This window comes from Sparus aurata, chromosome 1, assembly GCF_900880675.1.
Source record: "Sparus aurata chromosome 1, fSpaAur1.1, whole genome shotgun sequence".
NCBI lineage: Eukaryota > Metazoa > Chordata > Actinopteri > Spariformes > Sparidae > Sparus > Sparus aurata.
The window spans coordinates 40,622,694-40,835,704 of NC_044187.1; the positions used below are offsets into that span (position 1 = coordinate 40,622,694).

General features: G+C 40.8%; 7 protein-coding genes and 4 long non-coding RNA genes across 16 annotated transcripts; 7 read left to right on the forward strand and 4 right to left on the reverse strand.

Annotated features, from left to right (window-relative positions):
• Window positions 1-11,243: 11,243 nt before the first annotated feature.
• Window positions 11,244-19,151, forward strand: LOC115588642 (snaclec A7-like). The gene is made up of 8 exons (XM_030429400.1): window positions 11,244-11,301; window positions 11,414-11,522; window positions 13,274-13,330; window positions 13,895-13,945; window positions 14,106-14,197; window positions 14,324-14,449; window positions 17,232-17,331; window positions 18,010-19,151. The coding sequence occupies exons 2-8, from the start codon at window positions 11,459-11,461 to the stop codon at window positions 18,081-18,083; spliced, it is 564 nt and encodes a 187-aa protein (XP_030285260.1). The 5' UTR covers window positions 11,244-11,301; window positions 11,414-11,458; the 3' UTR covers window positions 18,084-19,151.
• A 7,553-nt stretch (window positions 19,152-26,704) lies between these two features.
• p2rx3b (purinergic receptor P2X, ligand-gated ion channel, 3b) lies at window positions 26,705-62,065 on the reverse strand. The gene is made up of 12 exons (XM_030428374.1): window positions 61,486-62,065; window positions 55,952-56,087; window positions 55,785-55,856; window positions 46,999-47,068; window positions 46,782-46,875; window positions 39,598-39,675; window positions 39,372-39,513; window positions 30,939-31,075; window positions 29,655-29,748; window positions 27,932-27,997; window positions 27,723-27,800; window positions 26,705-27,207 (listed from the first exon to the last, which is right to left on the reverse strand). The coding sequence occupies exons 1-12, from the start codon at window positions 61,605-61,607 to the stop codon at window positions 27,082-27,084; spliced, it is 1,215 nt and encodes a 404-aa protein (XP_030284234.1). The 5' UTR covers window positions 61,608-62,065; the 3' UTR covers window positions 26,705-27,081.
• LOC115589141 (uncharacterized) lies at window positions 31,361-33,887 on the forward strand. 2 transcript variants are annotated; one of them, XR_003985490.1, is made up of 4 exons: window positions 31,361-31,510; window positions 32,262-32,420; window positions 33,542-33,671; window positions 33,837-33,887. It is a non-coding gene; the product is annotated as an uncharacterized LOC115589141 (long non-coding RNA). The 2 variants fall into 2 exon arrangements; XR_003985489.1 differs by lacking the exon at window positions 31,361-31,510 and having other exon boundaries at window positions 31,939-32,420.
• Window positions 51,484-53,678, forward strand: LOC115589254 (uncharacterized). Its single transcript, XR_003985509.1, has 4 exons — window positions 51,484-51,509; window positions 52,642-52,710; window positions 52,829-52,941; window positions 53,359-53,678. It is a non-coding gene; the product is annotated as an uncharacterized LOC115589254 (long non-coding RNA).
• Window positions 62,066-89,293: 27,228 nt separating the features above from the next.
• On the forward strand, window positions 89,294-95,234 carry pold4 (DNA polymerase delta 4, accessory subunit). The gene is made up of 5 exons (XM_030417779.1): window positions 89,294-89,453; window positions 91,355-91,470; window positions 92,291-92,374; window positions 93,911-94,022; window positions 94,913-95,234. Exons 2-5 carry the CDS (start codon window positions 91,365-91,367, stop codon window positions 94,935-94,937), a joined length of 327 nt encoding a protein of 108 aa, XP_030273639.1. The 5' UTR covers window positions 89,294-89,453; window positions 91,355-91,364; the 3' UTR covers window positions 94,938-95,234.
• A 5,202-nt stretch (window positions 95,235-100,436) lies between these two features.
• Window positions 100,437-132,240, forward strand: LOC115581032 (sarcoplasmic/endoplasmic reticulum calcium ATPase 2). 4 transcript variants are annotated; one of them, XM_030415853.1, is made up of 25 exons: window positions 100,437-100,826; window positions 101,061-101,149; window positions 102,700-102,819; window positions 104,577-104,594; window positions 104,687-104,769; window positions 104,994-105,098; window positions 107,813-107,951; window positions 116,435-116,601; window positions 117,881-118,036; window positions 118,188-118,329; window positions 118,952-119,118; window positions 119,518-119,606; window positions 119,811-119,913; window positions 120,143-120,274; window positions 121,703-121,828; window positions 121,918-122,139; window positions 122,441-122,552; window positions 124,520-124,758; window positions 124,869-125,089; window positions 125,688-125,890; window positions 126,055-126,140; window positions 126,381-126,514; window positions 127,014-127,131; window positions 127,261-127,395; window positions 127,488-127,670. In XM_030415853.1, the coding sequence occupies exons 3-25, from the start codon at window positions 102,702-102,704 to the stop codon at window positions 127,668-127,670; spliced, it is 3,198 nt and encodes a 1,065-aa protein (XP_030271713.1). In that variant the 5' UTR covers window positions 100,437-100,826; window positions 101,061-101,149; window positions 102,700-102,701. The 4 variants fall into 4 exon arrangements, with proteins under 4 accessions (XP_030271713.1, XP_030271721.1, XP_030271728.1 ...); XM_030415861.1 differs by having other exon boundaries at window positions 101,109-101,149; XM_030415868.1 differs by lacking the exon at window positions 101,061-101,149.
• A 661-nt stretch (window positions 132,241-132,901) lies between these two features.
• On the forward strand, window positions 132,902-169,586 carry slc43a1b (solute carrier family 43 member 1b). The gene is made up of 15 exons (XM_030432409.1): window positions 132,902-133,137; window positions 140,171-140,329; window positions 141,372-141,555; window positions 141,655-141,710; window positions 142,137-142,213; window positions 151,699-151,791; window positions 151,956-152,089; window positions 154,396-154,538; window positions 158,728-158,874; window positions 159,100-159,135; window positions 164,850-164,982; window positions 165,256-165,385; window positions 165,524-165,597; window positions 167,337-167,460; window positions 167,566-169,586. Exons 2-15 carry the CDS (start codon window positions 140,176-140,178, stop codon window positions 167,794-167,796), a joined length of 1,716 nt encoding a protein of 571 aa, XP_030288269.1. The 5' UTR covers window positions 132,902-133,137; window positions 140,171-140,175; the 3' UTR covers window positions 167,797-169,586.
• Window positions 169,587-183,519: 13,933 nt separating this feature from the next.
• LOC115589687 (uncharacterized) lies at window positions 183,520-187,256 on the forward strand. Its single transcript, XR_003985579.1, has 3 exons — window positions 183,520-183,716; window positions 185,623-185,666; window positions 187,128-187,256. It is a non-coding gene; the product is annotated as an uncharacterized LOC115589687 (long non-coding RNA).
• Window positions 187,257-191,130: 3,874 nt separating this feature from the next.
• LOC115578937 (uncharacterized) lies at window positions 191,131-192,775 on the reverse strand. 2 transcript variants are annotated; one of them, XR_003983567.1, is made up of 2 exons: window positions 192,372-192,775; window positions 191,131-192,294 (listed from the first exon to the last, which is right to left on the reverse strand). It is a non-coding gene; the product is annotated as an uncharacterized LOC115578937 (long non-coding RNA). The 2 variants fall into 2 exon arrangements; XR_003983565.1 differs by having other exon boundaries at window positions 191,131-192,297.
• Window positions 192,776-193,451: 676 nt separating this feature from the next.
• On the reverse strand, window positions 193,452-197,475 carry LOC115579779 (uncharacterized). The gene is made up of 11 exons (XM_030413451.1): window positions 197,191-197,475; window positions 196,925-197,103; window positions 196,753-196,843; window positions 196,189-196,536; window positions 195,966-196,083; window positions 195,634-195,725; window positions 195,430-195,547; window positions 195,204-195,307; window positions 194,701-194,901; window positions 193,983-194,159; window positions 193,452-193,882 (listed from the first exon to the last, which is right to left on the reverse strand). The coding sequence occupies exons 1-9, from the start codon at window positions 197,458-197,460 to the stop codon at window positions 194,842-194,844; spliced, it is 1,380 nt and encodes a 459-aa protein (XP_030269311.1). The 5' UTR covers window positions 197,461-197,475; the 3' UTR covers window positions 193,452-193,882; window positions 193,983-194,159; window positions 194,701-194,841.
• Window positions 197,476-198,543: 1,068 nt separating this feature from the next.
• LOC115579790 (uncharacterized) lies at window positions 198,544-201,567 on the reverse strand. Its single transcript, XM_030413461.1, has 7 exons — window positions 201,536-201,567; window positions 201,267-201,348; window positions 200,969-201,122; window positions 199,584-199,670; window positions 199,122-199,506; window positions 198,661-198,762; window positions 198,544-198,564 (listed from the first exon to the last, which is right to left on the reverse strand). The coding sequence occupies exons 2-5, from the start codon at window positions 201,339-201,341 to the stop codon at window positions 199,214-199,216; spliced, it is 609 nt and encodes a 202-aa protein (XP_030269321.1). The 5' UTR covers window positions 201,342-201,348; window positions 201,536-201,567; the 3' UTR covers window positions 198,544-198,564; window positions 198,661-198,762; window positions 199,122-199,213.
• Window positions 201,568-213,011: the final 11,444 nt, after the last annotated feature.

A 213,011-nucleotide genomic window follows, 5' to 3' on the forward strand; every position in this document is an offset into this window, starting at 1 on the left:
CAAAGACATAAATATGCATTGTTTTCATTAGATTAATCAAACCACACATGGCCCTGATTCTGTATAATAATTCTCAATCCTTGTTGAACTGGGCAGATTCTACTCCCACAGTTAGACATCACCTTTAATCATCAATAATTATGAGACCTGGAATGTGATGTCACTGACTGTTCCATTGGTAAGGTTGTCTAACAGAGCAGCAATACATTGCTTTGTTATACTATTTATACACACTAATTCATTGCATGTATGAACCATCATCACAGTCACACAATAGCTCAGTGATCATTGTGAACATCAGAAGGATGAAAAGTGATTGATTTATGGAGCCCATACTGGAACAGACTTCATAAAGTTCTTCAAAATTCATGCTAATTGTCTTTTATTTTACCTCCAGTGTTAACCTGCGATCTCAACTTCCAGTGCCTCTGCACCCCACAACCCAGCTCCCAGCACCTCTGCAGCCAGCACCCTCACCACAAGCTCACCTGAGCCTCCACATGTCACCAGTTCCAGCAGCGCCACAGTGAGCTACCTCTCCTCCAAACACCTCTCTCGTCTCCGCCCAAATTCTCTGGCCGGAGTTTGGCTACAACTTCCCTTGCATATTTCGTTGTGAAGGATCAATACATCTTCATTCACTCTACTCCTGCTTCATTGTCTGCTTTTGGGTTCTGCCCCACACTACGCAGCATAATATTTTGGCATTACAGCAGTCACCAACTTGTTTTTTGGTCAGAAGTGACATTTTGATAAGAGGGGGAGCTGGGGAGGATATCCTGATATAAAACTTGTCAATTATATCCACCCCTACATTATACGCCACTTTATCACTAATAAGACTTCTTTTTGCAACCAGTGGAGTAGGGGTGGGCGATACTGCAAATTTTGGTATCTGTATCAGTTTTCAATACAATGCCCGAAGCCGAGACCAGATCGGGGTAAAACCTTTCAGACGCACCTTCAAACAAGTAGTCATAGATTAATTAATTCAAAGCAATTTATTGCGATACCAAACGAAATCCAAAAATCAGGATGCACAATTCCAAAACGATCAACCAATGAATAATCTACTAAACGAAACAAAAAGGAAACTGATAGTATTCGCTGTTATTCGGTGGTTAAAACACTATATGATCATCCCCATCTTTGTCCAAACAAAAAACATTTCCTGCTTTTCCGGTAGACATTTAAACACACCTGACAATTAGCCATCAATCATCGGGCCACAGATGATACCATAAGCAAATCATAGGGGGAGCAATCATTCCAAATAACCAAGGCATAATCCTGTTTCACAAGAATGTATACAATGATAAAATAATTCTAAACATAAAAATAAAACACATAAATAGCAGTATTCAAACCGAAATATTTAATATATAAGCAGTATGGCTCCAACAGTATTAATCCGATACCAAGTAATTACAGGGCCAGTATTGCCGATACCGATACTGATACCTACTTGAAATTTCCTGATCATTGAATAATTTTGTACTTTTGCCTTTAATTAGCTGATCATGATTATGATAATAATGAAATACAGGACAAAGATTTCAGCCAAATAAGAAATAAATATTCAACATAATTAAATCTCTAACCTATATACTGCATGTAGCCTAAACAGTAATACTAATGTTCCTTCAACAGATACACAAAAGGGTTATTATATTCTGCCATATTCATACATAAAAATGAACCTAAGTGAGCTGAGTGAGAGAGGTGGAGAGGAGCACTGCGCATAAGGACTGAGAGAGACGCTGCGATCACACAAACTCTGTGAAGAGTGTTTAGCTGAACTTATAGAAGAGAAACTACAACAAAAATATCAATCTTCGCGCTAGTATCGATCCGATACCAATACTCACCTTGGTATCAGTACTATCGATATTTGGATCGATCCGCCCACCCCCACAGTGGAGTCATACAGTCAATTATGTATCAATTACACCAGGCCACTAATTTGAAAGAGAATGCATATTCATCTGCTGAACAATTCCATTAATATTCTTTACACCTGTAATTTTGTTTTTATAACAGAATATAAAGGTTTAGCTCTATTGGATTTACCAGATCCTCCCCTTATTAGAAACAGAATTATTACAGTTGTTATTGATTGCTTTGATGCAGCAGTCAACTCAAACTCCACATTTTCAAAACAGTTAACACACAGGCCGAAACAGTGGCACTCATGGTCAAAATGACTCATTTTGTTTGCAAAAGGCTCTAACCGTGCCAAAACATTTAAAATATGCAACAAAAGCTAAATTTGCCTTCAATCAACACAACTTGCAAACAAGTGTATGAGCTCTTCCAATCAACCATTACACAGTGGGCAACAAAATACAAAATACAGCATTGCTTGTCATTGTGACCCATTACTCTACGTAGCTTTCATGCCAGTGCCATTTGTTGTCAAATTTGCCGTCTTGCAAAGAATTGAATCCAGAATCAGAAATGCTTTGATGCATTTTTTCTATTCCATTGATTCTTTTTTTCGAACTGTGGCTGAACATTGAAATACTGTAAATATTGCACAAAATACATGGAAACCAAAATAAAATCTATTAGAGTATAAGAAAATAAGAAAGCTGGTAGTCTCATAGTCCACAAAACATTTCTGCACCTTCACAGCAAGCATTTTCCTGAACAACTGACCTGTTTTAAAACATAGAAAAGAAGTTAAAGATATAAAATATTACAGTAAAGTATAACAATCTATTAAGTATAAGAAATAGCCACTGTTGATACTCAGTCCTTTCTGTCTTGACGATGGGGCCACATGGCCTCATCCACATCACATTCATTATCCTCTCTTGCAATGAACCAAGGGAAAAATCTTCTTGCATGCCATCCAACCTTGACATTCCTCTGCACCTATTTCTCACTCTCATCTGCCTTAGACCTCTTCAATCCATGTTGGCAAAGAACAACACAGTCGCTGCACTTTTTAAGGCCTGCGGACTGATTGCTCATTGAAGATCTGTGTTTAGGAGTGTCAAACAGGTGCTTTAGTGATTTCATACTGATGTAGGTAGTTTCTAATAGTTAGGAACAGATGGTTTCTGTTTGGTTACCATAGCTAAAACAATGGAGTTTGGACTGCTTGAATGACATCCGTGTTAACTGTTCTGCAAAAGGGTGGGGAAAATGTGTCAATTCAATGAGAAAGGGTTAACACATCTGCAAGAGGTGTCTTGGGCTCTGCTGAGACAGTGATGATGAAAACCGAGTGGATTCCAGTTTGTTTAAACAGGTCAAAGCAATCAATAAAAACTGTAATACTTAATACTTATACTTACCATCATGATTGTCCATAGTTATCTTTGCGATTAATCGCAAAAGTAATTGCACATTTTTTATCTGTTCTAAATGTACCTTAAATGGATATTTCTCAAGTGTTGAATATTCTTTTCAACATGGGAGTGGACAAATATGCCTGCTTTATGTATGTTTATAATCATGCAAAAATCCAAACAAAAAATGTGCTGAAAGCATAACATGGCAAAACTGTTGGGGACTGACCTGGTCAACTAGACAATGTTAATGTAACCGTCACATTTCCATGATTCCATGATATGGATATGTTTCCATTGTTACCAACATGTCTCTATTGTTACTATCCAAATTATTCTGTACTTTATTTCTCTTATTGCTAACAAATCTTATGACGATGAAGAGACAAACAAACAATGTGAGTCGGAATCCATGTGTGGCCTATTCCTTCACAGTAATGAATAAGTAATGAAACAGAGACAAACACATTTCCCTTGACGGGACATAAGTCACATAGTCTGTCCATTGTTGTCTGATTGTATTGCTTTCAGATCAGTCCTGGCAGAGACATTCAGGATAGACTTAATACCTGCCCCCCCCCCCCCGAAGAAAATCATATCCTGACAGACTGTGTCCAAAATCACAGTAGCCTTTCTGTATAATTCCAATAATATACTGTCAAGTTTATTCAAGAATGTTTTTCAGAACATAATGACCATACACCGGTAGTAAATCTCTGTTCATGTTCATATAGTCTATGCTGTCTGGGTTAAGATTATAATTAAGGACCCCGATGCAGACCATACATGGGAGGCAGGATAGGGGGAAACAAAAGGCGAGCTTTAATTTTAAAAAAGCTGAATGAGTACAAAAACAAAGGGAGCTAGACACAAAAGTGAGTCAATAGGGACAAAAAGCAAAGTAGCAACAAAAGCAAAGCACAAAACAGAGGAGAAACCAGAAGCCAAAATTATAAACATACCACATGGGAGACACAAGGAGAAACCAGAGGGACACAAGAGCAGAACATGAAACGAACGCAGGCTTACGGATGACAGAGGGTACAACACAGAGGACATCACAAAACAAACTGACAAGGAGTGCAGGGAGAACAAAGACTAAATACAGACACACTAATGAGGGGACAAGGAACAGGTGAGGAGAGTGAGGAGGGAAGAGGACAGGTGAGGTAACGAGGGGAAGCACAGAGGGAAAAACACAGAGGAGAACTGAAGAAGAGACACACAAGGGCATAATATCAAAATCAAAAGATAACAAGAAGACACAGAACCCCGAATTATGAGATATGTGCTGCAATGTGTTGTAGATATATCTATTATCTTTCCATTTGTTGTATCCAGTTTATAATTTTTTTCAATAAATATCTCATCTGTTCCTTTGTCAGTTAGGGCCGGTTGAAGATGTGCCTGTTGGCAGCTGCATTAACTGTTTGTAGTCCCTGCAAGTTGCACTAAAATTAATGGCTGTCTGGAAGAACATATATCAAGCTTTGGGAAATATCCAACCACAAAAAGGTCAAAAATGCGATAACAATTATAATAAGAAGAATGATACATACAAAGCAGTTCATCCATCCATGGCTGAGGTTATCAACCTCTGTCCACCTGCATGTTACCTGAGTGTATTTATAGATGCTGTCAGTGGGTTTCAGTCATCAAAACTGCTCTCTGAATGTTGAAATAACACTTCACACTTAACTTTACTCACTGGTCTTTGAGACTTATCTTTAACTGTTTTTGCTACCTCCAAGAATTGCTGTATTGAAATTCTTTCTTGAGAGTCAACTTCAGCTGAACATGAATTCTATTTATTATTTTTTATGTTATAGGGGAGTATTATTATAAAGTTTATTTCAGGTAAAAAGGAATCTCCTCTTTCAGTTAACAGTTTTTGTTTCTTATAATTTCAGGTGGCTAGAGTAACGGCCACTGTTCCTATGGTTTTTGCTTCATCTGCTCTCAGACTCCATTTGGTTGCTAGCATTTGTGTGTGTAGGTGTGTGTGTGTGCGCATGTGTGTTTCAAGCCAAATTTGTTTTAGGCCTACCAATTTGTGAAATTAAAACAAGTTTCTTAATTTAACTCAAGAACTGAAGTGTCTTATAACTACATGCCATAGCTCCATCTATATGTGATACGCTTTGGTATGTGAATTCAGTTTGACAATGTATGAAAAGGTATTTTTTTGCAGTCTGTAGGTCTGAGTGACTTTGAAAGTGTGAGTAACTTTTGTGTAGTTTTTTTTAAATATTTTGATAAAACAGCTTGCTGGGTTTAAATGTAAATATATGTAAATTATAATAGTTATTTATTTAGGTGATTTTCATGGGTTTATATTTGTTGTATTCATATTTGGTGGGAAGTTTAAGTAAATCATTCTTTATTTATTGTCTGTTTCGGTGGTTGTGTAAAAGGAAAAGGTACATGCCAATTAGGGAAAGGAGGTGCTTGGGTAAGCGGGTCATTTGGAGGAATATTGGGTTGAGTTAGGATGTTAGTAAAGCTGATGTGCTGAACATAAAATTGAAAAAAAAACAAAAAAACAATCACGGGCTGAAGCCTCGACCCCTCTGGCAACTTAACAACCTCACAATATAAATGTTAGGTAATACACATGTCATTTCAATGTGATATGGCATCTTTTGTTATGGAATGCCACTTATGACAGTGGGCTGAATCTAATAAACATAAAAAAAAAATCTAACAAAATTGAAAACAGGCGCCAAAATAAACACTGCTTTTAAAACTTTTTGTTCAATGTAATTTAAGAAACCAGAAGTTGTTTCAACAGTTTATTTAAAGATTATCAAACAAACCCCAACTGTATTCTCCACACACTGTAGGTTTAAAAGAGTATTGGTTGTTAACGTTTAACATGCGTGAATGGTTTATCACTTGTGTATGTTTGGTCTATTGTTCAAAGACATGAATAAAGGCCATCTGGCATTCAAACTATCTATCTACCTTCATACATACATACATACATACATACATACATACATACATACATACATACATATCTATATATCTATACACATATATACATATTTTATTTTATCTTATTTTATTTCAGAATCACACAATTATGTAAAAGATCAACAGGATGCTTTTCAGACTTTTCCATACATATCTTATCTTATATATATATATATTGTATCTAATGTCATGTATGGTCTACACACAGAATAGAGAAAGGAGCCAAAATGAGCTGAGTGAGGGGGCTGAGCAACAGTAACATCATCAGCAAAGAACCTTACAGATGTGTTTCAGTTCATGTGAAGACACTCACACAAATGTAAATGAAATTAAATAGTTTACTTACTCGCTGAGCAAATGATCCAAGTAATGACACCTAGAGATTGAGGAAAGATAGAACAGAGTTACAGGGTGAAGGAGGTAAAGCTATGGATGATTGAGGTGAGTGGAGCGTTAGATAGGAGAAAGTGGGCACGTGGAGGATGGGAGGGAGGGAGGGAGGAAGGGAGTGAGGGGGCTGAGCAACAGTAAAAAAAAAAAAAAAGCGAGACGAGTAGAAAGGTTTCAGTGTGAGACAGTCATTAGCCACTGGTGTGCCCGGATGTGACTGTGTCATCTAGAGCTACAGCTGGAACACTTAACAAAATCAAAATCAATATAAGTTAGGTGCATATGAACAAAAAAACTTGTTTAGGCTATCATGTGGAATGATGGCACTTGGGTGATCTGCTCCTGTCACATGCCATAGCATGGCCAGATGTCAGCCAAGAGGTAACCAATTAAACCAAAACTCAGGTCCAGCACACCAGAAGTGAATGAGCTTGGTCCAGATTTGGTTTATTTGGTCTGCTCTTGGTTGACATCAAGGAGTGTAAGGAGCAGAATGCCCAAGTCCAATCTTAGCATTGGTGAGTGGGAAAGCAGTAGAAAAGGGGTATAAGAATAGAAACCCATGTGGATAATGATGTGCAAGTGAGGGTGATTAGCTACCTTTAAGAAGCTTTGTAATCCAGCCTTAAACTTAAGAGTCTTATGCATATTTTGTGAAATATCAACAACAATTTATCCACTGTCTGTGTTGAAAACAGTCATCGTTGGCGATGATGTGCATATTGACCAATGAGAGGTGCAAAAAATTATGTATGAGCATTGTTGACTCTTGCTCAGGTTCACATTCATTTGTTGTGAACGAATGTTGAGTTCAATATTCACTAAAAACACAAGCACATTCATGCACAACAATGCCTCTGGTTAGCCACGCTATGTGGCCAAAACATGTCACAGAGATATTTAAAGCATCACATTTTTACTTAGTTAGAGGGTGGTTCATTGAACATTCCACACAATGCATACAATATAAAAATAAGAGAAGGCCTGAAAAAAGCATAAAATATTGGCAATTACATAAAGCATTTTAAAATAAAGGTATGAAATAGCTAAACTAATGTGAGAGAGTGTGGAGACTACCTTGTTGGTGGTTTTCTCGTGATTAGTATTAGAAGGAGCTTCAGCCATCTTGCTGATAGAAGGTAGACTGCTGAAGCCCCGCAGTGTGCATGGGAACATAAACAGGCCCTAGATGGGGCTGTTAGGGTAAGGGTTCATGAAAACACAGTGATCTGAGAGGAAGAGACACTACAGATGTGCAGCAGCACACTTCTAGCAACACACTGCCAGACCATACATGCTTAAACACAACATGGAGCCTCAGTTTGGAAGAAAACATTTCACTGTCCATTTCACTTTAGGTAAGCTAAAAATAAGAATGCTCAGCTAATTTGTTTCTTTGTTAGTAAAGTTATATACAGTGTTGCTAGATACTTTAGGATTCATTTTGGCAGGTAAAACTGCACCATTTAGATGGTCTGATCAACAAACAGTTCGTGGAACAGGAAAAAAAATGAGAGTCAACAGCAATGTTGTCCTGTAATCCACAGACCGGACTGGGACAATATTTCTGAAAATCAAATCAGTGAAAGCTAGATAACACGACTGGTAAGTAAGGAAAAACATTTTGCAATATGCAGCAGAATGTACATAGATACAATATAAGGTATACACCTCCCTTAAAGCACCTGTAAAATATTTTTTTGTAACAAAACTGTTTGAAATAACTATAAAAACAATGTTCAACTCATAGTGATGAGGCTACAGAGGAATTACCGGCTAAATCTGTAGTTCCCCTTGGCTTGGTCAAAAAATTCTGGATCCAGTGGATTTCAAAAGATTTTACTCTATATTGGTTTAGGCTTGGATGAATTAAAGGGAGCTGCTGGGCATTGGCAAGGGTTTTTCACTCTACTGGTCCACTCTAATTTAGGATACTTTGTACCATTTACTGCATTCGACTTTAAAAAAAGCTTCCATCTATTTGTATATATACAAAAACCACAGTGTTAAGCAGGCTCTACCTAACTTCCTGTGCAACGATGACCTGTGAGTGTCAATAGCTGTGGTTAACCTTGTTTTTCCATCTGCAGCACTCATTTTTACTCTGTCTCCTGCACACTGCCTCTTGGTTTGATCTAGAAACAAAGTTTTCGCTTTAACTGTGCATTAAACAGTAAATTCAGTCGAAATGATAGTGGATAAAATAAAATTTTGTTTTGTGTTGAGAGTTATTGAGGAACAACCTGTACATGTGACTAACATGGGCGTCTGTGTTCAGTGGAACAGAAACAGTTTCTCTGGAAATTATGTTGTAATTCTTCTTAACCCATTGTAGAGCATCACTACAATTGAATAGTAAAGCACTTGATGATTAATTGTTAATGACTAATTCTTCACTGACAGTGATTTCTAGACTATATAGCACACAAAGTAGGGACATTTGTGTTTGGTAGATTATTTATTTGTTGTAACAATGCTTCATGGCAGTAATACTGTTGGAAAGCCTGGTTATTTCCCTTTTAAATGGTGCCACATTCTGTGAGCAGAATTGAGTATGTGGGTTGCCAAATCTTCTCTGCCAAACAGCTTATTCTGCTGGTGACTCTTGTTTGGCGTTGTTTGCTGGATTGGATGATTGAGGTCTGAAGAAACAAGCTAATGGCAATTTAACAATTTAATAGTTTAACAAAGAGGAGCCTCAGTAGTGTGTGGAAGGTCCATACACAGCCACAACAGTCTGGCACCTTCACCTCATGCTGGTCACCAGCCTGGTCACACAGAATGGTGCTCCTCAGTAACTACTCACATTTTTGTGTACCTTAATGTAAAGGGTCAACACCAATTTTCATTATCTGTGGCTCAAGGAGGGCGGTGCTCTATCATCCTCTCAGTACTGCATTTGCATTAAAAAAAAATACTTCCTGACCTTCAGCACTTCAAATGTAGCGGAAATTTGCTGGAAAACAGCAGACATGGGCTACTAAGTATTTTCATGCAAATGCAGTCTTTTCCCCAAAAGTGACACACACACGATGTGCCTTTACTCTCTGCATGCCAGCGCCCTTCTCAGCTATGCACCTTATGCACCATAAGGAAACTTTATTCCGTTATCTCCTATGTTGAGGGGATACTTCTGGGGTTGGGTGCGTGGGAGAAGAAGGAAGGGGTTTAGGCGTGGCCAACATGCCAGTCTTTTTTGGTCTACATGTTGGTGCGATCACTAGCGGTGCTCTATTTGGCATTTGGAACCTTTAAGAAGGGACCGGTTGATACTCACATGAAAATATTATTACAATGTGAAAATGTAAAAAGGGTTACTCAAAGTAATAACCTTACAGAGAATTAAGCCCTGAACCTGCAGCTCTCCACAGATTTATATATAGAGATTAAAAGTGAGTTTCAGCTAAGAACGGTACCGTTTTGTTTCACTCTCACAGCTCTATAATTCTACAGCACACTAACTGCTCAGCACCAAACAGCAGACAGACACAGTCAGAGGCAAGCTTGTGAACATAGTGGAACTCTGGTCTTCTCTTTCACGTCATACACCATTTGGATGGGGTGGGGAGCTGTATCGTATTTCCCAGAAGGAAGTATCAGCTATTTTTCATGGGTCTGTTTATCTCAACAGTTTCCTTGACTGAGTCAGCCTCATCGACCTGTTGAAACTAAAGCATTTTACTGACTAATGTATTAAAGGGAACATACAACATAATCCAGTAGTAGAATACGCTTTAGTAAAGAAATAAATATTATTAAACTAGTTCTGTTTAATGTTACACTGTTCAAAAAATGTAATCAGTACAACATCAGTTAATAGAAAACAAGAAAAATCTTCACAATTGTCTTAATCACAATGATTCTAAACTTTTCATCTGCTTCATAAGAATTTTAGCATTATGGGCATGGGTTTGGCAGACCTTTGGACGATCACTGTCCAGAACATCTTCTGGACAGTCCACCTCTCTTTCAGAGAGAGCAGGATAAGAGCTAAGCAAACCCATCTCAGACCTAAGGCTACTCCTCGCCTACTTATGTCCTGTTGCAGGAAAGTTGTATGAATAAAATAGGACTCAATGGGAAGTAAGAGACTGTTGTACCAACATCCTGCAGAGAGCTGGCTCCATAACAATCACAAATCAAGCTGTTGCACTCATGCAGACGGAACAGAAGATGAATTTAATTCTGTAAAAGCAAAAAGCAGGTGCTCTTATTCTCCATTATCAGACTCTTCATGTTTATTAACATAAGTGAAAACCTCCACGGTCTTAACGCTTGTCTCCTTTTCAAGTTATAGCCAATTCTTCCAGGTCCCTGTGTTCCAGTTTAGGCAGCAGGGTAAATCAATGGAAATGAACACTATTCCTATAAAGTTTGCTTGGAAATTCCACCACTTTGTTGACCCATATAGTTTGATTGATGCTGTTATTCAATCACTTTGTTGGGAAGAAACATTTATTATCTTCCTGTAACATAACTCACCACTGACACAGGGTTCAAAGTCCACAGGTTTTATTGTTTGAAGGCGGTGGCTCAGCGTGGATGCATGTGTATATAAAGAACACAGAGCCTCCTGTCATCACTGCTCTGAACTGATACCTGAGGACCACTTCATCTTTACTCACTGCTGCTTCGCTCTGTAAGTCATGATGCTGCTGTGTTCCTTTGTTGTGTTAATGTATTTTCTTACATTTTGTCTGACTTTCTTTTCTCTTCTTTTCTCTCCACAATGTCTCCATTCGTATTTGCAGATCTTTGGGCATCCACCTCCCACCAGAGAACAATCAGCTTTCACCATGAAGACTTTACTGAACTTTTCTGTTATCCTCTTTGCTGCTTTGTCCATCAGGTGTGCAACCGGTAAGGCAGAATACTGGTACATTCAAATACTTGTACAAATTCAATGATATATTTATGATTGTGAAATGTAGGATGATATGTTGAAACATATTTCTAGGTAAAGAGATAATGAAAGTATAGTTAATGGGGTAGGGATCGAATGAGAGTTTCATACACGTGTACATTTTGTCAGCTATTTTTAGATTTGCTTTATATCCATGTCAATTTGAGTCGTATTTAGTCAGCCTCATTCCCATTATTTTTCATCAGCTGACTAAAAGTTCTGACACTCTGGTTTTAGCCAATCAAGCTTCAGGAAGTTGCACTCCGATAAAATGGCATCCTGTTAGTTTTTACTGATGTTGAAATTGAGCCACAATCATCGATCATATGAGGAAAAATACCGCTTCGCAGAGAAGGTGTGTGATGGCATTCATTTAGTCAATACACACCAACAAGAAACATGATCCATTCTAGACTGTGTTATATTCATGAGTGTTTAGAACTATTTGTACACAAACTACTTATGCAACATTTTTGCATAAGTAGTGCACGAGTACAACAAGACAGCTGGCTGCAGATCAGCATATTTTATTGAAGGCTCAAATCGCACATTTATTTTGCTTATTAATAGATGTCACACATAGATAGATGAAATTTGTGTAGTAAATACAGCCTACTGAGTGTGCTTTAGTAGGAATGACGTGTCTAACACTCCAATTTAAACAAACGTGTCTTGAGCAGGAGTTTTTCCAACTTAGGTGGTTAAACTTAGCTGTCTATTGGCTGGACCCCATATGTTAACCCTAATCTTAACATATGGGGTCCATATAATAGCTAAGGTTGCACCACTGCATTCTGTAACTTACTGTTGGTGGCTTGAGTTAATATCACAGTTGTCTTCCCAGCTATTTTGTAGCTGTAGGTCTTTTCTCACACTCACTTTTTCTCTCTGCTGCATTATTTTTTAAAGTGGGTCCAACTGTAGTATTGCCGTACCTTTCTGTCCAAACCTCAGTGTTGCTATCGTTTACTTTCCTAACATGTTGTCCAAGCGCCTACAGCCAGAGGGTGCAGCTAGCTGCAGGCTTTAGAATTGTTATGTTATGTTATACTTATGTGTAAAGTCACCAGGATGATGACACAGGCACGCAGGAATAGACTTATGCAGCCATCCATTGACAGGAAGGAGACCTGCTTAATTGATCTTCAACAAGTAAAGAGAGACTTCCTTTCATACCTTTTCCGTCAACAATGAAGCTTAATGCAGATTTAGTCCTTGTTAATGTTTAATGAAATCAGTTTTGTGTCGTTGACGTGTTGTCTTCACCATGGATAAAAGGTAGTTTTCACTATTTGATATAACACAAACACTATTGGGGCAAGCAGTGAGGCTTAGCAGGAAAATGATTTTTGAGACATTCAGGGGCTCTTCCATACACATGATCTGGCTCGGCTCGACTCGTTTTGACTCAGCATGTCAGGCCAGTGCAGTAGGGGATTGCATCTCCACTACAGGAGTACCAACTTGTCCTTGTTTGTCTTGAGCGCTTGTCACAGGAGCAGTTGTGAATACTCTTCTAAGCTCCAAAAATGCTGAGAGCTGAACACAGAGATTTGCAAAAATGTCTTTCTGTCTGTTTTTTAGGCCAAACATGAGTCTCAACACACACTTGTTTCAGGGGAAGAAAGGGCTGATTTTAGAAGTTCCTATCTGGTACATAACTATATAACTGTAAAAACTGTTACATCTTGGCCCTTCTTTCCATCAGTTGGTCCAGCTAAGGCTGCTGCAGTAGATCAGGAAGACAAATCTGAACCAGAACAAGGTAAGATTACATCTCATTATGCGTCACTATGTATTTTTCTCAAACATCTTCACTTTATTGCAGCTGTACTTACTGTAACGTGAAGCACCTATCATCATCATGTCAGGCATTTCCCATTGTTTTGTAAATCATTGCTGATTCAGTTTCCCATTTTAAATACAGTACAGACAATAATCTTGTTTGAGCTAAAGTAAACTTGAAGGTGAAAAGACAACTTAGCTGTACAGTACATTGTCACCTTATAAAATCATTCCATTAGGTAAGCAGCAGGCCTCAATAGCAATAAACAATAAATATCTGCTACAGCTTATCACCCGAAAGCTCACAAAATCAATCAACTAATCAACTTAAACCACCATATTTAGAGATTCTTAAAAGCTGTACAAGTGCAAGTACATTTACATCAAATTAGCACAATAGACCCTCAAAATATTTTCTGTCTATCTTTCTGTACAGCTATGTCTACATAGATGTCTACATAGCTCACACAAATACTATATAAACATATATTATAAATACAAATATAATATAACCTCATAGGCATTATGTTGTTGGTTTTTACAGAGGTGGGTGCTGACACTGCTGTTGTTGCTGACAGAGCAGCTCAACGTCAAGGTAAGAAATATATATGAATATAATAATCATCATCATCATCATCATCATCATAATAATAATCATAATAATAATCATAATAATGACAATTATAACAATAATATTAGTGATGTTAATATTGATATTGATATTTATTTGAATTATTGTCATTGTTTTTTTCTAGTTGGTTTACAATTTTGTCTCGATGGATGGCTTAGTTTCCGGGGTTCCTGCTACTACATAGAAAACTACCCTGATAGCTGGAGAAACGCTGAGGTAATAACATAATACTCATAATGAAAGAAAAGGTCTGGGGTTTTTTTTGTTTTTTTTAGCATTACTTAAAAATACATTATATCGTTTCGAAAAGAACCAAATCAACCTCTTCCTCTCATCCTGCAGAGCTTCTGTGCTGGCTTTGGTGGCACTTTAGTCTCAGTCCACAACATCTGGGAGTATCAGTTCCTCCAGCGTATGGTCAAGACTGCTGGTCATGCTTTTGCCTGGATTGGAGGCTACTACTTTGAGGTTTGTACAAACATTAAAAAGTCTGGATTTTCAAAAACCCTTGGTTACAATATGCGGTCACCTTGCAAAGCCAGCACCACTTTTTGACTGAAAGGCTTCACTGTAAATTTAGCAAATAAGAAACAATATGCAATGTCTGATTAGACTTTGGTTAGGTTTAGGAACAAAAACTACTAAAAAATTATTATTTGGGTAAAAGTTGAGTACTCTCTAAGGGAGTTTATAAGAGTGACTTACCAGCAGTGTTGTGCCTGAACGCGTTCAATGAACAATTGTTCATGAACTCGTTCATATCTTGGGCAAACGTGAACTGAACGCACGTGTTTCTGCCTGATGAACGTTATTGTGAACGCGTCCATTCTGGCGTTTGTGAACGGCGCGTTCTCACAGTTTAACTTCGTTCGAGACAGTGCCAGATTTCCATCGAGCCTTCCAGGCAAAAAACGGCTGAAACAAACCATAAACAGGCCATAATATGTAGCGAAAAAACACCCAGTCTGGCTGTTGTGTATAAAAAGGACGCTGGACGAGAGGTTTGTGCAACTCACTTTTACTTTCCATCAAAACGAAACTTAACTATTTCAGACAGAAACAGCTGCATACCAAACATGCAGTGAGGCATTACCAAACGAACACAGATTAATTCGTCGTGAACGGACAGAACAATGGCAACACCAGCCTCCACAGATTTGCACCGCGCATGCGTCATCAATGTGCTAAGCATGGAGGCAAAAACAAATGAAGGCTTCACATCTGTTTTTTTATTGTGATATATCTAAAAAGTTTTGGAGTGTTGTTGTCGGATCTCATTTTTTTTTATGCTGCTCTCTGTCCATTCTCTTACCCTTAAACATGTTATTTGCTATGTTAACCCAGAAGATAATGCTGTTGAACACATGATGAACTTTGTTATCCGATGCAAAATGTTTTATTCACAAACAAAAATTTGCAAAATCACTACCTAAATTTGCTCCTTTTCTCCTGGAACTGAGCTCTTTGCTTAAATCTCTGATTTTGTTAAATAATATAAAAAGTAATACCTTACTGAGTCATTATGAAAAGTTTTTCCCTGAAGCCACTGTCTGAACTATCTATTTATCTATTATTGTATTTTTCCCTTTCTTCGTCTTCTTTTTTAAAATTATTTATTTATTTACTTATTTATGTATTTTATTTTTAATTTGAACTCTATCCTGTACCGCAAACCTGAAACGACACATTGAACTAAAGCACCCGGTGAGCCTTTCAAGGTATGTGCAAGTGAATAAAAAAATCAATGGAGACGGCAACTGCGAGCCAAAACAGATCCTCTACCACCCAAATGGCATTAACGGTGTACAGTAGCGGCTCTATTGTCTTCATCTCCCAGCCGCAGCTGGACAACCTGGTTTTGCAGAATATTGTGGGAGAGCTGCAGCTTCAGTGTTAAAACTGATAAAATAATAGCTGTCTGTGGTTCTATATGGGCTGTGGCAATAATTTTGAAAAATAATAGCTTGCAGCAACATATTGAAAAAAAAAAAAGAACTATGAACTAGTTCATTTTTGGAACTGTGAACTTAGTTCAAAATTTTGAATTATGAACTATGGACTGAACTAGTTCATTTTAAAGTTTGTGAAATGAACTTTGAACTAATTCGTGTAGAAAGTGAACTTTCCCAACACTGCTCCCCAGATGGTTCTGGTGCCTCAAGTTAATTATGTGGTAAAACAGTTGTACATGATTTTTCTCGCAAAGTACAGTACTTATATGAATACTTAATGTCTGGAACATGTATCACACACTCACCTATCAATATGTCTTAGATGTGAATTAACAATTTTGTAATATTTTTCTAGAACTTAACCATGATTTGTGATGATGCATGCCATATATGCATAATCATCATAATAGCCAAAGGAATGCCACAGGCATCCCATCACCTGTGATATTCCTTTGGCTATAACGTGTGTAAAAAAGGAACAGAGAAAGTTGGCCTTGGCCTGACAAAGTTGCCCCCAAGTATAAACCAGGATTTGTTGTTTGGGTATATGTAGATTTATTTTTAGTCAGCACAGACATCCGCAGAAAAGCTGATATAAGACATGATAAGATGTATAGTGGTAGTGAATTTATCCAGGCTTGCGGCTGAGGCTACAAAAATCAGTGCAGCCAAAGCAGGCCTGTAATTCCAGCTTTTCCTCGTTGCTCTGTCTACTTGGACCACAGGTGTAGCAGATTTTATGTCTCACTTAAAACAATGTTTTTTGTGTAATAAGTAAACCAGTGTTTACCAGAGTTTTAAAATAACAAAGACTGAGTTATAGTATATTCCTAATGCCATCAATTAGCTCACATAAGAGAGATTGGCTACAGGTAAAAAGTTGTATTATTATCACTTCTGCAACAAAAACATCCCTGTGATCAACCTAAGCGAATGAAACAGTTTACAGACACTGAATACAGTCTCTAGTGAGGAGTGCAAAAATGTTTTGAGGGGTTTTTTGTTGTAATTCTCCTCCAAACTCATATTCAACCTTATCCATGGGGAAAAGGGTTTTGGTTTAAAATTAGTTTTAAACCCCATATCTTTAGAATTTGTTGGCAATTTAGAATTGTTAATTTTCTTTGTGTTGGTGTTTCATTTTGATGATAAAAAGTAACAATCCTGGTGAAAATTAATGCAGTTTTTTGAGTCTGAAAGGTTGACAAATGTGCTTTAAATGTAAACTTTAAAGTATACAAGTAGAAAGACCATAAAAAAGACTGAATGAAGGAGATTTTAACTGTCATTTCTTCTAGGGGGAATGGAGATGGGGAGATGGCTCAATGTTCAACTATCACAACTGGGACTCATTGAGCTCAACTAACCAATACCAGTGCCTACAGCTCAACTCACAAGGTAAAACGAGAAAACCCCACACAGTAATTTGCTGGTCATGGTGAGGAAAAATTGACATACAGTACATAACACAGACAGACCATCTGTACCGATATGAGCTTCACTCAAATCAATTTCAAATCAATTTTATTTCTAGCCCAAAATCGCAATCACATTGCCTTAATGGGCTTTACAATCTGTACAGTCCACAACATTCTCTGCCCATAGAGCCTCTATTGGAGTGAGGAAAAACTTGCCTGCATTATTTCCTCCATTAAACTCCTTCATTATTTCTTGTGTAGGCACTCTCCACTGTGCTGTGTGTAGTACTTGTTGCCTCGAAGTGTTCAAAGGCTCTATTTGAACCCAAACTGAACCTAATCAGACTGCAACTGAACAGTTTTTAAGAAAGACTGCACTTCAAACATAAAGAAACAATCAACATTCTAAGTCATTACTTGATCATCACAGTCTCCTGGGTTAAAGTCCTGTGTAACCTCCTCTTTACATTGATTGGAGTTCTCTGTCTCCTGATTTCAGATCAAGCACTAGCCCATCACAACACAGTAGTGCAAGACTAGGCTGAAGATTTCTGGGGGGGCAGAAAAGTCATTAGGCCTGATTCTTTCATTTCAACATGTTGTTGCCATATAATAGCTGACAATCATAATGATGAAGATGATGATGATGTTTTTGCAGTGTCCAAGGGTTGGTCCAATCATGGTTGCAGCATGTCCTTCCCTTTCGTCTGCCAGGTGAAGCCAAACTGCTAGACAACATATGAAAAATACCAAAATCCTGCATATGTAACACAAGTCTCAGCACCAATGAATCCACATCCATATACTATAAAGTGCTTTGTTGTAGTTTTCTTTTTTTTTTTTTACTTTTTGTCTTTAGCAGTTTGAAATGTAAGGCAGTTGAAGAGGTTGTGTATTTATTGTATTTTTTTGTGCGGTACAAACAATTGAAAAGATATTTAAATAATTTTTTACCTTTATTGATGAAAGTTAATTATAACCACAACGTTTTTGATTAGATTTTTATAACATTCATTAATTCATGCCTCATTAATCATTCTCTCTAGTTGTTTATATGGTATATATGTACACAGTATATTTAATAGCCCTGAAAATGATGGTGTCTTTTGAACAATGGAAATTATTTATCAGGCTTACTGTTTCAGGGAAATTCTGTAACATCCAACCCATGAATATTTGTGTATATGTGGTGTGAATATGATAATTCAAATATTTGTTAAGAGTACTGCTGTCTCTGGTGTGTTATTCAGGAACTAATTGTGAACTCCTAGGATATTATCAATACCGCTCTCGAATCTAGGGTATACACAAGTCCACACAGACTCACGTGTGTCTTCAAGGAGGTCATTCGTTGAGAGATGAAGTTTGTCAAATATTTCAAAAACCAAGCAGACAGGTCATATAGGTGCAACTTCAGGAATTGCTCCCTCTTTTAAATTTGAGCAAGCGTGGAGCGACTTCACCGGAGCTGAATGAAATTTTAGGTGAGAGGAGAGCGGTCTTTGAGCGGAGCTGTCTGGTATGACTTTGAGCGATGCAGCGACGGAGCGAACACCCATGTAAGGGGGTAGCGGAAATTCTCGCCGCTCAGCTCCGCACACATGCTCTGGTGGGTACTTTTAATTTATCCAGCTGATTTTACATTACCTGTGGTGAATACCAGCAACCACCAGGTGGCACATGTCAGCAGTCTAGATTACAATGAACACATCAGGACCCTTTTCTCTCCCCACTCTTGAACCAGACATATTGTTTAATTTCCTCATTGACTCAGTATGCATTAAAGCATTTGTTGAAGCACATTAATTAGCCATTTACTGTGTGTAATCCTGGTTGGATATATGTGTTAAAGTGAAACTCTCGCCAAAATGCAACCTACAGTCTTTTTGTGAGTGTACCCACAAACGTTTGTTTGTGTTGATGCCCGAGTGCGACCTGACAGGCAGGAGAGTAATGGTGAACCGCTCCTCAAGCGTGCCTGTCAGGTCGCACTCAGGGATCGACACTTTTTGTCTGCCATGACGGCGACGCGCAGGAGGTGCAGCAGCTAATGTGAGTAGTTCAAAAACCTTCTTTTTCATAAACTCTCTGTACAAAAACATTGTTCTCAGTGCTCTTGTTCATGAGTAGAGACCCTGGTGATGCTACGAGCAAAGTTTCATGTTGTGTCGAGCCTTCTTAGTGTTTTAAAAATAGCAATTTTGATGCTATCGTAAAAGTGCCCGCAGCAAAACGAAAATACAGTAAATCTTAAAAGTGCCTCTTTCGTCGCAATTATGCTTTTTCACGAAGGTTTGACTCATATTCAATCCCAAATAAAGCTTTGGTTGCTTTCTGGCAAGAGTTTCGCTTTAAAAGCATAATTAAGAAGAAAGAGCCACTTTTAAGATTTACTGTATTTTCGTTTTGCTGCGGGCACTTTTACGATAGCATCAAAATTGCTATTTTTAAAACACTAAGAAGGCTCGACACAACATGAAACTTTGCTTGTAGTATCACCAGGGTCTCTACACATGAACACGAGAACATTGAGAACATTATTTGTGTACAAAGAATTTACTAAAAGGAACATTTTTGAAGAACTCACATTAGCAGTTGCTTGTTCTGCTTGCCGCTGTCCTGCCAGTTGAAGAGGGTTACACCCCGCCTTTCCGAAACCCCGCTGTTCCGAACATAGACTTCAATTCATCGTAATGGCGGGGTTTCCCTTTTTTTCAAAGACCCCGCTATTCCGAAAAGTCTATTGGGGAAACCCCTCCATTCCGAAACCCCCCCACTCCGAACGGACTCAATCAGAAAGGAAACGGAGGCTGCGCATTTATCCTTTTTTTCTTTGTGGGTTCAAACGGATCAGGTGGCTGATTAACCGCAAAACAAGCCTACTTCATATAAATGACATAATGCTCATTATGCTTCAGCTGGAAAAATGGCTATGTTGAATTGAAATTACTTTATCATGCTAAATATCCGAAATTGTATGAAAATTGCTCCAATGCGTTATACCGATCTTCGGACATATTCAGACACAGCCTGATATGGGTTCTGAGCAAAGGAATGTCTGTTTTCTCCCCCGGTCTGTTGTCAGCAGGAGCGGGGGCTGCAGGCTCGCGCCTGGGTGAAGTGGGCTCAGGCCAGAGTTCAGCCGCGCTCGAGCCGAGCGGGGAGAGAAAAAATGTGTATTACTTTTGCTCTGTGGGAGATCTCCCACAACAGAGTGGATGAGAAACCAAGGGGGACAGATCTGCCCAGCAAACATCAGAACGCAGAGTGCAGCCTTTGTCTGTCACCTGGTTCAGCACCCTGGACGGCTGCCTGCGTAACTGGATGTGGGAATTTGATGCATTTGAAGCCGCGACATTTGGTCAGAAACGTCATATATAATAACATTGTTTCGAGTCGTAAACAGTTCTGTAAGTGTAAGAAATAACAATCAATTAGGCTATTAGTGTTAGTCCTTCTTCATATAAAGTTGTGTTACAGTCGCACAGCTGGAGACCGCTAACAAAGTTAGAGACAAGAGAGACAATGTATGAAATCCCGCAAAATGATGTGCGGTCAATATGACCGCTTATGGCTGAAATAGGTAAAACAAATCATATTTTCTTTTCCTTTTGTGTAATTTATTTAAAAACTATTCTCAATTAAAATACAGACACTTTTAGAAAAAATGGTTAGAAGTCTGTAATGTTTGCATTTTGTTTACATCGCAGATTGATAACTTAATTGTGATAATGTTCAAAGTTATTATTATTATTATTATTATTATTATTATTATTATTATTATTATTATTATTTACTGTGCTAGGTATTCTTTTCGTGGTTCTTGGTGCTTGGAGCAATATTGTTGTTGTGGCATTCGTGCCAATAAAGCGAATTTGAAATGAATTGCATTAATAAACCTTTAGATTCTTGCCTTACAGACTGACAAGTGTTGTGTTTACAAATGAGCAATACATCCAGATTTCTTGAGATTTGTACTTTCAATGGGAATTTAAATTTAAATGTCAGGCGATGTTTTCTTCATGGAAATTATTTTTCGGGCAAGAGAGAGGGAGCGCGGACGGGGGATCCGTTGTGTGACAGCGGAGCGGAGGGTCAGCAGCTGGATTTTGCACGCACGGTCAGTATTATTAGTAGGTGTTTGAGGTTTATTACGTTTGCGGACATTATTACATTCAATGTAATTATGTAACAGCCTTTGCGCCCTTGCCTTACAGCGCCTTTGCGTGCGCACAGTTTGCGTGTGTAGGCCCGTGGTCATGATAGTCTATGGCTATAAGAGATGGATACACAATCAATTTCATGTAATGTTTATTGAATGCTTTTTTGAATTGCTTTTTTTTTTTTCAAAGACAAACTGAGCGGCAGTGCTCAATCCACTCATACATTTTTAACCTTCCACAAAGACAAGTTATGTTAAAACGAACGAGCAGAGGGGTCATTCCCCAGCAGATCGCACCCATGGGCCACAGTTTATTTCAGAATTGTGCGAGTGCGGCTGGAAGTGGGGATTTCAGCACCACGGATAGTGCGTGTAAAAAGATTAGACAAACGTTTAAATGTGTTTGCTGCAAGCGAAAATATACTATATAATAAATGAAGATAGTGACATAGGCCTATTAGCAATAAAAAGCAATGAGTTGTGTGAATGCGGACGGCAGTGTTTGATGTAGGAAGTAATGTAAACTTGAAAATCAATTTCGGAACAGCGGTGTTTAATTTCGGAACGGCGGTGTTTTGAGGGGAGGGTCGGAACAGCGGTGTTTCGGAGTGGGGGTGTTTCGGAAGGGTGGGGTTTCGCAATGGAGAGGTGTCGGAATGTCACGGCGCCCCCGTTGAGGAGTGTCTATCTCCGAATGTGACGTAACCTGGAGGACAGTTATGGTGGAACAAATGACAAAACAACAAATTATCCATGCATTCATATGGAACTAAGCTTTAGGAGCGTTCCAACTTTGCTCTCAACTCTGCTGCTTCATGTTTACAAATCTCTGAACACAACATTTATATGCATGAGAACAATAAGACAGTATGGTAAGGTCAGTAACATTACGGCGCGATGCCATTAAGCATTGTTTATGTTCACACAAGGTTCTCAGTCTACAGCTAGCATACTCAACATGCTGATGTTAGCAGCTGAAGGGGGACAGCCTTCAATTCCGAAACCCCTCCATTCCGAAACCCCCCACTCCGACACACCACTGTTCCGACCCTCCCCCCAAAACACCGCTGTTCCGAAATTAAACACCGCTATCCGTGGTGCTGAAATCCCCACTTCCAGCCGCACTCGCACATTTCTGAAGTGGGTTAAGGTAAGGGTTAGTTCGGAGTGGGGGGGTTTCGGAATGGAGGGGTTTCCCCAAAAGCCTTTTCGGAATAGCGGGGTCTTTGAAAAAAAGGGAAACCCCTTAACATAACTGTATAGGGTGCTTGTCAGTGTTGGGGAGACTTAAACTTCATGTAGTTGAACCACATAGCTTCACTACAATTTGCTGCAACTAGCTGGTAGTTAAACTACATTCATATTTTATGCAAGTATTTCAAAAAAATTGTGGGTCATTTTTTCATGACATGCTAAGCCAACGCTGCCTCTGATTAGCTTGCCCTGGCAGCACTCTAATGCTTCAAAGAGTGGGCGGGTCTTTGTGCCAAGGAAGGCAGTGCTCATATGGCACAAGCATGTCATGGACAACCCTCCTGCTACCCCCGATTAACCCCAAATGTACCAGCCCAACTGCGGCCTTATTTGAGCATGTACATGTCGGATATAGATGCATCTACAGACATGGCTCACACGTGAGCTCTGCAAGCCGAAAACAACAAAAATGTCGACTTCAAAGAAATCACCAGATGAGTCCCCACAAAATGCTTTCAAATCCCCAAAATGTCCAAAGTCTTAGTGAAGTTCAGCACTGGTGTCCCAGCCAGTGCAGCATGTGAGCAGCTTTTTAGAGTCAGTAAAGATGTTTTTAGTGCCAAATGGAACCGGCTATCTGATAAAAACTTTAGGAGACTGCTCATTTGTCGTGTCAACAAGCAATTCTGCCCTGGCATCTAGTTCTAGTGCCAAAGTGTTAGTGCCTCTGAAGTTTCTGTGATGTTGACCAAAAATGTTAGCTTTTATTCTTTAAAAAATAAAACTTGAGTTAAGAGGCAAATTTCTGCTGGCATCTGTTTGTTCAAACTACTGCCAGGCTGAACTACATGTAGTTTTAAAAGCTACTCTTGCAAAGTAGCTTCCCCAACACTGGTGCTTGTGCACCTTTCTTACCTGCAAATACAACAAGAACACTGTCTTGAATGAGTACAGGTTCTCACTCGCATTGCCTAAAATGAAGCAGGTGAGTTTACCCAGATTTTTTGTAGTTACACATGCGTTTTAAAATAAATTAATAAGAAAAAGAATGATGGGGGACTAAGTGAATTACAACAACTAATAAATAATATGAACTAATCAACACACATAATATGTAATCATGCATCTGCTCCATGCCAAGCCGCTGGACAAACCTACAGTATATTTAACCTACAGACACACGCAGTCTCTGTGAGAGCTCGCCCCTCATCTCCAGGTAGAACAATTATTGTAAAACAATAAGACAATAAACAAAGGTCAAAATCAATGCGCAAATAAATAAATAAATAAATGAATGCTGTTAATAATGAATTAATGGACAACATTGAATACAACTTTGTGTTACCTTTTAGACACTTACCACGCTCTGACTGGGGCGCATTTTAAAGATGAATGTGCACAGTGTGCATTATAGCCGTCTGTATGCAATGAGTGTGTCAATAACACACGACAACATACTTTATCAATGGCATTTGAAGTTCAGTTTAAAATAAACAGACATTGTATTGTGTTACATGCAGCTGTGTACATGAAAGATATACTGAATCACTTTGTCCAAATGATCCATGTGGTTTTGGGGGTGATAGCTGTCACCATAGTGTGTTGATCAGACATAGGAGACACAGAACTCCTCTTGAGCAGTTTAATAGCAGGTTATATGGTGAACAGTGACAGCGTATGGTCTACAGGGGAACATATAAACCAGAGATTAATCAGGTTAAACAATAAATATGGATGCCATCTAAACAGCATATTACTAACAGGAAGGCAGATCACACATTAACATCAATTGCTTAATGTTACAGTGCTAATCATTAACAATATGGATAATGAATGAAATTACACCCAAACTGAGTCATACGTCTTCCCTATATGGTTTGGGGTGCACAACATCTTCTCAGACCAAGTCAGTCATTTTAAACTTATTGCCTATGTATATGCTACATGGTGCTCTCTGTTTTCTGACTGACTTGCTCACTACTCTCTAACTGAAGTCTCTTGAACAGCATGTTAATGCTAGGTGTAAACTGACGGACTTAGACCTGTCCAGTTGGGTTGGGATCACTCAGGACGGATGGTGGTACCAGGTCTGAACAGGGCCCAACTCAACAGCCCTGAAATTAACCCTGCATGCATGAAGTTTCTCATGTTCAGTTTTTGTTGAAATGGTTTTAGCAAGGTGTAGATTCTGATCTTAGTCATTCTGGATGTAAACTTTGTGCTGCTGTTGTTTTCCCTCCTTGATCAATAAAATACTCTCCAACCGTGTCTAGTACATGCAAGCTTATGAATAATACAACACTTTGTAATGCAAATTAACTGCTCTGTCAGTAGCTTTACAAATTTCTATTGTATATTGAAGGCTTACGAGGACAATTATTTGGGGGCAGCAGGAGATTCTTTTCTGTTGTGGTACTGCAGACAAATTTGCAGCAAGCCTAATTTCTAGTGCTGCAGTAGTGGTTGTTTATGTGACATATTATAATTTTGAGTCAGTATTTTTTAACACTTTTAGCCTCTGCAGACACCCATTGCACACCCACGTGCATGTTTTGATTTATTTTGGCTGATTACTTCCACACAGGACTGTTGGGGGGCATACAGAGTGGGTGCTTTTTCTCCTTCACTCTGTCACATCTGTAAGGAAAGGACAACTTAAAGTGAAACTCTCACCAAAATGCAACCTAGCCTTTTTTTGCGAATGTATATAGGTCAAACCTTCGTATAAAAGCATAATTATGACGAAAGAGGCAATTTTAAGATTTATCATATTTTCGTTTTTGGATCAAGCTCATTTTCAATGGAGTGCTGGGGCACTCTTACACTAGCATCAAAATCACTATTTTTTAAACACTAAGAAGTCTTTGACACAACATGAAACTTTGTTCGTAGTATCACTAGGGTCTCTATACATGAACACGAGCATTGAGAATATTGTTTGTGTACACAGAGTTTACTAAAAAGAAAGTTTTTGAACAACTCACAACTTAGCAGTAGCTGGTTCCACTAGCCATCGTCATGGCAGCCGAGAAGTATCGATTTCAGAATGCAAGGTAACATAGAGGACAGTTAAGTTGGAACGCTACTGTCATCCGGCAAAAACTTTCCATGCGATATCTCACGTGACTTCTCCAGCTTTTGATTTTAGTATTGTTTCTTATATGAGGCTCCCTTTTCAACTTCAAGGTCAATATTTTTTTTTCACTAACGACAAAAGCCACCTTAACTCTCGTCCACGTTAAGTCACATTCGGAAATCGACACTTCTCCACTGCCATGATGGCAGCTAGCGGAACAAGCTACTGCTATGGTGAGCTGTTCAAAAACTTTCTTTTAAGCAAACTCAACACAAACAAACAATGTTTTCAATGCTCGTGTTCATGTGTAGAGACCCTGGTGATACTACGAGCAAAGTTTCATGTTTTGTCAAGTCTTCTTATTGTTAAAAAAATGCTAACATAGAATTTGCCCGCGCACTCCCATTGAAAATGAGCTTGACCTAAAACGAAAACGTGGTAAATCTTAAAAGCGCCTCTTTTGTTTTAATTATGCTTTTACACAAAGGTTTGACTCATTTACATTCACAAAAAAAGCCTAGGTTGCATTTTGGGCAGAGTTTCACTTCAAATCTTTAGCATTCGTATAGTGTAAGGACTTTGGTTTCCTGCTTTTATCCCTAACATAGCTCTATCCAACAGCTGAGGTCTAATTATTAAGATAAGTTAAAACACCTGGCTCACCTCACCAGGCTAAGCCTGCATTCACACCAAATCTGGCACTGTGGCAAAAACACAGATCCTCCCATTAATGTGAATGAGGATAGTGTGTTTAGGCAAAGGCGTATGACTGCAGGGGGTGCTGGGGAAAGAATGCAACTCTTCTGAAAAGAAATGTTGAAACAAACTCAACCGAAACACATCTTGACCTCATATTGTGGTAGCCAATCACACAAGATGGCAATCAGGCTTGCAGCATGAATGACTAAAAACACATTGGAGTGTAGTGTAGGGTATTCTATTCGCTCAATTTGATTTAATACACCAGTTTAAAACACATAATTTCATCTGCAATCTTCATCTGTTAATACAGACAAAGATCACTACTGGGACCAGCATGCTAGTGGCATAACAACATAACAGGTTTGATTTCATTGTGTCATCGTGCACTCATGCTTCTGTATTTCATTATAACTCTTAAATGCGTTTGTTACCGTCTGTCACCATTTGAAAGTTTTAAGGTTAACAAATCTTTCAAAGTTCTTTAGATGTTTTTGACTTAAAAGTGTGTATAGTTGGAAAATTATAAATGAATAAACTCATTTTTAGATCAAATCAACACACATTTGTCTTGTTCTGTTCTGTGACAATTGTTGGATTTAGCTATAATGTTCAATAGAAAATGCTCCTGAGTCACTGGACCTCATGATGGTCTCATTATGTCTGAGTGAAAGCTGTGAGCGGTAAAAGCCATTGCTTTGGGAATCCAGCGGGTTGTCCGACACCTGTAGAGAGAGCACATGAGAAAGAGCGCTGTTAGATAGTATGGTAACACTGATATTTTCATCTGTTTAAGCCTCCTAAATTTAGTTTTGGTGCTTTTATGTCTGTATGCACTGCTTTTATAACTGTATGCACAATACAAACACTGAATTTAAGTGTAGGCTAAGAACATTTTACCACCCTTCACCTTTCTAATGCTAACAGATTAATTATTGCATTATTGATTAATTATTTAAATTGCAATTTAAAGGGCGATAATTTGGGTTTACAGCTTGTTCTACTGCCTGAAGTGGCTTAAATAATTATAAAATCAATTATTTCTGCTCTGAGGATTGACCCCATATTTGTGATATAAAACGCTGACTAAAAAAGGTCTAATTCAATGGAGTGTACATTAAATTGTATTCAATTATCTTAAGAATTGACTACAATGTAATGCACACTCTAGTATGAATTGTTATAAGTCGCTTTGGACAAAAGTGTCTGCTAAATGCCCTAAATGTAAATTTAAATTCACCTCTTCAAATTTCTTGGCCTTGTACTGCTCCGCCCCTTTCAGGAAGTTCAGCAGTATGATGTCACACAGCACAGTGCCCTTCATAATAATAATTAATAAAAAGGTCATTTCTGGCTCCATTTATTTTCTGTCAAAAAAACACAAAACTGCTACATGAAAAATGTGAACTCTGGTTTACACTGGTTGTCTAGTATACCAGTAAGACTCACCACTCCCACTGATGTGAAGGCTGCCACCATGTTGATAAGTGTTGGGATCATGTTGAACTTCCCTGCCTATAAAGGAAGAAGTGAAGAAGCTCTAACCTTGTGGTTTACACATAACATCAGCTTTAAGTCTCCTAGGAATGGCCAGGACTTCATAAAAGTTACTTCATAAGTACCTGCCACTCAGCATGTCAGGACACAGTTTCTACATTTTAAGATGCTACACAATGTTAATGTTTTGTAACTGTTGTTAGGTACAAAAGAGAGCAGATAGAATTCAAGAACAGAGAGTCACTGCTATAGGACAATACACTGTCTCTTGTACTTGAATTGGTGTGAACTGGCACACATTGCAAGTAGTTGCCAGTTTTAACATGTCTCAACACAAGTCCCCAAAGTTTACATTGTGATTAATGTAGCAGCCAATGTGGAAAGGAGTTTCTTTGGAGAAGGTAAGATTTTTCAATATTAACACATGCATCTCTATGACCTGTGGGCACCCAGTGATATCATACATCAGCAATAGTGATCACAAAGATTATATAATATCCTAGCCAGGAGGTCTAGATGAATGGGGAGGAGGGGCTCTATCCAGAGCCAAAAATCCATCTTTGGACAGGTAACAAGAATGCATCCATCACCACCAGAACAACACTGAAAGCTGGCATCAAGGAGCCAAAGAGGAGACATCAGCAGAGACTGGAGAGGGACCCCAACACCAACAGCACCAAAGATATGTGGCAGGTGAGCCAGCACTTGACGGGTTACAAATCATGTGAGTCCACAGTGCAGGATGAGCTGAATACATTTTATGTTCGCTTTGATCTCCAACTCCAGTGCCAAGTTCTTCTCAGCTTTTACAGAGGAGTGATAGAAAGCCTTCTGACTGGAAACATCACAAACTGGCATGGTTCATCACGACCCAGGACAGGAAGGCGCTACTGCAGCTGATTCAAACTACCAGAACCTCACTGGTACCATCTACAGAGCATCAGTGACACCAGTGAAGTGAGATGTCTGCACAGAGCCCAAAGATACTAAAAGACAACACCCACCTAGACACAGTCTGTTCACCCAAAGATACAGAAGTATCTGCTGCCATCCCACCACACTACAGAGCTGCTTCTCCTGAATCCATCTTCAGTACCATTATAATATATATTTGTTATTTGTGTGTCATAAAGGAACAGCTTGCATTTCATTGTAAAAGTCTGTGTTGTAGAATATAAATAAATCATGTGCCTTGAAGCCCACAGAGAAGTAGAGAAAACATGAAATAATGATACCGGAATTGTATTAATCATATCTACTTTCTTTGACCTGACATTTCAGTGTCCCTCGACCAAACAGTTTGCCACACTGTTACTAACATTGTGTGTAGATGTTTTGTATATATTATCCAAAGACCTTTTGTAATGCTAAACAAGACCTTTATAATAAACAAGATGCTTAAGATGTAGAAGTGTGTGAAAACACACACCACATACCATAACATATTTCAGTGTAAACAAGTAGCTTATGTTAAGCTGTCGATATAGATTTATATCCCTGTGTTATTATTCATAATGGATAGTGTTCAGTAAGTACACATGCTTAACTTAAAGCTCTTCAGACAAAAATGGCTGCAGTACATCAATTCCTCCTGTAAGGGCAGGTTTATATTTTGTTATATTGATTGGAGATAAGTGGCTGATATATACACTTTGACACACCAAGTTATACTTACATTTCCATTGACCAGAACATCAAACCTTATAGCATAAGCTTTGACCAGAGTGCGGTAGTCTGTCCCATTCTCCATCTTAAAGTATTTGGCAAACCTGTTTAGAAAGACAGGAGAAGAATCACATAATTTTCATATGAAAGAAAAGACTAGTGACCCCCAGATTCCATTGCGACTGTCTCAGCCGTGATGCGGTCACCGGATCTGATTGCAGTCATCTCAGCAGCGGCTCTCAGCAGCAGCTCTAAGCAGCGGCTCTCTGCTCTGCTCCGGAAAATAAATGCTAAGTCCATTTCTGAAAGAATTAGACTGCAGCTGTATCAGTCTGCACAGAGTCAGATCGAGTCAGACAGCCAAACAGCATAGTGCATCCATTAATGTGAATTAGGAATCCGCAGCGGAACAAAGTTGAAAATATTAACAATTCAACTATAGACTACTCAGCCACAGTAGATGCACAAAATCAAGGAGAAATTATGAAATAAACATCAGTCAGGCATGATGCTCTGCTTCTAGGGAGAAGTTCCTGGTCTATTAAGAACTACATGATTGTTGTGACAGGGAAAAAGAAAAAAACACAAGCATTAAATGACTATTTCTAAATGACACTTGAAAGCAACGGTCACAGACAGGAAATAACCACAAAATTCAAATCTCTACAAGCTGGATCAAAAAAATTAAACATCAAAAACATTAAATCGAGGTGATGAACATGAGGATGATATGAACTGATTTGCCTTCAAAACTGACAGTCAAATACACTCATGAAAAGCTTTTGGATAACAGATGCAAAGGGTTGTTATTGTCTAATAATCAGGTCTGGACTTGTCCTGGACTAGTAAATGGGCAATCTCTGATATACAGGATGTAAATAATGCAGTCCCATTTGATTATGGAGAGCCAATAATGTGTTTTTACTATTCTATAACAAACTATTCTTTAACAAATAGGCCGCTCAGGTACCTGAAATTGGTGAGAATAAAAGCCATGACTATGAAAATAACAACCAAGTTGTAAACAGTGTAAATGATTCATCCACTGTGAGTCATGTGTATCCAAAGCAAACTTTAGCTGATGTGGCCGTGTGTTGTCGATATCTTTTGTACAAAGTTATTTAAGCACTAGAATAAAGCTCAGACTGTGCAACGTGGTCAGTCTGCATCCTCTCAAAGAAAATCCAGTGAAATCCAACACAATCTACTTTTACAGCAATCTGGCGGTAGCTGATGAATTCTCTTGTTAAGTTTTCTGGATGGAATAAGTCTGTTGAAGCATGCAGCTAAATACCTGAAATTATAGCCCGGTGAGACGGAGGTCTTCTGTGACATGGCGTCCAGTCTAGTGAATGAGTATGAGGGGTTACACTGGTCATCTGACTTGTCCAGATCACATATCCAGCCGATCTTTATTCCAATCACTCCTCCCTGACAGGAATTTTAAAGTTAGAGAAGTTCACAAATTACTTTGTTTGTACACAACCCCATTGCCTAGGAATTACAGTTGCATGCAACTATTTTGTTCATATGCAGGAGACATATGACACACTGGCTGATTGTGTACTGTGTGGCGGCTGCATTACTTGCTATTCGGGGTCCGAGCCCACACACATATCTCCCCATTGCCTTGAACAGGCTGTGTGCTGCATGATGTACTGCTATTCGGGGTCCGAATTTCCCGCGCAGCCTGCGGACGTGACGTATTGACGCTGAATGCGCGTCCTCGACGGCTTGGAGACCGGAAGAAGACAAGCGCGGTGGACCGGAAATACTGTTTGTGTTGTTATGGACTCTGCTACGGCCGGAAAACGACCCACCACCACACAAAGTCCACTAAAAAGTAATACGAAGAAGAAAACGAAGGTTTTTACAGTAGCAAGTCGTGAGTCTAAAAGAAGTTATGACTGTGATTTTACTCTACCCCCTTTGAATGAGTGAAAAGGTGGGTTGTAAAAAGAGAGGGAGGGAGGGAGAGATAAAAAAAGGTGCACAGGAAAACAAACTGCCCTTCACCTATTGTGTATATTCTCTACATGTTTGACATATTTTACAGATAAAGACTTTAAAACTGTAGTGAAAAGCTGGTATGATGTGGTTGCGACTGTCTACAGGTTGTTTTCCGGTCTATTGGCGAGACTGAGAGTCTCTAGCTGACATGCCAGTGCAGCCTCACTTGACACGCGTAAGCAGTGCAACTCATGAATAATAATTCATTTAATTTGTATAGCGCTTTTCAAGGACCCAAAGTCGCTTAAAGGAACTTAGGGCAGGATTTGTGAAAAAATAAACATTCATTATAAGTATTTTAATGCTAATGGGTGATGAAGCGTTCAAAACCAAAAAGAATGAGCCCACACACATATCTCCCCATTGCCTTGAACAGGCTGTGTGCTGCATGATGTACTGCTATTCGGGGTCCGAATTTCCCGCGCAGCCCTGCGGACGTGACGTTATTTGACGCTGAATGCGCGTCCTCGACGGCTTGGAGACCGGAAGAAGACAAGCGCGGTGGACCGGAAATACTGTTTGTGTTGTTATGGACTCTGCTACGGCCGGAAAACGACCCACCACCACACAAAGTCCACTAAAAAGTAATACGAAGAAGAAAACGAAGGTTTTTATCAGTAGCAAGTCGTGAGTCTAAAAGAAGTTATGACTAAAGCCGGGCTGGCACGCGAATATACATTGGATATGCCTTCGACTCATGGAGGCAGCTTCAGCTTGAACTGGGACTGAAAACAGATGCTGACATGGCTAATTTCCTTGTAACTAGGTAAGAATACATTACAGGTCATTTATAGAGCTTGATTTGAAAATCTTATGAGATCACCGAGGACTCGGAGTGAGCTAAAGTGCAAAGTAGTGTCCGCTTCTAACGTAGCGTTAGCGGCTAACGTAGCGCTAGCCGCTAACGTAGCGCTAGCCGCTAACATGTAACTTAGTCCACTGCTTGTAACAGTGAGAAGTTACAGACTGCGCATTTTCCAGGGTCCTTCAGTCTGAAACCGAATAGTTAGAAATATGCCCTTTTAGATATGGGACCGAAAGCCCAACTTGTATCTGGGAGGTGACGTTAGCAGCTGGCTGTAGCAACAGGCTAACGGTTTGTTTGGGTCTGTGTAGTCATATTAGCCGCTAGCTACACACAGCGAGCCGGCTTCCCGGCTGCTTCGTGAGTGTAGGGGATACAGCTATCAAATCAATTTTATTTATATAGCCCAAAATCACAATCACATTGCCTCAGTGGGCTGTACAATCTGTACAGTGAAATATATCATACACACAGCACCGGCTCCCGTCTCGTTCCTGTCCCTGGTAAATACAGTATTTGGGGTGTACAGTAACGGTATTTACAGGCTATGGCATGGGGGCTATTGTGTTGACGAGTTGATGATACTGTTGTGATGTAGCTGAATAAAAGGCAGTTTAGAGCTAACCGTGAAGTGCACAATGTAAACGAGCTCAGGTGGTGCTATATAATAATTTATATTGTGCGTGTCTACAGGTCTGATAAAGTTATTATTATTGTTATTATTACGACCTTGCTTGTGAAGCACGTCTGTGTGGTTGAGTCCTTTGGGGTGGGTGGGCTAAAAGAGTGGTCTCAACTCATCAATAGAGCTTTTAGCCTTTATTTTTCTTGTGTTGTACCATACACACAAGATTGCTCCAGACATTATACATTACGTTGTAAGTAAAGCAGGAGAAATTGTTTGTAAAAGTGAAACACACAATAGTACTGACTGAGGCATGTATTTTGATATTATTATTGTTACAGGCAAACATTGCATGGCCATAGTTGTTCTGACCAAAGAGAAAAGACACCAAGGTAGCAAAGTCACAGCCAGCTTGCTGACTGAGACTCTAACTTTTTAAAATATTGCTGTTTTCCAGCTATCAGAAGAAGCAGACTCCTGAAGCTGCTACTCGGGGAAGTAAGGAGATGAGAACATCAACACCCAGCAAGCGAATAGCTGCTAAACTCTTCTCATCGATTATCACCAATTGAACCAGAGTCTGAGGGGTTAGTATGTTTTCACTTTCTAAGTTTTGGTCATTAGGAATTTCAATCTTTTCAGAATATAGACAAAACATTGTAAAATGTTATAATATAACATAATAATTACCAGATTTGATTATGGAGCATTGGTATGTGTTCTAATGCTACTGTTCTCTTCTCTCCATAAAGGCCTCAGCTACATGATCCAGAGACGTGAGCAAGAAAAGAGAGAAGACAAGACTGTCTTGTTTACCACACATTTATTTTATTAAAAACATGTAAAAAAAATACAAAATAAAACTTTGTACATACTGCAAATTTGAAAAATACTGTAAACTTTGAAAATAAATATAAAAATACATAATGTACATAAATAGTTTTTATTTTTGGATGAAAGTGTAATCTTTGGCTAAGAAATGGGTTTTTTTTTAGGTATTGTGGTCACAGGGACACAAAACAGGAGAAAATATCAGTCAGGCACCCTAAATGGAGCTTCTTTGTAACCTGTGTAGTTTGCAAAGGGGTCAGGGAAGTTTAACCAGATACGAAGAACACAGCAGCTTGGTATCGGCCTACAGTTCCCTCTTCTCTGATGCCCATCCTGCCAGATCATAAATCGCCGGTAGGAAGCAAACCGAAACTCTCGGTTATCACTGCCCACATCTTGGCTGTCCTCCAGAGCAAAGATGTTGTTCCACGTCATCCTAACCAGACGCAGCGTACCCTCATCCAGGCAGTACATCTCCATGTGTGCCACTCCTTCCAGAGTCAATTCCAAATCCTGAAACAAAAAACATTGAGAACAATACTAATAAGAATAACTTTAGTAATCCTCAGAGTGATGTTTTGATTTTATTTGATGTTATTTTTATTCTGATTCAACTTAGTATAATACCAGTTATGACATAATGACATTTGTGTTTTCCTTGTATTTACTTTGATATGGCGCAGTGCTATTCATACCATTTATATTGTCTTATAATGGAAATGATTTCACAAATGATCTCACTGGCACATAACACGTGGCTTGAGATATTGAATCATACTATTGCTGTTACATGATAATGACTGCACACTAATGTCAGCTTGTTAGCAAGCTTTATCCAATGTTATAAATATTAGCTATGTTGGTAATACCACAGTCAGAAATTAGCTGCAGCCACAAGCCAAATGCTCGTCAAACACCATAACATTGTTAGCAGTCACATTAGCTTTAATCACAAAGCAATGGTTTTCGCTAGCTTGTTATTCACCGTGGCTGGTGAAATTTGAACTTTAGTAACCATTTGGCCAGTGTAAGGTAAGCGTACTTTACATTACAACTGTCGTTTTGCTGAATTGATGCGCTAATGTTGTCAAAGAAACATACTAAAGCTGCACTAAGATAAACACTTAGTTTACTTACTTCGTCTCTTGACCTCATGCTGTTCGCTGATGTAGGCTACCAAGGTAGTTCCGCGGAGGTATGCGAGGAAGTCTTGCAGTAAACGGTCGCGTGAACAGCGAGCAAACAATAACCGTGTCACAGCATCAGCTGCACTGCTGTGAAGAGTTCATGCGCGCTCCCGCGCCGGCTTGGCTGATGGCTGCAGTTACCCAAACGGCCGTCGTGTCGCTATTGAGTCTTATTTCGTGATCCTGCCCTAAGTTCCTTTAAGCCAGTGTCACTGGTCTAACCTTAAAATGAACACAGTTATGAAAAGCGAAGGCAGGAAATTGCTCCCCAACCAGAAACTGTGGTTCAATGGTAAGATGAGGACCATGCTCAGGACACGGGACTCTGCGATTAGTCTGGGGACCTGCAGACCAACAAACAAGTACATCGAAGCCTGAGGAGAGGCATCAATGAGGCCAAACACAGGTACAAGCAGCGCATGGAGGAGCACTTCAACAGCAACCACTCAAGAAGCATGTGGCAGGGGATAAAGACCCTGACTGGCTACAAGGACAGCTACACAGCCGATAACTCCACAGACTGCACACTGCTAGACTCCCTCAACCACTTCTTTTCTCACTATGACCACCGGATTGCTGCTGACACATATCTGGTACTACCAGGGAAGGTCAATGCCATTCAGCTGGACCAACATCAGGTCAGACCCCCTTGCGTAGAGTCAAAGTGAGAAACGGAGTCACCGACAGACCAGCTAGCAGAGTTTTTCACCACCATCTTCAACCTCTCGCTTCTACAACTGCAGTCCCCGCCTGCCTGAAGACAGCAACCATCATCCCAGTCTCAAAGAAAGGTACAGTGAACTGTCATAGCGACTATCGCCCAGTTGCTCTCACCCCCATAATAACCAAATGTTTTGAGAGACTCGTCCTCTCTCATATAAAGTCTGCCATCACTGCTGACCTGGATCAACATCAGTTTGCTTACTGAGCAAACAGGTCGACAGAGGATGCTGTCAACACAACACTCCACACAGCCCTGACACACCTGGATCAGCCCAACACATATGTAAGAGTGCTGTTTGTGGACTTCAGCTCACCATTTAACGCGGCCATCCACAAACTTATCCACAAACTGACCAACCTGGGCTTTGGCAGTTCACTGCGCACATGGATACTGGACTTCCTCAGCAACAGCCCACAAAATGTCAGGATTGGTAGCTGCACATCATTCACTCTCATCCTGAACACTGACACATCATAAGGTTGTGTCCTCAGCGCCCTCCTCTGCTTCCTCTTCACCCATGACTGCTCCCCCATCCATCCCACCAGCTCCATCGTCAAATTTGCTGACAACACGACCATCGTAAGACGGATTACAAATAACGGGTCAGTCTACAGGGAGCAGATTCAGCATCTGACAATGGTGTTCGGACAGTAACCTGGACTGGACACCTCGAAGAACCAAGGAACTGATGTGAATTTCAGGAAATCCAAATGCACAGAGCTCTGTGCCTTCCACGTGCATGGAAAGGAGGTAGAGAGGGTAGAGAGCATTAAGTTCCTTGGGGTTCACATCTTGGCCGATCTCACACATCTCTCGTCAGGTGGCGAAGGCCCAACAGAGACATTACTTCCTCAGGAGACTAAAGCACGCTCACTTTCCTCACCACCTGCTGACCAACTTCTATCAGACAGCAATAGAAAGCCTTCTTATCTACTGCTGCACAGTGTGGTCCTCCAGCTGCACAGCACGGGACAGGAAGGACCTGCAGCAGGTGGTGCGGGCAGCGGAGCATGTCATCAGGACGACACTACCCTGTCTCAAACACATTTACACTGGCTGACTCCAAAAGAAGGCCAGCTTAATTGTTAAGGACCACACACACCCCAGACATTACCTGTTCCACCCTGCCCCCTGGGAAGAGATATAGATCTATCAGATCAAAGACAAATAGACTGAAGAACAGTTTCTTCCCACAGGCAGTGAAATGCACAACCCCCGATTGATTTTGCCTTCAACTGCCTGACACCTATAATAAAATACTTTAGGGACTGTAAGGGAGAGTGGTCTGATTTCCCAGATGTATGATGAACACTGAGTCAGGCATTGAGTCAGGCACAGTGAGACATCAGAAGTGGTCTACTTCAATCGAGGTTCACTGTGCTCTTAACAGGATGTTGAACAAAGGAGCCTGGCACAACTTGAAGATGGTTTGTCTTAACAGAAAATATATATTGACACTAAACAATAAACTAACATCGTACAAATCTGTAGTATTAACATTCATTCTAACTTAACTTTAATAGTGCAAAACATAAATTCACAGAGAACCCTAACCCCAATTCACTTGCTCACACAGCCAAGTGAATTGGCTGATGCTAATTTATTTATTTATTTATTTTGCTCATTTTACTTTTAGCTCATCCATCTTATTCTCAAAGTGCTTTTCCCTATGCTCAGTCACAGTAGCTCTCATAACGTACTCAACGGGCTCAAGTTGCTGAATTAGCTCTTTGAATCATTTTCCCTCTACACACTGATGGCAGCATTTCTCCTTGGACCAGCACATCACACCTTCTCTTTCTGGCTAGGAGCTAGGTGATCTTTGGCTGTTAGCCATCCTCAGCTATGGGAGCAGTGCACTTGTTCTTAATGTGGTACAGCATCAGCACTACTAAACTAAAGTAAAGAATATTAATAAAACAAAATGTATCCTATAGATCAATCAGGGCCTTAGCCAAGATTTAGAAATGAGAGAGGTTTGTTATGTCTTTTTTTTAATGTTTTTTTAATGGAGCTGTTTTTTATGCAGCTGTTACCTGTTAATACATGTTAAGACAGTGGAATAGCCAAACTGTAATTCAGGTATTGAGTACTCTGATGTCTTCACAGCTGCAGCCTGCTGCACTGAGCACTGGTAACTCATCTGTATGATAATATTAGCAGTTAACATGATTTGAAAACCATCCTCCTGCTGCAGCTTCTGTCATTATACTGCTTTGAACAGTCATATGGAGGAATGGCTGTGGTAGAATAACAAATTGCCAGCAGACCTGGGACCAGCAGACCAACTCTTAATGTATCATGCCTACATTTATGAAATAATAGATAAATAAAAGTAGAGTCGCCACACAGACTCTAAAAGGACTGACCAGACGTTTTAACTCCTGATTACACAGTTATATAGCGACAATGTTTTCATTTTGATATTTAGGATATAATTACCAAGGTCTGGACCTACGTGACCCCGTAGCTGGCCACAGCCATGAGACAGATATGTAACCAGTCAAAATGTTTCTTCAATGAACCATTAGCAGTAAATTTAAAGGTTAACCATTGTATCATGCAAGACTTACTGGTCAACACAAAAATGACAATCTAAGGCACACATCATGGCTGTTAAGCCAATTCTAAGTATGATTTAAAAATCACACAACCCCACATCAAAGGACCCTAATAAGCCATAAGAGTGATTACTGATTGAACCAAGTTTGTTCCAGTCTGGATTAGTTGGTGTTGAGGTTCACTTGATAACATTTTGCAGTGTTTGATATCTTGAGTTTGGCACTGTAGCTAAATATTCTATGAGTACAGGTGCGGCCCTGCAAGGTTATTGCTTGTAGGTTCATCACTTGTGCACTGAAGTTTTAGTCCACTTCCAAGTACAATGTGGGCCCCACCTCAGTCTCAACCTTGTGTATGAATTAAGATGAGACCAGACAGTTGGATGGTTTTAAGGAAAACAGCTCATTGGACTGCATCCATACGTCTGATGGTCGTGCTACACAACTAACATTCTGTTGCATATAGCCTTCATCTTCTACAGCTGTCACTTTAAATTTATGGATGAAGCAGGATATTGTCCATGCTCCAGTGGTAGAACAGATTTCCTTGAATCTCAATCCCTGCTCCCATTCACATACATATGACACCATAAGGAATGCTCCTGAAAATTTGAAGGATAGACTTTATGTGTAAAAAATGAGGACAAGGCTACTTTGAGAGTTGCACAGTAATGATTAGATTTGAATTACGTTAAAAACCCAAAACAAGGGACACCGTTTAGCTCAGTTGGTAGAGCGGGCGTTCCATGTGCTGAGGCTCTGCAGCGGACCCAGGTTTGACTCTGCCTGGGTCCCTTTGCTGCGCATTACTCACCCTCTCTCTCACCCTGTTTCCTGTCACCCTCTTCAGCTGTACTGTCAATATGCCATAAAGGCCACAAAAAAAACCCCACTGTTAACACATCTTTGAAAGGAAATGTACAAATCTGATTCATTGTCGTGGCCAGCAGTGAGAGAAAAGAAAAAAATGTCTCTTAACCCTACCTTGTCTGCAAGTTTGGTGAAGTTCTGCTGAGCATAGCGGACCACATCTCCCACTCTAAAGATGGGGCAGTAGGTGTTGTTGATCATGTCAAAGTTACATTTTTTTATGTAATCGTCAGTGATGGTAGAAAGGAAGTTCCCTCTGCACTCAAACAGACAGTCGTCATTAAAATGCATCACATCTTCAGTAATGTCATCATTATCATCAAAAACAGAATTTTCGTACTTGGTGTAGTTGAAGGTAGGGAAACGGATGCTATTCTTAATGAAAATGGTGAAATTTTCCACTTCCATCATTGGCGTACTGAGCGATAGGGGAATGGAGAAACACACACAGAGGAGAACAGACAGATTAAAAGCGTCTTTTTTTAGAGCGCCACAAAGCCAGCACTCAATTTTCAAACAGATTATGACATGGAAAGGATGATATTTACCCCAATTCACCTCACACCAACACTGTATTGGGGTGAATGTATAAATCTGATATCTCATATATATATATACATACATATACATACATACATACATACACACATATATATATATATACACACATATATATACATATATATATATACATATACATGTATACATATACATATACACATATATATATATATATATATATATATATATATATATATATATATATATATATATATATATATATATATATATATTAGGGATAGGCAAAATGCAATTAATTGGAGAGTTTCCACATTTTAATCAAACAAAATATCAATTAACTATTTTGCACTGTCTCCAGCTTTCAGATTGACACAACATTGATGAATCTATTGCAGAGTGTCCATATTTGAATCAAACAAAATCTCAAACTTAAGTCAGCATGCAATGGTGTGGTCTCTGAACTAAGTTTTTTTTGGGAAAGTGAGTGGCAGGTTCTTTTTGATGAAAAGAATCATCTCTGCATGAACAGCTGTGAGCCTGTTTGTTTCTCCTCGCTGCTCCTCATGGGTTCCCATAGTGGCTCCGCCCTCACATTTACTTTCCACAGAGAAACAAACACAACAACATGCAGCGAGCCAAGAGCTCGTTCCTAAAACGGGACCGTCTCGTTAGTAGCTTGGTTTTGTGGCGTCGGACTTCGAACAAACTACGGTCCACTGCACAGTTTGTTCAAAGGCTGTTGTGACTAAAGACAGCGGACCGACACATTTATATGAGCCTCTCAAACAGACGCAAGTATCAGAGCGGGACACTTGTTGCTCACTACGAGAAGACCGCGGCAGCCCACCTGGGCTATAAAGCAGCTAACATTAGCAGAATCATTTAATCATTGTGTCCCGTATGAGAAGAAAGGGTCCCGATGGACAGCTGTTACGGATGCAGTCACGTTGCATATCGTTAAAGATATAGGAAATAAACACTCTTAATTTGAAAATGAGTATAGTGGCTCTGAGCTAGCAGTATAGTAGCGCAGCGCCGCTATTCCACCATCTGGGGAGAACACTGATTGGTATCGGTTCTTGGTATCGGCGAACTTTAACGAGTATGAGTACAAGAGGCCTACTACTACTACATGTAACGGCGTTACGTAATTAGGATACAAAAAAACAGTAACTGTATTCCGTTACAGTTACAGAAAAAAACGACGTAATCAGATTACAGATACATCTGGAAAAAAATGGGATTATTAGTTTGATTACAATTAAAATATATGATGATGAATGATAAATAAATGTGAATGAATGAATGAACACTTGCCAATGCGGCAATGCCGTATGCACGCGCGCACACAGTCACAACGACGCTCTGCTGTCAAGTGCAGCCAGACGGCTCATGATGGCCTCAAACGCCAGAGAAAAAAACGCCTTCACTGCGTGGAAATTTCGCCATTTCTTTGTTTCAAAGGAAGTAAGGGGGAACAACGTGATTGTACAGTGCAAGCTGTGCCTCCCAGCTGTACACACATTGTCGTCATCCAAGGACTCGACATCTAATCTAAAGAAACATTTACTGGTAAGCAAAACTGCGAACGTTAGCTAGCTACACAGAAATTCTGTTAGCTAAAGTTAACATTAGTTAGCCTGCTAACCAGGCTCGGACTGTGATTGTTTCAACTACTACTGCTACTACTGCTGCTGCTGCTTCTACTAGGTACTACTACTGGGTCTGTGGGTGGTGCTGCTGGTGACCGGGATGGTCCGTGTTTAGGTTTTTTGGTAGTTTTGAAGTTTGAGCATGACGTTCAAATGTGAATACCGTAACATCATTTAGCTAAATGATAACAGAAGTTTTTATTTCTGATATAATTTAACATGCTGTGGTACGAAGGCTCGTTTTGGTTCGCTCCCGTTTGCCATGTTAAAGTGAAGACATTACATTGTTAATATAAACTCAACACTTCTTTCGTCCGTCTCAAATTAAAAGGCCTTTAGCATAAATAGCTCAGTAGCCTTTTATTGTCAAACATTTGCACGGACTTCATCGTGGAAAACTCGTAGACCTGCGAGGGCCCCATAGACACTTGAAATGTAGCTACTGCCACCTTGTGAGGCTTGTACGTTGCAAAATTGCCTGAAACACCTGCAGTGACTGAAATGGGTCATTAACACTTTAGATCACAACAAGGTATTAAAATAGCATGATTATATTAGGAAATTGTATGGGTAATTTTGGAGGACATATAAGTGACACACATCCTAAAGGTGGGGGTGTTTTACAACTGCTATTACTAGAAATAGTAGTTACAATAACATTAATAATAATTGTTACCATTATTATTATTATTAGTATTAGTATTAGTATTAGTATTATTAATAATATTATTGTAATATGTGATGTAATTCTCGAATACAGCTGGATAGTTAGTAGTCAATGAATAAAACTGAATAAATCTAACATACCCTACAATTTATTACATTTTTAATTTGCTTTATGTGTTCCTCAGAGGAAGCATCAAATTCATTTACCTCTGACCAAAGAAGACACAAGTCAGTCTGAGCTGACTGAGCAGCCCGTTGAATCTGAACATGGACAAGAGAGACCTCCCCTAAAACAAGCTAAACTTCAACTTGGAAACAACAGCATATCCCAGACTGCAGTCAATAGACTGATATTTGACTTTGTCATCGACGATGTCCAGTCTTTCTCCTTGGTCGACCAGCCTTCATTCAGAAAGCTCATACAGGGAATCAGTGGGGGCAAAACAGCCATGTGCAGAAAGACTCTAGTTCAGCATATTGAGAGGGAATTTGCTGTCATGAAAGAAAGCTTGACTGCAACACTCCAGAAAGTGACAAATGTGTGCACAACAGCAGACTTATGGACTACACACAATCAAAGTTTCTTTGGTATGACATGCCACTGGATTGAGGAGGAAACGATGAAAAGGAAATCTGCAGCACTGGCCTGTGCACGAGTGAAGGGACGGCACACTTACGATGTCCTTGCTGCAAAAATCAATGAAATACATGCAGAGTACAAAGTACAACACAAAGTAAGAGCCACAGTTACAGATAATGGAAGTAACTTTGTGAAAGCTTTCCGTGAATTTGAAACCAACGAGGAGGCAGCACCAGACGAGTTTGATGATGGAATAAGGTTCACGGATATGGATGCCGTTCTGGAGACGGAGGGAGATGAGGAGCTTCATTTTTTCCTTCCCCCGCATCAAAGATGTGCAGCACACACGCTCAACCTGGTAGCCACCAATGAGGTGACTAAAGCAGCATCAAAAGGGCCATCGCATCGAGTGTACCGAAGTGCAATGGGAAAGTGTGCTGCCATATGGAACAAAGCACACAGGTCATAAGCAGCTGCAGAAGCAGTGCAAGATATTGCCAACATGAGGGTTTGTGTTCCATGTGTAACAAGATGGAGCTCTGAATATATGGCAATTTCCAAACTGATTGGACTCACACAAGAGCAGCTGGACGACATCTGCGGAAGGCTCGGAGTGACCAGGCTGCACCCTCATGAGATGACTTTTCTTAAGGAATTGTAGCTGTGTTACAGCCACTTGCTCAATCCATTGATCTTCTACAGGGAGAGAAAAATTGTTACCTTGGAGTCCTCATTCCAACAATCTTAAGCCTCAAAACTAGGCTCTCTGACAAATTGCCACATGTAACCTACACAGCAAACATCATTACTGCAGTTACCGAGGCACTTGACAAACGCTTCGGTGCCATCATGAGCAGCCATGAAGCAAAAATGGCAACAACCACCATGCCCAAATTTCGCTTGTGTTGGCTTCCTCCAGAAAAGAAAGAGGAAATGTGCAAAACAGTGATTCAGGAGGCAACATTTTTCGAGTCCAGAGCACCTCCTGTAGCTGAAGTGAACATCAGCGCTGAAAAATGATGGATCAGATGAGGAGTTTTTTGTGTTTGGGAAGGCAAACAGGGCTGATAAAAGCACAGCCGAGGAAGAAGTCCGGCGGTTCCTCGATGACACTGTGAAAACCATGGATTCCCTACATGCATTTCCCTTGATTAAGCAGGTCTTCATGAAGTACAATACTACACTGCCTTCTAGTGCTCCAGTTGAACGTCTGTTCAGTTATGGAGGAAATGTACTGACTTCCTCTCGCAGCCGAATGTCAGACGATCACATGGAGCAAGTCCTCCTCCTTCGTTACAACAGAAGCTTCTGCGCAAAGCTAGATTTTGACTGAACGTTGACACCTACTGTATCTGGTCTGGGTTTTCCAAATGGTGCCTACTCTCTTAACTGCTATTGTGAAGGCAGAATGTTCCTTTTGCTTTGTAAACTATGGTCTTTTATCTTAAATGTAGGACTGTACCTTATTTTAGAATTTTGCCTCCTGAATTTGATTTATAGTTTTATATTTATTTTGAAAAAATCAGTAGGTGGACACCTGATTTGTTAAAAAAAGCAGCTCTTAATCCACGTACAAACACAGAGCATTTTCTGTTTACCTTGTAAAGGAGCATATTTTATGTTTGCTTTGTAAATTACATTATTCTGTAGTTAACAAGGCTTGATAGGCATAGGCATTTTGAGAGTTCAGCAGGTAGACACCTGGTTTATTAAAAAATACTTTAAGTGCTCTTAATCCATGTAGTAAAGTTAAAAATATCTTGTTCTGTTTCTTGTAAAAGGAGCAGATTTTTTTTTGTGCCCTGTAAGGTATACACTTCTGTAGGCACATATTTTAATTTGGAATCTGTAAGCCTACTGCCTGAATTTGGTTTATGGTTTCATTTTCTTTCATTCATTTTGTGTTCTTTTTGTATAATGAAAATTCAGTTGCTGGACACTGGATTGGTTAGTGAGGATCCCCTTAAACAATGGTTTAAACTAAAGCAGAGCATTTTCCAGTTTGCATGGTAAAGAAGCAGATTTTTGTTTGCTTTGTAAACTGTTTTACAGTTTTCGAGTCTAATATTTATGTGTTCTGTTGTATACACAGAATTAAAAGTCATCTTATGGATATTTCTTCTTTCTTGTCTTTATTTGCATTTGTATTGAGGTAATCCAAAAGTAACTTAAAGTAATCAAGTTACACTACTTTAATATTGTGGTACTTGGATTACGTTACTGACTACATTTTTTAGCCGGTAATTAGTAACTGTATCGGACTACATTTTTAAAGTAACCCTCCCAACCCTGTATGTATGTATATATACATATATATATATATATATATATATATATATATATATATATATATATATATACACACATATATACATGAATCAGATATAGTTTCATATTGGAAGCTTTGAATACCTGTCTTTTTTAAAAAAATATATTTTTAAAGATCAAGTGGAAAAAGATTTAATAAAACAAACCTCTTTATTTTGATTTTAACTACTTAAAGGAGTCATCACCCGGAAATCGCAATTTCTCTCGTTAAATCATGCATATTGGTGTTGGACCTCTGTTGAAACTTGCCTGAAAAGCTGGAGTTTGAAAGTGGCTTATTTTTTTCGCTTTGGCTCTTTTTCTGAACAGGAATAGCGCACAATAGTGCACGTTCCTAAAGCACGAGATTTTGACTCTGCTCCTGTGGTGACGTTACCACAGGAGGCTACTTGCATATTAAGCATTGGCTCACAGCCGTCCTCAGCCAGAGTGAGCACGCCGAATCTGCTTATTTCTCTGTCATTTTCATGCCATACATCGTGACCGCCAGCATTAAAACTCAGGTCTTACATGTAAAACACGAGTGTGAAAAGTAAGAAGGAAAAAAAAATAATTTACCATTCAGAGACGTCCTGCTGTAAACGTGTCTCTTCCACCGTCTCTGCCTCTTCACTCTCCCGTTCGGTTTCCGACTCTGGCTCGTACATAAATGCCTGAATTCCGTAAGGTTCGTCATTTAGTGCGTGCGCCATGACAGGGGGCTGTTTATGTTGTGGAGTCTGTGTGCATGCAGGCTCGCCCCCCATTCCGGCTCTGTCCTTCCTGCGGCCAATCAACGCGCGCCTCATTACATATTAATACAATGCACATCCGGACCGGTCAAAACCTCGCGCATAATCTCGCGTGAGAAAGTCGCGGTATGAAAAAGGGTCAGAACAAGCTCGATGTTTGATTTTTTTTTTTTTTTTTTTTTTTTTCTAATAAGTTTTAAGAATAGATCCAAAGCGATCCAAGAGGGACTGGATATGTAAAAAACCAGGTGATGACTCCTGTAACACACAGGTTATACTTACATTAACACAAAAACCTACAAATAGAATTACAAAAATAACTAAAAAAATACTGCTATACCCACGAGCTGACCAGTTTTTTTTTTCATTTACAATTTCCTCTGTCAGCATTTGTTTATTCACTCTGGTGTTAATGGGTTGTGCTTGTTTTTATTGCGGTTTGTTTGTAAAATAATATGCAGAATGTGAGTCATGGTAACCCCAGTAATCACAACAACCACTGGCTTTCACAGCTGCAGTGTCCTCTGGGCTGTCTTGAGTTACCAGTTTTTACAGGCGGAGTCAACTGGTCTTCTGAGAACTGCAGTGGGATCCTTAATAATGCCTCACTCCACGCCCTTCTGACATTTACAGGCGAGGGTGCAACCAAGCTACACACCTATTAAATGATTTGCTTTACATGTATCATTTAGGGATATTAAATGCTATTCAAATGAGCAAGGGAGGAAGCTCATATGGGAATGTTTTATTTGGGATTTGTTTTAATTTAATAAAAACATAATATAGAGCTATTTTCTTACTGCTATCTATGATGTTTCTATCATCGATATCTATTGCTGTTGTTTTATCCCCCATGTCTACCAAAAAACTATGAGAATTATCTGTTTGTAAAGATATGGCAGTGACTGCCCCAACATAGCAGCGTGTCTAAATTGAACTGAATATCATGACTTTGATAGCAGGATAGCCATGTTCTCTCTCAATGGTTCAAGGAGCATAACTGTACAGAACAGTGAAAGTGATCTCATGCACAGTATCGCCTTACGTCTTGATGGTGTCAATCTCAGCAGGACACCATCCTTTTATCTCACACATCTTGATGGTGGTGTTGAAAGGAACACATTTCCCTGTAAGAATTCCTGAGCCAGAAAAAGAAACCTTTTGATCAAACTGGAAAAGCATTAATTTAACACATACTGTCTCCATTGATGCAATAACAGTAATACTGAAGTAGAAATGAGGAGAAGAACAGATGATCTCACCATAACTTCCTGGCTTGTTGAGGTGCTTAGTGCAGTCAGTGTCCTTGGTACAAGTATACTTCTTCTCACTCTGGGTAGCACACAATCACACACACAACAACAAATAAAACCAGCATTGATTTTATTATTTATATTAACAACAAATCAAAGAACTGATTGAAACCACAAGAACCTCACTGGTACCATCTACAGAGCATCAGTGACACCAGTGAAGTGAGATGCTGTACAGAGCACAAAGATACTAAAAGACAACACCCACCTAGATACAGTCTGTTCACCCAAAGATACAGAAGTATCTGCTGCCATCGGACCACCCTACAGAGCTGCTTCATGCCTCAAACTGTTAGACTCCTGAACTCATCCTCCATACTTCAATATAAAAAATAAATGTATCAATAACTCAAGTCATTATACAACCCAGAACTAGAAAAGCACTCTGTATAGAGTGGAGGGTCCAACAGTGCCCTTTATCTGCAACAAATTGTATGTACCGACAAGTACCAGCCACCTAACCGCACCTGATTTTTTAAATCAAGATCTGTGTATCATTGCCTTAGAAACTGCCCATTGTGTCAATAAACCACTGTCTGCTAACGTGTTAATGTGGTGGCTGGCATTATAAAAAGCAGGTCATTTCTCAATCATGATAATGATCTTGATAAAATAGCTATACACACGCATTTGGGTAGGGAGAGGTATCAGAGGTAGGACACCCTGAGTAGTTAATGGTTCTGCACCTTGCTTAAGGGCACATTGGCTATGCCAAGGGAGTGACGCCGAGATCTAAAAGTAGCTGAAGGTATGTCGATTGCTGCTCAGCGGCATATACCAATCCCCAGACTGATATACAGATTCTCGGAGTGGTATGCTGCTATTATGCCGCTGTTTTTCCACTGACACATAAAGGTATGTGCCGCTTGAGATTGTTATGGCACTGAGAGACTGTTGTACCACCCCCTGATGAATATGTACATATAATGCCACTGGGCTGGTTTGACGACAAGTACTGCCATAAATGTACACATTTTTTTCGTCTTTATTCACAATGCTAACTTAACACATTATGTGTAAATTTCTGCATATAAAGTACTTAGAGCTAATGAAAGAGCTAGCCTTAGCTGTCATATACGGCAGTATAATTGAGTAAAATTTGTTATACGGTAATGCGAGGAGAGCCGGGGGGGGGGGGGCTGGTGTGCCCGCCAGGAGGGCAGTTGAGTTGTATGTCAGTGTGATGACCGGTGTTCAATAAAACTCCAGCTAAGCTAGAGAAGCCTCCTTCACAGTTATTTACATTAGCGAACATGGCTAATGTTAGCCCAGCCACCGTAGCCAGTCTGACTAATCAATAGCAGAAACTTTGAGCCAACAAATTATGGCATTATATGGATCATGTTTTGTTGGTTGGCTCAAAGTTTCTGCTTTCGTTTAGTCAGACTGGCTATGGTGGCTGGGCTAACATTAGCCATATTAGCTAAGGCTAGCTCTTTATTATAGCTCTTGTTTATAGGCAGAAATTTAGAATGATTACTTCATTATCATATTGCAAGGGTTCCACATGTAATTACTGTCTATATGCTAACATCCCAAAAACATAACATACATACGTCCCTTTACTTTCGGTAATGTGTTAAGTTAGCATTGTGAATAAAGACATACAAAAAACTATACATTTACGGCAGTACTTGTCGTCAAACCAGCCCAGTGGCATTATATTTGCATATTCATCAGGGAGCGGTACCCATCCAACAGTCTCTCAGTGCCATAACAATCTCAAGCGGCACATGCTGTCATGTGTTGGTGGAATAACAGCGGCATAAAAGCAGCATACCATGGTATGCCAGTCTGGGGATCGGTATATCCCGCTGAGCAGCAATCGACATACCTTCAGCCACTTTTGGATCTCTGCGCTACTGTGCCAAGGAGGCGATTGGTACCTCTTCAGCTACTGACTGGCCCGAGTGGGTCTTGAGCCAGCAGCCCCGTCTCTCTCTTTGCCTGGATTATACCTGCCAGTGCCAAAGGACTCAGAGATTGAAGTCTGTTTGGTTTTAGCAGCACCTTTCTTCTGCTATCTTCCTCAGACTACCACTGGATATCTTCATTACATTTTGTATTGATTCAATCTCAGATACTTAACAAGGTTTGTGGTGTTGCTGCATGATCTCACAGTCCTCACACACACATCACATACTGTGATGTTGCTGTTCTGAAGACTGAAAAGGCTCTACCACCATCAATGGCAACTTTCTGTCAGTAGTAGCTTATGCATTTACTAAGCCATAGTTTACATATGACTATGTCAGGCAGAAGGAAAATGAGTCCCTATTAAGCAGCCAGCATTTAGACAGGATCCTGGTGATAGTATAGTTACTCTAATGTGTCTCATCCTCCATCCCAGAACAGAAAATGTTGGGATTGAAAGTTACAATATTTCCATATTTATGCTTTACTTTTACTTACTATTTAAAAATAACGCTGGTGGAAACCTTCACCTTGTTTAAACGTTAGGTCAACTTCAAACCCTAACGTTGGTCTGACGTCAAGCACCAACGCTAAATACACACTGGATTTTAGTTAGACTCTAATGGTGGATGACCATTGCATTATGGTTGTGTATGAAAATCATATGTACGTCATATCCCAACGTTGACATAACATTAACCTCCTGTGTTACAGAGATCTTGGATTATGTTTGGACTCCTACATTGAATACAATTGTTTTTGTATATTTATATATATATATATATATATATATATATATATATATATATATATATATATATGTATATGAAATTGAGCTTAAGAGTCCTCGTTGGCTTGACATCAAAATGGCTGGCTAACTCAATAAACATGACCAAAAGCCCGCGGGCATAATGGACGTTTCATTAATTCATTTGGTAAATGGCTAAAACCAAACAGATGAACTGCATCCGTGTGTGTTTCCATGATAACAACAATATAAAGACACTACTTTAACGCAAGACGGACAATGTGAAACCTTCAACTTGGCTCGCCGTGACGAGGATGAACTGTCGGGTTGCCGCTCGGTGCTTCGTGGTGGATGACGGGAGAAGTCGACGTGATGACATGTAACGTGTTGACGTTCAAAGCATAAACATCCCAAGTGCTGGGTCAACTGATGTTTGTTGGGTTGATGGAATTATTATGCAAATTATACTTTATATAATATTCCATTATATAATATATAATTCCATCTCCACCTAATCATCCTCACTATAGAAGCCGGCTCTGACTCAACTCCTGTGCCAGATAATTCCGTCTCATCGGTAGAGCCAGTCGCTAGCACTTTCAGAAGAGCTTCCTGGTGTGTTTTCCTCAGTGTGTGAAGAGCCTTTTTGTCCTGATCATTTCTTTGTGTTTCTTTTGCCAGCTCGGTGCCTCGCTGCCCTTTTTTCCTGCTTACCAGCCTCCTGCCTCCAGCCACCTGCCGTCGCGGACACCCTTTGTTAAATTAGCCTCCTGCCTCCAGCCGCCTGCAGCCGCGGACACCGTTCGTTCAACCAGCCTCCTGCCTCCCGCCGTTTGCAGCCGCGGACACCTTTTGCTGAACTCTTGAACTTTCGTTAATAAACTTTTGTGCCCAACGCTCTCAAGCAGTCTGTCGCTTTTGGGTTCACCTCCTTCTCTCAGCCGCAACAGGTTTGGTTACAAAACAGCCCAAATTGGGTTATTTTTAACCCAACCGTTTATTAGTGTGTTCATTCTCCTTTCACACACATACATTCTCCTTTCACACACATATATTTTCCTTTCACGTACATACATTCTACTTTCACACACATTTTCCTTTCACATACATATATTTTCACTTTCATGCACATACATTCTCCTTTCACACACATTTTCCTTTCACATACATATATTTTTGCTTTCATGCACATACATTCTCCTTTCACACACATATATTTTTTTATGTAAAGGAAAATATGTGTCTATATATATATATATATATATATATATATATATATATATATATATATATGAATGTAAAAGAAGAATATGTGTGTGTAAGAGAAGAATATATGGGTGTGAGATAAGAATATATTTGTGGGAGAGAAGAATATATCTGTGTGTGAGAAAAGAATATGTGTGTGTGAGAGGAGAATATAGGTGTGTGTGAGGGAAAGTACAATGGAAAAGGAAGTAGTTTAGTGGAAAAGTGCTCTGATTGGCTGTTTGGGTGGGACTCCCTGAAAACTACTTTTGTGAAGGGACGCCATTTTTTCTCTGGCGTGTGATGGCCTTACCAGCCTTGTGTAGAAACTGAGAGCTAATCACTGAAACGTCTCTGTTGTTGGCTGAATAGCCCCTGCCTCAGAGGACAGAGGAGCTGAGTGGATTCACTTCATTTTAAATGGAAATAACCCCACAACTGGAAAACTCTTACATGTGTGTGAAAACTACTGCAGACTGCTTTCCTGTGGCAGTACAAAGAAGGTTTAATGAAAATCAAGGATTGTTTGATGCTCACTTCAAACTTGGAAGCTGTAAGTTTTGCCCTTTCTTATGATGCTTTATTGTTTTTTTTCATGTTAGCCTGTTGAGCCTGGCATCAGCACTGTCCGCGGCTAACCTGGCTAATTTAGCATCGCTGGACCTATGAAGTATTTAAAACCGTACTCAGGGAAAGCTAAAGGAGGATGAGATGGTGTGTAATATGTCTGTATGAGTAAGTTACGTGAACATGACATGAGCAGTAGAGGTGTTTAAGTTATATAATTTAGCAGCTAACGTAAATTACTGTGCATGGCATTACAGACAGCTATTAGCCTCCTTGTGTCTCTCCCAGGCACAACACTATTAGTCAAAAGGTTTTACATTTTATCAGTCTGTTAGTCAAACAGTGATAACTCCAGAGGCACGTTTTATGATGAATGCAGGACATGAAACCATCACTACCCTCAGAATATCAGTATTGCATTCCACAAAGGATTATTGATTAAGCTTAATATCCCAGTGAACTCTTCAATGATGTCATTCTGCATAATAATTAGCCATGTGCTTCTGTTTGTTTGAACACTGGACAGATGAAGAAAGATAAATTTGCCTCAAATTAGATTCATTTCAGATCATTTTCTGTTTATCTCCAGCACATCAGAATAATTGTAAATAAAGGGCGATATAATTGGCTAAATGTAAATTTGCCTCTGTCCTCCATCAGCCATCTGACCATGGCAATAGGGAGTGAGTTGAGTACAAGTGAGCAGGTAAGTCATGGTCTGATGGCTGATGATGGACATAAGCTACTCTAATGTATATGAGGTGCTTGGGTGCATAAAAAATAATCAAAATAGACCTTGTTTTAAAAAAATCCCCCCGCAGAGGCGAGTTTCAACTAAAAATTTTATTATGGGGGGGTCTGTGTATTTTTCTGCTTGTCCCTACTGTCAACAGCTCCAAGTCTCCCCTGTTGTTGTCATGTTGTCCTGAATTGCATTATAAACAACCCAGAGCATCACTAGGAGAGTGTCAGTCACAACACAGATCATAGTCTAAAGCAAATGCTCTATTTAATCAATCTCTTCCTCTATACTGGCAAACAATGATTTGTAATAATTTTTTTGCTCTTGCATATATTTGAGGTGATTTTGGAGTAAACTGTAACTGTTCTGCACAGAGGCCAACATACCACTACAAGACCGACCCTGCAGACACCACCACATCTTTGACAGAGTTGACAAACATGTTGTGAGTTACTCAAATATCCCTTAATTTCTATATATATATTTATTAGTGGCCTGTTTATTCGCTTAAACTAACACAGTCTAATTCAGTGTTTGAACTCTATCTGTAATATTATTTTCAGGCTCAGTGGCAGTCAGTCCTGTCTCTCGGACAGTCTTAAGTGATGTGGAGATGCTCAGCCATCACTACTGAGGCCTTCAACAGTGTAATCCTGTCATTCTGCATAAAAGCATGGTAGGTGCAACTACTGACTATATTCAAAGAAACAGAGAACACGACCATGTTCAAATAAAACAGGAATAATACTTTTAGTGTGCAAAATAATTCACATGCCTACACTAAAATAAACATACTAATAAATGTTTCCAAATGTCACAACACTTTTATCAGGCCTGCCACATCAACAAAGAGTGATCCTTACAGAAAGGACAATTGAACAAAGAAAGTATTTAAATGTAATTGTCAACAACATGTTGTTGTCATTTGGGTTTTAATACTGTGATCACCTTGACTTTAGTACTGAGATCACCATACCACTACATGCTTCTCCTTCATTCAAAACCAAATTTATGAAGTGGTTATGTGCATGGTTGCGACTGATTAATCATGACTGTATACTATAAGTAACAGTGGTTCTGCCATATTTTACAGATCATCAGTGTGACCTGATGATGCTGTGTTTGAGGTTTTCCTGGACCCCACCAGACTCTCCTTGCAGTATGAGAAACCATCAGAGGAGGAAGGTATTGTTGGGCGGGTGTTGCTTCAGTCAAGCAAAAGCTGTCAAGACAATGGCCAGCAGCATCAGGAAGTATTAGTATCCACAGAAGAGGCATCAGGATGACCTGTGTGACCTGAGAGCTCCATTATCAGCTGACACACTTCAGTATAAAAGAAACTTGATTTCAGGACATGATCTGGACAGTTTACATAAAATTAAAGTGTTTCCTACTTTTATCTATACCTAATTTATCCTCAGTGGCATTGAGTAAAGTGATTTGTTTTTAATGAAAGTTTTTGTCTTCTTTGAATTCAACACTAAGGGCACTGTGGCATTAGAGAAAAGAAAGTCTGGAAAGAGTTTTGCCATTGTGTTGACAGATCACAATATACTGTATTGAATATTTGGTATGGTATTTTGAAAAGGGTATCAAACAATCTGCACATTTGACATACATTTTAAAGCATAAATCAGGGTTGAGATCCTTAAACGCTTGAATCTTAATGTGGTGTTTTCAGAGTTTGAAACCACTTGAAATTGTAACTGCATTACTTTGATAAAAATAATTTCATAGTGGCTCGGCCAGGTACTACAGGATGCCAGGTCTACTTATAGACTGGTAACACAGTTTTGAACAAAATGTTTGGGTTTTCCTTAAATTTTCCATCCTTTTGTAGAATGCTGTCACATCATTTTGGTTTTCTGAAGGAAACTGAATCAAAGGCTGCTGGATTTATTTGTATGTATTTCAAATACATATAAACAAATCCAGTTGCCTTCAATTCAGTTTCCTTGATATATCTATGACCTGGATGAATGAGAGTATTCACAGGTAAAATTTTGGTTGATTATAGATAGGGAAGTAACGGTAAGAACATCTCATACCACGGTGACCAAAATGATCACGGTTATTGGTATACACTGGAATTTTTAAAATGTCTTCAAAATATTGAAAAAACACTGATATGAATGTGATCACGAAGTTCTCCGTACAGCCTCCCATGAACAAAAGAATCTGTAGCTTCTCCATGCAATCGTTCCACACATTGTAAGACATTATTAAAAAACAGTCTTATGTCATTTTCATTGTTGCTTACTCCCAAAATGAAAAACTGGGAAAATAGGATGAGTTTGAATAGCCTCATTGCATAGTTTTGCTGTGTCTGGCTAAGATAAGCTAAGCAAGCACATGTATTTCCTGGTTTGAGAGTGACTTCCTGTTTAAGGAGGTACTTCCTGTGTCCCTGAGAAAGGAGAATGTATGTGTTTGCGAGAGTGAAAATATGTGTATGTGAAAGGAGAATGTATGTACATAAAAGGAGAATGTATATATGTGAGAGGAGAATATATGTGCGTGAAAGGAGAATGTAGGTGTGTGCAAGAGTACAAATATAAGTATATGAAAGGAGAATGTATGTGTGTGAGTGTGAAAATATATGTATGTGCAAGGAGAATGTATGTGTGCGTGAGAGTGAAAATATAAGTATGTGAAAGGAGAATGTATGTGCGCGAGAGTGAAAATAAATGTATGTGCATGCAGAATGTATGTGTGCGTGAGAGTGAAAATATAAGTATGTGAAAGGAGAATGTAGGTGTGTGCGAGAGTGAAAATATAAGTATGTGAAAGGAGAATGTATGTGTGCGAGAGTGAAAATATATGTATGTGCAAGGAGAATTTATGTGTGTGTGAGACACAAGGCTGGTAAGGCCATCACACGCCAGAGAAAAAATGGCGTCCCTTCACAAAAGTAGTTTTCAGGGAGTCCCACCCAAACAGCCAATCAGAGCACTTTTCCACTAAACTACTTCCTTTTCCATTGTACTTTCCCTCACACACACCTATATTCTCCTCTCACACACACATATTCTTTTCTCACACACAGATATATTCTTCTCTCCCACAAATATATTCTTATCTCACACCCATATATTCTTCTCTTACACACACATATTCTTCTTTTACATTCATATATATATATATATATATATATATATATATATATATATATATATAGACACATATTTTCCTTTACATAAAAAAATATATGTGTGTGAAAGGAGAATGTATGTGCATGAAAGCAAAAATATATGTATGTGAAAGGAAAATGTGTGTGAAAGGAGAATGTATGTGCATGAAAGTGAAAATATATGTATGTGAAAGGAAAATGTGTGTGAAAGTAGAATGTATGTATGTGAAAGGAGAATATATGTGTGTAAAAGGAGAATGTATATGTGTGAAAGGAGAATTTACGTGTGTTAAAGGAGAATATATGTATGTGAGAGGAGAATGTGTGTGTGTGAGTGGGCCAGAATGAATGATGTCTTGTACAGCCCCTCATACATGACAGTAGCTGACCTCAGGACAGTATCCTTGGACTTGGTTCTCTGTAGTGATCAGTTTGGTGATAATACAGAAGACTGAAGCTCCCTGTGGAAAATTAACAAAACATACATAGCTCATCACCATCACTGCATCCCCTGTCAGTCATCTATTCGCCCATCCATCCATCAAACGATCCATACCTGTGTAGGAGTGACGTAGTCTGCAACATCCATCACCTTGTCATTGTAGATTCCAAAACCTTTGACCTTGGTCATCACAGAGGATTCAATAGCTGTGTCTCTTACCTGGTAGGCCTTTTCAACGACAAACACCCACCTGAAGCACGCACACACACACACACACACACACACACAAAATTGAAATTTAGGTCGGGATTAAATCCTGTCTGTTACTTCTCTCAGATCTTATTCTAAAACAGTGGACCCTGTTCTTGTATTACTCTGTCAGTCACTGTTAAGGCCACTCTGAGCTATAACTTTGTGAAATGAATCCTATCAATTTGAATGCAAACTGAGATAGCCACATAACACACTACTCCTTATAATTTTGATGATTAACTAGATATGATAAGTAATACAATCACACCTACAAACTCTGACTACAATTCTATTTTAAGGAAAACAAAAACAAACAAAATAATGACTTGATTAGTTCCCAGATTAGTTTTTAACTGATTGTAAATTAATGAAATCAATGAAATAAGATAAATGAGGATGAAAGATGATTATTGTAAAATAATAAGAATAAGAATTAATAACAATTGCTTTTTCAAAGATTGTGAAAACTGAACCAATGTGAACATGAAGAAGCTAAATTCTGTAATCTTAATGGTATTTGAACTGAACATATCAAAAAGCTTTTGTTTTTTACCAAACAGCAACATCACAAGTACGACAAGGCCTCTGCACATGGGACGCCCGCTCTGAAAACCCCCCAGCTGAATCAGTTAAGGCACGTTCTTAGAAAAGGTATCTTTGACCGAAGAGAGGCAGCTGAACTCTCCATTTACCTAGGAGGAGGTGCTGCGAGCAATTATGGCACTGCCCTCTGGTAATGTGCAGAATATTATAATATGGAAGTTAAATCATGTCATTAATCAAGAGCATAGATTTTCAGTTTGAGAGCATGATTTCATTCCTTTTCAGTGACACAGCTCTTTCGCGTGCTCAGATTTTTTCTCCTCATGCTCACATTTTGTTCTTGCATTTAAATTTCTTCTGCTCTCTTTCAAAATGTCAGCTTGAACTCAAAAATCACATGCCGTGTTCACATTTCTCCTTCTTGCACGCAAAAATTTCGCTCGCATTCAAATGTGCCCTCTGCGCGCTCAGATCTAAAGTGCACACGCTCAGAACACACACCTGCTCACAGGTCAAGTTCTGCTCTCGGATCTCTCCTCTGCTCACAGATTTTTCTTGTGTATCAACACTGTCAACCAATAGAAGGCCGGCTACTGTTGACCAATCAGATTACACCCGCTTCTTTGCGGGGCGGGCACTCTTTCTACCGGGTTTATCTACTTCCGCCCTCCAGGCTGTTAAATGTGGTGGTTGCCTTTATTTTTTGACGACCTTTGGAATAAAATATCAGTTAATCAATACACCAGCGCCCGTGCTTTTCATTACAGTAGCTACATCAACATAAAGTAGAACAATAGCTGCTGTACTTACGCCATATTAGCCAGCTGCCCAGGCAGCGGGATATATCTTATATAGTATAAATACTGCAGAGTGGTTATGATCGGGACGATAGTACAGCGGTTAAGAATATTGTTTGATGATGATTTTTGCTTCATGGGACGCTGGTTCGCATCCCGGCCCGGCGTACAGAGCGGGGTGTAAATGTACTTTATATAATAGCCGAGTTTCAATTAACCGCAGGGTCCACTTTAAACGCCAGGTGCAGGTGTATATTTTGATAAATAACCGCAGGTTCCAAATAAATGCCGGGTCTAATTCATTTATTTTTTTTAATCAAGGAAGAAGACGTGACCACTGACACTGCACGTTTTTCCAACTGCAATGAACCAGCTTTGGGGGGGGGGGGCAGCTTGCAAAGGGTTGAGAACCCCTGCAGTAGTAGAATCCGTGTAATGAAAAACGGATGAATGAAAAATACGCTATGATGATAGCGTATTTATCATCATAGTGTCATTACATCATTTTTCATTACACGAGCGAGGGTGCCGGCCGAGCCGGAATGCGAACCAGCGTCTCATGAAGCAAAAATCATTATAAAACGAACATTTAAACCCCTGTACTATCATCGCGAGCTTACCTGACTCACAGTATTTATACTATATAAGATATATCCCGCTGCCTGGGCAGCTGGCTAATATGGCGAAAGTACAGCAGCTATTGTTCTACTTTATGTTGATGTAGCTACTGTAATGAAAAGCACGGGCGCTGGTGTATTGATTAACTGATATTTTATTCCAAAGGTCGTCAAAAAATAAAGGCAACCACCACATTTAACAGCCTGGAGGGCGGAAGTAGATAAACCCGGTAGAAAGAGTGCCCGCCCCGCAAAGAAGCGGGTGTAATCTGATTGGTCAACAGTAGCCGGCCTTCTATTGGTTGACATTGTTGATACACAAGAAAAATCCGTGAGCAGAGGAGAGATCCGAGAGCAGAACTTGACCTGTGAGCAGGTGTGTGTTCTGAGCGTGTGCACTTTAGATCTGAGCGCGCAGAGGGCACATTTGAATGCGAGCGAAATTTTTGCGTGCAAGAAGGAGAAATGTGAACACGGGCATGTGATTTTTGAGTTCAAGCTGACATTTTGAAAGAGAGCAGAAGAAATTTAAATGCAAGAACAAAATGTGAGCATGAGGAGAAAAAATCTGAGCACGCGAAAGAGCTGTGTCACTGAAAAGGAATGAAATCATGCTCTCAAACTGAAAATCTATGCTCTTGATTAATGACATGATTTAACTTCCATATTATAAGGCCTTTTTGCCTCAAATCAAGCCTCTTTTTATGCTCATGCTTACAGAATTGTTTGAGAATGGAACCATCCCTGAATCAATGAAGGCAGCTGCAAACACACTGACACAATAAAAAGGACAAAGATATTGCAGAATGCACCTCATTCCGTCCAATTACACTACTCCCAGTTGATTTTTAGATTAATATCAAAGGTAATCGCAGATAGATTGGAGGACTTGTTACACAAGCTTATTAACCCTGACCAGTCTGGTTTTGTGTCGTCATACAACCCGGATAGTATTCAGAGGCTATTAGACATAATTGATCACTCAAACCCGCCCTTGCCAATTGGGTCATGGTTGTTGTGTCCCTTGGGCAAGAATGTGCAGCCACGCTCCCATCAGTCTGCCCCAGGGCAGCTGTAGCTAATATCGTAGTTCACCACCACCAGTATGACTGTGTGTGAGTGAATGGAACCTGAAACCCTGTGAGGTGCTTTGAGTACCTAGAAAAGCACCATACAAATCCAATACATTATTATTATCATTATTATTATTATTATTATTATTATTATTATTATTATCATCATTATTATACAATAGACCATCTTTATTATTATTTTTATTTGATGCAGGAAAAGTGTTTGATGGGGTTGACTGGTCATATCTATTTTCTGTCATGAAGAAATGCAAATTTGGCAATAAATGTATGGGGTGTATCAAGCACCCTCACAAGAAAAAATAGTTTATATAGAGAATGTCGACAGGGGGTATATTATTGTCTTTCTTATTTAATTTGACAACCCTTTGCAGAAGCCATTTTGACTAGTAAAGACCAGACCAAAGACCATTTTCTGAACTGATATTGAAAGACTGAAAAGAAATCAAATTTTATGCCAATGATATTGTTTTGTAGTTACCCAGCCCAGAGAAGTCGATTCCTGTAGTGCTAGATCTCATCAACAAATTGGAAGGATATCAGTGTTCAAAATTAACTTGGTGAAATCAAATGCCTTCTTACTGAACTCATTAATCTCCAACTCAAGACCATCTCCCCCTCCCCTGGGCACAGAGTTGATTTAAATATTTGGGGTGAATGTGTCTCCCAAACTTAAAGATCTGTTTCACTTAAACTTCTCCCCATTCAAGAAGTGCTTGTAAGTTGGAATTTACTTCACATTTAATTTCCTGGCCAAATTAATGTAATTAAAATGCCCCTGTTTTAGCTACTTGTTCTAGTCATTTCCTTGTTATTTAGACAAAGCATTTCTTTACATCCATAAACAATTTAATGGGCTCCTTCATTTGGAAGAACTCCTCACCCAGAATAGCAATCAAAACTTAAAACAAATCTTAAGAGAACTTTGCTTTCCTACCTCATTGAATGCCTTACCATTTATTAATAACATAAATGCCCTTTATCAGTATCAAGAACCTATGTAATTCACAAAAACTTAGGGCTTGGCAGGGTGTAAAGACAATTTGAGGATCCTGTGTAGGAATGTTTATGCTATTTCCTCTATCCTCCAACCCAGACCTGCCACCCTCAGTCTGAAAGTCCCTGCTCAGTGGAAAGAATACGATATATCAGTTTCAACATTTGCTTACTGAATGCTTTCTTACATTTTTCTTAGACTTAGGATCAGAATTTGGTATTCTCAAACGGGAATTTTAAAAGAAATTACAAAAATGTAATTTGATTACTACTTTGAAAAAAAGAGGACTGTCTTTGGGGTTGTAAAGGATGGAGGAGCATCACTGAAAGAGAACATTTCTTTAATCTACAGTGCTCTGTTCAAACATCATAGTTCTTTCTACACTGAAGATTGAAGACTTGCATGATATTTTAATTATGACTAGAGGGATGTAATGTGTCATGATGTCTTTACTTCATTGTCTCGTAATAAAATAATTGAACAAAATTATACATTTATGCACAGAGTATACCTCACCCCCGTACTTCATCCTCTAGATGTCAAAGAAGTAAAACATGTACAGGGCCAATCATCCATATTTTCTAGGATTGCAGAAAATTAAAACACCTTTGGGAAGAGGTATACGATCTGACTGAGATTGAGACTCTGAGATTTCTTTTGACATTTCACCAGTATGGTACCTCTTTAGCACAGAATTGGACAGGATGTTAAACCCAATCTCAATGAAGAGGCATAATATCAAACAAGCATTGAACCAGCAGAGACCTCCAACATTACATTTTTTTCAAACAAATGTAGAAAACCCAAACAGGGGGAAATCTTCCTGAGAACATGAAAACCACTTATGGACCTCCTCTGTTCACTTAGTCTAATTAGATGTACTCTGACTCTTTGTAGAAATAAGACAGTTCAACTGTGATGACAATACTGAAATTATTATGAGTATTGTTATTTTTTTAATTGATTCATAATTCTTTCTTTTTATATTTTCAATTATTTTGTATGTTTTTTGTACCATTATTATCATTGTATTTCATATTTACTTTTTGTGTACTGGTTTGGATATGTTTTTGCATATAATGAAAATAAATTAATGAATAATTGAAACAAATGTATACTTTAATTGTAAACTTGTAATTATGTCATCATCATCATTACATTATTTGATTTGTACTTAATACTTAATTGTCAATCAGGGTCTGTGCGATATAATAATCAATGTCTAATCCATTGCATTACATATAACTGTTTTTCATTTCTTTTTATCAGCAGCTGCAATTGTTTCATTCAATCAGATTAATGTAACCCCTGTGTAAAGCTAAAACACACCACAATAAAGGTAAATACTCACCCAATGAAGTAAGTGATGATGAGGAGTTGGACGACGCGGTTGATGATGCCGATGGTCCAGCTCTTCACTACCACTGACTTGGTGGTTTCATAGGTGAAAAAGTCTGTTATACAAGACCACATCCTAGCAGTATGTGTGTTACTGTAGTAAATACAGAAATACAGTTTGTTTGTGTATTTTCTGTATGTTATATGACTTTTAGAAATAAAAAGCAAATTACAAAATCATTCCACTATGTGTAGATTATGGATTTTAAGGATGACACTGCTGTTTGTGTGTTCCTGCGGCAATCACAGATTTCATTCTCCAAATGTGGATGTCTTCATATATTTTTCTGTTGATTTGAAAAAGGAAAAAACAATCAATCAATATTTCAGGTCCAACACTGACAGCATCATCCAGATATCCAATAGCTGAATCTCTTCTTCTTCATGGAAAAGTCGAACTGTCTTTGATACACAGTGAAGCAATCCCTGTAGCTCTATGACACCAATCTTTAGCTGATGCACTCTTCCTGTAATGCCAGACTTCATGTATCACGAAGTCAACAACTACACAGCTTTCTTCATTTCTTTTTGCTCATCATCCACTCTGCCACTCTGTCTTCTTTCCTCTCTCTCTTTTTCTCGTTTACCTCTGACTCTCTGGTTCCCCCCTCCATTATCTAAATGGCTCTTCCAACTTCAGCTCCTCCCTCCTTCTGCTCAGAGCACCATGGACGTTCATGGTTAAGTTTCTAGTGTGCTGCACTCTGGGGAAAAGACAATGGAAAGTGTGTTGAAATGAGAGTATTGAACATGACTAGGGCAAATTCCTGTCATGACTGTGTGTTGAATATTTGAATACCCACTTTCAGAGGTATTACAATTCTGGTTTCTATTTTGATTCTCTTTAATTTGGTAGGCTAGGTTTGTGTAAATACAAATGTCAAGCTCAAAATAGCACACACTGAAACTACCTTAGTGGGGATATATTGGAAGCAAACAACTTGTTTAGCCTGCATGGTTCAGTTAGAAAAATAACAAACATGAGCACTCACAGGAGTGATAAATACATCTGGGTCACATTACTAATTTACCACAATACAATATAAATACATTCACAAGAAAGTCATTTCACAATGTGAAGTGGTTCATTTCTGTCTTCACCATATATGTTCCTGAACCGACCAGCATCTGATCACAAATCCTATGCACGGGGACTTCTGTGCGCTGATTGCCTTTAAATGTATTCATAACACATTTAGGCACATTTGTGCTGTTTTTTAAAGGTTTAGCAGTGTGGATGTTGAAGTCATGCAACTGTGATGTAGTTTGTTTATAGCCTAACACTAACTTTACTTTTCTGGAAATTGCAATTTTTAGCATCAAACATCATAAAAGTGGGGCTCGTTTATAGCGATGATCATGCTGAAAATGAAGAACTAGCATGAACAATGTGTATGCCACAGAGCCTTTTTTGTTTAATAATCCCAATGAAAACTCCTACAGGTTTTATGTTGATGGAACCAGGACAATGCTAACTACAAAAATACTTCATCCCTGCAACACTCTATTCAGTGGTTGCTCAAAACATCACAGTTGTGAATCAAAGTGTTACATTTCCATTATACTTTGAAATTATGGAAATATCCCATTAGTATCACTAATTCTCAACTAACTCAGAACAGCAGAACACGTCTTCCTTTACACAACCACTGCAATGTAGATAGTCAATTCAACAATTAATATGTAATCATTCACCTGCATTATATCCATCATGATCATGTCAAAGGTTGACCACAGGCAGTGGAGTAGACCCTAGTGTGTATAACAAGCTAAAATGAGACCCATGTATCAGTCTACATCCAAATTCACAACACAAACCATATCCAGGAGATAACATTTCACACTAATTTAATCTGAGCTGCCTTCAGTCTAATGCCCTCTGAATGTCTCCATTAAACAGCAGTCAAGTCAATAATGGACTACCATTCGATAATATCATTAACATTATTAAGTTTTCTTTCTTTCTCTTTTCTTTGCGAAGCGGATGAGCAGATGAAAGAAGGGCAAGTAGGTAAAGAATAGAATTAATGGAAAAAGGGAGATTTTGGAGATGAACAGAGGAGGGAGCAGTTTAGGAAATTTAGATGGAGAAAGATGTGGACAGTTAAAAGATGAAAGTAAACAGAAGGGAGAAATGAAGGAGGAGGACAACGATGTGGTATCACCAGGTAAGAAGAGAGCAAAGACATGGATGGAGAGAAGGTTTACATCTACAGTCTATATGTTTATACAGACGTAAAATAGATACTGAGCAGAACAGAAAACCAGCTTGTTTATGTTGTTCGAGGGTCACCAGTCAGTCTGATGTGGGGGTTAACAGCAGGAAGAGAGCAAAGAGACTTTACACTTTACACACACTTAAAGCAAAAGCCAAGCAAAACAGGAAACATGGTTATGTTGTTCCAGGGTCGCCAGTCTGACTGACTCGTGCACACACACACACACACACACACACACCCCGACACACACACACACAAAGCCATCATCCACTATAGGTCAGCTAAAGGTCTCACACAAGACCACATTAAGCTTTAGTGCACACCTAAGATGCGAGCTTAAGAGCAAAACTCAGCAACAGTAACTTAGATTTATTTTCCTGCTTATGAGCTAATACAGACCAATAAAACAGCAATAAATAAGGCCTGCTTTGTAGAAGGTTAAAAACAAATCAAAATTTTCAGGACGTGTTGTCTCAACATAATTGTCATTTTAGAGGCTGTTTGTGTTGCTGTTGAATGGTATCAAAACAGTCTTTGAGGTGTTTTGGATGTTGATGTCCTCCTTGAACCGTCACCTTATCGTGGTGGAGGGGTTTGAGCACCCGAATGATCCTAGGAGCTATGTTGTCCTGGGCTTAATGCCCCTGGTAGGGTCTCCCAAGGCAAACAGGTCCTAGGTGACGGGTCAGACTAAGATCGGTTGAAAAGCCCCTAATGAACGACAGAACACCGAGTAGGTTTACGTCGCCCGGATTGGTGTCACCGGGGCCCCACCCTGGAGCCAGGCCTGGGGTTGGGGCTCACAGGCGAGTGCCTGGGGACCTGACCGGGCGCAGCCCGAACGAGCGACATGGGCCCGCCCTCCAGTGGGCTCACCACTCACAGGAGGGTTCAGAAAGAGCCTGAGCTGGTGCGGGATGTTGAGCGGTACCAGCTAGAAATAGTCGGGCTTACCTCCAAGCAAGTCTGGGCTCTGGAACCCAACTCCTTGAGTGAGGCTGGACTCTCTTCTACTCTGGAGTTGCCTGCGGTGAGAGGTGGCGAGCTGGTGTGGGCTTGCTTATAGCTCCTCAGCTCAGCCGCCATGTGTTGGAGTTTACCCCAGTGAACGAGAGGGTCGCTTCCCTGCGCCTTCAGGTCAGGGATAGGACTCTCACTGTTGTCTCGGCTTATGGGCCGAACAGCAGTGCAGAGTACCCGGCCTTCTTGGAGTCCCTGGGAGGGGTACTGGAGAGTGCTCCAACCGGGGACTCCATTGTTCTACTGGGGGACTTCAATGCCCATGTGGGCAGCAACAGTGTTACCTGGAGGGGTGTGATTGGGAGGAACGGCCTCCCCGATCTGAACCCGAGTGGTGTTTTGTTACTGGACTTCTGTACTAGTCACAGTTTGTCCATAACAAACACCATGTTCAAGCATAAGGGTGTCCATATGTGCACGTGGCACCAGGATACCCTAGGCCGGAGGTCAATGATCGACTTTGTTGTCGTGTCATCTGACCTCCGGCCGTATGTCTTGGACGCTCGGGTGAAGAGAGGGGCTGAGCTGTCAACTGATCACCACCTGGTGGTGAGTCGGATCCGCTGGCAGGGGAGGAAGCTGGACAGACCTGGCAGACCCAAACGTATTGTGAGGGTCTGCTGGGAATGTCTGGCAGAACCCTCTGTCAGGGAGATCTTTAACTCCCACCTCCGGGAGAGCTTTGACCAGATCCCGAGGGAGGCTGGGGACATTGAGTCAGAATGCACCATGTTCTCCACTTCTATTGTTGACGCGGCTATCCGGAACTGTGGCCGTAAGATCCTGCCTGTCGTGGTGGCAATCCCCGAACCAGTGGTGGACCCCAGAAGTAAGGGATGCTGTCAAGCTGAAGAAGGAGTCCTATCGAGCCTGGCTGGCCCAGGGGACTCCTGAGGCAGCTGACGGGTACCGGCAGGCCAAGCGTGCCGCAGCATGGGCAGTTGCGGAAGCAAAAACTCGGGTCTGGGAAAAGTTCGGGGAGGCCATGGAGGAGGACTACTGGTCAGCTTCGAAGAAATTCTGGCAAACCATCCGGCGCCTCAGGAGGCGGAAGCAGTCCTCCACCAACACTGTTTACAGTGGAGGTGGGGAGCTGTTGACCTCGACTCGAGACATCGTCGGGCGGTGGAAGGAATACTTCGAGGATCTCCTCAATCCCACTCACACGCCTTCCATAGAGGAAGCAGAGGCTGGGGACTCAGAGGTTGATCCATTCATCACCCAAGCCGAAGTCACTGAGGTAGTCCGGAAGCTCCTCAGTGGCAAAGCACCAGGGGTGGATGAGATCCACCCTGAGTACCTCAAGTCTCTGGATGTTGTAGGGCTGTCTTGGTTGACACATCTCTGCAGCATCGCGTGGCAGTCGGGAACAGTGCCTCTGGACTGGCAGACCGGGGTGGTGGTCACCCTATTCAAAAAGGGGGACCGGAGAGTGTGTTCGAATTATCGGGGGATCACACTCCTCAGCCTCCCTGGGAAAGTCTATTCCAGGGTACTGGAGAGGAGAATTCGGCCGATAGTCGAACCTCGGATTCAGGAGGAACAATGCAGTTTTCATCCGGGCCGCGGAACACTGGACCAGCTCTATACCCTCCGCAGTGTGCTCGAGGGTTCATGGGAGTTTGCCCAACCAGTCCACATGTGTTTTGTGGACTTGGAGAAAGCATTCGACCGTGTCCCTCGTGGCATTCTGTGGGAGGTGCTCCGGGAGTATGGGGTCGGAGGCCCTCTGTTAAGGGCTGTGCAGTCCTTGTGCGACCGGAGCAGGAGCTTGGTTCGCATTGCCGGCAGTAAGTCAGACCCGTTCCCGGTGCATGTTGGACTCCCGTCATTATGTTCATTATTTTTATGAACAGAATTTCTAGGCGCAGCCACGGGCCGGAGGGGGTCTGGTTCGGGAGCCACTTGATTTCATCTCTGCTTTTCGCGGATGATGTGGTCTTGTTGGCTCCTTCGAGCCAGGGCCTCCAGCATGTCCTGGGGCGGTTTGCAGCCGAGTGTGAAGCGGCTGGGAGGAGAATCAGCACCTCCAAATCCGAGACCATGGTTCTCGACCGGAAAAAGGTGGCTTGCTCCCTCCGGGTTGGGGGAGAGTTCCTGCCTCAAGTAGAGGAGTTTAAGTATCTTGGGGTCTTGTTCACGAGTGAGGGAAGGATGGAACATGAGATTGACAGGCGGATCGGTGCAGCGGCCTCAGTAATGCAGTCATTGTATCGGTCTGTCGTGGTGAAGAGAGAGCTGAGTCGAAAGGCGAAGCTCTCGATTTACCGGTCAATCTACGTTCCTACCCTCACCTATGGCCATGAACTTTGGGTCGTGACCGAAAGAATAAGATCCCGGATACAAGCGGCTGAAATGAGTTTCCTCCGCAGGGTGGCAGGGCGCGCCCTTAGAGATAGGGTGAGGAGCTCTGTCACCCGGGAAGAGCTCGGAGTAGAGCCGCTGCTCCTCCACATCGAGAGGAGCCAGCTGAGGTGGCTCGGGCATCTGTTTCGGATGCCCCCTGGACGCCTCCCTCGGGAGGTGTTCCTGGCATGTCCCGCCGGGAGGAGACCCAGAGGAAGACCCAGGACACGCTGGTGTGACTATGTCACTCAGCTGGCCTGGGAACGCCTTGGGATCCTCCCGGAAGAGCTGGAGGAAGTGTCCGGGGAGAGGGAAGTCTGGTCGTCCCTGCTCAGGCAGCTGCCCCCGCGACCCAGCCCTGGATAAGCGGACGAAAATGGATGGATGGATGGATGGATGGATGTTGATGTCTAACCGCTCTAACAGAAATAATGTAGACAGAGCACTTAAACCAACTCAAATAAAACAAATACAATATACAGTTAATAGCTACTGTAGGAGTTGTTGCATAGTTGTTGTATTATGCTGTAGCTGTATAAAGATGTAGCTAGGTGCATCAAATAAACTGCCAACTGACAGTGAGAGTGGAGATGTGGTATGATCAGCTCTTCAGTTATGCTGACATTGAGCAGCACCATGCTGTAAGATTGTTGATTTCCTTCTGACATGAACACAAGCGCATGCTCGTGCTCACTGCACGCACACACACACACATATATACACACACACGCAGTCACACAGCCACTCGAGAGAACTGCTCTTGCAGGGGTGGACTGGCCATTGGGAGTGACGATCAATAATGGGCCGATGGACGGCCGTTTTTTATTTTATTTTTTATTATTTATTTATTTATCTATCTATTTATCTATTTATTTTTTGTAACTACCGTATATTACCAAATAATAGCTGGGTTTCAATTAACCGCAGGATCCCCTTTAAACGCCGGATGCAGGTGTATATTTGGATAAATAACTGCCGGTTCCAAATAAATGCAGAGTCTAATTTATTCTTTTAAAACATCAAGGAGGAAGACGTGACCACTGACACTGCACGTTTTTCTTCTTCGCCTTTTTCATGTGTTGTGCTTGCTTTCTGTCAGTCAATATCACACTGATGATCGCCATGGCTCCTGTGCAGCAAAATAATAAAAAATTAGACTTGAAATTCAAACATTCCGCCTTAAAATATGCAGAGGAAAACTCAGGAGAAGCAGCCGCTAGACGTTTCTCTGTCGACCCCAAGAGAGTGAGAGATAGGCGAAAAAATCAAACTGAGCTTCAGCGTCTGTCCGAGGAGGACAGAACAGGGCCAGGCTGCCTGGTGGAGGGAGGAAGAAGGCTAGCAAGGAGCTTGAGATAAACATGCAGGAATGGGTTATCAGCAAATGGGCACACCAAGAGAGAGTGTCACGCAAAATGATCAGGGCTATGGCGAAACAAATGCATGCCACCGTGAGTGACAGGAGAGATGAGGAGTCTGTCGCGAGTGCTGGTTGGCTGAATCATTTCCTCCGCCGCAACAACTTGCAGAAGATGCATAACTATTGCCCAGAAGGATGCCAGAGAGTTCACCGAGAAGCTGGCGAAGTTTGTGACATTTTCATCCTGGATTTTTGAGAGGAAGGAATTAAACGCCTGTCCCAAATTGCCGCCTGGTCCCAAATAAACGCCTGGTCTGTTAAGTGATTGAAACAAATAAACACCCAGGCTATTATTTGATATTTTACGGTATGATAACTCTCCCAGCCAGGGGAGAGAGACATGCATTGGCTCGGCCCACATTGCTCAGCTGCAGACACAGCAGAGAGGTGACGAGACGCGACTCATCATGACTGACAGGCATCAAGGCAGTGATGTGCACAGGGGGGGCAGTCGCCCACCGGGTAGGCAAAATACAACTTCCCTCTTGGGTGGCAAAAACACGTGCTAATGTGCCCTCTTGGGAGGCAAAAATGTGTGCTAAAGTGCCTTCTTGGGTAGCAAAAATGCATGCTAAGGTGCCCTCTTGAGAGGCAAAAAAGCGTGCTAAAGTGGGAGGCAAGAACACACTAAACTGCCCTCTTGGGTGGAACAAACACTAAACTGCCCTCTTGGCTGGTTAAAACATGATAAACATGATAGCCAAGTGGTTAAACGTGTGTTAGCTAGCAAGAACGTTAGCTAGCAAGAACGTAAGTGAGTTTAACATGTAATGTCCTAATTTGCCATTTTCACTAATTATGTTAGAACTATGCAACTGTCAGACGCTCGATGCTCATATAGTTTTTTTCGGAGGTTTTTTATCCAAATATAGGTTTGACGGTTACATTAATTTTCACGTAGTCACGAAGAAGTACTACATTACCTGTAATCCCAATGTCTAGCAGCGGGGTCTGTGATTGGCTAAACTCTGTGTTACCCGCGAACGGTGTTTCCGGTTCCGCTAGGACGCTCGCAAGTTGGCAATCCGTGATCATAGAAATATGTGTATGTCCGTGATAATCAGGAAAACAAGCAAATGGGTCCATTTCTCCATCTTGAAACCATTTTGCTAAATGAATTACCATTTGAATGAAGGTGCAGACACACATATTTACGTGGTTGCTGTCTCTCATTTTTTCATTTTCGGTTTTTACGTTATGGTTTCAAGACGGAGAAACTGACCCATTTGCTTGTTTTACTGATTATGTTTTTTAAACAGAATAATGAAAGAAAGAACCATACCCGGATTATGCAGTTTTATTGTATTTATTTATGTATTTTGTGTATATTGTTTATTATTTATTCATTTAGTTTATCTTATCACAATTTTAAATTTTTCAACATAACTTTTTAATGCCATCTAATATTCTAGTTAATTATACAAAATATTAAGCTGATCCTTATATTAAAAATAGAATCAGGTGTTGAATAAATAGAAAATAAAGAAATATATAAAATCATATGGCACTCCATTCCACTCCCACGCCTCTATGTTGTGCAGAGTGCATGGGAGAGAGAGGGCCAGTCGGATATTCATCTGGCTTATTAGTAGGTGCTAATAACACCTACTAATCATGGACAAGAGGGATGTTAGTGGGTGTGGCTGTACCATGACAGAGAAATGACAAACATTATTTTTAGATATTTATTTCACCATATGTAACATCTAAATAATACCCTTTATGATTAATGCTACACCTCTCCCTATCTGTTTTTTCTGGATGTCACTTACAGGGAGTTTGAAAAGAAATTCCCTCACCAAAGACATAACAAGAAAGGATGCAGAAAAGGCAGTGTCAAAATGGATGATTGGTGCCAGGGACAGGGGAGGAAACCGTGCCATGAGAGCACATGGAGGAGAGCAAAACCTGTAAGTCACAAAATATGCAAGATATAAATGACAGAGACCGTGCTCAGTGTTTTTTCTATGCTCTACTCTATTTTTTATAGTATTTGCTGTATTCATAATCACCGTGTGAATTTTGGCATCAAAACAAATACAGCACTTAAAGGTTTAAAAATATAAAAATTCAAATATATTTCATATTTATAGTTGGGAATGATGTTTGCTACAAGAATGATCTGTTGTTTTGCCATGTTGGGTTTAAATTTCATGACAATTTAACTGTGATAGATTCATATCGCTACAGTATATAGGCTGTATAGGGTCTATGAAAGTCTTATATTCAATTTGGAGCACCCTTGAGATACTTCATAGATCAAAGTAATCAGCTATCTCAAAGCACTATTAAATGAGGTAAGGTCCATCTTCATCCTTTTTTTTTCTTTTCAAAGGGCCGTTGGAACAGGGACACAGGAGTAGAAGACCATCATCATTACATAGCACACATACACACATAACACATTTGTTGCTGAATAAACTGTTTTCCTTAGAAATTTGTTTGGCCTCTCTTTAGTCTTCTAATCATTGTTTTACTCTTCAGTTAGACTTCCTAATGTATCATCACCCCTATTCAATACCAATCTCATTACCAACGCTACTGTATTGAAAAGAAGCATCAACTGTCTATGTTCATTGAATATATAGAAACATTTTAGTTTAACTTTTACACACCTTTTTTTACTTAACTAAATGTTCTGTTTTTATATGTGTATGTGTACCTATCACCAACCCATGAAAAATACAGGCATGGGATAAACTGTTTTTGCCCACATGGGACCTATATGAAGCACAATAAGGGCCCATCATCAGCTCAATAAGGGCCCATCATCAGCCCATGTAAGGGAAAATCTGTGGGACCCACATTGGGAAAACCCAGTTATGCCCATGTGGGACCCGTATGAAGCCCAACAAGGGCCCATCATCAGCCCATCAGGGCTGACACATGTGGGGCCTCCATGAAAACTGAGGACAAATTTAGCTGGGCCCCAGTTGGGCAGCCAGGCTGGGCCCCACATATCAGCCCTGGTGGAGCCCATCTGGGCCCCACATGAGTGTGCTGGCTGGGTCAGTGCATGACGTCAAATAAAAAATAGGTTAGAGCAGGCTGACGGTTTAAAAAAAAAAAAAAAAAACTCTGACAACCGGCAGAGAGAGGGAGAGAGAGAGAGAGAGAGAGAGAGAGAGAGAGCCAGCTGATGGTTAAAATTTTTTTTTTTAAAAATCTCCGACAGGCAGAGCAAATCACATTCTACCAAGCACCACGTCTGAACGAACCCACGTTTACCAGAACTCTACTGGTTAATAAGTGAGTACAAACCTAAGTAAAAACAAACCTGAAGCTGAATAAACCCTAAAAGTTTGCAGAAAAGACCGCAAACCTTGAATGACTGAGGGAGAGACAGACAGCTGTTCTGTGTGTGAGTGAGCAGAGCGCAGGGCCGTTTCTGTCTTTTTGGGGGCCCTATGCAAGATGCTGTTTGGGGGCCCCTATTTTGTCAAACTACGATGGATAGATTCCTAACCCTTTTTGTACGGTGGCCAGGAGGTGCAAACCAAAATTACAAAATGTGAAACACTTTTACGAAGCTTGAGACAAATTTACATTTTGGAAAACATTTTTACATATCATAAAACAAAATTACATTACCGAAACAAATTTACATTTCAGAAAACAAATTTACATTTCAGAAAACAAATGAACATGATACAAAACACTTTTACAAACGCCGAGACAAATTTACAAGTGGTGAAACACTTTTACAAGTCCCAAAACAAATTTACAAATAACATCAACCGGAAAGGGAATGTACCAACTCCGGGGTTGAACCGGATTTATACAACAAGTAGTTCCGACCAAGCAATCTGATTGGTCAACAAGACATTTTGACCGTGCTCAATTCAGCATGACAGCACGCCTGACTCATTACTCAAAATATTACTCCGCCAAGTCTTTGGCAATAGTGTATCCATCTCCATGGCAACATAGTAACTGTCAGAGCTGGAGCCAAAAAAAAAACCAAAACAGTACGGCTTGAAATTCAAACTTTCTGCCGTAAAATATGCAGAGGAAAAGTCGGGAGAAGCAGCCGCTAGACATTTCTCTGTCAACCCCAAGAGAGTGAGAGATTGGCGATAAAAAAAAAACGGAGCTGTCCGAGGAGGACAGCAACAGGGCCAGGCTGCCTGCTGGAGGGAGGAAGAAGGCTAGTGAGGAGCCTGAGATAAACATGCGGAAATTAGTTATCAGCAAACGGGCACGCCACAAGAGAGTGTCCCGCAAAATGATCAGGGCGATGGAGAAACAAATGTACGCCACCGTGAGTGACAGCACAGATGAGGAATTATCTGCGAGTGCTGGTCGGCTGAATCGTTTCCTCCGCCGCAACAACTTCACTTGCAGAAGACAACTACTGCCCAGCAGGATGCCAGAGAATTCACAGAGAAGCTGGCGAAGTCTGTGACATTTTCATCCTGGATTTTTGAGAGGAAGGAATTAAACGCCTGTCCCAAATTGCCCCCTGGTCCCAAATAAACGCCTTGTCTGTTAAGCGATTGAAACAAATAAAAGCCCCGGCTATTATTTTTTTTCCCTTCAGTGTGAGAGACACTATTGTGGCACGGTGAAAACGTTTTATAGAAAATATAAAAGAAAAAATAATCAACATCTTTGTTATAACTTGGGCTATAAAAATAAGCCTTTTCTGTTTATCTGTGCAGTATTGATTTAGTTTGGGAAATTCCGAGATCGCGATAAAACATGATTGTCAGTTCAGACTTCACTCTTCTGGGACTAGAAAATCCTTTCTGTTGCTAGGTCGTTACTAAGGGTTGGATTATTTGATGGAGTGGTAAACTACGTTCCATTACACATATGAGTCAACTGACATGACTGATTTTGTTATAGTTATTAGTCAGACCCCATGTGCTTCCATGGAAACGCGACGCACACTCGCAAAAACCTTTAAAATTTGAGAGCAAATTGTCCATCAACATGGATATATTTTGATTATACATTTTATTTGTGTTAGTATTAGTTGTATAATCGCAATATTACCCTCAAGGGTGTGCTTTAACGTAATTTGAGCACTTCAGTGCTGCTTGCGGGTTAGATTGATAGACCAGATATGCTGCAGCAGTGCATAAAATATTTTAATGAGGGACACTCGTACGCTGTAATCGTGGACATGATGTCATGTTTACAGTGTTCACATCAGCTTGAGGTCTCTGAAAAGCAAACTGAATGGAGCCGGGTTATATCGCAGAAAGGATTACTCCTCTACTCCTGATGTGAACACCGTGTAAACATTGCATCATGTCCACGATTACAATGTACGAGTGTCCCTCATTAAAATATTTTATGCACTGCTGCAGCATATCTGGTCCGTCGATCTGGTCCATGCCCCTTAAAAACTCTTAAGACCGACCACACGAAGAACAAAACCGCATTAAACGGCTCATATGTTGTCCACAAAACGGGCAAAACCTCACTCGATGGCTGTCCATCTTGAGCTCACCATGAACTCCATCAACAACAACAACAACTCGAATTGGCCGCTGCCGGGTTATCACTTCCGGTTCAACCCCGTAGTTGGTACATTCCCTTTCCGGTTGATGTTATTTGTAAATTTGTTTTGGGACTTGTAAAAGTGTTTCCCCACTTATAAATTTGTCTCGGTGTTTGTAAAAGTGTTTTGTATCATGTAAATTTGTTTTCTGAACTGTAAATTTGTTTCGGTAATGTAATTTTGCTTTATATATGTAGAAATGTTTTCCAAAATGTAAATTTGTCTCAAGCTTCGTAAAAGTGTTTCACATTTTGTAATTTTGGTTTGCACCTCCTGGCCACCGTACAAAAAACCTTACCTTTATCCATCATTTTTCTTCATCATGTTTCTTCTTTTTTCTGCACCAGATGAAAACGCTAGTTTGGTCGCCATGCCGTGAATGACCTGAACTTACGGCTCAGCGCAATTCCCCGCCCCCTCCTAGTTTAGTAGTACTGGTCGTCATAGCAACGTGGTGTGGTAGACACCAGATCTGCGGGCCATGTGTCAGGTCCTTTTTACATCTTTTTCTTCGGGTCATTCCTCAGGTATTGCAGCTGACCTTGCAACTTGAGGGGGGGCCCTAGTGGCGCGGGAGCCCTATGCACCCGCATAGTCCGCTTATAGCAAGAAACGGCTCTGGGAAAGGGGGTCCGTATGGAGCCAGAACAGCTCTGGCAGAGCGGGACACAGAAACACATCTGTATGTGTGTAAGGGAGGGGCACTGTGACTACTAGCCTATCAGACACAGTCAGCTACCCAATGAGGATTATCATTCAATCCGAGCACAGATATTGACTCGTATTACTCGTATAATACTCGTACTCGGCAAAAGTGCTTTATCCGTTTCAGCCGAGTATCCAGCTCAACTCTAGTAGCTAATAAATCAAGCTGTCTATTAAGTTACCAATTTTGCTAAATACTAGTGTATGTAGCCTGGAAGTGCTTTTATTAGGTATAGATGCCTACCATATGTTTAAGCCTAGGCTGAGGAGCTAGCCTAGCTAAGTCTTGCGGGAATAGCTTTTTAAAGCTAACCAGTAAAGTTAAAAGTGGGGTTAGCATTGCATATCAGGGTTTCCGCCAGGTTTAAGTTGACCCCCCGCCAGGCTAAGCATTTGGCATTTTTTATTCTATTTTAATTTTTTAAAATGCTTTTCTTTAAATTGCCTTTTTAAGTGCACAGCTCAGTCTGAAACATATCCAGTGGCTTGCAAAAATATTCACCCCCCTTGCACCTTTCCACATTTTGTCACGTTACAACCACAAACGTAATTGTATTTTAATGGGATTTCATGTGATAGACCAACACAAAGTGGTGCATAATTGTGAAGTGGAAGGAAAATGATACAAGGTTTTCAAACATTTTTAAAAATAGAAAACTGAAAAGTGTGGTGTGCAAGAGTATTCAACCCACATTACTCTGATACACTTAAATAAAATCCAGTGCAACCAATTGCCTTCAGAAGTCACCTAATTAGTAAATAGAGTCCACCTGTGTGTAATCTATTCTCTGTGTAAATACAGCTGATCTGCAAAGGCCTCAGAGGTTTGCTAGAAAACATTGTTGAACAAACAGCATCATGAAGCCCAAGGAACACACCGGACAGGTCAGGGATAAAGTTGTGGAGAAGTTTAAAACATGGTTAGGATGCGAAAAAATATCCCAAGCTTTGAACATCTCACAGAGCACTGTTCAATCCATGGGATGGGAAGATGGATGGAGCCAAATACAGGACAATCTTGGAAGAAAACTTGTTAGAGTCTGCAAAAGACTTGAGACTGGGGCGGAGGTTCACCTTCCAGCAGGATAACGAGCCTAAAAATACAGCCAGAGCTACAATGGAATGGTTTAGATCAAATAATATTCATGTGTTAGAATGGCCCAGTCAAAGTCCAGACCTAAATCCAAGTGAGAATCTTTGGCAAGACTTGAAAATTGCTGTTCAGAGACACTCTCCATCCAATCAGACTAAACTTGAGCTATTTTGCAAGAAGGAATGGGCAAATATTTCAGTCCCTATGTGCATCGCTGGTAGAGACTTACCCCAAAAGACTTCTAGCTGTCATTGCAGGGAAAGGTGGTTCTACAAAGTATTGACTCAGGTGTCAATACCCCCCTTGAACTTTCAAGGGGGGTGAAGACTTTTGCAAGCCACTGTATGTCCATGCTTCATCATAGTTTGTTTCTTTTGAGGTGTCAAATAAATATTTTAAATGTGTATTGTTCCCTGTGTTTTTATCACAGAGCCCTATTGGGTGGAGGAAACACACTAAACTCCAGAAGACTGTTAAGACCAAGAAATACTATGAAACATTACTGTTGCAATGACTTTTATCTTGGGCCCCTTTTTGATCTATATCGAGCCAGTACTATATCTCGCAGAAGCAGTTTGGATTATCTGGTGCTAATATGGTGTTAAAATGCACTAGAATACAGGAAATGGCATCTACTTAATTGAAAATGTTCTGGGGGAGGACCCCCAGACCCCTAGGGTTTTATTTCCTTCATACATCCATGTCTCTGTGTGTTCTTCACAGTCCAATGTTGAATCTACACAGTTCTCATGGATGCTGATCCTAACTTCAAATTAACTTGAGTAGTCTGTCTAGTTAGTCTGTTTTAAGGCTATATAATGTGCCATTTGTATAATATATAAACATGTCTGAAGTGCCCTCTGCAACACATGGAACTTAGTGCCCTCTTCAGTGGCGAGAACGCGCTGTATGTGCCCTTTTTTATCCTTTTCGCCCCTGCCCTTCAAAAAGTCTGTGCACGCCACTGCATCATGGTGATTGGACAAATTATAATTTCCTCCTCCTATACCAGCCAATCAGCGTTACCTTACCGACCCGCTCCCCAGCTATTTCATTCACAAAAACAGGGGCCAGTGGCAATTCTGGAAAGCTCTTTTTTTTTTTTTTTTTCTTCCTTCATGGGCCCCTGAAGGCGTCTGGGCCCCGGTGCAGCTCCACCGGTTGCACCGCCGATACTTACACCACTGGTGATAACACGGCTAGCTGATTGGCACGTTTTAGTAGGTGGTCAGGTATCAGGCCGAGCAGCTTTACTTAAATTCAGTCACAGTTGGACTCTTCCCACATCCACTGTGGTTACTGACAGTGGCCGGTTGTCCTATTTTACAGATGACTCTGTGGTGGTGCTGTCTGCTTTTTTTTGTCACCCGACCAAAATTCTGCCTTTCTTGGATCACTGGTTGGGGAATGATTTAAGTGTCTTTACAACCACAGCATCATGAACACCTTTTTTGCATGTGTTGCCTTTATTAGATAGTGACAGTTGACTATGCAGCCATGGGCTGAAATCATTTGACTAACAAGGCACACCGGCATCAACACATTTGTAGGGCCCTATAAAATCCGTTAAATTTTTTCCCAAATTCAGTTTTTTCCGTTTTAATTTTTGAGAATCCTGATTTAATCTTATTATACTACCAAAAACAGTGTGTTTTTAATGTAAATAACTAAAATGTACACAAATTAAATAGAAATTACCTTAAATTAATTGAGGTGACAAACATATTTCCTCAATACTGTACTGTACAGTACAGTAAAGTGCATCAAAAACGTTTTGACTTCATCATGTCTTCATACAGTAGTATATTTTGTGTTTTTATGGGTTTCATTGAATAAAAACATGGTCAGCTCTCAGGCAGATCCAGAAAAGCCTCCCAGCCCAGGCAGAGTCAACTAAGAGGGCTGTGGCTAATGGGGCTAGCTAGCTAACAGCAGCTACTGTTAGCAGCAGTTAACAATCACTCTGGTGATATGCCGATAATATGAATCGGACAGGTGGCTAACTCTGACGCATAACACCTTTAATTATGATTTCTCAGGTCTTCCTCTTTGCAAAACAACAGTTCATCTGACACATACAAGTCGCTCGGGAACTGCTTAGCTCTGTACTGAGGGGTTAGCGTCAAGTTTCTCAGCTTTTTCGCCGACGAAGACAGAGCTGTGGGAAGCCGCTTAGCCATGCTTGCATTGTTTTGACGGGGAAGCTCTGTCTGTGGGGAGGGGGGCGACGGCGACTTGTTGTGCTACCCAGATTTGGTTCCCCTCGTGCAGTTTTCCCCAGACATACGTTCCTCTTCCACACGAGAACAACTTTTCAGTGAAATTATGTCAAATTCCGCGATATTCCGCGTTAAAAAGTAGATTCCGTTTTAATCGGCAAATTCCGCAATTCCGTGATCGCGGAAATCATAGGGCCCTACATTTGCTAATGTGTAATGTCACTGATAATTAATTGTATATTTGTCAAGATTTATGTGGTTCTCCTGGGGGAATGTAAACAGCCTAAACAAAACACTGGTGAATTCTCAGGGAAGACTGCCTGGCCAAAAAAAAAGTCGCCACCAAAAAAAAAGGTCACACACTCATATTCGTTGGACTGCCTGTGGCTTTGATTACGGCACACATTCGCTGTAGCATTGTTTCGATAAGCTTCTGCAAAGTCACAAGTTTTATTTCCATCCAGAGTTGCATTCATCTTTCACCAAGATCTTGTATTGGTGATGGAGAGTCGGACCACTGTGCAAAGCCTTCTCCAGCACATCCCAAAGATTCTTAATGGGGTTCAGGCCTGGACTCTGTGGTGGCCAATCCATGTGAGAAAATTATGTTTCACACTCTCTGAACCACTCTTTCACAATTTGAGCCCGATGAATCCTGGCATTGTCATCTTGGAATATGCCCGTTCGATCAGGGAAGAAAACATCCTTTGATGGAACAACCTGGTCATTCAGTATATTCAGGTAGTCAGCTGACCTCATTCTTTGGGCACATGATGTTGCTGAACCTAGACCTGACCAACTGCAGCAACCCCAGATCATAGCACTGCCCCCACAGGCTTGTACAGTAGGTACTAGGCATGATGGGTACATCATTTCATCTGCCTCTCTTCTTATCCTGATACACCCATCACTGTGGAACAGGGTAAATCTGGACTCATCAGACCACATGAACTTCTTCCACTGTTCCAGAGTCAAATCTTTATGCTCCCTAGCAAATTGAAGCCTTTTTTTCTGATTAGCCTCACTGATTAGTAGTTTTCTTAAGGCTTCACAGCTGTTTAGTCCCAATCCCTTGAGTTCCCTTCACACTGTGCGTGTGGAAAAGTTGCCAATGCCAATACCAGGTGAAAAACCTTAAACACAAACACAGATAGAAAGTCAGGAAAATATAACCCAAGAAACCATAATCAATCAACATACCCCAAAATCAGATACTTAATTTATACAGTACTATAAATTAATCTTGAAAATAAGTGAAAAATACCCATATTTAGAAACCCAAAATTAATTAACTACATTTTAAAGCAGTATCTGAGAATGATTTTAACCTTACACATTTTGTCAGCTTTTAGCTTCCATAAATACACACATTATTTATCAAATTACTTTTAGCTTGAATATTCTTTTTTAAAAATACACCACGTCATTGAATGCGTTTTCAACCCACTTGACATTAAATAACATTTAACTTTAACTTTAATCACATAACTTATTCGCCACTTTAGTGGACATAATTAGTCCACAATGCAGGCAGCATAGACACATAGCTGAAAGCTCACCGGCTCCTTCTTCCTTTGAACCAAGCCTTAGTCCTGCAGTCTCCTTTTCCAAAGTCCAAACCCTGCAACCATTCCTCTCACACTGCTCACACACTGCTCCCCCATTGTCCTGTGAGCGAGCGCCTTCAAACCTCCTGATTAGCAGATCATCTCCACCTGGTGCCCTCAATCAGCTGCCTCCAGGCTTAGAGGACATGATGCACTCAGGCAGAGATTGGGTTGGCCTGCTGTTTATCGCAACACCTCCCACTCGATCTTCCCACGGAAATCGCTGGAAAGATCGCACACAGTAAACTTGTGGTCAGAGATTCCCTCCTGGGCTTCTGGCCTGCTCCTCACCTGGTAGCAGAACCACCAATCGTCGGACATCCCGGCGAAGAATTGTAGACTGAAGGTCCCCCCGGATGCTGGAGACAGGATGCTTGGCAGCAGGATGCTTGGATGCTGATATTGCAGGTCTCACCTCGGGGATGCAGGAGCCTGCCACGACTCTGATATTCACATCCCGTACAATGCCTTTGGAGTCTGGGTTGACGCTGACGACTCTCCCAAGCTTGAAGTGGCCCCTCAATGCATTCTGGTCACACAACCAAACAATATCTCCGACTGCAACATTCCTATGTGTGGTGTGCCACTTACTCCTCACAAAGAGATTGGGACCGGCAAGTTGACTCCAGGAACTCCAAAATGTGTTGACCTGGTGCTGCATTTCCTGAAGTCTTTTATAGGGATAGCTTGTGAAGTCAAATGTTTTCCAGTCCCCACTCGATGATGCTCGTCCCAGCAAGAGTGTATTGGGTGTGATGTACTGCACAGTGTCTTCTTGGCTCTGCACCCTGGCATCAATGGGGCGTTCATTAGCAAGATTAGCGGCAAGCTGAAGTGTCGTCTGAAGTTCGCTGTAACTGAGCCCTGATTCTCTCCCCAGACTCTGGAACACCTTCTTCACAATCCGAACAGCTGCTTCAGCAGAGCCATTTCGATGAGGTGAATCAGCTGGCTGGATTTGCCAGCGCCAGTCGGTTCCATTTTGAGCTGAAATCTCCTCCACAGCAGACCTGTCCAGGCCATCCAGAAACTGATACAGCTCTTCCAAAACAGGCTTGGCACCGACAAAATTTGTCCCTGGATCGGACCAGATCTTCTTAGGATGCCCTCGAACTGCTGTGAACCTCTGATAAGCCATCAGAAAGCTTTCAGTCGACATGGTGTTGGCCAGCTCTGTGTGGATTGCTCTACTGGCCATACAGCAGAATACGACCCCCCAGACCTTCATCGTGACTCTCTTCCTTACATCATCTTTGACCTGATACGGTCCAAACAGGTCAACTGCTATGAACTCAAAAGGGGCTGCTGGCCTAGTTCTCTCCTGAGGTAGATCACCCATCACTTGCTGACATATTCTAGCTCTGGCTTTCTTGCAGATCACACAGTTTTTAATGACTTTTTGAGCAATTCTTCGTCCCTTGATGACCCATGCTCTCCTTCTCACTTTCAGTAGCGTCACAGCCACTCCCTCATGACCCTTGCTGTGAGCTTCACGAACCAACAATGTTGAGACCCAGGCGCTGTCAGGTAAGAGGGGAACACCAACTCTGTCTTCTTTGAAAGCCTGGACTCTCCCACCACAAACCAATAGCCCAGTGCCTTCCTCTTTGCAGACTACCAGCCGGTCTATTGTGGTGGTTGGAAAGGTCACGCCTTCTTGTGCAGCAAGAAAAATGTCTCTTAAAGCATCCTCGCGCTCTGTTGCAGTTATGACCCCGGTTGATGAAACTGCCTCCCACTTTGGGGTTCCCAAGATCCCACTTTGTGCTGCAAAGTACTTTGCTGCCCTCCAGACCAGGGCGACCGTCTTAACCAGGCGAGTCAGGCTGCTGAACCGTCCTTCATCCACCAGGTTTCGGACAGCAACACCGGCAGGTGGTCTCCGACACTCCCGATCTGGTGGCTCCTTCTTCACCTGAGCTCTTGAGAGTGCAGCAGTGAATGATTTCTTCTGCATCTTTCCAACGCCCTCTCTGGCAGTTGCTGATACATCTTTTGCAGACTTAATTGGCCACTCATCAGTTGGCAGACTCAGAAACTTTGGTCCTTGCTGCCATGTTGAATTTTCATCCAAATCTCTTGGACCAGCCCCGCGAGTAATAATATCAGCAATGTTCAGTGGTCCAGGGACCCACCACCAATAATGAAGTTGTGTGCTGCTTTGGATTTCTCCAATCCTGTTGGCAAAAAAGGTCTGGAAGCCATAGCTCTCACGTTGAATTGCACCAAGGACTGTTTGACTGTCAACAAAGTGGTACCACTGCCTGACTTGAATTCGGCCATGTTGCTCGAAGTACTTCTTTAACCGGGCGGCGAACACTGCTCCACAAAGCTCTGCCTTGACTGCTTCCCCCTTGTGATCCAGTGGGGTCAGCTTAGCTTTAGACTCCACCAGTCTCACCGTAGGACCTTGGTCACAGGCCCACCGCAGATACAGAACAGCACCATAAGAATTCTCGCTGCCATCAGAGAAGGTGATTGCATCAGGTGCAGCTGGCGCACCCGCTGGTGTCAAGGCTCTATGAAACTTGACCCTGCTAAGCTGAGCGTATTCTTCAAAAAGGCTGATGGCATCTTCTCTGAGCTTTCCTGAAAGTGCAAGGTCCCAGGTGTCTTTGATGGTGCTACACTTGAGTTTAGCCTCCTGAAATGCTCTCCGAACCAAAATGGCCCCTTTCTGCTTTACGTGCGTCGTCAGACCAATCGGGTCATACAGCCCAGAAACTTGGCTGAGTAACTCTCGACGTGTCAGTGGGTCTGGTGTCTGAGCTCTCACCTGCTCCAGTAGAAGGTCTTGTCCAAGTCTCATTTTCCTCTTCCTTTTTGAGAAGTTGATCCCAACCATGACATGAAGCTTGTCATCTTCCAGGGTGTAGCCGAGGCCAAGAGCTTTGTTGTCTTCCTCTTTGAGCTGATTCGGCAGGATCACAGTCCTTGGGGTAGCCACCTGTTCCTGTTTTCCAGAAGACTCCCTCCTACTTTGACCAGAAAAGACCCATGGCTTTAACTCGAACCCTCCTGCTTTCAGGATCTGCTCCACATTTCCTGTGATGACTTTAAGCTGGTCCAAGTTGTCATGAGAGGTCAAGAGGTCATCGACATAGCTGTCTTCCTGTAGTACTCGGCGCTCTTCCTCAAGGTGGCTAAATTCGGGGAGATTAGCTGTCTCTCTCATGGCGACTTGAGCGATACAACCTGCTGGCTTGTCTCCAATGTTAACTCTTGTGACTGCATATTCGCCCAGCTCCTCCTCCTCAGAGTCACGCCACAGGAACCTATGTAAATGCACTTCTTGATCTTCCAGCCACACTGAATTGTACATTTTCTTTATGTCTCCCAGGGCAGCAAACCCTCCTCTCCGGAATTTGAGAAGCACAGCACGGATTGAGTTGAGAACATCTGGGCCTTTTAGCAGGAGATCATTGAGACTCACCCCTCTGCACTTTTGACTACTGTTCCAGACCAGTCTCACTGGAGTTGTAACGGAGTGTGGGTTGAGTGCAATGAGGTGGCTGATGTACCACACTGGGCCTGTCCATGCATGAAGGACGTCCTTAGTCAATCTCATTGCGGCCCGGCGCTTGACCATCTCGTGAACTTGAGCAGCATAGGCGGCCTTCCACTCTGGCTCTCTGGCCAGCTGCCTCTCAGTCCTTAAGAATGTGGCCTCAACTGCACTTCTGTTGCTTGGTAATGTGGCTGGATCTTCCACCCAAGGGTACTTGGTGTGCCAGTGAGGCTTCTCACTGTGGTCATCTGCAGCTACATATGTGAGTCCACTCTTTATCACTTCCAACTCCCTTTCTTCAGCGAGGGTCATTTCTTTGCCACCTGGCTGACAGTTTCCACACCGACAGCCCCCACATCTCGGGACACAACCAGCACCAATGCTGTCCCATTTCCACCAGTCAAGGAAATTGGATGTTGAGGCAGTACAATTGGATTGCTGAGCTTGTGCATCAATTGGGGCTCGCTGGTTTTGTGGGGGATGAATGGGGACTACGCAGGTGTGTTCTTCATACCTAACAGCAGCAGTTCTCATAGACCTTGCGAAGTGTGTCCTCGACGTGTGGGCTGATACGGTGACCTCCTCAAACAGCCCAGGATGGGAGCCGGCAACCGTCTTTCCCATTGGTCCGTCCCACAGCACAAGGTCCCCCACTGTGCGGATTTTCTGTGGAGCTAGCTGACCCTCCTTGTGACTTACAAGAAGCTGGATCGCTCTTGGCCTTGCCAGGTCGCTGAGTGGGATGTCTGGGAAGAACTCTTGCAGTTTTTTGGCTGACACATGTCTGTGGATATCTGCAATGCTGTCCAAGCCATAGCAGACCAGCTGGTGAGATTTGAGAGTGCCTCTTGGGGTGTTAATACGGATTTTCAGGAGATACCGCTTTGTTTTGACGAAGACTTTCATACCTCCTACACCATGGACCACAAGCGTGATGTCTTCGCTTCTGAGATTAAACCAGCCTGCCGCCTTATGGGTGATATAATTGGTGTCAGAAGCTAGGTCAATCAGAGTACCAATTTTCTGCCCAGCATTGGCTGTTACCTCTAAAAGCATCATGATGACAGGCCACTCTGCTAGGCCGCTCTCTGCCAGAAGACTTGAGTGACTCTTTGCAACATGGGAGGTACTCACTGCTGTGTTGCAGAATGCGTCCCGGCATTGTTGGACTAGTTCAGGTGAGAGCTGTCTGAAGAATTCCTCCTGGGCCTCGGTGTAATTCCTCGTTACCACCTCCGCTCCTCCTCTGGGCTGTGCTGCCTCTGGATGCTTCAGCATTGGGACATAGATAGTAGTGGTGGTCTGTGGCTCTCTTGTCTACACACTCAGGATTTTTGCACAGGAATGAAGTTTTGCAGTGATTCTCATCATCATGGACCTCCAGACATTTCCAGCAGGCTCCCAGTTTTCGAACTGCATCCTTCTTCTCTGTGGGCTTGAGCTCACGGAATTTTCTGCAGAAGTATAGCTTTTTCTTATGCTTAATGTCCCCACAGACGATACATCCTGAGAGATGGTTACTTGGCTGGTTTGAGGCTCTGGTTCTGGCTTGCCTTTGCTCAGGTCGGATTTCCTTCCTTGGCGGCTCTTCATCCCTCAACTGGTCCAGCTGCTCATAGATCCTCTCTTGACTCTTGAGGAAGGTCAGAAGACTGTCAAAGCGTTTCTCTGCATCAGCACTGCGTCTCTCAGCTGCATAGAGAAGCCATTCTTTCTTTAATGCATCAGGAAGCTTGCTTTCTATTGACTTTGTCACCAGAGGGTTCTTTACAGCACCAGTGTCACCAAGGTCACTCAGGTCTTCAAGGGCTTTCTCAACAGCTTGAATGAGTTCAACAACTTTCTTGGGCTGGTGAATTTTGACAGCTGGAAGTCTCTGGAGCTCCTCAACTATTTCGATGGCGATTGCAGTTTGGTTTCCAAACCGGTTCTCCAGGACCCGAAAGATGTCATCTGCTGTGTTATAGGTCATTAATCGAAGATCTCTCATTATTTTATCATCCAGACTGTCAATGAGTTGGAACTTTTTGACTTCTCTTGACCCGGTGGGTTCTCCTTGCTTCTGAAGGGCCTCCCAGTCCCTTTTCCAACGATGAAAGTCTCGCCTGATGCCAGTAAACTTGGGGAGGGAGGTTGGCTTCAGTCTAATGGCTGATGCTGGGTAGCTGATGGGGGCTGCACTCACAACTCTTTCGGAGTCCTTTTTAGCTTTTGCTTCGATGAAATCCGCTTTTCTGGACGTCAACTCTGGAATAATCTGCTCAAGCCCTCGCACCCGCAGCTGGAAGTCTTTCTGCTCGGCTGGAGGGGCCCAACACTTCCACTGTGTATGCAGCTCCTTCGCCCTCTTAACCAGTCTTTCCATGTAGTTGAACATGAAATCGAAGGCCTCTTTATTCCCGCTAGGTTCAAAGGAAATCACACTCTTTACTTTCTCCTCTGCAGCCTTTACCGCCATCATCAGTTCCTCCTCTCCGAAGTTGGCCCAGAGTGTCTTTTGAATGAGGTCCTTCATCTCTTTCAGCTTCATCTCACACTCGCCTGCCGCTTTCCCAATATCGGCCTTTTGCTGCTCGTTCAACCCAGGAACCTCATCAGAATCTGCATCCACCTCCACCTCTGCAAGATACTGGGCCTCCACGTCATCATTGGCTTCTATAACTTTGTTGGCTTCAATTATGAGTTTTTTGAAACTGTCTTTGAGTTCCTCTTCAGGCATTATGGCGAGCATCCGGACAATATTGTTGGCCAGCCGGGAGAATTGCCGCTTCGCAGAAGTCCTAATGGCTTTGAGCTGCTCTAGTGACTTCAAGTCAGCCATCTTGTATTCCAGCAGGATTGGGACAGGTGATGCTTTGTGTGTTACCAGGCCTATGGACTTCCAGGCCTGGCCAGTTGCTGCTCAGGATTCCCCCGCTCCAGTCTTCACAAGGAGGCGGTTTTTCACTCTCAAGTGGCCCACACTCTTATGAGGTTTAAACTGCAGCTTCCCCCACTCGAAAAGGCAGCTTGATTCAGAAGATTCCACTGGAAATCACTCAATGACCACGATTCAGCTTTCTTTCTTTTCTTTCTTTTTATTTGAAAAGTTGCCAATGCCAATACCAGGTGAAAAACCTTAAACACAAACACAGATAGAAAGTCAGGAAAATATAACCCAAGAAACCATAATCAATCAACATACCCCAAAATCAGATACTTAATTTGTACAGTACTATAAATTAATCTTGAAAATAAGTGAAAAATACCCATATTTAGAAACCCAAAATTAATTAACTACATTTTAAAGCAGTATCTGAGAATGATTTTAACCTTACACATTTTGTCAGCTTTTAGCTTCCATAAATACACACATTATTTATCAAATTACTTTTAGCTTGAATATTCTTTTTTAAAAATACACCACGTCATTGAATGCGTTTTCAACCCACTTGACATTAAATAACATTTAACTTTAACTTTAATCACATAACTTATTCGCCACTTTAGTGGACATAATTAGTCCACAATGCAGGCAGCATAGACACATAGCTGAAAGCTCACCGGCTCCTTCTTCCTTTGAACCAAGCCTTAGTCCTGCAGTCTCCTTTTCCAAAGTCCAAACCCTGCAACCATTCCTCTCACACTGCTCACACACTGCTCCCCCATTGTCCTGTGAGCGAGTGCCTTCAAACCTCCTGATTAGCAGATCATCTCCACCTGGTGCCCTCAATCAGCTGCCTCCAGGCTTAGAGGACATGATGCACTCAGGCAGAGATTGGGTTGGCCTGCTGTTTATCGCAACAATGCTCTTGCCTATTTGCTAGTTAAATCCAGGTGGCGGCTTTTTTTTTTGGCCAGGTAGTGTATGGTCAGCATTTTACAAATAAAATACAACATCTGGAGAAACATTGTCCATCAACTTTCCGTCCAAGTCCCCCTCCACACAGTCTCTGATTTCCTGATTCTGGGTTAGTGTGAGAGTTATGTTATCCAATTTATTTCCTGCTGCTGGACGTTAGGCAGAATTGACTGAGTAGACATTCAAGATTTGAGATTCAAAGGTTTAATTATCACATGCAATAATAGTTGTCAGGAATGCGTCTGAGTCGTGGAGCAGCCTTTGGCCCAAGCTGGGTTAGCTTAGTCCTTATGCTGGCTCTCTTCCTGGTATCGTAACACCACTTCTAGTGTCATTTTGTCTTGTAGATTTAGCTTGTGGTTCAGAAGATGTTTTGTGCAATGACCATCTCAAGGCCTTTTTCTTGGTCATTGGTAGGCCTAATACATACTTCATTTAGAAAAGTGAAAACACAATAAAAAAAACATAAATGTAGTGATGTCTGAGGGAGCTACTCACTGCTGCATCTGCACATGGCTGCATCTTATCATTTGAATTTCTATATATTTTCAATTGAATTTATAGCTTATTTTTTCATACTGCCATGTGAAAAAACATGTTTATTAAAACCATGACATTTTCATTATATTTCCCATTAATATAAACAATCCCCCCCCCCCCGTAGAGACGAAAATACCTAGGAAGAAAGCTGCAGAACAGGTCAAAAAGATTTGTATTGATTTTGTTTTTCGCAACCAGTTAGAGAGTGAGAGACAGAGAGAGAGACAGAGAGAGAGAGTGGGAGGGAGAGACAAAGACAGTCCTCTGCCTTCCCGTCACCCTTCATCATCATCATCATCATTAGATTAAGTTCCATCATCTTCACCATATTTTTCATCATAAAGATTACACCCATCCATTTGATTGATGCATTAGCCCCAAAGTTCATGTCAGTACACTTTTATCTGGATGTTGTGACCACTTTGTAGGATTTCAGATAAAGAATAAAGCACAGTTAATGTCTGTTTTCACTGTCTGATGGTTGGAAGAGTTCAGCCATCACTGCTGAATCTAGCCCTCTTGATGGAGCCACATGGAGCAATAAACAATTATTATTACAGTTATAAACAACTACAAAACTATTATTGTTCTTTTGTTACCAGTGGTCAATTTAATTTAGCAAATATTATACAGCTGTACAAATTCAGCAAGGAGTGAAGAATTAGAGTGGTCCGGTATGATTGTGCTATGTATACTATATCTTTTTATTCTGGAACAAATGCATTTCTGTTTTCACTTCAACTTCCTATACATACAAACATTTTTAATTTGTTTTCTATTGTGGAGCCTCCAAGCTGTCCATACAGTTTATGTTTAACTTAGGCATAGCAGGCATTGTTGGCATTTTTGTGAGTTATTCACAGTGTCTACTAGAATAAGGCAGCAGAGGCAAAGAAGAAGAGCTAAGGAACAATAAGGGAAGTACATTTACATTTACCTTTGCAGTTACATTTATGGAAAATATCAGAAGCTTTTGTACAAAGCGATTTACAGTTAGTACATTTTGCAACAAGAGAGAAGCCACAACATATCACCGTCGATAGAGTAGAAAGAAAAAATAGAAATAATTTTCAAGCCCTCGTCTGAGTACAGTAGCTGCTATTTATCAAGGATACCTTCAGTGCATAAGTGCTATGATTCAAGAGCTAAGGGTAAGAGCATACATTTTTTGGGGGGGGAGTCATGCTATGCAGGGTTGAGGTGAAGTCTGAACAAATAAGTCTTGGATTTTTTTGCAGAAGAAGAGTGACTCTGCTGTCCTGACATTGGTCGGGAGTTCGTTCTACCACTGAGGCTCCAGAACAGAGAAGAGTCGTGACTTCTCTGAGCGACCTTTGTTTTCTCTCAGTGGTGGGGGTACTCGGCTGGGGCGTGTGGTCAGTAAAAACAGATTGTGTTCCTTTAGTTATATACTGTGTTTAGGTAGTACTGTACATGGTTAGGGTCGTTTGTGACTTAACTGTCAACTAAGAAGTAAATGTGAACTGAACAAAAACATGCATACCTTGCTGTGACCAAAGTCTGTTGTTCAATGCAGGCTTATAAATTCAAGAATAGTCTGAGATATAGTGCTGCTATTGTAACAACTATTAGAAGAAGAAGAATTCTAAATGTTCACACAACCAAATCAGATAAACAACCCTCATGATGGTTAGGATGATACAAATGCCAGGCTCTGTGATGTACACGTATTGTTCCTGAAGTGTAATGTTCACAGCAAACAACAGGCGGCAGCATAGGAGCCCAGGAGACTGGCGAAGGGACCGAAGAAGACAGCGTCATCATCATCATCATCATCATCATCGTCGTCATTGTTTTGGTCGAGTGGCTCTGCTGCAGACTGAATGAGAGACAGAACATTTTCTGACAGAGCTGGTGTGGTGTGAATAACAAGGTAAGCTGTTCAGACTGAAACATGAAGCTGGAACACCTCCATGTTCTGCCAGCTCACTGTGAAACCTCTGAGTATTTCCTGCAGCTCTTATAATCGATAAGTAACGTGAGACATACTGTTGCTCCTCTGTCATCTTTAAATGTGTAACGTCGTCTGAATTGTAATGAAGTATCGTTATTAATAGGGGACGTGAAGTCGTAATTACTGCTTCACGTGTTTTGAACCGCTCCGCTCAGGAAGGAGGGGGATGGCGGACAGGAGTGACGGGCCTCAGGGCAGCTCCCCCTCACTGCAGTTAGTTTGGTGTAGTTAGCAATGTTATCTGAACTGAACAGTTTGTGGCTACAAGTTATGTATGAGCATGAAACAAATGAATAACGTTTGAAAATTGTAACAGTGTAACTGAGCTCCAGAGCCGTCCCTGCTGATGCACTCAGAGCTGTTTTATTGTGAAAGGTCAAACCGGACACAGTCCAGCCTCTGTCCACACATGTACACACGTACACACGTACACACATCACACACAACACACAGTACACACAGCACACACCACTCACACCACTCACAACACACACAGCACACACCACTCACAACACACAGCACACACACAGTACACACCACTCACAACACACAAACACACAGTACACAGCGCACACACCACTCACAGCACACAACACACACAGCACACACCACTCACAGCACACAGTACACACAACACACACGGCACACCCTTCTCACAACACACAACACTCGTAACACACAGCACACACAACACACAACACACAACAAACACGACACACAGCACACTCAACACACCATTGTTTAATGTGAATGATTTTGTTTCAAAAGTAATTGACAGTAATGTCCATAAATAAAGAGGAAACATCTGGACTTTGGTTGTTTACCTTCCACCATATTTCAGTAATACTATAAAATGACATCACCTACACAACTGTCCTTGGGATTGGAATTGGAAAGTCTTTATTATCCTCAAGGGCCAATATTGTTCTGCAACAGTGGTCAACACAAGCAGTAGACATCATCCTAAAATAATACAATAAACAGTGACATTATACAATACAGTATGATACAATACAATACAATACAATACAATGGATACAGGAGGTCGCCATAAAAATACTGTAAAGCTCTGAGAGAGCATCAGTACTCTTTTTAATGAAATAGCAACTCAACGTCAACAAATGTCTGTTTGTATTGACCCTCCTTGGGAGAGTATACCTCCGCCTTGATGGCACGAGTTCAACTCTGCATAGCGAGGGTGATGAGGGTCTGCCAACATGGCTTTTGACCTCTTCTTGGCTCTACTTCAATAAACATGGCCACGATCTTTCAAGTTAGTGTTGGTTAGTTAGTTTAACAACATTTGCTAGTCTAATCTTGTTCCCCATGCTAAGGTTACCAAACGAACAGATCATCATGAAAGTTATCAGCATCTTGATAACAGATGAATAAAACAATTTTATCAGCAAGATGTTGACATCAAAACACCTCAGCGTTCTCAAATAAAACAGTCCCTTGTTGGCCTTTTTGTAGATGCTATCAAAAATCATTTAATCATCCAGGATGGTGCTGAGGTACCTTTATTGACTCCACAGCTATCCAAAACTTCCTGGTCCTGCAGGAAACAGTCATTGAATCATCAGCAAACTTTTTTGTGTATCAAACATAAACAATGATAACTATTAGAGAATGATGATAAGGGAACTGTTGTCTTTCGGATATACATAGATTTTCTATATCAGAATTGTTAACATCCTTTCTGAATAAAATTAGATTTTTATCAGTGTTGTACAAAAAACAACTTACCCTACACCTCTGTTGAGCCCTGTGATCAGTGATGTAATATTACAGTACAATCTATGTGTGTTTGTATGTTGTAGATCAGTCAGCATGACAACCAAGCACGGGCTGATAACTGATTCCTTCAAGGTGGTAAAGAAAGCAAGGAGAGGGGGTAAACGAGAGAAGAGGCCTTCTCCTCCTCCACCACAGAGAGGTGACAAGTGTTAGTGGTCATGTTTCAACTGTGTTTTGCATTGTACTTGATCTTTACTCTGTGGAATTGAAATTCATTGTCTGCAACATCATGTCAGTCAAAAACAGTCAATGAACAACAAATACAAGTTCTGAAACAGTCTAAATGATATTTCCTATTCATATTTTCAGATATATTTTTTTTATATTTTTTAAGTTACCTTCAGTTCCAGGTCCATATCTGCATATCCTATGAAATTCTTGATGTCATTGTATATCAATAATGCACAGTACTTACTTTGGAGCGGCTGTAGCTCAGTGGGTAGAGCTGGTGGACCAGTGATCGGAAGGACGCTGGTTCGGTTCCCCGGCTCCCCTGGGGCGGGTCTGAGCTACATGTCGAAGTATCCTTGAGCAGGATACTGAACCTCAGAATTGCTCCTGATGTGCAGTTGGCACCTTGTGTGGCAGCCACTGCCATCAGTAAGCGTCCTGCAATGAGCTGGCAACTCATTCAGGGTGTACCCCGGCCTTCGCCCATGAGTAAAACTGGATTTGGCCCCAGTAAGACCCGCAACCCCTCAGGGGGATAAAAAGCGGCAACATCCCGCGACCCTTATGGAAAAGCGGAAAAGAAAACAAAATTTACAGAGGTTACTGAAAATTATTGGTTAGTAGAGTTATTGTGGTATTTTTTTGTCAGAAAGAATAATAATAAATTTTAATTTAATTAAATTTGATTTAAAATTTAATTAAAAAACGGTTTAATTTAACCAGTGTGTCAGACCAGTGAAAGAGTTCTTTGACTAAATAGCTGTGATTTGAATTGTGTCCTGGAGCAGAGGCTGAAACTGAAACCGTCCGAGAGAAGGAGCTGCAGAAGCTCAGACAGTTTGATTTGGACTGGAGATTTGGGCCCTGCACAGGTAACATTCCTACACATGCACACATTGTTAAGTACAGTGTCTGGTTTTGGGATAAAAATAATATTCACTGGTTCGAATTTGTGTACATGATGAGAATGTCTGAGTAGTCAAAGTTGTCCAAGTGCCTCAACAAGTAAATTCAAATATAGCACAGTTGATTCACTGAGCTCTCTCATTAGAATGTCTAGTATTCCATATGAACAATGAATACAGTGAGGATCAGTTTTACAATTACAAGTGGTGTGCGCTAAATTAACTGTCCATAGTCCAAGAGTGGATCCTTATTGTAAGGGGTGTGACGATACACTCACTCACAAGAATGAGACATACACAATATTGGTTTCACGAGCAGAGGACATAACAACTCGATATTTTTACACTAGTTCTAATTAAATTTCAATGATGAAACATATGACGGGAAAAATGGTCTTTTACTAGATCGAAAGTCACAAAATGTAAAACAATGTAGGTCCATTCAGAAACTATTATCCATCCTGTGATGAATGTCACTTCAGTTCTTCTTTCTGACTTACTATGAATTATCATATGCAGTAAAAGACACGAACAGTATGTAAGCACTGTAAAAGGTCTTGCCATTAACTCAACTGACAGTCTTCTTTCCTGTATGATTTCTCACAAGTCTCTTCAGACCTTATAACTGTGCATGAACTATGTGCAAGCTTCTAACCTCTCACTGAAGCTGTGTGACCTTCTAATTAAACTCCTCTCCACAAATTGAAAATTAAAAATAAAAACAGTTTAGATAACAAAAAAAGATAACAATAAGTGCAAACCATAATTAAAAGTGGCGTGGGAATCTTTTCTGTTAATTTTACTGAAGCTTTGCGTTACAGTAAAATTTTAAAGAATGTTTTAAAAATTGCCAGTACAACTGACCGACTGCAGGAACCAAAACTAAACAAAAACAATTTTTTTTTGGATTTTTGCATTTTGGATACTGAAAGAATGACCGGCGGTATTCAAAAAGACAGACATCCAATCTGCAGAACTTGCAAAAAAGAAGGTCTAACACCTCATGTTTACCAAAGTATTTGATTACTACATGATTTCTTTTTTTAAGTACAGAAACCATTAAAAACTAAAGCCAACAAAGAAATATTGTGGGGTCAAAAGACAACAAACCCTCTCATTAAAATGCTCATATGATTTTTTTCTAATGAAATAAATGCATAATAATTGTGAAACCAGGATTTATTGATTGAAATATATAACTGTTGCATCCCTAATCACAACTACAACCAGCCTGACTCTATCGACTCAAAAAGATCAGCTGAACTCCAAGCTGTAAACGTTCATGCTTAATAAATCTGTCTCTGTATTATGTCATGTTTTTCTACAGTCCATGTTTCCTCCACTGACATCTTGGTAGACAAAGTAGTGTTGTTGCAGTTTTCCTGCATTACTTTGTGATCTGCTCTGTAAGAGAGAATGTAAGGAGAAGTTGTAGTGGTGTTAAAACAGGCTTTAATCACACTTAACACAGAATCATCTCCTGATATCACCTTTCTCTTTCAGGTATCAGCAGGATGCAGAGATGGGAGAGAGCAAAACTTCATGGTCTGAACCCACCTGAAGAGATCAGATGGCTGTTGTTGCAAACACACACTGATTCCGAGTACAGCCTGAGGTAACATACACATACACACACAAACACAGCATTTTTCCATTACATTGCTGGTCTGCTCGACTAGCTTGTATTTCCATTTCAACAAGGCTACCTGCTTGAAGGTTTGTTTTCAACTGATGAGGTGCTTCTCTTGTGTAGTGGACAAAGGAGCAGATTTAATCCCTCCTCCTCCCCGCAGTACTGACAAAAATTCCACTTACAATGCTTTATTAATTCAGTGGCAAACACGTTTTATTTCCTATAAATTCTGCACAATACAGCTTCTGCACAATACAGCTCACACATCAATGACCTCATACATTCATTATGTTAACTAAAAGGACACCAGTTAAATTCAGGGTTGCAACAGTATGACATTTTCACTTAATTAATACCATGTCAGACCGTATTTCACAATTATTATCATTTGTTACATGACCCTTAAAGGAAAGTTCAGTCAAAAATGAAAATTCAGTCATTATGCCAATTGTAAGTCACCGGCAAATAAATCAACTTGCAAATGTGTAATGTCAGCCTTGTGTGACCTCCAGTGGTAAATAATATTCCCCTAATTAATCAGAGATAGCCATGAGATACATAGCAGACATGGGTGATCAGAAAAGATATCCAACTCTTGCTAAGGCTGAGTATTAAACCTTGATGCTTTCTAGTACGAACTTAATGTGTCCATAGTATCAATCGGCATCAGTCTAGAACATTTAATTCAGAAATATTCTATGATTAGAGAGATTAGAGGTAAATAATAATAATTATATGTTTTATTTAGGTAAAGTTCATTGATGGTTGACAATGTGGGAAGATATTCAGCACTTTTTCTTGCAGACGCTGCTTTTGGTTTGATTATAGATTGTCTCAGTTTATTGGTAATGACTGTGTTCTTTGTCTTTCAGCCTATGGAGCGAATATCCTTTGTGAGGAAGCCATTGGAAGAACGAGAAAAGAGCGTAGACACCAACAGAAGTGGAGTTAATTAATGTCACCCCAATTCAGAAATGTGTCTCAAAGAGATTTCCCTTCTATTCTTAACCTTATGATGAAGAGTTAAAATATCTAAAAGAAGGAATCTCTACAACAGAACAACATAAGAGCTTCCCTTTTTCAGGAAGGGGACAGGCGGATGACACAGCATGTACCTGTGGTTGTTTTGTGTATGTTCTATGATGTTGTCTTCTACGCAATAAGCTTTTTTGATAAAAGAAATCTCCCAAAACACTGTCTTGTGATGTTATATGGAGGGAGGGGCAGAGATTAAATGCTACAGGAGACAAAAAATAACAAACAGATTCACATTCACATTATTTACCCCCCTCTGGTATCTTCTATGGTCTGACCACTGAAAAACATTTGCCTCATTATTTTTTTTTTTTTATAAAATAACCTAAAGTAACACTTTATCTGTTTTAACAGAGTGAGTGAATGTATTGTTATGATACCAACAGACGGAAATAGTGACATGCATAACAGGTCCATGTTAGCTTGTGGTCGCCAGCTGGCAATAAATAAATAGTTATACTGCCTGGCCAAAAAAAAAGGTGACACACTCTGATATTTCACTGGACCGCCTTTAGCTTTGATTAAGGTACGCATTCGCTGTGGCATTGTTTCAATAAGCTTCTGCATTGTCACAAGATTTATTTCTGTCCAGTGTTGCATTAATTTTTCACCAAGATTTTGTATTAATGATGGAGAGTCGGACCACTGCGCAAAGCCTTCTCCAGCACACTCCAAAGATTCTCAAGGGGGTTCAGGTCTGGACTCTGTGGTGGCCAATCCATGTGTGAAAATAATGTCTCACGCTCTCTGAACCACTCAATTTGAGCCCGATGAATCCTGGCATTGTCATCTTGGAATATGCCCGTGCCATCAGGGAAGAAAACATCCATTGATGGAACAACCTGGTCATCCAGTATAGTCAGGTGGTTAGCTGACCTCATTTTTTGGGCACATGATGTTGCTGAACCTAGACCTGACCAACTGCAGCAACCACAGATCATAGCACTGCCCCCACAGGCTTGTACAGTAGGTACTAGGCATGATGGGTACATCACTTCATCTGCCTCTCTTCTTACCCTGATACACCCATCACTGTGGAACAGGGTAAATCCAGACTCATCAGACCACATGACCTTCCTCCATTGCTCCAGAGTCCAATTTTTATGCTCCCTAGCAAATTGAAGCCTTTTTTTCTGATTAGCCTCACTGATTAGTGGTTTTCTTAAGGCTTCACAACTGTTTAGTCCCAATCCCTTGAGCTCCCTTCACACTGTGCATGTGGAAATGATCTTACTTTCACTATTAAACATCACCCTGAGTTCTACTGTTGTTTTTCTACAATTTGATTTCACCAAGCGTTTAAGTGATGTCCAACCACAATCAATCAGGATTCTTTTCAGACCATATTTCTTCCTCGAAAATGATGGTTCCCCACTATCCTTCCAGTTTTTAAAAATGCGTTGGACAGTTCTTAACCCAATTTTAGTAGTTTCTGCAATCTCCTTAGATGTTTTCTCAGCTTGATGCATGCCAATGATTTGACCCTTCTCAAACAGACTAACATCTTTTCAACGACCATGGGATATGTCTTTCAACATGGTTGTTTAAGACATGCATCAGTTGGGGGTTTAATATCTTGTTGCCAGCTGAAATATAATTACTCAATGCAATACTCATCCAATAGGAGGCTCTTATCTATTTGCATAGTTAAAGCCAGGTGATGACTTTTTTTTTATGCCAGGCAGTGTATTATGTCCACAGAAAATGTTGAAGAAAAAGAAATGCTGGCCAACTATTAGTTTAAGTGAAACATTGTAAAGGTTACAGTCGTTTGAATGCACTTTGCAGCTCTTTAATTTCAAATACAATGTTTTACAAATACAATAGGTGCGTTCAAGTTGACCTCCTGCTGCCTGACTGCATCAGCGAGATCTGCTGGCGACTGCAGGGGCGTGGGATACAAACGCTGCTATGAAGTCGGACACTCTCTCTTCCCATAGACGTGACGTGACTTGGCTGAGCTTGCGGTGTTTGCCTTCTTCGTCGGCAAAGAAGTGGAGGAAATTGAAATTCCAATCTATCTATAAATACAAGGAATCTCTGTCTGTCTGTGTGTGTGTATGTGTCTGTTAGTCAAATATTTCTGCGGATCAGGATCACACTGACCTGAGACTTTCAACATGGCTGCTGCATGGTTCAGTGGTGTGCATCTAAGCATTTGCTTGGACTGCAATGATACCGTCAATAAATTATTTCATAAATGCTTTACAAATTCCGCCGAGCATTGTCCACCGGAGCCACCACAGTCACGTGCGCACCAGAGCCAATCACTGCACACCGTGGCCACGTGCGCACCAGAGCCAATCACTGCAGAGCTCAAGCCCACGACATACCTGAAGAAACAAGCAGATTTATACCTGCAGCGGAGCGAGCTGGACCGGGATTTTGCCGGCGGTTCGGTCCCGTTCTGTTCTGTTCTGTTCTGTGCATCTAAACTGGCTGTTGTGGATTAATAAGATTAAACGAGTCCGGACCGAATCTGTTCGGGTCTGAGGAGATCTGGAGACGCATGGATAACAAAGTGGAATCGGAATCTGTGGATGTTTGTGTGTAGCTAGCCGCTAGCTAGCAGCCAGCTGATTATATATATATATATATATACACAGACAGTTCATATTTAGAGACAACAGAATGTGACAACTTTGTCACAATAACAACTTCAAATTTGGATACTTTGTAATTGCTTCACTTCAAAACGGCCACACAGTGGCTCATCAAGAGTAGATGAAGAGCCTAAATGTTGTCTTATTGTAAATGATCATGTTCTGTTTTCCTTGTAATATCACCATTAAATACATTTGAACTTTGTCTCTCTGGTACATTATAGTAAGTCTTGCCCAATAACAATACAATACAATTACAACAGTTATTCATTATTATCTCTCTATAAAAGCGAGTAACCTCTGTCTGTCTTTCTGTGTGTGTGTGTGTGTGTATGTGTGTGTTCCTCAAATATCTCTGCGGATCAGGATCAGACTGACCTGAGAGTTTCAACATGGCTGCTGCGTGGTTCAAGGGTGTGCTATTTCGCATTTGTTTGGACTGCAATGATACCGTTAATAAATTATTTCATAAATGCTTTACAAATTCCACGAGCATTGTCCACCGGAGCCACCACAGTCACGTGCGCACCAGAGCCAATCACTGCACACCGTAGCCACGCGTGCACCAGAGCCAATCACTGCAGAGCCCACCAGAACCCCCCACCTTAAGAAACAAGCAGACTTATACCTGCAGCAAAGCGAGCTGGACCGGGATTTTGCCGGTGGTTCGGTCCCGTTCTGTTCTGTGCATCTAAACTGACTGTTGTGGATTAATGAGACTAAAAGAGTCCGGATCGAGCCGCTAGCCGCTAGCTACACAGCCCACCTCCCGATCGAGGCGATGGACCGGACTCACCGGCACGTTCAAAACCGGACTTAGGGTAAATAATGTCCGCCGCGCTTTTTCACGAACATTGCCGTCACGTTTGCTTTGTGTCTGGTGCAGGAAGAAACGGTAAAAACAGGCTTTTGTCACGAAAGTGTCCAAGCAGCAAGTTTGGTTGTTGAGGAACAGGAAGTTGTGGGAGGGACGTAAGCAGATGATTGACAGGCAACGACGGTCGGTATGTAGACAGCGATACTGAGAGTTGAGAGATTTGTGACATTTAGCGTGTTTGGAGTGTGTAGTTAGTGTGTTATGTAGTGTTTAGTGTGTAGTGGAGTCGTTTTTTTGTTTAATGAGTCAAAACAATTAGGAGACTGCTGAATGAGCATTGCCTGCATTTGAATGTAAATAGTTACATGTAACTTTGTACATTTTTAAAATGTATGCACATATAATGCAAATATAAATTGTTGTTTATATTATAAGTAATACAAAATGGTTTGTAAACATATATGTGGTTTTCACAGTAAAAAAATCTAACTTTTTCTACTCAAATTTTATGTTTTTTTGTGATTTTAGGTCCATTGTGTTAATACAGTATCACAAAATAAAAAAATAACTCTACAGTCACATGTGAGGTTGTGCTAAAAAAATAATGACACCAAGTAAATAGTTTTTAGTAGTCAAAAACGGCCAATTATACCCTGAAATATCGGATTTCCCAACAAACCTAAATATCCCTGATGTCCCACCTTCAAACACAGCCTCATTTGGCCATCCATGAAAAAGCTGCTTAACCTCCCACTTTTCTATAGGAATACATTTTTCTTACGGGCACTGCACTAGTGATGACAAATGTGCTTATGTGCATGATTATATCACAGCTGAGGGGAATTTGCTGACCACATTTAACAAATAAGCATAACTGTAGACACATAAGATGATGCATTTTCTTATAGCAACATTATTCACAATGAATGAAATACAATAATCAGAACAAATGACTGAATCAGATGCCCTGTCCCGCTGCACCATCTCATCACACAAAGAATAGCTCAGGATAATTCTTTGTATTGTTAATTGACGGGAACAGAAAGGGTTAATTAAGAAGAGTGAATAGTACAGAATAGATAACACTGGACACAGCAGTTAACCACTTCTCCATCATCACCCTAAGCTTACAGAACTGAGCAGTTTATTGACGACATCTTTCAGGGTTGTTGTGTTAGATGAAGGATTTTATAGGTTTATTCATGTTGACTATCCCATAGGTGCAGCCACACGGCTGCTACTTATCTGAAAGTATTTGATATTTGAGTAGAAAAGAGGCAGAGGCCTTATGGATATGGAAATTCATCGAAACACACGTCATATACGTCAGCGTAGATGAGAGCCATTTAGGGCAAAGTCCTGACGTCATGAAGGTGGGTCTAGGATCGCGCAGTACCTGGAGATCAACTGCGCAAATGCTCTGCAGCAGCCTTGCTCCCGCGATAACTTAAGGTCATGTGACATCAGATGCGGAGCAGAAACCACTCCCATCCAGGTCATCGTGGACACATTTTAACCAGCATGCATCACGATTTAGGCAGCGCTGCGCAGCACTGCTTGATCTTGAACTCGCCTAAGGTATTACTAGCGCACAGCTCTCTGACAGATGGACTCCAGGGGGAGGCGACATGAGACGTGACACTGTAACCGCATCCAGCGCCCTTCCATTGGTCTGCACTGTCGTCAAACACTGAACACCCAGCGGTGATTGGTTCGCGCGTTGATCTCTTGAGCGACAGCAGACGCACTACTCGTTGATTGGCTGAGAGTTCGCTAGCTGGGATCAGAGTCGGGTGTTTAAGTTGTCAATCTTACAATGGGCGGGATTTCAGTTTATTCTACGCGTTGATTTGTTAATGTGTTACGTCAGTCTGATTCTTGGGCCGCTCTTTGGTTTATTCTTACCGTCGTGTTCCTACATTGGCAAATTCGGCTAATCATGTTCATTACAGAGCAGCACGGTCAAGGTAGGCAGAGTTAGTTACGATAGTTCAGGAAGTAAGACGACCTGTATTTAAAATAAAAGCCTAAAGCGGCTAATGTTAGAAGATACACAGCTGTCAGCTACACGTTGGTTGACTAACAAAAACGAATCTCCCAATATACCATGACTGAATCATTGTCATGAAACATACACTTGGAATATCGTGTCATGTAGGATTTATTCAGGGTAAGCCTTTGCTTTGAAAGGTAGGAGAGGAAGTTGCAATGCGTGATTGACGACCTTGATTATATCTGCTGCTGAAGTCTGCAGGCTGAATATTACTGACCCCGCAGACACTCCTGCAGCCAGGATAAGGAGCGATAATACCGCTCTTTCTGGATAAACTGGTATTGAACCATATTTACTGAAATATTTGTCTTAAGTAAGCCTTATTTTATTTTATTTTTTACGGATAACATTTTTTCGACTTGGGAAACGCATTTAGTCTCAATGGAAATATTATCCTGATGATTTTCACTCATGAGTGGCTGTTATGGTAGAACTAAGATAGATAACCTTTTAAAAACTATTTACTCAAAGTATTTTTCGCTGCTTTCTTTTCGTTGCTGTTTGCAATTAAGTCAAATGCGTATGGTGCTGTGATATAACACGTCTACCTAAATCTGAAGGGATAGTGGACAGAGGATACACGGGCACAGCAACCGCTCTGGTAAGCAACCTGTTCATCTCCGGAGGATTAACGTTGGACCGTAACGCTAGCTGTCTGGCTAGCTAGCTAGTGAACTACAGAGACATCCATGAAGCTATCTGCCAGCTTCTGGCTCGAAGGCTTTACACTGGTGTGATTTTTCACATATGTAGAACCAGTTAATTATGCAGCCTTATCACATCGATAACGAACCTCACCAGGCGTGAGTAACATGTCATAGACAATGTTCCGTTATGTCATTCATATAACCCAGGACTTCGCTGGGCCATTCGTAACAGCCACTAACTAATGTTATCTAACGTTACCTTTGCTAGCTATCGACATATTTTACGTCAAACGCCGATCAAATGACCGGAAGTGTCATCATCATTATTTTGTAGTCAGACCATTTATTAACATGTTTGGCTCCTATGCAGGATGTAGGGTTGGTCGCGATACCGTATTTTGCAGATGGCAAAATAGGCATCTGTGGTTGGGGCGAATTAATTATCTTAATTAAAGGTCTATTTCTTCGAACCTGATTTAGGGCTTTTACGAGTCATTGAGCATACGGTCCTGTTGTAAATTCGGCATTGACGATCTGCCATCAAGCACTTAGGGTTAAAAGTTTTTGAATTAGACCACGTGACCGTTGGTGTAGAAGGAAGTTATGAGAATAGCAGGCACGTTATTTCTCACTGTTACAATATTGCTAAAATAAGTGAAAACTCATTAGATACCTACCCCGAATTTACGGGGTGCTCCACCAGCTTTTCAAAGGCCTCATGCCTTGTTGGAACAGGTACCTCTGATCTGTCACGAGACTGGAGAGTGTTAATTTGCTACATTTTTGAATGGAGCTTGGAGCGACGTGAGCAGGTCTGAGGCCAAGCAGCAGCCATCCAGAGAAGCACTGACTTAAATGACATAGAAATAAATATAGTCTAATGTAATGCAACACAGGGATGTGTTTTTTCAGATCCAGCTCACACCCTGTGGATAATTATTCATGTCTCCTGGGCCTGTTTTACTCTGTGGGTTGCAGTTTGTGTGGTTGCTTGGCTATACAGTACATTTGATTCCCCAGCCAACTAATGCTGCAACAGTGTGTAATTTTTATTGCAGGTGCCACGAAACACATTGAGAAAGGAGGCTGTCTTTCAAGTGTGGAAAAAACTGACACACTGCCTTTATTGAAAATAGCTCCAGTCAGTGTGCTCCGTCTCTGATTTATTTGATAGGACCAATAAGAATAAGCATGAAGAAATATTATATATAATATATAAGAAAATAAGAAAAAAATTGGAAATGTTGAATACAAAAATGAATGTTTGCGGCTTCAACCAGTCACTACCTTCCATTTGTTTAATTGGAAATAAAGATAATTTTAAATTCTATGAACATTTTGAATTGAACTGCGTTTTTTTTTTTTTTTCAGTTTAAATTCTGTCTCTTTGAATTAGTTTTAAAAAAGGGCGATTTATAGATTGTGTTAATTTTGCACTGAAGCATCATATGGTTGACATTGATTTTGATATTGCCTTGTCTTCTCTTTTCTGCTTTCTCCATAGTGATGGATAATGCTCATACTAAGACGGTGGAGGAGGTTTTGGGCTTTTTCAGTGTAAATGAGTCTACAGGTCTAAGCTGTGAGCAGCTGAAGAAGAACAGGGAGAAGTGGGGACCTAATGGTACAAATGGAAATCTTTTTATTCTTTCTGTCTTCTATTTAAATGTAACACTGTGATGTTCAAATGGCTACAATTGTTACTACTACTAAGGATTACCAACATTATAATTAAGAAAACATATTCATGTAAGATATCACAGTAGAATTAATTCTGGTTAAAGAGGCACTGTGTAGTTTTGGAGAAGAAATTAAAATTTTAATATTAACAATATTTTTGGGTAAATAATACAAACTTTTTCCATAAATGAATAAACAAGCTGTTCTGAGAGGAAAAAAAGGTCCTGGAACACTGTATGAAGCTAGAAAGATGGCAAGGTCCGCTAAATATAAACAATGTAAAACATAAGATGAGTTTATTCAGTCATGAAAACAAAGAGAGTTAAATTATTTAGTCTGTTATTTAGTTAGGCAGACCTCTTCGGTCCTCTCACCTCTGTCCTTAGGTCCGTAGAGGCTACTGAGCCCGGTTCTGTTGCTTGCTCATCAGTCTCTGGTTCTTGGACCTCATTTATAAAACTGTGTGTGGGAATCACATCAAAAGGTGGAGTACAGACAAAGCAAAGAAAGAGCTTATGGTCAAAAGTATTCAGCTTTAAAAATTGTGCACATCCTACACCGGTTTTGCTTTATAACTCACAATCAACTGGAGAAGTGGCATATCTTTTCATGTAAATTTCATGTAATGCCCATAGTTGGCTATTAATAGTTATTGAATTCATATTGATTCACACTGCCTGCATGAATCTGACCACAAAAAACACAGAGACAATGTGGCACCTCCACCATACTACAACTGGTCAGCAGATTAGAGTTAAGAGAAATAAGACTTGTTTTTATGTGACTTAAATTGGACGCTGAAACATATTGATATTAAAATTGGCCTGATTGTTCTGCACAACGACCAGGTGATAAAGAAAAATGAAACTATAAACTATACTATAGAAAATTATATCGGCTGAGATACTTTTCAATTGATTTTATATAAATGTCTTAAATTCAAACTGTTTCTGCTGCTTTACCCTTCTTCCATCAGAGTTGCAGTTTCTCGGTTTTCCAGTGTATATGCATATGCATGGGTCAGAGTTTCCGTGGGGAGTTGCACTTCTCCTGTCATCAAGTTTGCTTTTTGTAAATCAAAAACATTGCTTAGAAAGTGGCATATACCTTCTTTTGTGCATTCGCAACATTTATAAATGAGGCCCGTCATCACCCACACCTGAAAACCTCCTCCTCCCATTGTTATGACAATGATGAGATGTACATGCTACCCTCTCGCCATAGTTACAAAGTGCAGAAACAAGTGATGAGGGGCGGAGTGGCTGAGACAGAAACACCATTCACTCTATTACAAGTCACTGTAACATTTAAGTGATTTTGAAGCTGTTATTTGGAGGTAAAATTATAACATAATGTTGTTTTGATGTCTTTTTCTATGCTACGGCTGTATTAATGAAATGTCCAGTAAATCAGTGTACATGACACACATTTATTGTACTGTGTGGTTACATGTCATGATATCCATTTTATATTCTGTTAACATAATCTGATGTTATGTTGAAGTATTAACAAACTCAATATCGATCTTCTAGTCCTGCTTCCAAAATACAAACTCATATGCACCTAGTTCCTGCTGGAAGGAGTAGTAACTGATCATTGCTCTGCATTGTAGTGTATTAAAACGCTGTTGGTGATATAACTGTGTTTCTCTTCTGCATCCTCTCTCTTCTGTCTACGTTCTATCCTTTTCTTTACTCACAGAACTGCCTGCTGAAGAAGGTGAGTTCTATCAGTTTCATTGTACTGTTTCTGTTTCTATATTCTTTTGCTTTGTACTGCTGCTCATTGTGTTTCTTGGTGTCTTGATGCAGGGAAGTCACTGTGGGAGCTGGTCCTGGAACAGTTTGAGGACCTCTTAGTTCGAATCTTGCTTTTGGCTGCATGCATCTCCTTCGTAAGGGAACATAACTGTGTGCACAACCATGAACAAACACATACACACTCACAAACACAATCACAGCCATCAACACGCTGTGATTTGTGTAGACTGTGTATTTGTGCAAACTGCTACATTAGTGTAACCCTGCGCCATAGACACAAATCAAAGGAGTGTCAGTAACACAGGGCCATGGTGAACACAAATGTTCCTGTCTTCCTGTCTTGTCTTCTGTCTCACAGACCCTGGCTTGGTTCGAAGAAGGGGAGGGGACAATCACAGCCTTTGTTGAACCTTTTGTCATCCTTCTCATCCTCATCGCCAATGCTATTGTCGGAGTATGGCAGGTAAACAAAGTGTTTGTGGGTTTTGTGGACCGACAGTCACATCATCATCAAGTCAAATTCTGAATACATTCGAAAATATTAATGAGTCTTGAATTCTTTAAAGATTCCCTTCAGCTGCTGCTGTAATCCTCACGTTTTACAAATATGTGTTGGATGTTTTATCACTACAGCAGTATGCAGATATTTACAATGTACAAGATGTACAAGATTGATTGATCTATGCTATTTGTACTTTTTTATGCAACTCACTTAAAAAAAATGATTTCCTGTACATGGATGAAGAAAAAATAAACCAGAAAAGTCCAACTTTTTAATGGAGGAGTGTATAGGTCGTTGTTGCTGCAAATGAATATCGGTTTCAAATTTCAGTCATTGGTGTCCTTGATTTCTCATAATTGGTATTGGCCCTGAAAAAGCCATATTAGTCAACCCCCCAGTGTTACATGTCTTTCATCCACTTTGTGATAGTGATGGTTGGATGGTTTGCCGTGTTTCTTGTGCTACTTTGTATGGTCACTGTGTTTATGTTGTCTCATCCAGAGTGGCAGAGATGGGATGTTAGATGTGTGTTAGCAAGAAGGAGAGGGTTATCCGCATGCTGTATTTGCACTGATCAGTCTCTACTAGCATTAGAAAGTTGTTAGATAAAACTCCAAAAAGCCCAAACTGATCAATCATGACTCTTGTTGCGCCAAGAGCTTGGATTTCATGATTAGATTATGATTCTTGTTGCCACGATTTGATTCAGAATTGATTCTCAATTCTTCAAAGTTGGTTCTTGATTCAATAAATTGATAGTTTCAGGCTCTACTTTGTGACTGTTGAACAGTCCCTGGGTGAAGGTGTTTGAAATCATAACAAGGTACATTTTTTATTTTGCTAATTTGAATTCCAAAATGTTCCAAGCACTTCTTCTTTGAAGATGAACTGCTAAATAAGGGATCAGACCTTCTCTGTGGCTTTTCCAGGGTGCTACTTCCTGTGTTTGCTCGGGGTCAAACAAGTGTTTGAAAATTATTTGTGTAAACATCATGTTTATGTAAAAAGCTTCATGAGGCTTGTACAACCTTGCCCAATGTATGTTTCTCCAAATCCCTACAAAGGTGGCAAGTGCAAACTTAGCGCGACCCGTTCTTGTTATTTTACATTTAGACTGAACCTACTCAGGGCTTGCATGCACTTTGTTATTGGCAGACTGTCAGTGTTACTCACCAATAATATCTTCTTTCTCCAATTTTGGTGAATTGATGTTTTAAAATTCCTGCAGAGCCTGGATTCATTTGATCTGACTGAGACCCAGTCTACACATACATGGGTATTTAAAAAACAAAATCTCCGTCAGGGTGAGCATTTTAACACCGTTTCAGAAAGGAATCTGGGTCCATACAACACACCTGAAAAAGCATATCTCATGTCCATTCATGCACACTGGGTATGAACATGCAGTTGTGAATAGGAAGCAATCTGTTAACTGTGGTCAGTCGCTAAACTACAGAAAACACCATGAGTGAGGCAGGGGAATGTGACAGCTCTTCACAGAATCTTTATGGATAATGCTGTTTTGTTGGCGTCTGTTTTTGTCTCTCTTTTCCATCTTTGTATTATCAATGTTCGTTGTGTCTTTCTAAATATTTTATCAAACAATAGGATACCAATTCAGTCACCATACAAACGGCAGCTTCCCAAAAAAATCTTTTTCTGCCCGTCCAGATGTGAACACTGAAAACACTGTTTTTTAATATCTCCAAAAGCTACATTTTCAGTGATCTGAAGCGATGTTTACATGAGTATGGAAGGCCAAAATGCAAAGAAAAAGCTTTAAGGAGAGGTGATCCTAGAACAGAAATATGTCACAGGGGTGGCTGTGTGGAACGAGTAATGTTTGTTTATGTGTATGTGTGTGTGCTAGGAATGGGAAAAATAGGTCAATTCAACATTGATCCTCCGAACTACTTAACCTAAAGCAGCATTATGTAGAAATGTACTGTGGTCAATACTAATCCCAGGTCTGTAAGAATTTGTCTGACATAATGTAGATGCTAACTAGAAACAAAACTCATGAGGACATAACAATGTTGAAATGTTGAACAATGTGTTGAAAATATGTATGTTGAAATGATCATGTGTGACAGAGACACCATTCATCCTGTTACAAGACACTGTACCATGAACACAATTCTGACCTGCTATTATGAGGTAAAACGTTAAGATAATGTTTCTTTAAATTCACAAGATACTCTAAATGGACTCCTAGCTGATTTGACTGCATGTCTGGTCTCTTTATTTAACATGATGGAATCCAGTGAGGTTTTCTGGATCAGTACAAGTTATTGGTCGCCGCCATTGCTTAAAACCGGTATCATATTGGCCCTGACAAAACCATATTGTCCTATGCCCTAACTGTGATCAGATCTACCAGACCACATCTGGTGGTCGTGTGGCTCACACTTTGGTCAGGTCTTAGGTAAGTCTAAACTTAATCTGTACAACATGTCGTCATGGTACTGCTGAAACTGAATTTAATCTCAAGCAGAACTGCCTGGTTTGGCAAGACCTCATGTTTAATAACACCTTTCACTTCCTGTCCCCCCTTTCCTGCTGTCTTTGTGTAAACATAAAGGCAACCACACTGGGAGGAAAATTTCCCTCAACATTCCTAACTACACCATCAGTAATTAAAATAAGCTCGACTAATATTTTGCCTTGTTCTCCAGGAGCGTAATGCAGAGAATGCCATTGAGGCTCTAAAGGAGTACGAGCCAGAGATGGGCAAGGTGTACCGACAGGACAAGAAGAGTGTTCAGAGAGTTAGAGCCCGGGACATCGTTCCTGGAGACATTGTGGAAGTGGCTGGTGAGAAGACAAATACCACTAACCTCATCACACATGTAATGTTAGTCGAAGGTGATAACAAAATTCATGTTTGGTGATATTACATAATGAAAAAAACAGCCATAGAACCCTTTTAAAAAGAGGCCCTTCATTACCAACCATAAACAGTACTTTGGTAAAATTATATTCATTTGCATTTTGACTGTCAAAACATCAGCTTACAGCATTTCACTCAGCACAGCAGTCCAGCCTCTCTGTTAATGTCCCGGAACTCCTGTAAAGCCAACTGGTTCTAGTTCTCAAAATTCTCAGTGTTGTCACAGTAATTAACCCTGATCCATGTCTCAAACTGTGCTGTGCTCGGTCCTTGAATTTGAGGGAATTGGGCCTTGTAAGTTCTAGATATGCTGCCTAAATGGCTCTGGAAAGAATTGATGGAATTTAGGGTTACGGTTACACTTTTAGATGGTCTGCTCTATGAAATTAGTCTAGATTATGTAGATAATTCATTAAATGCTTATATTACATATATTTGGATGCAAATAAGACTTTTTAAAAAAAGGTAATTTTACCTGAGATCAGGGCTTGACGCTTAGCATTTTCCCAAGTAGCACGTGTGCTCCTAAGTTGAAAAATCTAGTAGCACACAAATAATTTTAGGGGCACGATGAAAAGTTACCAAATAATGTGTTTTTCTTTAATGAAGTGATATGAGGTCAACAAGGAGGTATTTATAAGCAAAACAATTGAATTCATAGCTTTTTAAGTTTAAGTTATATTCTCTAAAGAGTGCAGAGAGAATTATACTGTAACAACTCATGTATTGTCAGTTATTTATTGGTGCAAATGTGCACAGTGCAACTGAGACAGTATCAAAACAGCAAGTAAAATTCTCCAAAAAGTGCAGAGAATAACAGTGATGTTGATAGGTTTTCAATGTAGTGAGTCCCCGGGACCCACAGGGGGTGAGTTGAGTGGGTCCCTGGGAAATTCAAAGGGTCCTGACTCCCCAGTTAAAAAATTTTCTTTCTTTCTTATAATATTCTATTTCTTAAATTGTATTGAGTGTTAAACTCCTTTGATGGTGGTATGATATGGTTATAATAAACGGATATATTCATGTATGTTCAAAATGTATCTGAAATTAAACAAACAAAATTCCAAATCTGAAAAGTTTATTGCAAAACAACTGTCACAGTGGCATGATATATGACATTCAAATCAAACAGCATTTTTGTAGCAACATAATTAGCACCAAAATAAATTACTAAAATTCAAATAGTCTGCTGACCTGCAATAGGTTTTATCTTTTTCTTTGGTGGCATTTTTGCGTTCTCTTTTCCTGCTGGTGGTGGTGTTTTTCAAAACAATTTTGGGTCGGGGGGTGATTATAAATGATACTTTAATATTAAATCTGTGTCTATAATAACCACATCCTGACATGTAAATGTGACATCTGTCTTGATTCGTTTAATTATAACATAATATAATATTTATAATAGAAGCCTACTGCAACTGTACTTTTTTGTACCATTAAATGTTATTTTATACATTATCATATTTTATAATGTTCTGTCATGTAGTACATCACTTAACTGCTAACAGAAAAGAGAGCTGCTCGCTGCCAGTTGCAGCTTCTTATCGTGATCTGCAGTCTTTGTTAATTTTTTGTCATGACTGTTATTATTAGTACTTACATGATCAAAAATCAGGAGTCAGGATGTGGTTATTATAGACAGATTAAATATTTAACTGTCATGTCATCACAGTAACAGCGTTACATACATTAGTAGCTGTAAACACATAAAAACATTATAAAACACATCATGTGGTTTGGTGTCGACCTGTATACTGAACGTATCAGGAGTAATCAACGTTTATAATCATCAGAGAACGTTACAGACATTGTATTTGGTTGCTCTCCGTTTCCAGAGAATTCACAGAGAAGCTGGAGAAGTTTGTGACATTTTCATCCCGGATTTTTGTGAGGAGGGAATTAAATGCCTGTCCCAAATAAACGCCTGGTCTGTTAATATTATTTGATATTTTACGGTAGATCCCGCCTCATCAGCACGAGCTGAACAATAAATCTAACATAGCAAGAGAGGCGGGACTTAAGGCAGAACAGCCAATCATCAGCCGGTCAGTCCCAAAGACGGTGTCATGTTTGAAGCAGCAACAGGAGAGGGAGGGGGAGAGGAGGCAGCTGCAGCGAGAGCAGACACAGAGCGGCCGGAGAAAGTGACTCCGGCCGCAGTAAGGCGTTTGTGCAAAACTGCAGAAAAAGTGTGGGTGTTGAACCCTCTCACCGGGAAAAGTGTGGGTGTTAAAACACACACCTCCCTCTCGGGTGCGACGCCCCTGGTTGAAATGAAATCAGCGGTGACGGGCTTGTTGTTTTGGTAGCGGCTAAATTAGCATGTCGCGATACTTTGTACAGGGGATCACGTCTGCGCCCAGTAGATGCGCAGAGGGTTGAAACAGCGCTTGTCCGGTCTGTTAACAACACGGTTTCTTTTGCCAGTTACTGTGATTAAACACGAGTTGTTTAATGTTCACAATGTATCGTTTTTCATGGGAAAAATGAGGTGCGTCCCCGGGACGCATGGATAGTGAGTTTAGTGCGTCCTTTCAGATTTTAATGTGTCAGGGACGCAGGACGCGTACCTAGCAACATTACTGGAATAATACTGTAACAAGTAGGCTACTGACAACAGACTTAAACTCATTTGGCCTTTGTTATAACATTCATACATCAGGCAGGGTTCACAGAATGTGCTTTAATTTTCTGCCAATGCGATTTACTGTTATTTACTAAATTATCTCGTTTGAAATTCGCGTTGCCTGTGACAAAAGCGGACTTTCCAGCTGCTTGCTTCTGTGCTTTGCAGTACTTATAATATATTATTCTTTTTTCGTAAAGGAGCCACGGGAATGTTTTCTGCCAGTCAGCATTAAACCTGTACTTTTTATGGCTGGGAATGGTAGCATTATCACCTGCTCCTCCGGTTTCTTCAGTCACGTTAGCTTCTTCATCTAACTCTTACTCTTCCTCGTCCTCGCCCACCATTTCGGCCTCGGTGCCTGGGTCCACAGCTTCTGGCTCTGTCGCCCTTTTAAAAATATCGCTAATGCGCTTCATAGTTCAAACGTTTTGTTTTCGTCTGTTTGGGTTCGCCTCGTTACCATAGATCAGCGGTCCTCAATAGGCCCGCCAGCCTCCTGTTTGTGGCCCCCGAACTGTTATTTCTTCATCATGTGTTTTGGTTGGGTCAGCACGTGTACACCGGGACTTGTCTCAAGGCCAACGATACACATACAGCTGGGTCACTCACCGCTGCGATCGCAACTTTTAACTTTCACTTTCGTTTTCGGAGCAGTTCGCGTATTCACATTTTGCCGGTGGCAAGAGATAGAAATGGCGTTTTCCAAGTGAACTGCTATAACAAAGTGGGCAGTGAGAATCAGCAACTCATAGAAATTGGAACTTAAAATTTGCATTCATTCTCCCTCCAACCAGGACAAGACCCACGGATCTGACAGTGCTACAATAACACACACTTAAGTTGTTTAACAGGTATTGGCTAGTCTCATCATGTATTTTCACAACAACTCTAACAGACGGGGAGTTTCTCCCGGCAAACACCCTTTTACTCACGGTGCCAAAATTTGTATCATCCTTGTTAAAACTCAACACCATTTAATCACAGAACAAATGACGTGAATTAACCCACAACCATCTTACATATCATCATATTCACGAACCATAATTACACCAACACCAACAGAATACCCAAGAGTCATCGCGCCACAGTCCACAAGGGGCGTTACAATATGCCAGGAGAAGCTGTGATGAAGATTTCCAATTTGAAACGGCATTATGAGACGAAGCATAGGAATTTTGAAGAGACATTTCCTCAAAATTCAGAGATAAGCACAACACAAATAAATGCACTGAAATCGTCATATCAAGCTGCAAGCAGGATTCTTGTCACATCTATGTCACAATGAAATAAAATAATGCATGATGAAGTGATGGACACAATGTTTGAAGGCAAACAAAAAGAGGAAATATTCAACTATGTATTTTAATTTATGTTAAAATGGAAATTACATTTTATTTTAGTTCGTATTTTGTTGTTTAGAATGAAAAGGACATTTTGTTTTGAATATTACAGTATTATTGCATGTGGTCTGACCGACCTCAATACATGGACCTTTGAGTCATTGAAAAAAATCTTTGTGGCCCTTTAAGATTTGTATTTGAGTACCCCTGCCATAGATACTCGCTCTGCCTTTAACCGCCTTCCGCAGCATGTCGGCAAGCACGCTCACTACGTGTAAATCACGTTTTTTTTTTTTTCAGCTGAGGCTGCATTCAAGTGCACAACCGGCCACAACCTCGAAACGTCAGCAACACATCATTAAACATTTATTGAACGGTAAAATTAGGTAGTCGCACACGTGCTACTAACTGCATTTCACAATTCGCACTGAACTATTTTTTACTAGCATTTGCGACGAGGTGCTCGCACTGTCGAGCCCTGCCTGAGATATCATGCCAAATTGTCTGCGGCATTGATGGTGTCTCTGAAGTTTTTTTAATTCTTATGATGTGGACTCACAAGAAAGTGTAAATGAAATGAGTCTTTGAAAACAACAGCTCTCATGACGGACTGATGGATTCTCCCAACTCTTCTCATCTTTGGAAATTCCATGAAACCACATCTTTGTTTGTTTTTTTGTCTTTCTGTGTAAAACACAGCAGTAATCAATATGCATCTTCCTAAGCTGCCAGCCCAGCTGGAGTGTGTGTGTTTGGTGCTACTGTTCTCAGAACATTATCATTCATTAGTGTGTATGCACACATTGTTATAGTGATGGTTCTTGGTTTGGACGACCTGCGCACATCCTGTCTGTAGTGCTGCGCTGAGCTTGGAAAGAACACTGTACGTAAGCACAGTGCGTGTTTGTTTATAAAAGGTTGAAATAACACTGTAGCATCTTTGTTTAGTCGTTCCTAGCATTCATCTTAATCTGCATGCCTGCTGCTGCCTCTCTGCCCTCTCCTGGCTGTTATCGTCATGGAAACCCAGTGAGAGGCCCACAAGGCCTTCATGGAAAATATTTGATTGGAGTGCTTCTTGAAGCTGCACTCTCAAAGGTTATGAAGTATAGATTCATGAGCGCTAAAACACATGTCAAGAATCAAAGCTTCTGAAGCAGTTATAGCTGTTTGAATTGTATGTTAATGATACATATGACATTTAAAGTGATGGCCTTGTGTATAAACCTTTTTCATCCACTTGCAGTGTTAAGTACAGCCGTACTTTATCAAGTGTTTTTGTGCATTTAGTGCAGAGTGCATTTAGTGCAGAGTTTAAGATGCTTTTGACTGGAGCTCATCCTATTGGTCCACTAGCTTTCTCAACGTTTAACAGCGGAAATGATTCATGTGAAAATGTTTGAGTAAACACATAGAGGTCAGTTGTGTTCACAGTCAAAATCAGTCCAGCTGGGTTGTATGAACACTGTCAGCTGTAATAACAGCCTACACACACACACTCTCACACACACACACACACACACACACACACACACACACACACACACACACACACACACACACACAGACACACACAGAAAACATGATCTTGACCCAGTAAGAAAACTGTTGAATCCTCCAGATACCCACTACTATTTCAGGCTGCTCAGAGGGAGGAAACAGGGTTAGGAGTGTGTGTGTTTCTTGTGTATGTGTTAGTGATCCAGTGCCCCTCTGCGTGTAGCAAAAGTATTCCACTTCCAAAGCATGGGAATTCAGTAGCACTAATCAGAGCAGGAACAAAAGGACAGAGCTAGAGGCTGATTTTCGCAGCATTCAAATGGTGTTGTGCTTATTGATTATTTCTCCATTCTGGCGACAATGACCAAAAAGCTCAAGTTCTTGTATGAAAAAAAACATGGTTTATGTGAAGGACGATTGCAGTGCTTTTAAGATGTTTGTAATTTTAAACATCTTGGTGTAGACCTATTCTAGGAATTCATCTTAATTTCCCAAAGCCTGGAAAATGGTGCAAGTGCGGACAGGAAGATGTCAAATGTTAACTACAACTATGTTAACTTGAAAAATAAGAATTGTCTGGGAGCTGTTACCTCGAAAAGAACATTCTGCTGTTCAGTCATGTGCATACTACTCACCAATGTTAGTTTATTAACATGACGTGATGCATGTATTTGACTTGAGGTAATGATAATTCTTCTGAAGGAAGAAGTCTCACTCTCTTTAACAATGTCAGCAGTTTCTTTGAAATGCATTTTTAGAACTCATAATAAATGAACTCAGTTAAATGCTATTGCATGTTTGAAATGTTTCCAGTCATAGGGGACAACACCTCACATTGGCTGCTAGCAAACTCTGTTGCAGTTGCTTTTAATTGTTCACTGCCCTGCAAAAATCACCAATATGATACATTTTAAATCTAGAGATCATCTCGCAATGGGTTCAGTTGGTTCACGTTCTGACCCATGAATATTCAGAAGTCATTTCTAGTACCACTAGTACACACTTTGCTGTGATGAAACACACAGAGTCACAAGCCAACGTTGCTGTGACTGGTTATTAAAAAAAATAAAAGCTCTAAACACACCTTGGTTTGTATCAAATGTTACATAAGCGAGTCTGGAGAAAGAGAGTTGATTGAAGCGACAGATACTAATGTTTTAGGCTGGTGATACAAAGCTTCAGCACTCTCAAAATTAGTAAACTGTTTATAAGCTTGTCTCCAATTTGTCAGGCCATTGAAATCTTCCAGGACACATGGACCAGCCCTAAGAACCCTGAATAAATGTCAGCCTTTTTTACTAACTGCTCAATATAATGATGAAAGAAAGCAAAATGCTAGTGCAGCCTCTCTTTTTCCTCTCTGCTCCCTCTGGGTTTCTCTGAGTCCCTCACATATATAAACACTTTTAAACAGTTTATGAGTAGTGATGCTTTCCAAAAGAAAGAATGCTAATATTTCATGTGTAGCAATATGTCCTTATTTGCATTTCCTCTTGGAATCTCTTGGGAAAAATATGAAACATTTGCTTTTAATTATTATTTATTAAATTCTGAGTCAGTGAACCACTTTGTTGTCATTGGTCAGTATGAACCATGGCCTGACCTTAAATAGTATTTACTTGACTCACTCTGCCAGGCAATTGGTTTTGTTTCTATCTGTTCTTCTTTGAGGATTATTGTTCTATTGTGTCTGCTGAACAGATATAACAGAGCAGGGCAGTTTGTGGTCTGTCTTCTGAACCCCTTAGCCGTTCGTCTATCCAGATGAAACAAATGTATATCCTGCCAGGAGGATTTTGTAGCTTGGAGTTCAGATCTAGGAAAAACCACACTGGTTATAGTGTAATTCTAGCTATTCAATTAGCCGATCTAGGTAACAAGGCCACACAGCTGTTTGCTAGGCAACTGCAGCATGTGGAGGAGCAAGTTTAAAACTTGCAGCTTTAACAGGAAGGAAAGAAGTGTAGTGCTTTGCTTGTCTAAGCCACCAAACACCGAACCAGGACATGTTGACCAAAACAGTTCAGTGTGACAGGAAAAAGTCTGATATACCTGTTGTGTTAAAGGCATAGTTCTGGTCTTTTCCTGAGGGGTTGTATGAGGTACTTAGCAGTTTATTACCTGCAGTCAGGTAGCTGGTGAAAGTCCAACCCAAACAGCTGATCTGTGATGTAATACAGTGCGTAGGAATACAGACTTTGTATGGTTAAGGAAATGTAGTGCTGAAGGAAGGGCTGTCTGACAGAAATGTAAAATACCACAATGTTCAAAACAGCATACACTTAAAAGGATAAATATATTTTTTTAAGTGTGCCTTCTTTTAGCTGGCTAAAGTCTGTTTTGCTATCGGAACGGTTTAGCAGCGCAATGCACTGCTTTCTTGTTGGTGCTTCACACCGCTTCCCCACACATGGGGAGAGCTGACTGTCTGGGTAATTCATTGACCAGGGATACGTTCCTCATAAAATACCACATCAAAAGAGCCCGACTATCACTTTAAACCATGAGAACCTGCATTATGTATTCACTGTAAAGTGAACTGATCTGAACCTGACTGCTTGGCGGAAACATGGTTTTAGACATTGTGTTTGTATATATTGGAACATCATAGCTGGTTTTGGTATGTCATGCTTGTTTTGATTATTTAGTATTATTCCTCATTACTTATCTTTCTTTTATGTCCTACGGTGTGAGGTAGGGTTCATGTTGTTTTTGTTTTGCTGAGCTCACTGAACTAAATTCTTAGAGACCATGTTACATTGCCAACAAAGTATTGAATTAATCTTTGATATAAAGTTTGTCACTATTCGTCCTGAAGAAAGCTGATTTTATAATACAGAACTGCATACTGAAATATTGTCCCAATCTAAACCAAAGGCAGAAATGAGTCCACTTACAAGTTTTTGTTTTTATTTGTCTTTTTCCCCACAACTCCCAGTTGGTGATAAAGTCCCAGCTGATATCAGGCTGACGTCCATCCGGTCCACCACTCTGAGGGTAGACCAGTCCATTCTGACGGGGGAGTCTGTGTCAGTGCTCAAACACACAGACCCCGTACCAGACCCCCGAGCTGTCAACCAGGACAAGAAGAACATGCTGTTTTCTGTGAGTTTCAACAACCAGATCCGTCTGTGGAGTCACACCTTTTCGTAGTTCACCTTCCAAAGTGTTTAAGAAATGAAATTACACTATATTCTCTTCCTCCACCATTGTCCCTATCGATGAGCCACAATGTTGCATAGGGCAATATGTTCCTTCATTACTGTGAACACACACACTGTAGTTTATTTTGATTTAATCCAGTACACCAGCCTGCTGCCCTAAATACTCAACACAGCACCAAATGTGTATTAGGGCACTCCTCAAAATAGTCCTCAACAAATGCACTGTTTTATGAAGTGACCTTGTAAAAATAAACTGCTGTACATATTTATAAGAAACACAGGGCTTGAGGCTCAGAGCCACACACAGGGTATAAATCAGAAAACATTGAGAGATGGACTAACAAATTATTGGTTTTGGGCTTTAAATGCTATTTGTTGACAATTAGAAAGACATTTAATAAAGCCAGCCTTATGAAGTACAGGGCTGGGACAAATGTAAGTTATTATCTTACATATCTACCATAGATAATAGTTAGATCGTCTTTTGTCTCACTACATTCAGACTCACACAAGTCTTTTTTTAATCTTGCAGTGACAAACAACCATCACTGTGATTGACTGTTCCCTCGTTTGTGTCACATAATAGATGATGTTACAGTACTTTCATGCAGTTGGAATGGTCCAATGACATGCTAACATCATTCCCACATCTACTGTAAGATCTGTTTGTGTAGAATTTAATAAGATATTTGAAATATCAAATACAAACTAGGAAAATACCAAAGGTGGCTATATAAAGTGACAAAAGATGATACCACAAAATATACTCTCAAGACATGACCGCAGTGTGTGATAGGGAAAATGACCATTGTTTGATATGACACAGTTGCAACGGTTGAGGTGTGTGTTGTGTTATCTCTGTCAGACCTCAAAGGCTGCTGAGTCACCAGGTGGTGTGTGGTCAAAGAACGACAGCCACTGATGTTTTATTTAGCTTCATCACTGTGACAGGCTGCAGACCTGCAGGCTGTCTTTGTTGTGTTTATCTCAGTATGACTGGACTCACTGATGTGAAGTCACTGACTTTCAATGCCCCCCCCCCATTATCTGTTCATCCATTTCATGCCGAGGGGCGAGGTGGAAAACAGTGTGTTATTCCCATCTTATCTGGCTCTGTAAAGGCTGTCGACTGCTGTAGGAGAGCATACAAAGTCTGATGTTTTGGGTTAGAGTTTGACAGTAAAAAACGTAAAATAAAGCCTATCATGACCTTTGCCCAGGGTACCAACATCGCAGCAGGGCGAGCCATTGGGGTTGTTGTGGCAACAGGGGTGCAGACGGAGATTGGGAAAATCAGAGATGAGATGGCCTCCACTGACCCTGAAAGGACACCACTACAACAGAAACTTGACCAGTTTGGAGAGCAGCTGTCTAAGGCAAGGACTTCTGTGTGTTTGTGTGTAGTTTTGTGATTAGGCTCACTATGGTATCTGACTTTGAACATGTTGTTTTTATTTATACTATACCATATTCTATAGAATTACTATACCATTTACTCCCTGACACTTGTCTTGTTGTACCTTGCAGGTCATCAGCGTGATCTGTGTGGCAGTGTGGGCCATCAATGTTGGACACTTTAATGACCCGGTCCACGGAGGTAGCTGGTTAAGAGGAGCTGTTTACTACTTCAAGATCGCTGTCGCTCTGGCTGTGGCTGCCATACCTGAAGGTCAAAGCTATTATATGTTGCATATATGTATTGGCTCTTTTTACAATGAGAGGTATATGTTTTGTTATTGCTAAGACAAAAATGAAGCCTTCTCATTTTAAATGTCAATCTGGAAAAAAAAATGGTTCCTTTTTTTCATTATAAATGATAATTACAGTTTGACTCATTCATTCATTGAAAAGTTGGATCCTTGAAAAATGTCCATGAATGTCAGGATATCTTTGTTTTTGGTTTGTTAACTCTATGACAGTCAGGTGTCTGCGTTGGTCTTCAAGTAGTTCTTTGAGGTGTGTTGAAGAGGACAGGAGTCAGCAGGTTTCACACGAACTTGTGGAGTCCACGCAGCCTGAGCACGTGCTGTCATTAAAGCAAAAGGTTGACAAACCTTGGGCTCTTCAGCACAACGAAGTCTGAAATATTAACAATAAACAGATACGTGCTCTATGGAATCAAGGGGTTAGGCTTATTTGTAGTGAAAAAATAGAATTACATTGAAAAGAAAATGCAAAATTAAACTTGGCTGACTAGTGGTCACAGACTTTGGACACTGCTCTGCATGTTGAAAACCATCCTTCTCTTGAAGAAGCTGTCTCATCACAATTGTTATCCTGCTTTCTACCAGGCCTCCCAGCAGTCATCACCACCTGCCTGGCACTGGGCACCAGGAGGATGGCCAGAAAGAATGCCATCGTTCGCAGCCTGCCATCAGTTGAGACGCTGGGCTGCACGTCTGTTATCTGCTCCGATAAGACAGGAACACTGACCACCAACCAGATGTCAGTCTGCAGGGTAAGATTTGGGAGGATTGTTACGTCACACACGACAAGTATTGTCATGTATGTTGGATTGTATCAAAATTGCTGTGCAGCCCAGTCAGCATGAGTTAGCTTCCCTGTGATTGATACCCTAATGTGTTTATGATTACATGGTTTTTCTAACACTGATCAGTTAAAAAAAGTAGTTTGCCATTCCAAAGTAAGAACTAATGGCTTGTCATGCTAACATTATATTAACAAAGGATTAGTCGCCCTTAATGGAGTGTTGGCTTTAATATAAAACCCTAAGGCTCATGTGGTGGGATGGCCTGTTGTTATGCAGAACTAACCTAAAAATGTGATCTTTTAAACGTTAATAAACTAATTAGCTACTTCAATATCTGTCTGTCTGTGTGCATGTGTGTGTGTTCAGATGTTTGTTGTAGACAGTGTGTCAGGAGAGCGCTGCAGACTGAGCGAGTTCACAGTCACTGGATCTACTTATGCCCCTGAAGGGGAAGTGTGAGTGTCTTTAACCTTTAACACTTAACTTTAGACATTTTATGGATAGTGGATGGATATGGATTATGAGAGCCCATAATGTATCTCTCCCTCCTTATTATTATATAATTGTGTACATTCCTTCTGCTGTTTTCCACCTTTTACCTGTTTTCCACCTCTTACCTCCTCTTTTCTCTGCCATGGCCGTCCCTTCTGTCCGTCCAGTTATAAGGATGGCTCTGTGGTGAAGTGCAGTCAGTATGAAGGCCTGGTGGAGATGGCTTCCATCTGTGCACTGTGCAATGACTCATCCCTAGACTACAATGAGGTAAGACATGCAAACAATACTGCAGCAACTGCTCAGACCCACGGAGATGACCGTATATGGCTTTGAGACATTTATAACTGGAATCTGATATTGAATATGTGACTGCAAATAAAACACCTATACTGGTCAGTGAAGAGCACTCTACAGCATACTTTGACCTTTGACCTCTGCTCCTTTTGTGTGTGTGTGTGTGTGTGTCTGTCTGTCTGTCTGTCTGTCTGCGTTCCAGGCAAAGGGTGTGTATGAGAAGGTGGGGGAGGCAACAGAAACTGCCCTCTGCTGTCTGGTGGAGAAAATGAATGTGTTCGACACTGACCTGAGAGGACTGAGCCCTACTGAGAGAGCAACAGCATGCTGCTCCGTAAGTATCTGTCTGTGTCTCACTACATTTGAGATAATTAAGCCGTTGAACATTGAGTGTTGAACCTAGAAGGTATCACAAGGTGCTGTCTTGTAGGCAACTGGACTTGTTTCAGTTTCTTGATATTTCACCTCTCATCCAAGAGGCCTCTTCAGTGTTAAGGCCAGGTGAGCCCAGGTGTGGATGGTTGTTAAGCTGTCTGGGGAAGGAACTCAGTACTGCATTGTAAGTGGGTGATAAGTAATGTCTTAAGCCATCTCCTCTGTTCAGTGTCTTCAAGAACTAGAAACAAGTCCAGTTGCTTACGATATACCACCATGACCTGGATGACTGAGAACCTTCACCCACATGTCAAGAGGGTAGTAGTGTTTGACAACAGCAAACATTCTGTGTTTGGTCCTTTTTTTGGGCTGAACACTTCATTAAAATATAATAAATTTGCACAATTACTGAGAGTAATTCCCAAATCGCAGAAGCTGCAAGTTTATGATATTGGGTCAAGTGCTTGAAACAGCATTATAATGAAGTACTCTAGAGCTGCTGAGATTATAGTTTTTCAGTGAAAGTGACAATGTGCTGTAAAAATGAAAATTGAAACAGTTGATGATAACTCCAAGTTTAGATTACTCAAGCTGGCAATCAGTAACTGTAAGTGAGATAATGCCTTTGCAAGTAAAATGGAAATACTGTATTAATACACCATTTCAAAAAGCAGAAACAAAAATGTATAAAGTGATGTTTTAATTTGCATTGTCCGCAGTCTCTCGTCCACTGCAGCTGCTATTCACAAGCACAACATGCTATCTCAGTGAATAGTGATTTGTTGCAGAAAAGCTACAACTAATAATGATAATAATAATAATAATAATAATAACAATAATAATAATAATAATACATTTATTTTATATAGCGCTTTTCAGGGTACACAAGACAATTTCCACGTTAAAGAGCAGAGTGCAGAGTACAGAGTACGGTACATTTAAAATAAAGCCGTGTAGTAACTGTTTGGCTTGGTTTTTCCACATCCTGTTATCTTAACATTTGTCAAATGCTTGTAAACTTTGCTGCTTGTTGAGATTAGCCAGCCCGTCCTCCCTCTATAGTGGTACTAATACTGACCGATGTCTGTGTTCTTCATTCTTTGTAAAATTCACTCAAGAACAAGAATTTATGTTTTGAAAAAGAACCAAAAAGAGTATCAATGAAGAACTTGCCTGATGAGGAGTATTAATAAGAATCAGTAATGGCAATACCAACCGACTAATCATTAATTGTTTCGCAATTTACAGTATCTGTCAAATTAATCACATTCTATAATATGCCGCCCTAGCCTTGTGTTTTGTTTTTTTTTCTGTATGTTCTGCTTACCTGCCTGCATTAAACCTAAAATGTTCATAATTTGGTTTTCTTTGTATTTGTTGTTTTCAGGTGATTAAGCAGCTGATGAGGAAGGAGCTGACGCTGGAGTTTTCCAGAGACAGGAAGTCCATGTCTGTCTTCTGTTCATCCAATAAACTCACAAGGTCTGCCTCTGGAGCCAAGATGTTTATCAAGGTGAGTTTTACACAGTTCACTATAATACTTTCAGTTATCCAGTGACTTAAGAGACACGTCATGCCTTCTGTCCTCCTGTCTTTCTTCAGGGAGCTCCTGAGAGTGTGTTGGAGCGCTGCAATTACATCCGGGTTAGTGGTTCAACGTGCGTGCCTTTGAGCCCGGCGGTTCGAGAGCAGATCCTGTCCACTGTGCGGGAATGGGGATCAGGCAGAGACATGCTTCGTTGCCTCGCCATGGCAACCAGGGACATGCCCCCTGACATTCACAGCCTCAACCTTGAGAATTCGGCTGCCTTTGCTAACTATGAGGTGATGGTGATGATGACTGTGGAGTTCTTTCAAAGTCAAAGATTCCAGTCAAGTGTGTTCTTTCTCTGTTGTACACCTCTCATCAAAAACAATTGTCCTTTGTCAAATGTGACTGTAAGGTATAGAATACTTACATGATCAAATCCTACTGTGTCTGCTGAATGGGAATGAGAATCTATCCTCTTGTCAGTATTTACCAGTGGTTCTAAATAAAGAAATAAACTGTTGCTAATGGTTGTCGAACAAAGTGTAAAGGCTAATTTGGTTCTGTACGCCTCCCCTTCGTCTCTTCCCTCTCCAGTCAGACTTGACCTTTGTGGGCTGTGTGGGCATGTTGGACCCCCCTAGGAAAGAAGTACTTGGTGCAGTCCGCATGTGTCGACAGGCTGGCATAAGAGTCATCATGATCACAGGTGAGCCTGCGCACACAACCACATACACATCTAAATGTACAGCATATGTGTGTAAAAACACACCTCTAATGCTCAGAAATGTACCTGACAACAACAGTACAGATGTGCAATGATGGTTTGGGAAAATAGCATTTGGGCTCTAAGACATACATACTTTGAACAAAATTTGAATGTTCTGATTTAAACACATAAAGAATCGGTACTGGGGAGTTACAGGACGATGAAAAAATCTCAAAAACACAAAAAATAGTGGACCTCCCTTTTTTGCATTTGGTTTGATGTATTTATGTTTTATAACATTTGCTTACATTACTACATCCTGTTACCTCCAGTGATGTCACTCAGTGGCTCAGTAGCATCATGAGTAATGTAGGTGCTGGGTTTCGAAAAGCAGTGTAGTGGTCTGCAATACACAGTTTTAGATCAAATGATCAAATCCGTATACAGCAAACTCACCTTTTGAAATCTGTCATTCTTCTTCTTTTTTTAAACCTGGCACCTACCATGCACTACACAAGCATCCAGTATGCACAGGTTATCTGTAAACAGACTTTAACATGTAAAATTCTCCTTCAAAACATGGTGTTATAAGACATTTTTAATGGAGGCATAACTAAAATGGTTGCTTTACAATTTGTTACGGAGCGCCTAAAGGGACATGGGAAAAAAATGCAAATACAAGGTTATTACAAATAAGAGGTTTATGAAAATGCTCAAGAGAAAGGTTTCGTGAGCATGTTTTCATAAACATTCCAGCTAGCAGTGTTACTCACATACCTGCATATCCGTATTCGCACTTAAAGTGAAGTTTAATAATTAATCCATGAACACCTTTCAGTTGTAAAAATTTCAGCCAGCACAAATCCTAAATCAATATTTCCCCATTGAGCGCTGTGCCATCATCATCGTCCTGGACCACAGTGCAGAGGGCTGGATTGTTTGGTACCTAACTGATCCAGTAATCATAATCGATAGTAGAAAACCAAGAATAAATTAAGAAGCATTAAATAATGAATAGCCTATATGTTTAAATACAATTTTAGTTGTCAAGTAGTTTGTGCGTGAAATCCTTGCAGTGGTCATGACTGTGCTGTCAGACGCACAGCGCTCACTGGAGAGAGTGCAATCTCCAAACACACACTCTGCCTTCTCCAGTCAGCTCATCTTCAAACATCCTCACCACCTACGAATATGGATTGTATAATTTACGAAAATCTGTAAATAAAGGCAGTGACAGCTCTCACAGAATCGTTACACTCCTTATCCTCATTGTTAGTCTTAATCACGATTTGGGCTGAGTTCACGGTAACTACACTTCAATGACTAAATAGTCTTTATCGATCAAACTTCCATCTTCAAACAATATACCAGGCCGAAGGATACCACTGATTGTCGTGCATAATTTGGGCACGTGAAGCAGTCAGTCTGATCATACACACAAGAAAAGTTTCTTGTGCTCACAAGTAACTTTCTGCTGGGCACCAGAAAGTTTACCATGTGCACCAGAAATGTTTAAGTTTCGCTTTTTTCCCCCATGTTCCCTTAGGTTCTCTATAATTTGAGAATACTCTTGTTGAAAAAGTGATTTTGTTATAAATTGAAATGTACTTACTACTACACTATTAATTTTATACTGTATTTTATAATTACAAATGCACTGCCTATTGTAATAGCTGCAGATGTTCATACAGTTTCCTAGAGTATTCATATAACATTTTTTTAATACTGTCCATAGTGTACATATTTCTTATTCATATCTACTACATGCTGTATATTCATACATAACTCTGTAGTTATGTACGCAACTTTCGGTCAGATTAACTGCATTTGGTTTTGTATATGATAAAGTTTAATCATCATTCAGCTTTCATCATGTCATCTCTCAGAGTTTGAATACTCTGTGAGAACATGGTAATTTACGATAATTCATTTTGTGATAATTCATCACTCTGGATTTGTGTCTCCAGGGGACAACAAAGGGACAGCCCTGTCTATTTGTAGGAGGGTTGGCATCATCACGGAGCAGGAAGAGGAGCAGGAGGGCTCGGGAGTCAACGGGGGCCTGACAGGACGGGAATTTGATGAGCTGCCTCCACATCTGCAGCGTCAGGCCTGCAGGACGGCACGGTGCTTTGCCCGGGTGGAGCCGGCACACAAGAGTCGTATAGTAGAGTACCTACAGAGCCTGAGTGACATCACTGCCATGGTGAGATTATCACCTTGCACTTGAAGCACTGTGATAGGCATGCTGATAACCAGTATAAGACCACTCCTTCTGCTGTGATATCACTAAAAGATCCACTGTCATGGTTTCAGACAGGTGACGGAGTAAACGACGCACCAGCACTGAAGAAGGCGGAGATTGGCATTGCCATGGGCAGTGGGACAGCCGTGGCCAAGTCAGCCTCAGAGATGATCCTGGCTGATGACAACTTTTCCACCATCGTGGCTGCAGTGGAGGAGGGCAGAGCCATTTACAACAATATGAAACAGTTCATCAGATACCTAATATCATCCAACATAGGAGAAGTGGTCTGGTAAATAAAAGAACTGATATAAGTGAATGATGAAAACTGAGTTAAAAGTCTGACAGAAGTCAGGTAGTGTTCTAATTAGGGCTGTAAAAGTTAAAGCGCTAACGCCAATTTCTCTTGAACTACATGAGTTTTTAGACGCATGATCAACGCGTGCATGTTATGACCCTCGACCCGCTCCATAGTTTGGGAAAGCTGGAAGCGATGTAATTGTAACATTGTGGAATAGTGAGCAAACTAACCGCCTTGAGCAGAAAGAAAGAAAAGGTTCATTTGAATGGCAAGTTCAGCTTCAAAGCCCTGCAAGATGCACCTCTCCACAAAAACAGTTATTAGCTTTTACTGTCGATGTGAACTCAGTCACTTGACCACACCCATATTGATAAGAGTATTAAAAACTTGAAAAATATCCCTTTAAGGTACATATAGAACAGATAATAAATGTGCATATAATTTGTGATTAATCGTGAGTTAACTATGGACAATCATGTGATTAATCACGATGGAATATTTTAATCAATTGACAGCCCTAGTTCTAATGTGACAGAATGATATTTAGTTGGATGTATAATTTACCCTCCTTTCCACCTGTCCTCCTCAGCATATTCCTGACAGCTGCACTGGGAATGCCTGAAGCACTGATCCCAGTCCAGTTGTTATGGGTTAACCTGGTCACTGATGGTTTCCCAGCAACAGCTCTGGGATTCAACCCTCCAGACCTGGACATCATGTCCCGTCCTCCCCGCTCCCCCAAAGAGCCTCTAATCTCCAGCTGGTTGTTTTGTCGCTACCTCATCATTGGATGTGAGTCATGAGCCAGAACGACATCATCAAATTATGATCATTAGGACTTCTATTACTACACCTCAACACAAAACTTCTGGCTCATTTATTCATTATGAGGATGAATTGCCCCACAGAGCCAGCAGGTTACAGTCTAAAGTGCTCCTCACCCCCTTTCTCTGCAGGTTATGTGGGAGCAGCCACTGTCGGAGCTGCTGCCTGGTGGTTTATGGCAGCCCACGATGGACCAAAACTTTCCTTCTATCAGCTGGTAAACACATATCACCACACTTCATCATAAGTCTCATGCTCTATGGCCCTATTATTTACTGTAGTTTAAGGAAAACACTATGGTACTTAGACAAACAGACTGAGTGATCAGAACCTTCACATGACCATAAACACGGTGTTACCTGTTTATACAGTTTGTACATAAAAATAATAGTACAGTAGTTGAGAGAGGTGAATAGGGAAGCTGGCAAGAATGCTATGTCATTTGTGTCCTCTGCAGTCCCACTACCTGCAGTGCAGTGAAGGCCATGTTGAATTTGCCGGTGTGCAGTGTTCAGTCTTTGAGTCTCCTTATCCCATGACTATGGCCCTGTCTGTCCTGGTTACCATAGAGATGTGCAATGCCCTGAACAGGTAAGAACCAAACTAACGCCCACATACTAATTTTCCCACAGTGTTTCCCACAGGTTAAGAATTGACTTGTAGAGGTAGAGCCTCACTGTAGAGACGAGAACTTTTTAAAGTTGACTTCATGTTCATGTTCTTAATCAACACACCCTAAATGTGACTTCTCTGACCATGAATGTCTGCAGCTCTGTGTTCATATTCATGTATGGAGTAAAGAAATGGATGTTGTACTGCATATGTTATCTACCTGAGTGCGCTGCCCAAGTAAAGCTTAATAATGGGAAACACAAACAAATCCTACAGTGCAGTCCTGTACTAAACGACCCATGTGACTGCCATTCCTTTACTCCTGAGTGATTAGAATATAAAGATAAGGTACAGCCACACATAGTTTTTTTAAAGCTTTGGATCCAGGATAGAGATGAAGCTGTTTCATACTGTAAAGTGACAGCTGAAAATGTAAACAGTAAAAATAACATGCTCCTGCTTTTCTTGTGCTGTCCAGTCTATCAGAGAACCAGTCCCTGCTGAAGATGCCTCCCTGGTCAAACCCTTGGCTGGTGGGGGCCATCTGTCTGTCCATGGCGCTTCACTTCCTCATTCTATATGTGGACCCATTGCCGGTATGTGTGTAGGCATGAACTGTCTATAAGATACCTTTAAAGGTTTCACGGATGCATTTGTTAACTGTAAACTGTGTAAAATTGTCTGTCTTATGAAAAATCCTCTGTTCTCTCTTTCTGCATCTTCAGGTAATATTCCAAATACGTCCTCTGTCATGGCCTCAGTGGGTGGTTGTACTAAAGATGTCAATTCCTGTCATCTTGATGGACGAGGTTCTCAAATTTCTGGCCCGCAACTACATCGAGCCAGGAAACCAGATTCAGGTGAGAATGGGCTAACAGTGCTTCCGTTAATGTGCAGCAGGAGAGTTTGTGTCTGGTCTGTAGCCAATACTTGCCTTTTGTTGTTTAAACAGTCGCTGGAAGAGGAAGAGGAGCTGCAGAGGACAAGGGCTAGCACTGGATTGGCCGGTGCCATGATGACAAGGCTGCGTCAGTCAGTGAGGGGCGTGTCCTGGTCGTTTGTCCTGATCTCTACACCACTGGTGATCTGGATCTTCAGCCTGGACTCTGACATCACCAACATCTTCTGGGAGTGATGGGAGAAAGTAAAGATGGTTAGACTGTGGGGTAAGCACGCAGAAGAAAAGGAAAGAAAAAAGGAAAAGCTAAAGAGGAACTGGTGGAATAAAATATGGAGGATTGGTGGATGGAATGTATAAGGGTGAGGCGGGTGAGGTGAGAGAAACAAGAGACAAGCAAAGATGACAAATGCTTTGAAAGAATGAAACAGTGTGAAATATTCAGCCAACAGACAATCAAGACAGTGCAGCGCAGTTTGACATCATCTCTTTCTCAATGATAAAAGGTGCTATGTGTAGTAAATAGTCTCTATGTCATATGATTCTCATAGCTCATTTAGACTACTTGTATGAGTTTCCCCTTTTTCAGCTCTAGGGATGGCAGTGTCAGTCAGTTTGTCTCTGATAGGATACCTTGAAAACCCCACTCCAACCGGTTTTTTCCTGTCCAGTGGTTAATCTTAATGTTAATGTGTGGTTAATAATCAGGCGTAATCCATTACCATTGCAACCAGACAGCCATTGTAGCAAGATCAACATCATTAGCATGGAGAGTGATAACATAAGTTCTTCTTGGGTGTTGAGGAGCTGCCGGACCGCTGTCTGCTCTGAGCACAGCCACTGCCTCTCTCCCTCTGTCTTTCAGCCACACACTATTTACACACTGTCCTTTTGCTTACATACATCATTGTTCCATTTTAGCAACAGTTTAACTTTTTTCTAAGTCCAAGCTCCAAAAAATGAAGGTCAGACATATTTGGCTAAACAGTGTGGCTCATCAACCATGTCACTGGAAATAAAATGCACCATAAAAATCCCAAACTACACTGGAGTGGGGTTTTAAATCTCTGTTCATGCCCACCTGCTGACCTCTGCATTATAAACGATTAGAGGTTACATGAGAAATATTTGCATGTTAGCATGCTATAATCTGTGTTTGTGTTTTAAATCAGCTCTGTATTTATACCTCCTGCCAAATCTGACCCAGGGACACACAATGTATATTACAATGTATCGTTAATGTTGCATTTATTTCACAAAGAGTGAGTTTCCCCTCTTAGAATGTTTAATTTGACCTTTTTTGAGAGCAGGACAGGCTGACACCACCCAATCATTTGGACCAAAGTTCGGAGTAACTTGTAGCTAACTTTAAACTAGTCATTTACCAAATCTGGTTGCACTAATAAAACTTGGAATTGTTGCTCTGAAAGATCTGTACCACTGGCCAATCCAACACAATCAACAGGAAGTCATTGTGGCATCACAAGACTCCACAGTTTTAGGTTGCCAAACAATATAAGTTTGTCTTGCGTTACTTTGTAAATGTAGTTCTAACTTTACTTTGTTCATTAATGAACACACTGTATTTATGTAGTTCAGATTGGGAGGGAAATATGAAATAACCTAATCAGCAATATTTAGTGTAAAATTATTGACATAATGTTTTGTAATTTGAATGTATTGTGTTTTATGAAACATTTAGTCTAAGTTTACATGATATTTAAACAGACACAACAGTGTTGAGGCACTTATGGATCATTCTATGCCAACTCACCCAACTCCAGGCTCATGTCATGGATTTTCTCCAAAAAGTCATGTTGAAACTTTTATTAAACTCATAGGATCTTGCAAAATCCTAAAGCTCTACATCAATAATTGTGATACATATGCAATGAATATGAACACTGTCACATACTAAAGTTTCAAGGAAATTAAAATAATCCTTTGTGGGAAAATCTACAGTCAAAATCACCCCAAAGTAGCTGTGTAGCAGAAACACGTTTTTTGGTTTTTGGGTTTTTTGTTTTTTTGTTTTTTTGTTTTTTTGTGTAACTTGTCTTGGCCTCCAGGTTGGAATCATGGTGTAGAGTAATTAGACTAATTAAAGTAAGTACACATAGCACCTTTTAGATGAAAATTCCTGTTTGAAAATGAGTGGATTAGATAGAAGAAGGAGAAAAGCTTTGAATGATACAGAATAGAATACTCATACACACATACACGAAAGTCTTCATGCTGCAATGCAAAACTTTAAAGTCACATAGTTGTTGGAACTTCCTTGTAGATACTGTAAACAAGCTTTTAACCTGTGAAGGAAGACTGTTAGAAGACTTTTACAGAATGCATGTCAATGCACGTCCCACATTTCTTACATGTCTCAAAGCAGAAGATCAGTACAGACTGTACTGTGAATAAACGCATCATTCCCTACTGAGCATGGGGTTTAAGTGGGGCCTAGTACTGTGTGTACAGTACAGCTGCTGTCTACAGGTTATAAAGAGGCCCACATGTCTAAAACTGTGACATGGTTTGAAGTACAAAGTATCTAACTTGTTGAAGGCCAGTCACCTAATCCTTCATTCCGATACATCTACAGGTCATTGTTTTGTTCTGTCACTTGGTACGGACACTGAGAAGCTCTTCAAGTCTTAATGTGACCTTATCTGACCAGGCTTTATTCCTGAGGCTTCATAGACTGGCTGAAGCTGACAGTAAGTCTTCACACAGGATGAATGAGTTGAGTTTAATTAGTTCAGACATGTTAATTATGTTATTTATATTCATGGTTGAACACAGTAAAGGTTGTTGTGAACTTCCAGGTACAGTCAGAAACTGATGTGAGTGGTTCATGTAAATGGATTAATATGGTTGATTATTTTCTGGCTTTAAATATAATCTATGTGTTTATTACAGTCACTTGTTTAGTTTCTTTCTGTCAGTTCTTTTTTCCCCATGCCTGTTCAGCAAACACTCTGCCTCTGTGTCAGTGTGCAGGCAGTGATGCAGGTTTTCAGTTTGACGACCGATGCTTTTAGCAGAGCTATGATACACACATTCCTAATGATATCTTACCACAGCCTGACAATAAGTGAGTGTTTCATGTGAATGTGTTTTCAATGTGTGTCTGCCATGTTGTCCAGTGGTGCCATTGTGGCACCTCACTCTGTTTGCCATTGAAGGGATTTTCTTCTTTTTTTAATTTGTGAAAAAGCAGTTTTGATTCATGTAATTTTATTTACTCGTGTTCAATACCACATTTGACCACAGTGACGGAATACTGGGGCCACTGTTCATAAAACAAACATCTGAAATCTACATTTGGTTTCAAGACTTAAGTCATAGCACTATGTAAACCAACTCATAATATTAATATAAATAATGTCCTAATATTTTGAGATGAAGGCACACTTTTATGGCATTATGAGAGTAAAGTAAAAAACAATATGTACAAACTATGATAGGTCCTTTAAACCATGATTGGTCACCCCTGTCCACCCCTCGATGGACTCAGTTAGCGGAGCATTGTCAGAGCTGATTATGGCTGCCTGTCCCATAAAATCATACAAGACGAACTAAATGTTATGGAATTTCACTGTAAAACTGAAACTTAATTCTAGTAATTTTCAGTTATTTCAAGTTTTTTTCACATAAAGTTGCCACTCCATTCTTTAACTTGAATATAACTTTTCAAAATTATAACTACTTGAATATTAAGACAACTATTTCTTATAGAATTGTGATTCATATTTTTGTGGCCCTAATATTAGGTCGAGGCTCTATATTATACCATTGAATTAAAGCATAAACACTAGGCTTAAGAAAAGAGAAGCGTTAAACTTTCTGAAGTGAAAAACTGTATGGAGGTATTAGAAAAACTCACCTCTTGTGGAAACAAGCATTTTTTTATATTTTGATTGTATTTTTCTCTGTAATGATAGGTTGTTTTAATCACAGCTACTCCTTGTTAATTATTAAAAACCATAGAAAACAGTTTGTCGCTTCTTTGCGGCCCACAGTTTTGCCTCTTTTTTGTTTGTTTTTGCTAAATTTTTGTTTGAAAGTGTTTTTCATATGATCGCTTAACAGTTGGTGAAAGAATTGTCAAAAATGACCAAAATTATATGTAATATGTTTTTTTTCTTGTTTTTTTTCACCATTAAGGCAGAAGAAACACTTAGAAGTGTTTATTTTTTATTTTTATCATTTATCAACATTGTATTTTTCTCCAAGGCTGTAATTTGCCATGGCAGCCCAACATGTACAAATGGTTTGTTATTTACTATTATTGTAATCATTATCTGTATTAATATTATTATTATAATTATTATTGTTGTTGTTGTTGTTGATATTATTATTATTATTATTATTATTATTATTATTATTATTATTATTATTATCAATACTATTATTATTATCACTATCATTATTACTATTACTATTATTATTATTATTATTATTATCATTTGCTAACACCCATGTCTATAGGAGGAGACTGAGTGGACAGAAGGGTGTATATGGTTCCGGACTGTCACAATAAATGAAAAATTGTTAAATGACTCATCTGTTTAAACAAAGGTTAAATAGAAGTGCTTGATATTGGAGAAACCACCTACTTTCCCTCTCTTCCTCTCTGTTCCCTCAACAGTAAGTTACTAACATCTGTCCTGAAGCTAAACAAGGGAGCACCATTTTATAGATTTGATTTGAAACCCTTTTCTTGTTCGTACTGCTGTTGGTTGAAGAGTTTGTTGTCACTGGAAAGGATGTTACAGAATAAAACCAACAATAAATATGAAATGGTTCAAAATGTAAGTGTCCTGTGCTTCTTTGACACATTACAAGAGCTACACAATCAAAGCTTAAGGCAGCTACAAAGAACTCTCATGTTGTTGGCTCTAGCAGCCCCTGTGGACAAAAACATGTGAGCTCTGATGCCCACTGTAAACCTGATCAAGCTAGCACTTTTTAGAGATAGCCAATCTTCGCACTGATGGTGTTGTTTGCTCATGTATGTCATGTAGAGGTGTAGGCCACATGATGGGGCCAGTGAGCAAGCTTCCTCTTTTCAGCAGCCAAAGCATTACAAGCTAAAAGATGTAATGGTTTAATGAAGCTGGGAGGATGAGTCCTTAACTTACCATAACTGGAAATAAGATATCAGCTGACAGTAACACAGCAATCTACACATCATTCCTGTAACACACAATGTCTTCAGATTGTATACATTTTGCACGGCCTCTTTTCCAATACAGTCAAAAAGTAAGTGTGTGTGTGTGTGTGTGTGTGAGAGAGAGAGTGAGTGTTATGTGTGAGTGAGTGTGTGTATGTGTGTGTGTAAGAGTGTGTGTATGTGTGTGAGAGAGAGAGTTTGTGTGTATGTGACAGATAGAGAGTGTGTGTGTGTGTGTGTCTCAGTGTGGGGTGGGCGGGCGAGACTTAAGCTCCATTTATAGACATACTTTACATAGAGAGGGAGAGCCAATGTCTCGGGTTCACGTGTGCCAGTGAATACAGCTGCCACACTGAGGGAAGTGTTACACTTTAAATCTACAAAAGAAAGAACAAAAACAAGAAACAGATTAGCCTGTTGAACAAAATCTAACACTCTCCCGTTGGGAAACAGAAACAGCAGCAAAAAGAACGCGTGTGTCAAATCATCACCGTATAAACACAGATCCTCTACTGGAGGAGCACAACTCATATGGTAAGTGACTTTAAACATGTTGCAATTGGGACTATTTCCTCCTCAATCACTGACACAGTTTTGTTGCTTGATGGAATTAGGGTTATGTTACCAAAACTACAATAGGATCAGTTAGTTCCCTCTCCTGTCAGTCATCAACAGCTGTGATGTGTATTTATCTTGTGCTCCTTTTCTCAAGAGATCTGCAAGGACACTTTGAGTGAAACTGTCAAACATAAAATGTTTAAAGGGAGTAAGATATAAAATGGAATTTGTATAATTCGACATGTGACAACAAATACTGTTTAATGGGAGAGTGTCACTTTGACAAAAGTAATTTATGAACATAACTGAGAAAAGGTGTTGGTGCAGTACTGAAGCACTGAAGGGCAAGTGAGATTATTTTTTACACTTTCCTGCTGATCCACATTCTAAGCATGGTCTGAATTATCACTTAAACACTCCTGTGTTAAAGTGATAATTTAACACAGGACACAACTGGTGGGAAAAGAGTTTTGCCAGGATAATATTTCTAAGTCCCTAATATATGTTTTTACATCTGTTTATATATACACACTCAAACACTCACACACACACACACACACACACACACACACACACATGTCCAGGTATAGGTTGTCCAGGTATAGGTTGTATAAGCTTTTATGCTGGACATGTTGATGAATGAGTTGTCAAGGTTATAGTCATTTTGGTAATATCAATTTAATTTATCAATTTATTTGATAAACTGGTAAATATCAATGTATGAAATAACATTGCGGCAGTGATTACTGCCAATCAAGACAAACAATTCACAGTGAATGCAGGTGAATAAAGTTCAGAATCAGAATCAGTATTATTTTATAGTTCCACGTGGAAATCTGTTTGCCACAGCAGCCAAAGGACAGTTGTATTTAAAAAAAAAAAAAAAGTAAAAATACGAAACATTTCATATCTATGTTAAAGTTGTGACAGAAAACTTACATTTAGTAAAAGACCTTCTACGAGATTACACAGACCACATTTTTTCAGCTTTCACAGTAGCACTAAACAAATGTTAACTTCCTTCAATCTTCCTACTGAAGCTCCAAAATGAGAAAAAATGATTTCTATCTCTGTGCTCACCAGGTGTGACCGCATGTTTTTAAATGATTTACCTCACATGAAAGCTTGAAGGCTGTTAAATGGTCTCTGTTGATTGTTTTCGTTGCTTAATCCTTTGCCAAAATGTCAGGAAACAGCTGCCTCTGATACAGTAGAGATAAAGGCAGTTTTCATGTAGGCCTATAGTTTTTGGTAAAGGTAGGTATTAAGGTTAGTGTTTTCAGAAGAAGGTGGACATCTGTGGCCATTTCTTATTTCTGCAAATGGAAGTACACACACATTTCAGAATGTGTTCAGAAGTGTTCAGAATTCAAGTGTAATGCGCTTCTTTGTCACAATGATGTTACCACAAGGAGCTACAGTGCAATACTAGAAGCAAGTCTGTGCAGTGCCGCTGTATCAGGTCTAAATTACACATGCATGGAGAAAATGGGACTGCTACCCAATGCAAGGACGGCTAACAGCAGCTAGCTGTTCTGTTACCATCCCTCTGACCTCTCGCCATATCTGTTGCTGCATTCACTTGCACTCAGCCATTAGAGTTTCACTTTGTAACTTTTCATGGGCTATATACATTTCTGAATCAGATTGTCCAAAGCTGGGGTGGCGGCTGCCACTTTTTCAGTTTCGTGAAAACGTTTCACCTCTCATCCAAGAGGCTTCCTCAGCTCTAAATAACTGGAGTGGAGTTGCAGGCTTTTGAACCCTGTGTTGGAGTGTCCTTACAGAGTTGTTAAGGACACGTGAGCTCTAAGTTTCAGAGTCGTTACGGCCCAACTAGTCTTCATTTAGGATATTAGGGTTAGGTGAGCCCAGGTCTGGATGCTTGTTAAGCTGTCTAGAGAGGGAACTCAGTATAGCATTGTATGTGAGTGACAAGTAATGTCTTAGGCCATCTCCTCTGTTCAAAGATGGCTGTTTGACATAAATGATTTTTTTTTCTCTTTTCTGAGTTTGTATTATTTCCTTATTAGTATTGTGAATAACCGTTCAAATCTGAATTTCTTTTCCAAAACGCAGAGATGGACAGAGTACTCGACCCCAGTACTTGAGTAAGAGTACAAATACTACTGGTCAAAATTTACTCCGTTACAAGTAAAAGTAGCTCAGTCGACATGTTACTCGAGTAAGAGTAAAAAAGTACTTGCTTTTAAAGGTACTTAAGTATCCAAAAGTACGTGCTTTCAAGTTTACTTTAAGTAAAAGTAAAAGTAAGAGTAAGAGTAAATTCCTCATTTTTCACATCAATGAATTACTATAATTTTTTCTAAATGAATTTAAGGAGCTTTTAACTTGTTTCTGAGAATGAACTCTTTGAAACCACCTGCACTGATGTGCTTGCTTTTAGAACCACAATGTTATATAAAGCCTGCAGAAACACCTGTAAAAAAAAAATCAAGTGAATGGGATCACAGGAGGACAGCAGATGTTGCAGATGCAGATGTTTATTAACAATCATTAAAACTGTAACCTAATGAACCTGCACCGTCCAACTAACTCTCTATCATTTAGCTAAGTTGGGAACTGGAACCCCCTCAGAGACCAATGTTGTCCCCAGACCACTGGTTGAGAATCACTGCTTTACAAAAAACTACATCTGATGCAGCCATTGTCGCGGTTTTGTGTTGACAAACGCAGTCGAGAGCGTGGCTACTTTGGTGGTATCCTTATGGGGAGGGATGACGTATTTCTGCTTTTACGTAGCAGTGATGTTGATAGGTTTTCAATGTAGTGAGTCCCCGGGACCCACAGGTGGTGAGTTGAGTGGGTCCAGGGGCGGTTCTAGGGGGGGGGGGGCCAACAGGGGCCAGTGCCCCCGTAACTCTGAGTCTGGACCCCCCTGTGGCCCCCCTGACAGGCATTCTGCATCAATAACACAATGATAGATTTCTTGCAATTATTTTGTTCTGAAGGGAAAAGCAGAAATAAATTGTCTCAGCAGTTTACTACCCAATCAAAATGGCTGAAATTGTAAACACTGCTTTGTCTGAATGAGGGATTTATCCTTTTTTCCGGGTTGTATGTGCCCCCTTACAAAAAAAACGGTCCCAACCTGGCCCCGCTATTAAAACTAGTCTAGAACCGCCACTGAGTGGGTCCCTGGGAAATTCAATGGGTCCTGACTCCCCAGTTAAATATATTATATTATTCTATTTCTTAAATTTTATTGAGTGTTAAACTCCTTTGATGGTGGTATGATATGGTTATAATAAATGGATATATTCATGTATGTTCAAAATGTATCTGAAATTAACCAAATAAAATTCCAAATCTGAAAAGTTTATTGCAAAACAACTGTCACAGTGGCATGATATATGACATTCAAATCAAACAGCATAGTTGTAGCAACATAAATAGCACCAAAATAAATTACTAAAATTCAAATAGTCTGCTGACCTGCAATAGGTTTTGTCTTTTTCTTTGGTGGCATTGTTGCGTTCTCCTTTTCCTGCTTACTCGAGAAAAAACGGGATCTCGTTGGAAGCGCGATGTATGCGCTGAAGCCGTTTGGGCATAACAAAATGGCGGCTGCCATTCAATGTAGTTTTCATCACCACCACCGGATTATGTTTTATTTATTTCATTACAGCACATCCCCTAAACGTTAAAACATAATCGACATGAATGAGCACAGCATCGAGCAGTAGAAACGTGGGTTTATTTACTATGAAGTTCATATTTTTAATTGTTGAAATCAGAGGTGAAGTAAGCTTTTCAAAAGTGCGGGGGATGGATGTGGTGGTGGTGTTTTTTAAAACAATTTAGGGTCGGGGGGTGATGATAAATGACACTTAAATATTAAATCTGTGTCTATAATAACCACACCCTGACATGTAAATGTGACATCTGTCTTGATTCGTTTCATTATGATATAATATAATATTTATAATAGAAGCCTAATGCAACTGTACATTTTTTTTTTACCATTAAATGTTATTTTATACATTATCATATTTTATAATGTTCTGTCGTGGACAATGTCACTTCACTGCTGACAGAAAAGAGAGCTGCTCACTGCCAGCTGCAGCTTCTTATCTTGATCTGCAGTCTTTGTTAATTTTTTGTCATGATTGTTATTATTAGTACTTAGATTATCAAAAATCACAGTTACATGTCAGGATGTGGTTATTATAGACAGATTAAATATTTAACTGTCATATGTCATCACAGTAACAGCGTTACATACATTAGTAGCTGTAAACACATAAAAACATTATAAAACACATCATGTGGTTTGGTGTCGACCTGTATACTGAACGTATCAGGAGTAATCAACGTTTATAATCATCAGAGAACGTTACAGACATTGTATTTGGTTGCTCTCCGTTTCCAGAGAATTCACAGAGAAGCTGGAGAAGTTTGTGACATTTTCATCCCGATTTTTGTGAGGAGGGAATTAAATGCTTGTCCCAAATAAACGCCTGGTCTGTTAAATGGTTGAGACAAATTAACGCCCGGCTATTGTTTGGTATTTTACGGTAGATACCGCCTCCTCAGCACTAGGTGAACAATAAATCTAACTTAGCAAGAGAGACGGGACTTAAGGCAGAACAGCCAATCATCAGCCGGTCAGTCCCGAAGCCGGTGTCATGTTTCAAGCAGCAACAGGGCGGGTGGGAGAGGAGACAGCTGCAGCGAGAGCAGACACAGAGCGGCCAGACAAAGTGACTCCGGCCGCAGTAAGGCGTTTGTGCAAAACTGCAGAAAAAGTGTGGGTGTTGAACCCTCTCACCGGGAAAAGTGTAGGTGTTAAAACACACACATCCCCCACGGGTGCGACGCCCCTGGTTGAAATGAAATCAGCGGTGAAGGGCTAGTTGTTTTGGTAGCGGCTAAATTAGCATGTCGCGATACTTTGTACAGGGGATCACGTCTGCGCCGAGTAGATGCGCAGAGGGTTGAAACAGCGCTTGTCCGGTCTGCTAACAACAAGGTTTCTTTTGCCAGTTACTGTGATTAAACACGAGTTGTTTAATGTTCACAATGTATCGTTTTTCATGGGAAAAATGAGGTGCGTCCCCGGGACGCATGGATAGTGAGTTTAGTGCGTCCTTTCAGATTTTAATGCGTCAGGGACGCAGGACGCGTACCTAGCAACATCACTGAAAAGTAGATCCCAGTGGAGAGCGTGCACTGTGATAGGTTTCCTTCTTTGACAAACACAGCTTGTGTCCAATAGTATTTTAGAAAAAGGAAAAAAAAAAAGAGCAGACCTGAAAGTAACGAGTACTTTTCAGCCTTCCTAGAAATTAACACGAGTAAAAGTAAAAATATTTGTCTTGGAAATGTATTCAAGTAAGAGTAATAAGTACCAAAGAAATCTAATACTCAAGTAAAGTACAAATCCTCTAGATATGTACTTAAGTACAGTACTCAAGTAAATTTACTCCGTTACTGTCAGCCACTGCCAAAACGAATTAGTGCATCTTTAAATCTAAGTGGGTTTTTTTTCTTTTTCATAAGTTTGTCTCCTTTTTTTGTTGTTTTTGTCTGACTGGAACACAGACAGCAGACCTTCTGTAACAATGGGCCGCCCACACGTTTGTTGAAGTGCTAATCGCCAACAGAATTTATCGTAAATCCTCAGGACACATTATATTATATATAGTCATTATATTTCATTCAGTATTATACCTCTCAATTGAAGTCATGTGCTTTAAATTGTGTTTGTAGCAGACATGTTCTCAGCTGTATCGTTATGGACTAATGCCCTGTCGACTGATGCCTGTTCACTCAACTCTTGAACAAAGTGAGAGAAAAAAAAAATGACCTCATCCATCCTGAAATGTTTGTTTAAAATCAGTCATAAATCTGTCTGTCTGTCTGTCTGTCTAAATGAAAAGCCCTGCATGCAATCCCCTCTAATATCCTACATATGGAGCGAGAGAGAGATAGAGAGAGAAAGAGAGAGAGTGAGAGAGAGAGCACATGCTATTTCTGTGCAAGCAAGACTCCAAGTGTATCCAGGTCAAGTCAATCCTTTCTAAAGTCTAGCACACTCACACCTACCCCCCCCCCCCCCACACACACCCACACCCACACACACACACACACACACACACACACTCAAATATTTACACAGTCAAAGCTGAAAAGAACTCAGGATCCATTTATTTGTAGTTTGACCCTAATGTTTCTGTTTGTGTGTGTGTGTGCGTGTGGCTGTGAGCACGTGGGTCAGATCAGTAGATGAGTGCATGACACTTGATAGCACAGCTACAGTAGAAGGTCAGTTTGGGTCAAACATCTCTCTCTTCAGTCTCATCTTCCCATCTCCTTCACTTCGTTTCCGTCCAGGTTTCATCACAGCTCACAAGCTGACATCACTATATACTAATATACTATACTTTGCAATACTGTTCATACTGAACTAGCTGCCAAAAGAATGTTGAAAAACACAAGCTCACTTTGATATCAGCTCTAAGAAAAACTGTTTTGTAGATCTGCCCATCAGTTCTAGATGCTCTGATGATATTGTAGCCACCAAAGTAAATGCTAATATTTGGTAATGTGGCATGATTGTGACAAATAGTTCCAAAAGGGCAACAAGCAACGGAGTTCAGATAATCAGACATGGTTAGCAAAACCTCTTTGAGAGAGAACAAGAGGGCAAACAGACAGACTGTGTCCTGTAAACAGACAGAAATCCTAGTGCAATTCTGTTGTTGACGAACACACACTGTTTTCATGTGAAGCGAAGGAGCATTATCAACGTTATAGGTGTGCACACTTTCCCTTTCACGTGGTAGCCAACCTAAACAAATCTAAGTAGTCAATAGCCACTACGATCATATCGTGTTAAGTGAATAAATCTCTAATCAGACACTAACACTGTAAAATAAGCTGATGCAAAGTAAGGATTTGATGCACTTGGTGATTCCTACCAAAAGTTTTGCTTCCTCCTGTTTGCTGGACCAATGTTGTTCTCTTGTGTGTTTCCTGCCTCCAGCTGTCATGGCTCCCAGCTTGGCCCAGGCATATCGGAGGAGGTGGTGGATGGCCATCACCGCCATTATAGAGAACCTGCTGTTCTCTGCTGTTCTGCTAGGCTGGGGCTCACTGCTCATCATGCTGAAGAACGAAGGCTTCTATTCCAATGTTTGTATTGGTAAGATATCTGCCTCTCTCAGATAGTTTCAAAGCCTACCCACCCCAAATGTACCCCCACAATGGAAGAAAGACATCACAAAGTAAGCAAGTATGCAAGTATGTCCACCATCTATCACCACCAACACAACTTGGACAAAACACATACAGAACTGCAGTAAAAGCAGACATTGGTTAAGTTAGTTTATGATAATGATTACACTTGCTACATCATTGTGAATAAATGAATAATATATATTTCAGATGGCATCTTTTTTCCACGTTCATATTGCTGTCATTGTGGACTGACTAAATATTTGCATATCATACTTTAATAATCATGCTTTTATGCTCTGTCAAGCCCCTTTGACTTGAACTGAATTTAAAGTATGCTTTGCTACGACAAACAACCAGCACTGCCATTCAATGTTGTTTTTATATCAACTTTAAAATATCATATTTTTTATTCATAGAAATAAAGGGGGCAAAGAGTCAGTCATGAATTTCTCTGAAAGACAACAAGTGTACTGGATCTTCATACACTCTTCATAAACTGCTTTAATGTTGGTCTAAATGGTGGGTTTTCTGATGAGGATGAGCTAAAGACAAGGAGGTTGGAGGCGAAGGTGTTTCTGATTCCCACCCTATATCAGAAGTGAGACATGACTCTTTTGTTATACTTGAAAGGGACACTACACTCAAATAACAAATACAATACTTAGTCTAAGTGATATCTCTAACCACAAGTGTTGAGGTTTTGATACAACTTTAAGTTTCTACTCTCATCTTTGTGTTTGGTCAGTTTCTTGGTGCAGTCATCATCAATAAGAAGACTTGTCAGAAATCATAAACCGTCCTCTCTTAATCCAAGATCCAGGAGAACTTCTCTTGTGTCCTTGTGCTGTTTCCGTTTGTCAGAACTGAAAAAAAAATTTTTTTAAAAACCTATACGGCAGGCATTCCCACACATGGCAACATTTAAATGTGGAATTCTTCTCTACTTCTCTTCTTCTCTACAGGTTACCCCCTCCCTCCTAACATGTTTTCTTTATCACTCTATCCAGATAATGAGACTGTCAAAACCAACGTGACTTCCATGGAGAGTGTTAAGTGGCGCACTTGTGTACAGCAGGAGGAGATATTAAATCTTGGCTTCACCATCGGCTCGTTCCTCTTGAGTGCAGCCACTTTACCTCTGGGTATCTTGATGGACAAATATGGGCCACGCCCACTGAGGCTCGTTGGCAGGTATGATTTTTTGGGGGGGCTTTTAATCTGAATATGAGTTTCAAAGATTTTATTTGAAACCACACTCAATATGTGCTCTAATGTCTGTATATACTTTAGTTCATGTTTTGCAGCCTCCTGTGCGATGATTGCTACTGCTGCATATAATCCTGAAGGTAAAGACAACCCATCGATACATCGGAGTTTAAATCATCCTGTGTTTATGACAAGCCAATCCCAGTAATGCAGCAGCACAATTTTCCCACCAAGATGTTATTTCATCATGTTACAGCAAAGGTCTTATTTTTGTAGTATTTGAATCAGTCGTGGTAAAGAATTTTACGCACCAGCTTTCCCTCCGACACCTTTATAACAGACTCTAACAGGACAAGGAAAGTGAGTGGTCAGATGATGGCAGTGAACACACCTCCAGTTTGAACTACCTTAAGTTCTGTGCAATCAGAGATTATAAATGACACGTTGGAAGAACTTTCTGTTACCAAAGATTGACTAAGGTTCAAAATGAAGACCAATATTGTAAAACAAGTTAATGCACCTTTAAAGTTCATTATGGTATTCTTCATTTCCATGTGCTCCATCAGTGCTGTCTGTCCTCATCTTCCTCGCTGTCTCTTTCAACGGCTTTGGAGGAATCTGCCTGACCTTCACCTCACTCACAGTATGATTCTTACTCATACAAAGACACACACAAACACTGTCAAAAATTTATAATAAACTCACTTTTGAAAATGTTTTTTCTCACTGAAACAGAACTGAAATGAGTGTAATTGGTCATATTTCAAAGTGAAGCTGTGTTTTTTTTTCTAGTTACTGCATGAGAAATAGAAATTAACAGCTTTCTAGCAGGTTAAGGTTAGTCAGAAAAGACTTTTGACGTGGCTTTTATTGTGAATTATTTGCAGGCATAACAAAGATAAGCATGAAGCATAGTCGATCAGAATGAATGAATCAAAAAACACAACTGCATCAGTTTGAACCACACTGTACATTAATTTAGCATTTTGTTGTGAGCTCACACAGCATAACAAATACTAAACAACTAAGGTAGTGCTATACCAGATATATTGTAAACCATTGCCATTACTACACTACTGTATTTACAGCACAGTCAAATGACTAACTGCTATATTCCTACAGCAATTGTTGAGCCTCTTATTTATTTCTTTATTTGTGCATTTATAGGTCTCCATACTGGAGATTATCTTGTAATGGGATCACACCTGCCACCATGCCTGTCAACATGTGCTCTGCTAAAGCAGCAGCTCACTCTTGTTTATTTTCCATTACTTTATATGTTGTTAGTCTAGGCCAAACTGCAGGTGGCTGCAAAACCTCCTCCAAATGAATCCTAATATTGCTCTGTGTCTGCTGGGCTAACATTTTCACCATTACACCTTTAAGGGAAGAGCCACGTGGTTTGGTCTGACTTACCTTTGCCAAAAGTGACATTGGAAAAACCTCAGTGCTCCATGAGTGCAGGGAAAGCCTACAAGTCTGGAATCCATGACATATGGCTAGGGACAGAGGACAAATGTCCCTGCCGTCAGGACTTGGGCCATGACAGTGACATGGTACATTGTATAGACTGCTAGGTCACCAGGACACCGTACACACAATTTCCTGTCTTTCAATTTGTCCGTCAAGTCAAAACAACTGCGGTGACATCACAGACTGGAAAGAGGCAGTATAATCTCTGTGATTCACTGAGGTGAGAGACTTTCTGAGTCTAGTACACCTGTCAATGACCACAAAGCTCAGTAGTATGGTCTAAGCACATTGCGTGTACCTGTTATTATAAGCACGTGTTCCACTGTGTGTGTGTGTGTGTGTGTGTGTGTGTGTGTATGTGCTATTGCGCTTGTTCTAAATTCTGCTGCAGCCTTGCAGCCAATCAAAAACATGAGTGGGCAACACACCCTCCCGCAGCCCTGTCCACCCTCTGTGTGTCTCTCTCTCTCCGTCTTTCTCTCCCTTTGTCTCTCTCTCTCTCTCTTTGTGTCTGTCTGTCTCTGTTCATCCGTCTCTGTCTTTCTATGTCTGTCTGTGTCTCTGTCCTGACCTAAACTTTGTCCTGACCTGGTCATTTTGGCCTCACTGCTTCATTCCTGGTCTGTTGTGTGTCTATTGTGTGTTAGTGTGTGTTTGTTTGTGTGTGTTGTGGTGTGTTTTATCTTGGTGATAAGCTATTACAGAACTACTTGGTGTAAACCGTGTGCATTCCTAGCTAACCTAACCAGCTGCCAACACGTCGGTCTTCTGTCTGCTTTGAAAGGCAGTTTGTAATAAACTGACCGCCCAGAGCCACCAGCAGAATTTGAATCCTCCCGCATACACAGGAATTTCCAACTAAAAATCACCTACTTTAAGGGATCTAAACAGTCAGTAGTGTCAAGTTCAGAGTTTTTAAAAAGACTATTGAAATGTACACAGTAGTAAGAGAAACAGTGGCACCTGTGGAAAGAACTCCTTGTTGATATATTTAAAATATTTGGCCCATTTGTTTATGCTACATGTGCACTACAGCAGTGCAGAGGAATGAAGGAAAGAATCATGGGAGGCAGGCTTTGGGAACTGACAAGAACAAATGGAACAACTAATGGAAAGACAGTTGGGGGGGGGGGGGGGCAGATAAGAATGGAAAAACAGAGGTGAGAGCACAGCTACAACATGGAAACATTACTGAGGACAGAGTCAGGTATGACAGCTGAACTTAAGGACTGTTTGTCTTTAACACATGATATTCAGTCATCAACATCTTTACAAAGGAGCATTTATGGACATTTTAGTATCATATAATTCTACCACTACTTCTTTCAGGTTCTGGGTTCATCTTGGTGTTTCTCGGCATTCAACAGCAGCACACACGCCTCACTCATCCATACGCTGCATTCACTACTGATGCCGCTACTCTACACACCTCATGCTTTTTGTAGGTAGTTACATTGTGCAAGTTACAAATAAACCTTTTCCTTGGCACTTAAATCCTGACTTGTCTCCCCTCTTTGTCACATACATTGAGCCACTTCGTGACTGGGGGGGCTCGAAGTGGGGGCTCGTCCAGGATCCCGTATTAATCCTGGATCCCTAAAATATAGTTTGGTCCTTATAGGTAAATTGGCCCGGTTTAGGTTGGTGTGTGTTTCCTCCTATTGCAGACTATGGTCTTTGGTTTGCCTTGTTGGAGTGTAGTTGTTTTTGGACATAGCTGTCTGTGCTGTGGTTAATCAACTGTTTTGGGAGGGAAAGTGTCAGGTTGGTGCCGATTGCTTCCTGTAAGAAGTTTGTAGGAGATTTAGGGGAGGTATTTGGTATTTTGGTCATTTGTTTGTTTTGAGCTTGATTGGAGTTGACTGGGGTTTTGTGGTGGTCCCTATCTGTGGTAGTTTAGTGTCTGTTTGTTTGAGCAGGAGTTCCTTCTCCCCTGCTAGGCTGGGCAGCGGGTTCCTCTAGGGGACTCGCGACTACTTTGGTCTTGGTGTTTCTTGGCATTCAACAGCAGCACACACGCCTAACTCATCCATACACTGCATTCACTACTGATGCCGCTACTCTAATCACCTCATGCTTTTTGTAGGTAGTTACGTTGTGCAAGTTACAAATAAACCTTTTCCTTGGCACTTAAATCCTGACTTGTCTCCCTTCTTTGTCACATACATTGAGCCACTTTGTGACTGGGGGGGCTCGAAGGGGGGGCTCGAAGTGGGGGCTCGTCCAGGATCCAGTATTGCTCCTAAAAATAGCTTAAAATATAGTTTGGTCCATACAGGTAAATTGGCCTGGTTTAGCTTGGTGTGTGTTTCCTCCTATTGCAGACTATGGTCTTTGGTTTGCCTTGTTGGAGTGTACATTAGTTGTTTTTGGATATAGCTGTCTGTGCTGTGGTTAATCAACTGTTTTGGATGGGGGAAGTGTCAGGTTAGTGCTGATTGCTTTCTGTAAGAAGTTTGTAGGAGGAGAGGAGAGGAGGGGAGGTATGTGGTCCCATTCTGTTTGTTTTGAGCTTGATTGGACTTGACTGGGGTTTTGTGGTGGTCCCTATCTGGGGTAGTTTAGTGTCTGTTTGTTTGAGCAGGAGTTGTTTCTCCCCTGCTAGACTGGGCAGCGGATTCCCCTAGGGGACTCGCGACTACTTTAGGTGGTGGTGAAAGTGGGTAGAGCTTTTAGCTTGGGAGCATCTCCATGGTTGTGAGAGGGTTGGCAATTTTCTGGTTGCTTTTTTCACACTGCTATTTTAGCATGCATAATTATCCACTATTAACTGCACAAAGACTAGTTATGAGTTAGCTAGCTTTATGGTTGTAGTTAGCATCAGGATAGGGGTATGGCTCCTGTTTACCTGTTACCCCAGGTTTGGGTTTTCTGTGTGTCCCAGTCAAGGTTGATAACTAATTGGGCTGTTTTGAGGATGGCTTCCCTTGTGGAGAGTTTCATCCAGGATCCGTCAGAGTCTTTGCTAGAGCAGTGCAATAAGGAACAGCTTCTTAGGATTGCAGAGCACTATAAAATTGACATTCCAGATAAGACATTAAATGAGGGCTTGAAACCATGTTTGGTGCCTAACCCTGCAACTCTACCGTTTGAACAACAGGAGTTGCTGCAGTTGCAATTAAAGCAGCAGTTGAAGTTGGAGAGGATGAAATTTTGAAGTAGAAATGGAAACCATAAAGCACAAAAACTGGTGTGCAAAGTTGGAAGTGCAACAGTATCAATTACAGCTGGTAAAAGATGCGTAGAGAACTGATGGCCTTAAAGGTAGGAACACACTGGCCCAACCGTTGGACGTCTGAAGCGTTTGGAGAGGCTCGGACAAGGTCGGGAACAAATATGTTTGGTGTGTTCAGCTGCGTCGGAAGCTTTCGGAGCCGCGCGGACGTTGTCGGATCCGACTGAGCATGCGAAGTCTGAGGAGGAGGGCCATCGGACGTCTGAGCCATTGGATTCTCTGATTGGTTGTATGCCAGCTGAATGGCCGTTCTGATTGGCGTTGTGCTGGCGAATCAGCGCGGTGTGTGGGAGGGGCAGAATACTGTGTGCGCTTTGTTTTTCTATGTACTCCGTTTGGTCATTTCCCGTTTTCATGTTTTGCAGTACTGGCACGAGACTAGTTGTTATGTCCGTTCAGGACAAATTAATTCTTGTTAGTTTGGTAATGCCTCGCTACATGTTTAGTATGCAGCTGTTTTTATCGGAAATAGTTAAGTTTCGTTTTGATCGAAAGTAAAGAGAGTTGCGTGCACAAGCCTCTCGTTTACAACTCACAACACAAGCGCCACCCGCTTATTGCATCTCGCGCAAGCGCAGAACGTACACGCTACTGTGGAGTAGGCAGTACGTCGAAGCGGTGTGTTCAATGCAACTTTTCTGCCGAACGGGTCAGACAAGAGGCAACGGAGTGGTCGGAGAGTGGTCGGATAAGGCAGTTGGACGCCTGGGCGGTGTGTGGGGGCCTTAAGGCCTCAGAGGCCAAGTCTACTTAGATTGATCTGGTTAATAATCTCTGCTTGCTTCCCAGGTTCAGCAAGTCTGATCTAGACTCATTCTTTTCTGTTTTGAAAGGGTAACAGATGACAGAACAATGTTGCTACAGTGTATTTTGACTGGTAAGGCCCAGGAGGCCTACTCAGCTTCAAGTATAGCTGAGAGTGGGGTTTATGACACAGTGAAGGCAGCAGTGATGAAGGTATATGAACTTGTGCCAGAGGCATATCGCCAGCATTTTAGATCTAGGAAGAAGCTGGATAATCAGGCCTACACTGAATTTGCCTGTGACTTAATTTCTCAGTTTATCTGTTTAACTGGTGTGCAGCATCTAAAGTGGATACATTTGTTCTCTGCAATCTGGTGATACTGTAACAACTCTGTGCCTGAATGTGTCTACGTACAGTAATGAACATGAAGTAAAAACTCAAAGTAAAAGGTTGCAGTCTTTGCTGATGAGTATGTTCTAACACACTGATGTTTCTTTGATACAAAAGGAGAAGCTTGTCATAAAAATGATTTATTCCAGGTCAGGTAAGATAAATCCAGCTCATGAGGCAGCACCGCAAAAGTTTATTTAGGGTGGGCGGAGTGACACCTGAAGGTACTGTTAGGTAAGGGGGAACTGGAAAAAGGAGTGTCCAGTGTTGAACACCATGGGGTCCTCTGGTCAGGTGAAACCTGCTGTTCTGGCTGCTTCAGTCATAACATCTGACAGCAGGGAGCTAGGTCAAGTGCAGGCTTGTATTGAGCTGGTAGCTCCTCAGGCTGACTACTCTGCTTTTATGTTGAAGGGTGGGTCTTTTTGGTAGGAGGTGGGGTGCAGGTTCCCATTAAAATATTAAGAGACACTGGGGCACTAGACTCTTTCATTCTTGGGTCTGTGTTACTATTTTCATTAAAAAAATGACACATGTGGATGTGTAATGATACTTGGGATGGGTATGATTCCATTTTCTGTCCCATTGCATCAAGTGGTTCTCAACTGTGGTCTTGTTTAGGGGGAGGTGTCAGTGGGTGTTTGTCCCGTTGCCTGTTAAAGGTGTGCACATGATATTGGGGAATGATTTGGCTGGTAACAAGGTGTGGGCCAATGGTGAGCCTCAGGTAGTGAAACCACCTATGTTTCCCACTGTGGTAGCACCCTCTGTGACATCACTGCACTTGGGTAACTTTTTCCAGGCTGTGCCATCCGTGCTGCCAGCCACGGTGTAGTGGAACCAGAGTGTTTGGAGTTGCCAGATTCTTTGGTGGTTGACCAGTTGGCAGGTTCTCAGGCTGATTCCTCTTTAACTGAGCTGTTTGACAGAGCTGTGCCAGCATCGGCGGTGAGGGGATACTGCTCAGTGCTATTTCCTCCAAAATAGTCTATTGGTTCAGAAGTGGCTGTCACATGGTGATGCATCTGTAGGAGAGCCAATCTTCCAAGTTATTGTCCCTACTAACTGTCACATTAAAGTGCTCAAGATGTCACACGGTGATGTGGCAGGTCATCTTGGCATCCGTAAAACCTATGACCCCACATTACAACATTTCTTCTGACCACACTTAGAGTGATGTTTGTACAGGTATGACAGGTAGGACATGTCACACCATACATTTAGCAACTCGTGAAATTGTCCAGGAGAGTCCTGGATTCAGTCCGAATGAGCTGGTGCTTGGCCATAAAGTGCGTGGCCCACTTGCAAGAAGGTTGCTTGCCAGAGGATCTGCCTCAAAATCTTGTAGATTTTGTCAACAGCTTCAGACTACAACTGTACAGGGCGGGTAAGCTGGCTAGGCAGAAGCTGCAGAAGTAATAGGGCAAGATGAAGAAAAGATATGACCAACAGGCTGAGGCTCGCCAGTTTTACCCAGGTGACTCTGTGCTTACTCTTCTGCTTCTTGTAGATATACATTTCTAGGCCAAGTTCAGTGGTCAATACTCAATGTACTAAAGAAAGCCACCTTCTTCCAGCCACATTAAAATCAACACAACTGCTGTAACTACTGAACTACATAACATTGCATGCAGTTATTAGGATAATGACATTAGCTCATACCAGTGGCGGTTCTAGACCAGTTTTAATAGGGGGGCCAGGTTGGGGCCGGTTTTTTTGTTAGGGGGCACATACAACCCGGAAAAAAGGATAAATCCCTCATTCAGACAAAGCAGTGTTTACAATTTCAACAATTTTGATTGGGTAGTAAACTGCTGAGACACTTTATTTCTGCCTTTCCCTTCAGAACAAAATCATTGCAAAAAATCTGTCACTGTATTATTAATGCAGACTCCCTGTCAGGGGGGCCACAGGGGTGTCCAGACTCAGAGTTACGGGGGCACTGGCCCCTGTTGGCCCCCCCCCTAGAACCGCCCCTGGCTCATACCATGAATTTGGAGTCTAATATGGTAGTTAATAGTTTGACTGTTTAGTTTGGGATTTGCCAGTACAGGCTTGCCTGATTCTTTACACATGAGCTAACACTAGCTTGATTTTACCTTGTAAATGATGTAACTTTTTCTGTGCTATGTTTGTTTGGGATGTGACTAAATATCGATATTGCAGTATATTGTCCCTTCGTCTAGCAATAAGATCATCAGCACACTGGTACCATATTGAAAATATGTAGTAAATAAACATGTAGGATTTGCCTGACGATATGACTTAAAGTGACACTCTCGCCAAAAAGCAACCAAGGCTTTATTTGGGATTGAATATGAGTCAAACCTTCATGTAAAAGCATAATTACGACGAAAGAGGCACTTTTAAGTTTTACCGTGGTTTCGTTTTTAGGCAAGCTAATTTTCAATAGAGTGCAGGGGCACTTTTACGCTAGAAAAATCATCAAAATCGCTATTTTTAAAACACTAAGAGCTCGACACAACATGAAACAGAGTTTAATAAAAAGAAGGTTTTTGGACAACTCAGGTTAGTAGCTGTATCCCCGAGTGTGACCTAACAGGAAAGCTTGAGGAGCAGTCCACCATTACTCTCCTGGAAATGTTCTCAATGCTCATGTTCATGAGTAGAGACCCCGGTGATACTACGAGCAAAGTTTCATGTTGTGCAGAGCCTTCTTAGTGTTTTAAAAATAGCGATTTTGATGCTAGCGCATGAGTTCCCCTCACACTCCATTTAAAATTAGCTTGCCCAAAAACGAAACTACGGTAAATCTTAAAAGTGCCTCTTTCTTCGTAATTATGCTTTTACACAAAGGTTTGACTCATATTCAGTCACAAATAAAGCCTTGGTTGCTTTTTGGGGAGAGTTTAACTAAAACTGGACTTTTTCACTCTTTGTACTGCGTCGCCTCCTTAGCTGCTGTTGTCTTCAATGTTATTTATTATAACACAATCGCTTTATCGTGATATTATTGGTACCACTGGCAACGCATGGTGAATGGTATTGTATTATGACCCCTCCAATTTTTGTAGCTTTTTAGCAAGTCACAAATATATTTCAATAATTTTAGGATGTAAGTGGGTTCTGTTTTAGCTCAAAATTCAAATGATCAATCGGACGTGGGAAAAAATGAAGCACTGGATCAATGTTGATAATTAAGATGCTCTTTCCTCCACCTGATGCACTGCATACTCTCTTGCTTTATCAGTAAACTGTGCTTTCCCCTGGTGCCACCATCAGGACAAAATGTTAACTTTGCACACAAGATATCATCTATTGAACAGATTCCCATTCAGTTTGCTGTGTTCATTTCTGGCCTTTTCTCTGGTCCTACATTCTGCTGCTAGTGTTAATCATCCAACATTGTGTAATGTGAGTGTAATGAAAGCAGAGTTGCTGGAGACAAACTTCAAAAACGTGTGTTATTCACATGCTGGCTTCAGCTTCATCTGGATATACTGTTTTATGACATTCTAGAATAGAAATGATCAGTTGTCAGAAAATATCTGATCATTTACAGTGAGCATGAAGGCCTCTAGTGTGAGCAGAGCCACGTGCAGTGTGATTGGCAATGCTTCAACTGAGTCTATAGTTAGTTAAAGTCTGTACGCACACACACACTCACACTAAAACTTACCATCTGCATGGCCAGAAAAAGTTCACATGCACGCAGCCACCAATGCCAATAGTCACACCAAGTGTCTGTGTGTGTGTGTGTGTGTGTGTGTGTGTGTGCCCGTGCGCGAAGGACAAAGAGTACCGACATAAAGAGCACATACTTTTTGAGTTCGAGCTGAGAATACTTAATGATGCTGTTGTGCCATGTTGGTTCTGCTTTGTTTCTTTCTTATGTGAGTGTGTGTGTGTCTCTTTGTGTCAGTGTGAGTGTGAGTGTTCCTTAGTTATCTTAATTTCCACAGATGTAAGCTTGTTTATCACAAAGCAGCAGCGCTACTTGCTGGTTGAGTTTTTAAAGTGCATTTGACTCACTTTAAATGTGGATTACTTTGCTCACAACAACATGCCTGGAAAAGGCCAAAGGTCATTGGCCCCAAACATAGCTGATTAAAACATTTAACAGTATTATTTACAGGAGTTCAGAAGCCTTGTTTTTGACTGAAACACAGCAAAGTGGGGCCAGACCTACAAATGTATTTCACCAACTGACTGTTGAAGGCTCCCCTTTCACACTTACTGCTGACTGATAAGCACAGCTGCATGGGTAATTTATGTGTTTGATACTGTAAAAGTTTTCTTTTTAATCTCTCTCTGTGTCCTCCAGCTGCCTAACATGTTTGGAAATGTACGGTCAACCATCCTCTCCCTCATGATTGGCTCGTATGCCTCTTCAGCTGTTACCTTCCCTGGTGTCAAGGTGACCACACACACACACACACACACACACACACACACACACAAAAAGTCAAGGATGCAGCTGAAGGACTAAGACTGCAGAAGTACAAGAAGAACGTCATTTTTTTTACATGTTCTCAATCTCTTCTCTTCCCCTCTTCTTTCTTTCTTAACACTCCTCTTCAGTTGATTTATGACCTTGGTGTGTCGTTCCGTATCATCATGTGGGTTTGGTCTGGTATGGCCTGCTTGGTCTTCCTCAACTGCTTCTTCAACTGGCCTGCTGAATCCTTCCCTGCACCTGAAGACATCAGATACTCGTCAGTACACTCTGCATCCTGTAGTTACAATATTACTCAGGGTTTCCCCTCCATATAATTGGCTGTGGCACACCGCCACGGCAAAATAAAAGCCACCACACCTTAAAAATTCAGACATAAATAAATCCAGTGTTAGAGAAAGATAATATTTTACTGTCGTCTTCCACCGCAGTCCTTGATGTTAACTTGCATGTTGGAAATTTAGCTTGATAATTAGCTAGAGGATTAAAATGGTGATTAAAACCGCATCCGACGCGTTTTCCGACAAATTACATTCCGTACCCGAGCCGACCCGCTATAAATTGATACCGACGCCCGAAGGAAAATTGGACGGACGCAATTTTTAAAAGTGAAAGTAAGACAGCGTGGGGAATGGGAGTTCAGGGAGGGCGCAAGCACGCATGAATGAGCTCATATGAAATATAAATGCTTATCATTTGTGTCGCTATATAATAATAATGACTGATGATAAGTGATGACTTGAAGATTATTTTTCATCCGTGCAGGACTCTGACTTAGATATAGATAGATACATAGATATAGATAGAAAAATCCTGTCTTGAAACAAATAATAAAAATAGTATTTCTTTACAATATAGAGGAATCTTCATTACAAGCCCATGCAGGGGAGTTCATGATGGCTGTGGGAGACAGTAGACAATATAACCAGAGACAAAAAATGAAATTCCCTAAGTGACATATGAAATAAGTTTAAATATTAAACTCTCTCTCTCTCTCTCCCCCCAACCCCCCCCCATTGTATGAAGATTGTCATACAATAGAAGATTGTATGACAATCTATTATATATTACTACCTTATTGTACAAAATGGAGTAAGTATATTGCATTTGAGTCTGCTCTTTTCTATGTCATATTGCTGTACTATACTTAGTATCAGTGGCGCCGACAGCAGGGGCGGTTCTGGGGGGGGGGGGGCCAAGAGGGGCCAGTGCCCCCGTAACTCTGAGTCTGGACCCCCCTGTGGCCCCCCTGACAGGGAGTCTGCATTAATAACACAATGACAGATTTCTTGTAATAATTTTGTTCTGAAGGGAAAGGCAGAATTAAAGTGTCTCAGCAGTTTACTACCCACTCAAAATTGCTGAAATTGTAAACACTGTTTTGTCTGAATGAGGGATTTATCCTTCTTTCCGGGTTGTATGTGCCCCCACCAAAAAAAAAGCCAGCCCCAACCTGGCCCCCCTATTAAAACTGGTCTAGAACCCCCACTGGCCGACAGGATTCAATTTCGGTACGCACAGAAACAGCAAATACAATAAATGGAAAAATACTTTTTTTAAGACAAAATCTAATGTTTTCAGTATCAGATTGCAGCGCCTACGTGATGTGTGAGACTGTGGTTATTCTGAAACAAGTTCAATGGCTGCTGTGTGGAAAACCACGCTGTGGCCCGTAATCGCGGTGCAGACGAGTGAGTTTGGAGCTGACCAGAGGAGAGAAAAAAGAGAACGATATGACGCGACTGTAGCCGCCATGATATGACGACGTCGCCCCCGCTGAGGAGGAACTATGAAGAACTCAGTTGTGATGGAAAAGCACCTAAACTGAGTCGAGTAGAGCCGAGCTGTATTGTGTAGTGGAGAAGGGGCAACACATCCTATGCGCAATTGCGCACACACGCAGTTGCGTCTCTCCAGGTAACTGTGTAAGAGAAAGAAAAGCTCTGACTTGCTTGGGCAGACGTTGTTTGTTGTCACCCGCTGATTTGTATAATTTAAATATCCAGCCGACCGAACCTTCCAATCCGGCCCCGGCTTAGCACCCTGTACAGTGCACTGCAGACCTGCAGCATTTGTTTTCATCCAAACTTTGTAAACGTGGACGGGATTTGTAGAAGACATATGTATGGTGCTCACTAGCCTATGCTTTTCCTATAATTAAATGCATCTCTGTGCAGAGAGGGATATAGGCTATAAAAAAGGAACCCCAAATCCCCGCTTTCCCGCTAAGCAGAGGGAGAGGGAAATTACACAGAATACAAATTGCTTTATTTATTTTTTTTCACATTCAAAACAAGTACGCACAGTGCGTTCAGGATTCCGGCTGGCGGCGCCACGGCTTAGTATTATGTCTATTTTACCTTGTCTTCTCCTTATTTAGACCCTACATTTAACCCTCTGCTAGAGCCCTTTCTCAGTTTGACACTTTTGACTTAGTGTTCAGTAAAGTAACACAGATGTACTGTCACTTTTTTGTCACTGTCCTCTTTGAATCATCATGAAGTGAGGGCTAGAGAGATTTAGGAAGTCTTATTATGGTATCAATCTATTGTCTTCTCTCTACAGTAAAAAAGTAAAGCTTAGTGGGGTTGTGACTGAGGACAAGATGACTGGGGACAGGTATGTCACCCATATGACCACCATGGAAGACACAGTGGGAGCCAGGCAGCCAGGACCCGAGCAGACAGACTCCCAGAGCACAAGCCAAGGTCAGGGACATTTTGTCTTATGTGTTATTTACATAGATGTGTTTCTATAGAACAAAATTGAGGTTTCCACCTCTTGTCAGAGTGGACAGGTCTGTGAAACAGCATGTAGATTACTGCAGTACATGACACCAAGCTTTCTGGTTTCGTACTGGTGCAAAGAAGTAGGCATGGATCCAATTATTGACTGCCTGAAAAGACCATGATGTATAACTCTAAATCATGCAGATAAGAAATATAATATAGAGACCTTTACACCCAACAATAATAAAACAAAACACTGTTGTATTATTCCTGCTGTTCAGGAGGTGAGGTAAAAGACTGAAGACTTGTCTGTGCACACAAAACATGTATTTCTCTCAATTTTTTAGGAAAAAACATCCAATTTAAAATCTGTTCTAGTGAGCGCTTCCCCTTTGCCAGGATAATCTGTCCCCCTAACAGGTGTGGTGTATCAAGATGCCAATTGATGATTAGAGCAAAGGTGTGCATTGGACAAGTACCATTAAAAGGCCACTCTAAAATTGTTGGTTTTAAAGGGAGGCAGTTGGCATGCTGACTGTAGGACCGTCCACCAGAGCTGAACCGAATGTTCATCTCACTACCTTGTTACGACCAGGGCCAAGGGGAAACCCTGGCGCAACATGAATGTGAGACTCCCCTCTTCCCATCCTCCAAGCACCACCAGCAGCAAAGCATTTTAACATAGTTTTATTGTAAAACAAAGCTGGTACACACTCACCGGCCGTTAAACTCTTGTCTTCCAGGCAGGAACCAATCAGCTCCCAGGGACAACCTACAATCACAGACGCACCTACAACCAATCTCACACACTCACTCAGGCAAAGAGGGATACTAGAAAACAGACAAACATTTGACCTCTATGGTCATAACAACCTTTAACTGTCTCCACTGTCTTTTCTGTGAATTTGAGGATAGGGGTGTCATTTTCTGGTGTGACCATGGTTTGCCTCATGCATTACAACACATTTCCTTTGCATGGAGTTGGTCAGGTTGTTCACTGTGGCCTCCGGATTGTTGCTCCACTCATCCTTAGTGGCTGCGTGAAGATGTCTGATATTGGCAGGAAGTAGAACTTGCTGTTGTACATGCTAATCCAAAGAACTCCATAAATGCTCATGGCCATGCAAGAACTGAAGTACCTTTTTATAATGTCACTGAAACTTACTTTGGTGCCAGACTGTGGTGACAGCTGTATTTAAGTCAATGGGAGATGATGGAGAAACACAGAAAAACATATCTACTGATAAAGAAATGCCTCCCGAAAAAGAAAGAACAGACTTCACAGAGTAGGTTAACGCCTGATTTTTTCCTGAATGTATGACAGGGCTGATGGTATTGTGATCAAACAAGGCAGGTCTGACTGATTTCTGCTAATAAGACTGCAGTCAGGAATGAACAAGGTGTCAATAGAAAAATCAGGGGTTAACCTCCTCTGTGAAGTTTGTTTTTTGATTTTCTGGAGGCAGACTGGGGGAATGGGTATTGGTGATACTTCTGGTGCTTGGTAAAACTAGTGTGATCAAAGTATCAGAATAACTGATGCAGAAGTCTATGGAGGATGTATTGGACAAGTAGACTAAGAAATATTTACATCATATGTCTGTTAAGTTCTTGAAAGGAGACCCAAGTGCAGGACACAGAACAGGTTTAGAGCAGTAAAGGGGTTTTATTGTTAGGCAGGGTTAGGTGAAGACTGAAAGCAGGCAGGTGAGGCTGACTTGAGTGGAATGGATGAGGCAGAGTGGCAGGCAAGGAACGGCAGACTGGCTGGCAGACTAGTGAGAGGGTGATTATCCTGAAGCACAAACAACAAAACACAGCAATTTAGTACACGAAAATCAAGGGGAAGCAAAAACACTATGGGAGCCAGAAAGTATTTACCACTGTAGGGAAACAACAATCTAGGGCCAGTTGTTCAAAACATTTAATCTGGATCAAAATGATCCGGATTTGGAAATCACATTTTTTGCTATCCAGGATCAGGTAATCTGTCATACTTTTATGCTGGTTTTTCAAAGCAACATTGGTTTGGATCACCTTGCTCCAGATACACAGTTTTCAAGATTACCAAATCCAGATTACCAGAGCTCTAAACCAACCGATCAGATGGCATAACATTAGGAGAAAGAGCTTATCCACTTCTACCATGGCTGATGACTCCTTTCCTTGCAGCAACCACACCTGCGCAGGCACACTTCAACACTGCTCATTGCAAAACAAGATGTGCAATTGAGCCTTTAAATGGAGTTCTGAAGAGACGCTTTGCATGCCTTAACTACTTGGGAGTGGAGCCACAGGGAGCATGCATCATAATACTTGCGTGTATTGTCCTGCACAACATCGCTACCAGGCGCAATGTCCCTCTCCGTAATGATGTTTATGATGCACCTGAGCCTGTTGAAGAACCAGACCAACCTCTGGCGTTCTGTCAAAATGAGGGACTGACTGGACGTGTAGTAAGGGATGCCATTGTTAGAAATTATTTTTGACAGGTTTATCTCTGATGATTGTTTCTTTGAAATTAATATACAGTGATGAATGACAGAAAAAAAAATATTATTTTTGTTTGTTATTAAAATCTGTTTGAGGAAATTATTTCATGGGGACAAGATCATTTTTATTTTTATTTTATTTTTATTTTACTGAAAGGCTTAATTGGTAGCCTATGTCTACTTTATCTACTTTATCACTGTAACAGTTAAACAAGTCAAGTACAAAATATAAGTAAAAGTACTATACACTAAATGATAAAAATGTATTATTTGACCAATTTTAAAGTTTTACTACATTTTCTTCCTGAAATCCACCTTGAAATCCTACCTCCTGTTGGGATCAGGATAATCCTGTTTTTTTGGATAAAAGTTATCCAAATCCTACTGAAATGTTTTGAACAATGTTTTCAGAATCCTTCTTTCCCTTTTGAACAACCCATTTTCAAGATTTGATCCAATCCAATAACCAAAATCAGATCAGATTACCTTTGAACAACTGGCCCCTGATCCCAACAGGATCTACATTTAAATCAAACAAAAAATCATTAGCTGAATAGCAACACACCACGATACCAACGGATCTGAAAGATGAGAAATTAAGGATTAGTCTGCACACTTACCACTATGATAACTGAGAGAGCTTTCAAGTCTGGCACCATGGACCAAATGATCCTTCCTCCTTTTATAGGTTCCACAGTGGAGGGCAGGAGGGGATTTATGATACAAAGTGATTTATGTGTGATACACAAGCATTTTTAGTGATGTCCACTATGAAAAACTCACTTTGTGTCGGTTGCCAAAACCTTCATCTGCCATCAGGAGGAGCAGTGGAAATGTTTACCACTTATCAAAAATCACTTTGTCCTTATGTTGTAGCTAACTGTTTTTTTTGTTTTTTTGTTTTTTTTACCTTGTAATGTCGAAGTTTGTTGTTTGTTTGCAGTACCCCAGAAACACTGGCTCAGGGCCTCATGTCCCCTGAGATCCTAAACATAGGAAAGAAGACCTGACTTCTTTAAATAATGTTTAACATACATTTTTCAAATTAAAAAGATATAAACAAAACCTAAAGAATCTCTGGACTAAAACTTTAATTTACTGTTTTATATATTGATTTTTAAAGCTATAATTTTCTTATTTGACAAACCAATTGTTTTTAATACCACAATATATAAATGAGCTAAAATAAATTAGCTTCAATTAGTTCATTGAATGAAAGTATAATAATAATCTTGTGATAAGTAATTTTGTCAGTTTATCAAATGTAAAAATTTGAGTATAGGGGGAATTTCCTAATGGGAAACCATTTGAAATTCTCTAAAATCCCAGGCTAGATAATACACCAATAGCAACATGCCTCAGTGGGATTGTTTTAAAAAAATAGGTGAAGGCTCCTTGAGATTTCCAAGAGTTAGAAAACCAGTAGCCCTGAGAGCTCCAGTTCAGTCTGGTCCTGGGATTGGCTAGACTGTATTGAGGTAAAGGCTTTTGCGACAGACACTAAACAACAACAGTGGATTCCTTTGAACATTTTCAATGACTCGGATTGAGAAGAAGGATAACCAACAATTACCTATTGTCATAGTCCCTGCAAACAGAGTGGCTCTCTGTGAAGTTCTCTACCTAAACTTAAGACTGTTTCCACACATTAACTCTGTCTGTCTGTCTGCCTTCAGGCTCGGTGCCGCTATGTCATTCTATGTGCTCTCCCATCCTCCTGTGGAGTCTCATCACCATGGCAATGACTCAGCTGAGGCTGATCTTCTTTATGGGTGCCATGAACAAGATGCTGGAGTTCCTGGTCACCCATGGCAATCTAAACCGTAAGAATGATAACCTACATGAATAATTTAAGTATTACTTTGTTTTGAGTATTGGGCACCAACACTGTTTTTATTCCTTTGCCATCAGTTAAGGAAATTACAGGTGAAAAAATTACAAACGTCTAGACTAAAACTGGGAAAGTAATGTGTACATTCAACCATTTCATTTGTATTTTTGATAAATCATCCTGGTGATGTCTGACCTGCCACTTTTGTCTATTTCAGCTTCAGAAGAGCTGCAGAGGGAAGCAGAGGAACAAGGTAAGAGTCATGATGCTCAGTATTTAAAGTGGACAGACACACTTTAAACACTACATGGCCAAAAGTTAGTGGCTTTAATATGTAGATGTATGTACATACATGACGGTCAGTTTACAACACTAGTAAGTTAAAATAACTCACTGTGAGTTTTTGTTACACTCATGACACAAACACCGGTCTACTACTTGAACTGTACTTGTTTAAGCCCACCATCCATCTCCAGCCTCGTCTTTAAGCAGACTTTTATGGTCTTTATACTACTTGCCTGTGTTCCTCTTTTGCTGCTGTCATAATTATTACAGAAACTAGAGGTCATCATCTAACAAGAAACATAAATATGGGTCATAATAAGCAGCTATCAGTTGAGGAGGATGCCATTAATGATTACATTCTATGCTTTCACAAGCTCAAGCCTCTTACTACCAGAGGTGGCAAGTAACTAAGTAAAAATACTTTGTTACTGTACTTAAGTAGATTTTTCAGGTATCTGCACTTTACTTGAGTATTTATTTTTCTGACGACTTTTTACTTTTACTCCCTACATTTAAAAACTTTTTTTTTTTTTTCCTCCGCCGATGACGACACAGCGTATAAGACCTAACTAAAGTCAACCATGGAGAGAAGCGCCGTGATTTACAGGTTGTGTTAGAAGCCCTTTTTAGATAGAAAAGGCTGCACATTTGCTCCAAGGTAAGGACGGGAATGTGCCGGCCTGTCTTAAGGCCCCCACACACCGCCCAGACGTCCAACTGCCTTATCCGACCACTCTCCGACCACTCCGTTGCCTCTTGTCTGACCCGTTCGGCAGAAAAGTTGCACTGAACACACCGCTTCGACGTGCTGCCTACTCCACAGTAGCGTGTACGTTCTGCGCTTGCGCGAGATGTAATAAGCGGGTGGCGCTTGTGTTGTGAGTTGTAAACGAGAGGCTTGTGCACGCAACTCTCTTTACTTTCGATCAAAACGAAACTTAACTATTTCCGATAAAAACAGCTGCATACTAAACATGTAGCGAGGCATTACCAGACGAACAAGAATTAATTAGTCCTGAACGGACATAACAACTTGTCTCGTGCCAGTACTGCAAGACATGAAAACGGGGAATGACGGAACGGAGTACATAGAAAAACAAAGCACACACAGTATTCCGCCCCTCCCACACACCGCGCTGATTCGCCAGCACAACGCCAATCAGAACGGCCGTTCAGCTGGCACACAACCAATCAGAGAATCCAATGGCTCAGACGTCCGACGGCCCTCCTCCTCAGACTTCGCATGCTCAGTTCGGATCCGACAACGTCCGCGCGGCTCCGAAAGCTTCCGACGCAGCTGAACACACCAAACATATGTGTTCCCGACCTCGTCCGAGCCTCTCCAAACGCTTCAGACGTCCAACGGTTGGGCCAGTGTGTTCCTAACAAGCCCTTTTTAGATAGAAAAGGCGGCACATTTGCTCCAAGGTAAGGACGGCAATGTGTCGGCCTGTCTTTTTAAAACGGAGGCGTAATATTCCTCCTTTTCCAAAAGCCGCCTCAGAGGTAGGCGTAAGCATGTGACGTGACGTGAAGCCCGAAGTTGGGCTGTGAACGGTGACATAAATTTGTCTTCAAAATAAGAGCTTTACATTGCACCCCACTGAAGTTTAGAACTGGGTTCTTAGCGGTGGGCTTTTAATTTGAAAGTAGTGACCGTCCTTAGCTTCCCGACACAACATCAAGCTAACACAACAAAACAGCTACAGAGACCGAGGAGATGCTAGCATCTCCTGGATCTCAGCGGCTGTCCAGTTGTTCATCTTAATATCCGCGGGTGAAATGAAGGACTGACTGCTGTGATCAGCTGTTTATTGGTTATAAAACTCCCCGGCTGTGGGTTGCACAACCGTGCAGGTCATGACACCTCCGCCCACCTCACGCACATTTCCGCCTCGTTTTTAGATAGCAGTCGAGGCGGAAATAAGTGTACCCTCCGAGGCGGAAAATCGGCGGACCACAACAGACATAGACAAAAACTACTCACAATAAGTTAGGGATATTGTTATTTACATGAGTGCTTTTCCTATTTGGTCTGAATTTTAATGAAATAAGTAAAAGTTCCCTTTGATATTACTAATAATGAATGAGAAGAAACACCATTTTCATTAGTTTAATATTTATTACCCCAAAAATTTTGACAATAACAAGGATAGCCCCAAATAACAAAAATCGACAATGTCAGTAGCGGGTGTTTCCACCATTTGCCGCAATGACAGCTTGACAGCGACGTCTCATGCTCCTCACCAGCCTTATGATGTTGTTCTGAGGCAATGCGTTCCACTCCTCCACAAGTGCTACACGCAGTTCTGCCAGGTCACGTGGGGGTGGGGTACGATCATCCAATCTCTGCTTCAGCTGGTCCCAGACAGGTTCAGGTCAGGGGACATTGCTGGCCATACCATATGAGGCACTCCGACTTCCTGAAGTCGAGCTGTGACAATTCTGGCACGATGTGGTGGAGCATTATTATCCATGAACAGAAAGTTGGGGGTGTGCTGGCGGAATTGGGGGATGATGATGGGTTCTATGATGTCTCTGAGGCAAGAACGTGCAGTGACTGAGCCATCTACAATAACCAAATCTGTTTTGCGCTGACTGGTGATGCCTGCCCAGACTGTTGCACCTCCTCCACCAAAGGGAACCCTGGGGACCATGTTGACCTCAGCGTATCGCTCACCTCGCCTTCTCCAGCAACGCTGATGACCATCATTTCTGTGCAAGGTGACCCGACACTCATCAGTGAACAGGACGGTAGACCACTGCTGCATTGTCCAGGTCACATGGTCTCGTGCCCACTGCAAACGTTCACGGCGGTGTCTTGGTGTCAGTGGAGTCAGCTGCAACGGTCGTCTGGCATTCAAGCCAAAGCGGTGGAGTTTCGAATGGTTTGTCTGGAAACCCTAGTACCCCTCACATCTCGTAACTGGGCCTGCAGCTGTGTGGCAGTTGCATAACGATGTCTGAGTGCATAGGTCCTTAGGTACTGGTCATCGTTGCGGTCTGTCACTCGTGGGGCTCCACTCCTGGGTCTGTCACGAACTCTGCCAGTAGTTCTGTGTCTTGATGCAAGTCTGCTGATGACACTTCGAGACACACCAAGTTCACGAGCAACATCTGACTGCCTGCCACCGACCCGAAGGCGTGCTATTGCCAGGTGGCGCTGCTCGTCCGTTAAGTGACGTCGTGTGTCCATGGCTGTTTGAATGATGAACTTGGAATGACTTACTGACAATACCATCTTTTTATACCCACAGAATGTTGAAATTGATGCCACATTGAAAAGGGTTGTCTTTTAGTTTTTTGGTATTGGCCCCAATATGTAAGGCACACTGTACACAGTGAGACCATTACGTGGAAAACACAAAATGAGGTGTGTCTATCACCCCAATACAATTGCCTCCCTATCCCAAAACTCTCTGAAGTGAAACAAACACCGTATGTATGAAATCCACTGAGTCTCTCACAATATCCCTAGCTTATTGTGAGTAGTGTACATACAGACCCCTAATTTGCCGCCCTCTGTCTAAAACCGCGGACCGAGCCGCCAAAAGGACGGGCAAATTGGCGGCTTGGTGCTCTGTCTAAAAACGGGTAGAGAGAAAACTTGCAGCAGCGACATGGAGGAAGAAAGTGAACCAACCAGGGAACGACGACGCATCATATTCGAAGAAGCAAGACATTCCCCATTCATGACCTTATTTAAGAGAACTGTGTGAGGTTGTCGGCTCAAAGAATGATTCATGGCGAATGCGTTGTGTCCTGTGCCAACCTAAAAACCACAAGCTTCTGGCGTTCAAGAGCTCTCCGTCAAATCTGAATAAACACATTCAGGTAAGGTGTATTTTCAGTTGTTATCATTAGCTCATTTAGCATTTCTTGTAGGCCAGTTTACAACGTTAGCAATATGACAACACATTGTTTTGATAGTATAGAGCTAACACTAGCTAGCGCACAGTTAAAAAAAACAACAACCCAATAATCCTCAATTAATTGCCGTATTGCCACTGTTGTGAGGCGTTACTCTTCAGGGCTCTCTGCCAGAAAGCCCCTCTTGGGTAGGTTTAGGGGTTGAATGGTGATTTAGGTTAAAATAAATACATGTTCAGTAAAAACTTTTAAGCCGAAAGGTCTCAAGGCTAATGTCCCTTGTGTGCCAATAGTTGTTAATCATCTACGTCAACACCGCACAAAGACAACGTTAAACATTTATATAACAATTCTGTCAGGTGAACCACTTTTCTTATGGTCACTGTGTCTTATATGTGTGTGTTGTCACTCCTACAGAAAGCACGTGAGTCATTTGGAGAGATACAAAAACCTCACTGCACCTACTTTGAAGAGGAAGTCGACCTCAGATGAAGGCCCATCGAAGCAGCATAAAATGGGAAACCAAGCTAGAGTGCTACCTGGCCTGCCCGGATGATACCATGGATGTCCTGAAATCCTTCCCAGCAGTCTGCAACGTGTCACTGAAGCTCAACACACCTCTACCTGCCTCAGCTGCCTGCGAGAGGCTTTTCAGCACTGCAGGACTGATTTTCAGACCCAAAAGTACATGCCTGGATTCAAAGAACTTTGAGAACCAGATTGGCTAAAGAAACAATTTTAGGATTCCTGTAGAGATGAGTGAATATCTCACAAAGAAAAACAACATGATTAAACTAGTTTCCATGTTGATCATAATGTTTTAGGTTCTGTTGCTGAAATGGAAAACTGATTTGCACATTGGCGTAAATTAAGCCTGTCAAAACAAAAGTTTTTTTCTGTATAAAGTGTTAAAAGATACAAATTCTGTTCAAAGTAATATGTTAAGTATAGTATTGAGAGTACCAAAGCTGTTATAAAGCTGAATTATCCAGGTACTCATAAGGACCAATGGTCAATTTAGTCTTGATTATTCTTTCTGAAATTTAACTTGCAGCAAACAGACCAGTGATTTATTTATTTTTAGTCTGTACCAGAACTGTGCAGGTTGTTAATAAAGGAAAAAAACTATCCTATTTTGTGTGCCAAGAACATTTCGTTTTGTTGAGTTATCAAAAGAGGTATTGTGTATTATTGACGGCAAAAATTATTTTTTACTTTTTACTTTTGTACTTAAGTACATTTAGAGCCTGTACTTTTTTACTTTTACTTGAGTAAAGGAGCTGAATCAGTACTTCTACTTTTACTAGAGAAATTTCTTACACAAGTATCTATACTTCTACTTAAGTACCAAATGTGAGTACTTTTGACACCTCTGCTTACCACTGAGTTGATGTTGGTGGTTATACTCCAGTACAAATAGAAGAGTTGAACCATAAGCATCACTGAGGGCTCTGAGGTCGTGTCTTTGGCATTTTCTATGGGAATCTGAGAACCTGGGAGGAATTTATCATCTACAGTTAACAGTGTGTTACAGTATTCTTAGACCAACAGTTGTTTTCCAACAGAATCTAGTATTTCTCCATCTGAATTGTAAATACCAATGTGGAGAGGCTTTAAAACACTGTGAACCATCATATTGGGAATTAACCCCTTACACATTTTAGCTTCATGACCTCAGTATTTCCAAAATCCTAACCATAGATCTGAAAACACATACTGTTTGTACATGCTTCTCCCACTGACTACTTCTCAGTTTTTTTTTACCACATGCATTTCTGTGGACTATATTGTATCTCTGCATGTCCTCCCCAGTTGGTTTCTACTCCTCTATCTTCGGTACAATGCAGCTGCTGTGTTTACTGACCTGTCCAATGATTGGCTACATCATGGACTGGAAAATGAAGGAGTGTGAGGAGGAAAATGCAAATGCACAAGCAAAGAAAAGGTATGAGGAAGGTTCAGTGGCTTCTCTTTAGATTAAGGCACTGTTTTGCTTCATATAGACTGTTGTATACCAGTCAGATAGATACGTGTTTATTGTAAAGTCTATACACTGTACGATTGATTGGTTGCTGCCCATACTGGCCTTGAAGAGATCCCTTCCTTAACTAAATAATATGAAGGACAAAATCCAGTCCTGTTAATAGCACATGTTCATACTCCTGCATCCACTCATCCTCGTTAGCTGTATGCCTCTTTTGACATTTGTCCCCTTCAGCCAATCAGATCCCCCAAAGAGAGACAGAATAATCCAGAAACTGACCAATGCCATGAGAGCTTTCATCTTCACCAACATTCTATTGGTCATCTTTGGAATCATTTCCTTGATTGACAACCTGCCCATACAGGTTAGATAAATACTTGCATGCCTGCTGTTACAGTGCCAATGCTTGTGAATTTACAGACACACACACACACACAGATAAACACAGTGATGCTTTGATGATCAGTACTAAGTCTGTTCTCTGTTGTTCCTTCTCTGTTAGGTGGTGTCGTTTGTTCTGCATACCATAGTGAGAGGGTTTATCCACTCCTGCTGTGGAGGTCTCTATGCTGCTGTGTGAGTAACACTAGGAGCATCTTAAAAGCTAAAATTACAGATTAAAATTTGTACAATCAATCTTAAAGGAACATGTGTAAAGTGAAAATGTGCCTTGTAGTGGAAAACCCACAAACAATTATCACCTGACTCTGTAATTCTCCTCTGCCCTCAAGAGTTGTTTAGCATCTTTCAGCTCATTTCTTTGGTTTCCACTCTCATCAGCTGTATTTCCATAGTTCAGGCCAAAAGCAGGAAACTGTTTAATTTGCAAAAGCTATTATAAACTCACTGTACACTCCCTGCCTAACACAAACAGCAGATAGACAAAGTTTGGGGCTAGCTGGTGAACATAAGCCATATCTTGTTGGTGGGGACCAAATTAGAGCTAAACAGAGAGTGAATATCAGACTGACAAATGGCTGGAAACATGACTAAATGAATGCTAATGTGATACCCAGGTGATATAAATGTCAGTGTTATGTTTAGAGCTGCATTGCCCAGAAGCGTACAGAGAAAGACCAAGCCAGACTGCTTTACTAAGCGAGACACCTACACAAACTGTACTGCAGTGATGGAATGTACATTTAATCAATTACCTTCCTCTCAGGTGCTTGTACTTTACTTCACCATTTTCTTCTACTATACCGTACTTCCACTCTACTACATTTCAGAGGCAAATATGTGCTTTTTACTCTACTACAGTTCATAGATAACTTTAATTACTAGTTACTTTGCAGATTGCATACTGCATCATTGACTGATTAGTTCATTTCATTGGAAATCTATTTATAAATGATTTCGATAAACCTAAAAGGGCTACATATTGTATTTGATAATTGGCCAGACTGATAATCGATAGACCCATACTATACACTATATAGCCTACATATCTACATGTATCATTTGCTTAAAGCTGATGTAAGCAGTGTTGTCATTTAAGCCAACTTCCTGTTTGTTTTCAAGTCAGCAATCCCCTCTATTCCACTCTGTCACTACATGAGTTCTCTGTCCTGATTGGATGAAGTGGGCAGGGTTACCAGACTGTTCTCTTTTACCACATGAGTGGAGAAGGAGAAACAAGTTTTGCTGACCAACTACAGATACTTTAAGACTTTTACTTGAGTAGTTTCTGAGGGTGATTACTTCACCAAAATTATATTTTAACACCTAATATCAGTCCAACATTTATGGGGGCACTTGGATACAACGAAAGCCTTCTGCAAAATAACAAGATGCTTTGTGGAACACTTGTCAGATCATGATGGGATATGATGAGTCGGCTGGTTTTACATTCACTTGTGGAGTTCATGCAGCTTGCATATTCTTGCATTCATGGACATTTTTAAAAGATTCAACTTAACATGCAAACTGTTCTCTTATTATTAATTAAAATGAAGAAAGAAAGTATAACATTCCAAATAAATGCAAATGGAGGTATTTTGACTAGTGGTCGTACACATTCTGACCCTAGTGTATGATGTCCTGCTTTCTATTGTTCTCTGTTTTTATGAGACACAACATAAGAACAAAGAAAACCAAAAAAACAGAAAGCGAACTTGTCTCCTGGGAAAGGGGCCAATCACCTACTCTGAGCAAGTTTACACGTGTTTTAAAAGACAATAAAAAAAATACATATACGAGCAAACTTTGGTCCAAAAAAACATATAAGCTCAAAACATTAGCATACACCATGTGTATAGTGAGTGCATTACCGTACATCAGGGGTGTAAATATTTCTACCTCTCCTCCCACTCTAGGTATCCAGCCAATCACTTTGGGACACTGACAGGCATGCAGTCAATGATCAGTGCTGCTTTCGCCTTGCTCCAACAGCCGCTGTTCATACTGATGGTGGGACACCTAAGTGGAGATCCGTATTGGGTAGGAAGCACATGCACACACGATCAGAGAGTAGATAGGTGTATGTATAGAAGTGGTTTTATGACAGGTTTGACACATGCACTGACTTGTCTCTCCTTACAACAGATCAATTTGGGCCTTCTCATCTTCTCCCTGGCTGGCTTCCTGTTACCAGCCTATCTGTTCTATCACCGTAGAAACCTGATCATTGCAAAGGCAGAGCGTGATAGGCTGCTTGCCAGCCAATCAGACAAAGTCAATACACCTCTAACCCAATCAGGTGGTGGAACCCCTAAGAACGGGGCCAGTGGGCTTGCAGCCAATGGATACACACCAAACGGGAATACTGTTTGCTGATTGGTAGGCTTGAAATTATCAATTCGTATGAATCACAGTTCAACAGTTCAAGAATATACTGAGGAGGTTACCAACCCCATTCTGGTTTGAAAACTGTGACATCTTTATTAAAAACAAACAAGACAAAAAGATTGAAGCCAGTAACAGTGTCACACAAGGAAGACTGTGCATTGGTACAGGACATTATTTTTGTAAGGCCACAGTGAGGTTCCTCATTTAAAAAATTGTTTTTTACTTTTGTATTAAATTACATCATGTGATTATGGTGGTTTGCTTTCTCCACAAACACCCTAAATTGCCCATAAGTGAGAATATGTGTACGTGTTGTGGACCAGGAAACTGTATGCTGGGAAAGGCTTCAGTCCCTAAACCCTTGACCCTAGCAATAAGGGAAAAAGGAGGATGACAATTCAAGGACCACACCAGTGTTTCTGCTTGTGTTAGACTGTGTACTATTAAACACATACAGTCACTCTACAACAGTATTTCTAACCATGTCACCATAGTCTGTCTTATCTTTTTAGTTCACTGAATGGGCTTGAAACATCCCTGTCTTAAGTGACCTATCACAGTAAAAGGCTAAAATGCAGGCATACACATTCTCTGTGGCAATATGATTACTATTTGTTATATTGATACAGTTTGAATATTTAGACATGCATTTTGACCAAAATCACTGGTATTATAAGTGCATCAGGAAGAGTACTGTTCACTGCCACCAGGATACATGAATACAGCAGGTAAAGCCAATTTTAATGTGCATAAGGGCACCTGACTATTGTTTTAAATCAGACCTGAAAAATTGGGAATCAATCCTTCACGGTTCATAACTGTAAAAGATAGTTACAATCTGTTATACTGTTAACATGAGACAATCATGATTATGACAAAACCTGTTATTTCAAGATGATGAAATATTTAAAGCAAGATCGTGACTTGAGGAAAAAAAGAAACGCCACTTCCAGTTACAGTACATATGAAAATGGTAAGACCATGGAGAAATTAATCCACTACGACCCACCTGCAAAGCTCACAACTTAACATGATATTTAAAAAATATACATATGATTATATATTAGCATGATCTGTTTTTTTTTAGGTGGGGTAAATAGATGCAACTTTATAATATGTGTAACCCACATGGTTACTAAACCCATTTATGTAATTTAGAAGAGTTTACATGCCCCACCACAAGGCGGCGCATCAGCCCTTGACTCATTGTCATGATCACACAGCGTGTGCTCACTCTGAGCCGAGACGCAGACCAGAGCAACCACCGAGTTACAAGCTGACGAGCCCTGGAACAAGTCTTGTGTGTTATTCTGGATAAGAGGAGCCGTTTCACCGTGTGAGCCCTCTGAGAGAACTCCGATTGGTTTTTTATTTGCCAGAATAGGAATTGATTCAGATTCCGAGCCCGTGGAGGTTCGGTGGCGAGCTAGGAAGGAAGAGCGACTCGGACGGAGTGGAGAGCGGTGTGGCCAGCCGTGAGACCTACTCCGAGAACTCCAGACATCATCTCATTTCATTCGTTGACACAGATAAGAAAACAACACAAAATCTACCCGGGTAGTAGTACATGAACAGAACATTACACACACACCCCACAGAACGTAACTGAACTATTAATTTCTAATATAGAAGAAAGGACACTTTTATTTGAACTTTTCCTTTCCATTTTTCTTTATTTCTTTTGATGAAATAGCTCTATTTGTTTTGTATTTTTTTCTTTTCTTTTCATACACTGCCAGAAATAGGCAGGTGAAAGCAATAAATTGTCAACTTTCAAATTCTTGTTCCCTCATTTGAATAATTTAGAGGCCCAACTCCCCGAACCTAGAAAGAGTGTAAGTGTCAATAGTGTGTCTTCTAGTCAGGCTAAGGGCGCTACATAAAACTTGGCGAGCCAGCCAGGAGGAGATGATGGTTGAACAGTTGACAATCTGTTTGCTTTCACTGACAAAAAGTGAACTGCATATTTAGAAAACTGTGTTTGTTGTAGTTGATATTATGGATGTTATTGAGGCTGAAAATGTGAAAATACCTAACTCTGTCTTAGTAGACGGTTTAATGGGTGAAGCGACAGACAATGAGGTCATTGAATACTTAGGGCAGTACGGTCCTATTGGGAGGATAATCAAGGTGACCAGTTCAGAAGCTCGGTTTAAAGACACGACTATCGTGGAGTTTAAGTCAGGTGAGCCCATTCAGCTTCTGCAGAGCACCTTGCCCTGCAGACGACCCACTAGTAACCCAAACGTTACTAACCACATTCAGTGCCTCTCTGATCTGTATGCAGCTGATAAAGGTTCAACCTTAACGCATACTTACTTAGCTGAGTTGAAAGATGTTGCTAAGCTAAGTGGCGCTGACTTTGAGAAGGTTTTGCTGGAAGAGTTGACCAGAATTCACGAGTCAACCAAATCCCAAACAGCTGAACCAGGTATGTCCAAAACTGATCCTGGACCTCAGTTGTCCAGTGATATAACCTCAGCAGAGGTATTGACTAACCTGACCCAAACCCCTGTTAAAGTGGTCACTGACTCAACTCATTCCCATGAACATGACTCCCTTTCACTCATTGTAGGTGCAGAGGCATTACCCTCACCTAAGAAACCAGCCTTATGCTTATCCTCTGAACAACTCACCTCTCCTGAAGTCCAAAAGATGGTAGTTGAACATGTCATCAGGAATACTGACGTGGTTTCCCAGTATCATGGCCACACACAGCTTAGGTGTTTTTCTGGGAAAACTCCCTGTCCCAGCCTAGAGTCTGACTATGATACATGGCGTAATAATATTGATTTCTATCTTGCTGACCCTTCCATGTCTGACAAACTCATGGTCAGAAGAATAGTAGAGAGCCTTCTCCCACCCGCTGCCAATGTTGTTAAACATCTGGGGCCTAACTCCAGCCCCCAAGACTATCTTAGTCTGCTCGATTCAGCATACAGCATCGTAGATGATGGAGACGAGCTTTTTGCTAAGTTTCTGAATACAAATCAAAACTCAGGTGAGAAACCTTCCAGCTACCTGCAGCGACTGCAGACAGCTTTGAGTAAAGTGGTTAAGCGAGGTGGCCTTGCTGCTGTTGACTCAGAATGCCAGCTCCTCAAGCAATTTTGCAGGGGCTGTTGGAATAACAGTTTAATCACGAGTTTACAGTTGGAGCAAAAGAAAACCAACCCGCCCTCATTCTCAGAGCTGCTGCTTCTGTTACGCACAGACGAAGACCGTCAAGCTGCTAAGTCAAACCGAATGAAACAACACTTAGGGTTTTCTAAGACCAAAGTTCAGTCAAACCCCCTTTCTGTTAATGATTGTACCCCTGATGATACTGACATGGTGGCTGTAGCCCCTGTTAACCCTTCTGTTGACACGAACAAATTAGAACAGCAAATTGCTAAGTTACAAGCTCAGATAGCTTCTCTTAAAACATCTTTGAGTAGCAACCCAGCTCAGTCTTCCACTAAACCAAATAAGAAAACGAAACCCAAACCAAAGACCCGAGCTGAGCCAAAATCCCCACCCCCAGGTGAATCTACACCTGAAAAGAGGCCCCGACCAGGTTATTGCTTCAAGTGTGGGCAGGATGGCCATATTGCGCCCTCTTGCAGCAATGAGCCAGACCCTGATCAGGTTGAACTAAAACGGAAAGAGTTCAGGCAGAGACAGCAAGCCTGGGAACAACAAAACAGACATCATTTAAACTAACTTCAGTTCCTGTGGAGGGACTGACAGGAACTGAAACCAAGCATGCATGTCCCAAAGCTGACCCACACGATCTAGCATCCATTTACTCTCAAACCCTACAACATCACACCAAGCTCCCAAGAGGACTAATTGGGAAGAAGTGTACTGCTAACATCACAGTAGCAGGAGTTGAGTGTAGTTGTCTTCTTGACACTGGGTCTCAAGTGACCACAGTGTCCACTTCTTTCTACAACAGCTATCTTTCAGAACATCCCATTCAACCAATTGAGGGTCTTGATGTTGAAGGTGCTAGTGGTGCCACAGTTCCATACTTGGGTTATATTCCCCTTGTCCTTAAATTTCCAAAGAACTTTGTCGAAACTGAGCCCGAAGTGGTTGTTCCAGATATACGTACCAACTGTGAACTTCCTGTACTAATAGGGACGAATACACTTGATGTCGTGTATGATGAGCACTGTCATGAAAAAAATCCAAATGATCTGTCACCTGTTTATGGCTTTAGACAAATCCTTAATACTCTGAAACTCAGAAAAGAAGTAAGCTCCACTGGGAGAGTTGGCTTGATGACCCTGAAAGGCAGAGAACAGAGAGTGATACCTGCACAAGGGAAGATGCTTCTAGAGGGTTATGATGAGAAGCAAACTGTTAATACTACAGATGAATGGGTCATTGTCGAACAGCCTAGCACTTCTACATTACCTGGTGGCATCTTTGTAGAGTGTTGTCTTGTTAGCATGCCCAAGGAACACCCCTACAAGTTACCTGTATGGGTAAGAACCGAAAATGAACATGTTGTAACACTTCCTTGTAGTTGTGTTATTGCTGAACTTCATGCTCCCACATCAGTTCATGACAACTTACCTGCTTCCCACAAGAACACTAATATCGTTCAGTGTTGTGCTGTTACTCCTCAGTCAGTTTCTGAACCCATCGAGTCAGGTCTTGTCTTTGACTTTGGGGAATCCCCTCTTTCACAAGAGTGGAAGGAGAGGATCACACAAAAGTTGAACACTTATGCTGATGTTTTCGCTCAGCATGATCTAGATTTCGGACACACATCCAAGGTCAAACATCACATACACCTGAGAGATGAAACACCTTTCAAACAGAGATCTAGACCAATACACCCTAATGATTATGAAGCTGTACGGAAACATCTACAAACGCTTCTGGCGGCAGGAGTGATTTGCGAGTCGGAATCACCCTACTCTTCGCCAATCGTTGTGGTTTGGAAAAAGAACGGGGATGTCCGACTTTGCATCGACTATCGGAAGTTGAACTCCCTGACAATCCGAGATGCCTACGCACTTCCACACCTGGAAGAGTCTTTCTCAGCCCTTGCCGGATCCAAATGGTTCTCAGTAATGGACTTGAAATCTGGTTATTATCAGATAGAAATGAAGGAATGTGAGAAACCTAAAACTGCTTTTGTGTGCCCTCTGGGTTTTTATGAGTTCAATTGTATGCCCCAGGGTATCACTAATGCCCCCAGCACCTTTCAGCGCTTAATGGAGCGGTGTATGGGTAGCCTTAACCTAAAAGAAGTGCTGGTTTTCTTGGATGATGTCATTGTGTTTTCAAGCACCATAGAGGAACATGAAACACGGCTTTTGCATGTTCTCCAGCAATTGCGGGAATATGGTTTGAAATTGTCTCCATCAAAGTGTCATTTTTTCCAGAACTCTGTGCGCTATTTAGGGCACATTGTCTCCAGCAAGGGTGTTGAGACCGACCCTGAGAAGGTGAGTGCCCTTCGCACTTGGCCACGTCCCAACACACTTAGTGAGCTCAAATCATTCCTTGGTTTTGCGGGTTATTACCGCCAGTTTGTCAAGGACTATTCTAGGATAGTAAAACCCTTGAGTGACCTTACTGGTGGTTATCCACCATGGAGGAAGGGCAGAAAGGCCACTCCTTCCCCTCCTCGGTACTTGAACACCAAAGAGCCCTTTGCCGATCGATGGACACCAGCTTGTCAAGAAGCATTCCAAACGATCATAGACAAGCTCACTTCTGCACCAGTCCTTGGATTTGCAAATCCAAAACTCCCTTATTTTCTTCACACCGATGCGAGTACTTCTGGGCTAGGTGCCGCTCTTTACCAAGAGTAAGATGGTGAACTGTGTGCTATAGCTTACGCCAGTAAAGGGCTCTCTCCCAGTGAGAAACGCTACCCAGCCCACAAATTGGAGTTCTTGGCTCTGAAGTGGTCTGTGGTAGAAACATTTCCCGACTATCTTCATGGTAATGTGTTCACGGTTGTAACAGATAACAACCCGTTGACATATATTTTGAAGTCTGCCAAACTTGACGCCGCTAGCTATCGCTGGTTGGCTGCTCTTTCCACTTTTGACTTTAACATCAAGTACAGGGCTGGGAAGAGCAACCAAGATGCAGACGGTCTTTCCAGACGACCACATGATGATCTGCCAGATGATGATGCGTTCCTTGAGGACAGAGAGCGGATGAAACAGTTTGCTTCTCATCATCTTTCCTCTTCTCCCGACCACCGTGACTTACCACCTGATATAGTCACTGCTTTGTGCAGTCATCACCTCCTTGGTGAGGTTGATGGTGACATACCTTCTGTCACTTTGGTAGAGTCACTGGCTCTGCATGCAGATGCAGTGCCGGATGCTTATGGAGAAGTGGAATCATTAGGTTGTTCCACCATACCTACATTCAGCGAAGCAGATCTCCAACATCATCAGAAGTCTGATCCAGTCATTGGGAAGGTTATTAACCTGTTGGAATCTGGGAATGGGACAAATCCCAAATCTATCCCTGATTCACTGGAGCTTAAGCTGATGCTTAAAGAATGGAAGCGGTTAGAACTGAAAAATAGCCTCCTCTACAGAGCCCGCCAGTCGGATGGTGACACCACTTACCAGTTTGTAGTTCCTATGTCTCTTCGGGCCTCCATTCTCTCTTGGCTGCACGAAGATATGGGACACCTTGGTCTAGACAGGACTCTTGACCTTATTCATTCAAGGTTTTATTGGCCAAAGATGGCTAAGGATGTAGAGAACAAGATCAAATCATGTGGACGTTGTGTAAGGAGGAAAACACCACCTGAGAAATCTGCCCCTCTTGTAAATATTCAAACATCACATCCCATGGAACTAGTCTGTATAGACTATTTGTCCTTGGAACCCGACAGTAAAAACACCAAAGACATCTTAGTTATCACTGATCACTTCACGAAATTTGCTGTTGCTATTCCAACGAAGGATCAGAAAGCAAAAACAGTGGCTAAGTGTCTTTGGGAGCAGTTTCTGATACATTATGGGTTCCCAGAACGAATCTTGAGTGACCATGGCTGGGACTTTGAGTCCGAGCTCATCCACAAGCTCTGTGCTCTTGTTGGTATCAAAAATGTACGCACAAGCCCGTACCACCCCCGAGGGAATCCTGTTGAAAGGTTCAACAGAACCCTCTTAGGAATGTTGGAACCTTGAAAGAAAAAGAGAAGAGTCACTGGCGTGACTATGTCAAGCCGCTGACGCATGCTTACAGCTGTACAAAGAACGATGTGACAGGGTTTAGTCCCTATGAGTTGATGTTTGGGCGCCCACCCAGGCTACCTGTAGATATTGCGTTTGGTTTACCTGTTCAGGGTGGAGCTTCCAAAAGTCACTCTCAATATGTGAAAAATCTGAGAGTCTGAGGATGACTCATGTGATTGTCCTGTTGATTTGTCTGTCATTCCTGAATAAAAGGTTTGTTCAGGTTTATGAGCTTCCCAGGGGACAGCATCCCCCCGTGAAATTAGCTGCAGAGGGTGACTGTTCATCAGCTAACCCTACAAATTTCCAAGCTCAAGACGAACTTGTTGCTGACAACCCTCCTGCATCGCTTGCAGAGATGGGTGATAGGATCCCTGACTCGACTTTGGAGGAGCCAGAGGTTGCAGCTGAGCAAGCCCCTGAGCAAGATACCACTGAACCAGATCTGAACAGGGAAAACATTGCTACTGCTGACAGTGATAAAAGTTCGGTGTGCCCGGAGGAACTCGAACATGGTGAAGTCATTGATGAAAGTCAACGGCTAAATTCAAAACCAACCAGAGACATTGTTGACCAAGACAAGAATGAGAAAGATGGACAGTTGACTTACACAGACGTTGATGACCCAGACTCTGCCACACGTAGATCTGACAGGTTGAGAAGACCCCCAAAACGCTTTCACTATAACGAGTTAGGGAAGCCTTTAATCTCCTTTGCCAAGAGCCTCTTGGAGAGTTTTAATAGAGCCCTTGATACTATAGGGGAAGGCAGTTCCCTTGCTGTCCAGGGAACTAAGCATGAAGGGACTCATGCAGATTCAAGAGGGGAGGGTGGTTACTAAACCCATTTATGTAATTTAGAAGAGTTTACATGCCCCACCACAAGGCGGCGCATCAGCCCTTGACTCATTGTCATGATCACACAGCGTGTGCTCACTCTGAGCCGAGACGCAGACCAGAGCAACCACCGAGTTACAAGCTGACGAGCCCTGGAACAAGTCTTGTGTGTTATTCTGGATAAGAGGAGCCGTTTCACCGTGTGAGCCCTCTGAGAGAACTCCGATTGGTTTTTTATTTGCCAGAATAGGAATTGATTCAGATTCCGAGCCCGTGGAGGTTCGGTGGCGAGCTAGGAAGGAAGAGCGACTCGGACGGAGTGGAGAGCGGTGTGGCCAGCCGTGAGACCTACTCCGAGAACTCCAGACATCATCTCATTTCATTCGTTGACACAGATAAGAAAACAACACAAAATCTACCCGGGTAGTAGTACATGAACAGAACATTACACACACACCCCACAGAACGTAACTGAACTATTAATTTCTAATATAGAAGAAAGGACACTTTTATTTGAACTTTTCCTTTCCATTTTTCTTTATTTCTTTTGATGAAATAGCTCTATTTGTTTTGTATTTTTTTCTTTTCTTTTCATACACTGCCAGAAATAGGCAGGTGAAAGCAATAAATTGTCAACTTTCAAATTCTTGTTCCCTCATTTGAATAATTTAGAGGCCCAACTCCCCGAACCTAGAAAGAGTGTAAGTGTCAATAGTGTGTCTTCTAGTCAGGCTAAGGGCGCTACATGTGTATATATATATATATATGTATATGTATATGTGTATATATTTATATATTTATATATATATATATATATATGTATATATATATATATGTATATATGTGTGTGTGTGTGTGTATATATATATGTATATAAATGTGACTTAAGTTCACTCTATTTAAAACTATTTTAAAAGGTTTTTTAGTTTTTCTCCTGAGCTCAACATTAATGTATTATTTAATAATGTTGATGTGCACCATGTTCTGTCAGTGTAGATTGTTATAGTTGTTGTTGTTGTTGGCAGTTTTTATTTACTGCTCTTGATTAAAATAAAAATGGTTTGATATTAATTCAGAATCTAGAGATATCTCAGCCAATCACAGCTATTTTTAGCCCAATGTTTCAAACGTAAAAAGGAGGAGAATGTTGGTGGCACAGAAAATAACCTCAGAAGAAAGAGGTCAATAATATAGGACTATGTACATGAATAGAATTTGATTTTGACTGAGACACTTGAAAGGTTAGTTGTCAGTCCTTATTTCACCCAGACGATGACATCAAAGACAAGTCGTCCCACTCTTCTCTCCGAAAGCTTTTCTGAGATTCTGTGCAGGCACAGACTTGACAGACAAAAATGAAATGATAAAACAGACACACACTTACACAGACAATTATATGTGTTGTAGAAATATTGCAGTAACTAGTGAAATGTTTATTTCTTTTTGTAGTAGAAAAAGTTGACAAGTTGTAGGACAAAACTAGCACACCACAAGAAACAATGATGAAAAATGTGACAATTGGTCAATGATAAGATTTATCCATTGATTACATAATGATATGTAAGAAAGTTGAAATGTGTGTTTGTGTGCATGATGTACATGCTTTGAAAGTGCCTTGGGTTGACCCCTAAAACGTACAATGTGCTGATGTTTAAGCGTCTTGATTTTAAGGCAGGAAACGCACAAATAAATAAAACCCCTTATTTGAAATGGTGTTTTTGACATGCACCTGCTCACCTGATAGCAACCTGTTGACAGAATATACAGCAGCACACCTTTTAATATAAATCAGTCCAATACAGGTATTCTGACAAATTATACAGGAAATTGGACATAATAGACTTCAGAAAGAAAGTTTTTATTTCCTTGGATCGCGTTACAATGTGCAAGTGTTGCTTTTGTTTAACCCATCTTCTGTGTGTTATTATTTCACTGTTTATCTGTGGTAATTAAGGTCTCTTGGTCACAGTAGAATCAGTCTCATCTGTCAAACAGATGTTTGACTTCTTTGAATGAATATGATTTAAAAGAACTGTTAATTGTAAATAACTTTTCTTAGAAAGGAAGATATATTTTCTGTTATTTGGTGACTGACTTGATTTGAAATTGTGATTTGATTTGTTGTGGACAAATTTAATGACTTAAAAACAATTAAAAACCTTAAATGAAGTTACTGTGTTTCTGTTCGTGTTTCCATATTTCACATTTTGAAAATGTAAGGAATTTTGGAATTTTACTTTGAAACCCCAAATAGATCCCCTGCATTCATCAAATTGCAAAACCACATTCTGTCATGACAGATTAAAAACTGGATATTTTGTTGTTATGTATATTTGAGAAACTTCAGAGTTACTGATCTAGTTTTGACTTACTTTCTTTTTTTTTTTTTTAACAATATCTTCATTGGCTTTTTTCAGATACATTGACATGCACAGTGTTTGTGACACTGAAAGTAGAGAGATTGTCAAAGCCCCTCCCTCCCAAACCAACCCCTGCCAGTCTTCACCCTTCCCATCCCTCCCAGCTAGTCCATCACTTACACCACAAAAAAAATGATAAAAGGATAAAAAGGTACAATGAATTTAAACGAAAAAAATAAATAAAATTAAAGCAGGGGGTTACAGTAAATAGGCAGCAGCAGAAAAGACATCAACAGTAGTGTATAGTCTGTTCCTCAAATACATCGTGTTGGGAAAAGTTACCAGATACCTGTTGCTGTTACACCATTAGCGTTCTTTGCCCAGCCGACCGTGTGATGTTTTCTAAGTGCCCCTTAAAGCCATTCCAACATTTGTCAAAAAGATTTTTTTTAAATTGAACATAATCTTTTCAGAGGCTATATATGAAGCAGTTTCTTTCAGCCACATAGAGACAGTAGGAGGATCCTCACTCTTCCATGATATAGCTTTGCATTTGAGAGTGTATAAAGTGTATATTTTTCCTCCTGTGTCCTGAGTCTCCTAACAAAACCAGTCTTGGTGAGTTAGGGATCTCAGCTCCTGTGATCTTGTTTAATGCATCCAAAATATAGCCCTAAAATTGTCCCAATTTTTTACAAGTCCAAAACATAAGGATGAGGCTTCCCGATTCTATCTTACATCTAGGACACAGTTCTGAGATGGAACTGTTCATCTTGTGGAAACTTTCTGGTGTAAAGTAAATTCTATGGATAAGATTTATCTGTAAAAGTTTGTGGCGGCTATTATAAGAGAAATTCTGAGCTCCCAGACAAACTTCTTCCCAATCACAGTCTTCAAAAAGTGAAACTTAGGTCATGCTCCCACTTAACCCTTGAGTTGAGGGTTTTGTTTGCTGAGAGATCTAGTATTCTGCTGTAGATTAAAGATGCAATACCCATCGGATGTTGAATGTTTTTAAAGATCTCGTCAGTTAAAAGAGAGTCTAAAGGATTTGGATGGCCGCCCTGTTGTGTGCTAATGTAATTCCTAACCTGCAGGTTCCTAAAGAAATGTGCGGCAGGAAGGCTGAGGGCATCTTGTAACTGTTCAAAAGATCTGAGTATGTTATTTTCATAAAGGTCTCCTAACTTTTTTATTCCCTCATTACACCACATCTTTGTGAGCCCATCCCTTAGTACAGACTTTAAGCAGGATTATTATGGAAAGGGGTGTTTTCTGTGTAGTGGGTTTACGCATTTAAGACGCGTTTGTATAACAGACCATAGCTTGGCTGTATCATTTATAAATGGGTTGTCCATTATATTCTTCAAAGTATAAAATGACTGGATGAAAGGGGTGCTGGCAGCACATCTGCTGCGTGGAACTGTTCTCTTTGCCTGTAAGCAGGAGGGTTGTTCATCTCTGTTTGACTGACTTTCTTACATTGCTCTTGTAAGGTTTTTAAAAAGTTATTGAAGCTTCCTTCTAATCCAGAATATGGATATTTTTTTATATATAATATGAAAAAAAGTTGCAAATGACACAGGGATGAAAGCACGGAGAAAGTCTGCATAAGGGTGAAATCATGGATATTACAGGCTCAAGGTGCTTCCACTTTTTTTTCCTGTTTTTTCATTTCTTGTGGACTGATTAATTTAGCTTTTTGTCAACGTTTGACTGTGTCATGGTTTCCATATGCTCAATCGGCAAAAAAAGCAGCCGATGAGCACCAACTAGGCAGGACATACCACAAAAACCAGGGCCACAGACACTCGCCTACAGTGCCACCACTGGCCATGGGTGAGTACGACAGCCCAGTGTGTCAAAGGTCTAAGAACTCTGAATTGAAATGTCTAAAAAACGTCTAGACTTTTGTTATATAATTTGTTAAGTTTGTACTGGCATTGTCGCAGATTAACCCAGTAACGCCGGTCCACCGTGTCAGTGTCACGCTGTGCCTCTCTCAGGCGTGACAAGTACACACTTGTATGAAAGCGCAGTGCCAGCAGGGGGCGCTAATTCGATCTTTACTCAATGCCAACAACTTTGCCCGGAGGAAAGAAGAAAAGAATCATACAGTATCCCAAATTCCCTCCTTGTCAGGTAAGCTAATGACACATGGCTAATTTATATTTTACTTTTTTATTATTGGCTTTTGTTTTAAATATTTGAGTGTTGTCATGTTAACTACTAATTAAGTGTCACATTACAGAGCTGAAATGCAGTGGCGGTTCTAGACCAGTTTTCATAGGGGGGCCAGGTTGGGGCCGGCTTTTTTGTTAGGGGGCACATACAACCCGGAAAAAAGGATAAATCCCTCATTCAGACAAAGCACTGTTTACAATTTCAACAATTTTGATTGGGTAGTAAACTGCTGAGACATTTTATTTCTGCCTTTCCCTTCAGAACAAAATCATTGCAAGAAATCTGTCATTTTATTATTGATGCAGACTCCCTGTCAGGGCCCCCCCCCCCCCTAGAACCGCCCCTGCTGAAATGTATTAATGCTAAATTCAATTAGGGAATATCGTTATGCTACGGAGTTCGCTATTTTAGCTTTACAGCTAACTGAAAGGGTTAAGTTGAGTAGTGATCTATATTAAAATACATCCACGGTAGTAATTTGCTATATTGCAAACTTACAACAGCACTGACCCGTCTGTAATATGTCTGTAATATGCTGATCAACATGATGAACATCAGCATCTATTACAGACCGGTCAGTGCTGTCCTAGAAAAACAATATATTGCTAAAGCCTATTTTTAGCGATCGTTCTCCTCAGGTCACATCATATATTGATTTCTTTTATTTTTTAGTCTACGTGTGTGTGCGTGCGTCTGTATGTTTGACAACTGGCAAATTATTCAATCAATAGAGGTGGTAGTGACTGCATATTAATGATGAATTGAATTCACCTCAGTTTAGTAGATCTCTTTTGTCCAAACAACTGCCCTTAATTTTGCTAACAATCATGCAGTTCACATGTTGAATAGCACATAAGCAAGTTCTTTACATTTTATTACAGTTCTGTATTTATGACCACGTTGTTTTCTGCTTTGTCCAACAGCTTGTCATTTCCCACCACATCCCTTTTACCCACACCAACTCCTCTACTGTACACCCCTTCATTAAAACCAACGGCTCTTTTAAGAGCCACTTCAACACTGTCCTCTTGCTACTGCTCTCCCCCTCTCTCTCTCTCCCTCTCTCTCTCTCTCTCTCTCCCTCTCTCTCTGTCTCACACACACACACACACACACACATTTTTTTTATCTCTCTCCTAGAAGCCCCACAGTCTTCAAGTAATTTTTAAATTGTTTCAACTCGTTCTCTAACTTAACATGGTTTGTTTGAGTGAAAGAAGTATTTCTTATAAACTGTTTGTGTCTCTCTTATTCTATCTCTGATAGAAATGCCAGTCCAGGGATCGACCACAAGAAACTGTGTGTCTTGTGGGACTCAATTAAATGTGGCCTGCAAAACCTGCAAAAATTGCAAAGCTGAGCAGCCACATAAGCTTAGGCTTGAAAAAAAATTGAAAAGTTTGACTTGAAGTGGGAGAACTGGGTCCACACCCACCAAAAAAACGGACAGCTTCCCACATCCAGGATGAAGCCTATATATTGGTATGCTTTTGTTGTTTTCATGCAGTTCAGTTTCCAAATGTAGCTACATACATTTACATTTTTATTATTTTTTGTTTGTGTGTCCTTTTTTTTAGCTTGAAAAATTGCAGGCTCTGGGTGTGAGGGCGATTCTTTTTTTGTCCAAGCCTGCAAAAAGACCGAATGCCTGGGTGTCAGAGGTTTTGGCTCTCCGTTGCCAGCTCACGGAGACATCCAGTACATGTCTGCAACGGATGAAGGATCTATATGATGTCGTCATTCAAGGTAAAAATGTTCAGACAAACACAACTGGGAATATATGATGAAAATAATTAAATTTCTGAATATATGTAACAGAATATTGATGCTTTTGCAACATTGTTTCTTGAACTTTCATGCCAATATAGCACCTTGAAAGTGATATGAGACAAGGTAATTAGCTATGCTATAGTTTTAATTATACAATTCCAGTAGAATAATTGGTCACCTACAGTGTTGGGCATGTTACTTTAAAAAAGTAATTAGTTATAGTTACTGGTTATTTCTTCCAAAAAGTAACTGAGTTAGTAACGGAAATTACTCCACTATAAAAGTAACTAGTTACCAGGAAAAGTAACTATTGCGTTACTTTTGATTATTGAGCTCGGCATTCATTTTAGCTACTTGGCATCCATGTATTTAGAAAATGTCTTTCTGCATGGCGGACCGGCTCCTGTTCTCCCCCAATATTTTGCCAGTGAGTGCTCTGAAGGAGTCTGAGTCAGCTGTTGATAACAGGAGCGAGTTCTCAACAACATACCTGTCTATCATTCCATTCAGTTCAGTCTGTGTCAAGTTCTTGTGAAGCTGGAGCGAAAAAATCCAGCTGTAGCTGCTTGGACAGCTCCGTGTCCTTCTCTGTTAGTGGAGCTCACGTTAACCACACCTGACTAGTTTTGTAGAAGCTTGTGCCGCTGCGAGATGCTTCTTTAGATCAGAGCTGCTTACAACGGACGTAGACAAAAGACATTATAGCCTGTACTTCTACTTTGAAAACGCCAACTTTCCCTCCACACTCGCCATTGCTGCATCTCACCTCTGCTAGTTTGTGTGTGCGAGGCTGCTGTGTGCATGTGTGGTTTGTGTGTAAACTGAACACTGCCTCTGATTGGCTTACAAACTCTCACTCTACCTTAGAGAGCCAATCACCATCACTTATGCGGTTTTCCCGCCCCTCTCTCCTCCTTCGCCAAGCTAAAAAAGAATAAAAAAGTAAAACAGCTCTGCAGCTCCGGTGGCTGAGAGCCGAGTCAGATGACAACAGCTTCAATGATCAGCTTCAGTTTGTAACGCGCCACATTTGATAGTCGGTAACGGTAATGGCGTTGTAACGATGGAAATAGTAATTAGTTAGATTACCCGTTACTAAAAAGAAGTAACGCCGTTAGTAACGCCGTTTATTGTAATGCCATTATTCCCAGCAATTGTCAGAATACATACAAGACTATCTCAGTCATCTCCATCACTTGACACACGGTCTTGGGAAGATTCTGTTAAATCACTAGTGTTTGGTAGTGCCTTTATACTTGTCTCTTGTTGCAACGCTCCAGCCAGTAGGTAACATCTGTTTCTATCAATAACAATAATAATGATAAATGGATCACACTTTTACTACTAATTCAGTACTCCTCCAATGAAGGCTGGACCCCACTAGATCCTGCTGGCCCCGGCAGCTCCCGCTGGACCACCGCTGGCCCCTACAGCTCCCGCTGGACCACCAGTGGCCCCGGCAGCGCCCGCTGGACCACTGCTTGGACTACTGAAGAGACCCCATTCCCCAGGAGGATTTCCAGCAGCCTCCCCAGGTTGTTTTGAAAAAGGTAAGGAGAAAAGGAGCTGTATCACGAATCATGGCAATAAGTAGTACGCCTACATGTTTATATGTAGGTATGTGTATTCCGTCACAGTATGGATGTTACGGTTCGGTGCTTGCAGTTGTACAACGAACATGTTTGGTGACCCAAACAGTTACTGTCAAAATTGAGTTTAATAATCCACTTACTCTGACGTGCAGAACATTAATTCTATAGAACGAGTTTCACCAGAACGTTTTGCCAGTGCACCACTGTTGTGAAGCATGCGGAAGCATGTATGCTCAACAGTTTACTCAAGGTAGCCTTGTTACCCTGGTTACCCTGTAGTGTTGTTGCTGTCAGAATGACAACAAACCCATAAAACTGACTGAGTGCAACACAATTATTAAAATATGCTATGTTAGCTCCATAGTGAAACAGTACTGTGTCTCCTTGTCCCTCTCCCCTATCCGTGACCTCTTATGAGCGAAGCCATTGAGAGCAATTTAAAAAAATAATTTGATTTCTGACGTGGACAGACAGCATGAGGTAATAACAGTTCTGGGAGAGAAAAATAATATTAAAATATATGAAAGTGGTTTGATTGATGACATCATTAGATTATTACTAAAGCATCAGTGTGTAAGTAGCATGTCACTGTTGTAGCTGCTGGAGGGGGAGCTAGTTTCAACTACTTTATATACAGATAGAGACTGGAAGTGTTGTGTGAGCGCTGAGCAGCGCGCGTACATCATTGAACTGCTGTAGCTCTCAAGTGTGTGTTGTCCATACAAACATAGTGGTTGCTCCCAGCCCTATCTTTCTACATAGAGTTCGCCCTTGACAATACCATCAACAGTACAATGTTTAATTTCAATGGCAGAGCCCGTTAATCCTTAAAGGGATAATTCACCCATGATGCATAGTTAATGTATCAAGTGCTCAACGTGTGCTGCATTTGATCCCAGATGAAGAAACCTTTAATCACAAGCCCTCATGGTAAACTCGTTTTTCCAAAATCACATCTCTAAACCAATGGAAAAAAATGGGTCTGTTGAAAATTAAAAGCAGAGTGACAAATAGACTTGATTGAATTGGCGAGTTATGAAAATAAGCTTTGACAAATTAATGGTCCGTCGCCATGGTAAACTGTCGAAGTTTATTGTTTATGTGGTAGTCATTGTTAAATTCAAATACTTTACTTCATTTTTACATACTTGAAATGTTTTCCTGTAAAATTTGTGTAAATCTAAACATTTGAATTGACATTAATAGTTGTGAGTCTTCATGAAGGCTATATTTGCATCATTGTGGCTGTGTCCTATAAGGTTTGGTCGATATGTCCATGTATAAGTATAACCCCTCCTATCTCAATATCCTCTTATCATTCTATTAACTGTTTTGTGTAGTGTTATTATTTCATATTTTTTCCTTTCAGAATGCCCACACACAGTGACAGGGAGCCAGGGTTTTTACCCTGTGAAGAGGGTTGTAAAATACAAAGTTGTCAAGGTTATAATCCCACTCAGACACTACACACCCCCCCGCCCTTCCTGATTTTGATTTGGTTGTGCTGTTCAACTTGGCTTTTAATTGAAGTGTTACTCTGTTCGGCAGGAGACTAATTCGTCTCTTAGAAATGAAAAAGTATATTTGTCATGAGTTTAGGAGAGATGGATGTTAGGTGCACCACCAAACAGGGAAAAGGGAAGCAAGACTAAAAGAAGATTAATTATTTATGGGGCACTTCCTGCGCTTCATGGCTGGTTCTTCATACATTGGACATAAAAGCAATCTCTTAACTTCACCACTTCTGGAAAGTCCCAAGTTACAAAACGTTGCAGCTGATAAGGGCAAAAAGTGTTCAAGAGTATGGTGTACCTGTAATGTCTTGCAAAGATCTGACACTGAAAAAAGTGTCACTATTTTGCAGGGTCAAATGATGAAGCAAGTAGAGTGGGAGCCATGCCAACTCTGGTATGTATGATTTCTCATTACTTCAATGTCTCCAGTAGAATTCCAGAGATTTTTAGTAGTACGATCTATACCAAAGTTCACTGAAGTAGTTTCTTGTGGCTCTTGGTGGCCCAACACCCTACTAAGACACTTAATATATATACTGTGTATCGTACTTGGCATTAACACTGACTAAATTTACATGCACACCAACAATCCAGTTTTGTTCCATGAAATGACGTAAATATTATGCCCAAACTAAAAATTCAGTGCTGAAATACTCTGAAGTGACTGTGAAGGTCTTAGGTCTCCTTAGTGTAAAGATGTGGAAAAAATACAAATGAAGCCACACAAGTTCACACAATGATTATTCAGCCTTTTATCCCCCAATGGAACTCTCTGCATGTAGCACTGCTGCAGACATTGCATTCCCAAGCTGGAGCCCAGTTGACCTTTGGTGACTTCATGGTTTGTAACTGATTTGTGTGCTTTTTTGGACTCATTAAACATGCCAGGATAACTCAAATTAAAGTTAACATTGCTACATTGCTACATGTTCTGTCACCTACTGTATACTTCTCTCTACCTTACTCGTGCTGTGTTCCGATATCCATACTTCCACGAGTACACTTAAACGTAGTACACTATCCACACTTACTAAGTACGCAGATTTCAGCAGGTGAGTATTGTTCCAAATCTAATACTCCGTGGTGCACTTACCGGAAATTACGATCGCGACAGCCGCCGCGGCGGCAAAAACATCCCGCTTTGAACGGTGAACATAAGACATCTACGGCTTTACTTTTTAACAATTACAATCCTACAATCCTGCAATATGGCTCCGCTGCAGGCGCTGTTGTCTCAGAAGCTATTTAAAAAAAAAAATCCGAGCGGAGCGCCTCTGCTTGGCTCCGCTTCTTCCGCTACGTAGACAAGATGGCGGCCGTTGAGTGCGCAAAGTGTACATCGTTGCACACTCAACGATTTTAGCCGTTATGAGTGCAACATCCGGGTCCTTTAAGTACACTTCTTTTCACCGCAATAGATATCGGAACACCCTACGTACTCAAACTAAGTATAGTAAGTACGGAAAGTATGGATATTGGAACACGGCATCGGTGAACTTTTATCTGCTGCAGTTCCAAGCACTATGCTTCTTGTAGGAAATAGGACCTGGCCAAAACATAATAATAGTCCTCTCTGCAAAACCTGAAACATAGACAGATGAGATTGACTGTTCCTCCTAGTCTACAAAAACCAGGAGTTGATCAATGATGTGAACAGGCTTCTGTTATGAGTACCATACTATAATCACATAACTGTTACAACATCTTATAATTGGCCTACTGTGATTTAATGAAAATCCACTGTAACACAGTTGTTGGAAAACAACTACAGCACTCCAATTGTGTGTCTCAATGTGTCTGTATTTTATCTGCATAACCAAAACACCTAAGTATATATTTCCTTTTTGTGTTACAGTGGAAAGAAGTGGCCATTGGAGTGGGTGGCGGATCAGGACACTTGTTAGTGTCCAAACTTTTTAAATGTATATACAGTAAATATATACTATTGTTTTACATTACATTTACAAGGCTTTCTGTTGTACCTGCACCCTGAAGCTCTATTTTTCAGTACATTGTTCAATAAAAAAAACAAACAAAAAAACACAAAGAATGCATTTGTTTCCTCTTTGATAAAACACACTATTACATATTCTGCTTTATGACATTGACAATAACATTGTTAACTACAGGGCAATAAACAGCTTTGTCAGTGAATGATGTGAAGCCTGCAAAGCTAGCTCAGGTTGATGGCTCAAGCTGCACCCATCACATCGTGTCAGCACATCTCGTTGCTGCTGCTGCCCATGAGGTTTTTGCAATCCCACCTCCTCCCCGGCATCCACCTGTGGGCTCTGTCTCTATGATCCCCTGCAGGGGTCTGCGTCATTCCCTGTAATGTCTGGCAATCTAGATCATTCAGGGAACGAATAACTGAGACAGAGCCTGACTCCAAACCTGCTGCAGCCATGCTGAAGGATACCTATGCTGTGCTTCAGCTTGCCATACTACACTCAATCCTGCTGAACCATGCACATGAAAAGGCTACCTACCTATACTGTGTTTCCATGCTTATGCTAAATAAATTATTTGTTCCTGACTGGAGCATACCATATACCCCTTCCTCACCAGATGGTATAGTTGTCACCAGCAGTTTTGGAAGCAATTGGATTACTGCAATTACATATCTTCTTCCAGTAACAAGGTAAAGTAAGGGATTATGTTTAAAATCTTTAGCAATCACTTTACAGTTACTGTTATATAATTGATCATAAAACTGATCAACGGTCAATACCTGACCCTTGACCAGTCCTCATTATTTGGTGTCTCTGATAAGGGCTGAGGGCCCCTTGTAACTGCAGACTAATTATGTGAGTTGTTAAAGCATTTCCAATTGTTTGCAGATGTTTTTTGTTTTTGTTTGTTTTGTTTTATTTTTTCCAGTAAAAAACTTTGATTTTAGAGTGATAAAAAGTAGTATACTTGAAGTTCATTTTATTAAGTATGCTTGAGTAAAAGTATAGCAAGTATACTATGGACCATGTACTTCTAACGTACTAGAAAGTATACTAATTTAATACTTCTTCGGACTAAATTGGAACATTTTAAGTTTATAAAAGTATACTTCACAAGGTCATTTTAAGTTTGCAAAAGAACACTTCCAAGTATACATTAAGTACTCTCACCAATATACTACTACTGTAGTAAATACATACTCGTACTCCACATTCTAGTTTATTTAAACTTAACTTTAAAACCTCAATGCAATTATGTCTAACGAGTGACATTTTTATTGCGTTTCCTTACATATTGTCTGAACCCCTCAATGGCTTAATTTAGATTTGATGTCGAATAGGTTACGTCAGGAATATCTGTTTATAATGTAGCTAAGTCATTTGCCGCTCACTTCCTGATCTGTCACCGCTGTACAGACGGGAAGTGTCTCCCAGAAAACACCCCTTCACTCACGGTGCCAACATTTTTAACCATCTTTGTTAAATTCGACACGATTTAACCACAGAACAAGGATGTGAATTAACCCGCAACCGTCTTACACATCATCTTATTCACAACCACATTCACGAACCATAATTACACCAACAACAACAGAATACCCAAGAGTCTTTGCGCCACAGTCCACAAGGGGCGTTACAGCATACTTAAGTTAACCCAGGCTATCCAGGATCAGATGACCGGAAGTATTTACCTCACTGTCAAAGGTTGTATTCTAATTTTGACATTTCTCAACACAAATACACGAATGTCTCTTTGATAACGCAACAATATCATAGGTTGATGGTAGGGTCATCGTTTTTGATTACGTTTTGAAAAAAAAGTGCGATTTTGGTCGAACCGGAAACCGGAAGAAAGACCGAGCCAAAACGAGACTGACTCCGCCAAAACTCAATTTGCACAGTGCTTCTCAAAATATCTGAAATAAACCAAAATCTGTACTTTTTGTTAGCATACAACATCTAGATACAGTGTAAGTACAAGTTCAGCTTTAGTAGATATTTGATTTATTCGGCAGATATATCTTTTTACGACCCTAATTTCAGAACCCTACTTTGCAAACCGGAAAAACTACAAAAATGGCGCTGATTTGTATTACGCTCATTGTGCGGCCGGGTGCGGTCAGTTTTAAAATATGTTGGTGTTTTTCCTGTAATTGCAAATCGTAAGTACTGGATTGAAAGTGCACTGAGGAGTTTGAGGGGATGGGCAACACATTTGTGTAATCAAATTTTTAATATGTAATTGTTAAATGGGTGAAATTTTATTTTACAAATATCTGACAGCGCCCCCTATTGTTGACTATACTCGCATAATAGCTGAGGTCAAGAGCTCTCCATAACAGTTGGTTCCATGTCTGTAGCCCCTTTTGTTGCTGAATTATGAACCTTCAAACATGCACCGAGGTCAAGGTTCAAAGGTCAGTGTTTCAAAGCAGGAGGCATGCAGAATCTTCATGCTGACATATGTCTCTCTCCTCTTTCCAACAATGTATTTGGTTTCGCTCTATGACAAAGTTTTAATTTCCCATTTCATGGACACAAGCCATCCCAGGCTTACTTTCAGAGAGCACTTTGAAGACCCAGTATATGAAATGAAGATTTTGTTTGTTTGTTTTCTCTTTTTTTGGTGGGAATAGTGACTACAATGAGTCACTTTAAGAGATAACACTTCTGCTGACAATCTAGGCCATTACCACGGCCCTAGGGGAGGCGTGAAGAGCTTGGATTGGGTTCAGGGCTGAAAAGACCAACCTGTTCTCATCCCTATGTTGTCAGATATCAACATGGGGCGGCCAAACCTTTTCCAAGATGAAACTGGTGTTTTGTTCTGGGAGGTCCAAGTTCACAGTGACCAGTCCTTCATGGGCTGATAGAGCAGAAGCCTGGGAGGAGGTTACTAGCATATTCTTAATCAAAATAAAAGACTGAGAACTGTTGCCCGGTGTGAAACCCCCCCCCCCCAAAAAAAAAACCAAACACACACACACACACACATTTTTTTTCAAGAATAAAGACACTTACATTTAGTAATCTTTATCTAAACCCCGTGTAACTAAGATGGGTAGGCTAGTGTGCACAGATCACTACATAAACAGTGGCGCCGCCAGGATTCAATTTCAAAGTACGCACAGAAACGGCAAACACAACAGATGGAAAAATACTTTTTTAAGACAAAATCTAATGTTTTCAGTATCAGTGAAATAACAGATTGCAGCGCCCACATGATCTGTGAGACTGTGGTTATTCTGACACGAGTTAAATGGCTGCTGTGTGGAAAACCACGCTGTGGCCCGTAATCGCGGTGCAGACGAGTGAGTTTGGAGCTGACCAGAGGAAAGAAAAAAGAGAACGATATGACGCGACTGTAGCCGCCATGATATGACGACGTCGCCCCCGCTGAGGAGGAACTATGAAGAACTCAGTTGTGAAGGAAAAGCACTTAAACTGAGTCGAGTAGAGCCGAGCTGTATTGTGTAGTGGAAAAGGGGCAACACACGCTATGCGCAATTGCGCACACACGCGCGATCGTCCTCTAAGTTGCGGCTGCGTCTCCCCAGGTCACTGTGTGAGAGAAAGAAAAGCTCTGACTTGCTTGGGCAGACGTTGTTTGGTGTCACCCGCTGATTTGCGTAATTTCAATATCTAGCCCGCCGAAACTTTCAATCCGGCCCCGGTTCAGGACCCTGGACAGTGCACTGCAGACCTGCAGCATTTGTTTTCATCCAAACTTTGCAAATGTGGCGGCACGAGGTGCGTGCTCTGGACGGCACTCAGTTATTACGGCATTTCACGCCAAACAACGCCACCCTGGGGGTTTCACCCAGGGACCTTTTTACCTTTTAAAGGACAACTTGTAATGAAAATAAGGCACTCAGGTCCGTTTCACAATGAGGCAGAGACCACATAACTGGGTACAAAACATTTATTTATTTTAGTTCAAATAGTCTTAAAAATGTATTAAGAAGTCACTCACTGGGGCAAAAATGGGGACCAATCAGGGCTGAGACTTAGTGGGGGGAGATGGGTCCAAAACAAAGGGGATCCCAGGAACACCACACGTGAAGTAAATAACAGTGAAGCAAAATCAACCTAAAAAAGTGCAAAACACAAGAGGGACACCGCCACCAGGACACCAATCCACCACCATAGGCTCAGCACCTGAATGGGGGAAATCAGAGGACAGCAGGTGAGAACACTAACATTAAATACAATGAATCAAACAAGAAACCCAAGACTTAATCTTACATCTAAGATTTGACACAACTAAAATAGAATTAAGATTTACATCAAATGAAATTCACCTGCAACCTGCAAAGACCAAAATAACCATAAATCTAACAAATCAGAATTACAGGTTGCAGTGAGACCAATTATTACAAAAGAAAATAAAGAAAAGATCATAAACTACTAATCACAAAGAATGGAATAAATTCTCCCACTGTACTCTCTCAAACACACGCACACACACAAAAGTGACAGGGTTGACAGTACACGGTTCAGTATGGGATTGCCGAGCAACGATTAGGCCACGGCAACGCTTGAAGAAAGCCTGGACGAAGGCTAACACTTTTAGCCAGCTGTAGTGAGCAGCCAGGAGCCAGACAGACAGCGTTGAAGCCCCGCAACCTCGGATGCAAATAAAAGTCTGTGTCAGCGCAGTGTGAGGCCAAGCAATGAGTCAAAGCAATAGCTACGTAAAGCAATGCAGCTGTTAGCAGCACGGCAGCTAGCGGTGAGGCAAAGCAGCGAAGCAAAGCAGCGAAGTGAAGCCAAGCAAAGCAAAGCAGCGAAGTGAAGCAAGGCAAAGCAAAGCAGCAGCGATTTCTTGCAGGTTAGCGGTTGCTATGCCGCTACACAGGTGTCTTTAGCCTACAATAAGAGAACAGATATTAGCAACTTACGAGTGGCTGGAGGAGGAAGCTACAGTCACTGTGCTACATACCAGTCAGGCAATCACGGTCGGCACGGTGTGGAGCAACACGATCCGCTACACAGCAACCAGCAGCGGACATTAAGCAGCACACAACCAGCAGCGAGCAACGTGCGGCCAGCAGCAACACCCAAGCGAGCCTGCTAAAATAAAATGACCACCATGAAAACTGGAGAGACAACGTGAGACCAGACTATAGTCGCAACCGGCAGCCTACCTGCAACCAAGTGAAGGCGGAAGTGAAGGGCGCCAGGAAGTCACGTGACCCAGGCTCTGTCAGGCAAGAGGACAACCAGGTGCCCTATGCCTGCCTTTATAAGGTGCTCCCTCACAGTGATTGGCTGGAAAGAGCCACACAGCTGAAACCCATCAAACGCTCCTTCATACTGCTACACAAACGTGGTCGGGATTTGTAGAAGACATATGTATGGTGCTCACTAGCCTATGTTGTTCCTATAAATAAATGCATCGCTGTGCAGAGAGCGATATAGGCTATGAAAAAGTGACCCCAAGTCCCCGCTCTCCCGCTACGCAGAGGGAGAGAGAAATTACACAGAATACAAATTGCTTTATTATTTTTTTCACCTTCAAAAAAAGTACGCACAGTGCGTACAGGATTCCGGCTGGTGGCGCCACTGCCACTGTATAGAAATACCATGCGCAACGGGGATAAAATCAGAAGCAGCTGTGCGTAAAGGACGCATCGTAGAGCTCTGTGGGCGGCCCTTGTCGGCGAGCGTCTCTGTTTTCTTTTGAATTTTCTGAGATGAGAGATGCTGAATATATACTATTTGCTATCTGATGCTGAGGTTGTTTGTGGTTGGCTGAGGGTGACGATATATATATATATATATATATACATATATATATATATATATATGTATATTTAGTTTTTCGTTAGTTTGCATCACAGTTACACCTTTGGATTGAGTTTCCATTACGCATGTAAAACACCTTTGATCTCTCATCAGATGTGACGGACAATCGATAGCGATATAAATGTATATGCTGATTCAGATAGTTGCACTGAGTAGTGGTTGTTGCGATTATATATTCCACTGAAATGCGCCTGACACTCTGAAAACCTGCCTTTTAGGTTTTGCGCCGGCGCGCGCTGGTCAGCCAAATTACCACTCAGCGCTCCGCCTTGTGCCGAAAGTAGAACAGTTTGGAGTTGGCGAGCTCCCAGCGCACAGCCTTTTGGCACGAAATTGTCACTGCGCCAAGCACCACCACCACCCCCCGACTGCACGAAGGAAATATGGACTGCACTATGGACAAAGAAATGACAAACAACTGGACAATCACATACATATTTTATCTTCAAGACAGAGAAAAACAAAACACCTCCTCATTTGTTGTCATGGTAATAACAGTAATAACGACAGGAAATACAATACTATACTCAAGACTCAACTATGGGATGCGGATGCGCAGGCACACACACACACACACACACACACACACACAAGACAACAAGGAAGTGGAACGACAGCCTAGCACCCTGACAAATTTACACAGCTTCAAAATCACTGTCATCTGAACTTTCATAATCTTCTTTATGCCCCTCCGGTATCTCCTCCCGCAAATCCTCCAGCAGAGAAGCAGCATTTGGTCCTAAAGCCTGGCTGTAACTTCTTCTTGTGACTTGGAACTTGTCCTCCACATCAGCAAGCCTTTTCTGGAGAAGACACAGTAGCCCATGATGCCCCTCTTCACTTAAGCTGTCTGGAGGGAAAAGTGAAAGAAAGGCATGCCAATATTTCCATTGAGTTAGGTCATGGAGTCACCAAAATCAACAGGATTGTTCCAGGTGTGAGCTTCTTACCACCGTCTCTGCCAGAAGACATGTCTGACATCATTCTCCGTATGTTCCCAGCCAGCCTTCTGAGATAGGTGCAGTGCTGTCTCATCTCCCTCATCAGAATGACCTTTTCCTCTTGAAGCCGCACTTTCGACATGTATGCGTCAAAAATCTTCTTTTTGGTGAGGATATTGCTGTATTCTGTGGTTACACAAATAACATCCCTTCAACACATATTTGACCTGTACATTGTAAACGGCTATCATACCTGCAGTAGCCAAAAGTAGTGCATGCACATCCCATAACAATGTGCAGGGTGCAATATTTTTTTTTTAATCGCACAAATGGTGTAAGCCTGCTGAAAACCTATAGGTCAACATGTTATTCTGTAATAAAGAATAAGAGAGCGAATCCTCAGTGTATGGGTTGTTTCTTACTATTCTATCTATAATTTCTTACTATTCTCATCTCTTAAACATTCATGAGTCAATCATATTGTGTGTAATATAAAATCCAGTGTTTCCACTGAACTCATTTAGCAGTTGTGCACAATATGGAAATTACCCCCACAGTGAAACAAAATGTGATATTAAAATAATTAAAATTTAAAAACTGCACAAAAATGCCAAAACAAACACTCTGAAATCAGATATATTTTGTAGCATATAATGTATAACATCAGTTTGCTTAATAATGCACACAATAGTCTAATAGAGAGATTGTTTCACAAATTGTTCCATACCACTGCTGTTCACTTCCCACGGCCATATTAGACTGTCCGCCCCACTGTCTCCTCCTACTACAGACAGTTTGCTCTCCACCATCTCCTCAACGATGCGCTCCGCTTCTGGCACCTGCTCATTGTAGAGCTTGATTGTTTGCTTTAGTTTTTTCTTCTCTTCCCCCAGTTTCCTTCGTCGCAGGTGACGAATTTTGTTGCTGTCCATCCGGTTGCAAAACACAGAAAACATTATGCAAAAGCGTGTGTATGCAGATATCCAAAAGGTAAATGCAATACTGTTGAAGACTTATAACTGAATAAAAAATAAAATATAAATGTTAGAAAATTTAATGACTTGAAAGGCATGATTGGCCTAAAATCTGTAAGATTTAAAGGGAGACATCTTAAAAATAAGGCCTTTCAGATTGATACCAAAATAATTTAGATAAGACATCTGCAAGCAATATAACACACAATATAATGTAAAATATCTAACAAAAATATTACGAAAGTTATAAACATACCAGTATGATTATAAAGGCTGGCTTTTTTTGATGAACACCAAGAAACATCTGTTCAATGGATCTCTGAAGGCTATGTTGGTCTTCACATCCGGTATCTGCAGAATCTTAAAAAACAACAATATAAATAAACAATTCAGACATCTTCTAGGCTATACATTTAAAGAGTTTCAAGCTTAAATTTATTTAGAGCCCAGAATCACTACAGTACTTCCATAAAATACTGTACCATCAGTATCCCATTGTCTGACATCATGTACCCACTGATGCACCATGTTGTCAGGACAGCCAAGTTCCCTGCTCAAATCCTCCAGTCTCTGTGACTGAGCCTCAGCCTTTTGGAAGGTCTATAGTACAAAAACAAAATAAGATTTTAGCCTTGTCATCATATTGTCATCATAAAAAAATTGAGATCATGTGATCTGGGCAATACCTTGACATATCTGCTTGACAATGCAAGATGAAGGCTATCCTGCTTCCGTCTGTTCCATCCAGTGGCATGGACAATTAGCATGTCATTCCTGGCTTTATAACAAATTAATAACATAAATTATGTGCTGAAGGAAAGTCTCATTAATGGTCATGGTATTTCAGTTTATCAATGCATTGGCAATTGAACTTTAATTAAAGACAAATGAAGTGCAGTTATATCTATTGCCATATAAGGAGAATATTGAAAACGTTCTCTTATTCAATCCTATACAAAGTATGACAGAAGGAATGAAAGACTGGGTTTTAAGTATAATACATATAAGCAAAACTTACCAGATTTTGTCATGTACTTGGTTGTGAGGGCACAACGAGAGAGGTAGCTATTGACCATTTCGACCTCCTCCCCTGCAGTTGTGCCAGCACCCTCCTGATTTTTCCCACTCCAGATTATCTAACAAATCATTGGGAAATGTATTATTATTATATATACTGTATTATATATCATTTAAGTAATAAAAATAAAATTTCAAATGGTAAGATACATAACATGTAGTACCTCACACTTGGTTGAATGGGCCTTGGCGTGCATGACCGAAAGGAATGGCCTCATCTGCAGGAGAGGTCTGAGTTCCAACACTGAGACCGCCAACTTCTCCAGGTAGGGCCAATACTTGCACGCAGTATCTGTGCAGTAGAACTGCCCTTTTGTGGCTGCCTGAAGCTCCTTCTGCAGGAAAACTGGATAGGCAAATATTTCCCCCCTATACATGTTGAGGGCCTTCAGTAGCACTCCGTGTCTGCAGACAACCACCTCAAGGCCCTCTTCATCGAGTTTGCTTGCTCTTCTCGCGGTCTCACGTGCAGCAGACCACTGACTGGCTCCACAGATTCCTCTGCCTGCAGTCTGCATGACAAAGTAATTCTGGTTAGAAGTGAAAACTAACAAGTTATTTCATAATGCTTAAATCGCTGGTTGGAAACTAAGATATTAGTCTGCATTGTATCAGCTGACACCACCTGGTCTTGAGGGATAAAATAGTTATTTAACAGTGGAAAAATCATACATTTTTATTTTTGGCCAAAACAAAGTAATGGTGCAAACAATAAATATTTTCCTCACACTTTTCATTTTACTCCTTGTCTCCTCAACAAAATTATGGACATCAGCGTCCTTTGCAATGAAGGTGCCATCAAAATATGGCTCATCTGACCTAAATAGAATAAGAAAAATAATGAAGTTTAGTGTCAGACATTATTTGTTCAATTGGTTTTACAAAATGTTAACAACTAACCCTCTTGACTGTCGAAAACGGTACTGCTTCCTGTTGCCATCTGCACAAAGAGCAAGCATGTTGGGGGTACATGCCGGGCAGGTGAAGTGCTCTACACTGGCCATTCTCTCACACTCATAATGGCAAAATGTGTATTCCAGAAAGCTCCTTTGGAAAGTGTCTCCATGTATCTTCCCAGACTGGACAAATTGAATATTAAAATGTAAAATTCAAAAGCTAAAATAGCTAAATTCTTCTATCCCTACTTTGATCCACACTGATCTTACCCTTCCAAAGTGACGAGTCCTTCTCTCCAACATCTGCAAAAAGCCTTGTCTTGACAGACTGGGTGCAACAGTTTTCATTTCTTCAAATGAATTGAAGACATCCACCGAAAACAAGATCTCAGCATTCACAGATGCTGGCCAATACCCACTGCTTATGAGGTCGCTTTTGTCTGGTGTCCACTGTGCCAGACATACTTTGCACAGCAGGTAGGGGTGGTTAATCGGCCCAATTTCCCGATTCGATTCGATTCCGATTATTGAAGTCTCCATTCGATTACAAATCGATTTTCGATTATTAACGATTATTGATCTTCCATTTAACATCAGTCAGCTGCTGAATTACTTTACTTCTCTTTTGAGTAACACCTCACAGCACCTTCAATATTGTATAGTGTAACTGTAATAAATTATTATTATTAAATTATTATTTTTTAATTTGTTTTAAATGTGGTGTTTCACTGTTAAAAGAAAGCTGCCAAGCTCAGCAGCCGGACTCATGTTAGAAGCATTGTTGGTGATGAGAACCAGGGCGTGTTTCTCTGTTCCCCACTCCTCTGCCATTGCTTTGAGAAACTCACACATATTTGCGCTTGTGTGGCTATCATCCATAGCTTTCGCCTGAAGTACGTAGGACATTAGCTTCCATTAACTGCTGACATAATGAGCTGTAATGGCAGTGGCGGTTCTAGACCAGTTTTAATAGGGGAGCCAGGTTGGGGCCGCCTTTTTTGTTAGGGGGCACATACAACCCGGAAAAAAGATAAATCCCTCATTCAGACAAAACAGTGTTTACAATTTCAGCAATTTTGATTGGGTAGTAAACTGCTGAGACACTTTATTTCTGCCTTTCCCTTCAAAACAAAATCTTTACAAGAAATCTGTCATTGTATTATTGATGCAGACTCCCTGTTGGGGGGGCCAGAGGGGGGTCCAGACTCAGAGTTACGGGGGCACTGGCCCCTGTTGCCCCCCCCCCCCCCAAGAACCGCCCCTGTGTAATGGTCACTTTTGAGACTGTAGTTTTGGATGTCCAGGCATCGCAGGTTATTGCTACCCTGTGAGCAGAGTTGAGGGACACTTGCATGGAAAGCTTTGTCTCCTTGTAAAGATTTGGAATCAATTTAAGTGTGAAAAAGCTCCGGGATGGAATAACATATCTTGGCTCCAGACTGTGGACCATGTAGCGGAAGCCAGTAAGAGGAGGACTCCAGTTTGTATTACTATTTCAAAAAAAAAAAAAAAAAAAAAATTTTTTTTTTTTTTTTTTAAATCGATTTTTGGAAATTTAATAATCGAATCATAATCGTCAATATTATAATCGCGATTAATCAATAATCGATTTTTTTCACCACCGCAAATGAAAGTCATATCGACCTAGAAACAAAAAAAGTATGGTAAATTAAATATATGTTTTTTTTGTGACACGCAGCTGTACAAAAAAAAATATATATATAAAGCCATATTTCATACCATTTATGCAAACCAAAATTACTGCTCTGCCAGCTGATTCTGTGATGTTTGTAGGGTCACATGTGCATAATTGGACAGGTCTCACTGTAGGCAATAGACGTACTGAAAAGATAGGTTCAATAATTAGTCATAAATCTTTAAAAAAGGTGTCAAATTAAGATAATAATTTAGATCATAATTTCATAATAATAATAATAATAACATTGATGGGTTACATTTATATACCGCTTTTCACTACACCCAAAGTGCTTAAAAGAAACGATTATTCATTCATGCACATTCACATCGTGGTGGTAAGCTACATCTGTAGCCACAACTACCTTGGGAAAGACTGATGGAAGTGTGGCTACCATTTTCTGCCAAACGGACATTCCAACCACCACATTTACACGGGGCAAAAAAAAATAAATAAAAAAATAGACATAACTTTAACCACATAACGAAAAAATTTAAACAACTACCTTGCTTGACCAGTGTATATCTGCCATCTTCTTTTGCACAGCACAGCGTTGGCTCAATGGGCTTGTAAACTCCCTCAATGCAGGACTCCCTGTTATGGTAGTGTGAGTTTGGTGTGTATATGTATGTCACAATCCATACAGAGCCACTCCTCCGGCATGCAGTCTCTGCAGCGAATAATGGCAGGAGATGTGCAGTGGCTGCAGTTCCTCTCTGGAACACTGTTGCAGGACAGCAAACAGTTGGGGTGATGGCGCCTTGCTTTCCGCCACTCATCTTGGGCTGCAGATTGGCGCAAGCACCACGATGTGGACGTAGAAGGCTGCTCATTTCTACCTGGAACATCTGCTGAGGTCAGAATGTCCTGCAGTTTCTGCATCTCACAGTCTGAAAGAAAGGGAAAATGAAATGAACATCGTTTTCATGCTTTTTGCTAAATTACTTAATTACAGTAAGGTAAATACCAAATAAGTGTTGAGAGCTGTTAGATTGGGTCACTGGGAGAACCTCCTCAGCTGACTCAAAAGGAGTAGAGCGGTCACTGGCAACCACTGAAAAGATAGGGAGGAAACAGAAAAAGATTTTTTATCTGTTGCACGTATATATACAGTGTAGAGCGACTTAAGGCTACAGACATTTTACACATAAATGCATGTTTGTTACATTCAATCTAATATCAAACAAGTTCATACAATGGTTTTTGAGTCTGTGACACACTTATTAAACTCCTTTCAATTTGCATTAATGTTGACATTGCAAAGCTTGTGTCTGTGGTGACATTCCTGCGCTACCTTCCTGTGTTTCAGGTCAACCACACTTTACAATCTATACTGTCTGACAATTCCATGACTCTCGAAAAAAATTTTCCAATGTGCTTTTTTTTGGAGGGGGGGAAATTGAAGATCGAAAGACATAATCTTCAAGTGTTTCAGCATTTAATTTACTGCCACAAAAGGGACACAAAACATACGAACATGAATTTTGTATAAAATGGCAAAGTTGTAATTAGTTAAGTAAGATACTTGAGATGGTTACCGTAAATTACCAAATAATAGCCAGGTTTCAATTAACTGCAGGGTCCCCTTTAAACGCCGGGTGCAGGTGTATATTTTGATAAATAACCGCTGGTTCCAAATAAATGCCGAGTCTAATTTATTTATTTTTTCTCAATCAAGGAAGAAGACATGTCCACTGACACTGCACATTTTTCTTCTTCGCCTTTTTCACGTATCGTGCTGCTTTCTGTCAGTCAATATCACACTGATGATCGCCATGACAAAAAAATAAATAGTACGAGTCTGTTGTAAAATATGCAGAGGAAAACTCTGGAGAAGCAGCCGCTAGACGTTTCTCTGTCGGCCCCAAGAGAGTGAGAGATAAAACTGAGCTTCAGCGTCTGTCCAGGAGGACAGCAACAGGACCAGGCTGTCTGGTGGAGAGAAGGCTAGCGAGGAGCCTGAGATAAACATGCGGGGATGAGTTATCAGCAAACGGGCACGCCACGAGAGAGTGTCCTGAAAAAAGATCAGTGCGATGGAGAAACAAATGTCCGCCACCGTGAGTGACAGCAGAGATGAGGAATTATCTGTGATTGCTGTTTGGCTGAATCATTTCCTCCACTGCAACAACTTCGCCTGCAGAAGACAACTACTGCCCAGCAGGATGCCGGAGAATTCACAGAGGAGCTGGAGAAGTTTGTGACACTTTCATCCTGGATTTTTGAGAGGAAGGAATTAAACGCGTGTCCCAAATAAACGGCTGGTCTGTTTAGTGATTGAAACAAATAAACGCCCGGCTATTATTTGGTATTTTACAGTAATCAGAAAAAATCTTGGAAGACATGGATTACCTGTAGCTGAAACACGTCTTCGTGTCTCTCCACTTCTGCTTCTTTTTATCATTGGACGTCCTTCAACATCTCTCTCGGTCCACCGGACATGAAATTTGCCTTTGGCTGATGTTGGCTTCTTGTGGGTGGATGGTGGAATCTTTGGTTCATTAGCCTTGCATGACAGACAGTGAGCAATGAATGATAACAATGGAATATAGCAAACTCTCCAGCAGTTGACAAATTTAAATCTCTAATTCCCACATCTATTAGTATCATCCCCAATACTGCAAGATTATTGTTTCAAATAAACACTCACTTTGACTTGCGCCAGAAGCATGTCTGCAAAGAAAAGAGCATCCTCTGCTTTCCCTGTGTCCTGCTGAGCAGCCATTTCAGCACTATATTGGTAAGGAAGGAATGAAGGCATAGTCAGACAAAAAGAAAGAATGACAAAGGGGTGTAAAGAGGCTATAAACACGTTCAAGCTCAGGAAAAACAAAAGGACATGGCAGAGTGTTTTGGACAGTGAGAGAGAGAGTGAGGTCAAAGAAAGATTAAATAAAAAAATAGAATAACAATACTTACTTCAAGACAACAGGGATTCCAGAAATTAAGTGTGTGTGTGTGTGTGTGTGTGAGACAGAGAGAGAGGGAGAGAGAGAGAGAGAGAGAGGGAGAGAGAGAGAGGGGGAGAGCAGTAGCAAGAGGACAGTGTTGAAGTGGCTCTTAAAAGAGCCGTTGGTTTTAATGAAGGGGTGTACAGTAGAGGAGTTGGTGTGGGTAAAAGGGATGTGGTGGGAAATGACAAGCTGTTGGACAAAGCAGAAAACAACGTGGTCATAAATACAGAACTGTAATAAAATGTAAAGAACTTGCTTATGTGCTATTCAACATGTGAACTGCATGATTGTTAGCACAATTAAGGGCAGTTGTTTGGACAAAAGAGATCTACTAAACTGAGGTGAATTCAATTCATCATTAATATGCAGTCACTACCACCTCTATTGATTGAATAATTTGCCAGTTGTCAAACATACAGACGCACGCACACACACGTAGACTAAAAAATAAAAGAAATCAATATATGATGTGACCTGAGGAGAACGATCGCTAAAAATAGGCTTTAGCAATATATTGTTTTTCTAGGACAGCACTGACCGGTCTGTAATAGATGCTGATGTTCATCATGTTGATCAGCATATTACAGACATATTACAGACGGGTCAGTGCTGTTGTAAGTTTGCAATATAGCAAATTACTACCGTGGATGTATTTTAATATAGATCACTACTCAACTTAACCCTTTCAGTTAGCTGTAAAGCTAAAATAGCGAACTCCGTAGCATAACGATATTCCCTAATTGAATTTAGCATTAATACATTTCAGCTCTGTAATGTGACGCTTAATTAGTAGTTAACATGACAACACTCACAGGCAACCTCAAATATCTAAAACAAAAGCCAATAATAAAAACGTAAAATATAAATTAGCCATGTGTCATTAGCTTACCTGACAAGGAGGGAATTTGGGATACTGTATAATTCTTTTCCTCTTTCCTCAAGGCAAAGTTGTTGGCATTGAGTAAAGATCGAACTAGCGCCCCCTGCTGGCACTGCGCTTTCATACAAGCGTGTACTTGTCACGCCTGAGAGAGGCACAGCGTGACACTGACACGGTGGACCGGCGTGGACCGGCGGGCGTATTTCACGCTTTGACGTGATACTGGGTGATAGAATCACATCAGATAGATTTCCATCATCAGTGAGACTTTGGTTCTCTCTCCTCTTTTCCCCTCCCCTCTATAATGTTGTTCATGAAGTAAATACATTTTCCCTCCAGCTCCAGTCAGCAGTCAACATTAAAGAACATAAAAGCCTGAAAATGGAGTGAAGATATATCCACTTTTTAATCCCTTAAGTTTGAAATGAATCTCTAAACTTTCCCTTTGGCTGAATCAGAAGTAACTCCAAGTGATTATTCTCCAGAGAGTCTGGCTCTAATCCAGACTCTCTAGCCAGCTCTAAGCAGCTGAGCAGCAGCTCTTGCCCTTGACACTGAGGAAGAAAATACACATTTGGAGTGACGGGGCCCTTTGACCTGCAGACCTTAAATGGTGATTCCTGTCTGTCTCCTATCCCTTAATCAAAAGACATCCAGGGCCAATTTGATCACTATGTTAAATGCGATCAAACTAATGTGATCAGCTGTGATGAGCTAATCACACTCCCCACAGTGCGCCCCCCCCTCCCCTTCCTTTCTTTTGTATTCCCATTGATTGAACATGCCTCTTTGTCTCCTTTGTTCTTACTGTATAAAATGCTGTAGTTTCATTTGCTCTGGGTCGACTCATCGGCTCGGACCCGCTGTGTGCCTGTCGGTTCACCAGTTTACCGGTATTCTTTGAATAAACACATCACCACAGCAAACTGCTCAACAGGACTTGAATGATTTTCTTCAACAATTTGGTGCCGTGACCCGGATGGCAACAAACCTTCTACAGAGACTCCTTTTTCCAGACCAACAACATGCCAGTGACCTGAGAACCAAATTGCAGAGGTAAAAGGTCCTTTTGAAAACCGAATTACTGTTGCTGTGCATTGTTGGAGGTCTGTCGAGGAGGGAGTCCTAAAGAAGGGTGACGCCATCCGACATTAAAGTAAGTTTGCTGTGTGTTTTGTGGAAATTCCTTTTGGTGTTGTATGGTTTCGAAACCGATGTTATTGGGAAGTTAGTTTTTAGATGTATAGGAATGCTTGTTTTCATAGCTTTTGATTAGTTGTGGAATTGCTTGTGTTTTCCTAGTCTTATGAAGATTCGCTCTCATAAAGGCCAAGCATCTAGGGATTAGCATCTTACTTAACATCCACATGGTGATATAGAGCGCTGATTTGGGGAGCAAGAGGTTTGCCCACAGAGAAGATAGGCCTATGTAGGACCAGTAGGAAGCAGTAGGGATAATTTGTTATCCCAGGGATAAGAAATCCCAATACTTGATGTATATTTTTTATTCTGTAACGATCTGATTTATTCTCGTTACGTAACGATCTGATTTATTCTCGTTACACAAAAAAGGGATGATTTGTATCTTCTGAGTAGAGCGTTGATTGAAAAGATTTGTATGTGAATTGTTGGTTAAAGTAAGAGAGTATGAAGAAACTTTTTGTTTTCGTTTTATATTTTCAAAAGGAAAATGGGAAGTTGTTTCAGTAGAAGGTCTGAGAGAGATTTACTGGTCCTGTGAGGTACATGCATGATAATTATGGTGACGCTAGCTTTTGTTTGTTGTTTGTTTGTCATGTGTTGCAACATTTGTTTAAATTGGGTTAAGTAAAAATTCTAAGATTGGAAAATATGAGAGAAATATTTAGTACTCTCCCAGATAAGATAAAAATAAGCATTTCTCCTCCCTCAAAATTTAGACGGATGAAAGTAGCTGCTGTTATGCAGAATCTAAAATAGTTTCTCTTACAGATCAAAATAAAAAGCTAATAGCTCAATTAGAAGAAGAAGAAGAAGAAGAAGAAGAAGAAGAAGAAAAAAAAAAAAAAAAAAACACAACGCAGACTAAGATTATGCCGGACAGTCAAACGGACATGTCCTGTAGAAACACTAAAACAAAGAAATACGATCAAAATAAACAGCCTTTATCCTGTAAGAGAGATAAAAGAAACCAGTGTTGATAACACTGGTGATGACTGGGTTTTTGAATAACGAAGACCTGAGATAAATACTCAAGTAGAGGAACTAGGGTGGGTTCCAACAAGAAAAGGTTGAAAACCAAAGAAAACAAACCCAGCAAAATTAGCTTGACAAATTACAATGGGAGAATATGTTGTCTACAAACCTTGGAGCTGAAGGGAGCTAAAAGCAATAGTCAGAAATTTTCCCAAGGATGTAAGGACAAATCATCAAAAAATATTAAAAGAATGGAGATTTGTGTGCACGATGACAACTGCAAAGGAAAATAGGGTCTGTCACCAAGTCCAATTGTTGAAATTCCACCTGATTACATGCAACATTTGCTTGTGAATAGTCTTCAACCTAAAATCAGGACAAAGGTACAATTGAGAGTTGGGTGGTCAAGAAAACCAATGACTGAATTGGTAGAAATAGCACCACACGATTGGGATTGGGATAACACAGAACAAAGAATATGAAGAATGCATGAAATGCTAATGGTTTCTCAAGTGTCTCACTACACAGGCGGAACAACCAGAGGAGAACGCAGTGGCAAAGGAAGCTTCCAAAAAGAGAGAGGGTGCAAAAGATGCTGGCCCTCGCACCATGAGCAAAGCCACAGGCCACCTTTCTCTAACCATGAGAAGTGTTTCTTATGTGGTGAGCCACGTCATTGGGTAAGAAACTGTCCAAACATAGTAGCTCCACGTACTCTGCCATGGCATTTCCATCAACTAACCAAACAGAAGACCCACCAACGCAACAGTATAACCAGTAACGCTGTCAAGACAGTGACAACAGTGAAACAGGAGAAACGGTAACTCAAGCTCCACTAATTAGATTAGCAAAAACTAAAGAATAACCTTATTAAATAATAAATGTGAATTAACAAAATTCTTGATAGATACAGGAGATCTCTTTTTCTCAAGTAAAACCAACTACATTTTCTCGTTTTAAAGTTTCTAAAGAAAACAGTTAGAGCTGTGGGGGTTGGAAGTATTCCTATTTGCCTACCTGTATCTAAGACTACTCCAGTATCTATAGATCCTTTCACTAAAAGCATGTCCAGTTTCACTACCTTCCACTCCTTTCTTCTATCAGATACCACACCCGTAAATCTGTTAGGACGAGATTTGTTACGTGACCTAAATGGCACCATCTGTTGCAAACCTGATGGCATCTTTTTTAGAGACTAATGAACACAAAACAACTGTGTTAGATGCTCTGATAGATCAAAATCAACCAATAGGTGAAGGGAAAGTCCATGATAGAGTTGTGTCTAGTGTGCCCCCCTCGGTATGGGCCTCTTCCTCTAATGACATTGGTTTGATTAAAACCGCTGAGCCAGCACACATTTTGATAAAACAGAATGCCCCCTGTCAAGGATCTCGCAGTATCCCCTCTCTCAAGAAAAGAGTGAAGGCATTTGTCCCATAATTCTATCTCTGTTAAACCAAGGGATAATGGTGTCATCGAACAGTCCATGTAACACTCCTATACTTCCTGTAAAAAAAAAAAAAAAAAAAAAAAAGAAAAGATAAAAATATAGATTTGTACAAGATCTGCGAGCTATTAATGAAGTGGTACTCCCCTGTTTTCTTTTAGTTCCAAATCCTACAACTGTATTATCTTCAGTATCAGCCAATTCGACTCATTATACGATCTCAACCTTTGCAGTGCATTTTTCTCTGTTCCTCTACATAAAGATAGCCAGTATCTGTTTGCATTTGACCTCTCCCTCTACTGCTGCATGTGAGGCTGACACAGTTGTCTTTCTCAAAGCTTTAGCAGCAAAGGGCCACCAAAGCCTCACTAAAGAAGGTAATCAGTTGTGTCAGAAATACTTTGGAGACACATGATCCGGTTCTACAAGAGTCCTTCCACCGTCCAGGATAAAAGCTATAGTGGAAATGCCAAAACCCAAAAATATGTCACAGATGAAGACATCTCTAGGAATGACATTGTAGACAATGGATAAGTGACTATGCCTCACTTGCTGCACCACTTCAAATTTTCTTTTAAACCTCTTCCGGACCTTTCAGAAACTTTTTTCCAACTCGGATCTAGTTTCTACACTGATAATTTTTCCTCATAGAGAAAATGGAGTGCCATGCGCAGGGTATGCAATTTGTGATAATTTTTCAATAATTGATAGCACCGCCCTGCCACCCTCAAGTTCCGCCCACGTAGCTGAGTTGTTCCACTGAAGAGACCATGTCATCTTGCAAAAGGTAAAATTGTCGCCATTTACACAGACTCCAAACATGCTTTTGGATGTTTACATGATTTCCTTCATCTATTTGCTGTTGTTAATTGGGAAGCTTACACCAAATCCAAGAACGCTGGTTCAAGAGGCAGTGCTCTAGCTGATCATGCAGCCAAAAGTAGCAGCAAAACTTGACATTCCTGTCCTTGTAAAGCTCTGTCCTTCCCTACCCGCTAACAATCTTGCTTCTCATAATGATGTGATCCCGTGATGTGAAGGAGCATAAATTGTGGCTTTCCCATGTTTGTAAAAATGTAAATAATGTGTGGGTCCACAACGACGGCCGCGTTGTGGCGCCAGCTTCCTTGTACTTAGAAATGTAATGGATATGATAATATTCTTTTATGTATAGAGACGTTCTCCAACCAGTCCGAAGCCTGGGCCTACAAGAAGGCTGATTCTGGATATGACAATATTGTTGTATGTGTAGATACGTTGTCCAACCGGGCTGAAGCCTGGGCCTGTAAGAAGGCTGATTTCGTTTCTTTAGTGAAATGTTTGCCAAGCAACAAGGATGAAGAAGATGAACCTCCATGCCATGGATGAGTCTATGCGAACAATGTGCTCTGCCTTAACCTCTGCTATTCAGCTACTCCACAGACAAGTAAAAACTGTCCAGTCACCTCCTAGCAGCCAGCAGTGCTACAACCAGGAGATTGGGTCTGCATCATAAAGTTCCAGAGGAAAAACACCCCGCTGGTCGAAAACACAACACGTCCTGCTTACCACCAACATAGCAGTCAAGCGTGAGGGTCGTTCCTCTTGGATCCAAGCATCACACTGTAAGAAGACACCCCGTCCATGCATAAGAAATCCGCAGGGTCCCTCTACATCCAGTGGACCATCTTCCTTATGGCCTATGGAGCCATAAAGTGTTGGGCCCTGGGAAGGATTCCCCCCCCCCCCCCCCCCCCCCCGCAACAGACAACGCCAGAGACCCAGAAGAAGATGTACGCTGGCTTCCAGAGGAGCAGAGGAGCAACGCTGGCACCGGAGGCCCAGAAGAAGCTGTGGAACACCCACCAGCACATCCACAGAGCAGAGAATGGTGTGTACTGGATTTGCAGCACAAAGGCTCACGAATACTTACCAAAAGGATGGTCTGGAGTATGTGGTCTGGGTCATGTGATACCAGCTATCAGAGTCCATACCGGGCTACCGGAGCTTCACATGGTAAAGAGAGACTTATATTCACACACACAAACCCCATGGACAAGATTTTTGGTGCTCTCATTCCAAGTTATGGATTCATGGCATCCTTGGACCAAATAAGAGACCTTTCCCATGCAGTGGAAGATTTTGCAAACTCCACTGCAAAAGACATGTCCATGCTCTCACAAGAAATGACCACAGGAAGAATGATGACGTTACAAATTCGAGCGGCACTGGCCTCCCAAGGAGGAACTTGTGCTGTAATTGGAACTGGATGCTGTATGTACCTGACCACAATGCCACCTTACAAGAAATAACGAACCACTTGCATAACTTTGCCAAGACATTTCATAACCTTGTTACCCCTTGTTTGTTGGACTGGTTTAAAGAAAAGCTAGGGTCTTTTGGTTATTTAAGTTTTGAATTTGTTTTGTTTGCATTTGGAGCCTTGACTGTTATCACTCCCCTGATCACTTGCCTCAAATCTATGTGCAAATCCCTTATCACCCAAACCACTACTAAAATCATGTGCTCCACTGTGACCCAACCTGCTCCAACAATAGAGGAAGAAAATCTCAATTCTCCGTTTGAAATACAAATTGACTGTGACCTTGCGTGTATTTAAAAAAAAAAAAAAAAAAGGGTGGATTGAGGAAGAAAATACACATTTGGAGTGACGGGGCCCTTTGACCTCCAGACCTTAAATGGTGATTCCTGTCCGTCTCCTATCCCTTAATCAAAAGACATCCAGGGCCAATTTGATCACTATGATAAATGCGATCAAACTAATGTGATCAGCTGTGATGAGCTAATCACACTCCCCACAGTGCGCCCCCCCCTCCCCTTCCTTTCTTTTGTATTCCCATTGATTGAACATGCCTCTTTGTCTCCTTTGTTCTTACTGTATAAAATGCTGTAGTTTCATTTGCTCTGGGTCGACTCATCGGCTCGGACCCGCTGTGTGCCTGTCGGTTCACCAGTTTACCGGTATTCTTTGAATAAACACATCACCACAGCAAACTGCTCAACAGGACTTGAATGATTTTCTTCAACAACACTGAACAAGGACTTGCTTTAAATACAAGATGATTATTTCACAACACTATGAGAATCTCTTACCCTGGTTATATCTCAGGTTTAAAATGATTTTCCAAAATACTATGGCTTGCATGATTCTTTACTGTTGTGATGAAAATATGTCTTCCTCACAAACTGGCAAACAAAGACTTACTGGCCAAACATTTACTGACACAGAATGTTATATGTATTAGCTTATTGATTTATCATCACCAAGTGATATCACGCTTTGTGCCTCTGACCTAAAACAGTTCAGCCCCTTTGAGATCTGGTTTGTGATCACCCAGAGAGACTGAAATAACCATCTACTCAAATCAAATCAAATCAATTTTATTTATATAGCTCAAAATCACAATCACATTGTCTCAGTGGGCTTTACAATCTGTACAGTGAACAACATCCTCTGTTCTTAGACCCTCGATTTGAGTGAGGAAAAACTTCACATGTTGATGGAAAAAAAATAAATTAACAGGGTAAAAAAAACAACAATGGAAGAAACCTCAGGAAGAGCCACAGAGGAGGGATCCCTCTTCCAGGACGGACACACATGCAATAGATGTTGCGTGTACAGAAAAGAGCAACAATTCACAGTTTACAAGTTACAGCAACAGAAAGTCTGATACAAGTTATGTAAAGTGAGTGGATCCAGGAGACGACCAAGCAGGACGAGGCATCACCAAGTGGTGCATGAGCCACACAACCTCCTGTCCACCATGATGACCTGGAAGAGGGCAGGCCACACAAGATAATTAGTAATAGACAGAGAGAGGCATCAAGGTTAACAGAAATATAGATATGAGGAGATAGTGAAGCAGAGGAGAGCAATGATCCAGCAGAGCCCGGGGTGTGACGATCCAGATCAGTCAGTATTTCAAGGCAGCAGGAGCCCGGAAACAGTAGATGGTCCCAGGGGGCCGTGGTCCATCAGAAGGGAGCCTGAAAGAAAGAGGGGAGGAGGAGAAAGAGAAGGAGGAGAGGGAGGAGGAAGCTATAGAGAGCGAGAGAGTGACACAGCTTGCAGCTTGTGGGAACAGAAAACAAAAACAAAGGTTAGAGAAATACAATATTGATCAGAATAAACAGATTGTTTCTCGTCGGCAGCATGGTGTAATCTAATACTATAGTAACTCATTGAGACTGACACCGACCCACTGAGAAGCTTACAATTGATATCAGGGCTAATTAAAGGCTAAATCGAAGACGTGAGTTTTGAGTTTAGATTTAAAGGCGTCAACAGAGACAGATTGTCTGATGTCAGCTGGGAGGTTATTCCAGAGGAAAGGAGCCCGATAGGAAAAAGCCCTGCAGCCAGCTGACTTCTTCTCAATCCTGGGAACCATCAAGGGCCCTGAATTTTGAGAGCATAATGCCGAGTTGGAATATATGGTGTAATGAGATCTGACATGTACAACGGGCAAGGCTGTGTACAGTTTTGTATGTCATCAGCAGCACCTTAAAGTCTGATCTTAGATGCACTGGGAGCCAGTGCAGAGATACTAGGATAGGTGTAATATGATCAAATTTTGTTGTACATGTTAAAACTCTGGCTGCAGCATTCTGAACCATCTGAAGACTTTTAGTGCTCTCACGTGGAAGACCTGAAAATAAGGCATTGCAGAAAATATTGATGAAGTACCATTGTAGGAAACACATTGTGTTCTTTCGGACAGGTACGATTTTAGCCAGGCTAGGGCCAGGGCAGAGATGCCAAATTGACTTTCAAGTCGGTCTGACAGTATTCCATGATCTATAGTATCAAATGCAGCGCTGAGATCCAGTAACATGAGCACTGAGGTCGAGTTAGAGTCTAAGGTAAGTAAAATGTAATTTACCACTTTAGTAAGGGTGGTTTCGGTGGAGTGACAGGCTCTGAAGGCTGATTGAAAAGGTTCCAGGAGATTATTATTGAGTAGGTAGCCTGAAAGTTGTTGGGACACGACTCTTTCTAAGACTTTAGAGAAGAAGGGAAGGTTGGTCATGCCGGTCAATAGTTATTTAGTGATCCTGGGTCGAGGTGTGGTTTCTTAAGTAGAGGCTTCACCGCAGCAGACTTAAAACTAGAAGGGACAACACCAGTCATGAGTGACGACTTAACTATATTTAACATTGTAGGTCCCAGTACTGGCCATAGTTCTTTAAACAGTTTTGCCAGAAAGGGGTCCAGGTAGTTGGCTTTGAGGATGAGACAATTTTGGACAGTATCTCAAGGGAGATAAAGGTGTTTAGAGCTGATACCAGTGGTGTAATAGTCCCTGGAGAAGTGGGTATACTCTCAATTTTTGCCCTTTTTTAATGCAGCCAAGAAAAACACCCTGTTTTAGAAACAGTTACATGTAAGACTACTCTATTTAGTTTACCCAAAACTCCATAAGTAGTATTTGCTCATTGTCACATAATCTCTGCTGCTTGATCTCAGTGAGGAAGGATTATGAAATTACTAAACCAATATTGGCCCACAGACTAGTGAGACAACTAGGCATTTTGTGTGAACTATTCCTTATTCCTTTGTCCTGACTCCTGGACTTCCCTTCCTCATAAACATCCTACATAAAGAACTCAATGTTAATAATCCTGCACATGGCTGTCGAAATATTTGATGTAAACTTAGAACAAACCTCTACAGCCCTGATTTTGATCAGGAAACATTCCTTTATTTTGTTGTTCTTTTATCTGCTTTTTATTAATTATTTTACATATATTTTGTTGTTCTGATCTGTTTTAACTGATCTTTCATCCTAGTCTTTACTGTACTTTATATTATTTCATTCCTCTTATTATTTAAGATTTTAATAGTTTTAATGCATTTCATTGTCTTTGTGTATATTCTTTTCTAGTTTCTGAGAGCAGTAACAGGGATGAGTTGATGTTGGAGATTTTCTTCATTGAAAATAAGGTTTTAAGCTCCAACAAATAGCTTTAAGTTATGTAAATGAACACCTACATGGCATTAATGCAAGAATATGAATGCACTATTATAAACTTGAATTAGTGCATTAGATTAAATGCTAGCTTTCTGTTTCCCTCCTGTCACTCCTGTCCTGTACATGACAACTTGACTTGAAAAAGAAGTCAATCTTCTGCTACCTCTTCCTTTTTGGCATTCCTCACAAAAAGAATAATGAGCATGTTGAATAATGTCAAAATCAGTGGGTGTCTCTAGAAAACTGTCAGTTACCATTAACTTTACCTGGCTTGCATTTACTTTGTTTGCCACCTGGCTTGCTTAATATTAGCTGACATGCCACAAAGCAAGACATAGTTTATTTATTTACAGACAAGATTCCACATTATTAACTAGTTAAATAGCCGTTTCATATACTGCATGAAAAGTGGGATTTTCATCAGTAACAACTGTAGACTGTTGTGGAAGTTCAGATTTACGACTGCACACGGCAATTTGCAGGCAACACAGAAAACTGCCGCAAATTGCAGGAAATTGATGCGGGCCTTGCTTGGCAGTTGTCCCCCCATGACCCCCCTCCCCCTGATTCTATGAGAGGCTTTAACATGTAAATGAAAATGCTGTGAGCTATACAAATGCAAATCAGGGTAGCAGGGGGAGTTTTACCCCAGGTGACCTTTTTCTAAAAGGTATTAACTTAATTTTAGGAAAATCTCTGGTATAAATAGATCAGGCTCAGTATAGCCTGATTATAGACCCTTACATTTGAGCTTGAGTTGATTTATTTAATGAAAGTATGCTAGATTAATTACTGTGTATGTCATTAGAAATGGCCAATATTATGTAAAAAAAAAAAAAAAAAGGTACACAAAATTATTTATGTATTTTTTCTTTCTTTAGCTGCTAATAGGCTTGTGCTACTTCGAAGGCCTCGTTCTGAAAGTACGGAGTTCGGAAGAAAATTTTTTTAAAAACTGAAATAAGGC

Coding starts and splice junctions, on each gene's coding strand:
- LOC115588642 (XM_030429400.1), top strand. CDS start 11,459: ATGAAGACTTTACTGAACTTTTCTGTTATCCTCTTTGCTGCTTTGTCC. Junction 11,523..13,273: donor GTCCATCAGGTGTGCAACCG/GTAAGGCAGAAT, acceptor TCTTTCCATCAG/TTGGTCCAGCTAAGGCTGCT. Junction 14,198..14,323: donor ATAGCTGGAGAAACGCTGAG/GTAATAACATAA, acceptor CTCATCCTGCAG/AGCTTCTGTGCTGGCTTTGG.
- p2rx3b (XM_030428374.1), bottom strand. CDS start 61,607: ATGTGGTCTTGTATAACAGACTTTTTCACCTATGAAACCACCAAGTCA. Junction 39,514..39,597: donor CCTACCTTCAACTACACCAA/GTACGAAAATTC, acceptor GTTTGAGTGCAG/AGGGAACTTCCTTTCTACCA. Junction 31,076..39,371: donor TCACCAAACTTGCAGACAAG/GTAGGGTTAAGA, acceptor AATTCCTGTCAG/GGAGGAGTGATTGGAATAAA.
- pold4 (XM_030417779.1), top strand. CDS start 91,365: ATGACAACCAAGCACGGGCTGATAACTGATTCCTTCAAGGTGGTAAAG. Junction 91,471..92,290: donor TCCTCCTCCACCACAGAGAG/GTGACAAGTGTT, acceptor GTCCTGGAGCAG/AGGCTGAAACTGAAACCGTC. Junction 94,023..94,912: donor GATTCCGAGTACAGCCTGAG/GTAACATACACA, acceptor TTTGTCTTTCAG/CCTATGGAGCGAATATCCTT.
- LOC115581032 (XM_030415853.1), top strand. CDS start 102,702: ATGGATAATGCTCATACTAAGACGGTGGAGGAGGTTTTGGGCTTTTTC. Junction 104,770..104,993: donor TGGCTGCATGCATCTCCTTC/GTAAGGGAACAT, acceptor TCTGTCTCACAG/ACCCTGGCTTGGTTCGAAGA. Junction 119,914..120,142: donor CATCCCTAGACTACAATGAG/GTAAGACATGCA, acceptor TCTGCGTTCCAG/GCAAAGGGTGTGTATGAGAA.
- slc43a1b (XM_030432409.1), top strand. CDS start 140,176: ATGGCTCCCAGCTTGGCCCAGGCATATCGGAGGAGGTGGTGGATGGCC. Junction 152,090..154,395: donor CCTGAAGACATCAGATACTC/GTCAGTACACTC, acceptor TTCTCTCTACAG/TAAAAAAGTAAAGCTTAGTG. Junction 159,136..164,849: donor GAGGGAAGCAGAGGAACAAG/GTAAGAGTCATG, acceptor TGTCCTCCCCAG/TTGGTTTCTACTCCTCTATC.
- LOC115579779 (XM_030413451.1), bottom strand. CDS start 197,460: ATGGAGACTTCAATAATCGGAATCGAATCGAATCGGGAAATTGGGCCG. Junction 197,104..197,190: donor GGACTCGTCACTTTGGAAGG/GTAAGATCAGTG, acceptor CAATTTGTCCAG/TCTGGGAAGATACATGGAGA. Junction 195,308..195,429: donor CAGACAATGGGATACTGATG/GTACAGTATTTT, acceptor TTGTTTTTTAAG/ATTCTGCAGATACCGGATGT.
- LOC115579790 (XM_030413461.1), bottom strand. CDS start 201,341: ATGGCTGCTCAGCAGGACACAGGGAAAGCAGAGGATGCTCTTTTCTTT. Junction 201,123..201,266: donor TGCTTCTGGCGCAAGTCAAA/GTGAGTGTTTAT, acceptor CTGTCATGCAAG/GCTAATGAACCAAAGATTCC. Junction 199,671..200,968: donor AAGACGTGTTTCAGCTACAG/GTAATCCATGTC, acceptor CTATCTTTTCAG/TGGTTGCCAGTGACCGCTCT.